Source organism: Rhinolophus sinicus, chromosome 18 (assembly GCF_057876585.1).
Source record: "Rhinolophus sinicus isolate RSI-liver-muscle chromosome 18, RSI-T2T, whole genome shotgun sequence".
In the NCBI taxonomy this organism is placed as follows: Eukaryota; Metazoa; Chordata; class Mammalia; order Chiroptera; family Rhinolophidae; genus Rhinolophus; species Rhinolophus sinicus.
Genome location: NC_142518.1, coordinates 66,184,279 through 66,472,636, shown reverse-complemented (window position 1 = coordinate 66,472,636; position 288,358 = coordinate 66,184,279). Strand labels below are relative to the sequence as shown.

The following is a 288,358-nucleotide window of genomic DNA, read 5'->3' as shown; positions in this document are numbered from 1 at the left end:
TAATAATCACAAACATGTATGTAGTATTTATTATATGCTAGGTACTGTTCTAAGTGATATATATTTACTCCTTTAATCTGTACAGCACCACCATAAGGTAGGTGTTATTATTATCCTTATTGTACAGATGAAGACTCTTAGGCACTGATAGATTATGCAAATTGCTCAATTTCACACTAAGTAGCAGATAGAATTCAAAACTAGGAAGTTTGTCTTCTGCGTCCACTCTCTTAACTACTGTGCTCTTATTGCCTCTCAAGAGAACCAGAATTCAGCCCTGGGGCTCTATTAAATTTAGAGGGTAGGAAGAGGACCCAGCTAAGGAGACTGATGACTAACTAGGCGAGTGTGGTATCATGGAAGCCAAGAAAGTAAAGACTATCAATAAGGAGGAAATATTTAACCATGTTGACTATTTTTGAGCAGTTAAGTAAGAAGAGAATAGAGAAGTTTCCATTGGATTCGTCAGTACGGAGGTCACTGGTATCCTGACAAGAGCATTTTCTTCCTTTTTAGTATTTAACATTTTCTGAAAGAGTCTCATCTTCAGTCACTATATTCTTTTGTCAACCTTGATGCCATACATTAGTATTGTAATTGACCTCTTTGACCATGAATTTCATCTGTCATTTGGTATGTGAAATCAGATCACTTCATTTCCTGTGGGATGTATTCCAAGTAGCATTTTATATGTGGACTTTTATCCCACTATCTTATTTCAGGGTGCCATAGTCTATTTGCCTTTTTTTTTTCTTCTGGAGATATTTTCCTGTGTTATCAAAGGAATTACGTAAGAGGCTCTCTCCTTAGTCCCACTGCTCCCACTTGCTAGGCTGTTCATTCTGAGTGGAAAAGGGGATAAGATTCCTGGCTGTTTCTGAATGGCAAACTCAAGAGCTGTGTCACTAGGAAATTATGATGTACAGCTCGCCTTTCCTAGTGTTTCTACACTTAAGTAATTGAGGGACAGTATCTGAAGGTTAAATCTTCCTTCAGTAAAGAAAATGATTCTTGCTAAGGCAGTTTAGAGTAAGGAGAGGTCACATGATTTGTGCCTCTAATTAGACCCTCAGCAAACTCTAGTCTAGATTCCTCATTTAGGACATAGCGGCACTTAGGTAAGGTGTGATTCATTTCTGTCAGTGTGTCTGAACACATCTGAAAACATCAAAAGGGAACTCATTTACAGTTAGAGTCCTCTTGAACAGTGCTGCCTGGGGAAGGTGAGCAATGGTATACCTCACCCTCAATAGGACAAAGGACTTGGAGAGGGAGCTTCCCCTTGCTCTCTGATGGAAAAGCAATGCCCTGGATAGGATGTCATAAACCCACTATTTCTCCCTCAAGCTCAGGAGAGCAGATGGCAGGAGCACAGTAGGGGGCTGACAAATGTTTATAACTACATTGCACTAACTTTCTCAAAACATGTCAACATTGGCCTTCCCTGGAGATCTCAGTCAAGGCATTGCTTGAAAGGAGAGCATTCACAGAGATGAAATCTTCAGTGAACCACGTTTATCACTCTCATTTGCCATTCCACCTGGATTTAGAGCTCTTAAGGGTCAAGAAGTCAAAGCCCCTGGCTTCTATTCACAAAAAATGTCCTGTTCTCACAGAAATGAGATCCAGGCTAAATAGCTACCCCGAAGCATTTTCTTTGTATTTTGACTATTTAATTTTCTTTGTGCTTCTTTAATCCTTCAGAATCATGGAAACTCTAAACCATAGATAGAAGAAAAGTCATTACTGGTGTTAAAGACACCAAAGAAAAGGAATGAGTTATAGGAGAGCCTGTGATCCTTAAATGGTAGAATTGATCTGCAACCGGTGGGAGGGTAAAGAGGCTGGACAGGGAGAGATCTTGAAGGCAACTAGAACAAAGGGAATTGGAATGGTGAGAGATGTGGGGCAAAAATATCTTCTAGGAACAGAGATGAGGCAGAGGGGAAATAGCCTATGAGATGAGGAAAACCCACATGAGTAAGGACAAGTAAAACACTCACCCTCCATCACTATTCCTCCTACAGATCTTGAGACAGGCAAGGAGAGATCTTTTGCTTTTATTTCACCCAGAACTAAAAGCAAAGGAGTGCATGAAGGGAAGAGAAAGGAAGGTAGAAGGGCCTTGCCATTAGATCAGAAATAGAAACATCTGAAACTTTCCACTGGAAAAAATTGGCAGGATCAGACCCTCATGGGACCTTAAAGGAATCTCAATTTAACTCTTATTGGCCTGCCTAGTACAAGGGCGTGGTGTGCTTGGAAGAGCTTGCAGTCCCGGGAGAGAAACGTGACCACAAAAAGTTTCTTTCCTATGTGGGAGTTGAGAATGGAATATTTTTTTCTTTCTTTTTCCTTTTTCTTTATTTCTTGCTTTTTTTTTTCTTTTGTAAACTACTTCTGACTCACTGGGAACTTGTGATCACAGTGAAACCTGTCTTGAGGTCTGCTCTTTACCTCTACCAAGTCCCATCCTGTCAATGATGACTTCACCTTCTTTTGAGTTTCCAGGGAGAATATCTTTTTAATGCCAAGCAATCAATTTTTATGGGTCTCTGCCTGGAATTTAAGCTTAGAGTTAGATTCTTTACGATAAGGATAGTTTACTGGCCAAAGTTAGACCCAACTCATAACCAATGGTTTAGCCAACAGTTTCAGACTGATGAACACAAGGGGTAATTGACCATGATTTTCCAGAACTCCATAAGTGGGTCTGAGCTTCACCCAAAAGGAAATGGGAGGTGAAATACTGCTATAACAATTTATCTGGGCCGTGGGGGCTTTGTGCCTGCAGAATTAGCTTGAGACTCAAACTTGCTCTAGACAGAAAAGTAGAAGCCCAAGAAATAAGATTTCAGGGGTCACATTCTTAAAAATATACCATTTCTCCCACCTACTGGATATGACTAAAATAGTTTTAGAAGATGACAGAGCATTTATTTCATATTCCTTCTTTGACTTTCCCAATCTTCCCAACAGGAGCCATGGCTGTAATTACGCAGAAATGTTAGATCCCTTTAGAGAGCAAATTTTTTTTTCCAGCAGAAAGGAAGGATAGAACACAAGAGTATTGCCTATTTGAAAGTGGGAGTGGTGGGCCCTGAGAGGGTGAGAAAGGAAATGTGAAAGCCAAATTACAGACTTTATAGTTTTGCTAAGGATGACTAGGAATTTTCAAGTAGGAATTTTAGAAATATTCATCCCAAAGCAATGGTAAAATTCTTCTTCAAGCAGCTAATGCTCTTAACTATTTGACATGCTCTCAGCACTATGTGTTTGGAAAGTACTGGAAGGGCTGCAGTTATTTTGTATGCAAGTTATAGCATTTCTGACTTAGTGGTTCTTTTGACCTTCCCTACAAGCTTGCTGAACCCTATAATATTTTTCTTCTTTCAAAAATGCCAATTTTTAATCAGCCTGCTTTGATCAGATGTTCCTTTTTCTAAATTACTGGATTACTTCAAATAATCCATAGATTATTCCAAGAAAACTATCTACTTGGGGTAAGTTCTCTTGAGTAGAATAGAGACATTGCTAAGGCTGTATATCAAACACTTTCTAATTAAAGAGACATCTTTGCCTTTCCTTTGAGGGGTAAAATGATGACAACAACAGATCTCCAGCTCTTGGGTCCACCACATGCTGGATCTCTTAGGGTACCATCCATCTGAGCTCCTCCTCAGCCTCAGCAGAGAGGATGGGTGGCTGCACCTGGGCAAGTGGCCTTGCTCTCCAGCAGAGCAGCAGTCACACAATGAAATGCCAGCAAGACAGACGTTTGAAGTTTCTTCTTCTTGTTCAAGTAGATATCACAGCCACTTCCCTTATTATCTTTCCATCTTGTTTCACATAAAAAAGGTTTTGTAGATTTTCATTTCAACTGATCTGGGATTGACCAATGCCTGGAGGTAGAGGAGGAGCAGATGGCTGACCAGAGTTCAAACAGGTGCAGGGAAGATCGGGGTGTGTTTGCAGCATTATTACATCATATGGAGTGCTTGTATGGAGGAACATATGCTGAAAAGAGGAAAACTTATATACTCCTTTCCAAGTAAAACCCTCTCAATCTATGGAGCTTTAAGCAGCCAGCATTGCAAGACAATGTGCTGAAGCCAAAAGTCCATCACCAGCTCCCAGAGGACACCTGAAAATCCTGCATCATCTTTTTTATTAACTTGTAAACAGACCTGAACGGTTAGCTGAACGGTAGTAGCAACAAGAAAAGGAGATGGAGGCAAATAGCCAGAATAACATTAGGTTACATATACACTCATCACCAGCAATGTTTCTTCCTGCCCTTCAGGTAGCCTTTCCTTTAATCTGGTGGAATGATTGGTTCAAGGATAAATCAAGTTGAGGAATGAACTCAAAACATTCTAGATTGTAACCCAGGAGGTAGCTGATCCAGAAAAATCTCACACACAACTCTGGCTCAAATCTCAGTGATTAGTTTAGTAAACACTAGGAAGTGTAGATATTTGCGGATAAGGAACTAAGTTAAAATTATGTGTCACATTTTCATTGGAATAAAACAATATTATGATAGATTGAAGAAAACATTTTAAAACAAACAAATAAATCATGCACAAGCCCTCCAATACAGCAGCTATTTTCACTTTTGCATTTCCCTTTCTAGTCTTTATCCAAATATACACACATTTTTAATAATTTATTTTAAAAATTATTTTTAATACAGATTATATATATGTAAGGTGTACAACATGATGATTTGATATACACATACATGGTGAAATGATTGCTATAGTAAAACTTATTAATGTATCTTCTCCTCACATAGTTATCATTTTTTTATGTTACAAGCACCTGAAATCTACTCTCTTAACAAATTTCCAGTATTCAATACAGTATTATTAACTATAGTCATTGTGCGGTACATTACATCTTTAGACTTACCATCCTACATAACTGCAAATTGCATGCACATTTTGTTTTACATAGTTGCAACTCAAATGAACATAGATTTTTATATTCTGTTCTTTTCTCATAGCATCATATCCGAAACATTTTCAATGTCTCCACCTAATTATCAGTCTTTTTCAAGTTTTCATTTCAACTTTTGTGATTATAAGAGTAATGCATGATCATTACAGAAAAGTTAGAATATACAACAAAGAATAAATCAGGAAAAAAGCACTCACGATTTCATTATCAAAAGGCAACTACAAAAAAGCATATTTGCCTATTTCCTTCTAGTCTTTTTATAATCAATGTATTTTTCTTTACATAATTGAGATGATACTGTGTACATATGTGTTCTGCTTTGTTTTATTAACATTATGTAACAAGCATTTCCCTATGAGTTATTATGCCCTTATGAGTTTATTAGAAATATACTTGATGAGGACTGCATCATTTTCCATTGTTTGGAAGTTCCCTAATGTTAGATTATTTTGATATTCCCTAATATCAATGATACTGCAATGAGCATTGTCTTAGTTAAGATAATGCCAATTGCTGTAACAAATGGACTGCCTAACAAGTAATGGCTCAAATTAGAGAGAAATTTGTTTCAAGTAATGGAATGAATTCCAAATCAGGTCATGGTTCTACTTAATGCAATCATTCAGAAATGCAGACTTCGGTCTTTTTCACTCTACCAGCCCTGCTGAAAACTGTGTCACTTGAACATCCACTCTCAGGCACACAGGAAAAGGAAATAGAGCAGGGCAGAGGTATGCCTACTTCTTAAGAGCTCTGGCCCAGAAGTATTAGGTTGGTGCAAAAGTAACTGCGGTTTTTGCAATTATTTTTAGCCTTTTAAGCCACAATTACTTTTGCACCAACCTAATAGCACACACTTTTGCTTGTGTTTCCTAGTCATACAGCCACACACAAGCAAGTGAAGCTTGATAATGTACTATAGCTGTGCAATCATGTGCTTAGTATATCTACTACTACGGGAGAAAGAGAAAAGAGATTTGGGGAGATAGCAGTCTCTGCCACAAACATATTTGCACCCAAGTATTTATTTACATTTCAGTATTTTTCCTTAGGACACACACACACACACACACACACACACACACACACACACACACACGAGGTCTGACAATTAACTCCGCAAACTTGTTGCAACAATGTTGCTAACCTTTTTTTGACATCAGAGGGATTATTCATTATGAATTTGTACCAACTGGACAGACAGTTAACCAAGTTTACTATTTGGAAGTGCTGAAAAGGCGCATTAAAAAGTTAGACGAAAACGACCTGAACTTTTCACCAACAATTCATGGCTCTTGCATCACGACAACACACGAACTCACCTGGCACTGTCTATGGGAGAGTTTTTAGCCAGTAAACAAATAACTGTATTGGAACACCCTCCCTACTCATCTGATCTGGCCCCCAATGACTTCTTTCTTTACCTGAAGATAAAGGAAATATTGAAAGGAAGACATTTTGATGACATTCAGGACATCAAGGATAATACGACGACAGCTCTGATGGCCATTCCAGAAAAAGAGTTCCAAAATTGCTTTGAAGGGTGGACTAGGCACTGACATCGGTGCATAGCTTCCCAAGGGGAGTACCTCAAAGGTGACTGTAGTGATATTCAGCAACGAAGTATCTAGTACATTTTCCTAGAAAAAGTACTTAATTGTCCTACCTCATATATTCTTAGAAAGAGAGACTAAATATTATTCCTTTTAAACCACAACTACTTCACTCTTGCTCTCTTATTTTTAATTCATCTCTTGGCCAAGCGGAATGTCCTAGTTTCTTTCAAGAAGGATCCACTAGAGATGTATTCCCTGAGCCCTTGCATATCTGAGAATTTTTTTTTATGCTTTCACATATGAAAGGAACTTCCTTCAGTAGAGAATTCTTGGGTTACAAACTTTTTCCCTTTAATACTTCATAGCTATCTTTCCACTGTCTTTCAGCATAAATTATTCAAACTTTAAAAAAAAATTTGTCCAGTTTATTTAGATGTAATTGACACGCAACATTGTATATGTGTAAGATGTAGAACACAACAATTCAATGTACTGGGGGGTGCCAAAAAAATGTATACAAGTGGACACTTTGGTCAACATTACTCAAGCAGTAGTTTGCCATAATCAGAAGTGTCTGGACGCTGATGGGAACCACTTTGAGCACCTCTTGTAATTGCAGAAGTCAAATGTGACTTGTATTCATCTTTTGTTATAAGTACATATTGAGTATTACAATTTTAATAGTTTTTTCTTTTCTTAAATATGTATACATTGCTTTGGCATCCTCTGTGTGTGTATGTTGTGAAATGATTACCACAAGTTTAGTTAACATCCATCACCTCACATAATTACATATATTTTTTCCTTGTGATGAGAACTTTTAAGATGTACTCTCTTAATAACTTTCAAATATGCAATACAGTACAGTAGCTCCCCCTCATCCATTAGGGATATGTTCCAAGACCCCAAGTAGATGCCTGAAACTGCAGATAGTACCAAACCCTATATATACTATTTTTTTCTGTACATACATATCTATGGTAAAGTTTAATTTATTAAGTAGGCACAGTAAGAGACTAACAACAATACCTAATGATAAAATAGAATAATTATAACAATACTGTAATAAAAGTTATGTGAATGTGGTCTCTCTTTCTCTGAAATTATCTTATTCTACTGTATTCACACTTCTTGTGATTATGAGATGATAAAATGTCTACGTGAGATGAAATGAGTGAATGACATAGAAGTTGCGACATAGCATTAGGCTACTATTCACCTTCTGACAATGTGTCAGAAAGAGGATTGTCTGCTTTGGATGATCCTGGACCATGGAACCATGATGGTTGCATGTCAGGAGCAAAAGATATCGATGGTTGGGGAAATTTAATATTTTCAAACCAGAGTTGACTACTGATGACTGAAACTATGGAAAGTGAAATTGTGGATAAAAGAGGGACTAATGAATTTTTAAGCAATAGTTAACCATGTTGTACATTACACCCCCAAATCGTATTTATCTTATAATTGGAAGTTTGTACCTTTTGACCATCTTTACCCATTTCCCCCATCCCCCACCCCCTGCCGCTGGCAACCATCAATCTGATCTCTGTTTTTGTTACTTTGTGGTTTTTTTTTAGAGTCCACATGTAAGTGAGAATCTACAGTATTTGTCTTTCTCTATCAGACTTATTTCTCTTAGCATAAGGCCTTCAAATTCCATCCATGTTGTCACAAATGGCAAGATTTTCTTCTTTTTTATGGCTGAATAGCATTCCGTTGTAAATTTCAAAATATATATTGATCACCTACATATGCTAAAGATTGTTGTTGATATTGGGAACATAGCTGTGGACAAAACAGATAGAAGTCCCTTTTCTCACAGATGAACAAGCGGATTATACTGGGCTTGTTATCTGTTGGCTCCTAAACCTGAGCCATCCTCACCCTGCTCTGGGCCTTGAAAAACTGATCCTTTGTGGACTGTGTTTCCCAGGCTTCCTTCTTGGCTAGTTTCCATTTTTTTCTTCAATTGGAGGCACTGGCAGGAGATTGGAAGGCAGTAGGATAGAAAAGCTGAGGTATTTCTTATCTATTCCCTTCTTGCTCCTGCACCTCATCTCTGACATTAGTTGCATCTCTCTAGAAATATAGTTCTTTCTAGGAAGCCTCTCTTCCACAGTTCCACTTTTCTCATTGAAATAATCTGAAGCTACTTCTGCTTTTTTCCATGATCCCTCCATGGTTATAATAGTCAGGGACACAGCAGGAAAGAGATGGAATACTCAAATGGATTAACTAGGGATGATTTAATTATGAGGCTGTTTACAGAATTATGGACAGGCTTAAGGAAGCCACAAAAGATAGTGAGGCACCCAAGTGTAGCAACATTAGGAAGCTGTTACTACTGGTAGGACTGAAAGCACAAGAGAAAGTAATGGTTACTAGAACCAAGTGAGACATATAACCGTGAGAGAAAGGCTGGCAGATAGGTGCTGCCATCATACAAGTAGGTAGGAAAACATAAACATTACCCAACCTATAGCCTAGCTGGGGAGAGGAGTTAGAGGGGAGTTAAGTACCCTGAGCTCAGTCTCCTCTCAGCCTCAGATGTCTTACCATTTCGTCCCATTTTCCAAATCCAACTAAAAATCAAGGAAGCTCAGGTGATGCAGTCTGTATAGGTCATCCTTCCAGGGCACTGCTGGGAAGGCAGACGGATCTAGGGAGACAAATGGAGACTGTCAAGAAAAATGGGTTAATATTTACATTTAATGTTGCAATTAAGTCTGAAATTTGTTCATTTGAAAATAACTCATTTTTCTGCTTTGATGTCTATGGGATTTCTTTTTTCTTTAAATTAAAAACACGTAATATATAGATGATGTATTACAGAATTGTACACTTGAAACCTATGTAACTTTACTAACCATTGTCACCCCAATAAACTTTAATTTTTAAAAAAACTTTGATGAGGCTTACCTAATTTTGAAGTGAGGGTCCCTCAAATGCAGCAAAATTTTTCAATATTTGATTTGTCGTTGTTTTTTGTTGCTGCTGTTGTTATTTTTCAGTTCAGCCTAATGGGCAGTTAGAAAGGCATAACAAGAAATGGAGAATTTTAAAGGATATTTTTTAGAATTAGAGCGTGAACTGAAGGCTGTGGCCAGAGATCAGGAAGCTGGATATCCTGTGGTAGTCGAATGTCTCTCTGATGTCTGGTATAATGATAGCAATTGTGAACATTTTTTAACATTTAAGGGTCAATAACTTTGTTAATGGCTTTGTATGTATTGGCTTTTTTAATGCTCACAAAACCTTCATGAACTAGGTGCTATTATTTTTCTCATTTCACAGATTGAGAAACTGATTTTAAGGGAATTTACTCAAGGTCCCACAGCTGGTAAGTGATCATTGGGTTACTGATCTTCTCAAAGTAATATTTCTACCACTCCAAGTTGGCTTCAATCTATAGCAGTTCCCATTCCCAAGCAAAATAGGGGAATTTGGCTGATCCAGTCAGAAAAAGCTGCAAGGGTGGAAGTAAACTACGTTGTAGATCTTCCTTGGTCAGGATGTTCCTCACTATGTTGTTAGAAGGCAATATAGTGGTTAATAGTGTAGGTTTTTCATCAGACTAATCTGAATTGGAAATCTGGCTTTGTTACCTACTGTTCTGTAATATTGGGAAAGTTACTTAATCTCTTTGTCCCTAAATTTTCTTATCTGTAAAATTGAGTTTTTTACATAAAGTTGCTTTGAGGAATAGAAGGAGTGCCTAATATGTAGTAAGCATTTGAAATTATTGTTATTGATGCTGTATGGCTGGGATGGGTCAGGATAAGCCAATGTGGAAGTGAAATTGAAGTCTTCAACATTTGGAATGTTGCTGCAGCAGCAGGGAACGAGATACATCCTTTTTTCCCCTAAGGAGGTTGAGTATTAGAGTAGCCTGGAAGGAAAAACTGGACATTATTTACTGAGATCCTTCTAGTTCAGAATAACTGTTACCTTGTCTGATGTCATGGATATCCCTTGGATGAGTAAACTATGACTCAGGAATTATAGCCCTGGGTTCAAAAAAACACATTTCTCAAGGTTGGCACAAAAAACTACTTGAGCTAGGGACTTATTTAAAGAAAGAATTCAATATGAAGAAGTTATTCAAGTAAAGAGTGATGACATAGAGGTTGATCTCACTTACGAACATGGATAAAAATCCCAAATGAAATATTAACAAATTAAATGAAGCAACATATTAAAATAAGAAAGCACCACCTAAAATCTACTCAGTAGATTTTACTCTGGGAAAGCAAGAATCGCTGAACATTGCAATCTCTATAAATGTAATTCACAGTAACACATTAAAGTAGAAAAACATACGATAGTTGCAATAAGTGCTAAAAAACTTTAGGTAAAATTCATTATTCATTGTAGATTTAAAAAAGAAAAAAGCTCTTGGACTAGGGAGAGAAGGGAATTTTCTTAACTTTCTAAAAAAGTTTTTCTACTGGAAATATATAGCATATATGATACTTAATGATAAAATATTAGATACATTCTCCTTAAAGTAAAGAAGAAACAAGAGATGCTTGCTTTCACCCTCTACTATTCAACACTATTCTAGAAGACCTAGCTAACACAGTTTGAAAGAGGAGAAGAGAAATGAAAGAAACAAATGAAGAAGTATTAATATTAGAAATAATAGAACAAATGGTCATTAATTGCTGAAAATAAGGTCATATATCTAGAAAATCCATGAGAATCAATTGGCAAACTATTAAAACTAAAATGAGAGTTTAGCACAGTGACTAGACATAATATCAATATATAAACATCAATATCTTTCCAGTGAAAACCAATTAGAAAATGTCATGAATAAAGGGTCTAATTTATACCAGCAACAAGATTATAAAACAACTCAGAATAAACCTAATAAAACATGTAATGATTTTACATGGCAATATCTATTAAAAGTTACTGAATGGCATAATAGCATATAAATAAATGGGGGAGAATGTCATTGGATGGGAAGGCTCAGGATTTTAAAGATGTAAATACTCCCAAATTAATGTATCAGGTTGGCACAATTAAGTTCACAAACTCATCCTAGCAAAAGTGCTACGTACCTCATTGCTGAATGTCACTATGGTCACCTTCGATGTACTCCCCTTGCGAAGCTATGCACTGATGCTAGCGCCTAGTCCACCCTTCAAAGCAATTTTGGAACTCTTTTTCTGGAATGCCCATCAGAGCTGTCATTGTATTACACTCTATATCCCTAATGTTATCAAAATGTCTTCCTTTCAATATTTCCTTTATCTTCAGGTAAAGAAAGAAGTTATTGGGGGCCAGATCAAGTGAGTAAGGAGGGTGTTCCAATACAGGTATTTGTTTACTGGTTAAAAACTCCCTCAGAGACAGTGCCATGTGAGCTGGTGCATTGTCGTGATGCAAGAGCCATGAATTGTTGGCGAAAAGTTCAGTTCGTTTTCATCTAACTTTTTCATGCAGCCTTTTCAGCACTTCCAAACAGTAAACTTGGTTAACTGTTTGTCCAGTTGGTACAAATTCATAACGAATAATCCCTCTGATATTACAAAATGTTAGCAACATCGTTACAAGTTCTTGAACTTAATTGTCAGACCTTGTATAAATTCAATGCAATTCAAACAAAATTCCAAAAGGATACTAGAAGAAATTTGACTGAAATTCATTTGGAAAAGAAAATGGGCAGGAATTGACAAGGACATTTTGAAGAAAAAGAAAATAAGTGATGACTATCCATATTTGATATCAAACTATTGCATAAATTTATAATAAAACTGTGGATACAGTGTAGGAATATAATAGTGGATATAATAGAATAGAATTCTGAAATAGACCATTTTTAAAAATTAGAATTTAGCTAATTGGTGGGATCACTGCACAAAATACAAAAATGTCTGACCACTATGTTGTATACCTGAAACTAATATAAAATAATATTGAATGTCAACTGTAACAGAAAAAAATAATAAATAATTTTTAAAAATTGGAAGTTAGCACATGATAAATGTGACATTTAAAATCAGTGGAAAATGATGGACTCTTCAGTAAAATATATTTTGGGACAAAAATAATAATTTAATACAGTTAGTTCTTTACCATAATCTAAATTCCAGATGGACTGAAGAAATGAACATAAAAATATCTCCTTAAGTCTTAGACTAAAATACAAGAGCATAAAGCTTTCATAAGCAAGATACTTAAGTAAACCTAGAAGCTACAATGGAAAACACTGACAAATTCAACAACACAAAATAAATTAAAAAGTAGAACAAACAAACAAAACCTCCTGAAAGTAACAACAACAACAGCAAACAACTTACTTAAAGCTAGGTCTCAAACTGGTGGCCCATACATGCAAGATACTTTGTCATGCACAGAGCTTTAAATATATTTTTGAATGTTCCTACCCTTAGGTGGGCATTATCGCATTATTTCTTAGTGTCTTCCACCTGGTAAGCATCATACAATTATATTACTTTTCTGGCCCTTGTAATTGTTTGAGTTTGTGACCTGTGAACCAAAATGAAAAGACAAAAACAGAATGGAAAAATATTTTCAATATATGTAAAAGACAAATGGTTAACATTCATAACATAGCAGCTGCTCTACAAATCATTAAGAAAAGTGACACACAACTCAGAAAAATGCACAAAGCTATGAATAAGCAATTCACTGAAGAAATACTAATGGCCAATAAGCATATGAAAAGTAGCTCTTTCTTACTAGTATTCAGGAAAATGAAAAACGAAACAAAAATCGGGGTTTATTTTTTCCATAACATTGGCAAAAAATTAAAAAAGATTAATAACGTATCTTAGATTGATATTAATAAGTAGTGCTGATTAGGGTGCGGGAAACTGATACTCTCACACACTACTGGTAGGAATGTAGATCCATATTGGGCATTCTGTTGGATACTTTGGCACTATTATATAAAATTTTAAAATGCACATTGTACTTCGATGCAGCAAATTCACTTATAAAAATGCTTGCACATCGGCACAAGGAGACTTATACAAGGATGTTTATAGTTTTAAAAGATTGTAAACAACCTAATGGTCCATGTGTAGTGGAAAGATTAAATAAACTATTGTACCTCACTGCTATGAAATACTACTCTGCAGCTGTAAACAAAATTAGATAGACCTATCTGTACTGACATAGACAGATCTCCAAGACATGTTTTTAGATGAAAAGAGAAGGTACCACAAAAATATGTAGAGTAAGACCCAGTTTTTGTAAACAGCAGCAACAATAAAAAAAATTCTATGTATGTGTTTGCATATGCATAGGAAAAAATCTGGGAGGATATACACAAAACTGTTCAAAACTGTTAGTATTGGGGTTATCTCTGGGGAGTGGTATAGAATGGAGAGTGATGGTGAAGAGTGGCTTTCATTTTTACTTTATATACTTCTGTATGGTTGGTATTTTTATTTTTATTGATACCTAATTGGTTGACATTTTATGATGAGAATGTATTCATGTATTACTTGAGTAATCAAAAAAGATTTATAAAAGAATAAAGGAAATTGATTTAAAAGCTTTTCATATTCCTTCCCACTGGGAGATGAGAGTGCACATGGGAGAGACAGGAAGTACAGGAAGAGAGAGTATAGGAAGATAAGATCATTCTAAGTACCCTGGCACCATACGAGGTCTAACAATTAAGTTTGCGGACTTGTTGCAACAATGTTGCTAACCTTTTTTGATATCAGAGTGATTATTCATTATAATTTGTACCAACTGGACAAACAGTTAACCAAAGTTTACTGTTTGGAAGTGCTGAAAAGGTTGTGTGAAAAAGTTAGATGACCTGAACTTTTAGCAACAGTACATGTCTCTTCCATCACAATAATGCATCAGCTCACATGGCACTGTCTATGAAGGAGTTTTTAGCCGGTAAACAAATACGTGTATTGGGACACCCTCCCTAGTCACCTGATCTGGCCCCCAATGACTTCTTTCTTTACCCGCAGATAAAGGAAATACTGAAAGGAAGACATTTGATGACGTTCAGAATATGATGGTCATTCCAGAAAAAGAGTTCCAAATAGCTTTGAAGCATGGACTAGGCACTAGCATCAGTGCATAGCTTCCCAAGGGGAGTACTTTGAAGGTGACCGTAGTGATATTCAGCAATGAGGTGTGTATCACTTTTTCTAGGATGAGTTTGCGAACGCAATTGTCCGTCCTCATATGTGTGTGTGTATATATATATATATATACACACACACATATATAATATATGTATATATGTATACATAATATATTATACATATATATTATATATATACATATATATATATTATTAAAGCCAAAGATACTGCAAGAAGTTTGTTTAGGATTTGGATTAGTCAAAATTCAGTCAAGAGTGCAGTTTTATGGTATAAGAAATTTATGATGAGAATTGGGCCTCTTACAATTGCAGGAGGAACATATTGCAGGAGGGAAATAAAGGCCTGAAACAAAGAGTTCAGAGATAACCAGAAAGGTCACTAATGAGCTCTGGAGCAGGTGAAAGAGTTGCAACTTGCAAGGAAATCTGAAAGCTAGGTATGTCAGGTTGCAAGAGTTGGGGTGTGAAGGGGGATGATATAGAATACTATGGTAGGCTGTTGACTTTGTATAGTTACACTGCCTCTGTGAGGATGCAGTGAAGCATCTGGTGGTGAGCCTGGGGTAGGGAAGAAAAGCTGGAGATGGAACAGGAAAACAGGAGGACCAATTGGAATCTACACACCTCTGTGTCTGTTTCTTGCTGCTTCTAAAACAAAGATGGCATTTTTAATGTAATGGCTGCTGCTTTACTCCTGCCTCCGAAATCTCTCACAATCTCACTTTTGGCCATCTCTAAACAAACACCACACAGGGAAGAGGATTCTGGGAAGTTAGTCCCAAGTATCCCCAAGCTGACAAGAGAACAAACTAGCAATAATCCTAGTCAATAATCACTAAAAGATAATAGAGGCATTACATAGGCTGAAAAATATGAGTGTATTCGCACTAAGGTTGGATCAGAAAAAAATCTCTCTTCGTTTTGTAGCCCTCTTTGAACTCAGCCAGTTGTAAGATCTTTTGGTTTTGCTTTTTGAATGACTATCTGGGCTGCAGAGTTGTTTCTAGAGGTGAGGGATTAGCAGGAAGTGATCCATACCAGTAATTCATTCATGTCATTCAGTCATTCAGTGAATATTTATTAGAGTCCCTACTATGTGATTGCTGCTGTGCTGGTGCTGGTGCTGGGGATAGAGTGAGTAAAACTAAACATGGTCTCTGTGCTTGTATAGTTCCCATGAGTGTGGTTGAATCAGAAACATGTGGGTATACAATTATAAGCCGATGTAAAAATTGTAAATTTGGTAAAAGCTATGAATAAATATGTTATGATAGGTTATGGGGGAGATTTGAGCAGTTAAGGAAGATGTGAGCTATGATTTCTTTTTTTTTTCAGTTACAGTTGACATTCAATATTATTTTACATTAGTTTCAGGTGTACAGCTTAGTGGTTAGACAATTATATAATTTATGCAGTGATCTTCCAATTAGTCTAGTACCCACCTGGCACTATACATAGTTGTTGCAACATTATTGACTATATTCCCTATGCTGTACTTTACATCCCTGTGATGACTGACGGGCAAGTAAGAGGCAACCAGATGATAGAAAGTACTCATGGTAATAGTAGGAAATAAAGCATGGGGTGTGTGTAATTTTCCATGGAAGAGTGAAGGCATGGATCTTCACTGAACAGAGCCTGAAAATGAGGAGAAGCTGGGTGTTTGTGATAGTTGATAACTGCAGTTCAATGGGAGTTTGTATTCAATGGATCTCTAGGCTGCCCATTAACTTGGCAACTAGGTTTGGTTTGATTGGTGATTGTGCTTTCTAGACCAGGAATGAGCTGGGAGTAAGAGCTTCCTAACTACAGTTCCATGGGAACTCTGAGTATCTCCCTCTCCTGTGACTGGGGATTGAGATGTAGGTCAAAATCCAACTATTTCAGTTTCAAGCAGACCAAGCTGTTTTGGTGGATGTATCATGTAGCTGTCCCCGCCACCCCGCCCAGTGGAGCACCTAGAAAGTATGTGCTAGCAAAGCTCCTCTTATACTATTAAGTTGGGGGGGTCTTAGGGGGCAGGTGGAGGACCCTCAGCTGCAACTTTAACTTCACAACCAATCTGCAGGCTCTTGACTCTGGGTGGGTGACAGAGATCATAGAAACTGTGGGTTCTAGGTAAGATGCTATTAAACTCTCAGTATCTGCTAGGGAGTCTGGATGAGTACAGATTGGGATCCATGGAGCCAGGGCAAGAGTGGAGCTCATTACCAAAAATGTCAGCAGAGTTTAAAATTGTGCAGTAAAGCCAAGTTTGCAAAGTTAGGAGAGGAGTATTCTGATGGTCACCAAATGCCCAGAGTCTGGCATGGAGATCTGTGCACAGATACAGGAACCTGGGACCTATGCTATGATACTAAGTATCAGAATAGTAGCAGTGATGGTGGCGATCATGTCTGTGAAACCTGTCTAGAAAGATAGAGGCTTTCTGCTAGCAGGTCTTTCATCTTTGGTGGGGAGGTCAGGTGTTTATGGAACATCCATTTAGAAATGTTTTTGCTACTCCATGTGTCTGCAAACTCTTGTTTGCTGGTTTGTGACAAGGTAAGAAACTTGAGCTAGACTGTAAATCAACTATTTCACTGTACATACTGTTTAGTTCAGCTGATTTTTTTTTGATGGAAAGAACTTCTCAAGGAAGGAAGTGGCATGTTGATATGCATGATTCTGGCCAAGCTCTTTAACTCATAGCTGACCAGCACTTTGAATAGCTCTAGAGATAGCTCTGCACTAGAATGAAATCTCAGAGTCATCAACATATTTGCAGTGCTTGAAACTATGGAGTGCATAAGACTGCCCAGGGAGCATACAAAGAATGAGAAGAGGAGACAGCCAAGAACAGGACCCAGAAAAATATCAATCTTTTTTTATAGTTAATGTACTGATCATTAACTGTGCTAAGCACTTTACAGGCATTGGTTCATTCAATCTTCATGATAACCCTAGGAGGTAGGTATGATTGTTCCCATTTTAAATAAACCAATGCTTCTGTTCACTGATATTCTGCACCGAATTCCAATGTGTGTGGGTTTTCCCACACCACTAAGGAATTCTGCAGTGCTAGCTAAGTGTCCTACAATTCAACTCAATTCTGGAGATAGCATCAGATCCCACAGGTTAAGGGATCACTCCCACAAGACTGCCCTCCCTCCCATTCAGACCAATCAAAAGTCCAGGTTGTCACCTGTGCTTCTGGCCCTCCAGCTATAGATCAGAGGTTCCAACAGCCCCCGCTTTGAGTTCAATTAATTTTCTAGAGAGGCTTACAGAACTCAGAGAAATATTTTACTTACTAGATTATTACTGGTTTATTATAAAAGGATAACTTCAGTGTGCATCTTGAGAAAGAAGATACCTATCAAGAAGAGCTCCTGATGGCTGACTGGGCTCAAATTTAAAAGCAGAACGTAGCAGCTATTTCTAAACAGGGGCCTCTCACGCAAACTGTACTTCAGGGAGAAGCCTGCCCTGAACTGCCTGCCTGCACTGTGTTCCTGTCATCTGAGCAAACCCTTGTAAAGGAGTTCCTGGAATTGTATTTCAACCAATAGCACTGAGGCTTTCCAGTCCAGTTGGAGCTACACAGCTATATCCCATCAGCATCTTCACCCATCAATCAGAGTGGCTCCATTCTGACCAATGAAGGCAGTGCCTTTTGGGCCAATCAAACTGCGATGATTTAGAGTTGTCATTTGCATGAGAACAGACTAAGCGGGACTTCTGTCTATATATGTCAGCTCCCCTCTGGCTCGGAGAGTGTGCTTTCCCTTTCCACTGAACACTGAATATTGCATTTCCCTGGCTGGAGCTGAAACACTGAAGACTAAATACCGAAGACCTCTCACCAGAACAGAGCTGAGAAAAGCGGGCAGAGTAGGGTGGAGCAGACTGGAATGGAGGAAAGCAGGCAGAGCAGAGCAGAGCAGAGATGCTTAGCTGGAGAGGGGCCTTGCCTCAGGGCTGCCTCACAGCTGTGTTGTTCCACAGCCATGCTATCTCTGAATTGAGTTGTAACACTATTGAGCTGTTCTAACAGCTGTGCTGTATCATAATTGAGTTGTTTGCTCCGAATAAAGTTTTCTTCTTCACCGCACCCCAAACTGGGGATTCCTGTTAGCACTGAATTGGCACTAACGACCAAAGACCATCGGTTGACATCAGCAACAGCCAAAAGGAAGAGATGGATAGGGAAAGGGCATGAGTTTCCATGCTCTCCCCCAGTGCACCAGTCTCCGAGCACCTCCAAATGTTCACAACTGAAAAGCTCTCCAAACTCCATCCTTTGTGGGTTTTAATGGAGGCTTCATTAAATAGGTATGATTGATTAATTCATTGACCATTGGGGATTGATTCTCCATCCAGCCCCTGCCCCACCCCTCCATGGTCATGGGTGTGAAACTGAAAGTTTCAACCCTCTAATAACCTGGTTGGTTCTCCTGCCAATCAGCCCCCATCCTCAGGTGGGGGTTCAAAAGTCACCTTATTAACATAACAAGAGACCTTTGTCACCCTTAGCAGTTAGAAAATTCCAAGGCTTTTAGGAATTCTCAGCCAGAAATGGGACAAACACCAAATCTATATTTCCCATTATAAATCACAGTATCACAGTCACAAAGCCAGTAAATGGGACAACTGGGAATCTAACCAAGCTCTCTGACTTCAGAACCTAGGCTCTTACTTGTTAGATCTACCAGGGACCTGGCTGGAAGGAGGGACTTGTTTAAAAAAAAAAGGCCAAAATGGAGTCACTTTTGCTAAGCCATACCACAAAAGCAAAACTTAATAACTAACTGTAATTGCAATTTTAACCTCTGCCAGGAGTAGAATTTACACCAGTCTGGAACTTTCAGGTCAATACTAGTGAGGCAATCTGCATGACAAAACCCTTTGCCATCCTCTTCCTCCCCCAAAGAAGGTGACCAGGCCTAAAAATAACCCCTTCTTTTCTTTGGTGAATAACACTCCTGCCACACTCTTCTGCATATAAAAACTTTCCATTTTGTACAACCTGGTCTGGTGACCTTCTAGTTGCTAGATGGGATGCTATCCCATTCATGAATTGCTTAATAAAGTCGATTAAGTCTTCAAATTTACTCAGTTGAATTTCGTTCTTTAACAGACCTCATGGCCTCTTACCAGCAGCTACCCCTGAGAAAGACAGTGTTAAGGGGCAGAATCAGATGGGGCTCCAAAATGGCTCACTGGATCAGAGAGGTCCAAAAACAAAGAAAGGGGAGTTGGAATGGGCTCATGGGAGGCAGTGTCTGGCATATACCGGAGATAGTTGCTAATATACATAGTGGGCTTTTTGGTTTGTTGTTGTCGGTTTGCTGTGCAAATTCTCTTGATTTGTTTTTGTGGTGTATGGTGCATGGCAGAGTGCCCTGGCTTAAAGGGCCAGATGTGGAACTGATGATTCCTGGATGTTTGAAATATTTTGATCAAGTCAAACTGGCTTGGTTGGAATGTTTTGAGATTATCCACTTGCTGCAGGGCATAGCAAAAATCGTCTGAGATGTGGGAACTGCTGAAAACCTGAGCTGGGAGAGACCTGAGTATTCTCCAGCATTAGGGTACATTGTAATCTTTATTCTTTAAATGGACTGAGGAGGATTTGACTCCTACGAAACTGGAACAAGGTAGGAAGTCTCCTCAGGAGCTTGGGCTTCTGAAAGAGCACTCTGCCACCCTTTGCTATCTCAGCAGGCAAGAGGTCATGAGATGAGGACGAAGCTGTCACGGAAACCAGGTGCCTTTCTGTAAGCCCAAAACAACAGGCAGTGCACCTGACTTTCTCTAAAGAGGAGCAACTGTCTTAATTCACAGCTAATAACTTTGGTTCAGACAAAGTGAGTAAGACTCATCTCTATTTTCTTCAAAAATGTACAACTACATGATGCTGTATTATAGATTAATTCATTGTCTCTCACCACTCCTCACCTGCTGTATCCCCTAAACACTTCATGGCGGCAGGGACTTAATCTTGTTTGTTACTATAGCACTATGCCTAGAACAGTGCCTGGCACATAGTAAAAGCAATATAAATGTTTGCTACAATAATAACTAGTATGATTTTGGAAAGGTTAGTGCAAAAAAATCCAAAGTACATGGAAGGAGATAGGTTAACATTCTCCAAGCAGTTGCTATACTCCAGGCACTCTGCTCTTCTTCATTGAATCAATGCACTTCTTCATTGAATCCTCACTACAACCTTGTGAGGGAGATGGCATTATTATCCCATGTGACAGATGAGGACCCTGCATCCTAAGTCGTGCAGAGTTGAAACTGAAACACTGTACTGCATCCAAGCTCTTCCCACTCTAAAGTACCGACTTTAAGCTCCAAATCATAGGGAAGTGCTATAGCTCTTTTTACTTAGAATTTTATTCTCAGCCCCTAGCAAATAGTGGGCACCCCAAAATAGTTGATGCATTTGACCCAATGGTGAATAAAACCATGCTTTTAAGAGCAACAGAAAGGGAAATTTCAACCAAAGACTAGGGAAGAAACTAGGAATGCTATGGAGGCTGCTAGTCTGAAGTAGGACCAGAGCAGACCTGAGTGGGCAATCCAAGCATGTCTGCACTGGAATGAGGATGGCCCTGTTAGTGCCCATCAAAAGCCAATTTGGGTTGCTGTCTGCGGCTGGATGTTACAATTATGTTTTTAAATTAGAAAGAAAAACATAAGTATATGAAACATATTCTCTTTTTTTGGTGATTTAACTTTTTTTCTAATTAAAGTTTATTGGGGTGACAATTCTTAGTAAAGTTACATAGATTTCAGGTGTACAATTCTGTATTACATCATCTATAAACCCCATTGTGTGTTCCCCACTCAGAGTCAGTTCTCCTTCTATCACCATATATTTGATCCCCTTTACCCTCATGTACCACCCCCACCCCCCCTTACCCTCTGGTAACCACTAAACTATTGTCTGTGTCTATGAGTTTTTCTTTCTCATTTGTTTGTCTTGTTCTTTTGTTGTTTTGGGTTTATATACTACATATCAATGAAATCATATGGTTCTCTGCTTTTTCTGTCTGAGTTATTTCGCTTAGCATTATATTCTCAAGATCCATCAATGTTGTCACAAATGGTCGTATTTCATCTTTTCTTACCCCTGAGTAGTATTCCATTATGTATATATACCACAACTTCTTTATCCATTCATCTATCGAAGTACATTTTGATTGTTTCCATGTCTTGGCCACCGTAAAGAAAGCTGCAATGAACATTGGAGCACACGTGTCTTTATGAATAAATGTTTTCAGATTTTTTGGGTAGATACCTAGGAGTGGGATTGCTGGATCATATGGTAATTCTATTCGTAATTTTTTGAGGAACCTCCACACTGCCTTCCATAACGGCTGCACCAGTCTGCATTCCCACCAACAGTGTATGAGGGTTCCTTTTTCTCCACAGCTGCTCCAACACTTGTTATTATTTGCCTTGTTGATGATAGCCATTCTGAATGGGGTGAGGTGATATCTCATTGTGGTTTTTATTTGCATTTCTCACGATTAGTGATATTCAGCATTTTTTCATATATCTATTTGCCATTTGTATGTCCTCTTTGGAGAAATGTCTCTTCAGGTTCTCTGTCCATTTTTCAATTGGATTGTTTGTTTTTTTGTTATTGAGTTGTATGAGTTCATTGTACATTTTGGATATTAGACCCTTATCTGAGGCACTGTTTGCAAAAATCTTCTCCCATTCAGTTGGCTACATCTTTATTTTGTCGATGGTTTCTTTTGCTGTGCAGAAGCTTTGCAATTTGACATAGTCCCATTCGTTTATTTTAGCTTTTACTTCCCTTGCCTTTGGAGTCAAATTCATAAAATGTTCTTCGAACACAAGGTCTGTAAGTTTAGTACTATGTTTTCTTCTATGCAGTTTATTGTTTCAGGTCTTATGCTTAAGTCTTTGATCCGTTTTGAATTAATTTAGGTACATGGTGACAGATAGCAGTCCAGTTTCATTCTTTTGCACGTGGCTTTCCAATTATCCCAGCACCATTTATTGAAGAGGCTGTCTTTTCCACATTGTACGTTTTTTGCATGTTTGTCAAAAATTATCTGTCCATATTTATGGTGGTTTATTTCTGGGTTCTCAATTCTATTCCGTTGGTCTACATGTCTGTTTTTCTGCCAATACCATACTGTTTTGATTATTGTTGGCCTGTAGTACAAGCTAAAGTCAGGGAGTGTGATACCTCCATTATTGTTCTTTTTTCTTAGGATTGTTTTATCTATTCGGGGTCTTTTGTGGTTCCAAACAAATCTGATGATTTTTTTGTTCTATTTCTTTAAAAAATGCCATTGGGTTTTCAGCATATAGGTCCTTCACTTCCTTGGTTAACTTTATTCCTAGGTATTTTATTCTTTTTGCTGCAATTGCAAAAGGAATTGTTTTTTGTATTTCTTTTTCTGAGATTTCATTGTTAGCATATAGGAATGCAATGGACTTTTGTACGTTGATTTTGTAGCCAGCAACTTTACTGTATTTGTTGATTGTTTCCAATAGCTTTTTGGTGGAGTCTTTAGGGTTTTCTATATATAGCATCATGTCATTTGCAAAGAGCGATAATTTAACTTCTTCATTACCAATTTGGATGCCTTTTATTTCTTTCTCTTGCTTGATTGTTCTGGTGAGGACTTCCAACACTACGTTGAAAAGCAGAGGTGATAGGGGACAGCCCTGTCTTGTTCCTGAATGCAGAGCAAAGGGCTTCAGTTTTTCACCATTAATTATGAGATTAACTGAGGGCTTGTCATATATGGCCTTTATTATGTTAAGGTATTTTCCTTCTATACCTATTTTATTAAGTGTTTTAATCATACTTGATGGTCTATCTTGTCAAATGCTTTTTCTGCATCAATTGATAAAATCATATGGTTTTTGTCCTTTATGTTGTTGATGTGATGAATCACATTGATGGATTTGCGGATGTTGAACCATCCTTGTGCCCCGGGGATGCACTTGGTTGTGATAAGTAATCTTTTTAATGCATTGTTGTATTCAATTTGCTAGAATTTTGTTTAGGATTTTTGCATCTGTATTCATCAGAGATATTGGCCTGTAGTTTTCTTTTTTTGTGTTGTCCTTTCCAGGTTTTGGTATCATAAAATGAGTTAGGGAGTACTGTCTCTTCTTCAATTTTTTGGAAGAGTTTGAGCAGGATTGGTATTAGATACTCTTTGAAGGTTTGGTAGAATTCACTAGTGAAGCCATCTGGTCCTGGACTTTTCCTTTTGGGAAGGTTTTGGATGACTGATTCAATTTCGTTACTGATGATTGGTCTGTTTAGATTTTCCAGTTCTTCGTGGTTCAGCCTTGGAAGGCTATATGTTTCTAAGAACTTGTTCATTTCTTCTAGGTTATTGAATTTGGTGGCATATAGTCCTTCATAGTATTCTTGGATGATCCTTTGTATTTCTGTGGTGTCTGTGATTACTTCCCCTTTTTGTTTCTGATTTTGTTAATTAGTGTCTTCTCTCTTTTTATCTTGGTGAGTCTAGCCAAGGGTTTGTCAATTTTGTTAATCTTTTCAAAGAACCAGCTCTTTGTCACATTAATTTTTTCTATTGTCTTTTTGTTCTCTATTTCATTTAGTTCTGCTCTGATTTTTATTAGTTCCTTTCTTCTGCTGACCTTGGGTTTCATCTGTTCTTCTTTTTCTAGTTCTTTAAGGTGTAACATGATGTTATTTATTTGGGATTTTTCTTGTTTCTTGAGATAGGCCTGTAATGATATAAATCTCCCTCGTAAAACTGCTTTCACTGCATCCCAAAAATTTTGGTAGGATGTATTTTCATTGTCATTTGTTTCTATGTATCTTTTGATCTCTCCTCTAATTTCTTCTTTGACCCGGTCGTTCTTTAAAAGTATGTTGTTTAATCTCCGTGTATTTGTGTTTTTTCCTGCTTTCTTTTTGTAGTTGATATCCAATTTCAAAGCCTTCGTATGATTTCAATCTTCTTAAATTTGCTGAGGCTGATTTTGTGTCCCAATATATGGTCTATCCTTGAGAATGTTCCATGTACACTAGAAAAGAATGTATAGTCTGATGTTTTAGGATGAAGTGCTCTATATATGTCAATTATGTCCATTTCATCTAATGTGTCATTTAGGGCTGCTGTTCGTTATTTATTTTCTGTTTGGATGATCTATCCATAGCTGTCAATGATGTATTTAAGTCCCCTAGTATAATTGTGTTTTGGTCAATTTCTCCCTTTAGTTCTGTTAGTAGTTGCTTGGTATATTTCGGTGCTCCCTGATTGGGGGCAAAAATATTGATGACTCTTATGTCTTCTTGTTGCATAGTCCCCTTTACCATTATGAAATGTCCATCTTTGTCTCTTGTTGCCTTTTTTACCCTGAAGTCTGTTTCATCTCATATCAGTATGGCTACACCTGATTTTCTCTGGGTACCATTTGCTTGGAGTGTCAATTTCCACCCTTTCACTTTGAGTCTATGCTTGTCCTTGTAGCTGAGATGTGTCTCTTGGAGACAGCATATGGTTGGGGTCAGTTTTTTGATCCAATCTGCTACTCTGTGCCTTTTTATTGGTGAGTTCAGTCCATTTACATTTAGGATGATTATTGACATGTGAGGATTTCCTGTCATTCTTTCTTTAGTTTTCTGGTAAGGCTGTGTCTCCATTGTTTCATTGCCTTTTTGTTGTGGTCTGTTATTTCTGTGTGGTGGTATTCTATGGTCTTTACCTCTGTTTTTTTCTTTTATTACAGTATATATTTCAGTTCTGGATTTTTTTTGAGTGGTTACCCTTAAGTTTATGTAAAAGAAAGTTTAATATTTAGAGTATTCCATTTTCTTCAGCATGCTTACTTTCTCCATTCCCATATTCTGGTTCAGGCTTTTACTCTCCCCCATTTTATGTTCTGGTTGCCACAAATTTTCCGTGTTGATGGTGGTCGGATAACCTCCTTTAGTATTTCTTGTAGTGCAGGTCCCTCAGCTTCTCTATGTCTGGAAAGGTCTTTGTTCCTCCTTCATATCTAAAGGATATGTTTCTTGGATATATTATTCTTGGCTCATAATTTCTCTCTTTCAATAGTTTGAATATTTGGTTCCACTCCCTCCTGGCTTGTAGAGTTTCTAGTGAAGAATCTGATGATAATCTAATGGGCTTTCCTTTGTAGGTTACCATCTTCTTTTCCCTGGCTGCCTTGAGGATTCTTTGTCATTGATTTTTGATAGCTTCAATACAATGTGCCTTGGGAAAGGCCTGTTGGGATTGAGGTAATTAGGTATTCTATTTGCTTTTGGATTCGAGGATCTGGTTCTGTCCACAGGTTTGGGAAGTTCTCATTGACAATTGGTTTGAATATATTCTCTGTTCCCTTCTCTCTTTCTTCTCCTTCTGGTATGCCCATTATTCTTATATTGCTCTTTCTGATGGAGTCAGAAAGTTCTTGTAGAGTTCTTTCATTTCTTTTAAGTCTCAAGTCTCTTTCCTCTTCCATCCATGTAATTTCCAGGTTTCTATCTTCGATGTCACTGAGTCTTTCCTCCATCTGGTCAACTCTACTGCCTAAGCTGATTATTTCATTTTTAGTTTCTTCTATGGAGTTCTTAATCTCCAGAAATTCTATTTGGTTCTTTTTTAAAATTTCAGTGTCTTTTGTAAAATGCTCAGGTTGTTCTTTGATTGTGTTTCTGAGTTCATTAAACAGCCTTTCTGTGTTTTCTTGCATCTCGTTGAGTTTCTCAGAACTGCAATCTTGAATTCTCTGTCATTTAATCACATATTTCCATATCTTTAAGTTCCTTTTCTGGAGACTTTTCACTTTCTTTCTGAGCTGTCTTGTTGCCTTGGTTATTCATGTCAATTACTGATTTATTGTTTCTCTTCCTAGACATCTACATGCAACAGGTTGATAGGAAGAGGTCTTTCTCTTGTTTTCCAGTAGGTGTTGGTAGAATGTTTTATTTTCTCTCCGACTGCAACCTTTTTCTCTCTCTCACACAGTGGTGCTATGTTTTTTCTGCACTATTTCAGCTTCTCACACAATGGGGGGATTCCCTGGGAGGCGGGCTTCTCATGTGTTAATAGTTCCCCTGGGTCACAGGGCGCAGTGTCTGTGTGTGTATGCGGAGAGGTTTTGAAGTTCCAAAGCACTTCCTGCACCAGATTCAGAACCCGTGTGTTTCAGCAGTTCTGTTTACTCCTGCAGGGATCCGCCTAGATATGTGGGGACAGGGGCGGGGTGAGTTGTGAGAGGTGGCCCAGAGCAATGGCAGCGACCACTACCACAGCCGGTCCTGCTTCCACAAGCTCCTTCCTCTTTGCTGGAACTAGTTGGGATGCGAATCTGTCTGCAGACCACAGTTCTCAGAACTGCAAATATTGTGTTCTTTTGATCTGACACTGCTACTGTTCTGCTTCTAGCACTGGGTAGATGGGGGTTGGGCAAGGTCTGGGAGGGTAGGGAGGGGTCGGGTAGTCTCAGTGCCTACGGCTTCCGTTCTCTGCAGCAGTGAGGGCTTAAACTACTGTTTTCAGCCTTCTTCCTTCAGTCTTTGCTTCAAGGTCTCTGCCATGATCATTGGGTTCAGCCTTGTTATATGCTGTCCCCTCAGCCCTGTGGGCCATCAAAGGAGCCCTAACAGTCCGAGTTTTTCCCTCTCCCGCATCTTTGGTAGTTCCGGGATGCAGCAAGCTTGGAGCACTGAGCTAGGTCTGCGTCCTGAGCTCATGTGGTTTCGTCTCCGTACTTCTTCCTTCCCTCCTCCCCTGCTCTCGCAATTTGCCCACCTTTAGGTGAATTCAGTACTGAGCCTCTTCGTCTTGCCTGTCTGCTGTGCAGGGAGTCCTTTGTGGAGGTATGGCTGTTTAGTTTGTTGTAAATTCCAGGGGAGATTTCCAGAGGCTCACCTCATACCGCTATTTTGATGACGTCTCTATATTCTCATTTAAAAATGCACACAATTAGCAACCAGATGGCTCAGTTGGTTAGAGTGTGAGCTCTGAACAACAGGGTTGGTGGTTTGATTCCCACATGGGCCAGTGAGCTGCACCCTCCACAGCTAGATTGAAGACAATGAGCTTCCGCTGAGTTTCTGGAGGGGTGGCAGGATGGCTCAGTTGGTTAGAGTGCAAACTCAAGGTTGTCGAATCAATTCTTGCATGGGATGGCGGGCTGCACCCCCTGCAACTAAAGATTGAAAATGGCAACTGGACTTGAAGCTGAGCTGCACCCTCCATAACTAGATTGAAGGACAACAACTTGGAGCTGATGGGCTCTGGAGAAACACACTGTTCCCCAATATTCCCCAATAAAAAAAATTAAAAAAAAATGCGCACGATAAAGACAAAGCAAAAATTATCTTTGACCTACCTTTGACCATCAGTTTGATGTGCATCCTCTCAGAAGTTTTTCTATGAATTTTGATTATATACATACAAATAGAAATATATTGTTTGGTTTTGTGGGGGTTTTTTTTCACATAGGTAATATCCTACCATATGCATTGCTTTACAGCTTATTTTTCACTCAACCATATGTGTTGAAACTCTTTCTGTGTTAGTATAGACAAATTTATCACCTTTTAAATAATTAAATATAGTATTCTATGTTATATGGTTAGATAAACCATAGTTGACATGAAAGCTCTTCCTTCCTTCCTTCCTTCCTTCCTTCCTTCCTTCCTTCCTTCCTTCCTTCCTTCCTTCCTTCCTTTCTTCTTCACAAAGAGTAAAACATCCTCACAAATGCCTGTTTCTGTTCATGTGCAAGAATTTCTCTGGTTAGGGACTTGTAAGTGGAACTGTTTGGCTGAGGAATATGCTCATTTAAAATTTAGTAGATAACTACCAAGTTTTTTTTTTTTTTTTAAATTAGAGTTTATAAAAGTAGAGACATTAGTGCTTTCTGAGCTCATTGGTCTCTCTGCTCTCGAGTTGTTTTTCACTGTTTCTGTATTGTTCTTCCTTAGCTTCTTTGGGAGGTCACTTTTCAAAAATTTTACCCTATCTCAGCAAGACTAGGAAGAAAAATTTCTCTGGTTACATCAATCTCCAGGAAATTGGGGCCACAGAGAGTGCCCCAAGTGGTCACATGGCAACAGTGCACTCTTGACTGCCTGGGCTCAGCTGTGGACAGTGCTCTAGAGACATAAGAATAGGATTTGCTTGGGGGAGAGTCAGGATGGTTGTAGTATTCATCTTTTCCAGCTTAGAATGCACCTATATGCACCTCTTTTCTTTAGGGTTTTGGAGGACCCTTCACCGTGGGTAATCCATTATTCACCCCCAGCCCCAATTCAAGAAAAGAAAAACCATACATTTTACAGAGAAATGAGACATTCTGAAGAACTAGTGCCATCTATAGTCCTAAAACCAGCCCACAAGTTTTCTTCAGAATTTCTCCACGGGTTTCTATTTACTTCTTTTGCTTCAAACACTGCTGTTTCCTAAAACTTTAGCAGTCAAAATAACAGTAGTAATAAATGAGTAATACATGATTTATAATTCAGTGGTGGTGTTTTCCTGTTAGAGTTTTTAACCAATCTTGCAGCAATTTCGATTATTACTATTTTTCTTTGCATATGTTTGGCTACATTCACATACTCATCATTTGTATATCCCTTAGTGTTTGCATAACACTTTCACCTCCAACATTTCATTTCCTACTTGCAGCAACCACTAATGTCACTGATTTTTGAAAATGAGGCTCAGGGAAGGGAAGTTACTTGCTCAAGCTCATACAGCCTGTAAGTGACAGGGCCATGCTTAAAGTTAGAACGCCTTGCATCTATTTTCCTTGGCCATTATATTACAATATAAAGTTCTCCGGGTTTATGAGTTAATTAGGTTTTTTTGGCCTAGGGATATGAACAGATTTTGGTTGTCTCCTTTTGATCCTCTGAAGATGAGGAAACTAAAGCTTGCATCTTGAGCTTCCCAAGTCTGATAAATTTCTGGTGAATAAGAGAACCAAACTGAAGGTGAAGAATGTCTGATAACTTTGTACCTGGATTTTGAAGGAAAGACTCCTCATGTGTGACTGAGAAGATTGAGCTACTGTCTATCAGTACATTCTGCTTCTCCACCATTGCTGTCAGCACATAACCTGTGCTGTTGGGCAATGATTGCAGCTGTCATTTGCTGAGGCTGGCTCTGTAGGTGACTGCTGCCTGGCCGCCTAGCTCAGAAGGAGGCTTCCCTCTTGGACGGTGGTACACTTGGTGGGGCTAGTTCCTGTGTATTTTTCTTGACACTGTGGGGGCGGAGCCCCAGAGAGTAGTTTCCAGGCTCTCGGCCTCACATAGAAGGTGCTGGCTCAGGTAGTAAATGGCCAACTGTGATTGCATGGCCATCAGCTGTGGCTAGTTGGCCGTCAGCTGTAACCAGTGAGCCATTGGCCACAATATAACTGCTGTGGCTAAGGGAGAGAAAGAGAAGAAAGATGGGGCTAGCAAGGAGATGGCGGCTGGGCTGGCAAGCGTGGATGGCGGTTTGCGGACAGTGTGTATCCAGCCTCCAGTGAGAGTATAGTGCCGCCAGAGAGAATAAAGTGGTATGACTCCCCTACCTATGGCTCCGTGGGTGTTCCTTTTTGGCCTCACCATATCCTGCGTTCTTGTATGGGGAGCGGGAGCAGAGACCCTGCAGGCCTCCCAGCACGACAAATGGCGCAGCGAGCAGGGTCTCCTGCATGACACATGGCGTAGTCGGCAGGGTATGGTGCCAGCCAAAGCTCTCCAAAAGACGGTGGAGCAGTTTGTGTGTATGAACACTCAGTCTGAGGAAGACCAGGAGGAGCAGCTGCCGGAGAGCTGGACCCTCGTGGAGGGGTGGGAGGACGTGGACGGTTCTCCCACCAGCACAGGAAAAGCCATGCAGCTGCTGGAGAGATGGAGCCCCGTGGAGAGGTGGAAAGATGTGGACGGTTCTCCCACCAGCACAGGAAAAGCCATGCAGCTGCTGAAGAGATGGAGCCCCGTGGAGAGGTGGAAAGATGTGGACGGTTCCCCAACTAGCACAGGCCGGAGAAAGCGAAGGTCGTTGCAGCCCTGTGGGCCGGGAAGTTCCTGCTCAGGCAGCCCGGATGCAGGACTTATAGTCCCAGGAGGTAACGCTTGCTGAGTCCTCCGTGGGAGATGAGGGTGAGGTCAAGGTCGTCCCTCACCCCCAGGACAGCCCTGGTGAATGACTATGGACTATGGGGAATTGCCTTCCATCCCTAATTTAATGGACAGCTTGACTGTTTGTTTGGGAACTGTTGTTAGTGGAACTGGGGGATATTTGCTTTTGTTTCTTGACTGGCCGCCATTGAGAATATGTAAGCACCTTGATTGTGAGTCGCTGTTGTTCCAGCAGGGTACCCTGAGAGGCACAGAGAGAGTGGCAGTGCGCTGAGAGGTCTGGCTGAGCCCTGAAGATACCCTGGCTGTGCCCAGGAAGTCGGGCTGTTCCCAGAGAGAGTAGTAGAGCCCTGAAGGTACCCTGGCTGTGCCCAGGAAGTCGGGCTGTTCCCAGAGAGAGTGGCGGTGCCCTGAGAGCCCTGGCTGTGTCCAGGAAGTGTGGCTGTGCCCACAGAGAGTGGCGGTGCCCTGAGAAGCCCTGGCTGAGTCCAGGAAGTGTGGCTGTGCCCACAGAGAGTGGTGGTGCCCTGAGAAGCCCTGGCTGTGTCCAGGAAGTGTGGCTGTTCCCAGAGAAAGTGGCAGTGCCCTGAGAAATCCTAGCTGTGCCCGGGGAAACTAGTGGTACCCTAAGAAGTCCAGGAAGTCTGGCTGTGCCCAGGAGTACTGGTGGTGCCCTGAGAAACCCTGGCTGTGTCCGGGAAGACAAGTGGTACCCTAAGAAGTCCAGGAAGTCTGGCTGTGCCCAGGAGTACTGGTGGTGCCCTGAGAAACCCTGGCTGTGTCCGGGAAGACAGGTGGTACCCTAAGAAGTCCAGGAAGTCTGGCAGTGCCCAGGAGTACTGGTGGTGCCCTGAGAAACCCTAGCTGTGCCCGGGGAAACTAGTGGTACCCTAAGAAGTCCAGGAAGTCTGGCTGTGCCCAGGAGTACTGGTGGTGCCCTGAGAAACCCTGGCTGTGTCCGGGAAGACAGGTGGTACCCTAAGAAGTCCAGGAAGTCTGGCTGTGCCCAGGAGTACTGGTGGTGCCCTGAGAAACCCTGGCTGTGTCCGGGAAGACAGGTGGTACCCTAAGAAGTCCAGGAAGTCTGGCAGTGCCCAGGAGTACTGGTGGTGCCCTGAGAAACCCTGGCTGTGTCCGGGAAGACAGGTGGTACCCTAAGAAGTCCAGGAAGTCTGGCTGTGCCCAGAAGCACTGGTGGTGCCCTGAGAAACCCTGGCTGTGCCCAGAGAGCCTGGCTGTGTCCAGGATATTGCATTCACCCCCAGGCTCCTCGCACAGGTCCCCTCGCGGAAGACGCTTGTCGCGTAGATTGTGAGGCGAGAGCCTGTAGGGGTGGAGTGTGGGGGCGGAGCCCCAGAGAGTAGTTTCCAGGCTCTCGGCCTCACATAGAAGGTGCTGGCTCAGGTAGTAAATGGCCAACTGTGATTGCATGGCCATCAGCTGTGGCTAGTTGGCCGTCAGCTGTAACCAGTGAGCCATTGGCCACAATATAACTGCTGTGGCTAAGGGAGAGAAAGAGAAGAAAGATGGGGCTAGCAAGGAGATGGCGGCTGGGCTGGCAAGCGTGGATGGCGGTTTGCGGACAGTGTGTATCCAGCCTCCAGTGAGAGTATAGTGCCGCCAGAGAGAATAAAGTGGTATGACTCCCCTACCTATGGCTCCGTGGGTGTTCCTTTTTGGCCTCACCATATCCTGCGTTCTTGTATGGGGAGCGGGAGCAGAGACCCTGCAGGCCTCCCAGCACGACAAATGGCGCAGCGAGCAGGGTCTCCTGCATGACACCACTCAAAATAATGTCAATCTGTGGCTAAACTTTAGAGTGTCCCTAAAGTCTTCTTCTCCAGCCTTATAATATGTATAAGTAATATTTACTGAGTGCTTGCTAGGTTCTAGGCACTGTAGTAAGTGTTTTACACGTATTGACTCATGTAATCTTTACACCAGCCCTATGAAGTAGGGATTATTATTATCAAATCCATTTCCAGATGAAGAAACTGATGCTCAGAGATGTTAAGTAACTTTCTGAAATTCACAGAGCTAGTGTGGGGCAGAGTTGGGACATGATTCCAAATCTGTCTGATTTTAAATCTTGTGCTCCTAACCATTATAAACTTCTCAAAAAGCTACCCCCCCATTAAGATAACTCCTAAAACAACATTCAAAATGTAATATGAAAAATGAAGTGGAATAGTAACAATGAGTTTTTGGCATGAATACTATATTTTTGGTAACGGACAAATGGCTTCCGAGCATAGATTGGAATATGAACTTTAGGATCTCCAAAATTTGGGTCCAAATCTCAGTTCTGCCTCTTCTCTATCTCTTGGTTTCCGTATCTGTAAAATGAAGATAATAATAGAAGCTACCTTGATAGTGTTATCGTGCTAAGGTCTGGCTCCCTGCCGCTTGAAAGAGTTGAAAATCGAGAGATGAGGTTAGTGGAAAGAAAAGCTGGTTTATTCAGAATGTGAGCATTCTGGGATGATGGCAGACTCCTGTGTAAAGGCCATCTCTCTGTTCCTAGAATGGTCAGAAGGTTTTATAGGTACACAAGAAGAAGCAGAACAAAGGAAGGGGGGGTCGGTCAGGCAGGTCTGTGGTCTGACTTCACTTTCTGGGGTCGGTCTGTTTTAAGATGTTATCTCGGAATTTGGCCACCATGGCCTGAGGCTTTATGCGTCACCAGTAAAAACTGCAAGGGAGTTGTAAAATGGATTCTGGCATCAGTTCTCCTGAGGATTAAGAAATTGCTATTTTCAGGTTAGGATTCTGCTGATTAAATGGATTAACGAGGTATGTATAGCCTTGAGAAAGGAACAAAACAGAGTTCTTAAATCAATGAATGAAGGGAGAAACAAAGAGAAAACAGCTAAATATCAGAGTGGATTAAACTGAAAACTAGCTAAATCTCATTACAGGTTGCTAGATAGCAAGCTATGCGGTGAATCAAACTGCAAGCTAGTGAAGTCTAACTACGTTATTGATTCCCTGAGTTTCACCCTTACAATAGTGTAGTTGTGAAATATAAATGAGTTAATACATTTAAAGCATTTGGAACTGTCCCTTAACCATAGATGGAGCTATGTGACAAAGCTGTTATGAAGACATAAGTTCAATCTAGATACTTTGTCGTTTCCTTAGGTGAAGATGAGTCTTATCTAGATCAAAGGGAGCTCTGGAAATGGCAAAATTGTTGTCTACTAGAAAAGAACTGTTGGTCATTTGCACCTGTTGAAGCAACATGGGGTATATTTGCAGCTATCCCTTTGTCAGTTATGGCCTTGGGAAGACTTATGGACCCATCACGTTTGCCTCCTCAGGCACTCGGTACATCATACTCTCTTCCTCCCCCCATGCCTCGTCTGCACCTGTGCCTGTGGAGGGAGCCAAATACCCTCATTCTCACTGAGGTGTCTCTGACTAGGAAAACTTCTGTACAGTTTCTTGCATTTGACCTGAGTACTAGAAGTTTAATTTAAACTCATTATGGTATTTCAAGTATTAGTCTGTGGGCAGAAAAGGATTATTTGAACCTCAAGGCCTTCAGATGCCCCTCAAACCATAACTAATTGTCAGTAAGCCAAGTCCTTCCCTACCCCAGTCCTGTATATGGTTCAGAGTGGTCATATTCTATGAGGCCCTCGAGGGCCCTTCCTTCTTGGATGTTAAAAGGGAGAGATAGTCGTGTATGTAGTTCAAGAGTCATGTTTTGGAAACACAGCCTAATCTACATTATCAGACTGTAAAGAGACTGGAATCCCATTTGGTTTAGTAATTGTTTTCTTTTATTAAATTTTTAGTGAAATTTTCCCCTTCATTGTAATTAGACCTAGTGATTAGAATCTCTAGAGTTTGTTCTTTAAGTACCAGCAAGTGTTAAAGTGTCCAGACTTTGAAGAGAGCTGCAGTTTGAGTTGTTGGTGGAAAGGGAAGGTTGGGGCAGGCCCTCAGCTTCTAGGGCTATTGATTTAGAACAGGCATTAGGTGCCCAGAGAGACTTGGGAAAGAAGGTGTTTATAGCAGCCATTAATGAATCCATAGGGGAGACTGAATTATTTCTCTAATAACGTGGTCCATTTATTTTTAAGATCATTTGTGGGTTCCTTATATCTTCTAGTTTGTGGTGGAAAGAAACGAAAAGGTGTATTTCTTTCCTTTTTCCTCTATGGATTTTATAAAAGTTTGCCCTGAGGGAGACATAAAGACTCCAGAGAAGTACAATAGTACCGTAGGTATAAAAATGTCCTTTTATACTTTACATAATATAAAGTATATATGATAGACAAATACTTTATATTATAATATGTAAAGAGCTCTTACAGAGTCATAAGAAAAATGAGAACATCACAACAGACAAAAAAAAAACAACAACAAAAAACAAAGGAGATGAACATACAGTATACACACACACATCCATGCAAAGACAGAAAGAAATGAAATAAGGATGGCCAATAGGCACAATTTGAACTTCCACGTTCTTTTAATACCTAACACATTGACGACAATTAAAAATTGAAAAACAAATTGTCATAGCCAGTGTTGGACAGGTTAAGGGAGACACTGTTCTAGTGGAGTTATAAATTTTTTTGACCTTTCTGAAGGGCAATTTGAGAATACACACCTAAAGCTTTAATATGTGCATATCTTTTGACCCAGCATTTTCACTGCTAGGTATTTATCATAAAGAAATAACTAGGAATGTGCAAAAAGATTTAGCTACAAAAAAACAATTGTAGCAGCAAAATTGGAAGCCATTAAACACCCAAAAATTGGAAACTAGTTAAACAAATTATGGTATAGGCATAGAATAGAAAATTATGCAGCCACTAAAAATTATGTTTTTGAAATGAGAAAATGCTTGTGATATCATAGTATTAAAATAAGAAAATAAGATATGCAGCTGTGTATACAGAGTATAATTTCAATTTCATAAACAAAAGTATATTAAAAGACTAGAAAAAATACATTTAAATGTTAACAATGATTATCTTTGGGTGGTGGCATGACAGATAATCTTTACTTTCTTTGTTTTAGGCTTTTATGTCTTTTTCCAAATCTCATACAGAGTGTATGTGCTACTCTTATAATTAGAAAAAACAACAACACGGAAACTGTATTAAAGAAGACATTTAAGCTTGTCTCTGAAAGCTAATCTTTGATTTAATTTTTTTTCTCTTTAAATTTGAACACAGTCATTTCCTTTAGGAAATGAGGAAAATCATTTTAACTGTCTGGTGGGAGAAATTATATAAAGGCAATTTTTTTTTTCCTTTGGTATGTGGAAAATATCCCAAGATAAAAGTATTCCAGTGGAGTGTATTCCAGACTGACCCTTCTTTGAAAGGCTTAATGTTACTTTTTAAAACAGTTTTATCGAGATATGATTCACATACCATAAAATTCACCCATTTAAAGTGTGTAACTCAATTTTTTTTAGCATATTGACAGGATCTTGTAGCCATCACCATCTAATTCCAAAACATTTTCATCACCCAGGAAGAAAATGCATGCCTGTTAGCAGTCACTCCCCATTTCCCCCTCTCCACACCAAATGGCAGCCTCTAATCTATTTTCTGTCTCTATGGATTTGCCTAGTGTGGACATTTTATATAAATGGAATCACACAATATGTGAGCTTTTGTGAGCTCTCAGTATAATGTTTTCAAGGTTCATCCATGTTTTGGCATGAATCAGTACTTCATTCCTTTTATGACTTAATAATATTTAATTTTATGGATCTATTCATTTTATTTATCCATTCATCACTTGATGGACATTTGAATTGTTCCCAGTTTTTGGCTATTATGACTAATGCTGCTATAAACATTTGTGTATAAGATTTTGCATAAAATTATGTTTTTATTTTCCTTGAGTATACAACTAGGAGTGGAATTGCTAAGTTATATGGTAACTCTATGATTAACCGTTTGAGGAACTACCAAATTATTTTCCAAAGCAACTGAACCATTTTATACTCCCACATTACCTTTTATCCAATAATTCTTACATGTGCCCTACGAAATATGTACAAAGATGATCATGTATAATAGCAAAAAGTAGAAAGAACCAAATATCCATAAATAGAGGACCAATTAGGTCAATTATGATACATTTAGATTATGGAATACTATGCAGCTACCAAAAAAGAATGAGGTACTATATATGTTCTTTTTGGGAAAGATATTCAGGTATATTAAGTTGAAAAAGCAAGTTGAAAATCAGTATGTATGGTATTATTTATTTGTATAAAATGCAATTATTACACATATTCTTGTATATATATGTATAGAAAAACTCTGGAAGTAAAGCTAGGAAATTGTTAACTGGTTACTTCTGAAGAGTGGGACTGGGATTTGTTAATGGTAATCTGAAGTGTGACATGGGGAGGGAGGGAAGCTACTTTTCAATTTAAAGCCTTCTATACATTAAAATTTTAAGTAATGTGTATCATTTTACAATAATAAAAATCTTTAAGAAAGCCTGCATTAGTAGAACTTAGCTTTTCCATTGGTGTAGACAGTTTGATTTTCATTATTTGAAGGAGGCATTTATTTATTTATTTTTAGTTTCATAGGTTTGTATTATTTTTTAAATTTTGTTAAATTTATTGGTGTGACATTGGTTAATAAAATTATGTAGGTTTCAAGTTAGAATTCTATAATACATCATCTGTATATAGCATTGTGTGTTCACCACCCAAAGTCAAGTTTCCTTCTCTCACCATATATTTGGCCCCATTTACCTTCTTCTACCTCCCCCACTCTGGTAACTACCATACTCTTGTCTGTGTCTATGAGTTTTTGTTTGTTTGTCTCATTTGTTCATTTGTTGCTTTCAGTTTTATATCCCACATATGTGTGAAATCATATGGTTCTCAACTTTTTCCATCTGACTTATTTCACTTAACATGATATTCTCTAATCCATCCATGTTGTTGCAAATCGCAGTATTTCATCTTTTCTTATGGCTGAATAGTATTCTATTACAGATATGTACCACATCTTCTTTATCCAATCATCTACTGAAGGACACTTCAGTTGTTTCCATGTATTGGCCACTGTGAATAATGCTACAATGAACATAGGAGTACATATATCTTTATGGATAAATGTTTTCAGATTTTTCAGGTAGATACCCAGAAGAAGGATTGCTGGGTCATATGGTATCTCTATTCTTAATATTTTGAGGACGCTCCATAATGTTTCCCACAGTGGCTGTACCAATTTATATTCCTAGCAGCAATGTATGAAGGTTCCTTTTTTTTGAGTTTAAATGTGTTTTATTTCTAGACAACCTACATGACATGTTTTTCCTTAAAAACAATGCTTCTGATCCAAGTAAATCAATGTCAAAACAAATGAAGAGTTCAAGGTAGCATCAGTCTCATCTGTCCTATTCTTGGTGTATGAATGAAAAGCAGCAGTCAGTTATGATGATGACAGGTGATGGATCCCAACAACCAATTTTGTTAACATTTTTCTATTTCTAAACCATCCTTAAAGGAAACATATATGGGGTCACACCATCCTCATGGTAGTCCAACAGAGCAACCATGCCATCTCGATTCGTGTTTCACCAATAAAGAACTGATAGTTTTTCAAATTAGCAAGGGTGTGCTTGATTTATTCTGCAGCCCCTGTCATAAATGGTGTTACTTTTTCTGGTCTCTGTTCTTCAAGTTTCCCTTTGATTGATTTCATGTAATTTTTGATGTACTTCTTGTACGCTTCTTTTGTGAAGTTAGTTTCCTGCAAATGATGGTTCATGACAATAGCAACACCAGTGACTGCTGTGCTTTCTGTACCTTTATCCTCGGAGGCATTTCCACCAATGAGCAAGTCATCAATGTCACCCTCTGTCCTGCTGACCATCCTCCCCTCCACCTCCAGGCGTAGCCAGTCCATGGTCTTCCGGATCTTGTAGATGTCAGAGAACATCTCATCATGGCTGATGAGGTCCCAGTAGAGGATCATGATCGTGGCTGGAAGGAGACAACGCTGGTGCTGGCTTAGCAGGAGCTCAGAGCACGTGATGCAGCCTGAGTGGTGCTTGGGAATAGGGGGAACGAAAAGCGAGGGCTCCTTTTTCTGAAGGACATACATATTTAATAGTCTCCAGCACCTGATTATAGTGCAGAACCTCCCCTACATCAGTAGCCCAGAATTCTTTAACCTTCCAAAGGATACTGGACCAAATTTTAAGAACTAACCCCATTTGTTTTTCTATTGTATCCAGAAGGGTAACTCTATGTTATCATGAAACATGTTTCCAGTCAAAATTTATGTCTTGTAAAAATTTCATTAAAAGCAGAACCCTCAAGACAAAAGTAGGAATGATTGGAGAGACAACATTGGGATATATTTGTTGGTAACCAATTTTTGATAAATTACATTTTCTGAAAAAGCAGTTCAGCAGAACAGTTTGTTGTATGACAAAAATTTCTACAGCCATTTCTGGATTAGAAAAAAAAAATTACTTGAACCATTTTAGACCATGTGATTACACACAGAATTTGATCATTTTAAGTTAGTTGTTGACAGAAAACACGATTTCTGCCCTTTAGAAAATTTTGTATTAAAAGCCCTTTGCATTAAAACCCCTGTAATAGGGAAAAGGTAGACAATAGTGTTTGAAGTAGTTGCCCTTTCTGTTAATGGGAAAAAGTGGGTGGCCTTAGTTCTCAAATTCAGAGAGCCACATGAGATCAACAGCTTGGTGCCCTAGGTATAGTCAGGATGTAACTTGCTTGGTTAAATATCTTACAATGGATTGACTTCATTAAATCTTTCAACTTGGTTTACATACCCTTTTGAATTCAAGAAATTCAATCAGGTACATACAGTGCGCCAGGCATATGTTAATATCTGAGGTGGATACAATTATGAATGAGACTAAGTTCCCATCCCAAAGGAACTCATTTTGGGGCTATTTACAGCTAGTTTATTAAGTTTGCCCTTTTTATTTTAATGCATATCTTATATGCACAATATTGGTTATGTTTTTGTTGAGCTTTTAAAGGCTTAAGATGCAACTGGAACACTAATTAAGTGGTTTAATTCATCTCAGGAAAACTGTAGGAGTCACCTGGGGAATGGTCCAATGTAGAGCTGAAGCCTCTTCTGTTAGGCTGTAAGCAAAATAACTCAGGCTATGTTCCTCTGCCTCTGCCTTTCCTTTCAGAAGACCATGGATCCCCACACCTTAGAAGAGTTGTGTTTCAGCAAAGTTTTCTAAAAGTAGTTTTATGAAAGAAATCCTGTGTTCCAAAAAGAAGTGAAATGCATGCATTTTGACTGAAAAAAATGGCTCTCATAATTAAGAACGAAGTAAACCTATGCCAAGAATTACTTCTCCCACACCATGTTAATGCTTCTACTGGCTGTACCTAATATCAATTTCATTTTATAAACAATAGCAACAACCGCAACAAACCCACCAGAAAAAGTAATTCACAATCAAGAAGGACTTTAGTGGTTCTCCTCTACCTTCCTTTGCTTCACACACTGTTGTTACTGTAGGAGTATCAATCCCTGAAACTTTAATACATATGCTGTTTTTCATCAGTCTTGAACATCCTCGGCATTTCTAAATATATATCCAAGATGATTCTATTATTATTTCTGGCACCTCTCACATAATTTGAATTTACAGTCATCTCTTCAGACATTTTCTGGTAATACCAGTACAGTCCATTACAATATTCTTTTTTAAAATTTATTTTATTTAAATTTATTGGGGTGACAATTGTTAGTAAAATTACATAGATTTCAGGTGTACAATTCCGTATTACATCATTACAATATTCTTGATTGAGAAAAACAACATCCACAGGGAGGGACTGCAATGTCCCTTCCTTCTTTGGCAGTGGTTGCTCAGTTGCCATTTCTGCTGGGAGAGGGTTCCATGTTCTGCAGCTAGTAGTGTTAACCAGCTGTCTTATGAGGAGTGACAAATGCAGAACCTCCAGGCCATGGTTTGTTAAATGGCATAGTTTAAGGGTCTTAAAGATGGATTTAGCCATTGTACTAAGAGCTAGGTTTGCTGGGGAACTTAGCCAGCCTAAATCAAAATGGAAGAATTACCCCAGGTGAGCACATTTGACTTGTAACTGAGAAAGTAACAGTGACAACAACTCTCTGGATCTTGTGTATCTTGCAGAGGTAAATTTAGGTTGAGACTTTTGGCCAATGGCAGCATGAATTTTGGTAATCAAACCAGCATGGAGGTAGGCTGTGGAAGGGAATGGTGAATGGGGGAACAATTTTCCTGTCCAAAATTGCTTTCTCTAGGCGTGGCTCTTCCTAGATGTGTAAACTTGGGTAAGTTATTTATCCTCCCTAAGCCTCAGTTTCCTCTTTTGTGCAGTGAAGATAATAATCTCTACCTTGTAAGATTGTTTTGAGGACAGTATGTAAAACAATCTGTTATATAGTAAAGCAGTTGGAGACAGAGTTTGGGGTACGAGATGTACATTAGGGATCAACACCTGTGAAAGGAAGGGGCAGGGAGCAGAATTAAGCAGGGGAAAAAGTCAAATTACATTACAGAGCAGACAAAGCTTTGGCCAACTCTGGAGGGAAATAAGGAAAGAGCATTGCCTATCTGAGGGTCCCTGTGTGCTCCTTTAGTCTAAAATGGTCACACCTTTATAACCCTGCCTTGCTAAGTCACTAGATATAGGCTGCCCCAGTAAGGGGGTGATAGCAGGCTAGGTGTCTCTTTGTAGCTGCGGTAGACCCTGAGGAAGCTGATGGCTGGAGGCTGACACTCCCTGTAGCTGGTTGGCAAGGCCTTCTATGGAGGGAGGTTTGGTGGGCACATCTACCACACACAAAAAGTAGCAGTCATTATAAACTCTCATCTGTATAAGTATCACAATTTACAGTACCACTTTTATTGATACTCAGCCAGCCTTCTCTGTGTATTTTTCCTTAGAAACATTTTGTGGTAAGACACTAGGTATTCTAACCAAGAAAAGGTTTGGGGCTTTAATATTTGTTGTTCCTTTTGCCTGAAATACTCTTCCATAGAGCTTCTCATGCCTGAGATAATAAACATGAAGAAAATAAAACTGTAGGTGTGTTTCCCTATTAATCCCCATTTCATTTTCTTTTCTAGCATTTTTATTGCTTTTCCTGGGAAAATCTTAAATGCCAAACTTTTTAACCTGCCACTCAAGCATCTCTGTTATTAAATACCTGCATAATAAATTAAATAACAAGCCATGCATTGTTATTTAATTTATTATGCAGGTATTTATTGAGCATCTTCTATGTTCCTGGCCCTGTTCAAGGAACTGAGGATACAGGAATGAACAAAGAAAGGCAAGTTGCTGTTCTCAAGGGGAATTTATTCCAGTGGGTGGAAATAGACAAATAATAAACAAAGGAATAAATGAGATAATTTCAGGTAGTGATAAGTACCATGAAGAAATAAAACAGTAAAAGAGGGGTCTCCATGGTTATTGTTGCAGGCATGGAAGTCTCTAAGAAACAGCATTTCATGCAGAAGAAACAACAAATCTTAAGTCCCCTCCCCAAGTCTCCTTTTTGTTTGCTTGTTGTTGTTTTTTTAATTAAATTTATTGGGGTGACAATTGTTAGTAAAATTATATAGATTTCAGGTGTACAATTCTGTATTACATCATCTATAAATCCCATTGTGTGTTCACCACCCAGAGTCAATTCTCTTTCCATCACCATATATTTGATCCCCCTTACACTCATTTCCCACCCCCACCCCCTTTACCCTCTGGTAACCCCTAAACTACTGTCTGTGTCTATGAGTTTCTGTTTCTCATTTGTTTGTCTTGTTCTTTTGTTGTTTTTGGTTTATATACCACATATCAGTGAAATCACATGGTTCTCTGCTTTTTCTGTCTGACTTATTTTGCTCAGCATTACACTCTCAAGATCCATCCATGTTGTCACAAGTGTTCCTATATCATCTTTTCTTACCACCGAATAGTATTCCATTGTGTATATATACCACAACTTCTTTATCCATTCATCTATCGAAGGACATTTTGGTTGTTTCCATGTCTTGGCCACCGTAAACAAAGCTGCAATGAACATTGGAGCACACGTGTCTTTTTCTCTAAATGTTTTCAGATTTTTTGGGTAGATACCCAGGAGAGGGATTGCTGGGTCATATTGTAATTCTATTCGTAATTTTTTGAGGAACCTCCACACTGCCTTCCTTAACGGCTGCACCAGACTGCATTCCCACCAACAGTGTATGAGGGTTCCTTTTTCTCCACAGCCTCTCCAACACTTGTTACTATTTGTCTTGTTGATGATAGCCATTCTAACTGGGGTGAGGTGATATCTCATTGTGGTTTTGATTTGCATTTCTCTGATGATTAGTGATGTTGTGCATTTTTTCATATGTCTAGTTGCCATTTGTATGTCCTCTTTGGAGAAATGTCTCTTCAAGTCCTCTGCCCATTTTTCAATTGGGTTGTTTGTTTTTTTGTTGTTGAGTTGCATGAGTTCCTTGTATATTCTGGATATTAGCCCCTTATCTAGTCACTGTTTGCAAAAACCTCCCATGCAGTTGTTGGCCTCTTTACTTTCTCGAAGGTTTCTTTTGTTGTGCAGAAGCTTTTAAGTTTTACGTAGTCCCATTCATTTATTTTAGCTTTTACTTCCCTTGCCTTTGAAGTCAAATTCATAAAGTGCTGTTTGAACCCACAGTCCATAAGTTTAGTACCTATGTTTTCTTCTATGCAGTTTATTGTTTCACATCTTATGCTTAGGTCCTTGATCCATCTTGAATTAACTTTGGTACATGGTGACAGATAGCAGTCCAGTTTCATTCTTTTGCACATGGCTTTCCAATTGTCCCAGCACCATTTATTGAAGCGGCTGTCTTTTCTCCATTATATGTTTTTTGCTTCTTTGTCAAAAATTAACTGTCCATATTTATGTGGGTTTGTTTCTATGTTCTCAATTCTATTCCGTTGATCTGCATGTCTGTTTTTCTGCCAATACCATGCTGTGTTGATTATTGTTACCCTGTAGTACAAGCTGAAGTCAGGGAGTGTGACACTTCCATCATTGTTCTTTTTTCTTAGGATTGCTTTGGCTATTTGGGGTCTTTTGTGGTTCCATACAAATCTGATGATTTTTTGTTCTATTTCTTTAAAAAATGCCATTGGGATTTTGATGGGGAATCAGTTAAATCTGTATATTGCTTTGGGTAATATGGCCATTTTAACTATGTTGATTCTTCTAATCCATGAGCACGGAATGTGTTTCCATTTCTTTGTGTCTTCTTCTATTTTTAAAAAAAATATCTTTAAGTTTCAGCATATAACTCTTTCACATCCTTGGTTAAGTTTATTCCTAGGTATTTTATTCTTTTTTCTGCAATTGCAAAAGGAATTGTTTTTTTATTTCTTATTCTGAGATTTCATTGTTAGTATACAGGAATGCAATGGACTTTTGTACCTTGATTTTAAACCGGCAACTTTACTGTATTTGTTGATTGTTTCTAATAGCTTTTTGGTGGAGTCTTTAGGGTTTTCTATATATAGCATCATGCCATCTACAAAGAGTGACAATTTAACTTCTTCATTCCCAATTTGGATGCCTTTCATTTCTTTCTCTTGCCTGATTGCTCTGGTGAGGACTTTCAACACTATGTTGAAAAGCAGAGGTGATAGGGGACAGCCCTGTCATGCTCCTGAACGTACAGCAAAGGGTTTCAGTTTTTCACCATTAATTATGATATTAGCTGAGGGTTAGTCATATATGGCTTTTATTATGTTAAGGTATTTTCCTTCTATACCTATTTTATTAAGTGTTTTAATCATAAATGGATGTTGTGTCTTGTCAAAAACTTTTTCTGCATCAATAGATATAATCATACGATTTTTGTCCTTTATGTTGTTTATGTGATGTACCACATTGATGGATTTGCATATATTGAACCATCCTTCTGCCCATGGGATGAAGCCCACTTGGTCTTGATGAATATTGGTGTGTTTTTTTAAATATAATTTTATTAGTTTCAGGTGCACAAGACAAAGCAAAACTTAGACGTTTATCATTTATATCCCTCACACTGTGTGAACCCCCTCCCCCATCCACTATCCCTCTGACATTGCACAGAGCCATTACATTTCCACTGTCTCTATTCCTAATGCTGTACTCCGCTTCCTGTAACCATATACATATATATATATATATATATATATATATATATATATATATATATATATTTATATATATAGTCATATATATATAGTCATATAAAATTATAGTTGGCATTGATTATTGTTCATCTTCAGGTGTACTGTGCAGAGATCAGGCATCTACATCATCCCTGAGGTGGTCTCCCAAATGGGACACATGTCCATCGGATACCCTACAAAATCTTTACATTATTGATTACGTTCCCCAAATTAATTTTCAAAACCCCGTGGCCATATTGTGCTAACCGACTATTTTCTAAACCCCTCACCTTCCCCTTATCCCCACCCCACCTCCCATCTAGCAACCCTCAGTTTTCCCTCTCTGTCTCCAAAACTGTCTCTGATTAGTTCATTCACTTATTATTTTCTTTATATTCCACATATAAGTGAGATCATATGGTATTTGTCTTTCTCTGTCTGACTTATTTCACTCAACATAATGTTCTCTAGATCCATCCATGTTGTTGCAAATGGTAAGATTTCTTTCTTCTTTATGGCTGCATAATACTCCATTGTATAAGTGTACCACAGTTTCTTAATCCAGTCATCTACTGAGGGGCATTTCGGTTGTTTCCATGTCTTGGCTATTGTGTATAGTGCTGCAATAAACATAGGAGAGCATAAAGATTTTTGAATTGGAGTTTTGGATTTCTCCGGATAGATACTTAGGAGTGGAATTGCTGGATCATAAGGTGGTTCCATTTTCAGATTTTTGAGATACCTCCATACTGTTTTCCATAGTGGCTGCACCAATCTGCATTCCCACCAACAGTGCACAAGTGTTCCCTTTTCTCCACATCCGCGCCAGCACTTGTTGTTTGTTGATTTATTGATGATAGCCATTTTGACTGGGGTGAGGTGGTATCTCATTGTGGTTTTTATTTGCATTTCTCTGATGGTTAGTGAGGTTGAGCATTTCTTCATATGTCTGTTTCCCATCTGTATGTCCTTTTTAGAAAAAATGTCTCTTCATGTCCTCTGCCCATTTTTTAATTGGGTTGTTTGTTTTTTTGGAGTTGAGTTGAGGGAGTTTTTTTTTTTTAATTTGGGATATTAACCCCTTATTGGATATATCATTGACAAATATGTTATCCCATCCAGTAGGCTCTCTTTTTGTTTTATTGATAGTTTCCTATGCTGTGAAAAAACTTTTAAGTTTGATGTAATCCCACATGTTTATTTTTTCTCTTATTTCCCTCGCATGAGGGGATATATCACTAAAAATCTTACTTCGGGTAATGTCTGTGAAGTTTCTTCCTATATTTTCTTTAATTGCTTTCAGCTTGTCAGTAGGTGGGGTTAACTCCTAGGCTGACTAGTTGAGACTTGGCTCTGCCCACTGCCGGGTGTTCTGCTGCGTGAGGGTTGACCGCTTAAATGTGGTTTGGCCTTTATGGGCTCTTGTGCCTGTAAAGTATCCCCTCTGGGTGTGTCACTTGTAGGTCAAACCCGGTAGTACTCTGGTTTGGTCTGGAGTTGGCCTCTGGGTATGTTGAATCTTGTGCCTCTTTAGCTGGGCCCTGGTAGGGCAATTTCAGAACAAAGCAAATCACCAAGCACAACAACAACAACAAAGAAAAAATCAAATACATTCACATGTAAAAAACAACAGACAACCCCCACTCAACACAGGCAAAGATATCAAAGATATAGACAAAACAAAACAAAAAGCAGCGCCATTCTTGGCTTAAGCCCACCAAGTAATCTCCAGGTTGTCCTCTGCTGTACCAAAGAGTCCCCTGCATATTTTGCAGGCAGAGCCAGTCACCTGGTACTCAGAGTGAAGTTGGGACTGCAGATTTAGATGTGTGGGGCTGAGGGATCTGGACAGTAGTTTTTGCAAAGCCAGTGCAGTTTCTGTCCTTGCCTGCACATATGCACACTGAGAGTAGTACCAACAGCCCTGTGTCCAGTTCTCCTGATTCTTAGGGCACTTTTTCCCTGTGTGTGTCGGGCGGGAGATTTCTCAGCTGCTGAAAGCTGGGAGCTGCGTCTGCCACTTACTGCTGATCCCTGGGAGTGCCTCCAATGTAATTGCCCCGCCCTAGGCAGGCCAGAAAGGGTGGGGGCTGGGGACGAAAGGAGGTGTCCTCTCTTTCCCAGCCCAGCTGTGTCACACCCTTCCAGCAGGCCAGAAAAGGTGTTGGCTGGGGACGGAGGAGTCACCTCTCTCCTAGCCCAGCAAAAACCACACTGCTCCCAGCCTCCTCCCTGGGCCAGAGCCGCCCGCCAGTCTTCCCGGAACCCGAGCACCAAGGCTCCTCTGCAATCTGACACTGCTCCTCAGTTCAGGGGCCGGTTCAAGTCTCTGGAAGGGCGGGGATAAGATTGGAAGAGCAGGGGGAGGGGCCCAGGTATGGAGTTTGTGTCCTTTGCCAGGCCTAAGGCTTAACTGGAGGTATCAACTGAGGTTATTACCCCAAATGCTAGACATGCTGCCCCTGCGGCGGGAGAGGTCCGCTGTGGGACGCAGGGTAAAGAGCCCACCTCGTGGCTTTTGTGTTCTCTCTTCTGTCCTGGGATCCCAGCGTCTCTGCAGCTGCGGATGTGGTTGCCCCACCCTAGGCGGGCCAGAAAGGGTGGGGGCTGGGGATGGAAGGAGGGGTCCTCTCTTTCCCAGCCCAGCTGTGTCACACTCTTCCCGCAGGCCAGAAAATGTGGTAGCTGGGGACGGAGGAGTCACATTTCTCCTAGCCCAGCAAAAACCACCTGAATAATCTTTTTAATGCATTGTTCCATTAGATTTGCTAGAATTTTGTTTAGGAGTTTTGCATCAGTATTCATCAGAGATATTGGTCTGTAGTTTTCTTTTTTTGTGCTGTCCTTACCTGGTTTTGGTGTCAGGGTAATGTTGGCCTCATAAAATGAGTTAGGGAATATTGCCTGTTCTTCAATTTTTTGGAAGAGTATGAGTAGGACAGGTATTAGATCCTCTTTGAAGGTTTGGTAGAATTCACTAGTGAAGCCCTCTGGTCCCGGACTTTTGCTTTTGGGAAGATTTTGGATGACTGATTCAATTTCCTTACTGGTGATTGGTCTATTTAGATTTTCCAATCTTCGTGATTCAGCCTAGGAAGGCTATACGTTTCTAAGAACTTGTCTATTTCTTCTAGGTTATTGAATTTGGTGGCATATAATCCTTCATAGTATTCTTGGATGATCCTTTGTATTTCTGTGGCTTCTGTAATAACTTCCTCTCATTCATTTCTGATTGTTTATTTGTGTCTTTTCTCTTTTTACCTTAGTGAGTCTAGCCAACGGTTTGTCAATTTTATTAATCTTTTCAAAGAACCAGCTCTTTGTCACATTAATTTTTTTCTATTGTCTTTTTGTTCTCTGTTTAATTTAGTTCTGTTCCGATTTTCATTATTTCCTTTCTTCTGCTGCCCTTGGGTTTCATTTGTTCTTCTTTTTCTAGTTGTTTAAGGTGTAATGTGAGGTTATTTATTTGGGATTTTTCTTGTTTCTTGAAATAGTCCTCTAATGATATAGATTTCCCTCTTAAAACTGTTTTAGCTGCATTCCATAAATTTTGGTAGGATGTATTTTTATTCTCATTTGTTTCTATGTATCTTTTGATCTCTCCTCTAATTTCTTCTTTGACCTGATCGTTCTTTTAATGTATGTTGTTTAATCTCCACATATTTGTGGGCTTTCCTGCTTTCTTTCTGCAGTTGATATCCAATTTCAAAGCTTTGCGATCAGAGAATATACTTGGTATGATTTCAATCTTCTGAAATTTGCTGAGGCTAGTTTATATCCCAACATATGGCCTATCCTGGAGAATGTTCCATGTACACTGGAAAAAAATGTATAGTCTGATGTTCTAGGATGAAGTGCTCTATATATGACAATTATGTCCATTTCATCTAATGTGTCATTTAGGACTGATATTTCTTTATTTATTGTCTGTTTGGATGATCTATCCATAGCTGTCAATGATGTATTTAGGTCCCCTACTATAATTGTGCTTCTGTAAATTTCTCCCTTTAGTTCTGTTAGTAGTTGCTTGGTATATTTCAGTGCTCCCTGATTGGGGGCATAAATATTGATGACTATTATGTCTTCTTGCTGTATAGTCCCCTTTATAATTGTGAAATGTCCATCTTTGTCTCTTGTTACCTTTTTCACCTTGCAGTCTGTTTCATCTGATATCAGTAAGAATATATCTGATTTTCTCTGGACACCATTTGCTTGGAGTGCCAATTTCCACCCTTTCACTTTGAGGCTATATTTGTCCTTGTAGCTGAGTTGTGTCTCTTGGAGGCAGCATATGGTTGGGTTTAGTTATTTGATCCAATTGCTACTCTGTGTCTTTTTATTGGTGAGTTGAGTCTATTTACAGTTAGGGTGATTATTGATATGTGAGGATTTCCTATCATCCTATTCTATCTTCGGTTTTCTGGTAAACTGTGTCTCCATTGTTTCTTTGCCTTTGTGTTGTTGTCTATTATTTCTGTGTGGTAGTATTCTATGATTTTCCCCCATTTCTTCTTTTATTACATTACATATTTCAGTTCTGGATTATTTTTGAGTGGTTCCAAATAAGTTTATGTAAAAGAATTGTTCACATTTAGAATATTACATTGTCTTCAGCATGCTTGCTTTGTCCGTGCCCAAATTCCGATTCAGGCCTTTACTCTCCCCCCTTTTATGTTTTGGTTGTCACAAATTATCCCTATTTATACTGGTCAAATAGCCTCCTTCAGTATTTCTTGTAGTGCAGGTCGTGTGTTAGAAAATTCCCTCAGCTTCTGTATGTCTGGAAAGGGTTGTATTCCTCCTTCATATCTAAAGGATATATTTACTGTATATATTATTCTTGGCTCATAATTTCTCTCTTTCAATAGTTTGAATACTTGATTCCACTCTCCTCTGGCTTGTAGAGTTTCTGTTGAAAAAATCTGATGATAATCTAATGGGCTTTCCTTTGTAGGTTACCGTCTTCTTTTCCCTGGCTGCCTTGAGGATTCTTTCTTTGTCGTTAATTTTTGAGAGCTTCAATACAATGTGTCTTGGAGAAGGCCTGTTGGATTGAGGTAATTAGGTGTTCTATTTGATTTTGGATTCGAGGATCCAGTTCTTTCCACAAGCTTGGGAAATTCTCATCAATTATTTGCTTGAGTATACTGTCTGTTCCCTTCTCCCTTTCTTCTCTTTCTGGAATGCCCATTATTCTTATATTGCTATTTCTGATAGAGTCAGAAAGTTCTTATAGAATTCTTTCATTTCTTTTAACACTCAAGTCTCTCTCTTCTTCCATCTGTGTCATTTCCAGACTTCTATCTTCAATGTTACTGATTCTTTCCTCCATCTGGTCAACTCTACTACCTAAGCTGGCTATTTCATTCTTCATTTCTTTTACTGAGTTCTTAATCTCCAGAAATTCTATTTGGTTCTTTTTTAAAAATTTCAATCTCTTTGGTTAAATGTTCATTTTGTTCTTTGATTGTGTTTCTGAGTTCATTAAACTGCCTGTCTGTGTTTTCTTACATCTCATTGAGTTTTTTCAGAACTGCAATCTTGAATTCTCTGTCATTTAAGTCACATATTTCCATGTCTTTAAGTTCCTTTTCTGGAGACTTTTCATTTTCTTCCTGAGCTGTCTTGTTACCTTGATTATTCATGGCAATTAATGATTTATTATTTCTCTTCCTAGACATCTACAGGAGTGGGTTTTGCAACAGGTTGATAGAAAGATGTCTTTCTTTTGTTTTCCAGTAGGTGTTGGTAGATTGTTTTATTTTCTGTCTGTCTGCCGCCTTTTGTTCTCTCTCACACTGTAGTGTTATATTTTCTCTGCACTATTCCAACTTCTCACACATAGGGGGATTCCCTGGAAGGCGGGCTTCTGCTCTGTGAACAGTTCACCTGGTTCATAGGGCACCACCTCTGTGGGGTGATGTGGAGAACTTCTGAAGTTCCAAAGCCCTTCCTGCACCAGATTCAGAGGCTGTGTGTTTGAGCAGCTCTGTTTACTCCTGCAGGGATCCACCCAGATAGGTCGGGACAGGGGCAGGGTGGGTTGTGAGAGGTGGCCCGAGCAATGCTTGTGACCACCACCACAGCCAGTCTTGCTTCCATGGCTTCCTCCCTTTTGCCTGAACTAGTTGGGCTGTGAGTCTATGTCTGAGGACCACAGTTCTCAGAACTGCAAATTTTTTTTTTTTTTTTTTTTTTTTTGGTCTGACACTGGTACTGCTCTACTTTTAGCACCAGGCAGGTGGGGGCGGTGCGAGCTCTGGGAGGGTAGGGAGGGGGCAGCTAGTCTCAGTGCCTAAGGCTTCCATTCTCTGCTCAGCAGTGAGGGCTTAAACCATCATTTTCAGCCTTCTTCCCTCAGTCTTTGCTCCGAGGTCTCTGCCATGAGCTTTGGGTTCAGCTGTGTTATATGCTGTCCTTTCAGCTCGCTGGACCATAAGCAGAGCCCTAGCAGCGTGAGTTCTTCCCTCTTCCACAGCTGCAGTTGCTCCAGAATGCAGGGAGCTCAGAGAACCGAGGTAGGTCTGTGTCCTGCGTCTGTGTGCAGCCCTGTCTCCGCACTTCTTCCTTCATTCCTCCACCACTCGCGTAATTTGGCAACTTTAGGTGATTTCAGTAGTGCACCTTTTAGTATTGCCTGTCTGCTGTGCAGGAAGTCCTTTGTGGAGTTATAGTTGTTTAATTTGTTGTAAATTCTAGGGGAGATTTCAAGAGGCTCACCTCACACCACCTTTTTTATGATGTCATCTTCATTTGCTTTCTAAATTGCAAAATGCTATACAAATAAGTTTCCAAAACACTTCACATGATTATCACAATCACCTTTCAAGTTTGATAAGTTGGGTTATCATTATCCCCATTTTTTATGAGGAAAGTTTAGATGACTTGCTCACAATCACATACCGGGGGTGCCAAAAAAATGTGTACACATTTTAAGAAACGTTATCTATGCTCAAGCAGTAGTTCGCCATAATTGGAAGTGTCTGGACACTGATGGCAACCACTTTGAGCACCTCTTGTAATTGCAGAAGTCAAACGTTACTTGTATTCATCTTTTCTTATTGGTGTATATTGAGTATTACAATTAATAGTTTTCTCCTTTCTTAAAATGTGTATATATTTTTTGGCACTCTCTGTATTTAACATGCATATTGGATGTGTCTCATCCCCCTATCCCCCACACACAATGGAGTCAGGGATCTTGAAGTGAGGGTAATGGAAAAAACTCTGGAGGCAGCCAGATGAGAGTTCCAGTCCTCATTGTGCCTCTTACTCACTGTGGAGTCTTGGGCAAGTTATTTCACCCCTTGTGCCTCAGGTCCCTTCTTTTTAAAACAGGGATAATAATGCCTCATGGGGTTGTTGTGCAGAATGAAAAAGATAATGCATGGAAAATCACTGGTACAACATTTCACACATTAATAAATGGTCCCACCTGTTATTATCATTACAATGGATATAATAACACAAACATAATAAGCAATCTTAAAATAATAATGTTTCCTAAGATCATGCTTCTCAGGGAGCTGTTCACTCCATTTATGTTACATTAACTATTGGATGGTATTCTTCCCTGTACCTAAAACAACCAACCATACATTATTCCACACCAAATCATTTCAGTTGCAGTGATTTTGTGAGAGTGTGACAAAAGAACCTGTAAAGCATTTATCACAGAGCCTGATATATAGTATATCTTTAATTAGTGGTTGCTGTTATATAAGTCAGCATTTCTGTATTCCTGGGTTGCCCAGCATTGTGCTGAGTATACAGGTGTTCAAATAATATCAAGTGAGTGAGCGGATAATACATTTAAAACACAAAATGGCCTTCCTCAGTTGTAGCTAAAACACAGCCAAATGAATTGATACTGTACTTTGTCTCTGTTTCATTGTATCCCCACTGCCATTTTAACCAACCTGAGAAGTGAAACCATGCCTTCCCTTTCCTTTGTGTCCGGCCCCATCCCCATTTTCAGTGGTCACTGTGCTTAGTGCAATTCTTTGTACAAAGTGAGCCATCAATAAATACATGTTGAATGAATTATTAGTTCACATTGTCTAGAGGCTCATTTCTAATAGAACAAATTCCATGACACCTCAATGACTCATACATGCATTACTGTTATTGTTCAAAGAGGAAACTGAGTCTGAGGGCTCTGGAAATTTGATGATGAGACTATGATTCTGGTTTAAATTCAATACCTGGCATATAACAGACACTCAATGCAATGTTATTGAAAAAAATTAATAAATATTGAATCAATGCATCCTTCACCCTTGGCACTAGATGCTGCTTGTTGTTACCATATCTCACAGCAAGGAAGTCCATGATTCTCATTTCTCTGTTTTTCAAGTGCTTAGAGTCAAAGGCATTGCTTAAAGGCTCCCTTGGGCAATGGCATTCTAGTCAAATGTCATTAGGCAAGTCTTTCAACGGAAGCCATTCGGTCTTTGGGTCATCTGATGCCTCATTTTCTGATGACTGTTCTGTCCAAGGCAGCAAGAAATAGAATCTGCTAAGCCTTGACTGAGTGGGCTTTTGTACCTGTGGGTGCAGCCTACTAGAGATCCAGCAGGGTGGGGCCACACTTCCACCTCTAGAGACAGTAGGCCGTGAAAGTGTGCAGTGATTGAAATCGGGATCTTTTTTGAACTAGCCGTGGAATCTGGTTAACCCCATTAAGTCTACAGCTTTGGAACTATAAAAAGAATTTGGGTCCCTCCATCGGAAAAAACAAAAGCCATTAGTTGTCAGGATAACTATGTGTTAGTCGCCTGGCTGAGGAGGAGACAATTCTATTTAAGGATGTTAGGCATGATTTAAAATGTTTTCTATTACTTATAATAGGTTTTCTTTTTTTTTTGTTTGTTTGTTTCTTTTTTCTTTTTTTTTTTTTTGCTGATTGAATTTATTTACTTTTGTGGCTAGTGTTCGAGCTCCTGGTTGGGAGAGTGTGTGTGTGTGTGTGTGTGTGTGTGTGTGTGTGTGTGTGTGTGTGTGTGACCTTTTTAACTTTGTAGCACATTAATGCAAACTAAATTTAAGGGGTGGGGGAGCAAGCAAAACCAACCTAACGACAATGAAATCATTTTCTAAATATGTTTACAATCAAATATCTCTTTCAATAATTTGATTTATAGGAAATGGCAGAGTGCAGCATTTTATACAGAAGCTTTTCAATAATTCATCCTCATCTCATTGATGTGCAAGCCTTTGGCTAGCTTGGTGAGTGCAATAGGTTCTCTGGCATGGGGGAGAAATTCATCTGAGCCCTTGAAATCAGTGTACCCCCGTCTGACCCACCTGTCCAGTGCTGCCCTATCCCTGTGACTAGAGGCTTTTCAACCTTACTAGGCTCCAGTAGTTCCCCTCTTCAGGGTACTGGGGGCATTTGGAGACTGTTTTTTCCTCATTTAATTTTTTGGGGGATTTATACTTGCACAATCCTAATTAAGCTGCCCGAATGATGAAACTCCTCTGTAGAAACATCTGAAAAATGAATACTTTCAAGTGTTACCTTTTGGTGGCATGGGGAAGTGGAAAAGAGTGGGAAATGGCAAGCCAGGGAGGGTCTTCTACTAGTTGAAAAGGTAAGTCTCTCACAGGGTCGCAAGGTCAAGTGAACCTGAATACACAGGGAGTAAAGAGACCAAGAGGCATTTGAAACCCTTCAAGCTTGAGCTAACTTTGAAAGTATTTTCTCTGGGAGCTTACACTCTTGTGGTGGCTCCTCACAGCATCTGTAAGATGGACTCTCTCTGGTACTTGTGTGGGGTTGGGGGAAATCCTTAGCAAGCTTGTTCTTGTTTTTTTCTTCTTCTTCTTTTTCATTGAGAATGGAGCAGGAGGAGGCAGGATAGAGGGAGGTGTCTGAGGAGAAATTAGCATAGCATACGCAGTCATCTCAGTTAGAGTCCCAGAGCCTTCAGGTAGTAGTGTGCTGAGGCTTTGCAGTGAGAGAGGCCAGACAGTGATTACCTCTTTTGTAATAATAGACAAGAGACATGAAGTTTGCTATGGCGCTGTTGCTGCTGCTCTGAAACTTTGTGAAGCCATTGATCTGACTACAATGAACCATAATACTATTCATTTGGTGTCAGATCACTGGTAGGCACTTGAGTGACACCCTGAGTGGATGTGATGTTACATTTAAATTGTCCTTTTGTTTGTTTTCTAGTTGTCAAAACCTCTTGATAGAACATGTGCTACCAAGTGCCTGTACAGCCCTTATTAGAGTTCAAGTACCAAGAACATGTGCTGCATCATTAAACAAAATGGGTGGCTCTTGGACAAATTCTATTGGTCAAAAATGTGCCATATTTGGTTAGCCTCATTTTCTCTGACTAGCTCAGAAGGGCACAAAGTTGTGCCCTCTTAAGCTGGCGAGGGCAAAAGAAAATCATCCTTCACCCCTGTCCCACTAAAATCTTACTGGTAGCTGGGATTCATGCTATCTCAGTCACATTCCTGGCTGTGCCTGAACTGAGAAAAGGTTTTACTAAGCATGAAAACCCAGCAAGTTGAAAAGTATCTTGGGCCATCACAAAGGAAATGGGGAAAGAATCATGGCATTAGTCTGATACATTCTTCCCAGGTTATAGTACCAAACCAGACCTCATCTGGCACAATATGTGAAGTAGTACCCTCGCGAGGATGTGACATGAGAAAAATTGAGATATGTGAACTTGTGGAGACCATTCCTTGGTGGGTTTCAATCAGTAATTATTTTTATTCAGTGATTACATATTGAGCACTTGCTAGACACCGGGCATGGCACTTAGTGCTGGGATACATTATTGAACCAGAATGACATGGTACCTACCCTCAAAACAAAGTTTAGGAGGGAGAGAAAGACCAAATGAGTGTAACAAAGAATCCTAGATGTAACACTAGAAAAAAAGGAGACAGTGTATTGTGGTGGAAAGAATATGTGCTTTGGAGTCTGGTAGATCAGCAATTGAATTTAAATGAGCTGTTTGTTCTTAAACACATTATTTCTTTTCTTTGTGCCCTAGTTTCCTTCTCTGTAACATGGTGATGATAATAATAGTGACTATCTCAAAGGGTTGTTGCCAGAATGAAATGAGAATATGCATATAGAGGTCTGGCCCATGGCCTAACAGTAGTAGGTACTTAATTGCAGAGGGAAGGAGGAGTGGAATAGTGGTGGTTGAGGAAAGCACTGTGACAAGTATATGGGGGATCATGAACAAAGGGGAGGGTTCATGGCCAGTTTGGATACTGTTACAGTAATGCAAGTGAGAAATGTTGATGTCCAAGACTAGAGTGGTGGCAATGGGGAAAGAGAGGAAGGGACAAATGCATATGTTACAGAGGTAGAAGGGATGGAGATGGGAGTGAGGGAGATGCTGACTTCCATGTTTCTGACTGTGATAATTGGACTGATAATGATTCTTTTTATGGATTAGGGAGTGAGAGTAGAGGAGATTGGGAGTAAAATAAATAAGAAATGTCGGTGGAATATTTTACTGTGTATGAGATGTCCAGTATACGCAATTGGATACATAAGTACAGAGCTCAGTGGAGAGGTCAGGCCCAGAGATCCAGATTCAGAAATTATCAGCACATAGATTAAAATTTTGGCTCTGAGATATTTCATGGAGAGAAAATAGAGTGAGAAGTGAAGAGAGTCAAGGACAGATTCATGGAGCACAATTTGGCAGCCTCCTATGTTCAATACTCTTCCTACTTTTCCATAAATTCCCAAGGATTTATGGGGTTCTTTATGACTTTTGTAGAATTTTTCTTTTATGTTAACTGACTTATGAGTCTCCCTCCCATGAAATGAACATTTCAATGATTTCTGTTTTTGTTTTTGTTTTCTTTTAGAAAATAAGGTCACAGAAGTATAGGGAACTGTCAAGGTCACCGAGCCAGTACCAAACTCAGGACTCCTTCTTGCTTACCTGCCCATGTAGATTCTTTCACTACGGTCCTTTTTGAAATAGAACTGTCCAGTTTTTTAATTCTGGATATGGCATTGTGAATCACTCATGCCTTGATCTCATCTATAATGACATGGGTTTTTATTTAGGGTTGCTCATTTTGGGAGGGAAGGGCGAAAGGTAAGAAATGGGAGAGTTCTATTTTTGAGCATGAATTGTCACTGTAGACAGAGGAAACAGAAAGAAATCTGTGGGTTATTATGACATTGTGCTGTAGGAAGCAAAGAGAGAGGAGTTGAAGAGAGTAGGGCTAAAAGAAGTGGACGTGTTATGGAGTGAAAACACACTGAGGAAAATTCTGTTCAAAGAAGTCAGCATGAAGTGAGAATCCCAGGAGGCAAGAGATGAACGTGGAGGAGATTATGAGTACATGTGTGCACGGCAAGAGTCTTGTTTATTTCTCTTCAATTTATTCAGAGTTTGTTAGTGAAGACCCAGCAGCAGGAGATGTGCAGTCTATTTAAGAATGACAAGGACCGCTAATCTAGGATTTACCTATGCTTGCTGGAGGTGGAAAGCCCCTGCTACTAAATTATTTCAAGTGAATGCACTGGCTCAAGCAGGGATCTAGTTGTCTGGCTGGGCCAAGTCTCTGAGTTAATGCTTCAGCCCATGACAGTGGAAGTAAAATCCCGAACTGGATTTCCATACTTGTATAATATAGACTCAGGCAAGAGCCCAGGATAAAGATTGAAGCCTCTGTTTGTTTAAGGAGGCATGCAGAATTTCAAGGAGCTTCATTTCCATGATTCAGCAGCTGAATGCGACCCCTAATCACAAATGTGAGGTTGAGTGCACTGTGTACTGGCTGGTTTCAGAGGGGGAACTTTGACCTCTTTGGCATTAACTTACATAGAACTCACGCTTTGCTGTTCCAGTACTTTTTTTCCATCATCCCCAGTGAATCAAGAAATTGCAACTCCTAGCAACAGGAGGTTAAATACTGGTAGATGGGACTGTTTGTTTGCTTGGTTTCTCTCCTAATCTCAGTGCTGGGAGCAGGTGCCTCCTTGGCAGCTCTGGAGCCCTGGACTATCTCAGAACAACTATCGTCGTGAGTCTCCAACCCACAGCCTCTCCACAGGTTCTTTCTGCTTGGCAGACCTGCTATGACCTGGTAAACAGGGCTCACCAGCTAGCATCTGCTCTCTGGAAACTAGTCTGTGAGTCTCCCCTCAGTCTTCCAACTAACCTGCTGCAGACAGACAGGAGGCTTCTGGTAGGATCTATGGGTAAGGACCTTTGTTTGTAGAAAGAATCATTCAACTCCAGACCCCCAGATTCTGGAGCTCATACCCTCTTCCTCAAACGTCCTTTAACAGTGCTCCAGTTGTTCACATGGCAAACAAGTTCCTTGCCATGTGCTTCAGTCCTGGCCAGATTAACACCTAGCAGCTCTAAGTGCTAAAAAGCATACGATTCTCCACATATGGAATTCAAAAGTGAAAATATACTAAACTAAAATAATTACAGAAAGTCCAAAAATCTTCTGATTTTGACATAGTAACTATCATCCTTTCTAAATAGCAAGTAGGAGGTCTGACAATTGAGTCCGTGCACTTGTTGCAACAATGTTGCTAACCTTTTTTGATATCAGAGGGATTATTCATTATGAATTTGTACCAACTGGACAAACAGATCAGCAACTTTACTATTTGGAAGTGCTGAAAAGGCTGCATGAAAAAGTTAGACAAAAATGACCTGAACTTTTCGCAACCAATTCATGGCTCTTGCATCACGACAATGCATCAGGTCACATGGTACTGCCTGTGAGGGAGTTTTTATCCAGTAAACATATAACTGTATTGGAACACCCTCTCTTCTCACCTGATCTGGCCCCCCAATGACTTCTTTCTTTACCTGAAGATAAAGGAAATATTGGAAGGAAGACATTTTTGTGACATTCAGGACATCAAGGGTAATACGATGACAGCTCTGATGACCATTCCAGAAAAAGAGTTCCAAAATTGCTTTGAAGGGTGGACTAGGCACTGGCGTCAGTGCATAGCTTCCCAAGGAGAGTACTTCAAAGGTGACCGTAGTGATATTCAGCAATGAGGTATATAGCACTTTTTGTAGGATGAGTTTATGAACTTAATTGTCTGACCTTGTATAATATTATTTAAAATATATTTTGATAAATTTGATAATCTGGCAATGGCTCCAGGCTGACTCTAACAGAATCAGAGAGAGAGGCTACTTCTGCAGAGGAACCACTTGAACTCTATATGTGGAGATTCCATATTCCAAAGCTCACACCCTCCTCCCCCAATTCATTTTAGACTGTTCCAAACAAATATCTCCTTGCCAGGTGCTCCAGACTGATGCTAGCGAACCTATGTCATCACTCATATTGGCTGGGTTTCTATTCTGGAAAGTACTAAGGAAATCTGAATTGTATAGCCTGGTCCTAATTGCCTGAGCTACCTGGTTCTCTCTTAATGCTTGATTAGGAAAATCAACCTGGTTAATCAAAGTAGAGGATTATTCTGGCACCCCCCTCCCAAATTCAAATTCACATCTTTCCTTGAAGGCATGGCTCGACACCCAGCTGTTGTTTGGGGAAACTTCTACCAGAAGTTTTACTCTGCTGCCAAATTTTCATATGAAATAATTCTCCATTTCCTTGCAGTAAAGCTATTACTGAAGTGTAGGTGGTTTGGGCTGAAAAAGAGGATAGATTTTTTTTTTTTTTCAGTCCTTAGTGTGGCGGAACAATCCATCATTAAAGTATACAGACAGCCCAAGGGAAACTACTCAAGGATTAGCTCAAAGGGGGAATTCCTTGATTTGTTCTCTTTCTTTTTTTGTGTTTCTTTTTTCATTTTAGTGGAGGCAAAAGTATTGTTAATTGGAGGTATACCTTTTCCCACATAAGCACATGAAACACCAACAACCAACTTCACTGAGCCAAGTAGAGATACAAAAAGCTTCCAGCAGAAGGAAGCTATAACCAAGAATATTGTATTCATTCAACTTGACCTTAAAGCTCATTGTTGATTAGCCCTAAATAATGATAAACTTACTGGTGTACTTCCACCTGTGTAGGATTCAGAGAAATTGAACAGGGCTCACTTACACTGTGTATTCAGTTGCTAAATGCAACTTGAATACACAGGGAGCTACTTGAGGTAGCCAGAGACTGATCTACTTACCCTGGCCTTGGGTTTATGTCTGTTATGGGGACCAAAGTCATGTCTACCATAGAAAAATACTTCTAAGCCTTTGTTTCACTGATTGTGGCTCAAAAGGGTTATTTCTATTTAAAGGACAGCACATTTTAGTTTTCAAAAGTGACTACCTGTGAAACATCTATTATTTATATTAAATAATGCAATGTATATGTTGGATTGGTTTATGGAAACCCAGACTGTAGTTTTGTAGCATGCAATGTTTTGCTTCCTTATAACTGTCCCTACTGTAGCAAGCAACCAACCACAAATATCATTAGCGAATTTGACTTGTATTTGGAAGGTGAAAACAAACTACTTCTTCATTTTCCAAACTGGTTCTGGAATCACAAATGTGGATGCATAATTCCACAAGTACACACTGTTTCCCTGAAATGAATATCTTATAGTTGTGTGGTAGACGTGGCCAAAGAAATGATCACTAATTTTCTGATAAGAAAACTGAGGCATGGGCAGATTAAGTGACATTCTCAGGTGTAGTGTGTTGAGCAGTGCTCCCCTCCAAATTAATTTCCACCTGGAACCCCCTTACTATGACCTTATTTGGAACTAGGGTCTTTTCAGATATAATCAAGTTAAGACAAAGTCATACTGGATTAGGGTGGGCCCTAAATCCAATGATTGGAGTCCTTTTAAGGAGACAGAGGTTTGAAGACAAGAGACATAGGGAACATAGGAAAGAAGACCATGTGATGGGCAAGGCAGAGATTGGAGTGATGCAGCTACAAGTCAAAGAACTTGAAAGACTGCCAGCAATGACCAGAAGATAGAAGAGAAGCATGGAACAGATTCTTCCCTAGAGCCTTCAGAGGGAGCATGGCTCTGCTGACACCTTGATTTCAGACTGAAATCAGCCTTCTGAACTGCGAGAGAATAAATTTCTGGGGTTTTGTTTGTTTGTTTTGTTTTTTAGTGAAATACCACATGAAATTTTATATTTTTATTTTTTAATTATTTATTTTTTTTCAGTTACAGTTGACATTCAGTATTATTTTATATTAGATTCAGGTGTACAACCTGGTGGTTAGACATTTATATAATTTATGCAGTGGGGGATCATGGCACAAATTTCTGTTGTTTTAACCCTGCAATCTGTGGTAATTTGTTATGGCAGCCCTAGGAAACTAATACACTAAGGTTGCATAGATAGTGAATAGTAGGCTCATGAAAGGGGTTTGGGCTTTTTGAACTCTAGTGAAACATTTGTGTGTTTTTTTAATTTATTGGGGTGACAATTGTTAGTAAAATTATATAGATTTCAGGTGTACAATTCTGTATTACATCATCTATAAATCCCATTGTGTGTTCACCACCCAGAGTCAGTTCTCCTTCCATCACCATATATTTGATCCCCCTTACCCTCATCTACCACCCCCCCAATCCCCTTACCCTCTGGTAACCCCTAAACTATTGTCTGTGTCTATGAGTTTTTGTTTCTCATTTGTTTGTCTTGTTCTTTTGTTGTTTTTGGTTTATATACCACATATCAGTGAAATCATATGGTTCTCTGCTTTTTCTGTCTGACTTATTTTGCTTAGCATCATACTCTCAAGATCCATCCATGCTGCCACAAATGTTCCTATATCATCTTTTCTTACTGCCAAATAGTATTCCGTTGTGTATATATACCACAACTTCTTTATCCATTCATCTATCGAAGGACATTTTGGTTGTTTCCATGTCTTGGCCACCATAAACAAAGCTGCAATGAACATTGGAGCACACGTGTCTTTATGTATAAATGTTTTCAGATTTTATGGGTAGATACCCAGGAGAGGGATTGCTGGGTCATATGGTAATTCTATTCGTAATTTTTTGAGGAACCTCCACACTGCCTTCCATAATGGCTGCACCAGTCTGCATTCCCACCAACAGTGTATGAGGGTTCCTTTTTCTCCACAGCCTCTCCAACACTTGTTACTATTTGTCTTGTTGATGATAGCCATTCTGACTGGGGTGAGGTGATATCTCATTGTGGTTTTTTACAGTATTTATTTTTTGAGACACCTGAATGCCTCCCTATGAGTCCCCTTTCTCCATCTACTCTCACTCTCCCCAGTAAAAATAAGCTAAGGAAATCATTACCTTTGGGATTTACGGCATTTTGTATTTTAGGGTGCTATAATTATAAAGAGGTGGGTGACAGATTTGAGTTTTAAGAGGACAGTAGTGTAAAATTCCCATAGATGCTGTCCACAGGCAAAACTTGCTATATTGGGCAATACATGCCATGTGGAGTATTCTTCCTCTCTGGTTTCCCCACTGGGACTATCTCAAAACAGAGCTGTAATGAGTACTGTCTGTCTCTGTTGGTAACCTGTGATACAATTATGATAATGATGATGATACACATTTATTAAGCACCCACAGTGGAAGGTGTTACTTATTCAACATGCATAAAAGACCTGGTCCCCATTGTTACAGTGTTTGCCACAGTACTGGCACAGTGGGAGTTGGCACTTTGTGGTCAATTAATGCTTTGAGCTGATCTGCTTGGACAACGGACCACAGCCCTTCACACCTCTGAATTTCTTTTGTGAGTTCTTCTGCTGTCTCAGGCCTGAATAAGTACACAGTACTTGGAGACCATAAAAATTAAGGACTCTGGAAAATCTGTAATTGTCATAATTATCAAAATACTTTGAGCTCACTTTTCTAACCAATTGACTGATCAGGAAACTGAGGTATAGGCAATTAAGTGACATTCCCAGGAATAGTGCGTTAAACATGCCCCTCCCCTCAAAGTCATGTCTACCTAGAGCCTGTGAATGTGACCTTATTTGGAAATAGGGTCTTTGCAGGTGTAATTAAGTTAAGATGAGGTCATACCAGATTTGGTATGTTGCTTTGGTTGTTGTTCTGAATTATTGGCATTTTCACAGGTTTCCCTGCTTCTAGATTTCCTTGCTATGGCTCCTTTAAGTTAGCAGGAGTCCTGTTATGGGGAAAAGCTGGTGATCGTCTGAGAACCATATATCTTAGAGTTGGAAGGGATCTCAAGGTTCATGGTGAGTTACCTGCTTTAGGGTGAATAAACTATTGTTATTTCCATTTTACAGGTGTAACAATTGAAAAGAAGTTCAATGCTCTGATAGAGATAATACATTTGGTTAGTAGCAGAAAATATCCAACATTTTTGAGTACTTCCTATTTGTCAGGTATTGTGCTAAGGATTTTGTGTGCATAATCTCATTTAATTTCTATAACAACCTTATGAGATAGGTACTATTATCATTCCATTTCGAAAGCGAGAAAACTGGGACACAGAAAGATTAAGTAATTTTCCCAAGGCAGTACTGCTAGTAAGTATCAGAATCAGGTATCTGCATCCACATAGTGTAGATACCCCTGTGACCCCAAAAAGTCTGATTCCAGAGCCTAAGTATTTAATCACCACATTATATTGTTTAATAGTCAAGTTTTCTTGTCTTGGTGGTTTAGATAAGTGGTTCCCTACCATTGTGCAGGGTCTATGAACCTATATATACTCCAAGCATTAACTATAGACTAAAAAAATAATGTGATAAACTAATATATTTAAACATATATTGATTTTGTTTGGATAAACCATAAATTCATTTAAAACGTTACTGAATTAAGAGTGGTTTCTTGTCATAATTCATTTTATTAAATCAATGACTACTAAAAGAATAACCCTGTTTTGTGGGAGTCTGAAAATTTTGATGTGCAGAGGAATATTTATATTCATGAAGAAGGTTGTGAACCACAGGTATAATAGAAAGAGCTCAATTTGGAGTCAGACAGACCTGGGTTTGATCCTGGCTTCTGATTACTTCCTAGCTGAATTACCTTGGGCAGTCCCTTAATTATCTTAGCTTGAGTTTCCTCATCTGTAAAATAATATTCTTTAAATTATCTCACAATGTTGTTGGGAGTCTCAGATGCAACCATGTGTGTGAAAGTGTTTTATAAAAAATAGAGTTCTCTAGGATTATAGGAAGGTATATAAGGAGATCATTATTATTCCTCTCTGATACTCAAAGAATCAGATTTGGTCCTGAGTACTTCCTTATGTCAATTTAGCCAGTGGTCTTTCTATATACTTTAAAAAAATTTTTTTCACCTTTGTCACAATTGTGATGCTAAACTGGGGAACAGGTCAATTTCAAGAAAATAATATGCATCCCTGGCATGAGCTGTCTCCACTTTCTAGTCAAGCCTGGAATAGCATTATCCTTTATGAGGATTTTGGGTGGTGGAGAGGAAAAGAAGGCATTCCAGCTCATTTGTGGGTTCAACTTCACCCTACCATTTTGGGTAGATTAAAGTTGTTTTGAGAGACCATACACCGTCTTTTTTCTAGGCTAAGAACTAGAGATGGAAGAATACAATCCAGCCGAAGAGAGGGGGAACTGTTCCTGTCTCTCTTTCCCATGTCTCTCCTTTACCAGCTTTCTAATGTCTTTTAGAGACACTATTGATTGAAGCAGGAGTCCAAGAGAAAGGCCAAAAACTATCTCTGCACTTTCTGAGTGACATGAAAACATTGTTGGGCCTACTTAGTACAGATATATTATTGTGGCCAGCCAAGGTACTCCTGTCAGTGAATCCAAGGGCCTTGGTGGAGTTGTGTTTGGATGAGAGTAGGGACAAGCTTGAAGGAACCTCAACTACAGCCCCGCATCTATTTCAGTCTGACTTGGTCACTACTCTGACTTTTCATTTCAGCATTTGATCCTAGTCATTTGTAACTGCTGAGCTGCTCCAAGGCTTAGCGTGAAAAGGTTAGCCTCAGCTTCTGTAGCTAGAGCTGTGCTGCCACCATCTGGAGGTGGGCAGGGGCGGATTTCAGCAGCAATTGTCCTCACTCCTAGCAGTCGGTCATCCACAGATAGAATATATAATATATTCGCTTGTCTGAAAAAAATCCTTTTCTCTGGAAGCTTCCTGATTCTTTTCGATGTGCTTGATTATGAAATGGGGTTTGATTTCTGGACAAAATTTACAGGGTTGACAGTAATGAATCTTTAAACAGACTTCTTATACTCTTTACCAGCCACAGCTATCCATTAGATGGATTTTAGATCTCATATTAAATGTTACTTTCTTAGAGAGCCCTTTCCTTACCATCTGCTCAAAGGTTGGTTTCTTCAACCTGCTCTTTGGTATAGTAGTTAAGAAAACATGCTCTAGAATCAGACAGATTCATTCTTTGGCTCTGCCCACCATCAGCTATGTTACCTAAGGCAAGTCACTTGACATCTCTCCATCTCAGTTTCCTAGTAAAAGAGGCATAATAATAGTAGATACATCAGAGGGGTTATTGTGAGGATCAGTTATGGTGTGTAAGGTTCTTAGAACAATGCCTGGCTATCACCATCACCATCATCATCATCATCATCATCATCATTATCATTTCAGCCCATGTTTGTTTCTTTTATATCACTTATTATAACTTGAAATTGTCATAGGTGTTAGTTTGTTTTCTTCAATATCTCCTCAACTATTCTGAAAGTTGCATGAGGACAGAAACCATGCTTGTGTTTTGTCCATTCTCCTTTCCCCAGTGCCTAGTACACAGTAGGAGCATAATAAACACTTGCAAAGTAAATTATTAAATAATAATTTAAGGAATTTTTCTGAACAATTCATATTATCTCTTTCCTCCAAGCTCCCATTACCATAAAATCTCTTTATAACAAAAAAGACTCTCAGATCTGAAATCAATGGAACATTTTATTTCAAGGAACATTTGCTACAAGCAAAATGCCAGGGCACTGCATTCTAAAAAGTCTTCAGTGTCAGCTCTTCCTTTTTACTGTTGCCTTTGCCTTCTCCAGCTACTCACAACTAGATCTACTAATGGGGTCCACTGCTAGGTCTGGGCCCAGAGCCCAAGTCTATCATGCAAGCCATAACTAAGGCCAGGTGCTTGAGGATTTAGTCTAGGGTACAACAAATATAAAGTTACAAACACATTAAATAATTTACATGTATTGTGCAAACTGTAAAGTTACCTTAGCATAGCGTGAAATGTGTTAGAGATGTACCCTGGATAGCCTCCAAGTCATAGATCCTACTTACTGTACCCTCTGTCACAAACAGCCACAACTCCTGGAACCAGCACAAGTTCCCATCTGTGCTTGTTACCTGGAATCTTCTGCTGACATATTCTGTACTCTTATTTCCTGGAGTATTTTGGAACTTTATGCATTCCTTGGACACAATGCCTTGTCATCCAGCTGCCATTGCTGATGCCAGACTTCTCTGACCTGAAATATCTCAGGTCTCAGTGTTGCTATCCATTCTCAGCCACTCTGGCTCCCGAGCTCGTTCTAGTTGTACCACCGTGGTACGTGTTGTACTGGAATTTGACTTGCATAAGAATTAGTGAGTTAACCTAAAATGTGGGAAAACAAGAGGAAAGTAGAGGAAACCAATCTGATTTATGATTTCCAAGTAAGCCACAAATCATAAAAATGATATTTAGTTACTACCCCATTCAAAAGCCTTTGATGATGCCATTGCCTCCACTGTAAAGTTCTAATTCTTCACTCTAGCAATCAAGGCTCTGCACAATAGCCTCTACCTACCTTTCCAAACTCAACTTACATTACTCCATTATACAAAGCTTCTGTGAGATCCTTAAGGGCAGAGGCTTTCTCTTCTTTTTGGCATATTGTGGTGCTCAGTAACTATAACAGCTGAAAAGTATTGGGTTCTTTACTCTGTGCTAGGTGTGTATAACATGAAGTGCTTTACAGATATCATCTCACTTTACAGGTATCATCTCATGTAATCCCCCAACTTTATGAAACAGATACCATATTAATGTGCACAAGGTCACTCAACTAGGGAAATGGTAGACCCAGGGCTTGAACCCAGATCTGTTTAGCCCCAGAGTTTGTGCCAATAACTGTACCACATCACTTCAATGTTGTTTTAGAATAAATACTTTAGCCAAACTGTACTCTTCATTGTTTCCAAAACATGACGAACTGACTGCAGCTTATGTGCCTTTACAAACACCGTTTCCCTCACCTGAAAGACTTTCCCATAGCTTCTAGGGTCATCAGTCACTTCTTTGGACTTAAATTATATCAATGCTGAGCACTGCTGCTCTGACACCTGATAAATGTATATGTAATTATTCTTCCTTGTATATGTAATTATTCTTTTATGATACCCACAACTGGGTTCTAAGCCCTTTGAGGGCAGGATCTATATCTCACACTGGAATGTATTCTCAGTCTTAAGCATCAAGTGTAGGCACTTAGATCCACTGAATAATATTTCCTGATAGATGGCTTAAACGGGGACAAAAAATAAATTGAAGTTATGTTCATGATTAATTACAATTGGCAAGATAACTATATTACATAAGGATATGTCAAAACATGAAAGTCGTTTCATGTGCAAATATTAGTTGCTGGGATGAGAAATTGAAGGACCAAGGAAGAAGTATAGTTAGTCATCATCATAACCATCATCCTTACAAGTCAATCTGCTTTAGAGGTTGAATTATCCTGTTATGTCTACCATCTATTTTAGAGTAATCTATGTGAACTTCCAGAAATCAGAAATTAGTTGCTTAGGCTGGACATAATTATTTTGCGTTTATGGAGTAATTTACATTTATAAAACTGCTTTGTAATAATTATAACGTTCACTGGAGATCAAATAAGACTGAACATGAAACCTGGGAGGGTCTTCAAAGGCTTCATGATGACCAGGGACTGCCTATAGTAGGAAATCTTTGGTTAAACACTATGTAGATTTCTTTTTCTCAAGAGAGGATCAGGTTTCATTGATCTCCATGTTCCAAAGCTGTTCATGAACACTGCTGTTCTGGATGTGTGACAGCTATTTATTTCTCAGGGAAAAAGGAACTAAATTAAGCATCTTTATTTTACTCTCCTTGGCTAGAAAAATCTAATGCTGCATTGGAACAGGTTAATGATACATTAAGTAATATTCAGAGCCCTAAGTTATAAAAGAAGGGAGACCCATGTATGAATCTCCTTAATGTACAAGAAAAGATGTGAAATTAAGGGTTGCGCATTGTATTTTGATTACTGTAGGTGATTTCATATGCTGGGGTTTTAATCTGGTGGTTTCACAGACTATGAGATTAAGTATGATGCTCTCTCTCTCTCTCTCTATATATATATATATATGTGTGTGTGTGTGTGTGTGTGTGTATGTATATATGTGTGTGTGTATATATATATATATATATATATATATATATATCACACACACACATAACTATTCTCTTTACATTAGGAAGAGGAGTCTGTGGAAGACGTCTTCATATACACTGACATTGAAGAGGGACTCTCTATCTATCTTTTCCCCCTCAGATAACCCTGATCTCTGCTCTGGAGAATGCAATTTGATTACTTTGCTAGTATTCACTTACATTGCATGACTAACAAAATTGTTAATAGCTATAAAATTATTCAGGTCCTTCAAGATGCAGTTACTATGCTTCTCTCAATGGTCTCTCACAGCAGCAAATTCTAGGCTGATTAGAAGTTACATACTGATTTTAATTTTAAATATATTTTTCACTAATTTAATTAAGCCTACTCTTGCTCTCTTGCAATGACACCAACAATGAGAGGGGCTTTCCTGTCTCTCCCACCACATCCTCCATGGATGTAAGAATCAGACCCGGCTTTTCTCACTTCTCATCTTCAGGCTGAGCCTCTTTTTTTCACTTTACCATTTCTTTCTGAATGACCCCTCTCTTGACCCTGGGCATGCAATCTGAGAGCTGGATGGGGGTGGAGTATGGGGAGGATGTTCTGGAGCTCAGCAGATGGATCCCAAGAGCACAATGGCTTACCAGCCCTCCTGTGATTGTTGCCAAAACGCCTTCCTGTTTTCAAAAGTGTCTCGCCCCTTGCTCCTTTGTTTTGCTTTGCTAGGAGACTGCAGTTCTGATTTTGCTAGGAACCAAATCTGCTGTTTCAAGGAAATGCAGCTGCTTGCTTTGGTGGGTGGTTTGAAAGAGGGAGTTTTTCTATCCTCCCTCTCCAACCTCCTTCCCACCCCACCCCCCTGTGAACTCCACTGGCTGGCTCATTATCTCACGAAGCATTGATTTTAGAAGCTGACTATTTGCTTTTGATTGTTTGGCTGGGGCTGTAACCAAGTCATTGATGGATCTCATTTTGAGCTATCATCATGTCCACTCTTTTCCGTCAGCCTTCCAGAACTGATTGCCTGTGCCCCCAAATGAAAATGCACAGCCAGATAGTGAGGATTTCTCAAGTTCCTCCATTTCTCAGGGCTGAGAACATGCAGAGCTGCAAGGGCCTCAAGCTGGGCCCGCTCCCCTCTAAAATTGTTAGTTCTCTCACCAACCCATCATTAGGCCCGAGACTTAATTTGATCACTGCTGCCTACGCTGCTATCCCTGAGTGGATATTGCCTGGTACTGTTACTGCTGCATTTTGTGATCTTTGCTGAAAGAGACCAACCAAGCTCAGCCCAGCTGGTGTCTCCTGTGATATAGGACACTCTCTTTCCCTACCCCTCCCAACTCTCAGCTTTTGGTTCTCTATGGCCATTCTGGCCCCAGCTGCAGGCAACAGACACAAATTAGTATGATTTTCCTCCCCAAGTCAGTGCACCAATATGCAAACTCTTGGACCCCAAATCGGGATGCTTTCCTACCTGGCAAGCTATTGTTTTCTTCTCAATCAAAAAAGGTGGAAAACTCTGCTGCTAAAATGATTTTTCTGTCACTTCTGCTCTATCTGTCCCCTTTGTGGTGCTCTCTCTGCCTCCTTCTGGGATCTCCCTCTTTCAGTTTACTCTCCACTGCCCCAGGGCTTGTCAACCTGAACAGATATTGTGCATTTGTGCTTTTAGTGACATGCCTTTGGTACTCACATTGCTAGCTGAGGTAATGTAACTGCAGCTGTCAAACCAACAGTTCTTCATGTTTATTAGTCTTTCTTTCTTTCTTTCTTTCTTTCTTTCTTTCTTTCTTTCTTTCTTTCTTTCTTTCTTTCTTTTCTTTCTTCTTTCTTTCATTGACATTAACCAACTAGTAAGTTTCCTAGTTCAGTGAAAAATCAGTCAGTGGAGCAGCTAGAATTCCCAGGGAGCTACAGAAGGCCTCTGGTGAGTTCTGGGAGAAGCTTTGAATGAACCAAGAGGGAACCTAAGCCCAATCTGGTCATCTAGAACTAAAAAGTATATAGCAGGTCTGGTGTCCTCAACTGAGATCATCTTTTGCCCAAGACACCTAGAGAAGCCCAGGATGTTGACTTATCATGTTGACTTTTATGTTCCTCTTCTCGCTAGGTCTTTGGTTATTATTGTCTATTTGAACTTAATGCAAAAGGGTGCTATAGAGTGGCGTGCACGCACTCACCCCAGCTCCATCACCATATATCTTGAAGTCTTGAAAGATACAGATTTTTTTTTCCAGTCCTGTGGACATCTCCAAAAAGAACTCAGCCTCTTATAAGACCAGGTAACCAGATAGATTTTTTTTTTTTTAATTTGGAAAGCTGCTCTTTAAGACCCACCCTGTAGGGCTGATATTTTGGTCATGGGTCTTTCAGCATCCTTACCCATTCCTCCCAGTGATATTTCTGTCTCTTTTCCTTGCTCCACTTAAACCACTCCAGAAATAGCAGAAGAGACTATGAAAGAAGTCTAGGCTGGGAGTCAAAGGCCAAGCCTTTGTCTAGAGCTCTAATCTGAGGAATTTACACATGGTATGGGGTGGGGGGGTTCCCCTAAGATCTGCTTACTAGGTTGCAACACTAAAGTTTGGGAGTAGCAGTGCAAAAAATGACTTGGTCTAAAATAGGGCACCCCTAGTCCCTACATTTTCAATTATGTCCTCTTTTTACCTTTCACTTCACATTTCAATTGATTTTCAAGACCTCTTATTTGGTGTAGGTTTTTTTTTCCCTCCAAGTTGTCAAGAAGGCATTTCCTGTGGGGGGACTGGAGTGACACTCCTACACTTCTCCTTGGGATGAGAAAGGCAGCACTAGGAAGGCTGGGCATGATCTGATCAGAGTGCCTTTGAAAGGAGAGCTTTTTGTTTTCTGAAGTGGTGGTGGTGGGTAACAATAACAGTTGGCATGAGTTTGCACCTAGGAAAATAGCGTTTGGGATCCACTTGGAAAGACAGTCACATGAAAAGGTTGAGGCAATAACTCCGCGAGCCCAAATGGTGCTGTCAAAACATCACAGGTAGTCACTGCAGGGTAGTACAGAAAGTGTTAGAGAGCAGTGTCATTTATTGAAATGTATCTGCTGATTTAGCCTTTGCTAATTAAATGTTCCCCATGATGTGTGTTTATCTAGGGACAGTTATGAGTTTTGCAGCAGCAGGGGTTTGGCCCTGTGGGAAATGCCATTCCTAAAGATAGGGGATAAGCCTGGAGGGGGATTGGGCATAATTTGTTCAGGGATGCTGGCCTTGTCAAGATGGAAAGGCTTGGAGTGATTAATAGCTTTCTGTCTCTTTTTCACCACTGTCCTCTACCTCTCTTGTGTTTCTTGGAAAAGGCAGGCATCAGGGCCATGTTGAACAATTTTAGCACTTAAGGAACACTTTCTCTACTCTTTGTTTTTCTGCTACAGCTCCCTGGCTATCACTGTTATCCTCTGTCACAGGGTGGAAATGGGGGTGGAGCTTAGGAGGAGGAGAGAGGAAAAGGAGCAAGAGACCTCAAAGACTTTTCTTGGCTCCCTTCCCTAGTCTCAGTATTTCAGAAGGTCAGAAACCGCATCCAAGATGGTGGAAATTGCACCCCACCCCTGCCCAGCAGGTCTACATTCTTAGCTGCTGCTCTTAATGCCTTTTCTTATGACGTCTTGGACAGTGTGTGCGTGTGTGTGTGTGTGTGTGTGTGTGTGTGTGTGTGTGTGTGTATGGGGGGGTAGAAATTGAGCAATCACTTTGGGCACAAGGGAACATAATTTCAGGAAGTTATCAACATGATATATACCTCATCCTAGTTCCTCCTCTAGCAAAATCTATAGTATACAAAATTGGATACTGCTATTAAATTAGTCAACTAAATTTAAAACGTCACAAGGGCAAGGGCCATCTTTTAAAAAAGATTCTCAGTCCCTAACACAATGCTGAGCACACAGCCAGCACTTGTTGATTTCACGTTTCACGGGGGAAGTGGTTGAGTTTTATGTAATGGATCATCTTGACAAATCATTGAACTGCTATGCAACTCTACTTCCACATCTACAAAGTCTCTTTACCTCCCAGGGATATTGTAAAGATTAAATAAGATGATGACTTTAATAACGACAATTTCCAGGTTTGTGCTATTTCCTGCATTTTTATTCTTTGATTCTCTCTACTCTAGACATTGTAATGTAAGTAAGGAAATCAGATATGCAGGCTGGAAAAGTTTGACTTTGGTTATTTTTTAACTCAAGCTTTTCTTTCTAAAAGAACCTGATCAAGCAGTTGGTCAAATTGGTTGAGTAGAATGTAATGCCCATGAGATGCAACAAAAGCCAAGCTAGAAGATGATCCACTTTTCTGTAGCAAAGGCATAGGGATGGGGTGGGGGGTGGGGTGGAGGGAAGAGAGAGAGAGAGAATGGAGTTATTGAAAGGCTAATCTCTTTGGAGCTTGAAGCAAATTAAACAACAACAACAACAATATCTGTCAGAAAGCTCCCTTAAACTTGTCAGTGCTACAGTCCTCCTATTTTGGTATTTTAGTTCCTACCATTAATTTTAACCTTTTTGAACAAACCCTTTTTACCCTATCCTTATCCCCATTTTGGCCTTCCTTCATTGCCATTCAACAGTATTTCTGTGGTGTGGTTGAAATCTTAAAGATAAATAAAACATATCCTTACCAATTTTGATTCTGGCCTCAGTGACTCAAAGAGCTGCCTTGGCCCAGAGAGCTGGCCCAGGCTGCATAGCACTGTAGTTAGTACTCAGAGCCTAATGTTTCTTAGTAAAAGTTAGATAAAAAAATACTAAGGATGGTCACTAGATGTCCCTCTTGTGTCTCTAAAGAGGCTGAGGAGGTGGGCTCTCTTCAGGATTGAAGTAAATGGAAGCTAACTAAGACTGAGAACTTTCTTTTTGTTTTTATTATCTACATGCAGAACGGTTTTATTCAGTTAATTAATAAATTCCTGATTATGAGGTGTTTTCGTCCACTCATTTACTCAACAGCATTCTTGGAGTATAATGATCAAGTGTGCCTATTAAAGAAAAATACATTCGGAGAGCAAACAGTGTTATCTATGGAAATAGACTGGAGGGGGATGGAAGAGCTATTTTTTAGAGGGGAGGTGTAACTATCACTTTGAGCTTGGGGGTAACGGGAAAGAAGGGAAGCAGAGGCACATGCCCCTGCCTCCCTGAATACCTGGCTTCCATAAAAGTGGTTTGGTATAGCTGGAAGTACTTGGGGTGCTCTGCCTGGAAAGGAGGATGCCTCCAGTGTGAGCAGCGAGCAGGAAGCAGTGAACCCGGTGCCATCTCTTTAGCGAAGAGCGCGTTTGTCTTTGCAAATGCTGAACGTGTCTTTACAATGTGATTGCAATTACAAAGGTAATGACATTGTACATGAATTGAATTCTCCTATTTATCTGTAAAAGACAGCAGAATATAGACATTCTATTAGCACTCCCCAAGGTAAGAGGTCCGCAGCCTTCTTATCTTGTGTGCATCTTTCCAGATGCTACGGCAATGTTAATCATTTTACCTGGGTAATTCTTCCATTTCTCGTTACCTGGGGGATTGTTAATGGCCGAGACTACTTCTCAGACTCTTTGCTCCCGCTCAATCATGCAGTGGAGGCGCCAGTTTACTTTTATTGATCAGCGGGTTCCTGACAGCCTTCGCCGCAAGGAAGCAGCATCATCCTTTTTTAACTTAAAGGGGAACAGATCGCCTTAAAGTTTACAGCTAAAAGCTTCTAAGCATAGCACGCAAACATTTTAGCATGCTGCTAATTGTTCTGTTTAAATAGTCCAAGCAATATTTTAGAAAGCTGCCAAACGCCGAACTCACATCCCGTGATCAGATAGCAAACCCATTTCGAATGCCTTTTTAGGTCTTTTTAATTAGACCAAGATGCACTTCATTCCCACTTGCTGACATCAAAGGTAAATAACTATGATAAATCAAAAGGAGCCCTTCTCTTCGCGGAGTGCGCGAGGTGCGCCCGCGCTGCCTGCCATGTTGTCACTGTCCTCCACTACGTGCCCATTTTTTTTCCAACAGTGTCGGCAGAAAACCAGGCGGACCACAGGGCTCCCTCGAGCCACAACTCTGCTGTCCATCCGCATCTCTAAATGACCAAAATTAAATGATACTCATTGCAGATGCTTCGATTTTCTCCGTGATGCTCTGGGCTGAATTACATCCTAATGAGAAAGAATGAAACGACCTCCACGCGGAAAGCGGTTCAGGCTCCCCGCACCCTCCCCTAGGTCTTGGATGCACATTTAGGGGGTCGAAACCTCACTCCAGAAATAATTCCTTTCTGTAGGAAGAAGCTGTATTTTCCCTCACCCCGGCCAAGGTAAAGGCTACTAAAACTAGCTGTTCTTGGACAGAGAATTTTTTTTTTTTAAGCAGCTGGGCTGCTCCCTGCAAGAAGATGGCAGTTTTGAGAAAACCTATTATATGTCCAAATGCCTTTTTCCTTTTCTTGTTTAATTTTTTTAAAGGGCAAAAGTGAGTCTCATTTTAAGCCCACAGGCTCGGGATAATGTCGCTGGGCTAATTATGAGTTTGCTCACCCAATACTCCCAAATAAACGAGACGACTCACTCAGAAGGGAGGTTTACCCTTCCAAGGATTGTGAATTCAGAAGCCGGTCCCCTCCACCTCCAGTCTATGATGGGAAAAAACAAAACACCAAATAACTTGTTCAACAGGGTGCTTTTGATTCCTCCCGCCGGTGACCTTAATTAAGAGGCTCTGAACAGGGCTGGGAGGAGTCCCACTCTGTCCCCAGGGCATCTTCAGTCGGGAAGGCAAGCGGAGTTTGACGTCAGCCCAGCTACGCCGGCCTCCCGCTTCCCAGCACTGGCAAACGCCGCCGTCGCTGCCGCCACCACCGCCCAAGTTGAGCTGGCAGCCCCTTGGGACCGAGGCCGCACGGGAAGCCCGGGGCGACCGGCACAAGGCACCGACTCCAGCTCCAGGCGACCTACGCGGACTGCACGTCAGCCCCGCAGCTCCCGCCCAGCTCCGGGCTCTCCTGGCTTGGCCCGGCGGCGTTTGCTCTTCTCGCTTTTCTCAAACGTACAGTTTATTTATAGGGAGGTAAATTCTCCGACAGGGTGAGGTGAGGGGCAACGATATGTGTCAAGCACTCTCCATGGCTCAGTCTCTGCGCCACAGATCCTATTTGATTAATAAGTGACAGACAAGAGCGAGCCGAATCCGGCCAGGGGCCCTGCCGTGGGTTTGGGGTAGGAAAGTGCCGCATATGCCGGGGAAGGAGGGATGGTGGTGATGGTCCGGGAGGATGACTGCCGTGGTTCTCAGCTTAAGTGAAGACTCACCGGCCAAGAGCCCGTTGAATGACCACCTCGAGGTCGCTTTCTCCTTCCCTTTTTTACTTCCAATACCCAAGAAACAGAGGAGAGGAAGACCGAGAAACAGAGAAACACAGGGCGAAGAGACAAAGAGGGAGGGAGGGAAAGAAGGAGGGAAGGAAGGAGAGAGAGAGAGAGAGAGAGAGAGAGAGAGAGAGAGAGAGAGAGAGAGAGAGAGAGAGAATGTGAATATGAATGTTACATTCAAGATATGAAGATATGTGAGGGAAATAAACATGCCGAGAGAATCAAATCCTTCTCATCTTTCCTGCAACCTCTACAAACACGAGAGGCGCGCAGTTCCTGGGAAGGTTCAGCCGCAGCGCTAGCACTTCCCCCTCCCCGCTTTACCCTGCCCTCTTGTCCCCGCCAGGCCAGCCCGCCTGGCCTCTCCAGACTCCCGCCGGGGCTCGGCGGGCTGGGGTACCACTTGGTCCCTCCAGTGTGTAAGTTTCCGGCTGGCCCCGCCCCGCTCCGCCCCGCCCGCCTTGGCCCCGCCCCAATTCCGGAGCCCGCTGGGCAGCGCGCTGATTGGCTAGAGCGTGGCGTAGCCCGGCTCGGCAGCTCGGGCTCTCTCCGGCTCTCACCAGACTCCACAGCCAGTAGTTTGCGGCATCCGGAGGAGCAGCAGCAGCAGTAGCGGCGGCGGGCGCATCCGGGAGACGGACGAGCGGGCACAGACGGCAGCAAAGAATCCGCGCACCATGCCCGGCTCGCCCGGGGGGCATTGGCACCTGCGTCCCTAGCCCGGCGCGGGTTCTTGGCGCGTTGCTCTCCGCGGCATTCCGGCTGAGCGGATTCATCTGAGATCCGAAACCTCCCACCCCTGCTCGCTCACACTCCACACTCACACGCTCCATACCACACACTCACTCTTCCTCTTTCTCATACATTCACACACCACCCGAGGCAGAAAGAGAGCACAGACCTCCCGAGTGCCAGAGCCCCTTGGAGGGAGGGAGCCCAACGCAGCGCAGCCAGCGCCTCTCCGGGAAGATGGAATCAAGACGCTCCCGCAAGTAAACTTTGGCGGCGACACAACCGTCGACCGCAGCAGCTGCTGAGGCGGACCCCAGCGACATGGACTGAGCTAGGAGGGCTTCCTCCCGCGGCGGCAGCGGCGGCGGCAGCAGCGTTCCTCGGGGAGACACCCCAGCCCAGACCCAGGGAGGAGGAGAAGCCCCCGGTACCCGCGGCGGCGGCCCCGCCTCTCCTGGCCGGTACTGTTGTCGCTTTTCCTCTCCTCCTCCCCATCCCCCGCCCCACCCCCTTCGGGCCAGTGGAAAGACCGGGACTTTGATTTTCTTGGACAAATTGCCATCGCCCTGTTTTCACAAACTTGACGTGGAGACTCGGGCTGCGTTGGTAACTTTGATTTCCGAGACGCGAACGCCCGCAGCCCAATTGCTCTGTGGCGGGGACTCAGCGCCCACCTCCGATTCCGGACAGACGCTCCCACAAGCCTTCCGAAGCCAACCTCAGCGCGAGGGAGCACGCTCTTGTCTGGGTTGCCTCTCTCCCCTCCCCCTTCCTCTGCCAACCGCGGGACTGCCATCCGGCTCAGCGAGATACCCCGGCGCCTGCGGCGCTTGACAGCAACTCAAACTCTCGCCTTCGATCCCCCTTTCTTCCCAACAGTCCTCAAAAAACGGCCAGTGTGGCCCCCTCGGACCCCGGAGGGCGCATTCCAGGCGTCTCTTCTCTCCGCATTGAATCAGAAGCGCTGGGGGGAGGTCCTTGCGCATGCCAGGTGCACAGACAACGCGCTCGCCAGCCCCAGTGCCGGTGCGCTGCGGCGGGCCCGGCAGTGCCTGAGAGGCTGCGCCCCTACGGTCCTCCCCACCATCATCCCAAGTGTGGTCCGGACTCAGCTGCGTGTCAACCCCGCGGCTCAAACAGCGTCGGACCCGCAGCCCTGCGGCGCTGCGGCCAGTCGCACCCGGCTAACTTTGAAGGGGGAAAACTGAGTAGCCGGGCTGGAGGGAGGGGGCTCGGGGCCGCGTGGCGCTCCTTCGGCCCCCCGGAGCCCCCGGGCCCCCCGAGAGCCCCCGCCGAGTGCACCCCAACCTCAGCATTGGAGCCGGCGCGGGTGTCACCCCCGCGCCGCCGGGCCGCCCTGGGTGGGACTCCTCCCGCGGCCTCAGGGGCCCCGGGGCGCGCGCAACAGGCGGCCCGAGTCAGCGGGAAGCTGGAGCGCCGGCGGCGTCGGTTTCGGAGGGGTGTGGAGAGGCGAGGCCAGGCAGAGCCCCGCGCAGCCATGGAGTCGCTCCTGCTGCCGGTGCTGCTGCTATTGGCGGTACTGTGGACACAGGCAGCCGCCCTCATTAACCTCAAGTACTCGGTAGAAGAGGAGCAGCGCGCCGGGACGGTGATCGCCAACGTAGCCAAGGATGCGAGAGAGGCGGGGTTCGCACTGGACCCAAGGCAAGCCTCTGCCTTCCGTGTGGTGTCCAACTCGGCTCCGCACCTGGTGGACATCAACCCCAGCTCGGGCCTGCTAGTCACCAAGCAGAAGATCGACCGCGACCTGCTGTGCCGCCAGAGCCCTAAGTGCATCATCTCACTCGAGGTCATGTCCAGCTCAATGGAGATCTGCGTAATTAAGGTGGAAATTAAGGACCTGAACGACAACGCGCCCAGCTTCCCGGCGGCACAGATCGAACTGGAGATCTCTGAGGCAGCCAGCCCCGGCACGCGTATCCCGCTGGACAGCGCCTATGACCCAGACTCCGGAAGCTTTGGCGTGCAGACGTACGAGCTCACACCTAATGAGCTGTTTGGCCTGGAGATCAAGACGCGCGGCGACGGCTCACGCTTTGCCGAACTGGTGGTGGAGAAGAGCCTGGACCGAGAGACACAGTCGCACTACAACTTTCGCATCACTGCTTTCGACGGCGGCGATCCGCCTCACCTGGGCACTGTTGGCCTCAGCATCAAGGTGACCGACTCGAATGACAACAATCCAGTGTTTGGCGAGTCCACCTATGCGGTGAGTGTACCAGAGAACTCACCTCCAAACACGCCTGTCATCCGCCTCAACGCCAGCGACCCAGACGAGGGTACCAACGGCCAGGTGGTCTACTCCTTCTACGGCTATGTCAATGACCGCACGCGTGAGCTCTTCCAGATTGACCCGCACAGTGGCCTGGTCACGGTCACCGGTGTCCTAGACTACGAAGAGGGCCACGTGTACGAACTGGACGTGCAGGCCAAGGACCTGGGGCCCAACTCCATCCCGGCACACTGCAAAGTCACCGTCAGCGTTCTGGACACCAATGACAACCCACCGGTCATCAACCTGCTGTCGGTCAACAGCGAACTGGTGGAGGTGAGCGAGAGCGCCCCCCCGGGCTACGTGATTGCATTGGTTAGGGTGTCTGATCGCGATTCCGGCCTCAACGGGCGCGTGCAGTGCCGTTTGTTAGGCAACGTGCCCTTTCGGCTGCAGGAGTACGAGAGCTTCTCCACTATCCTGGTTGATGGAAGGCTGGACCGCGAGCAGCACGACCAGTACAACCTCACGATCCAGGCACGCGACGGCGGTGTACCCATGCTGCAGAGTGCCAAGTCCTTTACTGTGCGCATCACCGACGAGAATGACAATCACCCGCACTTCTCCAAGCCCTACTACCAGGTCATTGTGCAGGAGAACAACACGCCCGGCGCCTATCTGCTCTCTGTATCTGCCCGAGACCCCGACCTGGGTCTCAATGGCAGTGTCTCTTACCAGATAGTGCCATCGCAGGTGAGGGACATGCCTGTCTTCACGTATGTCTCCATCAACCCTAATTCGGGTGACATCTACGCGCTGCGATCCTTCAACCACGAGCAGACTAAGGCATTTGAATTCAAGGTGCTGGCCAAGGACGGCGGCCTGCCCTCGCTGCAGAGCAACGCCACGGTTAGGGTCATCATCCTCGACGTCAACGACAATACCCCAGTCATCACGGCCCCGCCACTGATCAATGGCACCGCGGAGGTCTACATCCCCCGCAACTCCGGCATAGGCTATCTGGTGACCGTTGTGAAAGCAGACGACTACGATGAGGGTGAGAATGGACGAGTCACCTACGACTTGACCGAGGGCGATCGCGGCTTCTTTGAAATAGACCAGGTCAATGGCGAAGTCAGAACCACTCGCACCTTCAGCGAGAGTTCCAAGCCTTCGTATGAACTTATTGTGGTGGCCCACGACCACGGCAAGACGTCTCTTTCCGCCTCTGCGCTGGTCCTAATCTACCTGTCCCCTGCTCTCGACGCCCAAGAATCAATGGGCTCTGTGAACTTGTCCTTGATTTTCATTATCGCCCTGGGCTCCATTGCCGGCATCCTCTTTGTCACTATGATCTTCGTGGCGATCAAGTGCAAGCGAGACAACAAAGAGATCCGGACCTACAACTGCAGGTAGAGCCAACTTTCTTTTCTTTTTTGTCTTGGATGAATAAGGTGTATCTGTGTCACTGTGTGAAAATCCCAGTGCTTTTGTTTCCTATTTAAATGCATGCACCGTACCTACAGCGCTTCTTTTTGGAGGGGAGGGGGGAGTTTGTGGCAGTCCAAGCTGATCAATTCTTTTGATCTGACAATTTGCTGGAAGACAATCATTTACTGTTCGAATAGGTTTTGTCATGTAATGATGATGAGCAGAAAAGCAATTATCATTTTAAAATTTGCGCAGCTGCGTCCATGTAGTTGTGGCAGAAAATAATGAGAGAGAGAGAGAGAGAGAGAGAGAGAGAGAGAGAGAGAGAGAGAGAGAGAGAGAGAGAGAGAGAGAGAGAGAGAGAGAGAGAGATTTTCAGCAGAACCACCAAGTACCACAACTTGCTTTCTGGGGCACTGTTTTGGGGACAGACACTGAAAGAAGAGGGAATGCTGGCAGCTGCTCTGTCCTGTTGTAGAGATAAAGTGTGAAGAGAGCCTGAGTGGGAGTCTAAGGTAGGAAACAGAGTTGGGGAAGAGAGAACAGGAATGGGTGGGGAAGCAGGTGATTAGTGTTTTTCAGTGTGTTCTTGGCTCATTTTGTATCCAGTTCCCAAACATCTGGCTATATAAAGTGAAATTCTACCAGTTATCTGTATGTTTTCAAAAATCTGGTTGATGGGTGGGGTAGAGACTAAATAGCCCAGAGAGGAACAGGGCTTTGCATCCAGATGTTTCAGTAAAAATAACCATCTTCTAGAGTTGATGGTGCTTTCCTCTAATGTGGGTGTGCTGTGGTATTAAGATCTGCTCCCTACCAGTGGATGTCACTATGGGCTATTGTGTAGCAGTTTCCTTTGAAGTGTGTACAGTGTGTGTGTGTGTGTGTGTGTGTGTGTGTGTGTGTGTGTGTGAGAGAGAGAGAGAGAGAGAGAGAGAGAGAGAGAGAGAGAGAGAGAGAGAGAGAGGAAATGTGCAAGTGGAAACTGGAATAACACATAGTTTTATAAAAATAAAAAGATTCCATGATAAGCATATTAGAGGGTCTTGCTGAAGCCCTTCCTTACAATTGGATAGAACAAATAAGTCTAACTATTTCTAGAATCCAATTTAGGACAATACATGTAATTTTTTCCAGCAGTGTCTCATCGAAACGGTTGAAAAAAAAGTTGTTTCTTTAGTTTGCTGAAAATGAACGATGCTGCTATTTCCTACCAAGGTGTGTGTGCACTTTCAACACACCTACACATCAAGTGTGTCTTTTGTGCCATCTGTGCTTGCATGTTAGTTAGTCAAAATATGTTCCTGTAGGTCCGATTTGTATTTGACACCATCTGAAATGCACACTTCTGTGAATCAGAGCCCCCTGAATATGTAACAGCCATGCAATTATTGTTTCCCTTTTACTATTCTCTGCATTACACAAGTTAGTAGACAAATGCTAACCACACATGAATATCAATCAGGTGCCATAAAAGAGCAGCTGCAATGCCTCATAAATGCTTTAATCCTGTTACTAGTGAAATGGCCGTGACTTTTTCTTTCCTTCAGCTCCAAGTCATTTCAGATGGAAGAAATGGAAATTAATATCACTCTTACCTTTGAAACCTGCAACTGCCAGTGGCTATTTTTATAGGAGAAAAATGTAGGGTCTATAAATTTTTATTTATATGGAGATAATGATAGAGGGGGCTCTTTTTAAGTCATTTCCTCAGTATCAAATATATGCATAAGACCCTTTCCTTGATAAAAAAGAAATCAGCTTGAAATAAAGATATTGAAGGCTTTGCCACCTCTTGGTGATGTATAACTAGAAGTGAGAGATCTTTTCTAGCGCCTGCCAGGAAGATCATTCAATGAGGAGGAGAGCATTTGAATTGGAAAAAACAAACAAACAAAAAAACAACTCAGTGCTCTCCAACTTCACTCACATGTGTATTTTGTAAAGAGCTCTGTTCCCTGTGATGGTTTGGGATTAATGAAATACAGTTTAATTAAATAATTGGTCAATACAGACAAGGCTGCACAATGAATGCCTCAGCTGAATAATTGGACAGGGCATTGCCAAACTTACCCATCAGGGGTAAACAAAATGATTAGAACTTCCCATTGATTCTGTAAACAGATTAGAAAAGAAAATCAACCCCTGTCCGGGGGTCTTTGGGATTTTATCTGCTCCCAAGCTCCAGTAGCATCAGCTTGCCATCACTGCAAGTGGGCCTGAGCACAGAGCCAAAGGGTGAGGGGAATGCTACTGCTCAGCTCCTGGAAGATCCTGGGGACAGAGCAAGAATTTGCCTCTGGAGATATGCAATTTCCCTGTCTCCTCAGACTTTTGAGAAACCTAAAGTTCAAGAGCTTGTCTTTCCATGTACTAGGCAGAGGTTTCTTGTTCTGTCCTCTGCAGAGCCTCTTCCTCAAATGCACTCATTTATGAGACATGCGAGATGATCTGCAATTGCTGCTTGAATTGGGCTCCCTTTTTGTATTCAGACAATTAGCTTTGTCGAAAGAGAATACAGGCATAGTCTTTCCTTGTAAAGATCAACCTGTATTATTTATTAACCCTATTGTTTTGCTGATCATTGCCCAGAAATTGAATTTCCAAACAATAGGCTGAATCACTGTGTGCAAAATAATAAATGACTGAGAATCTGGCTACATTGTAATGTATTTCTTTTGACAAGTCTCTTAATGCTTGATGTCTTTGGTGCACGTTGCTGGGTCTGTGTCAGTGTTAATTAAATTGAGCTCTTTATGTTCCAGTTGCAGCACAGCTGCTTGTAGGTACACCTGAATGAAGAAGGATGCTGAATGCACTAACCTTTAAATTCCTTTGCAGTAATTGTTTAACCATCACTTGTCTCCTCGGCTGTTTTATAAAAGGACAAAACAGCAAGTGTCTGCATTGCATCTCGGTTTCTCCCATTAGCGAGGAGCAAGACAAAAAGGCTGAGGAGAAAGTGAGCCTAAGGGGAAAGAGGTAAAGAGGCATTTCCCCTCATTCAAATGGGTTTGGCTATAGGATTTCTCCAGGAGAGGAGGGGGTGGGGTGGGTAATAGAAGGGAGCAGGGCTAGGGCAGGGGGAAGGAAGGTGTGGAGGGGAGAGGAGCTGAGGATGTGTCAAAGGACAGGTGTCTGGTCTCCTACCCAGTCCAAAACTCATTAGGTCAATCATAGAGGAACTTGATTGAGGGTGTTCACCACATGGCAAATGCCTGGAGGAACTGTAACGAGGGTTATTTTTTATTTCCTTCTATCTCCTCTTCCATTTAATTGGGACTTCTTATTTCACCCAGGAATTCCTTTGGGTTCCAGGGACGCTCCAGATTTGAGCATTTTCATGCTTTCTCTCCCATAGGCTCAACTTTCCCCATCCCCCCACCCTTGCTAAATGGCCACTCACAAGGAGAAATTCCAATTCCAAAGTACAGAAACTTTCTTGGGTGGGGGGCGGGGGCTGAGTGGGCGGTTGGTTACTATGTTTAATATGAAAACTTTATGGCCCTCAGCTTTTTTTCACATGTAGAAAGCACAGGGAGAAATCCGATGATGTAATGCACCCGAATAAGAAGCTGGAGTGGAGATGGGGTGCAACCCTCTGGGGTGCTTAATGTTTATTAATCAGTGCATGGTTTGGGAGGGCATTAGCGATACATGCTGCCTTTTCTGTCACATAGAATCGCTGAGTACTCCTATGGTCATCAAAAGAAATCAAGCAAGAAGAAAAAAATCAGTAAGAATGACATCCGCCTGGTACCCCGGGATGTGGAGGAGACAGACAAGATGAACGTTGTCAGTTGCTCCTCCCTGACCTCATCCCTCAACTATTTCGACTACCACCAGCAGACACTGCCCCTGGGCTGCCGCCGCTCGGAGAGCACTTTCCTGAACGTGGAGAACCAGAATACCCGCAATACCAGCGCCAACCACATCTATCATCACTCTTTCAATAGCCAGGGCCCTCAGCAGCCAGACTTGATCATCAATGGTGTGCCTCTGCCCGAGGTGAGTGCAGCTATGCAGCTCTGTGAGGTCTTCCCAGACCTCTTTTCCATGCTCTCACTGGACCCCATAGGCCTCTACACTGGTATGTCCCCTGGCAGGGGTGGGGAGAGCTTCTCTGCCTAAGCCCATTTCTGTGATCAAGATTTGCTACCAAGTGCTTCTTGGGTCAAAGCATAATCCAAGATACTGAGCCTTTGTAGGGGTGGATGTTGGGAGTGGGAGTTCAAGGGATCTGAGCCTTTGAAATTCTTGTATGGTATTCTGGCATAATACGAATTTTGCTCTACTTGTTGCAAATATGGCATGCTTGCCAGCCAGTGGTACCTGTATTCCAGTTAAAGTGGTAGAGAAAGAGTCAACAAGTAGTTAAAGTTGGATAAACCCTAGAATGCTCAGGGGTTAATTCCAGCCTCCTAAATCCCCCTTTGGCTTTTTCTTTGGTCATATGCATGCTTTGCCAAGGCTATGGATGGTCTGGTTAAACGGAGGCAAACAAAAAAAAAATTAAAAAAGCCACATTGCTATTTCTTGGTAGTTCTTATGGTGATGTTTGACAAATGAGGGGTTTGAAACTGTCACTAATGAAAATTTCAGAAATTAACTATGCATTTGAATTAGCTTTGTTTCCTTTTACTGGGAATGAATATTTTCAAATGGAAGCATTCTTTTTTTAAAAACATAATATGGTCTGATGTTTGCTCGCTGCTGAAATATGTCAGGGTAGTAGGGTGAGAATGTGGATGATGGTGGGTGGGTGGAAGGCTGTACAGAACAGTTCTTAAGTTGATATTATTTTTCCATGAATTGCTTAAGTCCCTCTCCCTCTTTGATTGAAAATTTGCACTGGGAGGCATATGCCCTCTTCCAAGACACTAATTAAAATAATACTGCATGCTTGGAGAGCATTTCCACATTTTTTGAAGCACCTTCACACCTATTGTCTTCTTTGATCCTTGCAATCAGGTATCTTGCCCTTCAGTAGATGATGAAATGGAGGTCCAGAGATGTTAAAGGACTTGTTCAGACCCACAGAGCAGGACATTGAGGGAGAGGGAGAGGGAGAGGGAGAGGGAGAGGGAGAGGGAGAGGGAGAGGGAGAGGGAGAGGGAGAGGGAGAGGGAGAGGGAGAGGGAGAGGGAGAGGGAGAGGGAGAGGGAGAGGGAGAGGGAGAGGGAGAGGGAGAGGGAGAGGGAGAGGGAGAGGGAGAGGGAGAGGGAGAGGGAGAGGGAGAGGGAGAGGGAGAGGGAGAGGGAGAGGGAGAGGGAGAGGGAGAGGGAACAAGAACTAGATCTCAGGGCTCTATAACTCTCTGGTAAGTGCTGTTTCAGTGACACTTTCCTGCCTCAGGAATAATTCAGCCTGACATACCTGGGCTATGATGCATATAAAATGGTCTCATAGTATTTGTATCAATTTCATAGGGCAAAGGATTTTAGGACCAATTGCATCGATCTCTTCTCCTGGTTCCTGAAAAATAATTCTCCGCAGAATTAATGGGACCAAATAGCGGTGCTCTTAATAAGAAACTGATGCTATTCTGCCAGCAAGAAAAACACCAATATTTTCAATCTATAAATCTATAAATAAGGATTTATTGAAAATCCAGTATTATGCTAGGTAGGCTTAGTTATAATTATGAATATCAGTGAATACTATTAGGGAATAGACCATAGACTTTTTGGAGGAGTACTTATGGGCCACCAAGGGTTCAGCAATGGAGAGGGAGACATAGTGCTTTGTAGTGGAATCAGATAGACCATGATCTTGAATCTGGGGGATACCACTTGCTATGGAATTCCTCTGGGTCTCTGTTTCCTCATCTACAAAATGGGCATATCTACAATGCAAGGTTGATCCAAGGAATAATGTGACATTGTGTGATGTAAAAGGTCTGACACATAGGTGCCCTCTGAATTGGACAATAATTGGAGAATCACTGTTGCAATGGCCTGTACACCCGAGTATGACTCCCTAAGCACTTATCACCAAAGAAGAATTTAAGTTGGTTGTATGTGGATAAGACCTACAAAGTGGTGTGATTAGAGTATCCATATTGGATATTTAAACAACGGAGGTAAAATGCCAAGATTGTGGGTTAAAGTGCTGACTGCCGTTGCTTGTGGAACTGGACAAAATGATTGAATCCTGAGAGCTTGGTGATTATTTATGTAATCAGTTAAAGGCACTAAAGAAATGTGAACCTCGGTGTCTATGAGGTGGTTGGAGTGGGCAGGAGACATATGACTATGTTTGTGTGGTTTACCTAAGATCTTGGTGTTCTTTCTGAGATTATCCTATGGGCAGCATGAAGCAAAGTGTTGCTTCAATTATTTAGAAAAGCACGGAAAGTCTGAATTCTGATCCTATCCCTGACTACAAAGCCAGGTGCTCTCTTTATTTAATAAAATCACACAGATCTAGTGTCTAGGGCTAGTTAGGGCCAAGACAGTGTGTACTAGACACAGTGAGGTTAAGTGGGTATTTCTAATAAACGGTCCTGGAGAGTTCAACTGACAAACTCATTCAGAAAGGGGAGAGACCCACACAGCCACACATGAATCAGGCCATTTAACCTATACCTATCACAAAGCCCTGCATGGCGAAAATGACAGTTCTCCTTTCTTCCTATACCAGAGGCCCCTCAACGTGGATTAACTAGAATATTTGAGGCACAGGGTACTCTATAGAAGAGCAGAAATGATTGATTCATACATACAGCTAATATTTGTTGAGTGTCTGCTCTTTGTAAGGTTCTGCTCTAGGCTCTAGTGTTAGAGAAGTAAAAAAGATGGTCTCTGAGCACAAGGAATGTACATTCTAATGGGGTAGACAAGAAAACAAATAGAGTGATAAATGCTACTATCAGGTACAATGAGATATTCACCATTCCTAGGATAGTAATATACTGATATATTTCCTACCTTTTCTTCATATTTTCCTCATTAATTAATTAATCCATCCAAGAAACCAACATTTATTAAGCAATTATAGCACAGAGTGATGTGTTACAATGTGATAAATATTAGATTTTATGAAAATTTCTGTATTAAATCTAATGTCACATTTTTCTTATTGTTTCATTAAACCATTATTTTATTTGTTTATTAATTCAACCCAGTAGCATTTATTGCACACTTAGACTGTGCCAGCCACTGTACTACTTGCTGAGGATACAAAAATAAAACACTTGATCCTTGACCCCAGGAAGCTTACAGGGAGACAGACAAGTAAACAGGTCGTTTCAATTCAGGATAACATCTGTTTCCTGAGCATATGTTACATTCTCAGGACCAAAGGTCATTACCCATTAGATTCCCCTGCTGGGCTACCTTGTGACAAACCCACCCCCTTCATTAGCTGTAGAGTCAGTTGCAGGGCTTACTTCCAATGGCATCATAGAGGAGTCAGAACTGCCTCCCTCGCAGCACTTCATCACACTTTGAAGTTTATCACCATGGCATTAGATCAAACCAGTAAGCATTGTTTGAGTATCCACCGTGTGCTCAGCTGTGTGGCAGGTACCATGGGGATCCCAAATAAATATAAGATGTAGCTTCTGCCCTCAGAGAATTCAGTCTAGTTGGGGAGCTAAGATCACCCACAAGAGTTCCCTGCAAGCAATACAAGAGTTTCTAACCACGTGTTACTTTGTAGGCTCATTAGTACCCACCTTCTCCTCCTTCCATGACAGCCCTGGCATCACTTACATGCAGATCTACTGTTGAATTCCCAAGGTCTGGTGCTGATGTGAGGGTAACTTTTGCATTAGTGTGCAAATCTAGCCACATCTGAACATTGTTGGCTCTAGAAACCAAAAGAAACGTGCCTTTAAATGCGTTAGATAGATAGTTAAGGTAAAGGGAATGGAGCACTAGTCTAGAATTGGAGCTCAGCCTTTAGTATTAGAGAGATCATCTGCCTGGATTGTATATCATTATTTACCAGTCCTCTGATGTTGGTCAGGAAATCAGCTATGTGGACTTTGTGGTTTTGTACACAAATTTGAGGAGAAAAAGTGTAGGATACCTTTACTGTTTACAGTACAGTTTTGTAGAATTAGTGATGTCAGATAGCTCTTAAATATTTTAAATTGAAAAGTGAGGTTTATATTCTTTGGTGTCTTGGTTTATTTAGTCCATAGACTTAGTTAGTGCTTGTGTAAGTGAGAGTGTGTGTATGTCTGTGTGTGGGGGATGTGTGGGGGTGGAGACTGAAGAGAGGGAAAAGGAGGTTTAAAAAGAAACAGAATGAAGAAGAGAGAAAGTTAAAAGTTTGATAAGATTTTCCTAAAAATTATTCCAATTTTTTACAGAGTCCTTAGTATGACAAATAATTTTCCTTCCAATCTTATGGAACAAAGGCATGCCTACTGGGTACCTCTGGATGCCAAAAAGTGTAACTTCTTTGTACATAAACATTTCTGCATTACCCTTTCATTACCCAGGCCATGGCCATTGCTGGAGGAAGAAAATGCAACTAATTTCTTCTACTGGTAATGGAGACTTGGGTGGGGACTTTTCTTGCCTTCAGGAGGGGTGGAGTGGCCCAAATACCCAGGCTCTTTGGGAGGCACTATTTTAGTTGTAGTTTTCTCATGTTAAACACTCCTAAGCTGATGACTCTAAGAGAGTATTTATTGGTAGACAAGAACTTCCAGAATTCTAATCATAGGTGCATAGGGATTTAGATTTTTGTTTCAGACTCAGTCTTGTGTTCTCTCTTTCTATTTTTCTATCTTTCACTAGTAAACTGTAGCATCTTTAATATGAGACTTCCTGAGGGTGTGTGTGCTTTGCTATGGTCACTCACCAAGCAGTTTCATGAGTAGCAATGTGGTAGCAGTGGGAGAGTTTGCAGAACAAGGATGTATGTGGCAGATCAAATGGAACGCTTCCAATTATGCTACAGAAAGTCTCAACACATGTTATCTTAGTGCAAATAATGAAACTAAAATACCAGACTTTGAAGAAAATAAAAAGAAAGAAATAGCTCAGCATGCTTTGGTCCCTAAAACAGTTTTACAGTTAGGGATTTTCAGTGATTTGAGTGAAACTCTAAGCTAAGAAACTAGAAAAGCAGCCACAAACCTGTCAGATGTCAGATTCAGAAATTACTAGAAAATTAATAGGTATGATAAGGCTGGCTTGGGTAGCAAGGAAATGACACAAAACACCACTTCCAATTAAAACTGACCAACAAACTCTTCAGTGAGCATTTTTTATGTTACTTTCCTTGTCATGACAAGGTCTTGGCACCATCTAAGTTTTACCCAAAGGGTCAAAAGTAACCCTCAGGCTGCAGAAGGAAGGAATGGAAAACAGGGTAGCCCACATCTTTTAAACACGCACACTCCAGTTTTCTTTTAGACTTTGGGTGGTGAGCACACAATGGAGTATATCTATATTGTATTATACATTTGTACACCTGAATATTATATAATGTTTTTAATCAATGTTACCCCAATAAATTTAGTTAAAAAATCAATGACCCCACTTCTACTAAGAGACATTCTAGGGTCACCCATTGCCTACACTGTATCTTATTGGCCCCTTTCACATCTAGCCCAGGCAGCTGGTTTCCCAGTGGAGATCCATTTGCAAGATGTGTTCCAGAATAAACTGTTCCTCCGTCGTCTCCATGCAACTGCTGCAGGACTGAGTTAGTTTACATTAGTATTTGCTAATTTATTATTATCATTCCTTATTGGCAATTAACTGGTTACCTTAGAGATCACCTCTCTCCCCATACACCTTCACTAAAGTTGAGCTCAGCCTGAGCTCTTGCTAATGATCCTGAGATTTCTCACACTAGGGAACTGGAGGCAGGACTTTTTCCATAGAGGGCTCTGAGGCTTTGGAATTCCTCTTATTAGAGGACCACTTGTTTTTGGGTCCCAGTGGCCCCACATAGTTTTTCTCTGATTGTCAGTCAGACTTACAAGGTGGGAGGAGCTGCAGACCTCTGCTTCCCTAACCTTGCCCTAGTCTTTGCTGTGGCTTTAGTATACTGTGCTCAGAGGCTGAAGCTAGGGGATTGGGGGTTTGCTTGTTAGGAATTAGAGGACTAAAAAAGGATGAAGTCACCTCCCAGCAAAGCTAGAGTCTTTCAATTATGGCACTGCAGTGGATCTAAGGCGTCTGCTTAGTTTCAGATGTTGACCCCTCTGCATGTGTATCTCAGCTTCCAGGGCTTAGGGAAGGCTAAGCTTGGCTGGATCAGATGTGGGTAAATGAAGCCATTTGTACAAGGGGCCTGTGTGTGAGAGGCGGGAGGCCGGCTCTGGAGCAGCCATTTTCCCCCACTGAGAGAAGGCTGGATTTCTTGATGTGTGACTGGCTGGCCTTTAATGTGAGCCTCATTTACTTCGAACAATTGAGAGGCTTGAAGTGAAAGTCCCAGAGGATCAGTTGTTTGTAGAGGGAAATACTCTTCAAGTTACATTTCCTCATTTCCTCTTTGTGTAGTTATGAGTGGTTTCTGTGTGGGTTGTATGGTGAGGGTCACTCCACTTCCAGTGGGTATACCCAGGCTGCTAGCACCTCTTTGTGTCCCCCGCCCCAGGGAATGGTGAAGAAAGTACTGCTGCTGTGTGAAGAACAGCTCGCCAACTCCATAAACTTGGGCTCCCATATGGAAATCTCATTTGCTATCATTCAGCATTTTGCTTAAAAATACTGGCTAGGACCACACAGCTCCACAGCACTCCTGGAAGAGGTGTCAGAAGGGATTAGTATTTCCACCGTATAATCATGAAAATGGAGTTACAGAGAAAGCCAGTGACTCACCCAGGCACAAAACATTCGGGGCAAAACTGGACGCCATTTTGCTTGACAGCAGTTCCTCTGGTGCAGCTTCAAAGTGCTTTCTGTCACATAACAGAAAATCTGATTGGGTTTTGAATATACCTTTGAATGGTAGTTGTGTTCTTGAAAATCTGTGTAGCACTCTCATGTGTTCGTTTTATAAATTAGACCCCATGTTAACCACAGTGGTAGCATTCCATATTTATAGAAAACCTGGGGTAGATTCTTTCATAAAAGAAAGAGCCCTTGTGTAATGGGAATAATCAACTCTTAACCGATTTCCTTCATAAGTAAGTCTGGATTTTCATATATCTTGTTTGCATAAAGTGAGATTCCTCACTTGACAAGCTTCACAAAACCTTTGGAAGTTGGGCTAAGTCAATATTCCCTTGAATTCTCACTGTTTATCTTTCCTTGTTGAATTTCACTTAATTAAAAATATAGTTATGTAACATTTAAAATACACGGAGTCCAGAGAAAACAGATATGCATCTCCCAAATTTAACACATGTTAACATTTCATATTTGCTCCAGATTAAAAATAAATAAATAAAATACTACAGCTACCCTCCTCCCATCCTATTCCTCTGCTTCCACTCTTTGTATGTCTGTAGCTAGAAGGACAGAATCCCATCAAGAATGTTCTGGTGCTTTTTATCTTAGCCTGTTGAGCTTATACCTGAAAGAAATGGCTCCCACTTTGCTGCCCCAGGTTCTGAAAGCTCCTCAAGTCAATAAGGGTTTCCTAAATTGAGTAGAGCCTGGGAATTACTTTGGAAAATGAAAGAGCTCTCTTAGACTTCCTTTAAATACAGCCTTTGGGGAGGGAGAAAATTCCTTTTCAGAAAGACAAAACAATGAGAGTGAGAGTTAGACAGATTGACAGACATACAGGTGTGAGGGGCAGCTATCTTGAGTTTTGAGCAGACCATGTGAAACTGAAACAGGCAAGAAGCCTGGTGTGAAGCCTGCATTCTCCTTGAGCTGTGTTCATGGACCAGCACCAGGGCTTCTTCATGTTAGATGCGTAAGCACTGTCTTGATGGGCATAGTCTTCAGATGCTCTGTTAGGCCTCTGAGTGCCAGAGTGGCCAGTTTTCAGCTTCTTCCACAGGGCCCCATCTGGCCTCTGTTCTGTGGCAAGCTGTTCTCGCTCATTGCCACCAGCACTGGCCTTGGCGTTCTCTGCTCTCTCGATTATTTTCACTCCTAAATCTGATTTCCAGAGCATGAAGGGCACCTCTTCTCAGATTGTGTAGTTTGCTCTTCTGAACAAAATGGATTCCCTGTATGAACTGTCAGGAAGATAAAGTCAATCCAAAGACCAGACTCTCCCTTTAGGTGATGCTGTGTGTGTGTGTGTGTGTGTGTGTGTGTGAGAGAGAGAGAGAGAGAGAGAGAGAGAGAGAGAGAGAGAGAGAGACAGAGAGAGACAGAGAGAGACAGAGAGAGACAGAGGAGAGACAGAGAGAGACAGAGAGACAGAGACAGAGACAGAGAGAGAGAGAGAATCTGCTCCTCTCACCCATTATTCTGCATATGTGGTGATGGAGCCTTTAGATCAGGGGTGTCCAAACTGCGGCCCGCGGGCCAACTGCGGCCCGCGATCCATTTTTTATTGGCCCGCAGCAAATTCCAAAAATATATTTAGTTTACTTAAATAAACCAGGTGAGGCAATACGTACTTCACCTCGAGTGAGTGGCCTGGCTGTTTGTGTATTTTACCGCATATGGCCCTTGGTGAAAACGTTGAAAAAAGTTTGGACACCCCTGCTTTAGAGGCTGGCCTGATCTTATGCAGTTTATGAGCTTAGGTCATCAGAGCCGCCCCCTTCCCACCTTTGACACTCTGCTGGTTGCCTCTCTGAGGAAATGCTTATACACCTAGTCACAGCGGGGTGTGATCCCCCCAAATGTGAAGCCAGGGCACCCCAATTTTATATAGCCCAGAGACAGATCTTCCAGGTACTAATTTAAATTGAGAGCTCTGTGTAGGAAGCAGCCAAATAATCATGGCTGTGCATACAACTCAGCGTAAGAAAACGTTATAGGGAATTTCAATTCTTTGGAAATTATTTTCTGAGGCTCAGTTTCTCTTTTTGTGTTTTTTTGGCCAAAACGCTGTTTTAAGCCTTACTGTTCCTCTTTAATTCACTTGGCTTGAGGAAATCTGGTTTGGGCTGCCTATGTGTACTTTGCTATAAAACTGTATCTTTTCTAAGTGAGATGTATGAGTAGGGAGACTAAATCAGACTGCATTCAGAAGGATGGGCTTAACCTTTAAACAACATTTTTTTTACAGCTAAAGATGTCTATAATCTAGCATTCATATGTGAAACTTGACATGCTTGAGGGAGGCAGGGCTTTGGAAATACAGGAATGAACAGAGGCACCTGGCTATAGGTAATAGTGAACGGCTTGTTGGAAGACTGATTTCCTCCTCTGTGCTGCCAGGTACAGAGCCCATGGTGAGCACACAGGCACGCTGCACTCAGAAGATTGGCATTGACTGTGATCTTGCTGTACTGGTCATTTCCTTAATTAGTTTATTTCCATTTTCTCAAGTGTGGACTTTTGAGTAACGAAGTGTGCTAATGGCAACGTTTGTTCCTAAGAGTTTAGAGGAGAGAACATGATGGCATTAGTATTAAATAATGGCTTTTTCATAGTGGGGTTTTGCCTGATTTTTTAATTGCAAAACAGTTTATGATAGTTATGGATCTTTAGGAACAAATATCAAATGCTACATATAAAACACCAATTTTCTGTGTGGCTTGTGAGATTGCTGGGATGTGTGTCCTTACACCTCTAGGTCACTCTTTCTAATTTGGTAATTCTTTAGAAATGGCAAAAGGGATGTTCTTTGTTGCAGTAAGAAATACAATAAGGCACTGCCCCCAAATGGGAAGAAAGCTGAATTGCCTTTGCATAACTATACATTGTGTAGTGGCCTCATAGAGCAAAACCTTATAAAACTGGTAAGCCATAAATGCTGTGGCATTGGGCATTGTTAGCATAGCATCAGGGGGCTCAGTCTTTGCACTTCTGATCGTCTGGCACACTCAAGTAGAGATCAGGGAAGGTGGAGGAACACTGGAACTGCAAAGGTTTGTGGCTGTGCATGGTGTCATATTTGGTGGCATGGGATCAAAAAAATGTGTGTGGTGTTTGCCGTATCTTGTTCTTCTCACTCTTTGAGCCTAGCAAACTCCATCAGGACAGTTATCTCTAATGTGTGAGTGACCCTGATTTACCGTATCCTCAAAGACAACAATCTAGAGATCTGTAATTCTGGGATAGGGGAGGGGATCACTAGCAAACAGAATTAAAAACCTCATAAAAGAGGAGCTTTACTTTATTGAAATCTGTTATTACTAAGGAAATCAGACTCCAGACATTGAGGATTCTAAAAAGTCCAAACATGACATACTGCACCAATCCTGGAACAATTATGTGAGGAGATGGGGACAGGGGGTCTCCAAGCTCTCTTGCAACTCTGAGTGTAATTCTGTGAATTTTGCAGCATTGGCTTGAGGGGCTTAATATAGCATTAAGGTTTGAGTCCATGTAAGGACAATGGCTGCTCTACAGGTGGTTTTAAGAGTAAAGGACTTAGCTAAGATAGGTGACACAATAGGTACAACCCTTTAGCTTTTAAGTGAGGGTGACATATTCTGTATCTCATGCGAATTGTGAGTATGTACATCAAAACTCAGTAGCCTTACCATTCAAATAGGTCTCCATGTCCAATGTAAGTTTTGTCATAAAGGCAGCAATGAGTATACTAACCTTGCTTTAGTTGTTTTGTACTTGCTCTAGAGATGAGTAAGAGATACCACTCCTCTTGCCTGGCAAACTAGACCTTTCAAAAGAACACAAATTCACTTAAATATAAATTACGTTGATTATTACTCTACCTAAAAATTCACAGAGCTGGAAGTCACCGAAATCTCCTTTTAAGTTAGGTATTCTTGAGAACTGTTTTGTATATCATGATAAATTATCTAACCTTTCATACTGTTGAAGGCCAACATTATGGAAATAAGCAGCTTTTTATTCCATTCTAAGGTCAGTCTAACCAAATTATGCAACTTCTAATGCAATTGCTTGAAGCTTCCACTTTGAAAGTTCTCTCATTTTAATACCTTGCAACAGAGATAAATATTTTAGCTACCATTTATGCTTAACAGTATATTTCACTGATTGTCATTCTCTTGGTGGCATTTATTGGCACGAGAGGCAGTTCACCATAGCCTTGCTCATTTTGCTGTTTGCTATAGATAATCAGCAAAGAGCCAGAATTGAATAAAAACATGTGTTTTTGCTGTTGTTGTTATTTTTAATTTCAAGTCATAGGAGGCTAACTGAGCCCTACAGAATCAATATGTATAGTGTACTTGGAGTTTTGCTTGTGAGCCAAAAAATGAGGTAGATTTTCTTTTACAGTAGATTTGATTCCATAATTATTAAACTCAATGCATGTTGGAGGCTGGTGGATTGCATTTAGTAAGATTTGGGGCATTGTTTGTAACAAAGCAATCTATTTCTTTCAGGGAGTAAACTGTTATTTCAGGAGAAGGGTCAGTTCGTTGGGGATCCCATGGGAAGCTCTGTTTTACTTTTAAGCCCCGTATTTTTCAGGGGCTCCTTAAAGGCAGGGCTAATTCTATGTAATTCTTTTTTTTATGGTATCAGATATTACTAATTATGCTTTGTTACTGATGAGTTTATACAGTTTCTGCAGTGGTTATTGTGCCCTGTTCTCTTAAAGGGTATTTATTTATTCTAGGTAAAGCCTAGCCCTCTATGATGATTTGCCTCCAGACTTTAGTGAATGGACTTACTGTTTAGTAGTTACGCTCTTTTCAAAACAATATTTGGCTTGAAAATATTCACCCACTCACCTATCCACCAAATATCTGTAGATCATCCTTTATTGACCAGCCCTATACTCAGGCCTGAGGGATATAGAGAAAGTATAAGCAGTACTTACCCTCATAGCTTATATTGTCACTGAGGAGACAAGATGAGAAGGTCAACATATTTTTAAAAAACAAAATCAATGGGTAAACTAAGGATTATTCACTAAGTGGTGCCATGTAATTGATTAACAATCAGGGGAAAGTATGTTTTTTATTTCCTACTATAGGAGAAAATTAATTCAAACATGGATTAAAAGTTAAAACTTTAAGATGAAAACTCAAATTCTAAATTATTAGGAGAAAATGTACATATCCATCTAATCTTGAAATTAAAAAGAACTTCAGAAACATAAAAGAAACAGAAATGAACACAAAGAAAAATACCAGCAGTTTTGACTACGTAAAATTTTTAAATGTCTTTATATCCAAAAATATCATAAGCCAAGTAAAAATATAAATCATAAGCTGGGAAAATATTTTAAATTTATATAGCAGACAAAGAACTTATATTTATTAATTCTGCACATATTTATAGGGTACTTACTAGGCACTAGTCAGTATTCAAGGTGCTGGGGATACAAATGTGAACAAAGCAAAGTCCCTGTCCCCACTGAGCTTATATTTTTTATGGGCACATACAAACAACAAACAAATAAATTTATAATATGTTAGGTGGTGATATGGAGAAAAATAAAGAAGGATAAAGGTTACATGTTCTGCCAGAAATGAGGGTTCTCTAAGAAGGTCAGGGAAGACATTTTGGATAAGGGGACATTTAGGCAATGTCCTTAATATATAAAGAGTTCTTACAATTCAATAAATAAGACAAATACCACAAGATAAAAATATCGCAAAGGACATATAGGTAATTCACAAAGAAGCTGTGGAAATAGCCACTAGATATGAAAATATTCCAATCTTAGCAACCAAATAATATCAATGGAATGCCATTATTAACGTTTAGTTACAAACACTATATATACTTATTTAAAATTCGAGCAATACAGTGGTGTATACGATAGAAGTTAAAGTCTCCACAACTCTCTCCTCACCAATCCGTTACCCTCAGGGGAACCACAGACAACAATTTGATGTGCAAGATGTTTTTGTTTTTTTTTCTTATAAAATTTGGAAAGATTAAAAAATTATACTCAGCATTGGCAAGGGTGTGGTTATCATACACTGCTACATAGAGTACAATTGATAAAATTGAAATTGATATAATCTTTCTTGGGTGTAATTTGTCAATATACATGGAAAGTCCTGAAATAGCCAGCATTTCTTCCTCTGGAAGTTATCCTAAGGAAATAATTTTTGATCTGCTTAGAAATTCATGTTCAAGGGTATTAATCTCAGCATAATTTATAGAAACAAAATATTATAAATATCCTAAATATCATCAATATGTGAATGGCAACGTTTTTATGGTACATGCATTGCTAGAATACTATGAAGCCATTAGAATAATATTTTGAGGACTAGTTAATGACACAGGAAAACTCATGGTATACATTAATTGAAAAAAACCAGTTAACAAAATGGCATATGTAGATTGATTCCAGTTGTGTAAAAATATATGCATAGAAAAAAGTGCGCTGGAAGGAAAGTTTCCTAAGCATTAGTAGTTATCTCAGGTTGCAGGAAATCAGGTGATTTCTACTTTTTAAATATACTTTTCTAATTTCCCAAAATCTCTACATTAAACATGTATTATTTTTGAGATCAGAAAAGCAATTACTTAAAGAAGTTAATGACTGTAGTACACGTTCATATTAAAGGCCCAAGAGGTGGCATAGGCAGGATTATAAATTATTCTGAAGAGGGACAGATAAATAAGTTCTTAATTTCATTTTTCAATCAGATTATACCTTCTAAACTTTTTCTTTTTCATTTTTTGGAGGTCTCAGTCAGAAGATAACAGGTATGAAGGTTTACATTTAAAAATAACCCTTTTCTTTACAGTTTACCTTTTAAATTTGAGAGATAATGTTATGAAAATTATTTTTCCTTCTTCACTTTCCTTGCCCATATGTATACTCTTGTAAAAGTAGATTTATCTCACAGTGTTAGACATCTGGTTCACAAATTTTATTTTTAGAATGAAAGATTAATTCCGTAGCAACATTTAACTGTAATCTGTACAGATTTTTAATGATATAAAAATGATATAGGCTTTCTCTAAAGGCCAATTTGGCAAAATTTGTTTTTTTCAGTGCCCCTTTCAGGACCAAATAGCCAATTTGAGGGAGAACCTCTTATTATTCCTCAATATTTGATTTCATGTTTGGACTTTTTGGCTCTGAGGCATATGATATCCCTGACAATTTTGGGGGGGGGGAGCAGGGAGTTAATGAGTTGGCGGTCATTGAAGTGCTCAAAATTTGAAATTCAGCCTTGACAAACTGCATTTTTTTTTCAATAAAATGGGCTGTGTTCAATCCTTATTAAGAAAGCCAAACTTATTTGATTGTCTCCTGATCTAGTAGCCCAACTTTGAACAGCATAAGTACAAAAACCAGCATCCTTTGGGACACTTCTCTAATTGATGCTGTATAAACTTTTCACATAATATGTATTGCACTTAAATGCAAAATGCTTATTCAGTGTCTCTGTGTAGATATCAGAACTATTTAGATATTGTAAAGAAAATTCTCATTAAACAAACAAACAAACAAACAAACAAACAAACAAATGCTTCACCCCCACTCCATAGCTAATAGAAGAGAATGTCATCTGTACAATGTCACCCTGATAGTAGATGAAGTGTTCGCTTGCTACGGAAAACATCTGCGGCCTAATTAATTCCGTAGCCTGTCCCTTGGATAAATGGAGACTGTGGCCTTCAGTAGGACTGTATTTCTTATGTGTGCAATCATGTAACTACATGAGTTTTGATTTGAATTATATCTTTTTCATGTTATAACATGGAGTGTTTGATAGAAATAAATATCTGTTGCTTCTTCGTGTGTCTGAGTACAAAAAGAAGGGACTGAAAATTAAGGGAAATCAAGGAAAACACTACTATCATCCCTCCAGCCCCCTCTTTTCTACATCAGTTTTTTAATGTAAAAGTCCTCACTTAAAGACATATTGAAAATGCTTGAAACTTGGCTATGAAGCAACTTAAGATTCATATTTTCCCTTTGTATGGTTTAAAGATGAGATTGTTCAGATTAGAAAAGAATTCCCAGAAAATTAAAATATATATTCAGTTTGAAGCCAGGATTTGAAAGAAGATAATGTGGTAAAGCAGAGTGTTCTAGCTGAGAAAAATAAAACGTAATACTATGCAAATTCATATCACCACTAAAGTGAGTGTAAAACTCCAGAAGTTGATAAGAAAATTGAAAGCAAGGAATTTTATTGAATTCTGAACCTACTGCCACTTGCCAGTCACAGGGGGTTTAGTACTGGTTCTGACCAAGGCCCTGCTAAACATGCTCCTCCACAGGATGTGAGTGAAGGTGATTCTGAACTTGCTTAAGGGGCTCTGGATAGGCCTAAAAACTTTGAAGTTCTCCCCACCCTCCACTCTCCTTGGCTGCTGTCACCTAGGATCCAAGAACAGAACTGATTAGGTGTTGTGGCTGAGATATTCTTGTTTACCAGTGCCATTATGAGGGAGATGGAGCCACCTAGGGAGACAGAGATACACAAAAGCCCCCTGCAAGAAAGGGTAATCTCAATGGGTTGGTATCTTTGAAGATACATCTGTTAGGGTCCTGAGTAAACATAGCAAATACACTATCTGATTTTTACTTGACAATTATTAAGAAACCTGTTGGCTGTCTGGTAAAAGTAGGGTGGGTCCTAGTGTCTTTTATTATTATCATTTATTGGTTACTCATTATAAAATCAATTTATTTTCTGTTGTGAAAAAATAGAAAAGTACAGAAATATTTGAAGAAGTTGGAAAACCATCCATAATTCCACCACTCAGGGGCAACTACCATTAACTTTCTGTTCAGTGACTGGCACAAAATAGGTCCTTAATAAAAGTTATTGAATTAATGGAAAGAGCTTCCACATTTTTACTGTTTTAAAATTGAGATCATTTTAATTGAGATCATTTTGTTTCTTTTCTCATCTTTACATTATTTCATAAGAGTTTTTTCTATATATTAGAATATATTTATAAGCAAGATATTTTTTAGTGTTTGAATTGTATTCTTTTCTATAGATAGGATTTATTTTACTCAAACAATCTCTGATGTTGACCTTTTAATTTATTTAAATTTTTGTCTTATTACACATAATACTATGATGGATATCATTATACATAAATCTCATTGTGATCTCCGATCGTTTCTTAGAATAAATTCCCTAGAAGTGAAATTGTTTTATCTGAAGGTTTATATATTTTTAAGACATCTGATATATTTTTCCCCCATAAAACTACCAATGAACAGTCCCATCACCAGTGTATAACAGCCCATTTCACTATACCCACAAAGCATTATTATACGTTTAAATATTATCATCAAGCTAGTGGAACCATAGGGAAACAGGCAATCTCATACGTTGTTGGTGGGTGTATAAATTGGCACCAGTCCCATGGAGGGCAATTTGACAGTGTCCCTCAAAATTGCAAATGCATATACCTTTTGACCCACCAATTCTATTTTTAGGGTATTAATGCTATAGATATGCTTGATCATGTGCTAAATGATGGAAATACAGGGTTAAATATTGATATATTATTTGATATAGCAAAAATGAAAACAATTTACAGAAATATAACATTTTGAAAAAGAATGTTTTATATATTGATATGGAAGATCTCTAAGTATATTGTTAACGAAATAAAAGGAAGGTTCAGAAAAATATGTAGGGACACTATAATTTGTGTGAAAAAGGAGAGAAAAAGAAAAAAACATATGGAATTATGTGGAAGAATAAACAAGAAATTAATTAGAATGGGTACCTGTTGAGAAATTGGCAAATGAAAGGATAGGGCACAGGGGTCGAAGGGACAATTATTAGTTCTATAGATGAAAATGGGTATCTAATTTTTGTTTAAATATGTATTTCTTTGAAAAAATTTATCTTCCTATTTCATTTGTTGCAAGGACTTAATTTTTCATTGTGTTGTATGACCTTTGATTCTCTTTATGCTTAATTTTTACTTACAGTGTTTTGGAACCATTACATAGAAAAAGTTATCAGTCTTTTAATCTGTGATGTTTTTTGTTGCTTTTTAAGCTATGAATCTTTCTCCCAACCTGAGATTTTTGTTCGTGTGTATGTGAGTGTGTGTGTGTATGTGTGTGTGTATATATGTATATATAGAGAGAGCCAAAAAAATGTATACACAGGACTTGTATTCATCTTTTGTTATCAGTATATATTGAGTACTACAATTTAAATACAGTTTTTTCCTTTCTTAAACTGTGTATACATATTTTTGGCACTCTCCATGTGTGTGTGTGTTATTATATGTATATATGTATATATATGTATACATGTGTGTGCATATATATATATATCAATATATATCACATTCCCCTAGTATCCTTATGAATTTATTTTTTCATTACATTTTTAATTCATTAGGAATTTATTTTGGCATATGCTTCGAGGTGACAATGTAAAAAAATATTTTTCCAGATGGTTAATTGGTTGATTTTGTACATTTATTGTTTATTTCTCCTTCTTCCCTACTGCTTTCTGGTGCTTCTTAAAAACATCGCATATTGGTTTTACATAGAGTAGGAACTTTTGTGAGCTATTATTTTTCCCATTGGTCTTGTACCAATACCATACTGATTTAATCACTGATGCTTTATAATAGATTTTAATAGATGGTAGGGTTGGTTTCTCTTTATTCTTTATCTTTTCAAAAAGTTTTAGTTTTTCTGTATTTTTTCAGATAAACTTTGGAATCATGTTAAGTTTAAAAAATGATTATTCTGGGATTTTGGTTGGAAATGAGTCAAACTGATAAATACATTTAGGAAGAATTGACATACATATAATGTTTAGTCTTTTTACCTAGAAACATGATATTTTTCCATTTAGTTAAGTTTCATTCTAATTTCATCAGTAAATTCATATAGTTCTTTTTACATTTCTTGTTACCGTTATTTCCAGATATTTTATAGTTTTGCTGTTATTTTGAGTGGGCTCTTTTTTCTGTTACATTTTCTAATGGAATAAAGTGGATAGAGTATGTAGGAGAGCTGTTGACATTTGCAACTATATTTTGCATCTAGCCCTTGTTTTCCTGGACATGGTTTTCACTTGGGTAGTTGGGAGAAGAAAAGGCATGACATACACATCTGGGCATACAAAAGGCAGGATAGTGATAGGCGCTTGGATTCTGGATGCACACTGTCTTTTAGAATTCTGACTATACTAGACTTTAGCCCAGTGACAGAAGGGAAATTACTGTCTGTGCCTCAGCTTCTTCATTCGAAAATGAGAATAATACTACCTACCTCATGGATTCTTGTGAAGATTCAGTGTGATTCAATGAAGATTCAGGCACCTGGCACTTAGTGAGCCTTCAATAAACATGAAGTAACTATTATTATCATTATCATCTCTTTATGCCTAAAACATCTAATCTGTACCTCTCAATTTGGAAGGAAGCAGTCAGATTCTCATTTTTCCTAGCAATTTACTCTAAAGGGCAACACAGTTCAATTTTGGAATTAAAGAAAACTTCCCTTTGCTTCTATTTAATTATTACAAGTAAATTCCACCCCAGCATACTTTTTGTTTTGTTATGTTTTTGCTTTTAGCTATATGAAACCCTTTTTGCATGACTGTTTATTCTTTTCATTAGTGGCTCCTTCAAGGTTTCTCATTGTTTTTTAAATAGTTTTTTATTCATCTCTAGTTCAACTGTGAAGTTGGAGGAGGTCCTACATGAATCAGAGTTAGCTAGATGTGTTGATGGGAGAGTAAAAAGTCCTTTTCTGATGTTATCCCCTTGTGTTTTCTTTCCAGAATCAGTGGTTATCAATTTAGGCCTTAATCTGGCATTTTTCAACCTTTCTCCTGCATGACTCTGTGCTGGGCATCTCCATTAACTAGGAAGCTCTGGAGATGGAAATTTCATGGACCACTGGCTTGGGGTTGTGACCTGCACTTTAATAAATACTGCCCCAAGCCTTTCTTCTCCTGTGACCTGCTGCTTCCTCAGACCTAGGCTCTGTTTCAGGGCCACTGCGTTTTCTTTTTTCTTTCATGCAACTGACTTACGAATGAATTTTAAATAGCCAGTTCATGGTGGGGAACTTTTGAGCTCACGTTCCCAGGACTGTGCTCTGTCCCAGACATGCCTTCCTTCCACCCAGGAAACCAGCTCCTGGTATCTCTTATTTAGGGATATTTTACACTATTTTCTCAATTTTGGGATGGAATATAGTGGCCCAGGGAAGGGCCTCCAATTTCACTTTGGCCACTTGGGACCAATTTGTACTTTGAGGGTTTAGTGAAATGCCCAGAGACCGGTGGGGAGTAGGGAGGGAGAACAAAAGCTTGATTCTCTATTATGGTATTTAACTTGAATGAAATGTGTGAAACCTGGCAAACAAGGTTTCACTGTAAGTGAATCATTGCCAGCAACAAAATAAGTAGCTGGGTGTCACTATTTCCTAATCAGGTTGTACATAGCCCTGATACACTAGTTTGCTTTTTTAAATGACTAGGTATTGTTCCCCATAGAGTCAGCATTTCAGTACCAGTCACTTTATGTTTGTTTAAGTCAGGCTGATCTTTTTTTCCCCTTTCTAGTTTATAGAGTTGTAATCTATGCATGTACAATTAAAACGATATCCAAATACAGCACAGGGTTTCCTTTGAATTTGTAGTGGCTTTTGTGCGTAGGGAAGGTTGTTGCTTTGCTAGAAACCACAGACCGAGAGTAAACCTCAGCTGTGCTGTAGCTATTTTGGACGACAAGTTTCTAGTTGCTTGTGTGTAATTGCCCATGTTACATCATCCTAACCATTGTGAAATGTGTGAAATACAAAGCTTATCTAATGATTCATTTCAGGTGGACAGTTCCTCTGAAAGTGATTTTAGAAGCAGTTCCCCGCACAAAACAGATTCTCCCCTTTGTTCTTGCTTTCTTGTTCAGGTCGAAGGTAATTTAGTGATTGATAACAATGTACTGGAGAGAAGTGTATCATATACATTGCACCCCGTAACCTTGACAGTCTACTTAAAATGTTCCAGGGAATGTAGTTTCTCTTGGTGTAAGTAACGAACCACTGGGAGCAAAATTCTCTCCATATCAAATCAAGTAAGCATTAACCCCAAATGAAATTTAATTTCCTTATCACTGAGCAGCAGAGAAAATAAATGACCACAAGCAGCTGGGATACAAATAGCTCACTGGTCTTACTGGGGTTTCAGTTTATCATATGCTGTCGTTTGTGATGGTAGATGTTTGACATACAAAGACTTTAAAATGTCTCTGCTGGTGGATTGCACTATCCCATCTGTAAGTCAGGTATGTGAAATTCCACTCAGCTAAGAGCTGGCATTTTCTTACCAATGTTAAACATTGGCAAACTAGCTAGTAGGTCGTGTTTACTCATGTTAGTAGGAAGAGGAGCTTAAACATAATAACATTTATCTTTGGCCATGGACCTTATATATCACACATAGAGTACAGTTTGGTAAAAGGTCTTATAGATAATATTTCAAAGTGGAAGGGGGTAAGATTGCTTAAAACAAGAAAGGTCAGAAATAGATCAAATAATTTGGGGCCTTTTTTATTGCTGAATAATGGACTTTGTAAATACCATACGTGACTATTAGATCAAATGAGACTACACTGAGTTCAGTATTAATTGGTTCAATATCAGCTGATGGACCGTTTGCAGGATACAATGAAATTATGTTATCAATATAATGTTTTATTGATTCCTTGGTTTGCAGAATTAAATAAACATAGCGTAAGCACTTGCAGTAGTAAGTTGTAGCAGGGGGCAGGGTTTTGATTTGGAATTTGAAAACAGAATTAAAGGCAATTGAAGTAGAAAGGCTGTGGCATAAGATTTCTGCCAGCATTTCTTGAAGTAACTAAGTATATCTGGGTGTTTGAGAGGAATAAGAACCAAAGAACAGAGACTTTGGGGGAAGTGGTCCAACATGCTTTCTTAAGGATGACGTCAATATTAGCAAATCCTTTTGTTTAATAGCTTACCTTGCTTTGTTATGGATATGCTCATTTATTTCATTCTATACTTTTTTTTTGAGTGTTTTCTTGGGATTGTTTTAGATACTGGTTAAACAGTGGTGAAGAAAACTGACATAGTCCCTGCCTTCATGGAGTGGGGAGACAAAACCCCAATATAAAATTATGGTGCTATGAAAGAAAAGATCATATTATTATGAAAGAAAAATGGGGGAAGCCTAGGGGATTAGGGAAGTCATATTTGAGTTGACACTTGAAGGGTGAACAGGAGTTAGTGACGCAAAAAGGAGTTAGTGCTGCAAAAAGCTGTGGGGACAGGGTGAGTGTTGAAAGGTGAGAAGGGTAGCATATGTCAAGACTCTGAGGTGGCAAAGAGCTTGGTGGGGCCGGATCAAGAGTGCCAGTGAAATCAGAGCAGGTGGGTGAGTGGGAAAACATTGCATACTGTGGCTAGTGAGGTATGGATTTGGAATTAAACCCATTGTTTAACCTCAGGGAGCTGTTTTTTTCCTCCCAGGTGGTTTCAATCTGAGTGCTGAGGCCTTGAATCCCATACACAGCCATTGGTTAAAAAAGTGGAAAGAGGCTGGAACAGGAAGGTGGTGATGGTAGTGTAGAGGGTCTATGGTGAATTCTTCAGAAAGCAAATTCATTTCAGAAAAGCAGCCGTGGAAAGAACTGATTTCAAAGCAAAGAAAGAAGCCGCCTGCAGCCAGCTTCAGAGGGATGGTTTGTGGTTCAAGTCCATTCTCTCACTCTCTGCTCCATGGCCTTTTGGCCCCATGCTGCTCCCACCCACGTTAGTGGGTGGTGTGCAGATGAGCTCTGTTAGATGGTGTTTGTGGCACACGCAAGGCTTACCTAGTCACATTCACGATGTGGAATCAGTGTCAAGGCATATTTACACTTTTATCTTCTTTCTCAGCTGGACTTGATAGAGAGGAAGATAAGGAATTCCTCATCTTAATCTTCCTTCTGAATAGATAGCAGGCCCCAGGAAGAAAGAACTCTTTCCTTCCCTATTTCCTGCTTCCAGTCTTGGTGTCTTTCTTCCTCTTTCCCTTCTGCTCCAACTTTTTTTTTTTCCTTTGAAATTCTGCTCGATAGTCAGCAGAGGGCGCACAGATGCACCAAAATCCAACCTCTAGTCCTCTGGCCACAGTGATTTCATTGTCTTCATCTCTTCATCTTTACATTCTTCAGAGACAGGGATGCATCTTGGCCTTTTCTCTAACTTTGTAATATTTCCGTCAAGGGCAACAATTCCCCACCTATTTTGTAAAGGTGAGCGAAAGCTACCGTCTAGATAAAAAAAAAAAGAAAAGGATTGTGTTCTTGAGCTATGGGAGGAAATGTGTGTGTGTGTGAGAGAGAGAGAGAGAGAGAGAGAGAGAGAGAGAGAGAGAGAGAGAGAGAGAGAGAGAGAGAGAGAGAGAGAGAGGGAGGGAGGGAGGGAGGGAGGGAGGGAGGGAGGGAAGGAGGGAGGGAGGGAGAGAGAGACCCAATGTTGTTGTTACCCTGCGTTACTCAGACTTATTTGGGAAGGACTCATTTTGCCAATAGCAGGGTAGGCAGTCTGGGTTCCTCTTCTTTGCTTTCCCTGGGCTGTTGTCCTCATAGCAGCTGGCCCACTTCCTGACATGTCCTAATGGAGGATGATGTGCCCAGGGGGAGATTCTTCTTCTTCCCCAATCTGACTTCTTCATTGAATTTGCTCCTTCCTGAAGTCCAAAGAGGATTGTTTCATCTTTAGCTGTGTGCTCCGCTCACTCTGCCCGTGGTCAGAGAATCCAGCTGTGGCCTGTCTGCCTCCAACATCACATCACTAACATCACTGGCCATGAAGAGCAATCCGCATCTGTCTGTGACAGTTCTTTGTGTGATGTGTGAGAGACTGAGAAGAGCTTGTTTAAGCTCCTCCAAAGACGTTTTGGCATGCCAGTGCTGACGCAAGTGGAGACTTGTTTGTGTCAATGACATAATCAGAGAAGACATCCATGGCCCAGCTGCAGGGAGTGAGGAAGTGTGCAGCTTAGTACAGTCTTCTGACAAAAGCCCACGTACTTCACATTTGTCTGCCCCTAGTGCCAATCTCCTTCTAATGTCTTAACCTGACTTTTGTTCTGGTTTGCTCAAACGATTCTAGTGCCACAAAGAATTGCTTGACAGGTGATAGTTATACTGGCTAGCACATTAATACAAGGGCAGGGTGCTTATAACCAACTAGTCTCATAATGATAACTATACAAGAGGAATAAGCAAGGTTTACCTTATGACTTTAGCCTACTCTGCCTATTGTAAAGCATCAGGCACAGTTATAGCTCCTCATAAATAATAGTGATGGCTCCGAAAGGCCATTTTTCATGAAAATTTCCTTACTGTTAGCAAGTTTGGGAAAGAGCTGTATTGAAGAAAAGGTTATTTAAAAAGCAGGATGATTTCCCAATAAAATATTTTTTAGCTTTTCCCTTTGGGGCTCTGGAGGTCTCCCTTTCTCTTGACGATCCACGTGGGCAGATTGCATGTTAGCTTGCAAATCCAGTAGAAGCATTCTTACTCTCCATGCCAGCAAAACACTAATACTCTAAACACAAAGGAAATTTGACACAGTAGCTGTTTCAGATGGAGTGACTGGCGCTGCCAGCTTGCTCTCTCTTGGATGGCTTCTGTACAATGGCAGCAACATTGGGAGTCAGGCCCAGACTACTCCTTGGTTTGTGGGGTATAAATGAACAACTTAAAAAAAACCTGTTTGTATAGTCAGGGTCATTCCTGTCCTTTCTCAATAGACTTGCAATCCTGGGCTGAATACTTATCTGGCTTGGTTTTGGAACAAGGAAATGTCCAGTGACCAGTCTGGTTAATCACCACTGCTTATTCCTTCTTCCCTACTATTCCATTTGGGTGTTCTTCTACTCCAGTACATTGGATTTCCAATCACATCAAACCCTATTAGGCTGCCTTCCATTCATAGCAGATTAGATTCCCTTCACACCTCACTGCCTAGCAGGATTTTCCTCTCCACAACATGTAGAGTATTAGATTCTCTGACATGAGTTGCTGCTTGTTAAGTTGTGTTCTGTGCTGTGTAGTATCGAATTCTCTTCCTCATCAGCAGTCACTGGGTTGTCAATTACACACTTGCAGATTCACTTCTTTTGCACATTCTCTAATGCACAGCTCTCCACAAGCTCTGACTGCACACTTCAGTGTCTTAGGCAGCCATATCTGCTCACATGTTTGTTCAATTCAGCTGCGCCAATTCACCTGTGCATCAGTCTGTGCTAGGTACTGCAGGGTTTACCAAAGTAAGTGGGAGAAAGTCCTTGCCCTCAGGGAGTTCACAGTCTGCTGGGGTAGGGACAGGACAGGGCAGTGCATAAGATGAAGTATGTGCATGAAGGGTAAATGTTGCTTTTATAACTTTCCTAATAACAGTTTATTATTTGGCGTATTTAAAGCACCTTGGAAAGCAACTTGTTACTTAAAATGCCATTATTGCCATCACTGTGTTCCATAATGAAAAAAACATGAAGCACAATTGTGTGAAAAGTGGACATTTTATCAGGTTCCACTGCAGGCACCGGCAGAATTGCAATAAAACTCTGGGGTCTCTCAACACACTCAGTCCTCTTTTCATGTGTACCTAGCATGATATTAGAAATCATACAATTCTAAGAGGTACCCATCAGGCATGATAGAGTAGTAAAAATTCAGATGTAGACTGCTGTATAATATGCCTTGATATTACATACAGACTAGGGTCTATCTCTGTTTTTTTCTTTTGACACCAAAACATTCTGCAATTTATTCATCTCTGGAAGGGAGGGAACTAAAAATACCAGGGGTGCCAAAGAAATGTATACAAGTGGACACTTTGGTTAACGTTGCTCAAGCAGTAGTTCACCATAATCAGAAGTGTCTGGGACGCTGATGGTAACCACTTTGAGCACCTCTTGTAATTGCAGAAGTCAAACATGACTTTTATTCATTTTTTGTTATCGATATATATTGAGTATTACAATTAATACAGTTTTTTCGTTTCTTAAAATGTACATATATTTTCTTTGCACCCTACGTGTACGAAGTGGGGTGAGGGTCAACAGAAAATGGGTAGGTGGCAATACCAGTTGTGACCTTAATGTTCAAGAGTTTCAACTTGGTGGCAGAATTGCAATATTCTGTCTCACATTTGTGTAAATACTGTCTAATTCCTTCTTCGTAGGGCTTCTCATTCCTTGAACACTTACCACATACCAGGCACTGTTCCAGGTACTTTGTTGTAACATCTCAGTAATTGCTCACCATAAACGAACCTTCTCTGCATTTGCTGTCGATAAAAGAAATCCGAGTTTACTGGCAACAAAGGGAAGTGTTTTGCATCTCTTTCTGCCAGCTCAACCAGCACGCTTCATTAATGCCAAATTTCTAATTTGATGTGAACAGCACTTGTAGCATAGTCTGAATCTTGAAATGACTAATAGTGATCTCAAAAGAAGTGTAGTTTAGAAAAAGACTTAGCTAATAAAAGTAAGATTATTTGATATAGGAATTAAATAAAAATCAAAACTTTGGTTTAATTATTTTTCTTTGACAGCAAATTATTGTGCCATTGGAAAAATAAAAATCCCTGGAAGGGAGGGAACCAAAAGTAAGACAAAGTAGAAAGAGGTGACAAGACCAACGTTTTTGCAATTTACTCAATCTTTTTTTTTTATTTTAAATTTATTGGGGTGACAATTGTTAGTGAAATTGCATAGATTTCAGGTGTACAATTCTGTATTACATCATCTATAAATCCCATTGTGTGTTCACCACCCAGAGACAGTTTACTCAATCTTTTCTAACTAGTCAAATGTATACAGTGTGTCTAAAACCCAGAGTATAATATCTATATTGCCTATTCTAATTATGCAAAGAGATTTTACTAGTATGGGGATGTGACAGCAACATTCAGAACTCATTTTTCAAAGGTGCGTTACTATTCAAATGTGTGGACCATAACACTTTTATTAGAATAATAAAACATTGATCTTTCAACTGAAACACCTTACCCATTTATTTGACCAAGGTTATCACCAGTTGTCAAGGGGCTTTTGCTTTTCTTTTCTGAGTTGTGTCCTTATTGCATAAGAGCTTAACATGCACACATGGATGCAGACTTTATTATTCCATAACACTGTCCCCAAACCTTTACTGAGCTCCTACTACATGTAATGCAGCATCCTCCTGCCCTCCCAAGCACTCCTACCAGGGTATGTACTTCCATAACTCAACCATTTCATATTTCTTTTTCTTTTGAATCCAAGACTTGAGACCATAATTTACAGATTACGGCTTCAGAGAAACAGTCACAATGTACCCTACTATTCCTTGGACATGCCTTATATCATAGTGCAGTTTCCACTTTCCCCGGTACTCATTTTTAGCTATAAGGACCATAGAGAGTCAGTCACTGCTTCAAATCTCGCCACCCTTTTACATTATTAGCATAATGGTGAACATTCTGTACATTGCCTGTGACTCACATAATCACCATGCAAAATGCATCATTCATAAATTGTTTAGTGTGACCTTTTGCATAGTAGCACTAATTATTATTATCACAGAAGCCCAGCAAACTAGACTGGTAATTATCAGGGATTTATTTGAATGGACAACTAAGCTATTCTTGGCAAGTTAGTCAAAGCAGTTGTCATGACAGCCATACAAATATATCTTATGAATTGGGTTAATTAGGGTAATTAATAACTGCTATTTGGCCCCCTTTTCCCAAGGTATTGCCTAAGCATTATCCAAAGGGGAGAGGTAACTTCTTTTATTTTAAAAAGTTTACATCCCTCTTTTAAGACAGCTGCTTTTTAAAATTAGTGAAAGCTACCCAGCCTCCAAAGGTGACTCCCCTAGAGAAACCCTGATTTTATGGGATCTTCTCCTACTTTTGGAGTTTTCAAAGTCAGCAAGCATAAGCCACTCTGGGAAAAAAATGTAGTTAGAAAGAGATGCTAAATAGTCAGTTCCCTGAGGCTGCTGCTTTCCTTTTAGTTACCTGTGAGAGCTCTCAAGGGACTGTCCCTCTGCCTTCCACTTTTGGCAGAGCCCTGCTTTGTGTTTTGCTCATCTAGAACTTTCTTGTTTTGTTCTCTAGCCTGTTCGGTGTATCAGTTTTCTTTTCTTATGTTTCCCTCACAAGGAAGTTGTGAATTTTTCTCACCCCGGTTTCTGCCCCTCTGAGATTTTCTACGTTTTAATTCTGTTGGAGACATTTTTTCCTTATTTAATGCCTTGGGGACCATCTAACGTTGCCTGGTGGTGGTTTTGCTCTTTTTTTCAAAGAAAGGAAAGGGGGCTAGCTCTGAAAAGCTTTCTTTTCTCTTCCCTAAAAAAGTAAAGGGTAAAAGTCCAAGTTTCTTCTCTGTGTATCTCAGCATATTAAGTTGTTTTCCTTATTATAGTGCAAAGAGAAAAGAAAGGGAGAGGTTAAAATGTAACCAGTTTCCCCCAATTAAGGCCATTCTTTCAGAGGATACTGTTGTTCACAAAAAGAATTTGAGATTTTCATAATGGTTTTGAATAGCAAATCGATTTCCCCATATTTCTTCCACAAAACAAAGAGAAGGATGGATACCAGGAGGGAAGGGAACTGATGACATTGATTGGATTCCAAATATGTCAGTTCCTGGGCTCAATGTTTTTCACATATTAATTAACTTTGTCCTCACAACAGCCCTATGAGGCTGGATACAATATTATCCTAGTTTTATGGATGAAGAAACGAAAGTATATAAAGGTTAAGTCATTTTCACGAGGTCACACATAATCAGGACTTGAACCCAAGTCTCTCTGATTCAGAGTCCTTTCTTCTACAGTAACTAGAACAGAGTTTCTCACAAAAACAAGAAGCTTCTAGTACTTTACAAATTCCAGATGCCTTGTTCACACCCCAAACTCCCATTGACTAGAAATGCCCATTCTTTCTTTCTTTCTTCTTTCTCTCTTTGGCAATTGAGACTTTTAGGTCAGGGGCTTACATTCTAGTTGACCCATAAATTCAAGTTTGGGAACAATTCTAGTGAAAAGGTTTTACTAGAAGGCATTAGGGTAATACCTTAGAAATGGCCACAACACTTTCTTCCCACGTCACACTGACGTATCATGATCAGGAAAAGGCAGCTTCCTTTTCTATTTTACATGCAATTGCCCTGTTAGGGTAGAGAGGCACTGTGTTGTCTGAAGTGGCTTGCTGATGCTTGGAGGCTGCACAGGACACATAGGAAATGGAACTGGTTGGGGTCTTCTGGGTATCCCCATCCTGGTTAAACAGGACCATGTTCAGACATATTAGGAATTTGATAATGATATTCTAGGCCCATTTCTCTGGTGTGCCCTTATGAAATTTAGAATGGGTATTGCACATTTAGTATTAATTCTTTTGAGGGTGTAACAATTTGCCAGTCCATAAAGAACACTTCATTCATCATTCAGCAAGTAGTTATTGAATATCTACCAGCACTGTTTTCTGGGTTCCGGTAAGGGCAGTGAACAAAACAGATAAAAATTCCTAACATCACGTAGTTAACATTCTAGTACAGGGAGAGATATAATAAACAAAATAAATAAGTAAAATATGTGACATTTCAGAAGCTGTGGAGAAAAATAAGGCAGAAAAGAGGGATTATGAGTATTGGAGAAATTTTGCAAATTTAAATAGCGTGGTTAGGTAAGGCTTCAGTGAAACCTAATTTTCTTTCTTATCAGTTCACACACAGACTCTTCTCCAGCCAGGCTGAGAGTTCATTCATTCATTAGTGCCTACCCTACCTACCCTGTCTCCTATCAGGCATGAGATACACATTTCAGAACAAAACAGACATTGCTCCTACCCTTATGGAGCCCAGAATATAGTGCAGGAGACAGACAGTAAAAAAAATGATTACACAGATAATGACTTGCAATCATAATAAGGGTGATAGAAAGCAGTCCAAGGTACTTACATATATCACACATGGAGGCCAGTACGCAGCTACTAATTCTATTAGGCTAAAGGCCACAGACAAACCACCGGACATTTGGCCTCACTGGATTATAGTAGGAAAGACCATGATGACATGATGACAAAACAGCAAGTCTCATTTGGTTTAGGTTGTGTCTAGGGATCCATGAATTTGTGATTTCCAATATCTGATTGCCATAATTGCATGCAGATACTGTCAGCCTCCAACCCAGCGAATTGCTGGCATTTTATTTTAAGCGTGCGTGCACACACGGCTGTTTCTCTGGAAAGCAAATAAATGACTGATGTGGTGAATTGTGGTGCTGCTAGAAAACTGACGTAAAAGAAGGGAAAGCATTAATGAAGGTAATGGCTGATTTTCAGAGCAGAGTGCCTATTTGTTGTTTTTTCATCTCCTTTCGTTGTGCCTCCAAAGCTTCAAACCTCACTAAAATGAAAGATTAAAGGATAAAATGAATCCGTTTTATTTTTAAACCATGAAGAGCAGAGTATTTTAATGAGGAAATATATTATATTATTCTTCTACAAACCAAGGGCTAATAGCCTGGAACTGGTACTTTGGCTCCCTAAAAAGTCCAACAAGACAAGCCAATTACAGACTCTGAAACATTTTTATTTTTAGTTCCTTGTAATAGCGATTCATTCTCTGCTATGGTACATTAACTGGGAAACAAGTTGAAATGAGAGTTTTGGCACCTTTAAAATAATTGACTATATTTACCAAATTCTTAATAATGCAGAAAGGCTAGTGGGTAGGGGATAAAAGAACAAAAGAATAGGTAAGGGAAAAGTGTATGCAGGAGAGCATGACTTTCAATGAAGTCATTACTTTCAAATTGACCTCTGTGGAATACAGGTTAGCAAACTTTTTTTTTTTCTTTCAGTTTATTCTTCAAGTAGACAACAGTGTGGTTATTTATGCTGATTTCTGCCTTTATGTGTTATATGGTATTACTTTGGTGAGCAGGAGTCATTAGCTGTTTACAAATGAAGAGTGAAATTGGCACAGCTGTGATATTCTTCTCCACACCACCATCTCTGGCAGTCTCCAGTTATCCTCTGTATCTCGACGCATTGCTAACTCATTACCTGGCCTCTTCGCTTTCCTTCTCAGTGGAATTTCTTTTGTTTGGGAGGTCTGTTTTCCTTTTGGTCTACTCTTCCTTCAGTGGCTCTGTTTGTCTATCTGGTGGTTTTTTTGGAAATTCCAACGCAATGCCAATCTGGTAATGCCAAAATTGAAGGAGTCTTTGGGAAGGATAGAAATGTTTTAAAGGAAGCAAGCTGAGGTGAAATGGACCACTAAAACAAATATAATCTTAGGCTTTATTAACAATGTATAATTTCCTAATTGTGGGAGATATTAGCCCCTCTGAACTCTTTGCTGCTTAGATTATATCTGGAGTGTTATGGTCAATTTTGGATGCCTTATTTTAAGTAGAGCACTGATGGACTGGAGTAAGCTTCAAGGAAGGTTAAGAAATGTAAGTGGCATGATGACCACATCATTTGTGGAACAACATTGATATTGCTGAATTATGACTGAAGCCAAAAGTTAGTTGCATGAAGCCAACATTATCATTGGTCTGCACTGGGCAAATGTGTTGAAATGAAAAGAATCAACCTAAAATGTCATAAAAGCATAAAATACTCTTCTTTTAATTGATTATGAATTGGCTACTTTGAGTAAATATATATGATATACAGTAGTCCCCCCTTACCCATAGGGGATAGGTTCCAAGATCCCCAGTGGATGCCTCAAACTGTGCATAGTACCAAACCCTATATATACTGTCTTTTCCTATACATAATACCTATGATAAAACTTAATTTATAAATTAGGCATAGTAAGAGATTAACAACAACAATAAAATAGAACAATTATAACAATATACTGTAATAAAAATTATGTAAATGTAATCTCTCTCTCTCTCTCTCTCTCTCTCTCATAACCTAGATGGCTACTAAGTGACAATGGGTGGGAGTGTATGCAGTGTGGATTCACTGGACAAAGGGATAATTCATGTCCCAGCATGGCAGAGTGGGACAGCATAAGATTTCATCATGCTGCTCAGAAGAGCATACAATTTAAACTTAATAATTGTTTATTTCTGAAATTTTCCATTTAAAATTTTCAGGCTGTGACAACAGCTTTCACATAATCAGCATGGAAAATCAGTTCTCAGGTGTAAAACCAAAACATGGTGGATCATTGCATGATCAGGGGGATTTCCTTTCCCCTTGTAGAGTTCCCTCTATTTAATCTCATCATTAAAGTACAGGTGATCACCACAGCCAGCAATAGGGTCCTAGAACAGATGGACTAATGTCTAGTATGCTGTCTTCCATCTTGACACCCTTTGCAGACTTGTAGTGGTGTGCTTTTATTGGGGTTAGGAAGGAGGTAACATTGTGAAAAAACTTACAAGTGTTTTGTTTTCACCTGAAACCTATGTAACTTTACTAACCATTGTCACCTCAACAATCTTTAATTAAAAATGAATGAATGAATGCATAAATAAACAAATAAATAAATATAAAAAAATTTCCCCTTAGGAACATTGAGAAGATGAATATGTAGTGGGACATTTTGAGATTTTTCCGGTGTTTTAGGCTCTTTTCTAAAAGACAACGTTCTAGTAATACTAATACTAATACTGATAATCCCAATGACAGAAGAAATATTAACTTATGAAAATAAATGTTCAAAAGGCAATTTTTATGAAATGGTTGACTGCCATAGGATTATTTTTAGAACACATTGGTTGAGGTCATTCACACATTTACTTATTCACTGTTTATCTTCTCATGCCTTATTTATTTATTAAAGGACAGGGGAGAAAACTTTGTAAGGGAAGAGATAAAAATAATCTTTGTTTGCACAGAAACACAATGTGTACATTATTGGCTTAAGGCCTCTGGTAGACAGAGTCTGGCTTCAGAGTCATCCATGCCGTTATTTAGGAGAAGACACATAGAAACATCTTTCTCAGAACAGAGAAGGTGTTTCTGAACAAGCCAAGATTTCCTTTGTTTCTTCTTGTGACCTACCCTCACTGGATGGGATCAGGCCTCCAAGCGTGGCACACAATGATAGGGATGGACTAAGGCTCTGGCAGCATCTGGAACGGAGGAGTGATCCAAGAACTTTCAGTTTTTTTTTTCTGGAGAAAAGGCAGTGTCAGGTGGATCAGAAGAAGAAGGGAACAAAAATAAAATGCACATCCTTAGACTCCATAAATGGAGAAAGGAAAGCGCTTATTACTCTGCTCCCTAGCAAGTGTGCAAGTTTTATGGTAATCTCTTTTTTTGTGTGATGTTCTTCATTTATATTTTTATTAGTTTCAGGTGTACAAAACAATGCAATAGTTAGACATTTACACCCCTCACAAAGTGATAACCCCTCTCCCCCAATCTACTACCCCTCTGACATCGTATATAGCTGTTACAATTCCATTGACTCTGTTTCCTATGCTGTACTCCACATCCCATGGCATATTAAATTATAGTAGACATTCACTATTACTCAGCTTCAGCGTCAGGTGTACACTGCAGTGGTCAGGTACCTACACCGTCCATGAAATGGTCTCCCTAATAAGATGAGTGTCCATCGGATACCCTACAAAATCTTTACTACGTTATTGGTTATATTCCCCAAACTGTCTTTCGTATCCCCATGGCAATCTTGTGGTTACCAATTTGTGCTTTCTAATCTCCTCACCTTCTCCCTCATCCCCACGCCCCTCCCATCTAGCAACCCTCAGTTTTTCTCTATATCACTAAGACTGCTTCTGATTAGTTTGTTCATTTATTCTATTCTTTAGATTCCACATATAAGTGAACTCATACGGTATTTGTCTTTCTCTGTCTGACTTATTTCATTTAGCATAATGTTCTCATATCATTGTAAACGGTAAGATTTCATTTCTCTTTATGGCCGAGTAATACTCCATTGTACAAATGTACCACAGTTTCTTAATCCAGTCATCTACTAGTGGGCATTTCGGTTGTTTAGTTTGTGTAGGGCTGAGAGCAAGTGGGTCTGATACACTGAGGAAAGTGAAGGTCTCCACCTATAGGCGGTTGTAGGAAAGCGTTTGATCTTCCTTTCCTACCTCTGACAAGTGGACTAGGGGAAATTGTAAGAGGCTATCCAAGCTAGGGTCGACTTGTCTCAGGACTTATCTTTATGCAAAGGCTGCAAAAAAAAATTTGAAAGTCATGAACATCTGACCACTGGAGAAAACCTTTACTCATTCAAAAATAAGTCTCTGTGGCTTAATTAGCTACCCCTTCAGACACCGATTTTTCTAGCACTTATAATGAATGTAACTTGTCTTCTAAACTTTACAGAAGAGCCAACCCAAATCCAGCTGGATTTGTGGCTGTAGGGAAGTTGCTTGATTTTATTAAGCATGGCTTATGTTCTCGCTCTCCCCTGACACTCATACATAACTTGCAAAATTAAGAATTAGAACAAGAGAGAAGCAAACTCTTATCCCCTCTTAGATCTTATGTGTCTGAAAGCTGTTCTGATGGCAAGTGTTACTACCTAGGGGTGCCTTCTCGGTCACTCTCTCCTGTGTTCTCCCTATATATACCATTGTCGTAGCACAATGCCACATTACAATTGTCTCTTCACTTACCTGTCCCCAACACTAGAAATGTGAGCTCCTTGAGGGCAGGAGTAGAATCTGATTCATCTTTATATCCCTAGCATGTACCATGGGGTCTGGAACATAGTCTTAATGGTATTTGTTGAATTGAATTAAACTATTTTGGCCCTGAGCTGTACTAACTGCCATTTGTTCCGAAACAAGTGGTCAAGGACAGCCAGGGAGCATGAGGCAAATCTTTTCAGTTGTGGGGAGGGCTCAGAATGATCTTTTTTTTTGTCTTCTACCCCCTTTCATTGCTCCCATTTACCATTTTTCATTACTGTTTTTTTCCTGTTTGTGAAAGAAAGGTCTTACACGTAGTGCAGGATTTTCTGTGACTTTTATTTCTTTCGACCCAGGGCTGATGGCTTTGTCATTTTATTCAGCTTTTATATAGTACAGTCAAATCTGATTAATTGAGACTAACTTGGGGGAAGGCCAGTTGAGATTATAGATATAAAAGAAATGCAATTTTATTACTTTCAAATTCATAGAGTAATAAGAAGTAGACTAACAAAGCTCTTGCCAGGAAGTTTTGCCAAGTAGATGTCCTTGGACCTGCTTTAATGAATAAATAAGAATGATGTGCAATTAACATATTTATTGTTTGTAAATTGCTTCTAAAGGGCTTAAAAACAATTTATTCTCTTGAGTAGTTTAAATACTTCCCTTGTAATCTAGTTTACACCATAATTTGCCCAGCAAACCTATTAAAAAATAGATACAGCAGCTTAGCTCTACCTGAATGATCACCAAATATGAATTAGTGACGTCTGAACTACGAAGGTTCGCATATGACTCCAACAGTGTTGAAGCCAATAAGCCTGAGAATGATGCTTTGAGAAAGTGGGCAGAGCAGATTCCTCCCTTCCCATTTAGTTGTTAGTCACAGAAGCACGATCTTAGAGTTAGTTGTGCAGTGCTATTTAAAGGAGAGAAAAACTCCCTCACCAGGAAACAATACTTGCCATCATTCCAGCCTCCCTCAGAGGTCTAATGCCAGTTTCCACTGAGGCAGTAAAAACGAGCAAATTTACCTTTTAGATAATTTCGCTAGGATCAAACAATCCCCAGTGGGCAAAACTAATAGAAGATACTGTATTTTGATTGCAGTTTATCTCTAGCAATTATAGATAAGCAATTTAAGTAGCAACAAAGCAAGTCATTTGCTAGAATGAGGCTGTATTTCACACAGCTTTATCATTCAACTTTCTCCGATCACTCAGCTAAAGACAGTCTGTTTCTTTGGGTGGATCATACATTCTCTTTATACAGTATCCCAAGGAACAATTGCTTTTCTTTCTTTTTTTTAAATTAAAGTTTATTGGGGTGACAATTGTTAGTAAAGTTACATTGGTTTTAGGTGTACAGTTCTGTATTACATCATCTATAAAACTGAGAACAACAAAGGAACAAGACAAACAAACAAAAACTCATAGACACAAACAATAGTTTAGTGGTTACTAGAGGGTAAGGGAGGAGGGGTGGTAGATGAGGGTAAAAGCAATCAAATATATGGTGATGGACGGAGAACTGACTGGGTGGTGAACACACAATGGGATTTATAGAACTGCTTTTCTCAATGATAGGATATTGACAAGAAATGGTTTACAAACATCATTTGCACTAAATTTCACTTTTTCCTCCGATGGGAAATTTAGTTGATGAACCTAATAGCATTCTGTTTTACTTTTCCTGGACTTCTTAGGAGAAACAGGATGAGTCCTGGCCTGGGTGTCAGAAGAGCTGAGCTCTAAACCCATGGTTGGGTTTCTAATAACCAGCTGTGTTGCTTTGGGGGTAGTTGTGAGGTTCCCTGGGCCTGTTTCCTTGTCTTCAAAATATTGTGTGTGTGTGTGTGTGTATGTGTGTGTGTGTGTGTGTGTGAGAGAGAGAGAGAGAGAGAGAGAGAGAGAGAGAGAGAGAGAGAGAGAGAGAGAGAAGATTCACTATAAGTTCTTTTTGAGTTTTAATGCTCTATAGGTAAATAAATAATTCTGTGATGGTCATGAGACCAAAAGGGAATTTTTCAAAGCCTGCAGTGGACAGCACAGCACTGTCAGATTGTGCTAATGATTTCAAAAACCTTTGCAAATGACTACATTTGGCAGTAAAGCAACTGAAGGCTATATCATGATCTGAAGAAATAATTAATATTGCATAAAAGGATTTTTTTAACTTATGAAGGATAGAGCTCAGAAGGGAGTATAGACTGAAAGCAAAAGCAGTAAGTCAGCCAGTGGGCTTCCATTTCCTACTGTCTGTAACATTAGACTGAATGGAAGTTCCCCTGGCCCAGGAAGCAGGAATATTACGTTCTTACTTTGATCCTGCCAATACTTAGCTATTTCATTTTGGATTCAAAAACTCTCTGAGCATCAGTTTTCCATCTGTTAAAAATGGAAAATAATACCTTGCCTATGTACTTCTTAAGTCTGTTGTGGTCATTGGAAGAGAGTATAGGTCAACGCTTTGTGAAAATCAATCATTGTACTAATACAAGGTGCTATTCGAGAAAATAACGTTTTACATTGGGTCATTAAGATACACAGCTTTACAGGTATTTCTCATTTTGTTAGATTGTAAACACCCGTTTAAACGTGTGGATTATATCATGTTCAATATGTGTATTACGCACTGGCGTTTTAATATTAATAAACTTGGGGTTCTAAATTGTTTAGGCTTATAAGTGATACTTTGAATGAATGAAAAAGATGGGAATAGAGGGATGGGGAGACAGAATTTTAGTTCGTTTTTGACTTAAGCCAATCCTCCCTACTACCTAAATTCTTGAGAAAGTTGAAACAAATACAAGTCTAGGAAGTATAGTAACCTTTTCAAAAACAGTTTTGCAAATTTTACATTTCTGATTCAATATATGAAATAGACAGGTAAGCTCTTCCTATCTCATAGACAGATCTAATATCAGCTGTTATTCAGTTAACAAACTGTGGGCGAGCACCTGATCTGTGCCAGGAACAGTGACAGATACAGACACTAAAGACATGGTTCTTGCCCTTAAGGAGTTTCCAGCCGAGTGAGGGTGACAGATAGGCAATACAATGTGTTACACGACGCGATAAAGTATGCTCCTTATATTTCCTTAGGTCACCAAGTGGGACACATTTTAGAACTGGAGAGTCCTGAGTCACAGGCCAACAGTCTTGCTCTATGACAACACTGCCCAATAGGACTTTGTGTGTTGATGAAAATGTTCTGTCTGTGTTGTCTAATACGGTAGCCACTGGCCACATTTGCCTACTGAGCATTTGAAATGTGGCTGCTGTGATTGAGGAACTAAATTTTTACCTTTATTTTTGTGAATTTAAATTTAAATTTAAATAGCTACAGGTGTGCTGTCTATGCTATTGAACAGCACAGCTCTAAATGAATGGTAGAGTGGGCACATAGTCAGGCTCCAAGGCAGTCCTTAGTTGATTGAAATCTCTTTCGTTGCTTTAGCTATTAGAGAAGGCTCTGGTCAAGCTTCCCAGTCCTCTAACCCTGTTTTTCTATCTACACACTGTCAGCTTTCGAACGGCTCATTTCTAGCTGGTGGCTCTGAATTATGCATGCTAATGTGCTTTACTTAACCCTAGGATGAGGTTAGGTTTTCTTTTCTTTTTTTCTTTTTTGAGAAAACAGATTCCGTGACAGTTCAATCATAACAAAGGAAGCAAATGGGGCAAAGGAAAACTTGTTTATAACGGCTTTTAAAATGTCTTAAATCTTGTCTTTCACATAATTTCAGATGGTGTGAGGTCATTTCAATTCTATATAAGCTGAATTTTCTCTCTCTCTTACACACACACACACACACTCCGGCTAAGGTCTACTATAGGAGAGTAGGCTCCTTCTATTCCTGTTGAATCAGCAATTAGAGAAATTGGGTGTATATATATATATATACATATATATATGTATATATATATATATACCCAATTTCTCTAAAATTATATAATATATATATATATATATATATATATATATATATATATATATATATATTCCCTCTGCCCAAAACAAGACTGTTCACATATTATTTTTTTCTGGAAGGACAGATGGGGGAGAATGAGATAAAATATCCTAGTAGGGAATCTCAGAAAGAAAACCATAATATTCAATGGGAATTTAGTTAGAAATAGAAATAAGTATTCAAGATAAATCAAATTTATGACCTAATAATCAGAAGACCTGTCATTTGTCTAGTAATACACAGTTTTAGAAAGTACCTGCACATGTATTATTTTACTGGATCCTAATAACAATTCTGTAACCTACTTGGGACAGATATTATTTCCATTTTATAATTAGGACATTGAGGGTCAGAAAGGTTCAGTGTTTTCCACCAGGTTATATAGCTAGTAAGATTTTTTTCTATTTTCACCTTGAAGATTCTGTATTGGGAGGCTTTCTGGGACTTTTCTTTGACTATTCTGTAATCTTTTATAAGATCATAACCATCTGCAAAAACAATCACCAGGGTGACTTATAACCCTAACCAAGGCTGTGTCTACCAGGGACAAGCATATTTAAATATGAAGACACAAAGATACAAAAATTATATATATAATGTGTGTGTATCTGTGTACACATGTGTGAATTAAGACATGAGTGCCCATACCTGTTTGTAAAGGTTTAACTCCAAACAAATATTTCTTTGTTATCAGGTAGACGTAGTACTGAACAGATTAGGATGAGGAACGAGTGTACCAGTTTTCTTTGATAGAAGGGTGTGGGTATATGTAAGAATGAATGGAGAAAGGGATGTCTTAAGAGTATGTGAAAGACTGACGAGTAGAAAGCTGGGGAGAGAGGAAACTAAGAACAATGTGGGGAAAGGAAGGTAGAAATCAACTACACAGTCTGAGGGGTATGACTGCTTGACACAGTACGGTGTTATGTTTCTGACAGCATTAATTTTTTTCTGACAGTTAAATTTTGAATTGTTCCTGATTTTTGCTGCTGGGAGTCTGATGGTAGAGAGAGAGAGAGTGAGGTGTTTCCCTCATTATTTCTTTATCTTCCTGCAGGAGGAAATTATTCTAGTTGTGTTCACCACCCTTGAGCCTGTCATGTTTAAGCAGGCTAGGATATTTTTTTTCTCCCAAATAGTACACCCAGTCAGCCAGTCCTAATTACTTCAATTTCATTGCGTTTTCCAGAATCTTAATGAGGTGTGACCAAGTGGTGTGAGTTGAGGACCCAGAGTGAGAAATCCTGAATTCTAGTTGCAGATGGGACACTGCTTCTCTAGTAGAGGCCAAGTCTCTTAACCTGTTCTGTCCTGCTGTTAATGGGGTTAATAATATCTGTTTAGCACATAATGGTAGCAGGAGGGTTAGCTAGGTAATGTTGGTTAAAAGGCAAAAAAAAAGTAAAAGAAAGAAAAAAGAAAATAAATGACGTGCTTTTGTATATTGTGCCCATTTCCAAATGCTAATTCATCTTTCAGGATGATATTAACAGGAGGCACCTGCCCCACCCATTGCAGTCACTAAGCACCGCAAGGAACTTGCTGGGTGGATGAGAAGCAAAACTCTTCCGTTCTGTGCCTCGAGCTCTGGAGAACATATAGTTACCTTCAGCCCCAGTTTCCAACTTGGGTGTTTGTTTTCTGCCCATCTAAAAATATTCCTTTCTCTATAGTTTCTCTAAGGTTTAGTAATTTTCCTCTCTTCTGAAACGTTTTCTATTTGCTGTTACCAATGCAAAATGACTATTATGTTTCAGTTGTAGGGGGAAGTGAACCCTTTTTATAACAGTCTGTTAAACATTCTGGAATTTTTTATGATAAAACTTTCCATATAAGTACAAGGTGCTCTTGTAATTGTTGTTTTATTGGTACATTGCATAACTGCATTACAGATTTCTAATACTTTGACAATTTCTAGCTGCTGACAATATTAGCCACTTTGCAAGATGTAATTAATTATGGCTTTACTGTGCATGGTTGCCAGCACTCTTATGTCAGATAGTAGCCTTTTGATAATCTCTGTTTTCTTTTTTTTTAATTAAAGTTTATTGAGGTGACAATTGTTAGTAAAGTTACATAGATTTCAGGTGTACAATTCTGTAATACATCATCTATCTATCTATCACATTGTCTGTTCACTACTCAGAGTCAGTTCTCCTTCCATCACTCATCTACCTAATCTCTGTTTTCAAATGAGGTCAAATTCTAACCTGCCCCCACCCCACCCCCATCGCATAAAATCAGGTCTATTAGGATTTGGGAGTACAAATAGGGGTTTTAGAGAATGAGTAAACGTTTTCATAACTTCCTTGAATCCTCTTCCTATTGCTTCTTATTTATGGTTCATGAAGTGATGCTAAAGTGTAAACTCTATCTTGCCTCCAATACTGATTTGCTGCAATGCTTGTTTAAGTCGCTAGAAACTGAAGGTTAGTGTGTATTCCCTTCAGTGCCTAATAATTTCAACAGAACCAAATGCCCTTTATTTAAACGACAGTCATAATTAGAGGGTTACCAATGTTAAGCAACCGTGGAGTCCAATTTTGGGAAATGGTTATTGTGCTTCATTAATTTGGAAACTAGTACTTAAAAGATCAGAAATAAATAATGTTTATATTTTTGTGACAGTAAATATAAGTGGATGCTGTGTGCAAACATCCTTGACTCTGCGTTCCCGTGAACTAAGACACCCCCACCCTCTGTGTGCCATGGCAGTAATCACAATACTTGCAGCAGAAGAGAACCATGGAGGATTTCATTGACCACAAACAAGAAAATGATGTATTATATTGTATCTAATTAGTAACATCAATATTGGAAGCTAAATACATTGAGATTTCTAAGATGGTGTATTACTTGATTGGTGTGTATGTGTGTGTGTGTGTGTGTGTGTGTGTGTGTGTGTGTGTGGTGTTTTTTGTTTTTGTCTTGTCACTATGATCACATATTTTAGGCTTGAGCAACAAGCTGGTATAAGGGAAATGAATTTAGAATGGTATGCCAAAGACTGTTAATCCACTCTTAAATAAGTTTTTGGAGGCAACTGGGTTTTAAGTGATATATAATATAAATAATTAGATTGGGACTGGAACTGGATTTGAGGGTGTTGTTTTTGCCCACAGGGACAGAGCCACCTGACACTTTCCCTCCAAATATTTCGAAAGTCTTTTCAGCTGACAAGGCTTACTCAATAGAAATTGCACTCTGCAGGCAGTCAGAGCTACACAACTGCTGAGTACCTGAGAATTGAGGCATCAGTAAAATAGAATTTAGTAGAAAGAATGGGCCAGCTGAAGTTCTGAGAGTTCTGGGCCTTCTCAGAGCCAGAAGGGCTCGTAGATTGGCTGGATTCAGGAGAGCTCATACTGTGGATCCCTGTGCCATTGGTCATGGGAGGTCTTATATTGGTTTCTTATTGTTGGTTGGACCAGTTTTACCAAATCATAGCTTCTAATATTGGAGCTACCTCATAAGTCATCACTAGTCATCTTAGGTCACCTTATAAAAATGGTTGTCAGTGCTTCTAAAGGAGAATTGAAATGACCACCAAGGTTCCAGGGCAAAAGGGAGCAAAGTGACTCATTCCTGGATCCCTTGGACTATGTGACGGGCCCTCTAGCTAGATCTGGAGAACCAGTTCCAGTTAGTGTGTGCCAAACTTATCTGTGTCTAACTGCCAGATTATACTCTCCTGATCCATTCACTGAAAGTATCCAAGAAAGTTGTTCTGAGAAAAATAGGTATAAAGCAGGCTAATCACTTCCCTGTCGTTAAACCATCTTGTGTTTGCTTTCCATCTCAGTAGTAGGTAATGCCAAGAACAGTGCTCCTGGGGATTTTTCTTGTTGTCCTTGTTTTTGTGGCATGTTCTAGCTGAGTCAGTATTTAATATGGCTGTAGCACTTAACCTGTGTGTTTGTTTTCTTGGCTGTTTAAAGGGGGAAATAACAGTTGGCACCTGCTTGTAAAGTGCTTTGATATTTGGGGATAAAAGGCACTCTGTTCCTGCAAAATAGCTTTAATGTGTTGTAGTTACATATTTGGGATTGGTGATTGGACTCCAGGGTTTATTTCACTGGCAAATGTGGTTGATAGCTATTTACTTCTCAGGTTGAATTTTGTTTATGTGGGTTGAAAGAGTGTGACTCACATGATTAGATTCATCATTTTATTTACTCTTAAGCTACTTTTACTCACACTGTTGTTTGTTGATTTTGCATTTCAACATAGAATAGGCATTAACTGGTGCATGAGAGCTTTTTATAAATAGAAATTTCATCTTCAATGAAATTGGGAGACATGTAACTCAACCACATATTATCTGAAAACACAGTAGAATGTCAAGAACTTTGCTGAGTGGAGTAAGCCATGACTGCAAAGGGAAACACCAAAAATAAGCAAACTCTGTGGTCCTTAAGGTCCTTGGAAAGGCCTAAGAATTAGGTGAAGAAAATAATGTGGACTAAAAACAGGGCGGTTGGTTAGAAATATGTCAAAAGTTAGAGAACTACTTCCCACTTCATTGTTGGGTGTCGATCTTTCCTCCAACCCAAAGAAAGATGAAAGATTTATTCCTTGGTAAAATTAAACCAAAATGGATCTGACTCATCAGGCACACAGAAAGAGAAAGATTACAAAGTGAAAAGATGTCTCATACTGAATGGTGAAACCCCCATCCTTCCTTCCTCCGATTAGCTCTTAGAATGCCTGAAATCAGCCTTATACTATTAGGCAAGAGGATGTTGGGTTTTTCTCTGGAGAAACTAGAAGACCCCAGTATTAAGACCTATGGATTTGACATTTAGGGCAATCATCAATTAAAAAGATGACTTAATACCCAATCACTCACTCTACAGCAAAGCCTATTGGTCAAGAAGCCATGCCAATGCACAAGGAACTTCATGTCCACTTTTTAAGTGCTTCACAATTAAATATGAGAGACAAGGATGCCAAGACAATTCATTGGGGAAAAAGAAGCTCTTTTTAAAAACAAATATTCCTACAACAACTGTATATCTATATGGAATGGAAAGAAGCTCAACCACTAGGTCATTCCATTCACAAAAACAATTTGAGATGGATTGTAGACCTAAATTTTAAAGAAAAACTATGAAGTTTTTAGGAGAGTATTTTTACTGCCATTGGTAGTGACAGATTTCTTAAAGAGGATACAAAAAGCTCAATTTTGTAACGGGGGCGGGGGGTGGGGGGTGGGAGATGAGGGTAAGGGGGATCGAATATATGGTGATAGAAAGAGAACTGACTCTGGGTGTTGAACACACAATGGGATTTATAGATGATGTAATACAGAATTGTACACCTGAAATCTATGTAATTTTACTAACAATTGTCACCCCAATAAATTTAATTAAAAAAAAAAAAAAAAAAAACTTTTAAAATTCTTAGATGAACATCTTTCTAACACATATTACAATTTCTTTTTCAAACAAAATCTAGATAATATTTTACTCTTTTCTTTTTTAAAATTATTTTTCACGTGCAGTTGTCATGCAATATATTAGTTTCAGGAGTATATCATATTGATTAGACATTTATATAATTTAAGAAGTGATTCCCCTCATTAGTCTAGTACCCACCTGGCACTATACATAGTTATACATTATTATTGACTGTATTCCCTATGCTTTACTTTACATCCCCATGACTGTTTTGTAACTACCAATTTGTACCTCTTAATCCCTTCACTTTTCTAACAAATCCCCCCAGCCCCCCTCCCATCAGGTAACCATCAATTTGTTCTTTGTATCTATGAGTCTGTTCATGTTCTGAGGGCTTTTTGTAAGCAGAATGTTTTAGAGTCCACTATGCCCACAAAGGGAATAGAAAAGGTTCCCGGATACTTATTCAGAAGCCTGTGCTTATCTATTTCATGGTATGGTGCTTAGCCTGGTCTTTCAGCAGGCTCTTTGCCTCTGAATTGCATGGATTCTTGAATGCTGCTAGGTTTGTCAGGGAGGTCTTTGTAGTAAAATTTATAACTGGGTTGCGTTACTAAAGACATGACTTTGACCCAATCAAAATGAGGGCAGAGAAAAGCACTTTTCCTAGGCCATCTTTGTCAACTTGAGGTAGTCTGACCACATCAATGGTGTCAGTGAAATTGAAGAGTGATGATAAAAGGCCACTAAGAGGGAAACCCTTTCAACTTGACTTGTTGGATGTTAACCACATGGCCTGTGTTTTCCGTTGATAGCCCTACCCTGAGTGTCACTGGAATCCTTGAGTTCTCTTCCATACGTAGAAAAGTAGCTGCCATACTATCAATCTGTGGCTCAGTGGTCTCCAATTTGGCAAAGCCTTATTGTCTCACAGAATTTTTATCTACTTTGGTTTGGAAACATTATCTTGTGTCACTCTACTGCCATCCCCAGAGATATGGCAGGACTGATGGATTTAGGTGGGCAGAAAGCACCTAACTGTGTCACTTTATCTCTGGCAGTTATGTCCAGACTACTGTGCATTTATAAGGTAATAATTGGGCGTGATGACAGACAACAAATTATAACTACAGAAGACAGTGTGCAGGGTGGATGCTTTCTGAAGAAACAGGATCACCTTGGCCTAATAGAATTGGTCATCTGCTTTAACTGTGATACGTAGCCTCATTAACTTCTGTCTCTTCTCTGGTCATTCACTGATGCATTACATGAATACTTGCTAAGTGTCTAGCATTATGGCAAGAGAACTTCCAGTCCAGTTGGAGAATGAACTGACATACTACACGTGAAATAATTATAGAACTGAGGAAATACATAACTACATTATACAGTCTGTACACAAAGTACTGAGAAAAGGTAAGCGATGTGGGATGGTCAGTGATGTAGCTCTTTTAGAAATGAGGGAAATTAGATATAGGGAAAGTAAAGTTCTTGCTTTGGATGACTACTCAACTAAAGATTTAATGCTAAATGCAACAGAAAGCCATAGGAAGACTTCTTTGAGTCCTTGAAAAATGCTGTGATGAAAATAGTGGGTGAGGAAGATTGTCCGCATAGGATTTTGCAGAAAAAGATAGAGCAAAGGCCAATGCAGATGAGGAAACAGTGGCACCAGGTGATGAAGGCTGTGGGAATGGAGCTGAAGGAACATACACATGAGCTACTTTTAAGAACTTTAAGAATTGCATAACCCATTTGATAGGAGTGGGAGGTTCCCTGTATTTATTTATTTATTTATTTATTTATTTATTTTTTTTAATTAAATTTATTGGGGTGACAATTGTTAGTAAAATTACATAGATTTCAGGTGTACAATTCTGTATTACATCATCTATAAATCCCATTGTATGTTCATCACCCAGAGTCAGTTCTTCCATCACCATATATTCGATCCCCCTTACCCTCACCTCCCCCCCACCCCACCCCCTTATATATAAACCAAAAACAACAAAAGAACAAGACAAACAAATGAGAAACAGAAACTCATAGACACGGACAATAGTTTAGTGGTTGCCAGAGGGTTCCCTGTATTTATGATGTAGGTTTGTATGTGTAACAAATATGAAGGTCAAATTCTCCTATGTGAGTCACCTACCCTCATCAAGCCATTAGAATGCTATTTAGCTCTATAAAGTAGCAGTGTAATTCTCTAAGTTGTACTGTAGTAGCCTGTGTACAAGTATATGCATGTGTCTGGAGGTAAGTATGTGCCAATCTCTGTGTGTATGTGTGAGTGTGTGTGTGTATGTGTGTATTCATGTTTTTCTGAATGGCTGACATTTTAACCATCTTTGATAAGAGCTCCATTTGTGACCTCCTTGCAGATGCAGCCTATGTCTTTTTTCCCCCCCACCCTGAGTGTTTGATGCATGTTTGTTAAATAAATGAATGAATGAAATAGTGAGAGCCGTTCTGTTTCAGACTGTTAGAAATTTTGGAGCCTGGAGGGAACATTGACATTATTTGGGTTATTCTCTTCATTTTATAGATGGACAAATTAAAACCTTCAAGAGGGATAAAGTGATTTATTACAGGCTGTCAATAATTCAGTGACAAACTTGGGGAGGGAATCCAGGTCACCCCACTATACCGCATTGCTCACTGTAGTCAAACTGTGTGTGTGTGTGTGTGTGTGTGTGTGTGTAAGAGAATTAGGGCTGGGGTATGTAAAAGCATGGTTAGTGGGAGCTCACTTGGCTTGTTTTCCAGTTCAGGGTAAATATGAGCTTTCTAGTGATGGCAGCTCTGGGGCTGGTGCCTTTTATTCCATCTTCACTAATTTCTGCTTCAGCTGCTGCTGTTTGGATGGATGAGTCTTTGAATATACATCTTAGCTGGAGGCATGTTGGCTTTATTTTTATATAGAATTTACATTTTCATTTTTTTGTGTTGAGGATAGGAAGTGGGAAAAAGCCATTTGTCGATTCATTTCCTAAAAACGCCATTGTGAGGAGATGCCATTTGAACATCGAAAACAGCAATCACTTTTAGAAAAGGTTATGTTTCCTTTCATCATTGATCAATAGGCACAATTATCATTATTAGATGTCAGCAGTTAAAGGGCTGGCATTTAAAAATCACTTTGCTGTGCATCTGATTTGGGATTCCAGTTTTCTTGTTTATATTGCTAAAATGACTAAGAATTAAATATTAAAAAAATAATTAGCAGATTGCAGTTATAATGCTTTTCAGTTTGATGGGACTTTGAAAGTATAATTTAAAATTGCTGTTTATTTTCAGATGAAAATGTAAAGGTTTGAGGAATTGCTATTTTAATCTCAGTGTCTGCAACTTTTTTTTAGCTCTGTGTGGTGACCTGGGGATTTGTGCCACTGGGTAAAGATTCTAGTCCTGGATATCTGCATTTATTGGGCTTCTTTCTCCTTAGGGTTGCAGTCTCTCCTGGTGATAAATGTGATGCTGAGAGAACCACAGTGACTCTTCCAAGAGACTAGGGCAAAATTCAGTGAACTGTAAAAGTAATGCAAAACGACAGTTAAAGTAGGGCATTCTGGTACCTTGGGGGCCTGACAAAGTGAACACATTTGACTTCTGATGTGCCAGACTTATTAACATAGAGACATAATAACATACCACCCACCCAAATGTCTCACTAGAAACCTCACTAGAAACATATAATAGACATAGAAAATGTCTCACTAGAAATATATTCAGAAGGGAGCTGGGGCTGGAAAGTAGGAAAGAAAACAAAAACAAAAACAAACAAACAAACAAAAACACTTCTGAGCAGGAAAAAACAAATAAACAAGAAAAACCCAAGCATTACACAAAAGTCCCTACATTAAAGATCATGCAATTTCCCTCTTAGATTAACAACATCTCAGCTTTCTACCCAGAACTTAACTCTTATTTTCTAGACTATTCTAACGAATATAATTATATAGCTTCCAAGAACACAGTAGAGTAGAAGTATCAAATTTGAAATGGAAGAGGATCTGTTTTTGATATACCAATAGCTCTGAGAAGTAACAGTATTGAGTATTTGATAGCAAGTTGGTGGGGTACATATGTTAAAAATTAAAGGCAAATATTCAAAACCACAGCACTTTGGGGTCAGAGAGAGTGTATAGGCAGAACCTGCGTCGTATAGTGATTTATGTTTCGAAAGGTGCTCCTAAGTAACCAATAAGCAACTGTGAGATACACCTTAGAAACAAGGTAGAATGTTTAGTATTTTAAATCAAAGTTTTAGTCCTTACAGGGAAAAGCCCTAAGCGATCTAAAAACTTAGCTATTCAGAAGTATTTATTCTTTAGGTTTTCAGAAAATCAAGATTTTATTAAACCTAAGCCAAGTGAGAAGTCTGCTCTCAGTGAATTCCTAGGATAAAGACTTCTAATTAGAGAAAGGATTTGGGAGAAATATATTAAATGATAAGAAAGTGACTCATTTACCATTGAGACTGGAAATAAAAGTTTACTCTAGACCCATTTTTTTAATGTCAAAATTATTTTTTTTCCCAAACAAATATTGTTCTTCTCTCTTTGCTGTGTTCCTGGGTTAAGTCGGCTGTATCATTAGAGATGAGGACATTTCCTAGTGAAATTAATGTGACATTTAGAGAAAATTTCCCCTTTCAAATGTTTCATGTTGTTTGCCATTTAGAATACTTAGAGAAGGGATTGGAATAATGTCAAGCAAATTTTGATTCAATAAGGCTAACCAGGAGCTAATACATTCATGCAAAAAGAAAAGCTGTTTTATTATTTCTTAAAAAGTGTATTTCTGCTGTGGTTCTGTATCCTATATTGAGATGACCTTGGCAGATAATATGACAGAAGAGGTGTCATCTGCTAAACAGCTGGACCTGCCTTAGAAAACACAGTACATCAGCTCAAAGCCCACAGCCAGTCCCTTGCTCAGGACAGTTTTCCACTCTAGATGTACATTAGAATGACCTGGGAAGCTTTTTTAAAAATACCAATTCATGGGCCTCAGTCTAGGCCAATTACCTCAGAATGTCTTGGAGTAGGATCTTGGCAACAAACAAAAACCCCAAAGCTCCCTAGTTGATTCTATTGTGCAGTTAGGTTCACCTGAAGTGTAAAAAACTTTACTCCTTCAAGTCACAGGAGTTGGGTTTGAATGCACACCTTAAATCAATATGAGCAAGAACACTTGATGTAAGCATACACAGACCTATAACAGGCCATCTATGGCCAGTTAGCTCAGTTGTTCGGACTGTAGTACTAAGGAGGTCAGAATAGTATATCCTATCCAATTAGGATAATTCTGTTGTATAGGTTGTATCCATAACTCCAACCAAGCTTCCTCACAAAGGGACCTGAGACTGATTATAAAGGCAAAGGATGATGGATGACTCAGCACAGCTCCATCCACTCTGGGAAATCAGTTTGGAACCTGCCTCATGACTAGTGCCTCCAATTGCATGAGGATGCAGCATAAGGCATCTGCCCATTATGGTTCATGCTGGTTTGGGGAATGGAATATTTACATTTGAAGGCCAGGACCCACAAGAATGGGTGGTTTACTCTTAGAGTTAAAAAAAGGGAGAAAGATAAGGCGCTGTTAAGATTCAATGACACTCTCCTACCTACAGTGGCACGTTCTGCCTGGCATATCTGCCCAGGTTAACCAATCTATATCCCAGAGCAAGGGAAAGATAATTGTTAAGGTATCCACAAGCAAGTCTTCTAGACCTGATTCTTCTTTTAACTTGGTGTCTGCAAGTGGGAATCCTCATGGTGGGATGTATTAGTTCATTAGGACCAAGAAGTAGTATAGTTACCGGGGGAAAATTGGTAGGGTTTTACTAATTTGCCCAAATATGTAGTTCTGGCACCATGCCTGGAGGTCAGGTCTCTACAGAGTTCCATATCCGATGCACAGTGTGTGCAGGTTGAAAACCCTCGTATGCAAAGCTATGCAAAATATTCTACTTGAAAACTCGCTTCTTTAACATGACATTATCTTGGGATGTTGCTCATGCTTTCCCTGTAAAGCCAGTATCCTCTTGATATTCTTTTTTGCATCTGTGTGTCTATTAATTTTCTTGATAAAATGGTACAGTAAATTTGGAGGCTGAGATGGAATGTGTGCATCTGCATGCTATTCTTTTATTGCCTGAGTGAGGTCAAATTCCTGATCCTACTTGGGGTTTTGGGTTCTGTAGGAAGCAAGGGGTATCATGACTCATGATACCCACAGTGACTCATGATAAATGCAGTTGAAATCCCCTTTTGGATTCATGTTCTATTATCCCTGTTTTATAGAGGAGTAAAGTGAGGCACACAGAAATTAATTTGTCCAAGGCTGCACAGTGAAACTAACTGTTGAACTCCTGAGTGCTTAATCAATTCCTTGTTTTAATTGGATGGCATGCTTTTTGGGGGTGGGGGACTTCCACTTGTTAAATTATATATTGTACTGAATATCATGAAGGGTGCATTTACCCAACACCATTTTTGTCTATTATGTTTGTACAATAAATTAATTCAAGAAATGCATGTTGGTTGACTGACTGATGGATAATTTCCTTCAGCAATACTTCCAGCATTGTATTCCCAGTGCAGCTTCAAATTTGCCTACTCCTCCTGTAATTATGTTTGCAACAATTTCAGCATCCATTTCCTTATGAACAAATTAGAAATGAACTGACCCTTTTGATTTTTACTCTCCCAATCTATTCCTTCCAACAGCACCAAAAATTACTTTTGGTTTACATTAAAGGTTTTTTTTTATCCTCTAGATAAAAGTAGTCAATGTGAGTGGATGTTACACACCCCATCTTCAAATGAGGGGTAAATGGCAGGCATGGACATGCCTGAGTAAGTACAGGACAATGGTGCAATTTGGTATCTTTCTCAATATTCTCTCCTCCTTTCTCCCATTCTAGTCACCACCTCCATCCCCACCTACTCCCCCATAATTAGGGTCCCCACCCTGACTGTTGGTTGTTTGGTGCTCACCTGGTAGTTGGATCTGTTTTCTCCTCCACCAAACTGTGAGCTACTTGAAATCAAAAGCTGCATAAGAGCCTAGCACTGTTAAAGTCTGGCAGATAGTCATCTGAAAGGAATCCACTATTTTGTTAGCTATGCAGCTATTATGCTTCCTTTTCCAGGCATTTTCAGTTGAACTGATTTCAGAAGGCCCTAAGGAATGGCGAGAATAGTGAGGATTTCTGGTAGAATGGCAGTGGGGTAGAGCATATGTGTTTGCACGTTTTTTAGTTTACACAGTCATTCAATGAGAGTAGTACTTTAGTGTTGGGGGTAAGATGCAATTAATTAGGACTTGTAGTTACATCATTGTTGATATTTCCATGCATTCCCATCTTCCAAAGCTGCCCCCTCTAGTCTCTCAACCTCTGGGTGTTAGTAGCTGTTTTCCCATCTCTTTCATCTGGCAGGTATTCTGCATTTGCTTTTGTAAAGCCAGTGCTCAGACAGTCTACTGTAACCAGATTAGACAGTAGCATTTTAACATAGGAGCTGAGACAGGGGTTTGCTTGCAAACTTCATGTTTCACATGAAAGACTTTGGCACTCTCTGTGGACTGCCCTTCACCCCATTTTAGGTATAATACTTGTTTGCCTTTATGTCTGTGATAAAACAAAGGCCTTCCTGCATAACCAGCGCTGAGTTAAATATCTTAAAACAAAGGGAAGTGCGAAGTTTAAATCCACAGTGGGAGATTACCTTGCCTGCATTTCCATATCTATGGAATAAATATTTTAACATGTTATCTGCTACTAATAAAAATACCTTTGAATTTCCAGTCAGTTTGATGGGCACAGAACTGTGTCCACTGGGGAATGGGAAGCAGTTCATTTCTGTAAAGATAGTGGGTCATGCTGTATCTTCCCCTAAGTGGGTGCATGGTCAGTAGCCAGCCATATTCTAGGGGATGTTTGTGTCAAGTCCTCTTGGTCTACAATTGCAAGCTGCCTCCACAGAATCCCCAGGGTCCCAAGGAGGTGGCAGGCATCCCTCTGGCTGTTGTCCCAATATGCCCTCAGTTTCTGATTCATTCATTGTTTCTTGCCCAGTAGAAAAATTCCCCCTAAGTAGGACAGTTTGACTCTTTTCATGAATCATCTATGTAACCTTTTTCATCTTTTTTTCCTCATTGCAGACTGAAAACTATTCTTTTGACTCCAACTATGTGAACAGCCGAGCCCATTTAATCAAAAGGTATGTTGGATTGCTTGCCTGTTTTTACAACTAAGTTTGATTTAATATAGAAAGCAAAATAGATTAAGTTTTTTTCAAGATTGAAAAATGTATTCAAATATGTAGAAAACACCATATTTTCTAGTGTTTTTTAATGAAATTTATTGGGGTGACATTGGGTGGTAAAATTACATAGGTTTCAAGTGTCCATTTCTATAATACATCATCTACATATTGAAGATTAAGATTTTTTAAACAATGCCTTTTTCAGATTTTAAAGTGAATGCCTATCTGTTTATTATAGAATATTTGGAAAATTCAGAAAAGCATAAAAAGCTAAATAAAAGTCACTGGTAATTCTACTCCAAAATAAGTACTTTACATTTTATCATTTTTCTTTACATCAAAATGTATGCAGAAACACAAATTTAAAAACTAAATTGGAATCATATTAAAATACAGTTTTATGTGATGATTTAGAAATCTAATATTAGAAAACATATACTTTCGAAATCATGTTGATATCAAAATTCTTGTTACTCTTCACTTTAAAGAGAGCAGCCTTAAACATTTTCTCAGGTGGAACTTTAAGATTTTCTGTTATTTTGACAATTTTGAAATTATTTTAAAGATACTTTAATGACAGATAAACCAATGCTTTACCTTTAAAAAAACTTTGTCGATGAGAGAGGGGAAGAAAAGAACTTTGATTCAGTACTTCTTGAAATATTTGGAAGTGTTTCAAATGAAGCAATCAAAGTTGAGATTTTTGTGATGGTTGGTCATAACTCAGTTATCCATGGAGGTACAACGTATCTGAATACAGAGCTGGTTCCATCTAGTGTAGTAGGCACCAAGGTGCCCAGTGGGGACAAGACAAGGGGTTCTGGGAGCTCTCTAAGGAGGGAGAACTAAGCAAAGCAAGAACCTCTTGTGTAGAAAAACCTGTATGGACCATTCAGATAATGCTTTTATTACTGTTTCATGCAAACATCCTTTTGGATGGTCCAGTGATTTATTCTGCAGCTGAAATTGAACTCTGACTGTGTTTGTTAAAATAATAGAAATGAAATAGACACACAGCAGGCTATGTTAGAACTGTAGTAGAGAAAACCTGAAAATTCTATTATTTTGCTGGCTTTAATCCCATAAATTTACATCACCAGAAGAGTATGATTCTAGGAATAAACTAGCTTGTTGTACAAGCAACTTTGATTCGTATCTATTTTATTTCACGATGCTGCAGTAACTTCTGAAAACATGATAGGTTCATCTGTATTTTTTGGAATCGCTTGTGCCCTTAAGTGGTAATCGTTAAGTATCTGAAAATTGATAGCTCAGTATTATGGTCATAGCATAGTTTTGACTTTTTCTGAGGGGTTGGGAGGATTCCATTTTGAATATATTCTTGGCCCACAGAATAAAAACAAAAGATGAGGAATTCAAAATTATCTGTCTAATTTGTTTTAGAGGGGAAAAAAGCCAACACTCTGTTTTTGTGCACTGATTAGAGTAATTTTGCAGCAGGAATCTGCTTTGTTTTCTGCTTCACGACTGTTATTTCAAAGCTCCTTTAAAAACAAACAAACAAACAAACAAACAAAAAAAACTCCTGTTAAAAACAGGGACTTGCCTTATCCTCACAGGTCCCTTGTGAGGTACCTGGGAATTCTACAACCAGGTTAAACTGATAGCTTGAGCCTGATTTTTTAAAAATTTATTGGGGTGACAATTGTTAGTAAAATTACATAGATTTCAGGTGTACAATTCTGTATTACATCATCTATAACTCCCATTGTGTGTTCACCACCCAAAGTCTGTTCTCCTTCCATCACCATATATTTGATCCCCCTTACCCTCATCTCCCATCCCCCTCCCCCCTTACCCTCTGGTAACCACTAAACTATTGTCTGTGTCTATGAATGAGCCTGATTTTTATAGCTTGGCAGAGAGCTAACACTCCTGGGACCCTCACCATCTCAGGTCAGCCCTGAGTGTCCAATATACAAGGCAGACTGATGAGATAAAAACTTACGTTTAAACACTTTGCTTTTGGGACACATGTGTTGCCACAGCAGCTTTAGGACTCACTGGAAACCTCTGGTTTTGATTAATTACTTTATGTGTTTTTTATTTATACACACATACACACAAAAGGCACAACCTGAACCTGAACTTAATAGGCTCTTGGTGGAAAAGTCTCCTGATGGTGTCTGTAATCAAAGATAGTGGCTTTTCACTAGGGACCACCTTGATTAAGAGGAAACATCTGAAAGCTCAGGGAGACACATATTTTTGCCAGGTTCTGTTTTTAGAATCTTGAGGGCTTTGGAAAACCACAAAGGCCTTGGAATTTATGGGACCAATTGAGTTTAGACAAAGCACAATACCTGGAAAGATACAGCGAATCTTGTGTGCTATGCTTTTCTGGAGGCTAACCATTTTAAATGTGAAATGTGTGGAAAATGTTAAAAGAGAGTGGTGACTAACACCAGGTGCTAAAACCCTGCAAACCAGGTTCAAATAGCTCACAGCGATGTTTGAAAGGAGTTTTTGCCTTATGTGGTTTCTTGAGGATCCATGTACAAGCATGGAAAAAGCTCCTAGCCAGGAAATTCTGAATCTGATTATCAGTTTTTTGTTTTGTTTTGTTTTTTTAAGGAGGACGCAGCTCACAGTGGCCCATGCAGGGATCAAATTGGCAACCTTGTTGTTAAGAGCACCACGCTCTAACCAACTGAGCTAACTGGTCGCCCCTCTGATTGTCAGTTTTAATTTTACTATCTAGTCCCTGTTTCTTTGAATGCCAATCCAATTTCAAGCCAACTTTGAGAACTTCTTTTCCTATCCATTTTCTCTTCCCTGTTGACTTTCTACTTGTCCAAGGATGTTTCTTGGGCTCTTCTTTTGCCATTCTCCAGCACTTGTTAACTGTCTTGGCCAGACCGCTTACATACAGGCTTCCTTTTCTCTCTCACATCTAATCCCCAATGGAAAGCCAGAGGGCCAGGGGATTCTCCTAGCACAAATCAAGGTTGAGAAGGCTGCAGAGTGGATCCCAGAAGGGACAAGGAAACTATATGGCACATTCCCCGTAATGTTATGCACTGAAGAACCTAGCATTATATTTCTGTAATTTTTTTTTTCCAGAATGTTACCTGCAACCTGCAGGTGTACCCAAGGCTTATATCAGAGTCCTAGATTAACAAGCAAAGACAGTTTGGGACTTTTTTCTGGATGGACTTCCCTTCTGCTATATTTGTTTCCTTGCTATCTTCTCAGGGCAAGGAAAGCCAACAGTGGTACTTTGCCCCGGCTGCAACACTCTTTCTTCCTGCCGGGTTTCTGTGCTGCTGTCTGATATCCACTCCCGCAGTGCTTTTGGAGCAATATCAAGCAGGGCATGAGGCTGTGGTTCAAAGAAAATAAAACAGAAAATGAACAAGGTACTGAAGCAGCGTGGAGAGGAAAATGAGCATTGGCTTTTAAACCATGCATAGTGCTTTCCTTTCTACCCAAAATGTCCTGGGGTTTTGCAGTACCTGGTATGGTGCCTTGTCTATAACAAGTGCTGGTATATGTATATTAAATGAATGGATGAAAGAAGTTGATGAAAACCTCAGCATTTTCCATTGAAAACTAGCACTAAACTTTCCTTCAAGCCCGCAATTTCTGACCTTCAATGTGCTTTAAAATCGCTCGGGAGGCTTGTTAAATGCAGTCTCTAGCTCCATCCCTAGAGAATCTCCAGCTTTCACAGGTTCCCAAAGTTATTAGGATACAGGTAGCCCAGAAACCATTCTGGGATCTTCCCAATGTTTCTTAAGTATAATTACAATACTCTTTTGACTTTCACTCCCTTCTAATTCTTACTCTCAGATGGCATTCCCTGGGTATGTGATGTTCCTACTAGGAAGATGTGACCTATTTCCTTTCAAATTATTCTATGTTTTGAAAGACTTCTAGTATTTTCAAGGGTAAATATGGGTCAGAATTTGAGTAATGTTTATTCATCAAACATTTGCTGAGTAACTGTTATGTGCAGAGTCTTATTTTAGGTGTTTTCAAACTAATCTGTCCCTCTATTGGCCACCAGACTAGTAATAGAAACATTTATATTTATAATACCATTGCAAACAGGTACCCCTAATTTATTGTCCCACAAAAGTTGATTTACAAGTCTTTTGTTTCCCAAGAGGTACACTGGTAATAAACCAAGTGAAATCAGCATTTTTTTTATGCCTGGCATAAATTGTTATTTGTTTTGGGTAAGTGGCCATTTACCAGGATGTTTTACAATTTGCAGCATCGTGCTCACTTGGTCTTAAACTGCCTCACACAAATCCATTCATTAAGCCACTAAATGTCCTTATAGGATCAGAGTAAGCAGTCCTTAGTTTGTCAGATGGGCAAACTGATCTTGAAAAGAGTAAACTCTGTATTACATCATCTATCACCATATAATACAGAATTGTACACCTGAAATCTATGTAATTTTACTAACAATTGTCACCCCAATAAATTTAATTTAAAAAAAAAAAAGAAAAAAAAAAGAGTAAACTATTGCAAGGTTTGGGAGAGAGGGATTATACCCCTTTCTTTTTCTTTCAAGAACACATGACTCTCATACTCACACTACCAGTCCCTTACATTCCTAGTAACCAATCCTTCACTATTTTATTATTTCTCTCCTTTCTACTTAAAAGTCAAAAGCCCTGAGGTGGTTTATAGTATTCAGATGCATATAAAATAGGATAATCAAATTTAAAAAAGGCAGATCCAAAACCAATTAGGAGAAGCTACATAGAGATCCCTGGCATCCAACTCACTGCAATTAAACATTATATTTACCTTGAAAGCTTTTGAGAAGGCATGACAAAATGGTAAGTGTACCAGGGCATATAGTCTCATTTTTCAGTAAAGAAAGGATACATACTTGAGAGGATAATTTTTTTCCTGTTCCTGAATTTTAGGAGAAATGAGCATAGTAGATATCTGAATATAGTTTATGGAAGATATAGAAGTAGTCTTTAAATATACAATTTCCTATATTGATCCTATAAAAAGACTATGGACATAATATTTAATTGTAACTCAGTGGAAACATTACCATATGGAGTAATGATTATACTAAACAATAATTATTTATTGAGCATTTGTGTATACCTACTACTTCATGAATAGTATCCCATCAAGTCCTCAAAATGGCCTTGTGAAGGAGGATTTAGCAAATGCATTTTACAAACAAGGAAATCGAGGCTCAAAGACATTAGATAATCAGGCCCAGGGCCCCTTGATGAAGTGGTAGACTATGGATTATCACTTATTCTAATGACTTCTCAAGTTCAGTGCTCTTTTCACTACAGTCTGGAAATCTAACATGTCACAGGAATAGATTTTAAAGGACCTAGAGCAGTGGTTCTCAACTGGGGGTCATTTGGCGCTGTCTGGAGACATTTTTGGTTGTAATTTCTGGGAGGGGGCGCTACTGGCATCTAGTGGGTAGAGGCCAGTGATGCTGCAAAACATGCTACAATGCACAGGACAGCCCTCCACAACAAATAATTATGCATCCTAAGATGTCACTAGTGCCAAGGTTGAGAAACTTTGCTCAAAGGGATGGTGAATTACCTTGTCCATAGACTATCTCCCTCACCGTCATATACCTTAAGTAAGTTTTGGCAACTACTGAAATGCAGTCAATTCAGGGTTGAATTCTCTGGCTTAGAGTAACTGTTTTGTGTTGAAATGTTCATATGCTTCAGATACCACTGAGGAAGGTTGAAAAGTTAATATTTGTTGTAAAAATGCAGAAGCCAGTAATATCATCCTCACAGGTCATTTCCTTTCTCCCGAGGTACAGAAGTACATGTGGGCAGGACCAAAATTTTTTCTTATAAAACAAACTTTGAATCTGTTCAAGCTGTGTGGTTAGTTTTTTATAGGAGGCCCCAAAATCTGTGCTGTAAAGCTAGAAATGGTGACCAACTTTAAAGCGTGCATTTCCACTTGGTCTTCTTGACCATAGAAAGAGTTATAGGATAATTGGAAATAGAACTGCATCCAGGTGGGTCCACAGGCCTGAGTAGCTGCATGACATAATTTGGAGGAGCTGAGCGAATTGCCCTGTTGAGTGATTTTAGTTTTAATACAGTTGATGCTCAGTTATCCTTTCTGAAAATAATTAACAAACGGGTCAATGCGTCAACTGTCTGCTGCTCTTCATTTTCTTATAATTATGGCTTTCCAGTTACTACCCTTTTGATCCTTTAGTTTTCATATTCAGGGCAGCAAGCATTCTACATCTAGGTTGGTCATATGTTAAAAATCTGCTGTGATTCCTTTTGACCAAGTCTAGAGAATGACATTGTATCCATTGTGTCCGCGGCATAACTCTTCATCATATGTTCTGAATGTTCTTATCAAAGCCTCAGAGAGCTAGGCTTGTGGATGTTCAAGGTTGAGCAGATCAAGCAAGTTTGCAGTGTCATCTCCACAGGGCTCCCTTTTCAGGGGTACGATAGCGCTGTTGGGACTTGTCCTAATTCACAAGCGTGCCACTCTCCCTTGTTGAGACAACAACACGTTTTCTTGAATATGCCCTTGCTGCTTCCCCACTGACTAGGGAATGGACTCACCATTCACTAGGTGTTTCAAATGCATAATTCATCATCCATGGTGTAGCACAGCTACAAATTCTGTCAGGAAGTATTAGAAATAGCAGGTGGGGCCTCTATGGATAAAAACTTATGTATTATTGTCTAGTTCATGAGAATGGTGTGGGGTTTTTGGGTATTATGTTTATTTCATTGTGTGGTGGATTGATTTAACAAGCGCATTGATTACCTACAAATGCTTGAACTCTTGAAGGTTTCCATATTCTTGGAATAATTACAGCCACAGTTTTTTTTTAGAGCCCACTTTCTGCTTTTCACTGTTGTCTTAACTCCCAATCACCAATCCTCTTCTCAGCTCCTGCCTCTCCTCTTCTTCAAATCTGTCTTGCTGCCTTTCTCAGTTAAAACTGACCCGAGTTCTCTGATCCTGATAATTGTTTCCATTTTAATTGCATTACATCAATTGCTGCCACTTTCCTTTTTCACAGTTGACTAGTAGGTATCTTTGGAGAGGCAGTATACGTAGTGGTTAAGTGTAAAGGCTCTGGAGATAGACCGCCTGGGTTTGATCATAGATAGGCTACATTTTTACAGGCTGTGTGTGAGACCTTGAGCAAGTTATTTAACTTTCATGTGCCTCTGTTTTGTTTTTTTATCTGTAAATGGGAATATCTATGAATATGTTTTCTCTTATACATCTATTAATATACCTTTCTCTTATCGAGCTGTGATGATTTAAAAAGTTAATTAATGTCAAGCACTTAGAACAGTGTCTCATGCACAGTAATCCCTCAGTTAACATCAGCTATTATTATTTTACTTTGATTATATAAGTGAAAAAAATACCTTCTGAAATGATTATATGCTTTGCAGGTGGTTGTTTCAGATTCGCGGCTTCTTCCGTCTTGCCTGTAGTAATGCATTGAAGATAAGTGAATGAAAGTATTAGCCACATCAGCATCCAAGACTGGGAACCTCCCTGCAATGTTAAGTTCCATTATCTTTAAACAGAAATTTCTCTTCCTCCTACCTTGTTGAGCAATCCAGTCACTGTTGGCCTCACCACAGAGCTGACATCATCCTAGCCCTGAAGGATTTTTAAAATCATGTCTCGCACGGTTGTAAATTATCATTCTTTCTTTAACCCAGCAGCTCCACCTTCAAGGACTTAGAGGGCAACAGCCTGAAGGATAGTGGGCATGAGGAGAGTGACCAGACTGACAGTGAGCACGATGTCCAGCGGAGCCTGTATTGTGATACTGCTGTCAACGATGTGCTGAACACCAGTGTGACCTCCATGGGATCTCAGATGCCTGACCATGGTAAGGGCTTGTTGGATGTAAGTTGCAACCATAGATTCCAAAGAAACCAGAATGTTTGGAGGCACACTGTACTACTTTATTATACTGAGTGTGCTGTCAGGGTGTGCACTGTACTCATGCCTCAGAAGCTTACATGGTTTTGAGCTATCCTGATACCTGACCGGATTCTTCTTTACCTTTCTTGGGTGGATCCCCTAGGATTGTGTAATGTCCAGCCATTTTAAGAGCTGACTATATATACCTATTGCGTACATTCTCTTCAATAATAACTGTGCTGAGCACATAGGAAATGAGCAGATGCTTTCTCACCAGGAATAAATACCTCTTTTTGTACATGAATTCAACTGAACAATCGAGTTGCATAGAACACCACACTAATGAGGCCAAAGGGATGGATTTTATTTCCATGTCAGGCTGGTTAACTTTACCCAGAGAGAGACTCTGTTCTCTGACCACAGACTGCATACTCTTTACTGAAGAGAGAAAGTACCAGACTTCCCATTCTTCTATGGGACTGCTGTGCCAAATCTCTCTAGTTACCACACAGATGCACACCATTGATCATCGGAGAGACCAGGGTAAGAAAACATGGCTGACTCAGTATAACATTCTGTGCATGTGAAAACCACTTCAAGGTACATACATGTTCAGGAGTAGTGGCATCCTCATGTAGGAAGAAGAGTCTATTTTTGTGAACTCAACCACACATGCTTTAGCTATCGTGGCTAAAGAGAAGCTATTTAAAACTGTGTTAGGCATAAACCAGGGTATAGAAAACATTAGCAGAGTTCAATCAAGGCAAAATGTTCAGATGGACTTGGCCACAAATGTAATTTTCAATGTTTTACTGATGCAAACATGCTAGGTGAACAGCTCGTCTTTTTCAATTAAGAACTATGAATTCAGCTTGGTGTTTAGGCTCAGTGAAGCTTCAGAATGCTTGTCTATGTCTTGAGAAAAACTAGATGCAAGCTCAGCTGGAAGCCCCACTGCTAAGACTTAAAGATGAGAAAACAAAATATGGTGATTATGTGCTGGTCTTCAGCTGTTTCATTTCACTGTAAACATCATTAAATGCTTTTGTTTTGGTCTTGTAAATGAATCCAAAGGGGGGAAAAATGCATGATCCACAAAACAAAATGTTTTCCATGGAAAAAAAATTAGTCACTGTAGATTCTATTAAATTGTCTAATCTATCCCCTCCCCAGTAGACTGAAGTGTCAAAGTCTATTTTATGGGGAGGCTACTACTGATTGTGCACTGCTGCCTTCCCTAATTGGTGAGTGGTGACATCTGCAGAGATAAAACACTTTCTGGGCAAACTTACTAAGACTAAAGATGAAAAAATTAAACATTTATATAACTGAAAAAGAGACTATTTAATTCTCAGTGGATTAGTAGTGTGTCACAGGACACAGACTGATATGTATCATTTACTAATCTTGTGTCTCAAAGAAATGCTATTTCATTTATAACAGAAAGGGCTTTAGTTAGATGCTCTCTAAAATGAAATTACTTTAGGAAAGGAAATAGTCATAATTGATTCTCACTTTATGCCTGGCTAGAACAACATCTGTTTCAATTTCTTGTCACATTTTTCTAGGAAGACAAAATCAGTGGACTGTAGCTAGTTTTTCTGAGGGAGTGTTCCTTACAAATGGGATATATCGTGTGTGTGTATCTGTACTATGTAGATTGTATAATAATGAGAGTATTCTAAAGCAAATGTGTGGCATTATCCCAAGATACTCCTACATATAAGGTGATGATTACACACACTCACATGCACACACACACCCCACACCCACCCACACCTTTTGCCATTCCACTTTGGCAACACTTTCACATTTTGTTTAATATCAGTTTTCATGTATATCTCTTCATTGTTTCCATTATTCCAGCAGTGGCTAAATCTTGAACTAATCGTTGGGTTTGTTTTTTCAATTTGGGTGAGTCATTAGAGTTCAGGTATGAAGGGAATTCAGGTCCTGTTTACATCTCAGGCTCTTCCTTATGAGATCCCAGTAATTCTGAGCTTTCCATAATCATACTTAATTGTTGTATACCAAATAAACTGTAGGCTAGCTACCCAGACTGTATCACCAATTCTCTAGGGTTGATTATTGCTACCTCAAACAATAGCAACGATTTCAACAATTGATATTTTATATCTCTTTACTATATAAAACTTAATAATAAATGTTTTTCCTTTTATCCTAAGGCACAGTTGTTGAAAGCACTCAGTTAATTTACCATGCATGCCTGATCTTGTAACTATTCTAACTAGAACGGTTCCAGTTAGATTCATTCCAGGGCAATATGGTATTGTTACTTCTGAGGACTACCAATGTAGAAAAATAAGGAGGGAAAATGAAATCTCCTTGAAGAAACGACAACAAAAACGAAATCTCCTCTGAGCTCAGACCAGTACTGAAAGTCTCAAAGATTCTTAGAGAGAAAAAAGTCATCCCAGGTCTCCGGTTCATTGATACTGTGATGGGCGTCTCAAACCCAAGTGCCCTGAAATCCTGAGGGTTCCAGAGCTGAACTACTCTTGAGGTTTGAGTGGATGTCTCTGGGGAAGAGCAAGGATTACAATGACTTTGTCAGATTAACTCTCATCCGGATAATATTCCTTCTGGTTCTGTTAGAATCACTCCAAAGATGGGCCAAAGATACCCAGTAGAGTATACCTTACATCTTTGTTTGGGGGAGCTTGGCTCACCTTGTATTTCATTTCTGTAAGCTCTCTCTGTGATGTTTCTAATTTGGATATTAGCACAGCATTTTCCTTTGCATATGTGTGGTCACGTGATTGATGGGGAATCTTAGGATTTTCAAAATAAAGATAATTTTATGCATCTGTTAATTTTTCCTTGAGCAGGAATAACTTGTTCAATGAGCTAATATTGTGTTGCCAGTGTTTGAGGGAAAAGTAAAAACTATATCTGCTCTCACTTTTTGAGACACCTGGGCCCTTTGCTTCTTCCCACTGCCAAAAGTTTCTTTAGGCTTTATTCTTATAACTTGACTATAGCAGAAGAATATTCAGCATGAATGTCAAGGTTGCTTTGTGACTCTCAGAGTAAAGGCTTAAATCCTTTAATTTTCAGTAACTCTTCTCTGAGAACATTGCTAGGGATGGGAACACAGAATCGCCAAGGAAGGAGGATGTCTTAGAAGGCTTTTGCACTCAAATGGTAAAAATTAGAGGTTTAGCCACTTGACTTTGGATTGTGTTTTGATTGCCCCAACCAAACACATTCGTGAACTGGGTCAGGATGGAAATAAGAGGGAATGACAGAAATCTCTGCCTTCTGGATTATTATCAATCCTGGTGTTACTCTCTACATGCCTAAAACCAGGTCAGTGGGTTGATGAACTGGCTGAGCTGAATTTCCTAGTTGTCAAGTGACTGAATTACAGATTCATTTATCATCTGCAATACCCTTGTATTAATATGTCTCAGCCTGTCCCGAGTACTGTATGTAGCTCTTGTTCCCAGAAGAGAATGCGGTGGAAAATTCTTTATCCTGTACTTTCTACTGGCAAATAGCACTTTTTGGAATGCTATTTCTCTGTAGCTGTTAGAGTGCCTTGAGAACAAGTAAGTGTTGTCACTCAGCAGATTTTACCACCTGGTTTGGTTTCTGAGGTTATTTGGTGCTGAGTTTGGGAGTCACACTCAAATCTTTTAACCAGTGCATTGCTTCCCTGAATTCAGGTTATTTGGTGAAATTATCCCTTTCTGCCAGGGACAAGAATTTCGTCTCATGCAATTTCTGCAGACAGTCTCTAAGAAGAGTAACAAGTAGGGGGGTCAAAATTGCCAGAGGCTCATGGGTTTGTTGCACAATTGAGGGTATGAAGGGGCTTGAATTTCAATCGGGGTTATTTCTGGGTTGAGTAGTGCTGTGGTTAGTAGGCTTCTGTCTCCTCCTTACTTCTTTGCGTGGCCACTTGTGATGACGTGGATATTCCCATTGTGTTTACTTAATTACGTAGTCCTGGTATGAAATTGGGGTTTATGGAGATCATGTCCTAGAACTGTACATACTAGTCCCAAGCCCAACTAATTTGTTTCAAATCACACTCAGTCTCTCCTCCCTTATAATTTGAATTATCGATTATAAATTCATCAGCTAAAAAGATGACTAATTGCTCTAATATGCACCTAATTTGAAATTCACTACAACACTGAATCGTTTTCCCTCCCATGCTAATTGATACCAAATGGAAGCAACATACAGAAATTTGCAATAACGTCTATTTGTTTTTCACATCCAAATGCACCCAAATGCAATATTGCTTTATTTCCGGAAGTGTAGGTTCTGTGTTTTACTAACCTTTTTTGTTTGCTAGTTTTATCATCTGAATATCATTTCACATGTTTTTTTTTGGTGTGTGTGTGTGTGTGTGTGTGTGTGTGTGTGTGTGTAAAACATGGATTTGAAGAACTTGATCTGTGCGCAATGCAACTGCTAATACAAATTAGCCATGAAAATGTTCTGTAGGCTGCATACTATGCAAATCCTAGTTTCAATCACAGGTATGTTAAGATGTTTACACTTTCACCACTGTACCAACAATGTGTAATTTAATTTCCTCTAGCCTTTTAATGGAATTATAATTCAGTGATTGAACGTTACTTCCTTATCCTTTTACCTATTCCCCTGCCTCACCCCTCACCTCACTAAATTTCCAAACACTCATTTCAATTAGTCTCTTGGCAAAATAGGGAGTTCTCAATGGAGAAGATTTTGTGACATTGCAAAGCAGTGTGCTGCTGGGCTCCAGAAATGGTAGCACGGACCAGATGTTCATAAGGTAATTGAAAATTCCATTTTATCAGAATAGCATTTGCTGTCAAAAAGTTTTATCTTTACTTCGACAAAGAGGTTGATTAGATCCCCCTGGACTCGAATTAGCATCTTTGAAGCTAGATATACTGTTTTGCAATTCATGTGGTTATTTCTCCCCTGGTTTTGCTCATACAGAATCTTTTTAAATGTTTCATCCTCTTGAAAATATACCAGGTGAAATGTTTAAACAATTGAACACAGGAATGTATATGTATACAGTATATCTATATGTGTGACTTTCACATTTTTTTCATCTTGCCTCAGGTATACGGTATTCTAATACCAGGCAGGAACTATATATATATATATAATTCATTTATTCAAAGATATTTCTGAGTGCCCACTATGTGTCTGGCGTTGGGAATTGAATGTGTCAACTACTACTCCTGTTAACTAAATGTTATTATCGTTTTAGCTTTGCTTATCTGGTATTTACTAAGATGACGAAGGTCAGCTCGATGAAATGAATAATTCTTTCTGATTTTAGACATCATTATAAGACTAGAGCTCGGGACTAGTAAAAACCTAATTAGTATTGTGTCGACAAAGCAAAAGAAACAATAAGACCATAAAAATCAAGATCTTATTTTTTTTCCTTTTTATTTATATATTGGGGTGACAATTGTTAGTAAAATTACATAGATTTCAGGTGTACAATTCTGTATTACATCATCTATAAATCCCATTGTCTGTTCACCACCAGAGTCAGTTCTCCTTCCATCACCATATATTTGATCACCCTTACCCTCATCTCCCACCCCCCATCCCCCTTACCCTCTGGTAACCATTAAACTATTATCTGTGTCTATGAGTTTTTGTTTCTCATTTGTTTGTCTTGTTCTTTTGTTGTTTTTGGTTTATATACCACATATCAGTGAAATCATATGGTTCTCTGCTTTTCCTGTCTGACTTATTTCGCTTAGCATTATACTCTCAAGATCCATCCATGTTGTCATAAATGGTCATATTGCATCTTTTCTTACCGCCGAATAGTATTCCATTGTGTATATATACCACAACTTCTTTATCCATTCATCTATCAAAGGACATTTTGGTTGTTTCCATGTCTTGGCCACCGTAAACAAAGCTGCAATGAACATTGGAGCACACGTGTCTTTATGAATAAATGTTTTCAGATTTTTTGGGTAGATACCCAGGAGAGGGATTGCTGGGTCATATGGCAATTCTATTCGTAATTTTTTGAGGAGCTCCACACTGCCTTCCATAACAGCTGCACCAGTCTGCATTCCCACCAACAGTGTATGAGGGTTCCTTTTTCTCCACAGCCTCTCCAACACTTGTTATTATTTGTCTTGTTGATGATAGCCTTTCTAACTGGGGTGAGGTGATATCTCATTGTGGTTTTGATTTGCATTTCTCTGATGATTAGTGATGTTGAGCATTTTTTCATATGTCTATTTGCCATTTGTATGTCCTCTTTGGAGAAATGTCTCTTCAGGTCCTCTGCCCATTTTTCAATTGGGTTGTTTGTTTTTTTTGTTGTTGTTGAGTTTCATGAGTTCCTTGTATATTTTGGATATTAGCCCCTTATCGGAGGCACTGTTTGCAAAAATCTTCTCCCATTCAGTTGGTTGCCTCTTTATTTTGTAGATGGTTTCTTTTGCTGTGCAGAAGCTTTTAAGTTTCATATAGTCCCATTCGTTTATTTTAGCTTTTACTTCCATTGTCTTTGGAGTCAAATTCATAAAATGCTCTTTGAACCCAAGGTCCATAAGTTTAGTACCTATGTTTTCTTCTATGCAGTTTATTGTGTCAGGTCTTGTGCTTAAGTCTTTGATCCATTTTGAATTAATTTTTGTACATGGTGACAAATAGCAGTCCAGTTTCATTCTTTTGCACGTGGCAATCCAATTCTCCCAGCACCATTTATTGAAGAGGCTGTCTTTCCTTCATTGTATGTTTTTAGCTTCGTTGTCAAAAATTATCTGTCCATATTTATGTGGTTTTATTTCTGGGTTCTGAATTCTATTCCATTGGTCTATGTGTCTGTTTTTCTGCCAATACCATGCTGTTTTGATGATTGTAGCCCTGTAGTACAACCTAAAGTCAGGGAGTGTGATACCTCCATTATTGTTCTTTTTTCTTAAGATTGCTTTGTCTATTTGGGGTCTTTTGTGGTTCCAAACAAATCTGATGATTTTTTGTTCTATTTCTTTAAAAACTGCCATTGGGATTTTGATGGGGATTGCATTAAATCTGTATTATTCCTTTGGGTAATATGGCCATTTTAACTATGTTGATTCTTCCAATCCATGAGCACAGAATGTCTTTCCATTTCTTTGTGTCTTCTTCAATTTCTTTCAAAAATGTATTATAGTTTTCAGCATATAGGTCCTTCACATCCTTGGTTAAGTTTATTCCTAGGTATTTTATTCTTTTTGCTGCAATTGCAAGAGGAATTGTTTTTTGTATTAGTTTTTCTGAGATTTCGTTGTTAGTATAAAGAAATGCAATGGACTTTTGTACGTTGATTTTGTAGCCAGCAACTTTACTGTATTCGCTGATTGTTTCTAATAGCTTTTTGGTGGAGTCTTTAGGGTTTTCTATATATAGCATCATGTCATCTGCAAACAGTGACAATTTAACTTCTTCATTCCCAATTTGGATGCCTTTTATTTCTTTCTCTTGCCTGATTACTCTGGTGAGGACTTTCAACACTATGTTGAAAAGCAGAGGTGATAGGGGACAGCCCTGTCGTGTTCCTGAATGTAGAGCAAAGGGCTTCCATTTTTCACTGTTAATTATGATATTACCTGAAACTTTGTCATATATGGCCTTTATTGTGTTAAGGTATTTTCCTTCTGTCCCTATTTTATTAAGTGTTTTAATCATAAATGGATGTTGTATCTTGTCAAAGGCTTTTTCTGCATCAATTAGTATAATCATATGATTTTTGTCCTTTATTTTGTTTATGTGATGTATCACATTGATGGATTTGCGGATGTTGAACCATCCTTGTGCCCCGGGGATGAACCCCACTTGTTCGTGATGAATAATCTTTTTAATGCATTGTTGTATTCAATTTGCTAAAATTTTGTTTAGGACTTTTGCACCTGTATTCATCAGAGATATTGGTCTGTAGTTTTCTATTTTTGTGTTGTCCTTACCAGGTTTTGGTATCAGGGTAATGTTGGCCTCATAAATTGAGTTAGGGAATACTGCCTCTTCTTCAATTTTTTGTAAGAGTTTGAGCAGGATTGGTATTAGATCCTCTTTGAAGGTTTGGTAGAATTCACTAGTGAAGCCATCTGGTCCCGGACTTTTGCTTTTGGGAAGGTTTTGGATGACTGATTCAATTTCGTTACTGGTGATCGGTCTGTTTAGATTTTCCAGTTCTTCATGGTTCAGCCTTGGAAGGCTATATGTTTCTAAGAACTTGTCCATTTCTTCTAGATTATTGAATTTGGTGGCATATAGTCCTTCATAGTATTCTTGGATGATCCTTTGTGTTTCCGTGGTGTCCGTGATAACTTTCCCTTTTTCATTTCTGATTTTGTTAATTAGTGTCTTCTGTCTTTATCTTAGTGAGTCCAAGGGTTTGTCAATTTTGTTAATCTTTTCAAAGAACCAGCTCTTTGTCACATTGATTTTTTCTATTGTCTTTTTGTTCCCTATTTCATTTAGTTCTGCTCTGATTTTTGTTATTTTCTTAGTTCTGCTGACCTTGGGTTTCACTTGTTCTTCTTTTTCTAGTTCTTTAAGGAGTAACATGTGGTTATTTACTTGGGATTTTTCTTGTTTCCTGAGATAGGCCTGCAGTGATATAAATTTCCCTCTTAAAACTGCTTTTGCTGCATCCCAAAAATTTTGGTAGGATGTATTTTCATTGTCATTTGTTTTTATGTATCTTTTGATCTTTCCTCTAATTTCTTCTTTGACCCAGTCGTTCTTTAAAAGTATGTTGTTTAATCTCCATGTATTTGTGTTTTTTCCTACAGTCTTTTTGCAGTTGGTATCCAATTTCAAACCCTTGTGATCAGAGAATATGCTTGGTATGATTTCAATCTTCTTAAACTTGCTGAGGCTGATTTTATGTCCCAATATATGGTCTATCCTTGAGAATGTTCCATGTACTCTAGAAAAGAATGCATAGTCTGATGTTTTAGGATGAAGTGCTCTATATATGTCAATTATGTCGATTTCATCTAATGTGTCATTTAAGCTGCTATTTCGTTATCTATTTTCTCTTTGGGTGATCTATCCATAGCTGTCAATGATGTATTTAAGTCCCCTAGTATAATTGTGTTTTGGTCAATTTCTCCCTTTAGTTCTGTTAGTAGTTGCTTGGTATATTTCGGTGCTCCCTGATTGGGGGCATAAATATTGATGACTGTTATGTCTTCTTGTTATATAGTCCCCTTTACCATTATGAAATGTCCATCTTTGTCTCTTGTTATCTTTTTCTCCCTGAAGTCTGTTTCATCAGATATCATTATGGCTAAACCTGATTTTCTCTGGGTACCGTTTGCTTGGAATGTCAATTTCCACCCTCTTGCTTTGTGTCTATGCTTGTCCTTGTAGCTGAGATGTGTCTCTTGGAGACAGCATATGGTTGGGTTTAGTTTTTTGATCCAATCTGCTACTCTGTGCCTTTTTATTGATGAGTTCAGTCAATTTACATTCAGGGTGATTATTGATATGTGAGGATTTCCTGTCATTCTATCTTTAGTTTTCTGGTAAGGCTGTGTCTCCATTGTTTCTTTGCCCTTTTTTTTTTTTTTGTCTATTATTTCTGTGTGGTGGTATTCTATGATGTTTCCCTCTGTTTCTTCTTTTATTACAGTATATATTTCAGTTCTGGATTTTTTTTGAGTGGTTAACCTTAAGTTTATGTAAAAGAAAGTTTGATATTTAGAGTATTCCATTTTCTTCAGCACGCTTACTTTCTCCATTCCCATATTCCAGTTCAGGCCTTTACTGTCCCCCTTTTTATGTTTTGGTTGCCACAGATTTGCCCTGTTGTTGTGGTCGAATAGCCTCCTTTAGTATTTCTTGTAGTGCAGGTCTTGTATTAGAAAATTCCCTCAGCTTCTGTATATCTGGAAAGGTCTTTATTCCTCCTTCATATCTAAAGGATATCTTTGCTGGATATATTATTCTTGGCTCATGATTTCTCTCTTTCAATAGTTTGAATATTTGGTTCCACTCCCTCCTGGCTTGTAGAGTTTCTGCTAAAAAATCTGATGATAATCTAATGGGCTTTCCTTTGTAGGTTACCATCTTCTTTTCCCTGGCTGCCTTGAGGATTCTTTCTTTGTCGTTGATTTTAGACAGCTTCAATACAATGTGCCTTGGAGAAGGCCTGTTGGGATTGAGGTAATTAGGTGTTCTATTTGCTTCTTGAATTTGAGGATCCAGTTCTGTCCACAAGTTTGGGAAGTTCTCATCGACTATTTGTTTGAGTATATTCTCTGTTCCCTTCTCTCTTTCTTCTCCTTCTGGTATGCCCATTATTCTTATATTGCTCTTTCTGATGGAGTCAGAAAGTTCTTGTAGAGTTCTTTCATTTCTTTTAAGTCTCAAGTCTCTTTCTTCTTCTATCTGTGTCATTTCCAGGTTTCTCTCTTCGATGTCACTGATTCTTTCCTCCATCTGGTCAACTCTACTACCTAAGCTGATTATTTCATTTTTAATTTCTTCTATTGAGTTCTTAATCTCCAGAAATTCGATTTGGTTCTTTTTTAAAATTTCAATCGTTATCATAAAATGCTCAGGTTGTTCTTTGATTGTGTTTCTGAGTTCATTAAATTGCCTTTGTGTGTTTTTTCTTGCATCTCGTTGAGTTTTTTCAGAACTGCAATCTTGAATTCTCTGTCACTTAAGTCACACATTTCCATATCTTTAAGTTCCTTTTCTGGAGACTTTTCACTTACTTTCTGAGCTGTCTTGTTGCCTTGGTTATTCATGGCAATTACCGATTTATTATTTCTCTTCCTAGACATCTACAGGAGTGGCTTCTGCAACAGGTTGATAGGAAGAGGTCTTTCTCTTGTTTTCCAGTACTTGTTGGTAGAATGTTTTATTTTCTGTCCAACTGCAGCCTTTTTTTTCTCTCTCACACAGCAGTGCTATGTTTTTTCTGCACTATTTCAGCTTCTCACACAATGGGCGGATTCCCTGGGAGACAGGCTTCTCCTCTCATAATAGTTCGCCTGGGTCACAGGGTGCAGTGTCCGTGTGGGTATGTGGAGAGATTTTGAAGTTCCAAAGCTCTTCCTGCACCAGATTCAGAGCCCGTATGTTTCAGCAGTTCTGTTTACTCCTGCAGGGATCTGCCCACATAGGTGGGGCCAGGGATGGGGTGAGTTGTGAAAGGTGGCCCAGAGCAATGTCAGCGACCACCACCACAGTCAGTCCTGCTTCCACAGCTCCCTCCCCTTTGCTGGAACTAGTTGGGCTGCAAATCTGTGTCTGCGGACCACAGTTCTCAGAACAGCAAATATTCTGTTATTTTGTTCTGACACTGCTACTGTTCCACTTCTAGCACTGGTCAGGTGGGGGCGGGGCGAGCTCTGTGTGGGTAGGGAGGGAGCGGCTAGTCTCAGTGCCTAAGGCTTCTGTTCTCTGCTTGGCAGTGAGGGCTTAAACCACCGTTTTCAGCCTTCTTCCCTCAGTCATTTCTCCGAGATCTCTGCTGTGAGCGTTGGGTTCAGCCATGTTATATGCTGCCCCCTCAGCCCTGTGGGCCATAAGCGGAGCCCTAGCAGTCTGAGTTCTTCCGTCTCCCGCAGCTGCAGTAGTTCCGGAATGCAGCGAGCTCGGAGCACTGAGCTAGGTCTGCCTCCTGCGCCTGCGCCACTCCGTCTCCACACTTCTCCCTTCCCTCCGCCCCCCCGCTCGCTTGATTCGCCCACCTTTAGGTAAATTCAGTAGTGGGCCTCTTCGTCTTGCCTGTCTGCTGTGCAGGGAGTCCTTTGTGGAGTTATTGTTATTCGATTAGTTTTAAATTCCAGGGGAGCTTTACAGAGGCTCACCTCACGCTGCCATTTTGATGAAGATCTTATTTTTAATAGGTATCATGAAATGTTCTTCCTTGATGTTGTAATTTGAACATTGTCACAATGCTAAACTTTTTTATTTTTAATTTATCTGCTCTGAAGTTGAACTTCCTACTCACTTTTAGTTTATGTCACCGTAAGATAGTAAGTTTAATCTCTGACATGCCCAGTTATCTTGCTGTTTTAGAGGCACTCGGTGGTACTCAATGCCCAGTCTCCCTTTTCCTCTGACGTCCAGGACCTTTATCCATTCTCATTCTCAGTAATGACTGTGCAGGTGGGAAGAGAGGTGACAGGTGGATCCTTTTGTTTATTTCAACTACATTGTTGAACCAGATAATTGGGCTCCTTCCAAAACATGATTTACATTTTATTGGCAAGACAGTTACTGGAATAAAAAGTCGTCCTTAACTAATGGAAACATCCATGTTGTTAGCAGTTGTTTGCTAGCATTATTTTGCCATGGACCCTTCGATGAGAGAAATTTTTTTTGGATAGTTCTGTTCATCTGCTTTGAAGTAGAAACGCTATTCCTCTCTTTTAAATAAAAATGTTTTCTTAATCCACTTGCAACTTTTAGTTGTCTCATAGTCAATGTCTATTTTAAAATTTATTATTATTAATAATTATCTGTGGTAAGAGATTCATTATTCATCAAGAGAATAAATGCCAGTGGCTTTCTTAACTGGTTGATACTAAGAATTTCTATATTTATAAGCACTTGGAAAGCATTGGAGGATGGAGGCTATATAAAGGGAGCACACTGAACAATTAAGAATTTCATTCTGTAGGAGTTTATGGCCCAATAACATAAATGGTCCAGTATGGAATAGACTGCATAGGATCAGTGAAGAAATTAAGATTATTTGAGCTGGAAAGCAAAATGAATTTCAAAGGACACTTTGGTGTAATGGGATCCCTTTGGAGGAATAGTTGAAGCCAGGCCCCAATGTAGTATTCTAGATAAAATTATGCTCTAGTTGGGTGATTTGCTAGGTGAATGTTTTCCAATTGCTTCATCATAAAGCATGTTCTCTAGGCCATGATAAGCAGGGGTACTGCCAATAGGATAATAGAAGAGAAGCAAATCAAGTTGTTTTATAGGGCTAGATCATATGGGTTGTTTTGTATACTCAAAAAGTCCATTGAACTACGGAGATCATTATAGTCTTTGGGTCTTTCAATCTATTTCACATTATTTCTATCCTATCATAAGATGATTAAGAACTATAAATAAACTCTAGCAGGAGGGGAAAACATGAATCTAAATTTACACTTAAATATTTATGAAGTATTTTTTTCAGTTCATTTTCCTTTTAACCCCTTTATTATGAAGTAAAGATGGGGAATTAAGTCCAGTCATAATTTAAAAAGCAATTTCAAGAACACCAAAATCTTGTGTTATTTCTTATTGTTTGGGCAAAAATCTTGTGAGATGGCTTTCCTCTCTTACCACGGGTGCTTTTTGTCATCCAGGGTCAGGTCTTTGCCTTGGTATTTTTGGTGTCTGTCTTCACCAGATGACTCATTGTCTGTTCACTCTGGGCCAAGAAAAGCTAATTTAACACATACACTTTGGAAATAAGGCTTTTTGACGTGAAAAAAGCCATTTCTCTTCCTACAAGGCTTACCCCCAATAAAACTCCAGCCATGGAAAAATCACCAAGCACCAGATTGGAAAAGGTTTGAGCTGGCCTTTAAGGCTATCAGAAAAGTTGCTTGTTAGAGGCTTATACACAGCTCAAGGTAGCCAGATAAAACAGTAGCCAGATAAAACAGATTCTTTTGCAACTGGGCAGAATGAAGCCACCTAGACCAATTGTTCTGCCCTGTATAGAGAATGTAAAGCAGTTCCCCATGGCTTAGATTAAAAATATTATCAATGAGATACCAGTCTCTAGAATTGTTTTGGAGCACATCCTTTGTGGTTGGACATTTGTGTGCAGGTGACAAAGTCAGAAGGTTGTCGTGGGATTTTTAGGTTTAATGGTGAACACTGGACTTCACTGCAAAATGTGCAGGTCAAAGATCTACTGCATAGTTAGAGAAATATGTGAGATTGTGGGGACAGAGCCCCAGAAAGCATTTTCCAGGCTCTCGGCCTCACACAGAAAGGTGCTGGCTCAGGTAGTAAATGGCCATCAACTGTGATTGGATGGCCATCAGCTGTGGCTAGTTGGCAGTCAGCTGTAACCAATGAGCCATTGGCCACTAATATAACTGCCGTGGCTACACTAGCAAATGGGGGCTAGCAAGAAGATGGTGGCTGAGCCTGCAAGCGGTGCAGTGAGGGTTGAAAACAGTGTGGCTCCTGCTTCCTGTGTCTCCAACACAGCTGCCAGTGAGACTATAGTGGTATGACTCCCCTACCTATGGCTCCGTGGGTGTTCCTTTTTGGCCTCACCATGTCCTGTGTTCTTGTGCGGGGAGCGGGAGCAGAGACCCTCATGACGCCCCACACGACAGAGATGGTGTGTAGCAGAGGTGATTTGAAAGGTACTGAATCCAAAAGGGACCAAAGGAGTTTATCAGAAAATGAACTCTTTGTGGCTGAATTCATTCAGTTTTGTCTCATTGAGGTGGCTGCATGAGAGACCTTTTGCCTTTTGAGGGCTCCTGGTAATCAGAAATAGTGCTTCTACTCCTTTATTCTTCACAATAGTATAGACAACAAACTTGCGAGCTGTTAAATCTGAAATAATAGATGACACCATCTTATTGTTAGTTCTTTTTAACCTTAGTAATACCTAATTTAATGGCAAATGAGACTCTTTAGGTTCCTGTCTTAGTTTAAGAGGCAGATTTTCAATTTGGCAGAAGTTAGAACCTTAAAAACATGTTTATTTTCCCTTTCCCCAGTTAGCTAAGCCTATGTTCTTTCTAATGCATGGTCTAGTACCTAGACTCTAAGTCAGGCAGGAGTGCAACTGTAATCTGCTTTAAAATAAGCATAACTTACTATGTTTCTTCCATTTTAAATAGATATCTGTAAACAAACACTGCTGTAATCACCTGCAGAAACTTGGTACTTTTAGTTAATTGCAGCAAGGCAGCTTCTCAGCCATGAGTTTGCAAATCCAAATCCAGCCCATTTTCTAATTTCGGTATGGTCACTTTCTCCACCTCTAAGTTCATATAGTCTCTTCTTTCTATCCTTAGTTTGGATAAAAATAGATGTTTGACAACTTGCTTTCTTCACTCCTCTGTCACCCTGTATGGAATTTCCAACTTGTATGAACAATAGAATCTTTTCCTTTTAATACATGGGAAAGAAGAACATTATAGGTTGCAAGATATTTAGGCTGGTCAAACTGTTCCAAGGCTTCACCACCTACCGTTTTTAATCATTAATGAGGCTGTCAGTTGCTCTAATCTGGGAGATGAACCAAAACAATGGTTTTGATTTTAATTTAATTAAAAAACCAGCTTATTAACAAAAATGCCTCCAGCTTGTAAGAGATTGTCCAGTGTTGATAAACCAAAGCAAGTCAGTTGCAGAAGCTGAACCATCATTCACATACAAACAGGAACTATTTTAAACTTAGGAATTATTATTTCTTTTTATTTTGGAAACAAGGTTTTTAAATTATTTTTAACTGACTTTTTGTTGTAACATTTTTTTTAATTTTTTTTTATTGGGGTGACAATTGTTAGTAAAATTACATAGATTTCAGGTGTACAATTCTGTATTACATCATCTATAAATCCCATTGTGTGTTCACCTCCCAGAGTCAGTTCTCCTTCCATCACCATATATTTGATCCCCCTTACCCTGATCTACCACCCCCCTCCTCCCTTACCCTCTGGTAACCACTAAACTATAACATTTTTTTAAATTAAACATCTTTTTAAATTAAATTTATTGGGATGACAATGGTTAGTAAAATTACATAGGTTTCAAGTGTGCAATTATATAATACATCATCTATATATCACATTGTGTGTCCAGTTATCCTTCCATCACCATATATTTGATCCCGTTTACCCTCTTCTTCACCCCCCTCTCCCCTTACCCTCTGGTAACCACTGAACTATTGTCTATGTCTATGAGTTTTTGTTTCTCATTTGTTTGTCTTGGAACTATTATTATTATCATCACTAGCTAGAAAATTTAGTCCTTTTAATTCAAGGAACCATTTTATTCCAGAGACATGCTTCATATAAATATCTGTTCCATTTTTTTTTTCTGCAAGAAAAACTGATGCACCAAGGGTTTAAAGACTATTAATGTTAGAACACAAATGATGGCAAAATCCAGAGTGAAGCCCAAAGTGCAAATTATTTTGCTTGACCCATTGCCCATGAAACTGTTTGTACATTTTAGAAGTTAAGTGATTATCCGTAAGTACCCCATTAAGTTTGTTTTTTCTTACACTGGATGATTTTGCTTAGTGGCAAAATGAGAATTCAGAAACACAGTGTTTATGCACAAAGTGGATTTTGAAGACCTGGAGTCAGACCTTGTTTGCACCAACTGTCAACTTAGAAGGTTTCATTATGCCTCCCGGAGCTTCACCAAACACTTTCAGATTTATAATTGATGTCAACTGAAGTTGAAAGCAAAGAAAACCTTCCTTCTTTGACTGAAGAAACCATCACCTTACTGTTAGACCCTAGTTAGCTATAGGGCAGGTGTATGGAATCACACTAGCCTGCCAACACAGCAACTGAGCTCTCCTGAATTCAGCTTCTAATCAATCTATGCAGCTAATGAGTCTGCAAGCAGACGGAGCTGCTGGAGCTGGCACCAGGAAACCACCATTCCAAACTAACCACCTCTTGTTAACCTTTTGGTGTTTCCTTTGTGACGCTAATTAAAGACCCATAAAAACTACTTGCTTTGGATCTTTGGTTTAAAATACAATTTTCAAAGAAACACAATCCACTTTTAAGGCTTCCGTTAGTGTGGTATTTCCCTTCATGCAGGAAAATGACTGACTTGGCATTTAAGTAAAGTTTGTGTGATTAATTTGTAATGTTCCGGTAGTTAAAATGCCAGAAAAAGTTGTTTCTGTAGTTTGTGTAATTTACAATGCTCCCCAGATTCCGGTGGTACTGAAGTGGGCAGCAGATGTTTCTCCAATATTATATGTTGATGGTCTGAAGGTACCCATTCTCAGGCTGAAGCCTTGTCTGCCAGACTGCCTGTCTGCCTTCTGCTTTGGACTAAATTCCTCTTGATTGCCTGAGGGGATTAGAGATGTGTTTTGCTTCCTTTCAGCAGGATGATGACCCAAGGAATGAGAGTTCTACTGTTGGGATAGGGGAAGTCCTCTATAGTTTGAGTTGTTTAGTTCAAAATGATAGGTTATCAAATGGGCCCATCCAACATTCAAACTTATGAAGGTGATGGAACAGTATTCCTTGGTGCTCTAGTCCTCCATCCTACTCCCTCTTTGATAATTTCCATAGCTAGAAGTGTGTTGTTAAGTAAAGAGCATTGTGATATAAGTGTTGAAAGCATGTTGGACCCATGTCTTCATCCTGTGCTTTTGTTTGTCCATCTACAGCACCTTTAAGTGCCTCTTTTCTCTCTCATTTGTCCTAAATAAAAAATTACCTAAAATAAATGACTTACATGATCCTAGAGGACAGAATGTTTAGATGAGGAATTGGCTGTCTAGTAAATAAGTGAGATTTGCAAAGTTAGACATTGTTTTATTTGATTTAGAAAAGTGGTACTTCTTCCAGAAGCTTAATATTAATCATCTAGGATCCTTTAGAGATTAAAATATCTATACTGGAAATGTAGACACAGAACGTAGTGTTCTAAGTGTAGCATTACTGGGAGCCCCTTTGGTATCTTAAGTTTCCACTGTCATCAATATAGAATGTTTAAAATCCTGAAAAATCCCTGAAGTCACTGTGATAGGGAGTTCATACTATATGTCATATATCCCTTGCAGCAACCCTGAGAGGGAGACAAGCATAGAATTCCAAAAAGTTAACAGAGGAGTGAGAGCCATTTAAACTGAGACTCAAGGTCAGAATCTTAGCTGATTGAGAAAGGTAGAGAAAGTTAGAATGAAGAGTTAAGAGATAAATGAAGTAAGACACAAATATCTGTGGTTGAAACTAACTTTGACAGTGACATTAGGAGCATAACACAGACTTCCTTTAATATGTACTATCTATCTAATCCTCATAGGTCAATCTGAGAATTTTAATTGTCATTCGTCTTCCAGACAAACAGTGTCTCATCAGTTCAGGTTCCACCTAATAAGAGCAAGTCCTATTGAATCAGTACAACTGCTTTGACCCTACTCCATTCTCCTCAAGATTGACATCGCTAGTCAGTCTGTAAATCCAAAAGCAAGCATAGCATCATAGTGACTAAATACAGGTTTTGGAATAAGACAAATCTAAGTATCATGCTAATCTTTGCCACTTAATAGCTGTTAACCTTAGTCAAATTGCTTATTTTTTTGAACCCTCAATATTATTATTTGCCAAATGGTGTAGAAATAGAAATTACTTATCAGGGTGCTTGTGAGGTGATCCAGGTAAAGTACTTCATATACTTCCTCGCACATAGTAAGTGTTCAAAAAAATAGAAAGTGCTGTTATTATTACAGAGATTCAATCAGTGAAATACTCACTTTGCATGATTTCTGGGTCCACCCCATCATCCAAAGCCTCTCATCTGCTTGCTGCTGTGAACGATCCTTTTAAGAGAGTGTCAGGCATTTAATTTTACCGTTGTAGTTCAAACTTCAAGCATCCCTTGAGAAGAAGAAGTGCATTTATTCAAATTCACACTAAGTTGTAAATGGCTGCTATTAGATAGTTTCTCAGTTTGGAATTTGGTGGGGGTGGTGGGGGTGGTTGTTTCCAGAATATTGAACACTAAAGGTTTCAGAGAGGGGAAAATCACAATAGAGGGGTGACAACCTCACAAGTTTGCCCAGAGCTATCAGTGTCCAAAGGCATATTGGATAATTATTTGATCTACTCAGTGTGAAATATCTGGATGCTGAAAAGCTGCCTTCACTATCCAATTGTTTCTGAATTAGCCCACACTCTGGTTTGTGTAATTATAGGATATCCACTAAAGGCTTTTATGGAACTTGGAAGAGAGGTCGATGTAATCTACATTATAACTTGCACATATTCTTGAGCACCTGTGATGAGACAAGCAAAGCTCAAGTTCTTTTCTGGTGGCACTGAATCTGCTTTGCTTTCACTATGTAAAAATGTGCATACCCCAATCCCCAGGGTTCCTATTCTTCTTCCCTGCTCTCCCTCTCACTGGTCATAAATGGCTAATGGGTGGCAGATAATGCTTTGATTTTTTTTTTGTTCCTACTTCATGCCCAAACTTTCATTAAAAAATAAATGAAGAGATATATTTTTCATTTCTAATTTTCCTCTAAAAAACGTCACCCTGCAAAGGATCCTTCCTATTCTTTTTTTTTTTCTGCCAATGGACTGAAAAATGCCCAACTCCTACCTAAAAGGTCATATCTCCTTGTCATATGAATGAGCTAACAGCAGGTCCATGGGGACAGTGGTATCTGAGTAATGAGGTGAATTTGTGTGCCTTTGGATTTATGCCTCTTTTTGTAGTGGAAAAAATGAATTTGTTAATGATAGAAAAAAGAATTCCACTGAAGCCCCTTATAAAATCCTCTCTATATAAATGTCAGGAGAGATCCACTCAAATACACAGTTGATAAATGAAATTTCTTTTTTCACTCCTGCTTTGTTTAGAGCTGTTTGTCTTATATTAATGTAAGTCAGGTGGCTCACCTTCACTGGTTACTATGTGTTGAATTTAGTGGTCAGGCTATGGTTTTTTGGTGTTAAATGCTTTCGCTTTTAAGGGACTTTATGATATGTTTGTGTTTGCCAACAAATGGAGACGGAGAAGAAGGGAGAGAGTGAGAGAGAAACACACACAGAGAACTGTGTGGAATTAGGGATATGCAAAAAGAGCTTATAATGCAGGGATAAGCATTGTGTTTTTGAAAAAGGCAGATTCTGAAACAAAACGCTTTAATCTCTTGAACATAATATTCCATGATCGGTGTAACTGGAAGTGACTCCATTTTTGCCTTCCTAAAAATCAAAATCCATGTGCTATGCAAAATACTAAAAAGATAATTATAGTCTGAAAATAACTTAATGCCATGTTGCCCTGGCAAACTGCAAATTATAGTTTTCACTCTATTATTTATTCATCATAAAGCCTTAGATAAGACACTAACCTCTCAAAATCTCAATTCTTATCCTTGTAGATGGGCTGATGAGCAATGTTGCAATAATGTTGCTTGGATCACTAACCAAAGTGATATTTATATGTGTATAATACCTTTTCTTAGTACAATATAATTGTGAATCAGATAGCTAGTTTTTGTTTGTTGGTTTGTTTTTTCCTGTGTCCTTCTCCTCCTTGGCCTGTTGATCTGAGCACTTTACTCTTACTCTTAGCACAATCTGATTCAGCAGACAGAGAAGTGACCTGAGAGAGTCAGGGACTTTCAGTTCTCATTGTATTCCACAAACCAATAGCTATGTGACTGCATGCTTGTCCTGTCCATTCTTTGGGTTTTTCATCTGTAGAATGTAGGATACTGGTAGTACCTACTTTATAGGGTGATTGTAAGGATTAAATGAAGTAATGCATAGAAAACACTTAGAAAAGTGCCTACTCGACAGCAGACACTCAAAACATGATAGTGGTAAGAAGATGCTGAAAAAATTCATTATCACTCTTGGTTTACTTTCCCTTTTTTTTACTTACCCATATCTCTTTCTCACTTTAAAATCTCTGGCAAAAGTTAAGTTCTATAAGAAGCCTTTTTTGATTAACACTTAGTTTGACCTGATCTCTCCTTTACTTGATACCTCGTCAACACTTACACAGTTTGTATCACATTAGTTAGCTTTTGGCCCATTTAAAAAATGTACTTGAAACCTATGTAACTTTACTAACAATCATCACGCCAGTAAACTTTAATAAAAAAAAAGAAAAGGTATAAGGGATGTAAATTTTGGAAGTCCTTAAAAAATATAAAATGAGGGGGTTGATGATTGTTAGGACCTTTCAACTTCTAAACTCCTTTATCCTGCATTTTGGGTTCTGGACACAATCTTTCCAGATTCCTGAGCACACAGCCATTTGCCAGTGGATCTGTAATGAATGCCATGCCCAAGTTAACAGATGGTATGGTGTGCTTGCTTTGAGGGGTAATTGCTCTTTCATCTTAATTTCCTCCCTTTGGCATTCCTTTCTTGGAAGCTGCTCAATGGCAATGTCATGAAACATGGGGTGAAAAATCAAACTGAAGTAGCAGGTTTCATGTCTACTTCAGAAAAAAAAAAAAAAAACAGTTAAAAACTAAGGGCCAGTGAAGTTCTACCAAAGAAGTGCCTTTTTGCCCTAGTATAAGAGGCCAAATAAGTCTAAAGGTACAATGGACTTAGATCGTTCATTGCTCTTAAGCAAGGTGGCTATTCCTAGTTGATAATCATCTCCAGTTTCCCTTGAACAAAGTTGAACACACCTCCTCCTCTTTGGCTAACGTGTGGTACCTCTCACAGTCAGTCTGTTCTTAAAATCTAACACTCGAAGCCTAATCTCATGTCCTTTCTTCTACGGAGTCAGTTGTAAACTGCTAACTTTACTACAGATTTTCCCTCCCCCTTCTCCTCCCTCTCCCCCTTTCTGCACATACTTCTCCCCCTTGATGTTTCTTATTTAGTTCTTCTCCCAAGGCTCCCCCTTTTAAGCTCAGCTTGACTCTATCCTCTTTCCTTCTAGGAATGATTTCTATTTCATCATTATATTTTTACAACAAATATTTTTAATAACATTGAGTACAAATTTTTTGGTTGTAGTGGTTCAGTGTTCCCTTATGGAAGATTTTTATGGTTTCTTTTTCATTTGGTACAGTTGCCTTCTTTACTATTGTTTCCTTCCTCCCACACAGCTCATAGAACACTACTATGAATGGACAAGACCCTCAGTGAACAAATGTTGATCATTCCGTTACTCTGAACACTACCCAGAACAGATGCTATCCACCAATGTTTGATGCCCAGGGCAGTTCTCATCTACCCCATTTTATAGATGCCGGAGGTGAAGTGATTTACTCTAAGACAGGGCAAGGATCAGAAGAGAGTTTGTTTCCTGGATTTGTTATGTGACTCCAGGGCATTGTTCTGTTTTTCCATTTGAAATCTCAAAGGCTACTGGACTGGCAGGAAGTTTTCATTCCTGTTATGAAAGGGCTACCTCCTCTAGTTTAGAAAAGATGTTGCTTAGGGAAACTGCAGCAGAATATAGCTGTAATGCCAGAAAGATCAGGGAGTCAGAAGCATTACTGTGAGATGGAAGGAAATAACTGGTGTGCCTAACTAGCCCAGGGGGCGTGTTTGATAGTACCCAGGTGTGTCTACAGTGTTGGCATCTGTATAGAAATTGGCCTTTCACTTTGTTGCTTACATTTTACTTTTAGAGTTGGCCTGCTGTGTTATCTGTGTCACCAGCAATTCCGTTGACCACGACACTTCAATTGAATCACAGCTTGAGTCTTCTTAAGTTTCCTTCCCTCTAACCTTGCTGGTTTCTTGCTCATGTTCGGTTTAAAAGTTTTTCTTTCGAAAAACGCCTGGTGTAACTCAAGTCTTTAGCTTCTGTTTTCCTCATCATTTCTTCTGATCTGGGCTATTTTGGATTAGATGTTTCCATTAAGATAAATGTCAGAAATTTTGTCAGATGGCTCCATGCTTTTTGGCTTTTTGGACTGCAAGTTTGTTGAGGCCCAGTCAGTTAAGATTGGCTTTTTCTTTGTGGCACTGTATGGGTATTTTGTTGATGGTCATTTCTCAAAGATGATCTAAAAACATATTTTCCACATTGTTAAAACAACTTGTGATCACTCTTCACTTCCCAATAATTATTGAAATATTTACTATTTATTTTCCTTTTTGTTGGAGTTTTTGTTGTATAGGGGGAAAGACCTGATACAGGCATTTGGACTCAAGTCCTGGACCTGTTACTAACTCCATTTTTTATCCCAAACAACTTACTACCTCTCTTTGGGTCTTGGTTTCTCATTTGTAAATGAAGAGTTTGGACTGGAATAATTTATAGGGGTTCATTATCGCTCATACTTTATGACTCTTTGTTGTTCATTTACTATGAAGATTACTGGGGAAGTGGAAGGCATTTTGCCTGGATTTTCCTCTGTATTTCTAAAGAACAAGGCAGGATGGGAAATCTGACTCTTAGCCATGGGGCCTTGGGTTGTAAAAATCCTTCCATTGTGTCAAGGGAAATTAAGGTGAAACATTGGTAGAACTAGCTTGTGTTAAACTGTGGGGGCAGAGCCCCAGAAAGTAGTTTCCAGGCTCTCGGCCTCACATAGACAGGTGCTGGCTCAGGTAGTAAATGGCCATCAACTGTGATTGCATGGCCATCAGCTGTGGCTAGTTGGCCGTCAGCTGTAACCAGTGAGCCATTGGCCACTAATATAACTGCTGTGGCTACGCTAGAGGGAAGAGGAGAGAGAATGGGGCTAGCAAGAAGATGGCGGCTGGGCTGGCAAGCGTGGATTGCAGTTAGGATGGCTGGTTGCGGACAGTGTGGATCCAGCCTCCAGTGAGAGTATAGTGCCGCCAGAGAGAATATAGTGGTATGACTCCCCTACCTATGGCTCCGTGGGTGTTCCTTTTTGGCCTCACCATATCCTGCGTTCTTATGTGGGGAGTGGGAGCAGAGACCCCGCAGGCCTCCCTGCATGACAAATGGCGCAGCGAGCAGGGTCTCCCGCACGACAAATGGCGCAGCGAGCAGGGTCTCCCGCATGACATAAACATTCTGAGTTTCTTCCTCCTCTTTGACTTCTGTTTGCATGTATTTAGCTTAACTCTGCTTTCAAGTGTGTGTATTTTCGAGGAAATGGTCCTCCTTTCCTTTTACACCCAATTCATGTCCTTATCATCCTTCTCCCTTACTGAATCATCCATTTCTGAATACTTTGCAATTTTCAACTTAATTAGGTCTTTCCCCTAAATGAAGAACACAGCTGTTCCTTCTCTGATGCTTTGGCAGCTGCCTCTGCCTTTCCCAGAATGGAATGTTTAGCTCTTTCCTTGGATTTCTTAGCTGGTCATTCTTTCAGGACTAGTAGCCCATCTCCTGGTATTGGAACTCCCAAATCCCATGGCCAGAGTTGCTCCTATTACCTTTGGTGCCTTTCAATCTTTTGGGGGCTTAATTCATATGAAATGGGGGATTTAGCAATCGTTTAGAGCTCTACTTGCCTCATCATCTCCAGTGATCCCACTGTTCAGCCTTTTGAGACACTGATTCATCTATGAGGAGAACCTAGCCCAATATTCCTAATGTAGTTTTGATGGAGAAATAGAGGATTAGAAGATACTAAATGTACTTTGTCCCTGAATTAAATGATCCTCATTTGTCCACTTCACAGATTCTCCAATTCCTGAGAAGCCCTCTTGCTTGTTGGTCTTTTAGTTTTTAGTCTTTTACTTTTACCTATATTTTAGAAAGTGATTGCTGTGTTTTCCTAGGTGCTTTGACTTTATTTGCCCCTCTGGACTTTATGATTACTCACCTCCATTGTTAATTTTGGGATTTGCATGTATCATACCTTGCTCTTATAGCTAAGATAGCAATTGAGCTTCTCCACTCCACTCCAACTCCCTTCTCACAAAACGTGATCAGCCAGAAATCTTCTGTATTGTCGGTTTAGTACTGTCGTTCCAAATGTGTGTCGAGCAGCCTGTGTTTTGTTTCCCCACCCCAAGTGGCCTCATTCAATTTAATTCCTCATACTTAGCATATTAGGCATCTTGTCAATATTTCTTTTCTGAGGAATATTTTTAAAATTTGAATGCAGTGTGTGTGTGTGTGTGTGTGTGTGTGTGTGTGTTTGTGTTTCCTTAAGTGATGAGATCTACTACAGCAGACACTCAGAATTAGCTCTGTGCCTAGGAGGAAAGAAAGCACAGAGAGAAAGAGCATGGCTCTCACATTCTCAGAAGCAGTGTGCCAGGGTAAGCGAGCCCTTGGCAAAATTGTGTCTACAGTGCCACTTATATCTATGTGCCTACACCATCCCATCCATTTGGGAGCACATGCTTCTAATAGTCCCCTTGAGTTTTCTTAGTTTCCTTCACCATTAACCCTTATACTTATGGCCCTGCATTCCCAGGCTTTCTTTGCTTGCAGCAGCCCACAGTTGTGAACTTTCCTACTTCCAGATATAAACTTATCTGTTCCATGTTCCATTTCCTCAAGGTCTTAGTTATTCCAAGGTCCTATGAAACGCACTGGTCTCCCTTTCCAAATAGCATTTGATATCTTAATGTGATGATAATACAAAGGAATAATTAATGGTGGCAATTGGGTCAACAAGGATGCCTGATGAGGGTGATGTCTTTAACATGGGGTCTTTCCCAGCAGCCCTTCTTTCATACCACACCAGTAGCTGGCTACATGGTATAAGGATAAGGCCAGCTAGGACTCCATGTATTCCAAAGACTTAGAGCTTCCTGAGGATAACAATACCTAGCATGTATTGAGTTTTTCCTTTGTGCCAGGCACTGTTCAGCTTGGTTTATGTGTATTTCTACTTTTAATTATCCCAACAACTTCATGAAGTCAGTGCTATTATTCCCATTTTACAGGTAGAAAAAAAGGGGCACGGAGAATAACTTTAAGTAAATTTAATAGTGCTATTAAGCAGTGGAGCTGGGACTTGAACCAGGACATCTTACTCCATAGCCCACTATCCAGAGCCTTTGGGAGAAGGATGGTGCCTTTTTCAAAGGCACACTTCACTGACAGGAGCTGGCTTCAGATGTGCTGCAGGGTAGTAAGCTTCTTTTTGGCAAGGAGGAGATTAAGTGTTGAGTTGCTCCAGTAGATCTGACTTATGTATACCTCATTCCTTCTGGAGAGAATGAAGTTCTGGAGAGAACTTGCCTGTTTTTGATTCCTGACAAGCAAACATAGTATGGCAGCAGAAAGTTTAGCCCTTGCTTTTTGCACCCACCCCCAAATTAGCAATGTTAAAAATTTTCTTCATAAGTCCCTGTGGGGAAAGAGCCAGGAGTGCAGTTTCCAGGCTCTCAGCCTCACGTGGAAAGGTGCTGGCTCAGGTAGTAAATGGCCATCAACTGTGATTGGGTGGCCATCAGCCGTGGCTAGTTAGCCGTCAGCTGTAAGCAGTGAGCCATTGGCCACTAATATAACTGCCGTGGCTACGCTAGCAGCAAATGGGGGCTAGCAAGAAGATGGTTGCTGAGCTAGCAAGAGTGGATTGCAGTTAGCATGGCGGATTGCAGCTAGCAAGTGAGGTTGGTTGGCAGAGAGAAGTGGACGGCAGGTTGCAGATAGTGTGGCTCCTGCTTCCTGTGTCTCCAACCCAGCTGCCAGTGAGACTATAGTGGTATGCATCCCCTATCTATGGCTCCGTGGGTGTCCCCTTTTGGCCTCACTATGTCCTGCATTCTTATGTGGGGAGCCTGACCAGAGACCCCACATGACAGTCCCTATGGCCTTAGGTTCTTACCTGGGATGGTTGCCAAATGGCTAGGGCCAAACTTACACTCTGTTTTTTCTCTACCTTTGGAGCTGATGGTGTTGCAGGACGGCTCTCATTGGTATTGGGGAGCAGAAATATACAAACTCAGGGCAGGGGTTCTATGGAGGACAGCAGACTCACCCACACTCTTAAAGGCCAAAATAGTTAGAAACCCTACTTCACTATAGCTAGTTTTTCAATTTAGTCATACAAATAATTGTTTTCTAAAATGGATGGTTGTGTTTCCTGTTATTACTGCTTTTCCTTCTGGACTGAGCTTTTATTGGCTGCTGCTTACTTCGTAGCAGACAAAAGCTTCACACCTGTGCGCTGCTGCAATCGTGGTAATGAACACTCTGCCCAGGAAGGGGAGCTTTTTCTCTTTCCCAGTAGTCATTACCCCAACACAGGGAATTTAATACATTCATTTATTCTTCTTTAGATATACAGGGTTAAATCCAGACTGAAGCAGGGAACAGTCTTACCCCATTGGTGCTTTGCATGATTTTCAGGGTCTGCACAGTTCCAGCTGTGTAAACATGATTGAAGAACTTAGGTATTGTCTAATGGAGGAGGATTTCGATTTGGGAGAGGCCCTCCATGGCTGGGCTGGAGCCAGACATTCTTCCACCCACTCAAGTCCACACCCTGGGAGTTCAGCTAACTCAGTTCCTAGAGTCAGAAGTGAAGATGGGACAGCTGGTGTTAATTATACTGTTTTACAGCTTCTTATCAGTAGGGGTTGAGAACGGAGGCAAGGGATAGGAAAATCTAAAGCCATATCCTCAAAAATGCTCCAGTAATGGTGCTAGGAAACAAAGAAATGGAAGACATTGGACAAAATAAGGAAGCCACAGATATTAAATGTGATAATAAAAATAAAGAATCTCTTAAAACTGTAGCTGCATGTATAGTTAGTTTGAGTCTCTCTGTTGTCACTGGAAGGAAGGGCAGATAAATATTGTTTGGAAAGGACCAATTTGTTCTGATATTTCTGGATTCACCTTTGTTCTTGAAATTTGTTTAAGCAATGACTAGTTCAATAATACTAAATACTTTTAACATATGTGCACAGTTATTATGGAAGAAAGCATTGTTTCTCCATAACAAATACAAATATTAAGTTGGTGCAAAAGTAATTGCGGTTTAAAAGGTTAAAAATAATTGCAAAAACAGCAATAACTTTTGCACCAACCTAATATTACGGATCATTCAATTACTCCTTCCCCACCCTCTACCCACGATTATGGTCAACGTTGACTCTCTTCAGTAGAGCCTGAGATCTAATAATTGTTCTGTCCCTCTAAAGAGGAACATGAGCATGCATATTCTTGAGCTCCAAGGTGTGTGGGCTTTCTGATAAGATAGCAGGCTTCCATGCCTTGGGTTCTCCAGGTTGTATATGGGGGAGCATCAGTGACAGTTAACACAAAGGCAGTTGGCTTTCCATTGGATGTGAATGTCAGGACATGGTCCTGATCCAGGAAGAAAACAAAGCATCATCTTTTAAATGCACTGGGATGCTATTGTGTTTAGGAATAACCCAGTCAGTTATATTGATTCCTGATACAACTAGCTATTGAAAAACTGTTTTCTTGAGCGGCTCACTTCAAAGCAGTGTCTCTGAGACAGAATATTCTTTTATAGGATGGGAAGCCTCTGGTTTGAGAAGACAAATGAGTTTGGTAGAGCACTGAGTTTGAATCATATGGGACGTGTTCAAGGATAGAAAAGAATGAAAAATTCAATAAATTAATGTTTGATGCAATATTAGGATGTCAGGGAAATAGAGAGTTCTAGGCTATGCTGTATACACATGTATTCCTTTGTTTACTAGCTGTGATAGTCTGAAGAGGCAGAAGCAGGCCTCCAGACTAGCATCAGGGCACATGGGAATGCCTACATCTTTCATCATATTTAACCAGGACAGGGGTCAATCCTGTCCATGTGGTGCCCCTGGAACTGGACGCTGGGATGCCTATTAGTGTTCTGCTGAATGTTGTAATCGTAGCATGTGAAGAATATCCCATAACACTCAGCTCCTGGGTTGTTCATCTGAATCATTAGGTACGAGCATTATGGGTGCCATAATAACATTGGAATTCCTGCAACGATAAAGGAAACACATTTGGCTTGTACTTCATCTACAATCACTTACACTTAAGCTATTGATAGTTGATTGGTATCTGTAGACAGCTGGCCTTGTGCCACGGGACTTCTAAGTATATTTGATGGGTGGAACAGACAGGGAGGCTGTAGATTTTGGCAAGCTCTAGTTCCCATTAGTCAGGCTGACTATATCTGACACGAGAGATTCCAATTCACCGAAATGAAGCTCACTTCTTTAGTCTTTGGCTAATGGCCCAATGATATTAATGTGAAGGACAGGAGAGGATCAGTGTTACATTAGACTGTGACTTTCCAATGAGCACATAGTTGAGTAGTTTACTGAATGCCCTGTTGATTTTTTATTTTCTCTTTCTTTCTTTCTTTCTTTCTTTCTTTCTTTCTTTCTTTCTTTCTTTCTTTCTTTCTTTCTTTTCTTTCTTTTCTTTCTTTCTTTTCTTTCTTTCTCTCTCTCTCTCTCTCTCTCTCTCTCTCTCTCTCTATCTCTCTTTCTATCTCTCTTTCTATCTCTCTTTCTATCTCTCTCTCTCTTTCTGTCTCTCTTTCTCTCTCTCTCCCCCCCTCTCCCCCCTCCCATCCCCCTCCCCTCCCCTCCCTACACCCTCTTCCCCCTCCCCCTCCCTCCCTTCCTCTCTTCCTTCCTTTCTTTCTCAGACATAAAATTCATGGCAACTTTTTTGGAATTTGAGGGAATTGTAAGTTTTTAAATTTTGTTTTACAGTAAATGTTAACCATTCACTCTCCTAATAGGGAAATGTGGGCTCCTTTATAGGGTGTGCAGACTATGTTTGTACTTGTACAGTTAATATTCCTTGCCTCAAATATGTCTTGTAAGGGGTGCTGGTAACACACCCTGCTAAGGAAATTCCAGACACAGCTGTTTTTAATATTTGGAGGGGCCCCCACAGAACCATCAGGCTTACACTGAAGGTTCCTGAGTGGGAAGGAGGAAATGTCCCAGAGAGCATGCCTTTTCTTTATTGGTGGATTTTCTGTCAGAGACTTGGCCACTGCTCTTGTTTCTGACTGCTTCCCTGCAGCTTCCCTGGAGGTATGAGTTTCTAGGCAGAAATATTTGATGTGATAAGGAAAGGCTACAAAGCTGAAGGAAGAGAGTCAAAGTCTGAACAGAATGGAAAAGCAAAAGGATATTTTGGGCATGGCGGAGAAGAGTTGAATTCTATGGAATGGAGACAGGGAGATGAAATGAGAAAAGAGGAACGAGAAGTAATTCATGAGGGCACTTACTATTTACAGGTGGGAATAAAAGGACCATTGAACTCCAGGGGAAACTTCCTTTATGCAATGCCTGTGAATATGTTGAAATTTTGTAAAGGCAATTCCATCTTAAATGCACTGGTGGAGCTAACAAGCTGCTGTTGATGGATTATTCTATCCAGTGCATAATCAATCTACTGTTCCCCTGTCCTGGACAATCTTTGGGGTGTGGTCAGGAGAAAGTAAATAGAACAGATAGATTTTTCTCCCAGGAGCGTTCAAGAGCTTCCTTAAAGGTGAGGTGTGAGCTGGCTTCCTCACAGTTCCCAAGTAATTTCTGAAACATTAGGTACTCTGATTATTTTTACTTTTTACTACAAAAGTTGGATTGTGCAAAAAAAAAATCATCTGGACAGTCTGTGTCTAGTTGGGTGGTACAAAAGAAAGGCGAGCTCTTGTATCAATCTTTATTCCCTCTGTAAACACAGATGACCAGGAGGGAAGGCTGTTATTAATGGTAATGCAGACCAGAAAAAGGCTATTATTTTCAGTCTGTTGAACAGTGCAAAAATGCTTCTCAAGCACTGTGTTCAGATGTTTCTTTTTATTAGCCGCCGCACAAGGAATTAGACTCATTTCAAACAGTTTGTTTTCCCACTCTTGTCTCTGTAAAATAATTGCTCATGAGTGGTTTCTTTGTTAAAATACCACTGACCTCCCATATTGCAATGGATAACAGGGTGCTAAACGTATAAATTTTTCAGTTTGCATAAACTCTGATAGAAGGGGGACAGAGATTCCCCAGGAGAATAAAACCATTCATCAATGTCCTCATTTGTTATTGTCCTATAAGCATCTTATCCAGGAAGTTATGTCAGCATTACAGTTCTGTGTTGTGTGTGTGTGTGTGTGTGTGTGTGTGTGTGATTAATAACAACAGAGAGCTCTTTGAACGCCAGCAGGAGGTTTTAAAATATTCTGCATCTTCTCCACTCTTTTTTCCTTTCCAACTCTTTTTTTACCCCCTGTCCCCAATCCAGGACCATTAGGATTGGATAAAGGAGTTGTGCGATGTCTTTGTATATGATCAGATGATGATCCTTAGCTCTTCATATAGGTGCTGTTTGCATTTTGCCAAAGCTAATTATTTTATCTGCAGTTTTAATAACAAGCTGGACTATTTGCTGTTCACTAACTGATAGAAGCAAATAAAAAATGATTGCAAAGTGGAATTAAGGGGATAAGAAAGCTCAAGGGCCTAAGAATGCCTTTTCTTTAATTAATAATTTCAATTTACTCTTAGAATATTTTATGCTAGAGTTCAACATTGTATATTAAACAAGTCTGCACCCTCCCTCTCTGTAACTGCCAAACTGGAATCTCAGAGAATAGAAATCATGCAGGCTTGAATGAAGCTTCAAATTCTCCACTCCCAGTGCTGTCTTGTTTTGTGAACATAGAACTCAACTCCTCAGGGCTTCTCCAAGCACAGCATGGCATTCCTTCATTAGCCCCATGTTTCACAGATCCAGTCATAAAAGATTGACATTTTAACCAACAAGGGGCAAATGCAATAAAATTGGAATTTAAGAGATGCAATGTTTTGGAAAAACTGATTATTCCAAGTGTGTAAAGATACACGATCTGTACTAAATGGACAGAGCATATAAATTTACCAGACTGCCTTTTAGTAATCTTTTGATTTGTTCCATTGACTTTTTCCAGCTTTATTCAGATTTAATAGACATACAGTGCTCCACTATTTTAACTTGTGAATGGAAATGAGGATTCATGATAATAAGGACTGGTGGTGGTGGTGGTGGCGGTGAGTGTGTGTGTGGTGTGTATGCGTGTGCATGTGCTCATGCATATGTGGGTGTGTCTGTGATTTTTTTTGTAGCCATAATCTAGGCTTACTATGCATCCTCTTATATATGTAGACTGTCCTAGAGCTGTGTCAGAGTGTCTTAACTCAGGTCATTTCAACCTAAAAGCCTCCTGCTACTCTTATGTTCAGAGTTTGAGCCAATTCAGAGAAAGCCCTCATAGCTGTGGCCCAGAGAGATTCCAAGACTTCCTTGATGCTTCAGATGGAACAGCCATTCTTTCTTTCAAAGAAGAGTTGGACAAGGCCAGAGGGTCATAATGGAATCACTATGTGCTAAAGATATAAAGGACTTTTTTCAAATCTAATAAGAGCAGTGGGACAAGCGCAGGGTGCCTGCAAATTATCAAGCTCCCTCAAAGAAGAGATTAATTGGCCTCACTTCTGAATTTGTCTAATTGCTTTTGAGGCAATGCCCTGAAAAATACAGCTTTCTTTCTCCTACTAGTATGATTAAGTGCACAACTGGAAAAATAATAATTCTAAATAATTCTAAGAAAAAAGAACAAAAGAATAAAAGTGAGCATTGTCCATGAAAGATGGATAATGACAAGTAAACACAGAATGTGGTGTTTGATACGTTCAGTTTTGGTATTCATTATTCATAGTTATTATTCATAAATTCCAGCACAAATGTTAGGCCTGCACCTCAGTGACACATTTGCATTTCATTTTAAGTTGATTTCTACCTGGTTTTGCAAACAAGTATTTAATGAATGATTTTGGCTGTCTCTCACTCTCCATGTTGCTATAGCTTGTCTTTTTCATGTACTAGCCTACTGGCTTCTATCCCTTTCACACTCTTTATCTCCATCATCCATCTTACTCCATCCAAGATTCATTTTCTCTCTCTCTGTCTCTCTCTGTCTCTCTCTGTCTCTCTCTGTCTCTCTCTGTCTCTCTCTGTCTCTCTCTGTCTCTCTCTGTCTCTCTCTCTCTCTCTCTCTCTCTATCTCACTCACTCTCATTTTAGGAAAAAAAGTTTTCTAACATAGGAAAGTGATATTTGAATAGATTTCCCTAAGGCAATCAATTTAATTTGTCTGGAACTAAGCTTGTCTTTGTTGCAAAAAGGAAGGATTGAAAATGCTGTAAAATTTATTAGCTTCCAGGAAGATATTTGAAATGAATTTTTTTTAATGATTGTGCTGTTTGTTATACCCAGAAGCAGTGTCATCACAATTACAGTATTCCAGATGGTTGCTAAAGTTACACTGAAACATCAAGATAATGCTAGAATTTTTTATGAGGCTTTTATTGATAACAAATGATCCAAACTAGGTAGTTAATAGATAGTAATCTTTCTGACACTCCTATTTGCTTCCAGTGACTATTTCTAGTGATTCCTACCTAGCTGATGACATGGCACACACACTGTCTTTTTGAATAATTGCAAGAGACAGTGATTGGTTTACTGAGCACTTGTTTTCCAAATGTGAAAAAAGTGATTGGAGAATTACTAATGTTGTTTCTTAGCTTCCCACCCAGTAACAGGAACATTTTGCCAGTCAAGAATCTAAAGAATTTAGAAGTTACAGTTGCATCATTTTTCATTGACTCATGTATATTGATGCCTATTCTGCAAAACTGAATATCCTGGGACTTCACTGAAGGAAGTGTCAGTTCCTATTAAGAGGAACACCAGCTGCTTGGTGCCTTTTTTTCCTCCAACATTAAATTTTCGTTGAAAAAGGGAAGGTTTTTTTTTCCTGGCTAGCATGCCCTGTCCCTCTTGTTGTCTGTACTAGCCATATTTGTGCCATCCTTATTATATATTCTGTCCAATACCCAGAAGCTCATGACCAGCATAAAAGTGGCTTTTTTTCTTAAGTTAATGATGTGTTAGCAATTTCCTTATTTCCCAGGGAGGAGTGAAGCCAAGCTGGTGATAATTTTAGGTTCAGCGCTACTTGTAAGCATCACCTGAAGGCTCTGTCTTCCCACAGTATAACTACCTGTAGAATGTGTGAAAGGGTTTGTTTTTAATTTACACAGAGTCAAACAACTGGTCTGAACTCTTCACAGAAGTGAGTAGGTGTTGTAGGTGTCCAATGGATATAGGCTAAAGGACTTAATTCTGTGGACATCTTAGAATGAAACTTTCAAAAATGGTCCCACTTTGCTCAGAGCTGCAGTATCTCCATGTTCCCCCTTTTGGAGAATAGTTCAATGACCTTTTGTGACACCTCATATTTTGCTTGTAAAGATGATTTTTCTAAGCACCTAGATGAAGTCTAGCACTTTGTCAGATAATTTTCTCCACCATAGAAGTCAAAATACAAAGATTCCAGTCTAGTCAATCTCAGCTTATCTCAGTCACTGTCAGCACCTCTTATTTCTTAGTCTCAATTTTCCAAGCAGCTTTCTGCTTCATTTCCTTGCTCCCCATGCATCAACACAAATGATTTATACTTATACACATCTTGAAATCTCTTCTTTATGGATTGAATTGAATTGAGCCCAAGTACAAAAATGAAAACTCCAGGAACTATTGTGATTGCACAAATTGCAACTTAGATTGTATGGCTGTACATGCCACACTATCATCTATCATAAATATTAAATTCTCAAGCAGTTATGCTTCAATGTTTTAACTTTGTCTCTTTGACCATCTCAGCACTGAAGATTTCACTGAAGATAATACGATTACTTTGAATTCTGAAAAAGGCATCTTTTTAATCTATTTTTATGTTGCACTGGGAGTCAGTGTATTTTAGGTGCATAGACTGTGAATGAAGGGAGGGGCCGATGTGCCATTTGGCATCACAGAGGCCAAATATTGGGTGGCAGTTGCTAACCAATGCTTATCAAACAGTCTAGGACAAGGTTGAGGTTCATTGGTCTTTTCAGCTATCCTCTCAAGCTAAAGCTAAACTTGACAGAATTCTTGCTGTTTACCCTGAAAATGCCAAGCTATGCTAATCAGAGCTGGCTTTTCTCTCTGCCTATCTCCTTTTTCTTTCTTTTTTATTTCTTTTTTTACAACATCCCTTTGCCAGTCTCAGGAACTTTGTTCACACATTCTTTCTCCCACCTTGCCTTTCCTGAGGTAGCTTCACCTCCAGACATTTCTAGTTTTTCTTACGCCATCAAAACTCTCCTATCCTGGGTCCCCTTCACCCAGGGTTTTGCTATATGACCAAAGAAAATCTGAGGCTCTTGGTTCGGTAGTGAATCCTCTTATTTTAACAGGGACCTTTAATGGCTATACCCAGATGAATGAAAACTGGGGGAATTTCTCTCCATGCTATAAGGGATGATTTTTGGATAGCTCATCTTTGACATTTGTCAAATACTACCGCATAGATGTTTTTAAATGCCAGTCATAGTTATGGCATCCTACCACTTCTGCCTGTTGTCTGTCAGGCCATAGTGCTGTAGGAAGGACTGCTAACAAATGGGGGCAAGGGAAGAGAAGAACAAAAAGAAAGCTTCAAGGAGGAACCAAAATGGTGGAAAATGCTGAAAGAAAGAGAAAAGGAGTGAGAAAGAGACAAGTAGCTAAGTAGCTGTTTGTAGTGCAATTCTTTTCACATTAGAGTGGCTAAAGAATAGCTTGATGTCTGTCACTGGTTCATGAGTTTCTAGAAATGTCTCGGCTTTCACTGGGCAACCTTGAATATTTTTCAGATGGAGTGCCATCTTTTCTTGCCAAAACTTTGGGTCCTTTAGGAAATGAATATAAACTCCTCCCAGACCTACAGCCTGGTAGGGCTCTGGGAAGTCATTTTGCAAAGTTCTAAGCCCTTATTGAATTTTTGCTAGATGCTCAAATGGTATCTAAACACCCAAAGAAGCCCAGTCCTTAAGATGTCAATCACATCAAAACCAACATGGAATGTCTAATGCTTAGATAGTGTTTCCTGCTCCCTGTACTCTCTCTTCCCTACCCTTTCCACTGAGCCCATTGCTCCTCTGCTTGCTTTGTGAAATTCCTGACTCTTTGAAGGCCTTCAAATGCTTTTAAGAATTCTTTCCAGGATAATTCTCTTCTTTGGTAATCCCCTGACATATTTGACTGAAGCATTAGTTTGCCATGTGTATTTTAATTAGTTTTGCCAGAAAGAGTCAGCATCTGCAGTGGAGCTAAAAGGGTCACCATTGGTCTCATTTTGGGCTTACATTTTATAGGAATTAACAACAATTTTATTTGATGCTGAGAAACAATGCTTGATATTTGAACAATATATCCACTTCATAAAATTGACATTTCTACTTATTAATTCATCACAGTATAGGCCCCATTAACCATTGTTAGAATGGAAAACTTCAAGGTATATGGCAAATATATTTTCAACTGGACATCAAAGCATCATCTTTTTTAGATCTGCATAAAGTGTGCGGGAAATCTCTCAGAGGCTAAGATGACACTTGGCTTTAATGTTTCTCAAGTGCTACATTTCCTTTACTGCCTCTGACAAAGTTAGTTTTCTTTGTAGGTTTTCATAGTGTTTCTACTAAATCAAATAGCTATTTCCACTTTTAGAAGTTGTATTAGTGGCACAGTATCTGGTGTGTTGACCAAGATTGTTTGTTCTGTTGCTGTCACTCTTTCTTGTACCTTTTTCATTCAATTAAATTAAACTGTTATTTAGTACTTGCTCTGTGTTGGACCCTTTGCTAGGTTCTGTGGGTATGGGAGGAAACAAAACAGATATAATCTTTGCTCAGTTAGAGTTTACAAGCTATCATTGAGTATAAATATTAAACAAGTAAATTCAAGTATTATGAGTGCTGTAAAAGGAGGTGGTATGGAACCTACTTTAGTCTAAGGGATGGATGAAGTATTCCCTGAGGAAGTTAAATTTAAGTTAAGACTTCAGGGGTAAAATGTCAGTTATGAATACTGTTCAACTGTTGATAATAAAGCTCCCCCTCCCCCACTAAAGAAAATAAATCAGTGACTTAAATAGGAGAGAGGCTTATATTTCATCTTACATAGAAGAAGTTCAGGTCTAATGAGGTGAGTCTACAATATCTTTAATATCCCAAACTCCTTATATATTTCTATTCTATCCATAGGCACATTGCTTCCATGCTCAGAGTTGCCTCATGGTAGAAGGATGGATGCTGTAGCTCCAGCCATTATGTCTCCATTCCAAACAGGATAAAGCAGGGAGGAATAAGGACAAAAGTGTCTCTAGCTAAGTCAGCTTCCCCCCTTTAAGGAGTTTTCTTGACATCCTGCCTCCATAACATTGGCCCAATCTTAGTTGCATGACCCCCCCCCCCATCTATAAAGGAAGCTATGGAATGTAGTTTTTTTAGTTGCTGCATTGCCAATCCTAACAGACGTGGGATCTATTTCTAAATATTAAAAATAGGTATGGATATTTGGTAGGCAGTTTGTTATGTCTGCTTCAGATGAGTAGGAATTAGGTAGGTCAAGAGGGAATACTTCTCAACAGTTATGTTTTTTTATTTATTATGTGCACATGACCAACTTTAACAGCACTCAATCTCTTCATAATCATTGGCACAATCCCTTCCAGTATATCTCACAAAAATTGGCCCTGCTTTGGTCATAGATTATTTTGTTCATGGGGTGAAGCTAAGTGGATGTATATGAGTACAATCCAGGAAGCTTTTCTGATTTACACATCACTTGCTTGTAGATTATGTAACTGGTGCTACTTAGAAGTAGCCAACTACTTAAGCTCTCGGGAGGAACTGGAATTTTCCCTTTCTGCTTCATTGGTTGCAGATCACTTCTGAGGTAGCACATTGCTCTTATAACTGTTATCTTGAACTATTTCAGTGTTGGAGTTTTGTCTCTGATCATTGGGGTGTTTGAGTTAATATACCCAAACTCTGAATCATGATAAAGAACTGCCAGAATTATTGAACACATCCATTGTGACTAGACAGCTATACAAACCCAACAGAGCCTCTCAACTCTGCTATTCCACCAAGACTTTGAAAGTTTTAGCAAAGCCTAAGATGGTTCTTTCTTTCTTTCTTTCTTTCTTTTTTTCTTTCTTTCTTTCTTTCTTTCTTTCTTTCTTTCTTTCTTTCTTTCTTTCTTTCTTTCTTTCTTTCTTTCTTTCTTTCTTTCTTTCTTTCTTTCTTTCTTTCTTTCTCTCTCTCTCTCTCTTTCTTTTTTTTTTTTTTTTAAACTTTGGTTGAGACCATGGGTAGGCTCTTTCTAGTGTGGAAGCACATTGTTTGCCCACATCTGAAAAGATAGCAGTTTCACATCCTGAGGAGGGTAGTAATTGCTGCAACATGTTTTGCTAGTATCTGCATGAAATAACATATTCTGTTTTTTTTTCTATTTGGATTATTTCCTTAATCCATCATGACTCACTCATTGATTCCTCTTATGCCTCCCATGTTCTTACAAGACTGCTGCTTTTACACTTAAGATTTAAATTTTTTTTCCAGAGGTTTTAGAATTTTCTCATCAAGGTCCTTAATGACAAACGGTGACCCAAAAATACTTATTACAACCTAGATTGAAGAAGCTTTTTTTTTCTCTGTGTTTTTATTTTATTTTTTGTTTAAAGTAATATGATCTGTTTTGAACTAAGGAGTTCTATGGCCTCAAAATTTGTGTCCCTCTTCCAAACTTATTCACTCCATTTATTATTTTATTTTGAAAATCCTGGGGACAAGTTCAGAAGCAGGGAAGACCAATTTGCAAATTCATTACTCATGCCTAGTCATGTGTATGTTTGAATTCCTCTGTACATGGTAATGTGTTCGAATTTCCACAACTCTGTGTGGATTTTAGAGTCTTACATTTTGCTTTGCCTAGGCTCAGATTAATACTTTCAGAGAAAGATGTAGCAAGTTATAGAGTCACACAAAGGCTCATAAGAGCAATCTTGCAGGAAATTAGTGAATGGTTAGCTTACTTCTATTTCAGCTGCAGCCAGGATCTTGACAGTTAATTTGTCGTTATACAAAATGATTCCTCTCTAGTCTCATACCTTCATCCCCAGCCATGATACATGATGGCAGGCACATAATCTCTATCAGTACTATGCAATTCCAGAAGTAGTCGTTTTGCTTTTTTACATCTGGTCTGTCTTCATTGCTCTTCTTAAGGGGCTTTATATTGTGTGACTTTCTCACTTTTAATACACACTTAATTTTCTTACTAAAGTTTTGATTTTTAAAAGGCAATTCATCTCCTGTATGTTTATGAATGTAGGTTACCTTGGGCTGGGAAGACATTCTTCCTGCCTATCTATATTCACCATGTGTTTTTGTTTTTCATAGTTCATGTGGCTATAAGCACTATAGCTAGGTTAGATTTTGTTTTAATTGTATTGACACAAATGTCACCGAGTGTTGTTTCATACCAAAAATGATAAGCAGCAAGTCACTACTCTTGGTAAGGATTTAAGGAACTAAAGATATCAGATCTAAGCTATTGTGAGTAAAAGAGTCTCTTAGGTTCAAGCCTTTAGTTGCATGCGGTAAGAACAATGCATGTAAATTCACATAATTAATATAAGAAAACTGCTTGTTATTTTACCTCATACATGTATAGGGCTGAGGTAGGCTTAATGAGATTGGTGAGTAGGCTTAGACTGGTTGCATTCTTGGGGGCACTGAGCGAGTTTACTTTTTCCTCTTCTCAGAGAGTGATTTATTCATTTAGGCAGTGGGTAAACTGAAAGCAAGTACTGTCTGCAGAGAAGCTTCTGAGAAGACTGAGTTCCCTGCTCTGGTCTTCCTAGATTCATAAGATATTCGAGATGTCTGTCACTGGGGTCTCTGCTCTCGCTCTGTGTGTGCTGGGGCTCCAGGTCTCCTGCTGTTGATTTGAAGCAGCCTACTGTAATAGTGCAGGAGCACTGTACTTGGATTCAGGGTGACACGTGGATGGCATTTTCCTACTCAATTGTGTTGAAAAGAAAAAAGCACCCTGCATCTCCAAATTTGAAGACAGCCACTTGATACTAAAAATGTAAAAGAAATTAGAGTTTTGTGTTGAGCCCATTAAGAATAATCTATTAAGTTGTAGTTAACCACCGTTCTGCTTTAGGGGTGTGAGCAAGGGACCTGTAATATCAATCTGAAGGTCAGCTGGGATTTCCTTTTCATAGCTGGTCATGTCTGTGTTTCCAGGGCTCAAAGGCTAAGGCCTCTATACCTTTGTGTCCTAAATTAGGACAGGGATCCCACAGCCTTCTGGACGTTTTTTGCTGACTTCTAGGGGACACTTGCTCAGATTTTCAGAAACAGAAGTTAATTATTGAAGTGTTCCCTCACTTGGCCCTCCTTACTCTCTACCCCCATACAAGCACTCACTCTAATTTCTTTAGAGCTATTACTTGGTAAGTTATGAGATGGGCCTCAAAGAAGAAAGAGAGGAAGAAATATCTTTTTGGGAAACTCTAAAGGTGTGAATTCTATCCTACTGGAGTCATCCTGGGACCTCCTGAGGAAAGCACTGAATTTGGATGAAACTGATTGTGGGTGGATCAGCCGTAGACTCATCTCACTCATAACATTTAGGGTCTACACAAAGTGAAGTGTTTCTCAAGTATGTCCCAACATGTTTCCCTTGCTTTCCTACTTTTTGCCTCCCAGGAATATAGGCACTTTGAATGATAATAAGCTATCAAATAGATGACAGCACTGAGAATTTGCAGGGAAGAGGCAGAGAAAATAATTTGACAAAAGCTTTATTTTGTAGAATGCAACCCTGAGGTTGATTTGAAGCAGCCTACTGTAATAGTGCAGGAGCACTGTACTTGGATTCAGGGTGACACGTGGATGGCATTTTCCTACTGAATTGTGTTGAAAAGAAAAAAGCACCCTGCATCTCCAAATTTGAAGACTGTGCTGGAATTTGCAGAAGCGTTGTCTTATCTACCCTGTTTCCCCAAAAATAAGACCTAGCCAGACAATCAGTTCTAATGAGTCTTTTGGAGCAAAAATTAATATAAGACCCAGTATTATATTATACTATACTATATTATAAGACTTGGTCTTATAATATAGTAAAGTAAGACTGGGTCTTATATTAACTTTTGCTCCAAAAGATGCATTAGATCAGATTGTCCAGGAAGGTCTAATTTTGGGGGAAACACGGTATGCAGGAGGCACTTACCTTGCTGATGGTAATGCTCATTTGTTATTTGTTTCCACCTGCAAAATTCTGAGTGTTTCATTCTCTAGCACTGAAATGAGGCTTAAAATGTCCATCTTAAATATAAATTGGCAAATTGTGTCCAGGTACACGGAATAAATCTTACCTTTGGTTGACTTTTCTGTAGTTTAAACTAGATCGAAGGCCATTTCCAGAGTTGTGTTGAAATCTGTACTCAGCCTGGCTTAGGCCTTGATGTTCATGCCTTTTCTGCTTCCCATGCCTTTTCTCCAAATGATGAAGTATACACCAAATTCAACCATTGTTTCTTGATCCTCCACCCATATATCCCTTTACCAAAATAACCTTTGATGGATGAGGCAGAGCCGTGTCACTTTGCTATGCCATTTACTCTTCAAAAACAATCAAGAAACAAACAAAACAAAAGAAATACAAGTGTATAAAGAACATGCGTTATATAGAGACTAATATCAGGCAAGACCCCAAGTTGCAAACTTCTTCCCCCTGCAAAAGAGCAATCACAGCATTTCCAACTTTTATTTTGGGGGGGGGGGGGAATGCATTTTTTGTCTTTGCAATCTCTCCTTGTCTCCTCACCTCCTCTGATCCTGCCCCAAAGTGTTTTATAAATGTTAAGCTGCTTGTATTTTGATGCATTGTGCAATGTGATGAAAATTTTCATTAGGTCAACCTTATGCAGGAATGTAACACATAATAAATATAAACGGATCTACTAATAAATATAAAGGGAAAACTAGGGCTATAAAACCAGACACTGAGATTAATAGTTCTTCCAATTGACAGTTAACCCTGGGTCCATGCTTTGGTGAAGCCCATGTAGAAAGCCTGTCTGAGAGCCAAATTAAAGTCTTAGGGTTAAAGTGACTTGTCATGAAAAGAGAAACACATGTCTTGCCAATACTTATGAACTCTAACTGCTGAGATTTTCTATGATAGGACTAAAATAATCCATAGAAGATTTCTTTAAGAAATATGACCTTATCAAAGACAGCAGATAAAGAAGGTAAGGAGGGATGGCTAGTTGGGTATGACTAAATGATGCTCAACCTATGAGTGATGTGTGCGTAGGACCAATTGAAGCTTATCGGTCAGATGGAAGGAAGGGATCTCAGTATATTCCTTCTGATGGGAAATCAAGTCATGTAAATGGCTTAGTGAGGAGATTGTCTCCTGGGAATGGTGGTCAAAAAGAAGTGATACGATTGGATTTTCAAAGACAGCCTGATAGCAACCTAAAATTAAGCACTATATCATTAACAGGTAGAGTGGAAACATAGTTGGCAGTGCTGTTGCTCAAAAATGAGGCCAAGAGTTCTCATATATAATGACTGTTGGATTTCCTGCCCTGCTTCTACTTCGCCTTCTGGAACCACTTTCAAACACAGTTCATTTTTAGCAGGAGTTGTTGATAACAATGCGAACTTTCAGTATGTTGACACTCAGGATAAACTTTTTTTTAAAATGTATTTTTTATCATAACATGTTTCCTTTCAGGTTTTTCATTTCATCAAAAGTGGGAACAGCAACAATAATAATAATAATAATAATAATAATAATAATAATAAAGGAGGGGAGGTCTACAGCCTTTTAAAAATCCTATTCTTCACACTTGTCCCAAAAGGCAATAAAGGACTATCTAAAAGTGCCATTTCCCAGAAGGGCCTATGGGTACCTAAGAAACCAGAACACTGGGGAGTTAACAGTGATTCCTGGGAAAAGATGATGAAATTGACATATTATTTTCTCCAAACAGATCAGAGTGAAGGATTTCACTGCAGGGAAGAATGCCGGATTCTTGGTCACTCCGACAGGTGCTGGATGCCCCGGAACCCCATGCCCATCCGCTCCAAGTCCCCTGAGCATGTGAGGAACATCATCACCCTGTCCATTGAAGCCACTGCTGCTGATGTTGAGGCTTATGACGACTGTGGGCCCACCAAGCGGACTTTTGCAACCTTTGGAAAAGATGTCAGCGACCACCAGGCTGAGGAGAGGCCCATCCTGAAAGGCAGGAGAACTGTTGATGTGACCATCAGCAGCCCCAAGGTCAATGGTGCTATTCGGGAGGCAGGCAATGGCTGTGAGGCTATCAGCCCTGTCACCTCACCCCTGCACCTCAAGAGCCCTCTGCCCACCAAGCCTTCTGTGTCTTACACCATTGCCCTGGCACCAGCGGCCCGTGATCTGGAGCAGTACGTCAACAGTGGCCCTTCTCGTCCCTCTGAGGCTGAGCCCCGTGGAGCTGACGGCGAGAAAGTCATGGATGAGGTCAACCCCATTCTGAAGGAAGGTCGCGACAAAGAGTCTCCTGGCGTGAAGCGTCTGAAGGATATCGTTCTGTAAACCAGTCCTGGGGAAGAAGAGAGAGAAGCCAAGCTGGCTAGCGAAAAACCAGGAGCTGATCATTTTAATTGCTCACCAATGGTTGGTTCTTGAGTGGCTGTATTTCAGAGCTTTCTTAAATGTATTGTTTATAAATGACTATCATCTTGTGACAATCCCTCTCGTTTCAACAGGCAGCAGGGGTGTTCAGTTGGAGCAAATTAGCTTTGGCTTGAGTTGTTCATGGGGCCTTGATGTTGGGGAAACAGAGACAAATTCAGTTGTGAAAAGTATTATGTATTAAGTGTTTGAATTTATATATTTTTCTATGTCAAAATTATAATATAAATTACCATTGTTTGTGGAGGATTACATTTAAAAAGCAAAAAAAAAAAAAAAAAAAAAAAAAAAGCTCTGGACACCTTTAACTAGCTTGCCACTGTTTTGTAGTGTAGGCAAGTTAATGGTTATTTATTGTGTACTATTCATTGATTCAGTGATGTGAAATCGAGCCCCCAAAAGGTTGTTTCTGAAGCTTGAGTATTTTCCAATGCCGCTACTTTGCTGTGGACACCCCTGCTTTAAGAATCCTTTTGCTAGCTGTGCTACTGTTGTATTTGATATTGCAAATTGCTATGTGTGTGGTGATGGCAAAAGGCTTTTAGAGGTTGGTGTGTTTTTTTCTTAAAAAAATAAATAAAATTACAGATAAAAACAAAGTGCAAACAACTGAGATGGCAAGTTGAATGAGCAACACCACACATACAGATGAGTACTTGGAGGATATTCACTCTTGGAAGATAATCATGGAGTTGCTCACCACTTTGCAGAGTATTTTGCCTGCCTTTCAGCCTTCTGCCCAGGTCTGTGATAGATCATTGAAGAAAGTAATTTTTGGATATTCTGCTATCTAATTTGCAGTTATCAGAAATATTGTGCTGAAAGTTTTATGAGATCAATTTTTCTAATTTTCAGGCCCTGAACAGGAAAGTTGCTCCTGAAGTTACTAGTTTCCAGACTTAGAAATTCCCTGACTCCAATCATCTAAAACTCAAAAAGACTGAGTCTGTTTTGATATCTAAATTAGCATCTTTTTAGACACACATTTCCTGATTCGGTGTTTCCCAACCACGATTAGAATTACACTACAAAGCACACTATGGGCTGGAATTGAGAACTCCATGTTGCTCTGTATCACAGGATTATAATTCAGGATAGAGTAAGCAGTACATAGTGTACATTTAAGAAGACAGGTAACAGCATCACTAATCCAATTACTGTGCCTTCTATATGGAGACACTTGGATACTTGAATGCATTTTTTATGACTAATACTTTTTTAAAATTAAAAATGTGAACAGGAAACTATTAAAATAAAAATTCTTTAGATTTAGCTAACTCTTTGCTGTAGGCTAGGAATACACCTTTTTTATTAACAAGTCTGTTACGCACATTTTTTTGTTTAACATTGCTCCAACTCCCCCATTTATTAACTATCTATTAATATTCACTAGCCAATGTAATATTCTTGCAGCCTAAGAGTTTGTTATTTAAAAATAAACGAGTATGTCATTGTTCTGCCTTGGTCTTTAAAGAATTGTTTCTAGAGAAACAACCATGTTTCCCAGAAAATAAGACCTAGCCGGACAATCAGCTCTAATGTGCCTTTTGGAGCAAAAATTAATATAAGACCCAGTCTTATTTTACTATAATATAAAACCGGGTCTTACATAATATAATATACGGCCGCGTCTTTCCTCCAAAAGACGAATTAGAGCTGACTGTCTGGCTAGGACTTACTTTCGGGGAAACACGGAAGTTTTGTTGTTTTGTTCTCATTTGTTTCATTTTTTGAAATTCAAGAGTACCCAGAAAAAAGGCACAGAGGTTAGAATACTATAATGCAAAAGAGAATTTATTTTCTTAAGTTTAGGTAGATAAGTCAGCTCTTTTAAATGTTATTTTTAATAGTTATTTTTGCCTGAGTTCCTGGCTTTATACATTATTAGGAATATTTTCTTTTATGGGGGGAGTTCTTGAAGGGAGGAGGGTGGGTAAGACAGTGGGGATGGGGTTAGATAGTAAAGAGTATTTCTGAAAAAAACCTACAATGGAGCTACAAATTCATCCTCATTTCTTATTTAGTGCTGAATACTACCTCATACAAAATATTGGTGTGGCTGCAAATTTCCTTCTGAAACTGAAACAATTAGAGATCAATGACCATAACATCTTCATTTTGACTCATTTCATTCTCTCTCATACACTCTTCCCCACCCCCCTTTGATTCATTTCATTGTAATAGTAGATTTTGAATTAGGTATGTATTTCTGTTTGCAAGTGACTATTTGATTAACACATTAATTTTTTAAAACTTTACATTATGATGACTGCCTGTAGAATTTAGACTGTTCCTCACCAGATCCATCCTGATATTATGTTGTTAGCTACCACCTCAAGGTCACAAGTCAAATTTGACTGTTTTTGTACAGGTGTATTTCTTACTATGCTCAGTGGGAGTGAAGGAATTGAAAAGACTGTGGCAGGTGGGAACGTTAAATGTTATGTGGCCGTTGAGCCAGAGAGTCAACTGGCTACCAGCCAATTTTAAATGGTTAGAGTAGCAGTGGCATTGCTTTTGCTTTTTCTCTTTTTTTTCCTCCATTTTTTTTTTCTTCAAAATTCAGTTTTCAGTTACAGACCAATCCTTTTTCCCTATCAAAATACTTTGTTTTCATTTGGGCAGTCAAAGTTTTTTTTTTTTTTGGTTTCCAAGCCCTTTATTGATCATGTTCAGAGAATTCCCCTCATTAAGAAACATCTTTTTTTTCTCTCTACAATTGTCTGATGTATACATCCTCCCAGAAGCACAAGTGCATACTAGGAGGACTCTGTAAGCTGGTTTTATAGGCAGGCTCTGCCTGAAAATAGGAATCGTGTGCAAGGATCCTAAATTTCCCTTTGGCTCATGTTTTTCACCCCTTCTTTTCACCATGTCTGATGAAAAGTCACAAAGATCAGAGGCCAAATATTCTTCCTTTTCCTTCTCTAAACATGTTACCCATTTAAATACGAGGGAACAATTTCAGTTTCTAAATACTAGGGAGTTCTATTCCATTTATTCTGATGTCCCTTTTGGGGAGGAGTTGGTGTTGAGGTATGCCGTACTTTACTAACAACTGCTTTGGGCATGTCTCTGGGCAAGTAAACTTCATGAGATATTAAAGGTTTAGTGTGCATTGATTGATTGCTTTTCCTCAAATATGGCAATATACTATAAACAAGAATAAGAAGGGGGAGCCATGCTACGTGGAATCTCTTTTTTCTCTTTTCTATACCGACTAATGGAATCTGTTCAGAATGAGACTTACCATCCCTTTGATCCTCCTAAAGCCAGTAAAGTGTGGCCCACCTTATTGTCCAAATAGGCAATGGGCCAAGGGATCCTACAATACCTGAGGGCGGTGGTTCTTAAAGTGTAGTCCCTGGACCAGCCACAACAACATCACTTGGGAACTTGTTAGAAATAATACTTCTCAGTCCTCACCCAGACCAACTGAAGCAAGTGGGGCCTAATGATCCATATGGATCAGATGCCCACTAAAGGTTGAGGGCTTGTTAAAGCACAGGTTGGTGGCCCCACACTTGAGTTTCTGATTCAGTAGATCTGAGGTGGGGCCTGAGTCTTTGCCTATTTAAAAATTCCCAGGTGATGCTGATGCAACTAGTCCAGGGACCACGCTGAGTATCACTGCTCCAGAGTAAATCTGCCTAATAGAGCTAATTGCACCTAAGGTGCTTATTTAAACTAATTCATTGACTTGGTGACCCACTGATCACTAATCAAAAATGTTAAGGGGAATATAACTTAGAACACTGAAAACTGAAACCACCCAGGGTATCATCCTGGTAATGTTACTTCAGCCTACAACTGATTGTATGAAGGGGATTCAGTTGAATTTTTCATATAGCTCTATCATATCATTAGTAAGCAAAACAAAAGTGGTCCTCTTTAAGCAGCAAGGATAAAGGGCAGTTTGGGAAGAGGCAGGGGTATAGGGAATAGCTCGACTGGGCATCCAGGGTGGGAAAACAATTATTATTGTACATAATAGAAGTTCTGACGAATTCCAATTCCTTTATGGGGATCATTTTGATGTTGAATATTCCCCAAAGCTGTTGAATATTGCTGACAAGTCTGGTCCACTTGGCTCTTTACCCAGGATAATAAGACCCTGACTTTGAAAAACTGGCATAAATGAGCTTAAGAAATCCATTGTATACAGTCCTAGTGTTTGCCTTCTTGGTAAAATTACATTTAAGGATGTCATTTCATGAGTCAAATTGTATCTGCTGACACTGAAGTGTATTGAGATGTTGTTCTTTAGTTTAAGTATGTAACAAAGTAATATTCAAAGGGGATGTGTGGGGGTGGGACCGGGTGGCTTTATATTGATAATGAAATATTCCAGAGCAAAACACATTGTCCTAATGAAGTTGTTGCAGCTCTCTTTGTTTTCTTGTGAGGCTGGATTGGCCTGTGGGTCACTTGTTGTGCAAAAATGAATTAATTTCAAATAGAACTCATTGCTTTTGTAAAACAAAGAAAATCAACCACCTTGTCTGAAAGATATATTGTGAGGCGCTCTTGGTAAAGAAAAACCCACAAAAACCTGATCTTGATTGGAAAGCACTGTAGGTCATTAGGGAAAACTGATGATGCTGATTGTTGCTCCAGCTGTGTTGGCAATTAAAGATGACCTTGCTACTAACTGAAAGTTGCTGTCAACTTTAGCAAACAAACCAGCTAACACCATTACAGCACTGGTTAAGTAGATTTTACTGGCACTGGCTAGCATTCAGCTGAGGAAGGCTAGGATACAGACTTTAATGACCAAGAGCCAGACTAGCTCAAGCTAGAAATTCAGCAACGAATACCTCCGTGTGCTATTTGAATGCTAAGGTATTAGTTGCAAAAGGCTTTCGCCTTCGCTCCTCTAGTGAGGGGAATGAGCCTGATGACACTATTACTGTTTACCTGTCAAACCAGGGTGGAAATTTAGAGGGATGCAAGTACAGTATGTCTCATTAAGCAGTCTCTGTTGCTGATTATATGAAGATGAAATTGTTGTATATGCTGATCTGTATGTTATGTACATTTTCACAGTGATTGAATCATTGTAAAAAGAAAAAAAAAGGAAAAAAAGAATCACCACTCTGTCTATTTTATGAACATGATAAAGCAGCTTTATTAAATTATTAGTTATGTTTTAAATGGTGTTATCTGCCACATTGTTTCCTTTTATCTAGTGGTTCTCTGTTTCCCCTTTAAACGTGTTTTCTCTGCTTCAAAAATTTAATGCATTTTAGTATTAAAGGCTATTACGGAAAAATTATGAAGTGTTCGGTGAAATGTGTCTTGGAGAGTGTTGGTTGGCTTGGGGGTCGGGGTGTCTATTAGGCCTAGGAGATGACCAGCCCTTGGTGGGGTCACTGATGTGCAGACCCAAAGGTTTCCTCTTCCATTTTACACAATCACCAACTCTCCAGCTAGGCTCCAGTCATTTCCTGAGTACCTCACCTCCTTCTCACCTCAGTGATACCTTTATCTGTGGAGGAAGACCCATTCATATCCAGACTAGTAAAGACTTTCTTGGGTGGTACTTTAAACAAGAACACTAAAACCATTCTTTAAACCATTTGGGGTCAACTTCACAGTGGAACTTCTCTGAAGAATTAATTTTTTAAAAAAATGTGAGAAATAGTTGAGATTGACAAGGTGTGGGGACAGAGCCAGGAGTGCAGTTTCCAGGCTCTCGGCTTCACGTGGAAAGGTGCTCACTCAGGTAGTAAATGGCCATCAACTGTGATTGGATGGCCATCAGGTGTGGCTAGTTGGCCGTCAGCTGTAACCAGTGAGTCATTGGCCACTAATATAACTGCCGTGACTACACTAGCAGCAGATGGTGGCTGGCAAGTGCGGATTGCATTTAGCAAGGTGTTGGTTCGTTGGTTGGTTGGCAGAGAGCGGACGACGGATTGTTCCTCATGTGTCTCCTGCTTCCTGTGTCTCCAACCAGCCACCAGTGAGACTATAGCGGTATGACTCCCCTATCTATGGCTCTGTGGGTGTTCCTTTTTGGCCTCACCATGTCCTGCGTTCTTGTGTGGGGAGCTGGAGCTGAGACCCCGCATGACACAAGGGAAAACAGATTTTAGAACAAAAATGACTTGGCTGCCCCTTTGATGCCTTCAGGTTGGAAAGCGAAGAACAGGAGAAGCTCTCACTTTGCATGTAACAAGGCTGCTGTGAAAGCCCTCACAAACTTTCTTTATCCAAACCGTTATTCTCGGGGACTTAGCACTTGGCGTGGGGACAGAGCCCCAGAGAGCAGTTTCCAGGCTCTCAGCCTCACGTGGAAAGGTGCTGGCTCGGGTAGTAGATGGCTGTCAGCTGTGGCTAGTTGGCCGTCAGCTGTGGCCCTTGAGCCATTGGACACTAATATAACTGCCGCAGCTGCATTAGGGAGTGAAGTCGAGGAGAGTCGGTTGGTTGGCAGAAAGCGGACAGCAGGTCACACGTCATGTGAATCCAGCCTCCAGTGAGACTATAGCGGTATGACTCCCCTACCTATGGTTCCGTGGGTGTTCCTTTTTGGCCTCACCATATCCTGTGTTCTTGTGTGGGGAGCAGGACCAGAGGCCCCGCAGGCCGTCCCGTATAACACTTGGGCTGCAAGTATTCACTCTGGCTACAACTGGCAGAAAAAAAATCAGAGTAGTGGAAAAAAGGGGGCATGACAGAACATTTCCAAATAGTGCTTTTAGTGGTTAAAGGCTAAATTGCTTCAGCATGACCTATTCTCTCTGGACAACCGAAAATGATCTAAAGGAAGTCCACCGTTTCCCTGGATCTCCATCGTCCTGTTACCTCTACCCACCTGTACTAAATAGAAATTGCATCGTATGCCCCAGAATTAGCCCTAAAGCCACAGCAATAACCAGCTATTCAGCACTGCATTTTAGCAGGTATTACATCAGAAAGCAAACACAGACATGCTGGGACACACACACTGATGTAGGTACAGATGTTCGGTCAGAGTCACAAGTGTTCATAAAGATGTATGGGAATGAGGATGGTCTGTCACTGGCTTGAAGGCCATTACATCATTGGCCATTATAAGTGCCTCTGGTTAGGCCACACCTAAAGCGTGAAGAAGTTTCTTTGGTCCTCTTCCATCTGCCTTTTTTTCCCCCCAAAAGGGAATGGCAGCTCCTCCTTAAAATAAGATCCTTCAAAGGGTGAGAAAGTCAATTCTCACACGATGAGGGGCATTCACATATACAACAGAGGTCTATGCAAGGTCATGGACCGGTACTGTAACTCTGCCTCAAGTGGGAGAGTGAATTAGATTAGAGGCATAGCCACAAATATATTAAAATTTATAAAACAAAACAAATTATTGAAATGATCTACTTCCTCATTTTGGTGACTGAATACTTGTGATTTACCTCATGTGTGTCACTGATTTGCTGTATGTGGGGTCAAGAAACTACAATTCGAATTGATGCCTAAGAGGGCAGTTTCTGACAGGAGGTGACAGCTGTTCCAGAGACAAAGGTAGGATTAACCATTTTAAGTATTTTGATTTTTGGGTACATACATACCTTAGAGAGGCACATAAGGGGGCCACTTGTAAGTGGATGGGACGCCTAGTCCCCCAAACAAAATTCTTCAGGATCAGAACAGAAAGGTAGTGTGCGGACAGAGTCAGGAGTGCAGTTTCCAGGCTCTTGGCCTCACGTGGAAAGGTGCTGGCTGGGGTAGTAAATGGCCATCAACTGTGATTGGATGGCCATCGGTTGTGTCTATTTGGCCGTCAGCTGTAACCAGTGAGCCACTGGCCACTAATATAACTGCCGTGGCTACATTAGCAGCGGATGGTGGCTGAACTAGCAAGCACGGATTGCAGCTAGCAAGTGGGGTTCGTTGGTTGGCAGAGAAGCGGACGGCAGGTTGCAGATTGTATGGATCCTGTTTCCTGTGTTTCCAACCCAGCCACCAGTGAGACTATAGTGGTATGACTCCCCTGTCTATGGCTCCGTTGGTGTTCCTTTTTGGCCTCACCATGTCCTGCATTCTTATGTGGGGAGCCTGACTAGAGACCCCGCATGATACCCTGCATGACAGGTGTTCTCTTAGAGTTTTAGGTCTTAACTTTCGTCCATGTTGACAAGTGGCCTACTTGTACAAGTCTGCCTCTTTGATCCATGGACTGCTTTTGATGTGAAGAAACACGACAGGTGGAAAGTGACACAAGATTCTTTCAGTTACGTGAAATTCCTGGCTCACTGGCTATACCCCCATCCCACCCTCTCAATGATCAGTGTACTGAAGGGAGTCCTCAGAGCCCTGTTGGAAGCCCCTGCTATTTCTTCCTGGAGGTGAGGAGGGATCTGTCCTAGTCATTTTGGGGACAGAGCCAGGAGAGCAGTTTCCAGGCTCTCGGCCTCACGTGGAAATGTGCTGGCTCGGGTAGTAGATGGCCATCAGCTGTGACTAGTTGGCCATCAGCTGTTACCAGTTAGCCATTAGCCACTGATATAACTACCATGGCTGTGCTGAGTGGGGAGGGTTTGTCAGCTGTCAGAGAAGCGGATGGCAGATTGCAGATCATGTGGCTCCTGCTTCCTGTGTCTCCAACCCAGCCGCCAGAGAGAATATAGTGGTATGACTCCCCTACCTATGGCTCCATGGGTGTTCCTTTTTGGCCTCACCATATCCTGTGTTCTTGTGCGGGCAGCGGGACCAGAGACCTGCATGACAATGTTCCCAACACTTCCTTACTTTCCTTCTCTTTGTGTTTCAGTGTCTTGACTTCCCCCAGATGCCCAAAGCCTTGATTTCCCTTATCTGCCCAGGTTCTCCAGTATGCTCCCATCTCCCCAATCAGGGCTCCCCCATCTCTTATAAGTGTCTCCCCTACTCCCCTCCCCACTCTAAATTATCTATAAAATGTAACTGTATCCCATCTCTGATAGCATTTTTATCTGCTGTGGCTTAAGGGAGCTAAACTTTTATTGAGCATCAAGTATGTGCCAGACACTTTACAAACATCATCCCATTTCATTCTCACTGTAACTTTTTGGGGTGGATGATGATGTCTCCATTTTATACACAAATAGAGGCTTAGAGAGCTTAGTGGACTCACTCAAAGTTAAATAGCTACTAAGTAGCAGAGCTAGGACTCAAAACTATGTCTGTCTACTTAGCAATTATTACTTTTTTCAGCTACTCTTAAGGGACAGGTAATCAACCTGATAAATTCTTTCTAACTGGAATATTAAAAATGAATGCTAATGTCTTAAGGCCTTTATCCATCTGGAAAACATATTAACATTTTAACTGAGATCTTTGAGAACCCAATGTCATGGTCCAAAAAAGTGATTTTAGCGGTGGGATTTTCAGGCCAGGGGGGCTTTTGATTAGCCTCATAGGCATCTCCCTATTCCTTATATGCCCAATGCCTGCCTTGCAAGTTGCATTAGTCATGCATGACAGGTCTATGACTCCTTTTAGAGTCTGTGCACTCTAGCTAGTCAACAGCCCTTGAAATGAAGGTCTGGTAACCCTATATTCATCTGTCCCTCTGGGTTTCAAGCAATCTGTCAAGGATGTATTCATGTGTGTTACAGGTCAGCCCATCTGGAGTCAATCTCAATATATGTTCACAACAGGCCTTGGTGACTTCTTCAGATCCAGAAAGTTGGTTGAGGGTGAGGCAGATTGAGGGCTCAAACAGGGTGGTAGTGGTGGTGGGGAGGGGCGGGGGCATACTTCAAAAAGAAATTGAAACCACAGGCTATTGCAAGGAAAAATCTCAAGAAGTAAAATTTAGCTGGGAAACGTAGCTCAATCGGTTGTGAGCATTTGACCACCAGAAGCCTGGGAATTGGTTTTCATGCCTGCCTAATAGTTCAGGTGGAGTTGAAGAGGTGTTGATAGGCCCCCTGAAGGCCCTTTATCTGGTCCTTCTCAGTAGGCAACGGCCCTGACATGGAGATAAACCAGGAAGTGAGGTCAGCAAAGAAAAGTAGAAAGGGAAGAGATGAGTGATCCCAATTACATGCATAAAGTCTTTGGTAATGAGTATATCTGTTTCCCCAAAGAAGTTCTCAATATAAAGAATTTAAAGATTTTTAAATTCCTGTTGATGTCAGAATTGAGTTGCATGCAATGTTAACCACTGAGATGCTTTGACAAAACTATTCTAACATTTGTCTTTTTTGTTTGTTTATTTGTTTTTCCTTTTAGCAGAAAAATACCGTGTTTCCCCGAAAAGAAGACCTAGCCGGATCATCAGCTCTAATGTGTCTTTTGGAGCAAAAATTAATATAAGACCCAGTCTTATTTTAATATAAGACCGGGTCTAATATAACATAACATAATATAATATAATATAATATAATATAATATAATATAATATAATATAATATAATATAATATAATATAATATAATATAATAATATAATAATATAAAAGACTGGGTCTTATATAATATAAGACCTGGTCTTATATTAATTTTGCTCCAAAAGACGTATTAGAGCTGATGGTCCGGCTAGGTCTTATTTTCGGGGAAACATGGTATGGAATGTCAGAAACTAAGACAATATTTTATGTTCCCAAATTAACACACAGGAGCTTTCTTCATTCCCACTGCCACCACTGTGGTCTAGCCCACAGCATCCCTCATCTGGATGACTGAACTAGTCTCTCAATTTGCTTCCTCTCATCCATCCTGTCTCTCTTAATCACTTTTTTTTTTCACCCTATAGCCAGAAGGATCTTGCTAAAATCCAATGCTGGTTAAATCACAACTCTCCTTAAAACCTGTCAATGGTTTCTCCTCAGATGAATTCCAAACTCCTTAACATGGACTACAAGAGTGCTTTTCAATTTTTTTGGATTGCTCCCCATAGTCAGAAATGCATTTTGTATCATGACTCAATATATCACACACATAACTGAAACAAACATTGCACAAACAGTACTTGTCCTTGTAACTTGCAATGTGCTCTGAGATTTTCTGTTCAGCTCTGTATGCCAATGGTCAACAAATGTTTTCTGTAAAGGGCCAGATGGTAAATATTTTAGGTGTTATGTGCCATATTGTCTCTGTTGCAACTACTAAACTTTACCACTGTAGTGGTGTACACAAATACTTTTGTTTACACTTCCCAGGACTTTATGCATCCCCCAGGTTTCAGTTGCAGAGCACCCCACCCCGACCCTAATTAGTAAGTGCTCTAACTAGAGACATTTCACAAAATGCCTTACTCACAGGCCCAGATCTTGAGAGCTCCACACCACTTCCCCTTTATATGTCATACTTCTTATTTTACATTTCTTCCCCTGGAAGTACAAATGAAGTATTTATCTAATCTTGATTAGCAGGCAATGAGCTAGAAAATAATTTTCACGATCACTAAAGAGGGAAAAAACACCAATGAGTCACAAAACAAGCTCTCTCTCTCTCTCTCTCTCTCTCTCCATATATATATATATCATATGTATGAATGTAATTATGTATGTACATAAATATACATAAGTAAAGCACAATTTAACATAAATTCAATCTCCATCCAAACTTCACAACATGAATCTTTTCAAAGACTGCAACTCAGAGAGCAAAAGAGATATCATTGATTCGTAGTACATTAGCTTGAATTTTCACATTATGTCACCTACATACTTTACAAATTTTGAAGGAGAATGCTAAAGCTGGAATCTTGTAGTTTTCTTTCCCAACTCTTCTCTTTCCAGAGTTACCATGATGTCTGAAAAATCGGGATACCTATTTTCTTCTTCAGCCTGACTCTTTTATCTTCAAGCACAAATCCATCTCTGAACTTCACAAGTAATTTAGCTGTGGCCACCCTCCTTCTACTTGGAGCCTCATGTACCATAGCTACCTCTGGGCCCATTGCACATGGCGTGAGCTTTGAGGGGCCAGGGAAAGCATCGCGTCTGAGTGCTTGCTGACCAGATCTTTTGAAGAGTGGATTGACAGTGGGTTGGACTGGGGAAAATAGGTGGAGAATTCTTGCTGCAATTTAGGCACGAGGTGTGAGGACCTGAATTAGGACAGTGGCAGTCGTACTAGAAAGAAAACTTGATAGCTTATCAAGATTTTAATTAATATCATATATTAATATCTTAAAATATGATTAGAAGTGAAAGGGCAAGAATGAGAGAAAACAGTTGGTAAATGGGAGAATTTATGATGGTCTGATTAGAGCAGGGGTGTCCAAACTGTGGCCTGTGGGCCAACTGCGGCCAATGATCCATTGTTAATTGGCCCGCAGCAAATTCCAAAAATATATTTAGTTTACTTAAATAAACCAGGTGAAGCAATAGGTACTTCACCTCGAGTGAGTGGCCCGGCTGTTTGTGTATTTTACTGCCTATGGCCCTTGGTGAAACGTTGAAAAAAGTTTGGACACCCCTGGATTAGAGGAAAATGATCCTACTCTATCCCTCAACCTACAGTGCCACCAAGCCACCAACACACACCAACACCTATTGTAGTTTCTGATTGGTTCATTCAACAAATATTAATTGAGTACTTACTATATGATAGGCAGTTTGCTAGGTGCTGGATATGGTAGTGAACGACATAGACAAAAATCTCTGCTCTTATGGAGTTTACATTCGTTGGGGAAGACAGACAATAAATAAGATAAATGAGTACATTACATATTACGTCAGATTGTGATAAATGCTAAGGAGAGGAAAACAATCATGAAGGAAAAGGAGATAGTAAGTGTCTATGGGGGGTTATTGAAACTTTATTATTTTTTAATACTTTAATGTATTTATATAACATAGTACACATACGTAGTTTATATTTTGCACACATTGAAATATACTGTGAGTATTCTCTGTAACAAGCTTTTCCACATGCCTTAGAATTTTTTTTCTTTTCAGCACATATAGATCTACCACATTCTTTTTATTTATTTATTTGTTTTTTTAAAGATTTTTATTAAAAATATAGCTAACATACAATATTATATTAGTTTCAGTGGTACATCATAGTTATTGAACACTTACATACCTAAAGAAGTGATCATCATGATAAGTCCAGCAGCCGTCTACACTGTGCCAAGCTACCACAATATTATTGACTATATTCCCTATGCTGTACATTACATCCGATGACTTATTTGTTTTGCGCCTGGAAATTTGGACCTTTTATTCCCCTTCACTCTTTGCCCCCGTTGAAAATTTTTCAATAACAGTTGACATTCAATATTTTATATTAATTTCAGATGTACAGCATAGTTGTTAGACATTTATATAATTTAAGAAGCGATCCCCCCCCCAAAAGAAGAGATCCCCATGACTAGCCTAGGACCCACCTAGCACTACACAAATTTATTACCATATCATTGACTGTATTCCCTATGCTTTACTTTACATCCTCATGACTATTTTGTAACTACCCATTTGTACTTCTTAATCCCTTCACTTTTTTCTCCCTGCCCCCAAACTCCCTCCCATCTATCACCCTAACAAATCTAGTACCCATCTGACACCATACCTAGTTATTACAATATTATTGACTATATTCCTTATGCTACACCCTACACCCCTATGACTACTTTGTAACAACCAATTTGTACTTCTTAATCCCTTCCGCTTTTTTCACAGACACCCCCAAGCCCCTTCCCATCCGGCAACCATCAAAATGTTCTCTGTATCTGTTTGTTTCTGTTTTGTTTGTTAATTTTGTTATTAGATTCCACATATAAGTTAAATCCCATTGCACTAGTCTTTCTCTGTCTGACATACTCCACTCAGTACAATATCCTCCAGCTCTATCCATTCTACTGCAGATAACAAGAACCCATTCCCTTCCATGGCCAAGCAATATTCCATTGTGTATATGTACACCTATTCTTTATCCATTCATCCATCGATGGACACCCAGGCTGCCTCCACATCTTGGCCATTGTAAACAATGCTGCAATAAACATATGGATGTACACATCTCCTTGAAGTAGCATTTTGGGTTTCTTCAGATAAATATCCTGAAGTGGGATTATTGGGTCCTTCATTGTCTCATCTAATAGCCTTTGTTTTAAAGTTTATTTTGTCTCATATAATGTTGTACCCCATTTTTTTGTTTGTTTGTTTCCATTTTCATGAAATATCTTACTTTCTGTCTCTGTGTGTCTTTCAATCTAAAGTGAGTCTCTTATAGGCAGCATATGTAAGGGTTTTGTTTTCTTATCCATTCAGCCCTCCTATGTCTTTTAATTGGAGCATTTAATCCATTTCCATTGAAAGTAATTGTTGATAGATATCAAGCTATTGCCATTTTATTATTCATAATTTTGATTTTTTTTTCTGTGTTAAAGAAGTCCCTCTAACGTTCCTTGTAATACTGGTTTGGTGGTGATGAACTCCTTTAGCTTTTTCTTCTCTGGGAAGCTCTTTATCTGTCCTTCAATTTTAAGTGATAACCCAGCTGGGTAGAGCAGTCTTGGTGGTCAGTCCTTGCTTTTCATCCCTTTGAGTATTTCGTGCCAATCCCTTCTGGCCTGCAAAGTTTCTGTTGAGAAATCAGCTGACAGTCTCATGGGAGCTCCCTTATAAGTTACTAGTTGCCTTTCTTTTGATACTTTTAGGACTCTTTCTTCTTCTTTAACCTTTGCTATTTTAATTATAATGAGTCTAGGTGTGGGTCTATTTGGGTTCATCCTGTTTGGGACTCTCAGTGCTTCCTGGACTTGTAGATTTATTTCCTTCACCAGGTTAGGAAAGTTTTCAGTCATTATTTATTCAAATAATTTCTCAATCTCTTGCTTTCTCTCTCTCCTTTTGGTACCCCTATGATGTGAATGTTGTTACACTTGATGTTGTCTTGGAGGTTTCTTAAACTTTCATTTTTTTGGATTCTTTTTTTCTTTTTGCTGTTCCAATTGGGTGTTTTGTGCTACTTTGTCTTCCAAATCACTGATTTGATCATGTGCTTAATCTAGTCTGCTGGCGATTCCTTCTAGTACATTCTTCATTTCAGTTTCTGTATTCTTCACTTCTGACTGGTTCTTTTTTATGGTTTCTATGTCTATTTTTTAATGTTTGCTATCTGTTGAAGTTCTCACTAAATTCCTTGAGCATCCTTATAATCATTGTTTTGAACTTTGTCTCTGGTAGTTTGCTTACTTCCATTTTGTTTAGTTCTTTTTTTGGATTTCTCCAGTTCTTTCATTTGGGACACATTTCTTTGTTTCCTTATTTTGGCTGCCTCTCTGTGTTTGTTTCTATATATTAAGTAGGTCTGCTACGTCTCCCAGTCTTAGCCAGGTGGCCTTATGTAGTAGGTGCCCTGTGGGGCCCAGTGGTGCAGTATACCTGGTCACCTGCTCCGGATGCTCCAGGAGTGTCCCTTGTGTGGGTTGTGCATGCCCTCCTGTTACAGTTGAGGCTTGATTGCTATTGGCACATCAGTGGTTGGGATTGACCCCAAGGTCGGCTGGCTGTGGGGTTTGGCCACGTACACAACTTCTGGGTTGCTGTATGTGGGGCTTACCCACTGAATGGGATTAATCTCAGTGGCCTGTGGTGCCTATTGAGACCATCCTTTGTGTGTGCTGCTTGTGGGGCTAATTGGGTGGTGTTCTGTTGTGGTCTGAAGCCAACCTCCAAATATTTTGGTTCTGGGGCCTCTTGGGAGGGGCTGCTGTGCAGGCCCAGGTCACCCACTGCATGTGACTGTTCAGGGGCTACATGGTAGGATCTATAAAGTAATCTGTGGTTGTTCACTGCCTGTACTAAACCTGGAGGTGTGTGGGAGAGGCCACGCTATGAAGCGAGGATGGCTGCTGCCAGTACCGGGTCTGGGGTAGCTCAGCAAAAAGCCAGGACACCCCAAGGCCTGCTGCCACCTGCTGTGTATTTGGGAGGGGGGAGGGTGCTTCGGAGGTTCTGGGAAGGGGTGAGTGAGAAAGGGGAATACTGACAAATGTTTCCACTATTTTGGTCAGTAATTGTTGCCAAAAAGGGATCCAACTGATAAATACTGGTACAATTTTGCTTAAAAAATAGCTAGTGTGACACAAAAAATTCTGTAGTGAGGTTACATCTGAGAGCATCATCCTCATTTGCCATAGACTGGCCCTGGGGTTAGTGGTGTGGAAGACTGGGCTGGGCTCTAGAACTTGTAACTCAGTGAAGCTTGAGTTGAGCATATGGTAATTTTTCATATTTTCAGAAAGCAGGTCACATGTCTGGGCCAATCCCTCCTGAGGTCTCCTAAGGCAGCTAAAGATGTTTTAAATCCCTCCTGATGCTTTTTCAAGGGGCTGTACTGAGCTTTGATAAACCAAGGAATAATGTGAGCAAAACAGCAGCCTCAGTCAGAAGGCAGTGAGCACAAGGCCATTCTCCCAGGACAGCGTAAGAAAGAAAATTGCACATTTGGAAAGCTCATGGAAATGAACACACATTCTTGGGTTGCCACTTAGTGGTGAGGCCTTCCCAGGCTATCCTAACTGAAATTTCAGTAACTCCTTGGATATTTACTATTCCCTTTCCCTGCCCAATTGTTCTTGACTCCTTAGCATTTATCACAATCTGACACAATATACTGATGCTGCCTAGCGGTGAGACACAGGTAAGAAAGCTTTTCAGGGACTGAGGGATTTCATTTTTTCATCTGACGATTCAGGCACATTCAAAAGGAAGTGAAATTCAAGGACATTTCAGAAAAATAGGTATGATATGCAGATTTCACCTGTATAAATACAGCTGGCCTTACGGGGAACAATTTCCCTGTAAGGAGCCTTACAGATTGCACGTCATAAATCACAGCTTGAATAATATTAACCACCATTTGTTGACAATTAGTATGTGCCAGGCACCATCAAACTGAAATTTTATATCTATATCTATATATTCTCATTTAGTCCACGTAATGTGATAGCAAGACAGTTACTATTATCATCGTTCCCATTTTTCAGATGAGAAAACTGTGTCTTGGAAGTACACAGTGTTCCCCAATAAAGTCCTGTTCCCCTTCCCCAATAAAATCTTAAAAAAATATCCTTGCCATTCATTCAACCTTTCTTTATGACTTTCCCTTTAGAAAGTGCTACATAATAGAATCCCACATAAAACTGTATTTCTTATGTATCCTAATAATAAGAGTCCACTCTTGACCACCATTTCATAGAGCTTTGCTTAAAATGTTTGGTGGTTTACAATCTGTTGGCACGAAAAGTGTAACAAAGCAAAAGACAGAACAGATTATAATGGAGTCTGATGGTTCATCTTTAAAAGGGAAACCTATTTCCAGAATGAACATCTGCTCTTAATGTGGAGTGCAGGGCCATAGCTGAGGCTGCTGTACTTTTAGCAGATGGAAGTGGTGTGGACTGGAAATTCACAGAGCAATGGAGACTGAAGTTTGTCACCTCATCAGATAGTTTCCTGGATAGTTCCTGTCTAGCAGCTTTGAACCTGCAAATGCTAAATGAGTACACATTGTCTTCTGAGTAATAAGAACTTCCCATGTGTCAAGTTCAACATTACTCTTGTTGAGAGAACCATGGCTCAGGTAGTTACATGTTTCCTTGTACTGTATACATGGAAAGATCACAGTCCATTTGTCTGTGGATGCATTCGTAAGAATTGAGTAAGTCACGGCTATCACATATGGAAAGAACCTAACAGGTCAAGTAACTCACTTCCTCCTAACCATGGCAGCATTGTTCTCTCAACAATCAGTCTGGCCTTTGTCCAGTTTCACTTTAAAGGAAAAGCATTTGCAAAATTCTGTTTCACATAAGGCCATTAGCCTCCTGATAGTAATGTGCTTTCTTTCTTTCCTCTTCCTACCTTTTGGTCAATAGTTCTCTTAAGATAATGAAATCCATGCTGGGTTAAATTGCTCAAAGGTCTATAAGTATAAGCTTATTATAAGACAGGGCTGTGCTAAGACAATATTGTATGTGTTAGTAACTCTCCTAATGTTAACCTCCTATTGTGTCTAGAAGTGGAAAAAGCAGAGCCATTTTTAACAATAAAACTGGTTTATTTAACGGCCTCATTTAAAGACAGGTAGTTATATTCTGAGGGTTAAATTTAACACAATATTCTCATATTTTTAAAATGACAGTCACGGGATCAACTATATGGTGATGGAAGGAGATCTGACTCTGGGTGGTGAAACACACAATGTGATTTATTGATGATGTAATACAGAATTGTATACTTGAAACCTATGAAACTTTATTAACCATTGTCACTCCAATAAACCTTAATTTAAAAAATTGGGGGGCTCTTAAATGTTATACCAAAGTGTGATTCCTATCTCTAACAGGAAAAGACAAAATATTTAATGTTTGGCTTAGTAACTATGGCTGATAAGCTAATGGACACTAGGAGTATGTAGAGGGACAGATTTTGATAACAGACGCTAGTGATTCATGCTTACTTATCAAATTATGTTTCATTCAGGGTTATGAACAAGCCATAATAAACACAGTACTATGATTTGTAGTTGAGCATCAATAAAAGAAGATGAATAAGAGTGGTAAAAAAAAAAGCAATAACAAGAAGTGATCCAAAAATTACTGTAAGTAAAATACTTTTCATCACTCTACCTTTTGTGTCTCTAGAAAAAAAGAGATGCTTAAATCTTTTATTTTTAAGCAATAAAAATTACCTAAAGCAGTATACAAAATTAATGCAATCACCATCAAAATCCCAATGGCATTTTTTCAAGAAATAGAACAAAAAATCATCAGATTTGTATGGAACCACAAAAGACCCAGAATAGCCAAACCAATCCTAAGAAAAAAGAACAAGGCTGAAGGTATCACACTTCCTGACTTCAATTTGTACTACAAGGTTACAATAATCAAAACAGCATGTATTGGCAGAAACAAAACAAAACAGGCCATTGGAATAGAATTGAAAACCCAGAAATAAACCCACATATAGGAGATCTGACAATTAAGTTTGTGATCTCATCCTAGGAAAAGTGCTACATACCGCATTGCTGAATATCACTATGGTCACCCTCAAAGTACTCCCCTTGGGAAGCTATGCACCAACACCAGTACCCAGTCCACCCTTCAAAGCAATTTTGGAACTCTTTTTCTGGAATGGCCATCAGAGCTGTCTTCGTATTACCCTTGATGTCCTGAATGTCATCAAAATGTCTTCCTTTCAATATGTCCTATATCTTTGGGCAAAGAAAGAAGTCATTGGGGGCCAGATCAGGTGAGTAGGGGGTGTATTCCAATACAGTTATTTGTTTACTGGCTAAAAACTCCTTCATAGGCAGTGCCGTGTGAGCTGGTGCATTGTCGTGATGCAAGAGCCATGAATTGTTGGTAAAAATTTCAGGTTGTCTAACTTTTTCATGCAGCCTTTTCAGCACTTTGAAATAGTAAACTTGGTTAACTGTCCAGTTGGTACAAATTCATAATGAATAATCTCTCTGATATAAAAAAATGTTGGTAACATCATTGCAACAAGTTCGCGAACTTAATTGTTAAATTATTTTCAACAAAGGAGTCAAAAACATACAAAGGAGAAAAGAAAGCCTTTTCAATGAATGGTGCTGGGAAAGTTGGAAAGCCACATGCAAAAGAATGAAATTAGACTGCTATCAGTCACCATATACCAAAATTAACTCAAAACGGATCACAGACCTAAACAAAGGACCTGAAACAATAAATTCATAGAAGAAAACATAGGTATGAAAATTATGGACCTTGGATTCAGTGAAGATTTTATGAATTTGACCACAAACACAAGGAGAGTAAAAGCAAAAATAAATGAATGGGACTATATCAAACTGTATCTATCTATCTATCTATCTGTCTGTCTGTCTGTCTGTCTGTCTGTCTGTCTGTCTGTCTGTCTATCTATCTATCTCTATCTCTATCTATCTATCTTGGTAGATATATCTTGCAGCATTATTCATGGAGGCCAAGTCAAGAAAACAACCAAAGTGTCCTTCGATAGATGATTGGTTAAAGAAGATGTGGTACGTATACACAATGGAATATTACTTGGCCATAACTAAAAATGAAATACTGCCAGTTGCGACAACATGGATGTCTTGAGATTATCATGATAAGTGAAATAAGTCAGAAAAAGTCAAGAACCATATGACTTCACTCATATGTGGGATATAAAACTGAAAGCAACAAAGGAACAAGATAAACAAAGAAAAAAACCCTCATATACACAGTAATAGTTTAGTGGTTACCAGAGGGTAAGGGGGGGATGGTACAAGAGGGTAAAGAGGGTCAAATATATGGTGATGGAAGGAGAACTGACTCCGGGTGGTCAGCGCACAATGCAACACATAGATGATGTTTTATATAAATGTACACTTGAAACCTATATAATTTTATTAACCAATATCACCACAGTAAAGTTAATAAAAATTAAAACAAAGGCATGACAATAGTACTACACATCACATCTTATACATGTGTAAACCCTCTTGGAGTCTTTATATTATTCAATAGCCACAAAATCTTGATTGACCATCTACTCTGTGGAAATCATTGCACTAGGTGCTATGGGAAGAACAAAAGGATACATCATCAACTCTAACGTGTAAAACGACTGTACTCAGAACCCTATCCAATATGCTGTCTTCTCCATATCCCCTTTATATTTTATATTTTTGACAATTCATTAAAATGTGACAGTCTGAAATACTAAGGCAGACTAAAGAGGCTGGTTAACAGCAACATGATTTCAATCTAGACAGTCAAGTAACGGTGCATATATTTGTGAAGCCCAAAGGACATGTTTCAAGGCAATAGCACTCATGTAAACCTAACTCTTCCTCCAGGGCTAAGGACTAAAAGACATCAGAAATGCAATGTGTGTGAGTTTACAGATGCATATTAACCAGAGTTGTCAGATCTGAGTTTGAGTATGAAAAGAAATATCATGGTGTTTGCTGTGTCTGTCAGATGCCTATAGCCACATATTGTAATGCTCTAATTATTTGAATGATGGACTCTTTTTTTCTCCCACTTGGTACATGATCATTTAGTAATGTGTAGATGATCAAAAATATTTAGACATGAAGTTTGGAATATCGAAGCATTATGGCATTGTGTGTGTGTGCATTAAAATGTTTTGGAAAGAAAGTATGACATTTCTGATTTTAAGAAAAACAAAAGCTTCAACCCGCCTTGCTCCTAGGCTTACTTTGAAACTGGCCCTGGGCTTTTCCCTCTCGTGTGTGTGTGTGTGTGTGTGTGTGTGTGTGTGTGTGTGTGAGAGAGAGAGAGAGAGAGAGAGAGAGAGAGAGAGAGAGAGAGAGAGAGAGAGAGAGAGAACCATCTGGGAGTCAATCAACAATGGCTAAGGAAGAACTCAGTGGGTAAGAGCAACATGTAGGAGGAAAAGTCCCTGCTTTCTTAGAGGTTAAGAATGGTGGTGCTCATCAATAAAGGTCGTAGCTCACAGTAATAGGTACTTCCTGTGAGTCAGGCTTTGCTTTATTACTTTACATGAATTCTCTCACTATAATTCTGGGATTTAGGTAATATTATTACCTCCATTTTGCATTTGAGGCAATGGAGACCCAGAGAGATTACATACCAAATCACAACCTTTAAGTGGCAAAGCTAGGTGTCATACTCAAGCAATCTGTCTTTATAACCCAAGAGAGTAACGGCTTCATAAAACTGTACCACCCCTGATAGTGGTGTGGCTTGGTCATTGGTATTAAAAAAATAATCTCCCCTGGGACTTCTGATGAGCTTCCAGGGTTTAGAAGCTCTGTCTGAAAGTAAGCTGACTTCTCTTCTTTGAAAAAATGCCAGTGTCCAGGTCTGAGGGGAAAGGGAGGAAGACAGCAGAGATGCTTATGAGCCATTGGATGATAAATACCCACCATATGGTCAAAATGATTCCCACTCCTGCCCAGTGAGAGAAGCAGACACGTTGCGTATGATATGCACTGCTTATTTTCTTGTGCAGTGGTTTCAGCTCAAATTAAATGTTTCACATTAGACAAGGAACTGATAACAAATGATCTCCTCCCACAGTGGTGCAGTAACAAATATGTAGTAATTTGAAAGCTGGAAAGAAAATTATTACTCCCAAAGATGCAATAAATATATGATATATTTAGAGAGTCCTTTGATGAAATGAACTGTGAAGGTGCTGCTAACAGTACTTCTCCTTAAGGGAAAAAAAATAGTCAAAAAAAAAAAGAAGCATTTAAAAACGCTGTCTGATCTGTCAACATTTTGTTAACATGTAATACCTTAAGGACACAACTTAGAAGTAGAATCTTCAGTGAAGCAAAAACTCATTCCTTCTTCACATCACAGGAGAGGAAACTAGCAAGAACATCCAGGCGTAACACTTAAAAAGTAACTTAGTAAGATAGGCTGCTTCTGCCCCCCGCTTTTTTTATTTTGGTTGGTCTTTGAAAAGGGCAATGGCCAAGCATATGATTTTCTTCAACAAGGCACTCTGATGCCTGCTCGCAAAACCCATTTCCATTCTACCCTCTTAGCACTTATAGTATTCTGGGAGATCTTTTATTTCTCGTCTCTATGCCAGGTTCCCTGTTTCAAGGACTCCAAGGAAATCAGTCTCAGCCCCTGTATTCAATTGCCTCTGGCCATGATCTAAAGCATTAGCAGAGGCAAGAAAGAAGTTCAAGGTCAGGACTAGTAGCTGCTGCTAGTGTTCAGTCCCTAGGGATAGACTAATGTCAGGTCTCTGCAAAGGGACTTGTCTGGTTAATGCTTGCCATAGCTAGCCTTCTTCTGCCTGGAGCCTAGTAGGCAGGATACTACAGTGAAAGGCAGTAGCACCCATGTTGGGATTAGACTTTCACCTTATATATATATTTGAAATATTTATAGACAACACAAGAAGTTGCCAAAAATATACAGGGAGATCCCATGCACTATTCACCCCTCCTTCACAGATATTATCATCTTGTATAAGTATAGTACAATATCAAACCCATGAAATTGGCATTGGTGCAATCCACAGAGTTTATTCAGATTTCACCAGTTATAGATGCAATCCTTTGTGTGTGCTAGTGTGTGTGTGTGTGTGTGTGTGTGTGTGTGTGTGTGTGTGTAGTTTTATGCAATTTCATCATGTGTAGCTGCCTTAATTGCTGTAGCTATGTAGTAGGTCTTAATAGCAGGAAGAATAATCACTCCCTCACTTTTTTTTTTAAAGAAAAAAATCCTTACTTTATTTTTTTCTACGCCTTTATTCATTATCTTCTCATTTCAATCAGGACGGCACTCATCAGCAAATTTTACTACGCCCCATATTGGCTATTGCTAAAAGTTCATACTATGTAGTCTGAATGGAGCTAGTACCTTCTGGGAGTGGACAAAGGAACCAACTTACTCTGGGGGATTGCCAGGTGCACAGCTTAGATTTTCATTGGGGAAGAGAATGAGGCAATTGGAGGATATATTTGGTTTCCTTTACTGCTAACTCTTCAGAAATACACTGCTGAACATCTCAGCCCAGGGACATCACCAAGAAGAGTTGTCTGATTATTGGCTCTGTTTTCTTTTTCTTTCTTTTTTCTTTTATTCTGTTATGGGAAAGCTGAACACCACAGGGGTTAAACCATGGGCTTAATTAAAAAACAAATCAGAGCAAAACAAAACAAAACAAAAAACACCTCTAACTTTTTAATAAGGTCAAGAGAAAGTTTGAGGAACAATTACTTCCTGGTGATGTCGTATGATTTGGGGAATGCACCAAGGTGTCCTCTATCCCCAAAGTTTCTTCCCCACCGCTGACTACTGATACACTATACTACTTCATCCTTTTAGCATAAGCTTTTTTTTTTACTAGATTTTTTTTTCCATTAGTTTCAGGTGCACAAGACAAAGCAAAACTTAGACGTTTATCATTTATATCCCTCACACTGTGTGAACCCCCCTCCCCCCATCCACTATCCCTCTGTACGTTCCCCAAATTAATTTTCAAACCCCCATGACCATCTTGTGGTTACCGACTATTTTTCAAAACCTCTCACCTATAAGCTTTTAAGTTCCTATAACATGCAGGCATTTCCAGGAGGGTTGATGCTCTCAACACTTTTTGATAATTTACATCTTAGTACGGGTCTGTGCATTACATCCTTTCTTGAGACTGGATTTTTGTGGGGGAAAGCTTATGAAGGTGCTGGGTACTGGAAGATTGAGGGGGTAAGAGAAGAGCACAGAGTGGAGAGGTCGGTGGCTTTGAGGACAAACTTTGTTCTGATCATAGTGCTTTCTAAAACAAAATTTGTCTTACACTCACCTTTCTGAGCAAACTTCTCTTTTAGTTAGACGGTTATCATTATAAAAACAAAACATAAACCCAGCTCTATCTTTGTTCATCCTATGCTCTATGTTTGATTGATTATTTGCTCATTCTCAGATTGTTTGAGGAAGTTTGAAATAGGACACTTGGAAGGCTGCTATACATGTAAAAGGAAAGATCTCATTTAATATATATATATCTCCACTGAATTCTGCTTAATTCATTTCAATTATATGTGGTTCAATTCAATTCAATTCAATTCAATTCAATTCAATTCAATTCAATTCAATTCAATTCAATTCAATTCAATTCAATTCAATTCAATACAATATTTATTGCATGTTAAGCAAATGCCAGGCACTGAGCTGATGCTGAATGTATGTGTTAAGTCAATAATAATTTCTATTTTTTTAAATTTATTGGGGTGACAATTGTTAGTAAAATTACATAGATTTCAGGTGTATGATTCTGTATTACATCATCTATAAATCCCATTGTGTGTTCACCACCCAGAGTCAGTTCTCCTTCCATCACCATACATTTGATCCCTCTTACCCTCATCTCCCACCCCCCACCCCCCTTAACTTCTGGTAACCACTAAACTATTGTCTGTGTCTATGAGTTTTTGTTTCTCATTTGTTTGTCTTGTTCTTTTGTTGTTTTTGGTTTATATACCACATATCAGTGAAATCACATGATTCTCTGCTTTTTCTGTCTGACTTATTTGACTTAGCATTATACTCTCAAGATCCATCCATGTTGTCACAAATGGTCATAGTGCATCTTTTCTTACCGCCGAATAGTATTCCATTGTGTATATATACCACAACTTCTTTATCCATTCTTCTATCGAAGGATATTATAGTTGATTCCATATCTTGGCCACCATAAACAAAGCTGTAGTGAACATTGGAGCACACATGTCTTTATGGATAAATGTTTTCAGATTTTTTGGGTAGATACCCAGGAGAGGGATTGCTGGGTCATACGGTAATTCTATTCGTAATTCTTTGAGGAACCTCCACACTGCCTTCCATAACGGCTGCACCAGTCTGCATTCCCACCAACAGTGTATGAGGGTTCCTTTTTCTCCACAGCCAATAGAGAATCATTTCTGTGACATGGTACTGACACCCAGATCAGTCACTCCACTCTCACCAGGACAGAAAATGATGGTTCTTTGTTTTTGTTTGTTTGTTTGTTTTTAAATAAAGACAAAAGGCAGCTAGGTTGTCAACTGAGGATGAGAAAGGGATTTCTGAATGAAACTCACATCTCTTTGAGTCAAACTGAGACATGCTCTCTGGAGGTTGAGTCGATAATTTCTTGGCTTTGCCTCCTCTGACATGTCAGCAGAGGGCTGCTGAGAGAAGGAGTGGGCTGAGACATAATAGTCAGACCAAGATAGTATGATAATGGTACATTCAGCCTCGGAGCAAGCATCTATTATTGGGATTTATTCCTGAAAATGGTTGCAAGTTGATGCCTCCATTACAAGCCTCACACTCTTGATTTCAGTGAGCTGCATAACAGAATGCTCATTATGTTTTAAAAGAGATGCAAGCTTGTGCCCACTTTATGTCAAGCTGGGTAAGTGCAAATGGGTTTGAATCTTAAAACACCTTCAGTAGCTCCTCCTGTCATGTTGATCTATTGTGGTGCCTGGCTAACACAACAGTGGCCTTGCTTCAGAAAATTATGCTACCTAGTTCTTGGATCCAGTTAAACTTTGGAAGCTGAGAAAGGAATCTGGATCCAGCAGAAGTGAATGTCTACATCATATACCAAACAACTTTAACTTTTTCCTCAGGCTAATTCTCAGAAGTCAAACATCCTCAAATGCAGAGACTTCTGAGGCAAAGTCATCGCCTTCATGCAGGAAAGTCGTGTAGCAGGGCCCAGATGGATACCACTGTGACAATCCTGGGTAGTAGGCATAGAACATTTCTTAGGGAACTGCAAGTTGGAACTGGTGGAGGAAGTGTGCAGGTCCTTTTCCTGGCTCTGGAAGCACAGGCAGTCACATGAGAGAAGCACTCATGGAGAAGATGCACATCTTTCCCTCCTCGCAAACTCTCCTGACATAGCCAGTGAAGTCAGCCTAAATCACACTTTGTGATATGCCACTGACAACTGTGTGGGTATGAAGGAGGCGGAGTGAGAGGCAGGTGTGAGAAATATGTCAGATCTTGATGTACAAAGACAGCATGTCCTGCACTCCCTGTAAATCGAGAGGCCTCTTAGTGGTAAGGAAAGTTGAAAGCAGGCATGATGACTTATTTAACTGCCTAGTAAGTAAGATCTTCCAAGGTGAGGTTTACAAAGCAGACAACTTCTGGCTTGTTCTTTAACAAGCCACTTACAGGTTGTTTATAAAACCCAGAGACAGTGTGAAAGTACTTCACTTCTTGCCCACCTCAGAGGTAGCTCAGTCAGTAACTGAAATGTTTCTGGGGGACAGGCCTGGAGGCAGGAAATACCATGGAAAGGAGAACATTTAGACATCTATTTGTACAATCAAATCAAATTATTTAGAAGCTCTCTCGGGCTTTTGAGGCTTTTCCACGTCATTGTTTTTACCTCCTCCTCTCTTCTGGGTATTGCTTCCAGGGTAAGAGTAAGGGAAGTGTGAATAATTCCGATCTGTAACATGTCAGCATCTCTGATCAAAAGGTTCAGTGGGAACATATGGGAAAAAAGTTTAGCTTCCTTGGTAATCAAAGAAATGCAAATTAGAACATTAAGACTTCCTCCATTAACATAGTAAAGGAGGAAAAAAGAAAATACTACAAGCAAAGAAGGTATGTTGAAATAGGCACACTCAAATAGTATTGTGGGAGTAGAAATTCCTACTACTCTTTTGGAAAATAAATTGGCAGAGTTTATACCTTTTGATGCAATAATTTAACTTCTGGGAATCTATAAATCCTAAGTGAGTAATATTAAGTAGGTAAGTTTTAAGCCCAGATATGCTAATAGTGACTGACTTATTTTAGCCAAATGTAGGACAAAACCACAATGTATGAGGTTGTGGGAATACGTTTAAGTACATTATGGCGTATCCACACGATGCGTTATTAGGCAGTAATTTTAAAATGTGCTTACAAGGAGCTTTTAATTACATGGAAAATACTTATGTTGTAATATTAACTAGAGAAAAAAGAGCACAAGGCTTTACATATAGAGTGAACATAAACATATTTAATACATATATATATATATATATATGCACAGTAAAAAAAGATGGAAGGAAATACAACTGAATGGTAATAATGGTTGAGTTTGGGTGGTGGCGCTGTGACTTTTTTCATGATTTTTATTTGCATTATTTTTCAAATTTTCTACACTGAACTTGTGCTAATGTTATAATTGGATAAATTTTTTATTCAAAAATATTCAGTGGGGATTAGGATGGCAATTGAACATATTAACAAAAATGAATTTGGGAGATTACCCAGGGGTTCTATTTAGTTGTATTTCTGTTTAATTCAGAGAGTTGAGAAGTAATTATATTTAAGTCTCAGGCTATGTGACCCTTCACAGCTCATTTTACACATTCTTCTGACTCTGTAAATGGCTTTGCCCCAGACCTATATGAGAGAAAAGAAAAAAAATACTGATAACTATCCTTTATTGAATGCTTACTATGTGCTGGGCATTAAGCTAATTTGGGGGAATTATTATTTCATTTAATTCTCACAAAAAACTCTTGAGGTAAGTTACGTTATTATACCCATTTGACAGACATGAAAACTAAGGCATAGAGAGGTTAGGTAACAATCTAAAATATACAGCTGGTCAACTACTGAAGTTGACCAGTATTCAAAGTATTCAAATCCATGTCTGTTTTAGTTATTTGCCACACTTCTTGCTTTCAGTAAGTGGGTGAGTAATAAGATCTATGAAAAATGTTTCAGGTTGGACACTTTTGCCTGAAGTTACCAGAAAACTCAACTAACAGTGGTTTAGGTCATAAGGCCACTATATTGTTGCTTACCATCAAGCCTGGAAGTGATTTCAGGGGTGTTTCAGCAGCTCTGTGATTCCTGGGCATTGGATAGCCATCCCTGGAATTCTTTTGGCCTCTCTTTAGAGTTTCAAGATGGTTGCAGAACTATTAAGCATCATGTCCTCACATGTAAGTGTTCTAGGCAGGGAGAAATGGAAGGGGCTCTATTTTTTCAGCCTTTTTCTTTTCATTTTATTGTGGGGAAAAATCTTTCACAAAAGACTCTACATCAAATTTCTACTTATGTCTCTCTTGGGAGACAGTTCTCCAATGGTCACTTGCATTTCAGCATGTCTTGTGAGCAGAGACAATGACTGATTTTGTTCTGGACTATTTTTTTTTCCAAGGATGTTTATATAGTAAATAGCCTTGGAAGAGAGAGATAATGTCTTTTTCAGGGCAAAGGGCAGGCCTGCTACTGCCCATTGTAAAAGATTTGTGCTTCCTAAACTCAGGGTTCCTCTCCTGTAACCTAACACACTGAATCTGCTGTTGTCATGTGGTTCTCTGTATCATCCTTTGGGAATTGGGGATCAGGGAACAGGTTCAAGAAAATGCTGATACTCTGGTCACTAATGATGCTGTGAGTAATAAAGTCCTCTGTCTTTGGCTCAGGAGTCATGTGTCCTCTGTCATCATCCATAACACAGTGGCAGACTAATTTGTTAGCTTGAAAGTAGGGTAAAATGTCAACCCTTCACAGTTCTTGACAGTCTCATTGGCCAGATTTTTTTCCATGTGGTCACCTCTAGCTGTGAGGCAAGCAAACATAGAGATTGTGTAGCAAAAGGAAGTGGAATAATCACATTTGACTTAGATAAATTAGAGTTCATTCCTTGGGGCTGGGCACATTTTTTCTCCAACCAAGGTTTCTTTTGGCAAGAAAGTAGTGGAAATGGTTGTTGAGTAGGCAACCAACAGTTTTAGCCCTGAAATAATGACCACTATAAAGGGAGAACGTAACATGTACTGCAGGGCAGTATGAACTGAGGACTCTGTAGCTTCAAAGAAAAAAATATATATATAATATGAATGGTGGCTATGAAGTTACATGGAGGTAAAATGGCCAAAAAAATATCATTACTATAGTTTATGCAATTAAAGGGGCAAATCAGTTGCGAATGGTCATTAAATAGCTTACCCTCTAGAAATCCTCATCCTGTGGCAAATAGAGAGATACGTAGTAGGAACAGAGGCCTGGGTTTAAGACTTAATTTACTCTCTCTCTTGATTCATTTTCTTCATCTATAGAATAAGGGCTTTGAATTAGGGGTTTTCAGGTCTGATATCTTATATATTTCTAGGTCAGGATAATTACCCCTAATCATATACAAAGAGTCTGTTCTTGCTCACCCCCACTTCTACTTAGCACACACACATATCACATGCTGGTAGTCTGATACATAGACATGCTGAGACATGAACTTTGATCCCACTAAATAGTTTCATGTCAAACTTGTGTTGAAGCTCTTTCTCTCTTGTGGAGTGTATTTTTATTTCACCCCTTCTACATGTCAAATCGTTCTGCAGTGGGTGAGGTCCAGATGGGACTAGGAACTGAAAGATCTTTAGTTTTAGAACTGGCATTTCGGTGAATATCTGCTGGGTTGTTCCTTATCCTATGAATTCCGTTAGAGTGAAAGCTTATTTCTAGAATTTTTCCTATCTGCTATTTTTAATGCCCTATCAAATTGTGTAACCTGTGATGGCTCCATAACTCAGCTCACAGAAGAATTAGGGTGAAACCAACCTCATGCAGAGAAATTTCTAAGTCATCAGCTTTCATTTTCGGGCTTCTTTTTTGTCATCTCTTTCAAAAACCTGTCACTGGAGTGTTCCTTCAGTGCAAAAGGGCGGGAACAAGCTCAGTCTGTTTGGAACCTGTCATTCTTTATGCACTTCTTTCTGATAGACAGAAAAAGGCGGTAGGCAACGAGTCTTGTTCTGAGAGCACAGGACAGAAGGGTAGTGAGAAATGCATCCAGTACAGAAGTCAGAACTACAGCAGGGATTCTCGTGTCTGGGTGGTTACTGAACACTGGTTCTTATGGAAGATTGATAACCCCCAACAATTAGCAATGCCATGTCTAAGCTCCCACTGTATGCACACCACCAGTTTTAGGTACCATTGAGGGGGAAGGACAAAGCACATGATTACAAGGAGCTTGCTGTCTAGCTGGGCAAATAAATATTTTTTTTGGAGTAGAAAATGACATACAGTAACTTTTGCAAAACAGCATACAAACAAATGTAAATTAATATGGTGATGCAATTAGAATAGGGACGGGCTGTGGCAGCCCCACATGAAGAAGTGATCTCAATGAAGTAAAAAGAAAAGACTTCTCTGAGGAGGATAATTTTAAACTGAGTTTTGAATGAAGGAGGCCCATAATACATACACAAAGTGCTCCAGGAACCATTCCTTTATGCATATTGATTTGGTATCTATGCAGGGTGCTTTGGGGTAAACACGGAGGTATAAAATTCCAGCTCTGCCTTCCTCCAGAAGCTGCACATCTGTTAAGGAGGTTCACTTCTTCTCCACTCCTGATGTTTCCTTCCATATGGAGTGACATTCCATTAACGTAACACACTGGCCTCTCTCTGTCCCCTCATCCCCACCTCTTCTGAGAGAAGGTGTGACTACTCTGATGGGTGAGTTTGAGAGAAAGTGCCAAGCAGATGTCACTCAGCCATGCCCTCCTGCTTTGTTTGAGAGCCTTGTAGGTTGTGGCTTTGTTTGAGACACATTCTGTCCTGCTCCTTCATGCCTTAAGTCATAAAAGTGCAAGTTCCTACACGGGGAGGCCTGGTGACTTCCAATGCCACTTGTGACAGGGGGTTAAGTCTATCAAGGTTTGGGGTTCAAGATTAGGAAGCCCACCTAAGATGTCTTGACTCTAAACCTTAGCAGTCAAAAGGTGATATTTTGATTTCCATTGGTCTGAATTCTTTGTCTAGCAGGTAATTGACTCAGGTTTTAAAGGAGTGCTATTCATTTGGCTTCCTCAAATCACCTACACTGAAGTCTAAGAGGAGGTATGAAGTAACTCCATATATATGGACTTATGAGAAAAGGTGAATATTGAAAGTACCATAAGTGTGGCTTGACTCCTTTAAGGTTCTTCCTTTGACCCTGCAAATCCTGCCAGCAATACAGAAAATGAGTACTTCGTGAGACTCAACATTTACAGAATTGGTTGCAGGCTGGCCATTCTTCACTTGCTTTCAATTGTGTCTTGAGTTTCAACTCTTCCTCTCATGTCTAGTCCTCTCTTCTGATTCCCTGACTTGTATATTCAGTTGCCTACTTGAAGTCTTCACTTGGATGTTGTACAAGTTAATTCAACTTTAAGTGACCAAAATTGAACTCTTGAGTCCCCAGCACAACTCTTCCCCCCAATCTGTACCTCTCCCAGTTTTACTCATCTCAGTAAATGGCACCACCATCTATCCAGTTGTTCAATCAAAAGACCTTTGTGTGGTCTGTATCTTTGTGGTGGTTTGATCAATGTCTGCCTCTGGTGGAGATCATCTCTCTCTTTTTATCTGTACTGTAGCTACTGTATATTTCAGGGTGTCAGGCACATAGTGGGTGTTCAGCAGATTTTTGTTGAATAAGTACACTTTATTAATTAACTCCAATTCTAGCATTTTCAATTTGCTGCAGCAGTTTGTTTGGCTTTGGACCTTTGTTTTCCACCCCCTTGAATTCTAGCTTCATCTTGAGCCTTATGCCACCAAGACTGAAATATTCTTTGGTCCTAAGCCTGTAAGGATAGATTACTTTGGGAATTCAGAGAATGGGGCTAGGATGGGAGAATTATGAAAAATTCCTGGAGGAAGAAGAATTTGAATTAGGCCTTGAAATAAGCAGGATTTGGGTGTGTGGAGGGATGGAGGCAAGGGTATAAGACATTTCTGGCAGAGGAAGTCACTAAGGGAAAAATTGTAGATGTAGAGAAGCACTGATTATTTTGGGAACATGGTCAATAGACTGATCTGTGAAGGGGTAGAATGGAAGCTACAATTGGAAAGGTAGGCTGCAGCCAGTTTGTGGAGAGAAAGGATACCTAAAATTCATTTAGGAGACATGAATCTGTATGGTAAATGCATGCAATATGAACTCTTCACTAAAACTGTTATACTATAAATGAAAGCTGTATAGACTGCGTATGAAATTCAAATCTGTTCCATTAGATTACGACCAATTTCCTTGTGAGATGAGTGTGGCTGAATTTTAGAGAATTTCACAGAAATATGCTACTTTTGACAATGTTAATATTTCTCGTAAAATTCTTCACATCCTCAACATTCTCTCAGATTTGCTGTAAAATTCTGCAAGTGCAATTATTCCCCTTGTCATCTCATGAAAACACATGTTTCAGGCTTATCTGTTCTGTGGACACTCCAATTCTCCCCTAGATTCCAAGGATGAATAAACCCTGGCTTAAAACAGTAGAAATGAGGTGGTAGGAAGGAGAGTCTTATTCTTTCTTTGTGACTTTTCAGTTAAGGAGCTTCCACTGGCCTCACCATGAGGAAATAGTGTGTAATGTAGAACAGTGTGAGACATTGTTTAATTTCAGTAAGAACAATTGTTGAAGAGAAAATTCATCCATTTTCCCCGTTCCTCCTTTGAGCAGATTTGTGCTGTCTGCATGCTTTTGCAAATTGGAGGCCACCCAGCAAGTTTCTGTTTTTAGCAGGAATTATTCCACCAGACTCATTTACATCTCATTTTATTTTTGCAGAAATGCTTTCCCTTTTGGGTGGGCTCCACTGAGACTGGGGATGTTCCTGAGACTAGTGGGACTGGGCATGCAGTATACGAGTGCAAGCAAGGAATGTCTTGTTCACTTCTGACTCAGGAGGACTGAAGAGCTGCCTTCTAAAATGGGAAGAGTCATCATATGGGAAAGTGAGTAGAAATTCTTTGGAGCTCCAGAGGACAGATCTAGGACTAATGGGTAGACATTATGAAGCAGCGGACTTTGCTTTAGCATAGGAGCTTTATCATAATCCGACCTCTCAAAAGTGATGGGCTGCCTAATGACCTTTGTGTTCCTGAAAGTATAGAAATAAAGGTTGAATGGCAAACTGTTAGGGATGTGGTAGAGAGAATTATTGCATTGGGTGGTGGGAGGTTGGATAACCTCAAAGATCCCTTTCCATGCTTTGTTTATCTGTGAATCCTATTGCCTGTACATCAAATTCTACCCATGTTTTAAGACCAAGCCCTAATCTATTTTCTGCATAAGGCCTTCTACAGCACTTGTCCATTCTCTAAAGGACATCAGATATTTATGGCCTTATGTTGTTACTCCAAAGTGTCAAAACAGCTGTCTTCAGGTGTATAGAGCATGTGCATATGCACACACACTCACCAACTTCTTACAGATGGTATCTACAACAGCCTTATGTTGTAGCCCATTCCTTGCCTTATCTTCACTCCCCAGGCCCATTTGTTTGGCAATCTAGGATGTGATGAGATCTAGGGAAGGGATAAGGATATCTATTTCACACAATGTTTATTTTCTCCTTCCCTTGTTCAAGACCCCATCCTAGGCATCAATGAACAAAATACATCAGTGAACAAAAAAGAAGATCCCTGCCCTTGTGGAGCTTACATATATGTAAAGTATAAAATCAAGCACATAGGGAGCACTCAATGTATATTAACTTCATTTCTTTTCAAATTCCTCAGCTAGTATGGCATTAAAGAAGTAATGTTTACTAAAAACCTACTATGTGCTTTGTGCATACACATGTAATCTTCTTCAATCATTGAAACCACCCCAAGAAGTAAATCTCATCTATAATGTTATATCAGAAAAGTGAGGGTCACAATATTAAGCATTTTATCCAAGACCAAAGTATAAGTAAAGCACAATTTGAACATAAGTCTGTTTCATTTCAGACTCAGGTTCTTTCATTTGCTGCTTCCAAGAAACATGGTTTTTGGTTATTCTATGGCTGTTAAGTTTTTACATAGCTGAAGATCATCTTTTATAAAATGAAATTATGGTATCTAAGGGAATGATCCTCATACTTTAGCCTGCATAAGAAGAATCACATAGGAAGCTTGATAAAAATGAAGACATCACAATTCAGATGAGCCCAGGAATCTGCAAGTACCTACTTGCAAATAATTTTGATGTCCACAGGCCGTAGACCATAATTTTTTCCCACCTACGTAATTTACTTTTATTTCTATGACCATGATGCCACCTCCACCACTCTTTGAAAATGTTGTATTAGTGGACCCACTGTTGACAAAAGAATCTTTGTGCTTTGGGGCTTAACTGATGAAACTTTGGTTTTGAAAGTAACGCTGATTGGGTACTGACAATGAGCAATATAGGGTTTCAATAATTGCATCTTGGAATTTACATTCTTTTCCACTCAAAAACATTACAAGAGGTTAGAGTATCCCTCACATCATCTTAGCATGGTTCTGAGTCCTCAATATACACTTGATTGATTACTCACAATAATAATAGCTAACATTTATGGATTAGTTACCATATGCCAGCCACTATACTAAGTGTTTTACATGCTAATCACCTGCCCTAACAAACCCTGTCTGTACTTTTATGGTCTTCATTTTACAAATGTGGAAACTGGATGGAACTCAGAGAGCTTAAGCAAATTTCTCAAGTACATACAACTAGGAAGTGGTAGAGCCAGGATTTAAACCCAGTTTAATGACAGAACTTTCCCCTCTGTTCTCAACCAGTGCATTATAAGCTTCATGAACATGAAAAGGCAATATCTTAGGGGAGCTTAAATATTTGGATCTGAGATTAAGGGTTTATAGGTTAAACTGGAAGAGTAAGGGATTCAATTATGTTTGAGTATATCAAAACATAATTCTTGCTAACATATGCCTGTTTTCTTTCTTTTCTATGTTAATAAATCTTTTCTATATGTCTGTGCACTTGGTAACAAGTTAATGATAATGGCTGCCACCTGTATTCCTCAAAAAAGGATTGAAAGTTAGAATTACAATCACAATTAATTACAATTACATTTAATGTGTGTAAAAATGAAAATTGTCAAATTAACAGAGTATTACAGTGTAGAATATAATGTGGCAACACTTTCAGCATAGAAATAAGCATGAAATTTGCTCTGTAAAAACTTTTCAGTTTGATGTAGTCCCATTTGTTTATTTTTTCTTTCGTTTCTCTTGCCCAAGGAGATACATCAGTAAAAACATTACTAAAGGTAATGTCTGCGAGTGTACTTCCTATATTTTCTTCTAGGAGTTTTATGGTTTTGGGTGTTATACTTAAGTATTTAATCCACTTTGAATTAGTTCTTCTATATGGTATAAGAAGGTGGTCCAGTTTTATTATTTTTTTTCTGCATGTGTCTGTCCAGTTTTCCTGACACCATTTATTGAATAGCCTGTCTTTACCCAACAGTATGGTCTTGCCTCTGTTGTCATAGATTAAATGAACATATGGACATGGATTTATTTCTGAGTTCTCTATTCTGCTCCATTGATCTATGTGTCTCTTTTTATGCAAATACCATGGTGCTTTGATTACTATGGCATGTAGTATAATTTGATATCAGGTAGGGTGATACTTTCAGCCATGTTCTTCTCTCTTAAGAATGCTGTGGCTATTCAGGGACTTTTGTGGTTCCATATAAATTTTAGGATTATTTGTTCTAGTTCTGTGAAAATGTCACTGGTGTTCTGAAGCAATTGCACTGAATCGGTAGATTGCTTTCTGTAGTATGGACATTTTAACAATGTTAAATCTTCCTATCCATGAGCATGATATACACTTCCATTTATTTGTATCTTCTTCAATTTCTTTCTTCAGTGTCTTACAGTTTTCTGAGTACAGATCTTTTACCACCTTGGTTAAATTTATTCTTAGGTATTTTTTGATGCAATTATAAATTGGATTGCTTTAATTTCTCTTTCTGACAGTTCATTATTAGTGTTTAAAAATGCAGCCAATTTCTAAATATTAACTTTGTATCCTGCTACTATACTGGATTTATTTACCAGTTATAATAGTTCTTTGGTGGAATCTTTACGGTTCTCTGTATACAGTATCATGTCATCTGCAAATAATGACAGTTTTTCTTCTTCCTTTCCAACTTGCATGCCTTTTATTTCTTTTTCTTGTCTCATTGCTTGTGGCTAGGACTTCCAGTACTATGTTGAATAAAAGTGGTGAAAGTGGAGATCCTTACCTTTTTCTTGATCTTACGGAAAATGCTTTTTGCTTTTCTCAATTAAGTATGATGTTAGCTGTGGGTTTGTCAAATATGGCCTTTAATATGTTGAGATATGTTTCCCCTATGCCCACTTTGCTGAGAGTTTCTATTATAAATGGATGGTAGATTTTGTCAAACACTTTCTCTGCATCTACAGATATGACTGTATGATATTTAGGTTTCTTTTTTTTAATTAAAGTTTATTGGGGTGACAATTGTTAGTAAAGTTGCATAGATTTCAGTGTACAATTCTGTATTACATCATCTAAAAATCACATTGTGTGTTCAGCACCCAGAGTCAGTTCTCCTTCCGTCACCATATATTTGATCCCCTTTACCCTGATCTACCACCTCGCTCCCCCCTTACCCTCTGGTAGCCATTAAACTATTGTGTGTGTCTAAGAGTTTTTGTTTCTCATTTTTTTATATTTTTTAAATTTATTGGGGTGACAATTGTTAGTAAAATTACATAGATTTCAGGTGTACAATTCTGTATTACATCATCTATAAATCCCATTGTGTGTTCACCACCCAGAGTCAGTTCTTCTTCCATCACCATATATTGGATCCCCTTTACCCTCATCTCCCACCCCCCACCCCCCTTACCCTCTGGTAACCACTAAACTATTGTCTGTGTCTATGAGTTTCTGTTTCTCATTTGTTTGCCTTGTTCTTTTGTTGTTTTTGGTTTATATACCACATATTAGTGAAATCACATGGTTCTCTGCTTTTTCTGTCTGACTTATTTCACTCAGCATTACACTCTCAAGATCCATCCATGTTGTCACGAATGTTCCTATATCAACTTTTCTTACCGCCGAATAGTATTCCATTGTGTATATATACCACAACTTCTTTATCCATTCATCTATCGAAGGACATTTTGGTTGTTTCCATGTCTTGGCCATCGTAAACAAAGCTGCAATGAACATTTGAGCACACGTGTCTTTATGGATAAATGTTTTCAGATTTTTTGGGTAGATACCCAGGAGAGGGATTGCTGGGTCATATGGTAATTCTATTCGTAATTCTTTGAGGAACCTCCACACTGCCTTCCATAACGGCTGCTCCAGTCTGCATTCCCACCAACAGTGAATGAGGGTTCCTTTTTCTCCACAGCCTCTCCAACACTTGTTATTATTTGTCTTGTTGATGATAGCCATTCTGACTGGGGTGAGGTGATATCTCATTGTGGTTTTGATTTGCATTTCTCTGATGATTAGTGATGTTGAGCATTTTTTCATATGTCTATTTGCCATTTGTATGTCCTCTTTGGAGAAATGTCTCTTCAGGTCCTCTGCCCATTTTTCAATTGGGTTGTTTGTTTTTTTTGTTGTTGAGTTGCATGAGTTCCTTGTATATTCTGGACACTAGTCCCTTATCGGAGGCACTGTTTGCAAAAATCTTCTCCCATTCAGTTGATGGCCTCTTTATTTTGTCGATGGTTTCTTTTGCTGTGCAGAAGCTTTTAAGTTTCATATAGTCCCATTTGTTTATTTTAGCTTTTACTTCCATTGCCTTTGGAGTCAAGTTCATAAAATGCTCTTTGAACCCAAGGTCCATAAGTTTAGTACCTATGTTTTCTTCTATGCAGTTTATTGTGTCAGGTCTTATGCCTAAGTCTTTGATCCATTTTGAATTAACTTTGGTACATGGTGACAAATAGCAGTCCAGTTTCATTCTTTGCACGTGGCTATCCAATTCTCCCAGCACCATTTATTGAAGAGGCTGTCTTTGCTCCATTGTATGTTTTTAGCTTCTTTGTCAAAAATTATCTGTCCATATTTATGTGTTTTTTTATTTCTGGGTTCTCAATTCTATTCCATTGGTCTATGTGTCTGTTTTTCTGCCAATACCATGCTGTTTTGATTATTGTAGCCCTGTAGTACAAGCCAAAGTCAGGAAGTGTGATACCAACATTATTGTTCTTTTTTTCTTAAGATTGCTTTGGCTATTCGGGGTCTTTTGTGGTTCCAAACAAATCTGATGATTTTTTTGTTCTATTTCTTTAAAAACTGCCATTGGGATTTTGATGGGGATTGCATTGAATCTGTATATTGCTTTGGGTAATATGGACATTTTAACTATGTTGATTCTTCCAATCCATGAGCATGGAATGTCTTTCCATTTCTTTGTGTCTTCTTCAATTTCTTTCAAAAATGTCTTATAGTTTTCAGCATATAGGTCTTTCACATCCTTGGTTAAGTTTATTCCTAGGTATTTTATTCTTTTTGCTGCAATTGCAAAAGGAATTGTTTTTTGTATTTTTCTTCTGAGATTTCATTGTTAGTACACAGGAAGGCAATGGACTTTTGTGCGTTGATTTTGTAGTCAGCAACTTTACTGTATTCGTTGATTGTTTCTAATAGCTTTTTGGTGGAGTCTTTAGGGTTTTCTATATATAGCATCATGTCATCTGCAAAGAGTGATAATTTAACTTCTTCATTCCCAATTTGGATGCCTTTTATTTCTTTCTCTTGCCTGATTGCTCTGGCAAGGACTTCCAACACTATGTTGAAAAGCAGAGGTGATAGGGGACATCCCTGTCGTGTTCCTGAACGTAGAGCAAAGGGCTTCAGTTTTTCACCATTAATTATGAGATTAGCTGAGGGCTTGTCATATATGGCCTGTATTATGTTAAGGTATTTTCCTTCTGTCCCTATTTTATAAAGTGTTTTAATCATAAAAGGATGTTGTGTCTTGTCAAATGATTTTTCTGCATCAATTGATATAAACATATGATTTCTGTCCTTTATTTTGTTTATGTAATGTAGCACATTGATGGACTTGTGGATGTTGAAACATACTTGTGCACCGGGGATAAATCCCATGTGGTTGTGATGAATAATCTTTTTAATGCATTGTTGTATTCAATTTGCTAGAATTTTGTTTAGGACTTTTGCACCTGTATTCATTAGAAATATTGGTCTGTAGTTTTCTTTTTTTGTGTTGTCCTTATCAGGATTTGGTATCAGGGTAATGTTGGCCTCATAAAATGAGTTGAGGAGTACTATCCCTTCTTCAATTTTTTGGAAGAGTTTGAGCGGGATTGGTATTAGATCCTCTTTGAAGGTTTGGTAGAATTCACTACTGAAGCCATCTGGTCCCGGACTTTTGCTTTTGGAAGGTTTTGGATGACTGATTCAATTTCGTTGCTGGTGATCGGTCTGTTTAGATTTTCCAGTTCTTCATGGTTCAGCCTAGGAAAGCTATATGTTTCTAAGAACTTGTCCATTTCTTTAGGTTATTGGATTTGGTGGCATATAGTCCTTCACAGTATTCTTGGATGATCCCTTGTATTTCTGTGGCGTCCGTGATAACTTCTCCTTTTTCATTTCTGATTTTGATGATTAGTCTCTTCTCCCTTTTTATCTTAGTGAGTCTAGCCAATGGTTTGTCAATTTTGTTAATTTCTTGAAAGAACGAGCTCTTTGTCACATTAATTTTTTCTATTGTCTTTTTGTTCTTATTTCATTTAGTTCTGCTCTGATTTTTGTTATTTCCCACCTTCTGCTGACATTGGGTTTCATTTGTTCTTCTTTTTCTACGTCTTTAAGGTGTAACACGAGTTTATTTATTTGGGATTTTTCTTGTTTCTAGAGATAGACCTATAATGATGTAAATTTCCCTCTTAAAACTGCTTTTGCTGCATCCCAAAAATTTTGGTAGGGTGTATATTCATTGTCATTTGTTTCTATGTATCTTTTCATCTCTCCTCTAATTTCTTCTTTGACCAGGTCGTTCTTTCAAAGTATGTTGTTTAATCTCCATGTATTTGTGATTTTTCCTGCTTTCTTTTTGCAGTTGATATCCAATTCCAAAGCCTTGTGATCAGAGAATATGCTTGGCATGATTTCAATCTTCTTAAATTTGTTGAGGCCGATGTTATGTCCCAATATGTGGTCTATCGTTGAGAATGTTCCATGTACACTAGAAAAAAATGTGTACTCTGATGTTTTAGGTTGAAGTGCTCTATATATGTCAATTATGTCCATTTCATCTAATGTGTCATTTAAGCTGCTATTTCATTATTTATTTTCTGTTTAGATGATCTATCCATAGTTGTCAATGATGTATTTAGGTCCCCTAGTATAATTGTGTTTTGGTCAATTTCTCCCTTTAGTTCTGTTAGTAGTTGCTTGGTATATTTCGGTGCTCCCTGATTGGGGGCATAATTATTGAAAGCTGTTATGTCTTCTTGTTGTATAGTCCCCTTTACCATTATGAAATGACCATCTTTTTCTCTTCTTACCTTTTTCACACTGAAATCTCTTTCATCTGATATCAGCATGGCTACACCTGATTTTCTCTGGGTACCATTTGCTTGGATTGTCAATTTCCACCCTCTCACTTTGAGTCTATGCTTGTCCTTGTAGCTGACATGTGTCTCTTGGAGACAGCATATGGTTGGCTTTAGTTTTCTGATCCAATCTGCTGCTCTGTGCCTTTTTATTGGTGAGTTCAGTCCATTTACATTTAGGGTGATTATTGATATGTGAGGATTTCCTGTCATTCTATCTTTAGTTTTCTGGTAAGTCTGTGTCTCCATTCTTTCTTTCCTTTTTGTTGTTGTCTGTTATTTCTGTGTGGTAGTATTCTATGATGTTTCCCTCTGTTTCTTATTTTATTACTGTATATATTTCAATTCTGGAATTTTTTTTTGGGTTGTTACCATTAAGTTTATGTAAAAGAAAGTTTGATATTTAGAGTATTCCATTTTCTTCATCACGCTTACTTTCTCCATTCTCTTATTTCTGTTCACAGCGTTACTCTCCCCCCTTTTATGTTTTGGTTGCCATAAATTGTCCCTGTTGATGCTGGTCAAATAGCCTCCTATAGTACTTCTTGTAATGCAGGTCATGTATTAGAAAATTCCTTCAGCTTCTGTATGTCTGGGAAGGTCTTTATTCCTTCTTCATATCTAAAGTATATCTTTGCTGGATATATTATTCTTGGATCATAATTTCTCTAGTTCAGTAGTTTGAATATTTGGTTGCACTCCCTCTTGGCTAGTAGAGTATCTGCTGAAAAATCTGATGATAATCTAATGGGCTTTCCTTGTAGGTTACCGTCTTCTTTTCCCTGGCTGCCTTGAGGATTCTTTCTTTGTGGTTGATTTTAGACAGCTTCAATACAATGTGCCTGGGAGAAGGCCTTGGGATTGAGGTAACTAGGTGTTCTATTTACTTCTTGGATTGAAGGATCCAGTTCTTTCCACAAGATTGGGAAGTTCTCATCAACAATTTGTTTGAATATATTCTCTGTTCTCTTCTCTCTTTCTTCTCCTTCTGGTATGCCCATTATTCTTATATTCCTCTTTCTGATGGAGTCAGAAAGTTCTTGTAAAGTTTTTTCATTTCTTTTAAGTCTCAAGTCTCTTTCTTCTTCCACCCGTGTCATTTCCAGGTTTCTATCTTTGATGTCACTGATTCTTTCCTCCATCTGGTCAACTCTACTACCTAAGCTGGGTATTTCATTCTTAATTTCTTCTATTGAGTTCTTAATCTCCATAAATTCTATTTGGTTCTTTTTCAAAATTTCAATCTCTTTTTAAAATGTTCATGTTTTTCTTTGATTGTGTTTCTGAGTCTATTAAACTGCCTTTCTGTGTTTTCTTGAATCTCGTTGAGTTTTTTCAGAACTGCAATCTTGAATTCTCTGTCATTTAAGTCACATATTTCCATATCTTTAAGTTCCTTTTCTGGAGCCTTTTTACTTCTTTCTGAGCTTTCTTGTTGCCTTGGTTATTCATGGCAATTACTGATTTATTATTTCTCTTCCCAGACATCTACAGAAGTGTCTTCTGCAATAGTTTGAAAGGAAGAGGTCTTTCTTTTGTTTTCCAGTAAGTGTTGGTAGAATGTTTTATTTTCTCTCTGACTGCAGCCTTTTTTTCTCTGTCACACTGTAGTGCTGTGTTTTCTCTGCACTATTCCAGCTTCTCACACAATGGGGGATTCCCTGGGAGACAGACTTCTCCTCTGTTGATAGTTCGCCCTGGTCACAGGGCGCATTGTCAGTGTGGGTATGCGGAGAGCTTTTGAAGTTCCAAAGCTCTTCCTGCACCAGATTCAGAGCCTGTGTGTTTCAGCAGTTCTGTTACTCCTTCAGGGATCTGTCCAGATAGGTGGGGACAGGGCCGGGGTTAGTTGTGAGAGTTGGCCCTGAGCAATGGCAGCAACCACCACCACAGCCCGTCCTGCTTCCACAGCTCCCTCCCCTTTGCCGGAACTAGTTGGGCTGCGAATCTCTGCGGACCACAGTTCTCAGAACAGCAAATATTTTGTTTTTTTGATCTGACACTGTTACTATTCCGCTTCTAGCACTAGGCAGGTGGGGCCGGGGCGAGCTCTGGGAGGGTAAGGAGGGGGCAGTTAGTCTCAGTGCCTAAGCCTTCCGTTCTCTGTTTAGCAGTGAGGGCTTAAACCACCGTTTCCAGCCTTCTTCCCTCAGTGTTTTCTCCGAGGTCTCTACTGTGAGCGTTGAGTTCTGCCATGTTATATGCTCTCCCCTCAGCCCTGTGGGCCATAAATGGAGCCCTACCAGTCTGAGTTCTTCCCTCTCCCACAGCTGCGGTAGTTCCGGGATGCAGGGAGCCCGGAGCACTGAGCTAGGTCTTCTTCCTGAGCCCGCGCAGCTCTGTCTCAGCACTTCTTCCTTCCTTCGTCCCCAGCTCACGCGATTCCCCCACCTTTAGGTGAATTCAGTAGTGGGCCTCTTCATGTTGCCTATCTGCTGTGCAGCGAGTTCTTTGTGGAGTTATAGTTGTTTGATTTGTTGTACATTCCTGAGGAGATTTACAGAGTCTCACCTCACGCTGCCATTTTCATGACGTCTTTTTTAGTAGTATAATAACAATATTACCCAAAGTGGTCTATGGATTCAATACTATCCTTGTTAGAATCCTAATATCATTATTTTACAAAAGTAGAAAAAAGAAAACAATCGTAAAGTTCACATAGAACTACAAAAGACCTTTAACAGCCAAAGAGATTTTGATAACGAATGCCCTGGAGGCATCATACTTTCAGATTTCAAAATACGAAGTCTAATAATTAAGTTTGAGAACTTGTTGCAATGATGTTCCTAACTTTTTTTTTTTTTTAATATCAGAGGGATTATTCATTAAAAATTTGTACCAACTTGACAAACAGTTAACCAAGTTTCGTATTTGGAAGTGCTGAAAAGGCTGAGTGAAAAAGTTAGACGACCTGAAATTTTTGCCAACAATGCATGGCTCTTGCATCATGGCAATGTCCCAGCTCACATGGCACTGTCCGTGAGAGAGTTTTTAGCCAGTAAACAAACAACTGTATTGGAACACACTCCCTACTTACTTGATCTGGCCCCCAATGACTTCATTCTTTACCTGAAGATGAAGGAAATATTGAAAGGAAGACATTTTGATGATATTTAGGACATCAAAGGTAATACAATGACAGCTCTGATGGCCATTCCAGAAAAAGTTCCAAAACTGCTTTGAAGAATGGACTAGGCACTGGTGTTGGTGCATAGCTTCCCAAGGGGAGTACTTCGAAGGTGACCATAGTGATATTCAACAATGAGGTATGTAGCACTTTTACTAGAATGAGTTCGTGAACTTAATTGTCTGACTTCATATATTATAAATCTACAATAGTTAAAACAGTATGGTACTGGCATAAGGACAAACATACAGACCAATTAAATGGAATAGAGAGTCCAGAAATAAATCCATGCATGTACTGTCAACAAACCTTTGACAAGGGTGCCAAGAGTACACAGTGGGGAAAGGATAGTCTCTTCAAATGGTGCTGGATAAAATGGGTTTATACATGTAAAAAATAATGAAATAGAACCCCTACCTTATATCACACATAGAAATCAACTCAAAATAGATTAAATATTACAAGTAGGTTTGGAACTCTAAAGCTCCTAGAAGAAAACATAAGAGAAAAAGCTTCTTGACATTAGTCTTATCAATGTTTTATTTGATAATGACACCAAAATCACAGGCAACAATAACAAAAGTAGTCAAGTGGAACCATATAAAACAAAAGCTTTAGTACAACAAAGAAAGGAATCTACATAGTAAAAAGTCAACCTAAGGAAGGGGAGAAAGTGTTTTCAAACCATATATCTGATAAGGGGTTAATTTTCAAAATATAAAAGGAGCACATACAACTCAATAGCAATATATCTAATAACCTGATTAGAAAATGGGCAAAGGACTTGAACAGACATTTCTCCAAGGAGACATACACATGACCAACAAGTGCATTAAAAGATGTCCACAACATCATTTATTATGAGGCAAATGCAAATACAAACTACAAAGAGACATTACCTCACACCTGTTAAGATGGCTATTATTTGCTGAGCGAAATAAGTCAGACAGAAAAAGCAGAGAGCCATGTGATTTCACTGATATGTGGTATATAAACCAAAAACAACAAAAGAACAAGATAAACAAATGAGAAACAGAAACTCATAAACACAGACAATAGTTTAGTGGTTACCAGAGGGTAAGGGGGTGGGGGGTGGGAGTTGAAGGTAAGGGGGATCAAATATATGGTGATGGAAGGAGAACTGACTCTGGGTGATGAACACACAATGGGATTTATAGATGATGTAATACAGAATTGTACACCTGAAATCTATGTAATTTTACTAACAATTGTCACCCCAATAAATTTAATAAAATAAAAAGATATCAAGTGTTGACAAGAATGTGGAGAAATTGGAATACTTGTACACTATTCGTGGCAATAAAATATGGTACAGCAGCTATGAAAAAACAAGATGGGGGTTTCTCAAAAAATTGAAAATAGAACTACCATGTGATCTAGTATTCCCATTTCTGGGTATATATCCAAAAGAATTGAAATCAGCATCTCAAGGAGATACTTCCACTCCCCTGTCCATTGCAGCATTGTTCACAACAGCTAAAATATGGAAACAACTCAAGTATTCATAGACAAATTACTGAATAAAGAAAATATAGTATATACAATACAGGAGAACGTAATTCAACTTTAAGAAATAAATCTGGCATTTGTGACTGCATGGATGAACTTGCAGGACTTTACACTAAGTGAAATAAGTCACAGGACAAATGCTGCATCATTGCACTTAAATGAGGGATCTAGATCCATTGAATACAATGGTAGTTTTCAAGGGCTTAGGTAACATGGTGAGGTTTTGTTCAATGAGCATAAAGTTTCAGTTATGTTAAATGAGTAAGTTCTGGAGATCTGCCATACAACATAGTGACTATAGTTACCAATATGGAATTGTGCACTTAAAGAAATCTTAAGAGAGTAGATCTCACATTAGTTGCTATTAACACACACATACACACACCCAACAAAAACAAAGGAATACAAGGAAACTTTGAAAGGTGTTGGGTATGTCTATTACCTTGATTGTGTTGATGGCGTCATGGGTGTTTGAGTATGTTCAAGTTTATCAAATCATACACAATAAATATGTGCAGTTTTTTATCACTTATACCTGAATAAAGCTATTAAAACCAGGATTAAATACTTAAATATAAAACCCAATACTGTAAAATTCCTAGAAGAAAGCAGGGGAAAAGCTTCATGGCATTGTTCTTGGCAGTGATTTCTTGAATATAACACCAAAAGCACAGACAACAAAAGCAAAAATAGACAAGAGGGACTACATCAAAACAAAAGGCTTCTGCGTAGCATCAGAAACAATTAACAGAGGGAAAAATGAAACCTATGGAATGGGAAAAAGTCTTTGCCAATCATATATTTCATATAGGGTTAATGTCTACAATATATATATATACAAGAAAGTCATACAACTCAATAGCAAAACCCCAAATAATTCAAAATAAAAATGGGCAGACTTGAATAGATGTTTCTTTAAAGAAGATGCGCAAATGGTCAACAGGTATATTTAAAGATCTTTAATACCACTCATCATCAGGTAAATGCAAATCAAAACCACAATGAGATATCTCCTCACACCTGTTAGGGTGACTATTGTAAAAAATATCAAAGATAAAAAATGTTGGTGAGAAAGTAGAAAAATTAAGTCTTGTACAGTATTGGGGGGGATTTAAAATGGTGTAGTTTCCTGTGGGAAACATATGGAGGTTCCTCAAAATAGTAAAAATAGAACTACCGTATGATCCAGAAATCGCACTTCTGAGTGTATATCCAAAAGGATTGAAATAGGGATCTGGAAGAGATAATTGCACTCCTGTCCATTGCAGCATTATTCATATTAACCAAGAGATGAAAACAATTTAACTGTTCAAAAGATGAATGAATTTAAAAATTGTAGTATCTATGTACAATGGAATATTATTCAGCCTTAAAAAGGAAGGAAATCCTGCCATATATGACAACATGGATGAATCTTGAAGACATTATGCTAAGTAAAATAAGCCAGTCACAAAAAGACAAATACTGCATGATTTCACTTACAAGACATTTAAAATAGTCAAACTCATAGAATCAAAGAGTAGAACGGTGGTTGCCAGGGGCTTTGGGGAATGGTAAATGTGGAGTTGCTAATCTAGGGGTGTAAAGTTTCATTTATGCAAGATGAATACATTCTAGAGATATGCTGTACAACACTGCACCTACTCGTATACATAACAATACTGTATTGTGCACTTAAACATTTATTAAGAGGGTAAATCTCAGGTTAGATGTTCTGACTATAGGAAAAAAAATCTTTCTATTTCTGTGCTAATACCATTCTGCTTTAATTATTTGTTAACTTATTTGTAAATATTTTCATTACTGGAACTGATTATAATTTATATTATTTTTTGTTTTAATTTCTAAATTTATTAGTAATATATATATATATATATATATTGAAAGTAAATTGATTCTTTTGTATTGATCTTATTCCTGCAATAATGTTGAATCAGTTGTATGTGCATTTAAATATTTCTTTAGGATTCTCCACATTAATGACTTTCAGAAATAAATATAAACTGTTGTTTTTCCAACCCCCCCCCCCCCAATCAGCGTACGTCATCAAAATAGCAGCGTGAAGTGAGCCTCTGGAAATCTCCCCTGTAATTTACAAGAAATTGAAACCTATAACTTCATAAAGGACTCCCTGCACAGCAGACAGGCAAGATCAAGAGTCTCACTCTGAATTCACCTAAAGGTGGGCAAATTCCCCGAGCAGGTGAGGAGGGAAGGGAAAAGTGCGGAGACGGAGCTGTGCGGGCACAGGACGCAAACCTAGCTCAGTGCTCCAAGCTCACTGCATCCCAGAACTACCACACCTGCGGGAGAGGGAAGAATTCGGACTGCTAGGGCTCCACTTATGGCCCACAAGGCTGAGGGGACAGCATACAACACGGCTGAACCCAATGCTCACGGCAGAGACCTCAGAGTAAAGACTGAGGAAAGAAGGCTGAAAATGGTGGTGTAAGCCCTCGTTACCAACAATTTGTGGTAAGCAACACATAAAAAGGGGGAGAGTAAAGGCCTGAACTGGAATATGGGAATGGAGAAAGTAGGCATGCTGAAGAAAATGGAATACTCTAATATCAAACTATCCTTTACATAAACTTAAGGGTAACCACTCAAAAAAAAAAAAAAAAAACAGAACTGAAATATATACTGTAATAAAAGAAGAAACAAAGGGAAACATCACAGAATACCACCACACAGAAATAATAGACAACAACAAAAAGGCAAAGAAACAATGGAGACACACTCTTACCAGAAAACTAAAGATAGAATGACAGGAAATCCTCACATATCAATAATCACCATAAATGTAAATGGACTGAACTCACCAATAAAAAGGCGCAGAGTAGCGATTGGATCAGAAACTAAACCCAACCATATGCTGTCTCCAAGACACATCGCAGCTATTAGGACAAGCATAGACTCAAAGTGAGAGGGTGGAAATTGACACTCCAAGCAAATGGTACCCAGAAAAAATCAGGTGTAGTCATAATGATATCAGATGAAACAGACTTCAGTGTGAAGAAGTTAACAAGAGAAAGATGGACACTTCATGATGGTAAAGGAGAAAATACAACAAGAAGACATAAAAGTCATCAATATTTATGCCCCAGTCAGGGAGCACCGAAATATACCAAGCAACTACTAACAGAACTAAAGGGAGAAATTGACCAAAACACAATTATACTAAGGGACCTAAATACATCATTGACAGCTATGGATAGATCATCCAAACAGAAAATAAACAATGAAATAGCAGCCCTAAATGACACATTAGATGAAATGGACATAATTGACATTTGTAGAGCACTTGATCCTAAAACACCTGACAAACATTTTCTTCTAGTGTACATGGAACATTCTCAAGGATAGACCATATATTGGGACATAAAACTAACCTGAGCAAATTTCGGAAGACTGAAATCATACCAAGCATATTCTCTGATCACAAGGCTTTGAAATTAGATATCAACTGCAAAAAGAAAGCAGGAAAAAACACAAATACATGGAGATTAAACAACATACTTTTAAAAAACGACTGGGTCAAAGAAGAAATTAGAGGTGAGCACAAAAGATACATAGAAACAAATGAGAATGACAATGCATCCTACCAAAATTGGATGACTTCTTAGAAACATATAGCCTTCCTAGGCTGAACCATGAAGAACTGGAAAATCTAAACAGACCAATCACCAGCAACGAAATTGAATCAGTCATCCAAAACCTTCCAAAAGCAAAAGTCCAGGACCAGATGGCTTCACTAGTGAATTCTACAAAACCTTCAAAGAGGATCTAATACCAATCCTGCTCAAACTCTTCCAAAAAATTGAAGAAGAGACAGTACTCCCTATATGATTTTATGAGGCCAACATTATCCTGATACCAAAACCTGGTAAGGACAGCACAAAAAAAGAAAACTGCAGACCAATATCTCTGATGAATATAGACGCAAAAATCCTAAACAAAATTCTAGCAAATTGAATGCAACAATACATTAAAAACATTATTCATCACGACCAAGTGGGGTTCATCCCAGGAGCACAAGGATAGTTCAAAATATGCAAATCCATCAATGTCATACATCACATAAACAAAATAAAGGACAAAAATAATAAGATTACATCAATTGATGCAGAAAAAGCATTTGACAAGATACAACATCCATTTATGATTAAAACACTTAATAACATAGGAACAGAGGAAAATACCTTAATACAATAAAGGCCATATATGACAAACCCTCACCTAATCTCATAATTAACGGTGAAAAACTGAAGCCCTTTGCTCTATGTTCAGGAACACGACAGGGCTGTCCCCTATCACCTCTGCTTTTCAACATAGTGTTGGAAGTCCTGGCCAGACCAATCAGGCAAGAGAAGGAAATAAAAGGCATCCAAATTGGGAATGAAGAAGTTAAATTGTCACTCTTTGCAGGTGACATGATGCTATATAAATGAATGGGAGAAGATTTTTGCAAACAGTGCCTCCGATAAGGGGCTAATATCCAAAATATACAAGGAACTCATGCAACTCAACAACAAAAAAAACGAACAACCCAACTGAAAAATGGGCAGAGGACCTGAAGAGACATTTCTCCAAAGAGGACATACAAATGGCAAATAGACATATGAAAAAATGCTCAACATCACTAATCATCAGAGAAATGCAAATCAAAACCACAATGAGATATCACCTCACCGCAGTCAGAATGGCTATCATCAACAAGACAAATAGTAACAAGTGTTGGAGAGGCTGTGGAGAAAAAGGAACCCTCATACACTGTTGGTGGGAATGCAGACTGGTGCAGCCACTGTGGAAGGCAGTGTGGAGGTTCCTCAAAAAATTACGAATAGAATTGCTGTATGACCCAGCAATCCCTCTCCTGGGTGTCTACCCAAAAAATCTGAAAACATTTATCCATAAAGACACATGTGCTCCAATGTTCATTGCAGCTTTGTTTACGGTGGTCAAGACATGGAAACAACCAAAATTCCTTTGATAGATGAATGGATAAAGAAGTTGTAGTATACATACACAATGGAATACTATTCGGCAGTAAAAAAAGATGAAATAGGAGCATTTGTGACAACATGGATGGATCTTGAGATTATAATGCTAAGCGAAATAAGTCAGACAGAAAAAGCAGAGAACCATATGATTTCACTGATATGTGGTATATAAACCAAAAACAACAAAAGGACAAGACAAACAAACGAGAAACAAAAACTCATAGATGCAGACAACAGTTTAGTGGTTACCAGAGGGAAAGGGGGGAGTGAGGTGGTAGATGAGTGTAAAGGGGATCAAATATATTGTGATAGAAGGAGAACTGACTCTGGGTGGTGAACACACAATGGGATGTATAGATGGTGTAATACAGAATTGCACACTTGAAATCTATGTAAGTTTACTAACAATTGTCACCCCAATAAACTTTAATAAAAATAATCAACAAAATGACTGTATGTCAGTTATATTAAGAACATGAAAGATAGTAAATACTGTTTATAGATTGTACTACATGTCTGTAGTAAACTTTTAAAAATATGTATGGAGATAAACACCAGGTTCAGAATAATAGATACCTTAGATTTGGGGTGTAAGGAGCAGGGTAATGGGTTAGGAAAATGCATACAGACTGCATTAGGTAAAATTGGAGATCTATCTATCATCTATCTATCAGCTATCCACACAATATTTATATATCTATTTTTCTATTTATTCTGTATGCTTGAAATATATTTAGTTGGAAAAAGAAAAATAATATCACAAGTAAATATAACTACACCAATTAAAGGTAACTTTAAAAAAGATTTTTATTAAAATATAGCTACCATGCAATGTTATATTAGTTTCAGGTATACATTATAGTTATCCAACATTACCCACCTGGCACTATACAGAGTTATTACCACATCATTTAGTATATTCCCTATGCCAAAGAAGTGATCACCGTGATAATTCCAGCAACCATCTAACACTGTACCATGATATTACAATGTTTTCTAAATTTTTCAATTAGAGTTGACATTCAATATAATTTTACATTAGTTTCAACTGTATGGCATAGTGGTTATACATTTATATAATTTAGGAAGTGATCCCTCTGACTAGTACCACCTGGGACTATATATAGTTATTACCATATTATTGATTATATTTCCTATACTTTACATCCCCATGACTATTTTGTAACTATCAATTTGTGTTTCTTAATCTCTTGACAGTTTTTACCCTGCCCCCAACTTCCTCCAATCTGTCACTCTGATAGATCTAGTACTGACACCATATCTAGTTATTACAATATTATGACTATATTGCTTATGCTAAATCCTACATCCCCATGACTACTTTGTAATAACAAACTTGTACTTCTTAATCCCTTCCCCTCCCTTTTCACCCACTCCCAATCTCCCTCTTATCTGGCAACCATCAAAATATTCTCTGTATCTATGAGTTTGTTTCTGTTTCATTTGATTATTTTGTTCTTTAGATTCCACTTATAAGTGAAATCATATGACATTTGTCTTTTTCTGTCTCAGCACAATACCCTCTAGTTCCATCCATGTTGTTGCAGATGGCAAGATTTCATTCTTTTTATGGCTAAGTAATATTCCATTGTATATATATTCCATTGTATCTATTCATCCATTCAGGGACACCCAGGTTGACTTCATATCTTAGCTTATGTAAACAATGCTGCAATGAATATATGAATGAGCATGTCCCCTAGAAGTAGCATTTTGTGTTTTTTTGCATAAATACCCAGAAGTGGAACTAAGAGGTCCTTCTTTGTCTCTTGTTATAGTCTTTGTTTAAAGTCTATTTTGTCTGGTATAAGTATTGCTATCCCAGCTTTTTGTTTGTTTCCATTTTCACGAAATATCTTTTTCCATGTCTTTACTTTCAGTCTGTGTGTGTCTTTTGATCTGAAATGTGTTTCTTGTAGGCCGCATATATAGGGGTCTTGTTTTCTTGTCCATTCAGACCCCCATATTTTTATTGGAGCATTTAATCCATTTACATTGAAAGTAAGTGTTGATAGGTATGTAGTTTTTGCCATTTTATTATTCATGGTTTTTGGTTTTTTTTTTCATCTTAAAGAAGTCCCTCTAAGATTCCTTGTAATACTGGTTTGGTGGTGATGAGCTCTAGCTTTTTATTGTCTGGGTAGCTCTTTATCTGTCCTTCAATTCTAAATGATAGCTTTGCTGGATAGAGTAATCTTAGTTGTAGGTCCTTGCTTTTCATCACTTTGGATATTTCGTGCAATCCCTTCTGGCCTACAAAGTTTCTGTTGAGAAATCAGCTGAGAGTCTTATGGGGGCTCCCTTGTAGATAACTAACTGCTTTTCTCCTGCTGCTTTTAAGATTCTCTCTTTGTCTTTAACCTTTGGTATTTTAATTGTTATGTATCTTGGTGTTGTCCTCTTTGGGTTCATCTTGTTTGGGACTCTGCGTCCTGGGCTTGTATATCTATTTCCTTTGCCAGGTTAGGGAAGTTTTCTTCAAATAGGTTTTCAATTCCTTGCTGTCTCTCTTCTCTTTCTGGTACCCCCAAAATGTGAATGTTGGTACACTTGATCTTTTCCTGGCGGCCCCTTAAACTCTCCTCAATTTTTTGCATTGTTTTTGCTGTTCTGATTGGGTGTTTTCTGCTACTTTATTTCCTACATTGCTGGTTAGATCCTCTGCATCAACTAATCTACTGTTGATTCCCTCTAATATATTCTTCATTTCAGTTATTATATTCTTTATTTCTGACTGGTTCTTTTTCATGATTTTTATCTCCATTTTTATGTTTCCTATCTCTTTATTTAAGTTCTCCTAGAGATCATTGAGCATCCTTTTAACCAGTGTTTGGAACTTTGCATCTGGTAGATTGCTTGTCTCCATTTTGTTTAGTTATTTTTCTAGAGCTTTGCTCTGTTCTTTTATTTGGGACATGTTTCTTTGTCTCCCAATTTTGGCTGCCTCCCTGTGTTTGTTTCCATGTATTATGTAGGGCTGCTATGTCTTCTGGTCTTAGTAGAGTGGTCTTATGTAGTAGGTATGCTGTGGGGTTTAGTGGCACAGTCTTTCTGGTCAACTGAGTCGCACACTCCAGGTATATCACTTGTGTGGGTTGTGTGTGCCCTCCTCTTGTAGTTGAGCATTGGTTGATAATTGTGCGTCAATTGCAGGGACTGACCCTTGGACTCATTGGTTGTGAGGGCCTTAACTACAGTGGAAGAGTTGTTGTGCAGGCGCTGTTGTGCAGGATCTACCTCAGCGGGGCTCTGGTGCCTGACCAATCTGCCCCTTAGGTGTGTAGTCCGTGGGGCAGCTGGACGATTCCCCAACTTGTTATGAAGGTGGCCATGGGGGGGTGCCAGCTTCAGCACCACCTTGAAGGGGATGAGCTGCAAATCAATTTCAGCAGCAGCCTGTGCCCCATCTGGGGCACCTGGCAGGAGTCACAAAAAAATCTGCAAATGGCTGCCATCTGTGCCATGTTTGGAAGTAACTTGAGAGGCCAAGCTGTGAACCAAAGCTGGCTGCCGCTAGTGCCGGGCTTAAGGCTGCTTAGCCAGAGGTACAGGACATGCTCAAGCCAGATGCTGCTTGTCTGGGTTCTGCAAACCTTTGAGAGACCCTAGAAAAGTCTGAAGTATGAGCTAAGGCAGGTGGTTTATACAAAAAAACCACAGGAAGCAGCTTGGGTATGCCTGAAAATTGGGCAGGATGGGGTCTTGAATCAGCAGGGCGTGGCAAACATGTGGCCATCTGCATCTGCACTCCGGGAAGGGGGAGGGCTCAACAAAGGAACAATAACCTCCATCAGCTCCTCCGTCCAGGAGAAAGCTGTCTTTTCAGCCCCTATTCCAAGCCAGACAACTCAGTTCACCACCATATGTCGCTGCCATCTCTCCACCTACTGCCCCAGTGCTAGAGCTCAGAGCCAGTGATTCTGTCAATGAGTAAGTCCATGTGTGATGGTCTCTTTAAGAGGAGTGCCTGTGAGTGCAGCCACCCTCCATCTCACTCAGCCACAATCTCTGCTGGTTTTCACATTCAGAAATTATGGAGGCTTCTCTCCTCAGCACTGGAATCCTGGGCTGGGACCTCTGGGGCGGTGGGGGAGAACTTCCAAAACTGAAATATCCCTCCCAATTTTTAATGGTCACACGTGGGTATGGGACCAGCCAGATCTGCATTCCTGCCCCTCCTACCAGTCTCCAAGTGGCTTTTTCTGCATGTCCTTAGTTGTAGAGCTTTGGTTCACCAAGATTTTAGGTGATTCTCAATGATCGTTATTTTGTAGTTTAGTTGTAATTTTGATGTGGTCATGAGAGAAGGTAAGCACAGTGTTTACCTACTCTGCTGCCTCGACTGGACTTCCTATAACTCTTCTTACAGTGAAGCACTGGTCCTGAGTGGAAAGTGCCATCTGGGCACGTGCAGAGCAGGTGGCCCAAAGATAACTGTTATTACATTTTAGTGAATATTCTTTCAGCATGTGTGAGTGTGTTTGTGTGTCTCTCTGTGTGTGTAGCTGCAGTAACAAATTACCATAAATTCAGTGGTTTAATACAAATTTATTATGTTAAAGCTCTGTAGGTTAGAAGTCTAAAATGGGTTTCACTGGGTTAAAGTTAAGGTGTTAGCAGGACTGTGTTCCTATCTAGAGGCTCTAGGGAAGATTCCAGCTTTCGCCAGCTTTTACAGGCTGCCTAAAATCCTTGGCTTATGATACCATCCTTTATCTTCTAAGATAGCAAGTTTGTATCTCTGACAATTCTTCTGTAGTCACATCTACATGAACATATGTGATTTGATTGGACTCACCCAGATAATATGGGGTAATCACTCCATATTAAAGTGCTTAATAACATGTGCTTTAATTGCATCTGTAAAGTTTCTTTTGTCATGTAAGGTAACATATTCACAGGTTCTAGGGTTTAGGTGGTGTGCATCTTTGGGAGGCCATTATTCTGCCTACCACTACATATCTACAGCAGGTTCTTAAATAACATCATTTTATTCAATGTCTTTAGCTATAACATTGATTATATAAAAAAATCGATGCCCAGCTGTGGCCACTGTCTGGGTGGAGTTTGCATGTTCTCCCTATGTTTGTGTGGGTTTTCTCTGGGCACTCCGGTTTCTTCCCACATCCCAAAGCTGTGCATGTTAGGTTAATTGGTGTGTTTAACTTGTCTCAGTATGAGTGAGTGTGGGCGAAGGTGTGATCATGCCTGCAATGGAAGGACATCCTGTCCAGTGTTGGTTCCCACCTTTCACCTTGAGCTACCAGTATGGGCTCTGATCATCCCATACCCTGAACTGGAATAAATGGGTTGAAACATAATGATCTTATTTGTTTTATTAATCTTTCTTAAATGCATGTATAGCTCATATTTATTTCCATGTTTAATATTATAAGTTTTTGGGTCTTTATTTAAAAGTTGTGTGATGATTTTGTGACTAGAAATATGCCATAGGGACTTCTTAACTGTTATTTATATCAATTAGCCTGTGGTAAAAATGGTCGTTTCACTTGAAGTTGCAGTTTCTAAGAACCTATCAATGATGTTAAGTGAGGACTTACTGTATATATCTATCTATCTCTCTATCTATACACATATATTATATATATATATATATATATATATATATATATATATATATATATGCTTTGCATTTAACAATAGATCATGAACATTTAAAACTTTAAGTTTTATTTGGAAACATATTTTTTAATGACTACGTTGTGCTCAATTATATAAATTATAATATTTTATTCAATTAATTCCCTTTTTAACATTAATATTTTTTAATAAATTATTCTTCAAAAATATCCTTTTACGTATATCTTTGAGTCTCTCATTTCTTCAGGAATTACTTGATCACATATGTCAAATGTCTGAATCATTTTGAATGCTAGTACTTTCCTCATTCCTTTACCAACACTTTACACTATTTAAGAGCAAACAGTCAAACAAACAAACATCTGTCAGTTTTGTATGTGATACCTCTAATCTTTCTATTATCAATGGCTACTTTTAGAAGTTTTCTCAGGGGTTACATAAATATAGGTTGCTATTGACCTGATCCATAGATTCATGAAAACACAACTGGAAATCCCAATGATGAAGAGGGACCTATTGTTTGGCCCTGGAGGGGCCACCCAATTGCAAGACATTTGCAAACATGAAGGTAGGACTTTATGACGTTTGTTGCATTTGATGATTCTTCAGTGTAGGATTGTTCAGGTTTGGGAAGAGAAAGAGCTTTCTGCTTAGAAAATTGATCTGAATCTTTATTACATCCTGGGTTGGTTATTCCTGGATTAAATAAAAAAAGAAAGAAAAACAGCATACTGAGAAATGTGTATTTAGAAGAATAGGATACTACATATTTACTTAGCATCTATGTGTTAGTCAGGGATCTAGGAGGAAACAGCACACTCAAGGTCAACTAAAGAGATACTGATGAAGGGTGTATTTATAAAGGTGTGGACAGGGTTAAAGGAACTAACAAGGGGTGGCAAAATACCCTGAAACTAACGACAGTAGGAAGTGATTACTACCCTAGACTTGAAGGGACAAGGGGAGAAAATGGTGCTACTGAAAACTGGAAAGGGAATCCATAATGAGAGAGCCGTCTGATGGCAACTGCCAAATTGGAGCCTGGCAGAGAGGAATTGGGTAGAATAAATAATTTGACCTTTCTCTCCTCCCATCTTCTCATTTCTTGCCAATGTCTCTCATTGGTTGGACCAAACCAACAGCCCAAGGGCAAAGAAGCCCAATTGGTACAGCATATAGAAGTCTTCCCATTGAGGCCTAGAGTAGATCACAGAGGGTGGAGATGGATATGATAGTGCAAATAAACACTATCCACTAAAGTTTATATGCCAGGCATTTTATGTTATCAGATTTAAGCTTCACAATAGCCTTGTGAGTCACAGTTTATCTACTCCGCCCTCATCTTACAGGTGAATAATCTGAGGCTCAGAAAGACTGATTGACTTGTCCAAGGTCACACAATTAAATGATAAAACTAGGTTTCAAACCCAGGTCTGTCTAACCCCAAATCCTGCACCTTTAATCTACTATGAGACATGACCTCTCGCATTTTAATTTAGGACCTTTAGGTGTCAGGTACAATGCTAGGTACTACAGGGAATACAAAGATAAAAAGTCTCTCTGCTCAAAAAAGTTAAATTGCTATTTTTTACATGCATTATGTAATTTAATTCTTATAACAATTCTATGAAGTAGAACCATTACCATTGCCATTAAACAATCATTTTACAAATGAAATTATTATATGCTATGATTTTGCACCTATTATTCTATTTAATAATCTTCCTTGGAGATGATTTCTTAGTATCCCATATAGATCTACCTCATTCTTTTAATAATTGCATAAGAAATGATCAGGTAGACGTATCATTATTTATTTATTTAATTTAAGGTCAAGGGACCTTTGAATTCTTTCCAGTTTTGTGCTAGTATAAATAACACTTCATTGAACAATTTTGTATATTTCTCTGGGCATACTTTTGGGAATATACTCTTAGGCTAAATTCTTAGCAGCGGAACTGCTGAGTCAAAGAGTAGGTGCCGTTACAATTTTGATAGATTTTGCTAAAATGCTCTGCAAATAATTTGTATCACATTTCTTTCAATAGAGTGTAAAAGGCCTTTATTTCTAGATGACAGATGGGAAAGTTAAGGCTCAGAGAGGTTAAGTACATTGCTCTAGAACACAAAGGTAATAAATGGCAGACCTGTCTTTGAACTCCTATCTTGTTTATCTCCAGTGCTCTTCTTTTTCCAGAATACATTGTAACAAACACGAGAGAGAGATCAGTTTAGCAGTATTTTCTTTTAAGTTTATTTACTGATCCTGGCCTTTAGCAACATGGTTGTTTTGATCTGACTTTTTTGTTAGTACCATGTGGTTTCTAAAAGGAGTCAGCAAACTATAGTCTATGGGCCACATTTGGCCCAACACCTGTTTTTATTTGACCTGCAATCTAAAAATGGTTTTTACATTTTAAAATGGTTGGAAAAGACCAAAGCAAGAATATTATTTTGTGACACATGAAAATTTCATAAAATTCAAATTTCAAGGTCCACAAATAAAATTTTGTTGGAGCACAGCCATGCATGACCATTTGTTTATGTATTGTCCAATGAGGTTGCTTTCACACTACAATGGCAGAGTTGAATAGTAGTGACAGAGACAATGGCACACAAAGCCTAAAATATTTACTATCTGGCCATTCCCAGAAAACAGTTTCCTGACATATGATTTAGAACCACGAAACCAATCATTTAACAAATAATAAGTGCTTACTCTATAAAATAGAACTCAGGGAGCAACTTAGTCCTATAGTTTTCAAGTTTCCTTTCATTTGTTGAATTCCCTTTTTAAGTGAAATATTACCTAACTCAAAAAGTAATATATATAAAAACAGAGCCGCTCTGATTAGTGTCATGATAATGATAGGTGTTCAAGAGTCTCCCACGACTGGCTTTCTCCTTAGTCTTCCCTCTTGCCTTATGGCAGTTCCTGAGGTACTCATAGCTCTACAGGAATGTGAAATCCAAGGCCTTCATGGAACATGATTTGAAAATTTCTGGGACATTTCATCCGCCCCTTTTTTAACAGAGAAAAAAAGACCCAGAGAAATTAAGTGATTTATCCAAGATGATCTAGTGGCATGACTGAGACTATCACCCAAGTATCTGAATTTAAGTGTATATGGGGCAGGGTGGACATTATGTCCCTACAAATAACATTTGTGAACAAGATCAGCCTTCTCTGTAGATGAAGTTTATTCTGACCAAAGTTAACTTAGACTATTAATACTGGAAGTTCAGTTACAGGTCATCTAGTCCAAAGCTTCCATTGCACAGAAGACAAAATATGGGGGTAAAGTAACTTTCTCCAGGTAAACCAGTAAGTTGATGAAAAGGCTATTTTAGCTTCCATTTCAGTGACATTTACCTTAAACCACGCTATTCCTACCCCATTGTAGGTATGCTTGTCTCTGAAGGTAAGTCATCTGCTAAAATCCTCCTTCAAAATTAATAAGCAGAGAAGTAATATATTAGAAATTAATTTATCATAAATGATCAAGTCTTTATCATCTTTGGTATAGCATCAGGTGACTTGGTGAGCGGCAGGCTCTAAGGGGAGAATAAGAAAGCTGCTTAGAATTAGTCAGGAGTTGGCCTTACATGTGAGGTTATGAATTACAAATACTTAAGCCGGCTCTTACTTACTCAGGAATAACCATCCAGATTTCTGACTAGCCAGACCACACCTCCCTTCTGCTGCTTAACTTCTGGGTATTTTTTCTCGTACTTTGATAGCTGCTTGGTGTATGTTAAAAGCAATGGTGGAAGAGATTATAATAATTGGCTCAATACATGTCTTGTTGCCATCTGTGGATGTATCTTTTCTTCATTAGTTTGGCCATTGGAGAATGGGCCATTTCGTGTTTTGCCAAAGAGACACATGTTATAATGGTAATTTAAGGTTTCCCTTTGCCAATAATCCTCTTTACAGCACAGAACTGAGGATGTTTCACTGGGCTTACAGATCTAGGTGTATTTTTCTATATTCTCAGAGTTGTGGAGTTGTGTTGACTTTAAGCAACAAGATTCCTTGATATTAACAAATAGGGTTAATTCTTCTCCCTAAGGGATCTGGGATAACCAACTCCAATTTTATTGGAACAGTTGGAATTCTCTGATTTTATAATCCATGAATTGCATTGCTTCCAGTTATTCTGGAACCAGCCTTGAAATGTTGCCAAGTGGCTGCTGGTTGGTCAAATGGCCTTTGCTGGCATAGTACTCATAGATACTTATAGATACTTTGATGAATCTAACTGGCAATTTTCTTTTCTGAGGATGCTGACAAGATTAGTAGGGGAATGGTTACTGCATGACTGGATGGTAGGCTGTCTCTTGATTCAGAAAGATTTCTATTAGATATATGCTGAGAGAGGGTCAGATGTTATGGAGGCTGCACTGTGAATCTATTGCACTTTTCCATTTCTTATAAGAAGGCTTGGAGGGCCCATGTTCCAACTCTAGCAATCAGGTTGAGCCTGAAAACTTGGTTCCCGAAAATTCAGCAGGAGGCATTTACACCTTGGTGTAAGTTAGCTATTGGCAGTGGAGTGTGAGGTGTTTGGGAGGGTTCCTGGGGAAGAAACAATTCTCTTGTTCTCTTGAGATCACTGGACTCTACTTGGAATGTTGTTTTCCTCTTACACACTCTTGGTAACATGATAGTACAGTAGAATTATTTACATACTTTTCATTCTATGCTGTGACAGTTGTCCTTTTTATCAGTAGTTTTACATAATTAAAAAAACCATAAACCTAAATTTAGGGACAAACTCAGACAGACTTGAGTGCCCTTTGGAGAACATCTGACTATCTTTGAACAGTCACCTGACTTCTCCTGAGTCAAGCAGCAGCCCTCAACTTGATTGCAGTCAGACTGTCACTGCTGCTATTTAGTCAGTAGTGTCTGAAACTAAGTTCAACATCTGAATTCTATTCTTCTTGACTAGAGTGATAAGACTTGCTGATTTGTCTGGGGACAGTTATAGTTTATACCTGCCATCCTAGTGCAATTATTAATAGCTTCCACTTGTATCCTAAAAAAATTGTCTCAGTTTGAACGATAAAGTAATAGTATTCTCTGACCATAAGTAAGCAACCAAATTTTGAATGTCCCCTGTCTGTCAAGTACTGTGCTGGCTGCTGTTCTATGAGGCCACATTATAACAAAATACCTCATTGATTCTGGTAATCCTTTCCTTCATTGTATGGCAGGCAGATGGAAGAAAAGAATGACAAGTTTATATGTGACAGAGTGGCTGGTAAGAATTTTTAATACTCAACACCTTTTTAGATCATCTTCACTGCCTTGGAACAGGGTAATTCATGGAAGCTCTTTCTTTTCCAGTATCGCTTCCATCCTGAAGTGCAACTTTGGTTTTCCAAAAATCAACATTGAGAAGGAGACTCCTAATCATTTTAAATATTGTTGAAACATGACATCAAAGAGTCATTTTCCTGCCTATTTTCACTTCTAGTACTTCCTCATCAGGTTTCTGATGTTCTCTTGTTTTGTTTTGAAAACTCCTTGGCCCAGCCATGAGGCTGCTGTCCTACAAATTTTCTAGAAACTCCTTTTAGAAGTGTTCTCAAAAACAGCAAAACCAGGCTTGATTTGTCACCAATACAGCCAGGAAAATCTTGACATGGAGCTGTGTTTTAAAAATATGCTATGTCATTCACACACACACTCACACACACACACACACCAAACAAACAGATAAAAGGACAATAAAAGCTTATGTCTCTTTTGGGTCTCCAAGAGTAAACTGGGATATTTTTACAAAAGCTACTTTATATCAGGATAATATATGAGTAGACTCTTCTTGTGTTAGTGGCAACTATTTTTTTTATTTTATGCAATATGTTTCATGCCAATGACCTGTCTTCCTCAGGTGGTAAGCCCAGCTTATACAGGATAGCTCCACCAAGATAAAGTATAGAAAAGGTTTCTGAAAAGCATAAACTTATGTGGGTTAGTGGTATCATTGTGGATTAAAAGAGATCTGTCACTACTGCAGTGAGGGCAAGCTGGGTGACCTCTTTAGTGTGGTACTGTGAAAGACAAGGTTTCACTTTGGGGGCAATGATGTTTAAGGCTGACACTCCTGGGATCCCCAAATCTTTTGGGTAGAGGGAATGTGGAGTTCTCATTTCTTTTTTCTTCGTCTCCCTTTCCCCTCTCTGTAATATTAGTCATAGTTGAATCCTCCAGTATTGGAGGTGGCCAACATTTGGATATTGTATATTAGATCTCAGTGAGATTTGGATTGAGGGGATAAAGGGGACCTACCAAGTTTTAACAGACTCCTCCAACATCTCTTGGAGATGCTTTTAAAATGGGTGCTCAACACATTGGCTCTTAAGACAAAACTTTTGAATGTGGCTCTAAAGAGATGGTAAAGCCTGGGCAAGAAATGGTTATAGAATGCATAATCCTCAGAATTTTAGAGCTAGAAGGCATTTTAGATACCATCTAACTGACTTTTGATTGTAATATACCAATAATATTTTGAAAATCAAGACATAAGAACTGATATAAGCTTGCTAAATTTGAATATTGCCAAGTAGACACATGATTAAAGAAAAATATTACTATTTGTATTATCACCATATCATAAACTAATGACCTTTAGCGGGGGGTCCAATACCAGTATGTCAATAAGTTCAGAATTTTAAAAATGGAATTAATTTAGCTTACTGAAAAACTTGCTCCATTGTCTTTATCTAATTTTTGCTCAGGAAAGACTGATAAGTATTTTTTCACTGACTGATACCTGTTACAGACTGCTATTTGGGAACAATTGACTTAGTTCAACTACACTCTTTCTACAGTTGAATAAAGTGGGGCCCAGAGAGGGAAGATGATTTGCTTAGGGACTCACAACTGGTTCATGACAGGTGAGGCAAGAATATGAATCTTATGAGTATGATCTATGATTCTCTGCAGTCCTGGCATAGAACATTAAGTGAGGAGGATTTTTTTTTTACTTTTTTATGTTGGAGTCCATATATTAGGACATTTAAAAAAGAAAAACATGTTGTTGTTTTTCTTGCAGCAGATGCTACTGCAAAATCTATCTTGATAAATTTGTCTGGAGCAACTTATGTAAGTTTAGGCCTGTGCCTGTCTGTATAAAGAGATGAATGTGATTTGAGATACACAGCTGGTTGCATTGATTTAATTTATTCTTCCATTATCCAGTTGACTTTACAAGAATAAGCAGAGGGAGACGTTAAATACAAAGAATGATTTAAGTCAAAAGGTTGTGAAAATTGTTTAAATTGTATTAGTGTCCAAATATGAAACCTTGCCAGGGGCTTTAGCACAAGTTTTTTTAATCTATAGTTGTTGGTGAGGCTGCCTCTTCACATCGTTTTCAATATTTGTGTTGCTTTAGAGTCAGTCAGTGAATCCAATTGTTATGTGGAGCCTCAAATGCACAAATTGTGTAGCAAGTGACTTTATGTATGCTACCTTTATCTTGGAAAATCATGAAATTGGGAATTGAAGGAGAACACGCCCTCACTTTATTATTGGTATTCACACCACAATCTACAGATTGCTGGGATCTCTTTGTTATCAGCTATATAGCTTTTGAAAGCCAAGACTAGATTATGTGGCCAACTGTGCACACCTAGATGCAGATTAAAAGGTGACTGGACTCAGAGAGTAGAGATGGGTTGGGAATGGCATTTATTTTTAGAGGAGTCTGTTGCCTATGTTATAGTATGTAAAGCATTTGAGAAAGCATCTGTGTCCCCAAATAATGGTAATCCTATAACCTAGTGGTTCATTCCTTTGGGATAAGAAGGTATTTGTTCCTTATCAATGGATATCTCCAAGACATGGGAGGGGAAAAGACAAAGTAAGGCCTGGAAGATTGTTTTCACAGCCTTTCCAAGGAGTATTTGTTCAGGAGAGAGCCAAAGAAAGTAAGTGACCAAAGTAAAGAAGAAAGGGAGGGAGGCCCAAGGGGGCTTCTGAGGAGGGGCTGGCTGACTATGGGATGCTGTAATGGCTCTCCTTATCAACATAAGGATAGGAAGAAGAAATTGGGAGCCTGTGGTTTTGAGGCTAGAGGAGAGAGTTCTTAAAAGACAGGCTACAAAGGCTGTATGGGGACCACTCATCTTCCATTACCAAATGGTTTCCATTATCTCAACACACTGTTAGAAAGTTCCTTGTATTCACTCATATATACAAACGGGGAGGAATCGAGCTTTATAGGAAGCGCCAAATGGCTTGAGCCACAGAAAGGGTTATGTGCTCTTGGAGTGAAAGTGGAAGTGGGTGGTATGGGGAGTGATATTGATAGTAATAGAAATCTTCCAAAGTAGTACCGTGTTTCCCCGAAAATAAGAACTAGTCGGACAATCAGCTCTAATGCATCTTTTGCAGCAAAAATGAATATAAGAGTAAAATAAGACTGGGCCTTATATTCATTTTTGCTCCAAAAGACACATTAGAGCTGATTGTCCGGTTAGGTCTTATTTTTGGGGAAACACGGTAGTCAACCATTTATTCATAGACCAGTTGGTTGAACGATACTTGGTGCTTTATAGTTTATGAAATACTTCTATACCTTAGAGTTTGTGATACACTATCTCATTGAATTATTAGTCCATATGGTAACCATTATTATTATTATGAGTATCTTACAGATACAAAAACAGAGGTTAATTAGTTTCAAATGACTTGCCCAAGGTTAAAAGGCTAATATGTGGCTGAACTGGGTCTAGAACCCAGTTATTCTGAATCCAACCAAACCTAGTGTTTTTCCAGTAAATACTGCTGACACTCGGCTTTCTGAAATCTCTTAATATATTTTTTTCACAGTTCAAGGATTCATTTATTCACTAAGCATTTGACAGCCTACTCTGCATAAATTTCTGTGCATAGAATCTACCCTCACAAAAATCTTATATAAATACTGCCTGAAGAAATGAGTAGTAATTGTCAGAGAAACAGGATAAGCTAAATGGTGTGGTAATTTAGAGAAGTGGAAGGACGTAGAATCATAGCATCTTTACAACATGAAGGTATTATTCAGGCCATCTCCTCCAACAACTAACTTCCAAAATAATTTGCTGTTTAACATCCCTGACAGTGGGTGTCCAGTTTCTGTTTAAATATTTTCTGTAATGAAGGGTGTGGGGGGCTTACTGCCTCATAAGGTAATCTGTTGCATTGTTAGATAGCCTTGATTATAACAACATTATAATAGTATTTTCTAAAATTACCCTCCTATAATATTTAGCTGGCTGGTTTAATTTATTTCTTCAAGAACAGTGATTCTCCACCATGTATGTAGGGTGAGCATGGTGGACTGTGTGTGTATTAGACTCACTGGTAGGACTTTTTCAAATTACACATGCCACTCACCACCTCTTACCTCTTGTTTCCTTCCCCCGCCCAGAGATGCTACATTCCCTGACTTCAATTTTTTAATTCTCAGTGCAAATGTCCCCAGGTCTTTCAGCTACCTCTCATACTATGTTTTCTGTTCACTTTCACCATTCTAGTTTATCTATTCTGGACTTTATCTAGTTTGTAAATGTGTCTCTTAAAATGTTGAAAACAATACCATAGATGAGGTTGGACTGAAACAAGGTACTGTGGGACCATTGCTTTTTGTGAACTAGACAAAGTAATTCTCCTGGTGTAGCTTTAGATTGCACATCTTTAGCAGTCACATCTCACTGCTGGCTCACATTGATCTTGAGGCCAACTGAAATCCCCAGGTCTATTTCACACAAACTGCTGTCAAGACTGGTCTCCCCCTATCCTGTACTTGTGAAATTGATATTTTGAACTTGAGTGCTGGATTTATTTCAGTTAAATTGAATCTTTTTGGTTTAGGCATTTTATTCTGGTTTATTGAGATCATTTTGAATCCTGATTTGATTATCCATCCTATTGACTATTCCTTCTAAGGAATGTGTGTAATGCTTACATTTTATAGGTTTGCCTTCTGTATTCATTCAAGTTGGTATACAGCTTTCTGTTTAGGGGGCAGTGGGGATTAGAGAGGGCTTCATGGAGGAGGTATATATTTTGTTAGAGTCCTTGTGAAGATTCCCTTACACTCCAAGGACATGAACTTTTCCGGACTGGGAAATGTCTAAAATAAGAGCTATTCATTTGTCTGTTTATTCATTCATGTATTCATTGATTGATTATTTCTTGAGTTTCCATCATATCCTCAACACTGTTCAAAGTGCTGGGGATACAGTAGTGAGCAAGACAGTTATGGTAGTGCCCTTAGGAAACTTGCAGTTTGATTGGCTGACTGTAAAATCTAGCGCATAACTGCTATACATTGCTGTCAGAGAAAGTTAAACTTCCAAATCATAAGTTTACTTTTTTGGTAGCTTTCATATCTATGGAAGTTCAAATATAGTTATAGTCAATTTGATTCAACTTAACAAACATTTAGTAAGCACTGTGGTGGGTATTGAGATATAATGGTGAAAAAGAAATACATTGTTTCTATTTCATTGAGCTTGCAGTTTAATACAGATTAGGCAAGCAAATAAGCAATTATAATATGAAGTCTGACAATTAAGTTCGTGAACTTGTTGCAATGATGTTGCTAATCTTTTGTGATATCAGAGGGATTAGTCATTATGAATTTGTACCAACTGGGCAAACAGTTAACCAGTTTACTGTTTGGAAGTGCTGAAAAGTCTGCATGAAAAAGTTAGATGACCTGAACTTTTCACTAACAATTCATGGCTCTTGCATCACGACAATGCACCAGCTCACATGGCACTGTCTGTGAGGGAGCTTTTAGCCAGTAAACAAATAACACCCTCCCTACTCACCTGATCTAGCCTCCAATCACTTCTTTCTTTACCTGAAGACAAAGGAAATATTGAAAGGAAGACATTTTGATGACAGTCAGGACATCAAGGGTAATACGACGACAGCTCTGATGGCCATTCCAGAAAAAGAGTTCCAAAATTGCTTTGAAGGATGGACTAGGTGTTGGCATCAGTGCATAGCTTCCCAAGGGGAGTACTTCTAAGGTGACCATAGTGAGATATAGCAATGAGGTATGTAGCACTTTTTCTAGGATGAGTTCTCGAACTTAATTATCCAATCTTGTACAGTGTGATGTGGTATGTTCCCTGACAGGGATAGTGTATGATGTTCTGATCACATATAGCAGTATCAACTAACCCAGAATTGTGGAGAGTGGGCAGTCAAAGAAAGCTTTTTGAAAATGACATTTTTGATGAGATCAGAAAGATGAGTAAGAGTAAAACAAGAGAAGTAGGAGGGTAAGAATATTCTAGACAGAGGACATAGCTAATGTGAAGCCTTTGAGGAATGAAAGAACACGGTACATTGGAACTACCGGAAGACGTTCTTCAGGCTAGAGCAGAGAGTGAGGGGCTGGGGATTGCCTGTTAAGTCAATTGGATCTGCCTACTGAGTTTGGGGTGCAAGTTGTCATTTGACACCACCTGTTTATTTCTAGGGAGTTGCTATAGGAGACAGATTGCTACTTATACATTGTGCTACAGCTTTAAAAGGTGGCATTATAAAATGACTTCCATTTTCCTAAAGGCTAAATGTCTATGGTTGCAGCTGTAATAAAATTAAAGTTCCTCACTTTTACAAGTACTTTACTTTTCTTCTAATGGTTTCTTTAATGCGCTGGATATTTTTTAAACATAGTTTTATAAATTGGCCATTTGACTCAATATTGCTAAGCTGTTTGACCCTGGAGTTGAAGCTCATTCTTTATAAGCACTACTTCTGCTTACCTTGTTGAAATAAAGTGCAATTGCTTTATGGCAAAAATAAGCCTATTGCAATTAAAAATAAATGGTAGGTACAACTATGCAGTAGATGCACACTAAATATTTCAGTAGGGGAGCTAGGAACTCAAGTTTTCATATGGTATGAGGTAAGTTAACCTAACAATTTGATTCTTTACAAAGTGTTTGAAAGGGAACAGATGTTTGTGTGTGTGTGTATATGTGTGTGTGTACCAGGCATGCCAAAACATGTATACACATGACATGTATTCATCTTTTGTTATCTGTATATATTGGGTATTACAATTTTAATGCAGTTGTTTTTTTCTTAAAACATGTACACATTTTTTTGGCACCCTCTGTGTGTGTGTGTGTGTGTGTATACGCATGTTAAAGAAGACTTAAAAATTCCTCTTGAGAACCAAAGTGTCCTTCGATAGATGATTAGATAAAGAAGATGTGGTATATATACACAATGGACTATTACTCAGTCATAAGAAAATATGAAATACTGCCATTTGTGACAATATGGATGGATCGTGAGATTATCATGTTATGTGAAATAAGTCTGATAGAAAAAGTCAAGAACCATATGACTTCACTCATACATGGGATACAAAACTGAAAGTGACAAAGTAACAAGACAGACAAACAAACAAAGACACAAAAACTCATAGACACAGACAGCAGTTTAGTGGTTACCAGAGAGGAAGGAGAGAGGGGAGTGGTAGAAGTGGGTTAAGGGGGTCAAATATATGGTGATGGAAGGAGAACTGACTCTGGGTGGTGAACACACAATGCAATATGTAGATGATGTATTATAGAAATGTACACTTTAAACCTATATAATTTTACTAACCAATGTCACCCCAATAAATTTCATAAATAAATAAAAAAGAAAAGATGTTCTGTTTGAGATGACCCAGTGAAGAGGTTCTCATGGAGTGTGTCTACAAGAAAAGATCTTGAAATTTGGGTAGATGCCTAAGGCAGATGAATTAGAAGGTTGGTTAGGTGAATTTGGTTATTTTGGGAGAAAAAGCTTGTGTTTGCTTTAAACATCTGAGACTCTTGTTTCTCTAAGCATTCTTTTCCCCTGGCATGACACTTCTTTTTAATTAGAGAACATGGACATGATTTAACCTACTGCTTTGTTTTATTTTATTTTTTGTTATTGTCTAACCACTACACTGCACACCTAAAATTAATATAAAATAATATTGAATGTCAACTGTAATTGAAAAATAAAAAAAAATAGTCACATAAGAAATAAATGGTTTAATAAGGTAAAAATACATAAGAGTATAGTTGGTATAAAATATTATATTACTTGCAGGTCTTTGAAGGTCTCAGAGAATCTGAGGCCGTATTATAGCTGGTAAGTCTTACAGCTGGAACATAGCTTGTGGGGTCCTAGGGGATAGAAGCCACAGTTGCATTTGTGCTGGAGTGCTAAATCAGGCATATCTCCAAATGGAGGAGGGAGAACTTCTGATAAAGTAAAGGTACTTTATACATAAAAATACAGAGGGTACCAAAAAATATATACACATTTTAAGAAAAGAAAACTATATTAAAATTGTAATACTCAATATATACTGATAACAAAAGATGAATACAAGTCACGTTTGACTTTTGCAATTACAAGAGGTGCTCAAAGTGGTTACCATCAGCGTCCAGACACTTCTGATTATGGTGAACTACTGCTTGACTTGTTGCAGTGCAAAGCCTCCCGGATCTTCCCTTGTGCACATCACACACAGCACCATGCAACTCAAACTTATCATGATGTGTGTAATTGTTAGGCATGTTGGAAGTTCTATTGCAGACTCACACCTCCATTATCATTGTACTTCCACAATGTTCTCAAATTTCAAATAACACTTCAAAGTGGTCTTGTGCTCCTCGAATGACAACTGTGCTTCTGCCATTTTCTTTGACTGTCCTGCCTGTCACATGGTGACGCTGGCATTCATTTGATTAACGCCATCTTTTGAGCGAACATCATACTACACATTGCTACTGTAATTCAATTCAACTTCGAAAAGTAATACATAGGTAACATCTCTTAAAATGTGTATACATGTTTTGGGACCCCCGATATTAAATAATATACTAGCAACAATAACAAAGATTTATTGAGAACTTAATATATGCCAGACACTATACCAGATACATTGCAGGCATATTTTACTAAAATTTTATGAGGTATTTAACATAACATTATTACCCTCAATTTAGAGATGAGAAAACAAGGACCAAGAGATAAGTACAGAAGTTCCTGGACTTACAGTGGGGGTCAAGTCATGATAAACCTATCTTAAGTTGAAAATATCTTAACTTGAAAGGCATTTTAATACACCTAACCTATTCAATATCAAAGCTTAGCCTAGTCTACCTTAAATGTGCTCAGAACATTTATATTAGCCTACAGGTGGGCAAACTCACCTAACACAATGAAAATACTAGAGTATCAGTTGTTTATCCTTGTGATCGAGTGGCTGACTGGGAGTAGCAGCTCACTGCCACTTCCCAGCATCATGAGAATATTGTACCACATATCACTAACCAGGAAAAAGGTTAAAATTCAAGGTATGGTTTCTACTGAATGTGTATCGCTTTCTCACCATTGTGAAGTTGAAATATCTTTAGTTGAACAATGGTATGTCAGGGACCATTTGTACATTATCCAAGATCCCACAACTATCAAGTGGTAGAACTGGGGCTTTCCCAGGTCTTTCTGATGCTAACCTCATATTGCTAACCATTTATGTTGTCTTTTCACCACCAAATCCCAGAGGAAGCGACTCTGAAAATGATGTAGAGCCTTCTCTTAATCAATAGGTCAATAGTACTACTGAAAGTGATCACTTCCTTTCTCTGCTGAGAGGCAGCACTTCACATTGGAAAGGACATGGGCTTTGGATTCAAACAGACCTGGTCCAATCCTTGCTGTCCAACTTAAAGCTGTATGAGAGTGGGTAAGTAACTTAACTTCCTTAACTGTCAGTGGCCAAATCTATAAAACGAAGGTCATGTGTCTACTTTACAGGGTTGTTTTAAGAATTAAATGCAACAAAATAAGCAAAATGTCTCATATAGACCCTGGTGAATCACAGGTACCCAATAATGGTGGCTTCAGTAATTAGAAGTGTTGTGATTAGATTATTGAGTTGTCAGATGTTCTGGTGATAGGCACTTAACATCTGTATTCAGAGCCAAGGGGATAAAAACAGCAACTGCAGGTAACTCTTTAAGCAGGTCTAGCTCAACGTGTGGCTTCTAATCTCTACTACCTCTAATTTCTACATCCAATAGATTAGCTTTAGTGTAGGTCATAGAAATTGATATTCTTAAATTGTGATATTAACCTAACCTCAGTTAAAGCATCACTGTATTACTGCACTCCTCTGCCCATTTGTGATTTCACACACCACTTGACTAGATGCCAGTTTTCATGACTTTATTTCAAAGCAACACATTCCATACATGGATCTCAGGCTGTGGTACAGAGAGAGACATGAGGAGAAGTTACTTGTACGTTCAGAAAAAAACATAGTAACCTTAAGTTATATCCCATTCACAATATACAAACATTTGTTCAGCAAAATCCCCTGCAACATTTGTACTGTAAATTATTTGCTGGAAACTTGAACTGCAGAAAGACACTAAGTTCCATTTCTTTTAATTCAATAGCAGCAAACACACTTATTCTCAGTCTTTTGTCTGGAAAGTAAATCCTTTAGTCCAGTGGTGCATTTCTCATAGAGTCAGGGCTTGTTGGTTATTTATGTTTCAATGTTGAATTTTCATCCTCCTGCTTTTCATCAGAAGCAATTATGAAGCCACAATCATGAAAATAATGAGCACAGATACATGGTTCAACATGTCTGCATTACTACTCTTTGGCCCTTTCAAGTAAAGCTCCAGGGTTAATCTCTCTACATGCAATTTGAGATTTTTCCCTCTTTGGACCCACACATGCTAAGAATCAGTATTGTCATACAGCCCTGCCTTCTGCATCCTCCGAGGTTTGAATATGATGAATAAGACAAAAGGGTGAGAAAAAAAGCTGAGGGTAAAGTTCCCAGGAAGAAGAATCTGAAGGTGATTCATACAGCTGAGCCTGAGAGGAAAAACCTGGCTCCAACCGCCCATACACTGGTAATTGTTTGGAAAATGTCACCAAGTCAAGGGTATCTAGAAAGAAGGATGAGAGAAGGTACATTTGTAGGAACCAGAAAAGGGTTTGGAGAATTCTGAAATTATCCTCTCCCATTAAAATTAGTCCCAAAGAAAATGACATGTCCCATTTCTCAGTGGAGATTTTATGCCAGGAAGTATAAAATCCATCAACAAATAGAAAATAGTTATGAGACTTGAAGGGGATAATGCATTTGAACACCCAGGATAGTGCCTGGCTGAGCACATGCTCAAAGAAGGTTAAGATTCCAATTAATGAGCACTTTGTATGGGCACAGCATGATGCTGAGGCATTATCAAAAGGCTTAAGGCATTGTGTTAGTCCTTAAAGCTTACCATAAGCTGGGGGAGACAAGACCCACAAACAAAGAGAGAAGCAGCAATATGAGGCAGTGAAGGTAACTGTCAAATGATGGATGCATGAGTTTTTTATTTTATAAATTTTAGATGTTAACCCCTTATCAGATGTATCATTGGCAAATATCTTCTCCCATTTAATAGGATGGCTCTTTGTTTTGTTGATGGTTTCCTTCGCTGAGAAAAAACTTTTTAGTTTGATGTAGTCCCATGTTAATTTTTACTTTTACTTCTCTTGCCCGAGGGGATATATCAGTAAAAGTATTACTAAAGGGATCACTTCACAGACTGTGTAGATGCCTGAAAGCTACACTGTGCACCCGAAACTAAAGTAGAACATTATTGAATGTGAACTATAATTTATATCTATATCTATGTCTATATCTATATGTGCGTATGTATGTATGTATGTATGTCACATGATGTATAGTACAGCATAGGGAATATAGTCAGTGGTATTGTAATAGTTCTGTATGATGTCAGATGGATAGTGGACTTGGGGTTATCATAATCACTTTGTGAGGGTGTAAATGTCTAATATTATGTTGTTTTGTACACCTGAAACTAATATAATATAATAAAAATAATAAAAAATAAATAAAAGGCAGGCAAAAAATGAAGGATGCAAACAATGAGGAAGTAAACTAGCATTTGCTGAGCATCTGCTATATGCCATTGATTCTTCACAACAATCATAGCAGGGTGATGCTGTGATTATTTCCGTTTTACATATGAGTAAGCTGAAGTTTAGAGTGGTAGAGTGATGTTGTCCTAGTCATGCAGGGAGTAAGTGACATATCTGGGATTTCACCCCTTGCTCCAAATTCTATATTTTTTCTACACTACTTACCATGCTCTTTGTTTTTGTGTGTGTGTGGACAAATGGAGAGAGCTCCCTTCATCCTTTTTGATCATCTATTTTTGCTAGACTCCTTATTAAGTTCTTTCCATATAGCAGCATATCATCATAGTGGGGAGGTTAAGGTCATGGACTACCTTGGTTCAACTCCTCTCTCTACCCACCAGCTGTGTGACCTTGGGCAAGTTACTTAACCTCTCTGTGCCTCAGAAATAAATGGATTAATATATGCAACACACTTACAAAAGAGTTTGGCACATTGTAAGTCAAATGTAAGTGATGGTTGTTATTATTTTTATCATTTAGTTCTCATATATCCTTATGAAGTAGGGACTATGCTTATGTTCACTCTACAGATGAGGGAGCTGAGCCTTAGAGAGATGAAATGACTTTTTCAACGTTACCTTGGTAGTAAATTCTGCAGTTGGCATTCACGTCCGAACTTGTCTGTCTCCAAACATTTCTTTTTTCTCATCATGCCACATTGTTTCCCTAAGTTCCATAGCAACTCAAGAGAGGGAGAAATCCATGTGAGCTGAAGGCTTCACTGAGGACGTGGGACTTGAGGTTAGAAAAGAATGAGAAAAATAATCTGTATAGGAAGCTGGGATAAAAAACGAAGGATAGTGTGTGTTGAGAGGAGGAGGGAAGACCAAACCCCTCTCCTTCCAGAAGATTCTTAGAGCATGAGGAAATCCACTCCTGCCATTAGTGACATGAAAGTACATGCAGGCCTGCTCAAAGGAGCCTTTCCTCCAGCTTAGTCACAAGGAAGGCCCTGAGGGCAGGAGGCAGCCCTCATCTTCCCCAGAAGAATAAATATGAAGAAAGCTGTAAACAAATGTGAAAGTAACCTCCTAGAAGGGTGTGACTGGTATCCTAAACCTGAGTTTATACCATGTTTCCCCGAAAATAAGACTGGGTCTTATATTAACCTTTCTCCAAAAGGCGCATTAGGGCATATTTTCAGGGGATGTCTTATTTTTTCATGTACAACAATCTACATTTATTTAAATACAGTCATGCCATTTTCTTCTGGAACATCATCATAACGTACTAAATGCATCCGGCTGACGATCTTAACTGGAGCTTATTTTCGGGGAAACATGGTAGCTGTCCTGTCTGCATCCAGGTGGCTCCTAGGATCATGACCCCAGCAGGCAGTTCCCAGGGCAGAGGAATTTCCAGAGAAGAAACTAGCATTTGGAGCACCAAATAAGGAAAAAGAGAATCCAATTGCTTAATCGAAAATTTATAAAATTATGTACAATTATAAGTCCATTAGATTGTGAAGCACAGAACCCCACTGGAGAATTATTTAACTACTGTTTGCTTCCCGCTCTGCATAGCTGAGTCTCCTGGGAACCACTGCTGTAGCAGTTTGGCTATCTCAGCTGCTACTGTGCCTCCCCATTTTCCTCCATTGCCAAGTCTCGAGTGGTGTGACTAGGACAGCCAACTATGTCTTTTGTAGAGCTTGCCAGTTCTCCTATGTAGCAGGTAAGTGCTAGTGATTAATGTCTGGGAGTCTGTTTAACTGGGGTTTCTGCCTGCCTGGAGCTTCCAGTGGTATTAGCCCTCCTAATTAACTCTGTTATTCTTTACTTTTGCCCTCTGAGCTTCCCTTGAAACTCTCCCAAATTTGGATGATTCACAATTTTAAAGCAGCATTTTACTGTGGAGGAATTTCACTTAGGCTCTGTCTAGTCCTTCAAGTCTCACATCAGCACCTGCGCCTACATGCGCTTTGTACTGAACCCCAGTGTTCCAGCAGAGAATTATCTCCATGTATCACAATTACAAAGAATGAGCTAAATGACTCTGTAGCAACCTACTGGGCAAATTCACTGGCTTAAGAGCTTATAAATGGACTTAATTTACCCTACCTAAAGAAAGTGTACCTGTGCCCATTAATTCTTACATAGATGGTATGCTGAGCTAAAGCAGAGATTCTGAATGGAAAATTCCCAAGAGCAAAAGGGGAAAGTCCCGAGCTGGCTTTGCAAACAAAATGCCTTCCTATACATTTGAGATGCACTTACGTAGAAGCTGGTTTGACATAGATTTAAAGAAGAGACTTATGCCATAGCACTCCCAGGCATGATTTCCTGACTATGGGGGTTTTATCATTTACATGTGGAGTAGGTTCTGCTGAGTGTGCTCTAGGCTGACGTGGCCGAAGGCAAGTGAACTTTCATGCAAGCTATTCCAGGATACTTTCCCATGATTCTTGATCAATGAATGGGTGAAGTGATAGAATTCTATTGTAACGAAATGACCAAGGGAAACCTCAAGGTTGTATTGCCTTGGTGACATGGATAAATGAAGCAAAATGTATTTCCAAGTAAATAAGACCCATATTTCTCCAATTCATTAGGAATCAGTACCCATGCCATGCGTGAATTCTTTTAATATAGCTCTGGTCACACCCACCAGTTGTTTGGGACACAAACTAAGAAGTGTAAGGCCCGTTTCAATGTTTGTTCTCCTTACTTTACTGTCTTTACATCAATCTGTTGTCCTGATTCATTGACGTGTGCTGAAGCTCATGGAAGGTTCACACACTTTGGTAACATCACTTTTCTTCTCTTGGTTTCCATTTGCTACTCAGCAAAACGCCAGTGATGCCCACTGATATTACTAAGCCATTCTCTGAAGGACAAAGAAACTTTGGTTCTTGCTTTATGATGAGCGAAACAGACAAAAGCTACTTTTTCTAGGGACAAAAGTCAGATTGTGGCAGGATAAAGGGTTAAACAGGAGATGAAAAAGTAGAGACAATAACTGTTATCTGTTTTTTTTAGTAAGTGGAATTGTGGACCAGAGACATCTGGGAGGATTGTTGGGTGCCTGTTGGGTATCTATTAGAGCCTAACTCAACTTGGAGACAGTGATATTTCAGAACACAAAACACAGTTGTTTGATTTTTTTTTAATTCAGTTATGGTCAGTGGTCTGAATGTAGGAATAGAGACTGTATGTGGTTGGATTGATTAAAGACTACATATTTTAAAGACAATTGTGATAGAATTTCCTAAGAAGACATTGGATTTGAATATAGTGGCAAAATAGTGTTTAAAGATTGGATCACACATTTGAGGCTGGGGACAGAAGAAAGTGAAGACAGAAATGGACCAATAAGCTGGTAAAAATGGAAGACTCACAGGACTGGGGAACTCAGTGGAAATGAAGAACAGGGGAGGTGGGAGTAATGGAGTGAGTTTAACAAATAAGAGGTGATGCTCAAAGAAAGAACTATTTCTAGTTACATTTTCTGAAGAGGAGCAGTTCCAGTGGGAGATGAAGTCCACTGTGCTGCCCTGGGAGTATGTGCCTGAAATGGAATGGAGGAGAAAGTCCTTATGCTTGCAGCATGATTAAGACACACAGGTTAATGACTGGAGTTGAGGTGGAGAGACTAACTGAGAGTGTGGTGCCAAAGACCTTAGAAAATGTGGATGAGTAGTCTAGGGGCCAAGAGAAGACAGTGATGAAGAAAGATAGAAAAACATGCATTCTGATCCCTGAGAAAAGAGGATCTTCTGTAGAGAGTGGAAGGCAGCACTGTGAGGTTAGGGTAATTAATTGTCAAAATATTTTAGCCACTCTAATGACTAGAAGAGAAACTTCTAAATTAAGTGGGTGTGAGGTAGGGAAATGATCTAGTGGTTTGTGAGAGCCTCCTTGGAAACACACTAGGTTCAATGTTCATGCTATAAACCAGTTCAATCATTATCCTTGCAACTATCAATGTAAAATGTAAGAGTAGAGTGATTTGCGATGGTTCCTCATGTTGGTCCTCTGGGATAAGAGAGTTCAATCATTCCCATTTGCAAAGGAAAGAATAGACAGTGGTTCTGTGGTCAAATTTAAAGCAAAGTTATTGATTGAACTCCTTTTAATTGGCTATCACATTCTAATTGGCTGATGATGTACAGGCCCCTCAAAACTCCCAAGAGAATTTCCAGGAATCCAGGCTGCACAGTATTGATCAATGATAGCTTGAATAACCTTGTTTCTTTGCTAAGGGCAGCCACTGGTCAACTCTGCAGGACTTTTACATGGGCCTTTTCCCTTTACTCCCAGTTAAGGATTTGAGATATTTGTACCATCAGTGACTTTGATCATTAGAACACAATTGACATACTATTTATATTCAGTTTTTATTTTCTTTTACTTATTTATAGCCAAGGATACTGTCAATTTAAATGCTTGGATTATAAATATTTATACTTGGTGTATATAAAATAGTATCATCCCTACTGTATTTATGTACTTATCACCTACAAAAGTATCACCTTCATCCCTTTGTTGAATTTATCAACATTGCCTTGTGTGGTCAAGAAAATTTTTCCATTTCCAGAGTGCACTATGGATTTTACAGCCAGTCATGGATTTGGACACTGGCAGGATCAAGCTATTTTGGAAGAATAGTGCCCTGGATAATTAACAAGGCAGTAGAGTTGTAATACTGAGATGTGTGTAGAGAATGCTGGAATGGCATGTCTACTCTAGATGTTTCTCTGTAGCCAGCTATAGCTAAAGGTATTTTTCTTCTTCTCTAAAAGGGAGCATTGCTTTGGTCTCTTTCCCAGAATTCTTTTCTTTCTCTTTTTTCTTCCTCTTGTTGTTCTGTAGAACAGAAAAATAAACTATCTAAAATATATGATCGTCTCATTAGTAGGCAAATTACTTTCACTCAAAGTTGTTGTGAGTAAACATGTATTTTAAAAAGGACCCTAAGCTTGCTCTGAGATAAGGGGTTTTGTTTTTGGTACAGAACATCCATAGAGCAAGTACTCTCTTGTTTCAAGTGACTTCAGCCTTAAGGGAATAATCAGCCTCTAAAAGGAAGCACTGACCAATCTCCTACATTTTATATGATTAATTTTGGTACAGATAATGTTTTGTGTATCCAAATGTAAGGTTTCACTCAAAAGACATCATCTGCTTTCAACAGTAAAAAATAAACTTACCAGAGGGTAAGGGGGGTGGGGGGTGGGAGATGAGGGTAAGGGGGATCAAATATATGGTGATGGAAGGAGAACTGACTCTGGGTGATGAACACACAATGCGATTTATAGATGATGTGATACAGAATTGTACACCTGAAATCTATGTAATTTTACTAACAATTGTCACCCCAATAAATTAAAAAAAAATTAAAAAAAATAAGAAAAATAAACTTAATGAGCAGAGAAGAAAACTCTCCAGTTTTAATCTAAATGGTAGTCTAATGATTTTTAAACCTGTATTGGTTTCTGATGGGCTGATTTTTCAAATATGCCTGACTCTACAATAAGGGATAGAGTATCTGATAAGATAGGAGAATCTTGGGGATAAGAGTATGGGTTGTGGAGTTTCCATAGGTCTATGTTCAAATCCCAACTCAGCAACTTTTTAGTGTCTGACCTTGTGCAAGTGGGTTAACTATCTTCGCTCAGTCACAGTTTCCTCATCTGTAAAATGGAAATTTGTTATAGTACCTCATCTCATAGGGTTGAGAATATGGGTGAAAATATAGAAACACAGATATACTTGATACATGTTAGATGTCAAGATTATGATAATTTTATAGATTCCTCATAGAGGTAACAGTGCATTATAATGTAATTTAAATGTGCTGAAATTTGCAATTGAAGTGACAATTCAGATTTCAGTAGGGTGTGTCTTTTTTGTGAATATGATAATACAATTTTCAGATGGATGGCTGGTTGCCTGTGTAGCAGATTTTGTCCATCTGAAGCTTCTTACTTTGTGATTTTGGCCTTGTTAACTCAGTGTGCTTTCTAGATGTGAATTTCCAGTTCTCAATCTCTCTTTAACATTTTATGGGTGAGAAGGGCCTTCTACCCCGCCACCCCAACTTCCTGTATGTATGTGGGAGACCTAGCATAAACAATTATTTCTGGATGGTCTGCAGCACGGTGCTTTGCGGGATTGTTTTAGGGGGCCTGAAGAGTCTAACAGTGTCCATCACTGCTTTTGATTTTGAAGCACAGGCAACATTTTCTCATTATGATGCATTTCCTAAGATCTTTACTGAGAAAATGGATAAGAATAACCATCACAGTGGAAACAGCAGTACAGTGAGAATCACCTACTATGATGGTCTTGACTGGTTTAGTGCTTAGAGATTCTCAAGGTGCTAACGCTTTAGGCAGGCTTTTGGCAATGGCCTTATGCCCTTCAGGTACTAAAGCCACAGAAATCGTAACAAATGTTGGAGAGGCTGTGGAGAAAAAGGAACCCTCATACACTGTTGGTGGGAATGCAGACTGGTGCAGCCGTTATGGAAGGCAGTGTGGAGGTTCCTCAAAGAATTGCGAATAGAATTGCCATATGACCCAGCAATCCCTCTCCTGGGTATCTACCCAAAAAATCTGAAAACATTTAGAGATAAAGACACATGTGCTCCAATGTTCATTGCAGCTTTGTTTACGGTGGCCAAGACATGGAAACAACCAAAATGTCCTTCGATAGATGAATGGATAAAGAAGTTGTGGTATATATACACAATGGAATACTATTCGGCGGTAAGAAAAGATGATATAGGAACATTTGTGACAACATGGATGGATCTTGAGAGAGTAATGCTGAGCGAAATAAATCAGACAGAAAAAGCAGAGAACCATGTGATTTCACTGATATGTGGTATATAAACCAAAAACAACAAAAGAACAAGACAAACAAATGAGAAACAGAAACTCATAGACACAGACAATAGTTTAGTGGTTGCCAGAGGGTAAGGGGGGCGGGGGGTGGGGGGTGGGAGATGAGGGTAAGGGGGATCGAATATATGGTGATGGAAGGAGAACTGACTCTGGGTGATGAACACACAATGGGATTTATAGATGAGGTAATACAGAATTGTACACCTGAAATCTATGTAATTTTACTAACAATTGTCACCCCAATAAATTTAATAAAATTAAAAAAAAAATAAAGCCACAGAAATCTTATAAGTATATGGGCTGGGAGGGACACTTGCTTGTCCTGTTGATGTTTATTTGTGAAACTTTAGATTTGTTGGCTCTGAAAAAGCATGTTAGTGGATAACCGAGATGGGATTCCTTTGTGAGAATTCCAGATAACTGTTTTGTTTCTTTTGGCTAAAAATAACACGAAGATGTCCTTGATTCTACTTTGAGAGGTTTGCCTCTGTCTCTCTCCCTCTCCTTCCCCCTTCTCTCCCTCATAAATTGTACCATAGTTCTTCTCAAATTTTGATATGCATAGTTCTGAGGTGGGGCCTGAGATTCTGCATTTCTAACAAGATGTTAGAATATTTTGATGGTGCTGCTGAATGGACCATTCTGTTTAGTAAGGGTGTAACAAATGGTGGTGATGCTCCATCCATTTTTCTTGACACTCACTTCTACACACTAGAAGTTGCTTACTGCTAACAACTTTGACTCTCTGTCTGAGGATGTTTTGTTTTGTTTTGTTTTTGCCTGTGGAAGTGCTCGTTCTGTATGCAGGGTAAACCTGAAGTGCCAGAGAATTCATGGTCCTGGAAGCAGTCGTTAACTAATGGCTGATGGGACTTCTGTGCATAAATATTCCAGCTTCCTTGTTTCTAAGTTGGAATAAATTTCTCCGGAGTTCCACACCAAGATAGAGTGCCTATTGCCATCCTCTATTGGCTTCTTTCCCTTTCCTGCCTCACTTCCCCATTCTTTTATATGTGTTTCCTGGGGTCAGCTACCAAAAAACTTATTGAATTTGAATTTTATCTCAGGATATATTCCTGGGGGAACTCAAACCAATAACTTTGAGATCATATATATATATATATATATATATATATATATATATATATATATATATATATATATATATATGTCTTTCTAGAGAGACACATCCTTTACCTTAAACACTACTGTATTTGGCTTGATGAGTTAAATTATGCTAACTGATAGTTTGTAGGTTTGCCCTTCAAATGTCCAAAGATAAGGCTCCATATTAAGCAACATAAGGAATCTCTGAATTGGAGTTCACTAATAAGCGAAATTCCATAGAAACACACTAATACTGGCTTTCAGTACTTGGGTATAATTCCAATCAGCTTCATGACATTAGTTCAGGGAGAATTGTTTGGAAAAAATGCTAAAGTGCAAGGGAATGAATAAATTTATGTATCTAAATGTTGTGTGTTTCATGTTGACAAGGATACTCATGAATTGAGAACATTGTACACACTGGAAAAATAAACTCTTAAATAAGGACTTAAGGGTAACCCTTGGCTGGCTGGACTATAACTCCCAAAGGTGAATTTTCCACAAAAAAATTCAATTTAATATTCAGTCATCACCAAAGTCACTAACAGTGCAACTGCATAGCATTTCCCAGAACAGCTTCTTCAGTCTAATGGGAGTTTGCTAATTAAACATTACCGTTCTGCAGAGGCAGTCTCCCACTTTGGACTTACTGATATTTTATACTGTGGTAGGGTTTGAGGGTGGTAGACTACCAAGTTTTGGATGCGCAACCTGCCTTATTTTACCAAAGGTTGCCTAAAGAATTACATGCTCAAATGCTTGTTTTGACCATTAGTGCTGACATGCAGTGAACCATGGCAAAGCTATAGCTAAAGTAAATACAACCTTTAGCTTTGTGTAACATTTTCCCACTTTCAAAGCATATTCTCTCATATCGTATTTCCCTGAAAATAATGCCTAGGTGCGCAATCAGCTCTAATGCGTCTTTTGGAGCAAAAATTAATGTAAGACCCAGTCTTATTTTACTATAAGACCAGCTCTTTATAATATAATATAATTAATACAATATAATATGGTATAATATAGTATAATATAATATAATATAATATAATATAATATAATATAATATAATATAATATAATATAATATAATATAATATAAAATACCGGGTCTTATATTAATTTTTGCTCCAAAAGACGCATTAGAGCTGATTGTCCGGTTAGGTCTTAGTTTCAGGGAAACAGGGGTATTATCTGATGTAAAATACCTTGATGTTTTAGATATACAATTAAAATCCATTGAATGTTGAAGTTAACTAAGGATGAATGGCCAATTTGAAACAGTACCTTTCCCCCTCATTCTACCACAGTAAGTCAAAGCCTCAGGATAGCAAGATTAATGAAGCATTGGGGACAAAGTCAAGGGCCATGCTTAAACTTTGATTTAGGCTTTTCTCTTGGCTGTCATTCATCTAATTTTATGCAAACTGGGTTCACCAAACCCTAGAAACTTTAATGAGACTTTATCCCTAACCCCACCCTCACCTTCTAGCTCTCAACCCCTGTGGTGGCTCCAAAATTTCTATACAGGAAAAGCTAACAGGCAATTATCTATTGGTCGTAGGTCTGGGAGACTTGTCTTAAAACTGTGTTTAGCAGTATATTCTTTTTGTTTAGATTGTATATTACATATCAATAAAAAAATTTCCAAGTCTCCCAAGACATTTTTATTCAAACAATATGAAATTTTCTTATTGTTTTCTAATTTTATTTGGAGTGCCTTGGGGAAAGGCTTGCCCAAGCCACCTTTTTGGTGACTTCTTGAAAACCTCAAGCCATAATTAGTCTACCAGAAGCTGTTTTGCTTTATAGATCCATGTGTGGATGTACAAGGTTGTTAATCCCTCAATTTCTACTTACTGTGAAGCCTGCTGCTGCTGTTTGTTGAGTGATTGTGTTAACAACCTACCAGGCATGTCTCCCTGCATTCCTCCTTCTCATCAATTTTGGCTTTTTGGTTGAAAGGAACCACTTCCAAAAGACCATTTGGAACCTCCCTGTTTCTTGTGTTCTTAGGCTAGCCTCTTGTCACACTTTTATAAAAGCGCACACATTTTTGGAAAGCCCATAAATGAGCCTATTCCATGTCCATGTGCAGGTCTTCGTTACATCACCAACTCCAGAATTTGATGAATAGTATGTGAACTGAAATGAGAAACATGTTTTTCTTCCACTGATTCTTAGGATACACTCAACGGGATCTGATTATGTAAAGAGAGCTGCTGTCCACTTGGCTTGCTTGCTAGGGCGGATTCTTATAATTATCTGGAATACCAATATAGAGACAAATAGACCCATTTACCAGTATATTGCAAAGAGTTCTCTCTCTATAACCAATGATGCTGTTAAAGAAGAGTTGCAGGAGCCCCACCCACCCAGTAAGCCCCGCCTTCGGGGCTCCCAGAACTCGTTGCGCTGGTCTTTTGGGAGGCGCGACTACTTGAGCTTGCAGCCGGGCAGCCCTGGGTGCTGTCTCTCTGTACTTCCAGCCTCGACAGCTTTGGCGGCGGAGTCTCTGCTGGTGTCCGGACTCAGACCCTGGCGCAGCATATCCAATACATGATGTGATTTCAAAGACCTCATCCTCATTTTTTCACCTGAATACTCTAATATTTTACAATTACAAACAATGCTGTATATGAATTTATGTACTATTGGTTGTGTATTTTCAAGGTGAATTCTATGAAGTAGGATTGCTGACTCAAAAGCTAAACATTTATCATTTGGGAATTTAAAGTATGTCATCATGGCAAAGTTTCGAGAAGGACTTGCATCATTTTGTCACTTTTTATTCTATTTATTTTCTCTCTGATGATGGGTTTAAAAATGCTGAGACCAAATAAAGCTGCTTTTGAAATTAAAAAAAAAAGGAAGAGTTGCAGAATCTTTGGCTTTTGTATTTTCACAATATACATAAATCCCAGAAGATAGTTTATGTGGGAATTAAGATTTTAACTTGCCTTCAGTACCAATCAACTATATAGGAATTTGGTACACTGCTGGGCAATGGTGCTGGGAACTTCCCCCACTCTCTTATGTAGGTGAGGGAACAAAGATTAAGGAAGGTTCTTAAGAACACATTATTAAAAGACCAACTTACTGAGCATGCAGTTGGAGCTAAATAGGTCCTTGCTAAAATACCAGAACTTGCTCTGCAGTTTAGAAATCCCGTTGAATTAACCCTTTTCTTTTGTACCTGTCCCATTATTCAGAGATTCAGATCTATTGCCAGACACATTTTGAAGAGTATATCTTTATTTTAAATTACTTTTTAAAAATTACAGTTTATTGGGTTGACAATTGTTAGTAAAGTTACATAGATTTCAGGTGTACAATTCTGTAATGCATTTCTATATCTCACATTGTGTATTCACCAGAGTCAGTTCTCCTTCCATCACCATATATTAGACCCCGTTTACCCTCTTCTAGAGCTCCCCTCCCCCCTTACCTCTGGTAATCCCTAAACTGTTGTCTATGTCTATGAGTTTTTGTTCCTTCATTTGTTTGTCTTGTTCTTTTGTTGTTTTCAGTTTTATATACCACATATCAGTGAAATCATATGGTTCTCTGCTTTTTCTGTCTGACTTATTTCACTTAGCATTATAATCTCAAGATCCATCCATATTGTCACAAATGCTACTATTAAATTAATTTTTAAGTACCCGTAACAACCAAAAAAAATATTTCCACAAAAACAACACAGGAGTTAGCAGTTTAGAATTTCATCTATGTGGAAACTAGACATTATTCTGGCTGTCTTTTTCAAACCATTGTGAAAAGAGACAAGGAAGAATGTGTTCCAACAACCACATTTCTCCCCCTGATTGTATGCTCTTTACTGTACCATAAGAGTTGACTTGCTGTTTCTTATACCACAGTTTCCCTGGCTCTCCCTATAGGTCATGGCAGCTTCCTCCAATAAGAAGCTATTGATTTGACATGGTATGAAGGATGAAAGCAACAAACGAGTTTGGGATAGGATTGGGAGGGGGAGACTGAAGGAAAGCTGTACTTTCATGGTGTAATGGTAATAAATAATATGGTCTCTGTTTTTTGACAGAGTTCAGAGGAACTCAGAGCAGGGCTTGATCAGGGGCAGTGACTTCGTGTGAGTGCCAGGAAATATGCCCCAAGTTGATGAATCGCCATGGTTTTATATAACATCATGAATGTGTCAGAGTTTGATCATTTTGACGCTCCAAGAATCAAATAAACCACGTCCACAACAGTGCTTTTGAAAGCAAGAGTGTTCCCTGACAGTATAAACAGGTGCAACAAGGGCAAGTTTTTTTTTTAGCGGCTCCACTTCTTATAGCAGCCAAACAGATGCATTACCTACCCAAGACTTCCTCTGTTCCTTTGTGCTGTTCTGGCCAGATCTGGGACTGGTTAATAACCTGAATGATTACACTCTCATGTTTTTGGGAGATCTTGTCAGCAGTGCAATAAAGACTTCTCTGCTCCAGAAAGTGATGTAATAGCTCAGAATGCTTTAGTTCATGTTCAGTATCTTTTTAAAAAAGAATATATTACAAACAAAGCCCAGCAGTAGAAATGATTAGCAAAATGAGAAATATCTGGAAGAGGAAAGATTTAAACACTCTAGACTATTTCTATTTTGAAAATGGCGGAGAGAATGAGGGAGATATGAGTAAATATGATTAACAATAGAGGGATGGCAGAGTGGTACCTTTATTTACATTTTCCTATGATGTGGGAATAAGAGAATGTTTTGTGAAATTAAACAACCAACCATCCTGAAAAAAAACAACAAAGCCAATCCTTTTCCATGTGTCACATGAAATAAATGAGAGCATTTATGTTACCTGGTATGTTAACACTTTTTTTTCATTTTAGTGGATTTTTCTTAGGTAAATTAAATTTCATGAGCATGTACAGTAGCAGGGTTAAACTCACCAGGCCCATTAATCTTCATGCCTCAGGGTGGTCAATTCATCCCTGAAATGGTCGAACCGGAAATTCCCCCAGTGGACTCAGTCCTTCCTAAGGAACATTTCATCTCCCTTAGGAACTTGTAGTAAGGGGCCCCTGCTATATTTTCTTCATAGCATTATTCACAATTTGGGATTATTATATTTATTTCTGTACTTCTTTACTGTCTGTATTTACTAGACCGCAAGCTCTATGAAGTCATGGATCACATCGCTGAGGTTCACTGCCGATTCCCCAGAAAATAGTCGGCCCTCAATAAGTCTGCACCAAAAGACTGCATGAGTGATTCAGTGAGCACTATATATGGTGGCACAAGACTGCCATTGCATTATATTACAGTAAAAACACAGCTATGTTTCTTTATCACCTCTTAGGTGCACCTGCTCAAAATACCCTGAAATCTTTTTGTAAGAGGCACAAAAAAGTACTTAACACCTGCACAAATGTACTTTGGAATTAATAAAGTATGGTGAGGAAACTGTCATCACACCTCTTACAATCATATTTTCACCTGTCTTGTATGTCAGCAACTGGAGGCTGGTAAGGAGTATTTACCAATGAAGAAAACTCATCAGCACCAAACTTGCTTTGGACAATCTGTTTTGCACCTTTAGAAAATATTTTAAAAAGGGACACACATATGCATTGGTTCATTCAGCTGAATTCTCTTTCACTGGCCAGGTTCAACAAAAGGGTAACAGAGAGATGTTGTTTGTTCTTTGAATTTCGGTGATTAAACAACCTTTTCTAGTATCTGCTTTTGTGTCTTAACAAACATTGTTGGTACAACCATAATTACTAGATTTCGTTTTTGTTCTGCTGAACCATTTTTGTTGAAGAATGCCAAGCACCGGCAAGATTACATACAAACATCGAATTTAAATAAAATAACTCCAGAATTCAGTAGACAAAAGAAAAATATTAATAATGAAAAAATAAGGAAAATGATTATTCCCCTTGGCGTTTGCATTTTGCCACTCACATTCTCATTCTAAAATCATGCTAAAATTATCATTGTTTTGCATATGTTAGTATGAGAGCTACTCAATATGCCAATGAAAGATTTTTAATGATCCACTTTCATTCTATTTCATTCCAAGGAAAATTAAGAGCATTTATTGTGTGTGCTCACTCTCTTGTAATTTCTTCCTTCTGCTTTTTATTCCAAATGCAAAAAATGTGTGCCTCTCTATTCTGACATCAACCAGAATGGAACTGGACTTCATAGCAAACATAAAGTTTCTCCCTTTATCTTAAGAGAGTCATAAGATTGTCTTTGGAGCTACCGATGACATAAAACTTGCTGTCTGCCCTAGCTAGGCCCCTTTTCCTAAATCTGCAAGTTAGTATACTTCTGTAGAATTGGCAGGCTGTATGGGGGCTGATAACTGCCGTTTATTGGCTATTTACTATTGCACAAATACTTTTCATATAACATTTCCTTTAAAGTTCACAGTGAACTTATGGGGTAGCACTATCACTATCTCCACATATAGATGAGAAAACTGAGGCCTAGGGAGGTAAAGTTACTTATTCAAGGTCACAATCTTGGTGGAGGTGGGATTAAAATTCAAATTTATTGCCAAAGCTTGTGCCCTTAACCATGATGATACACTGCAAGCATGGCTTTTATATGTCCTAGGAAGTCAATGACTAAAAGTATACTTAAAAACAGCTTCATAAATGGATCTTACAAATATAGATTTGAAATAGCAAGATCTTTCATCATCACCTCTAGCTGCCTGCCCAGATGAGGGTTATTCTGCTGTACAAACATTTTGATTTGATTCAACTTCTGACTTGAATCTCCTTAAGTAATTCAGCCAAGAAACTCCCTCCATAGCTTTATAATAGCATATTCACCAACCGCTGGGGAAAGAATCAGGCAAAATATGATTCTTATTGATTAAGTACCCTATAAAAACTGAGACGTGGTGCAGAATACGGAGTGCTATTGTTTACATTCAGATACCCCAAACAAGAGCTTGGGTGCACAAATGACTATTTTAGAGTTCTGTGAGAGACTGTCATTGGACCTGCGTGGCTGAAATTCGAAAGATTATGGATATGTTCATGGGTTCATTTGTAAGAAAAATTATATGGAGCCAGGTAGCAAAAAGAAATACAAAAGACAATGATTGGAACTAATTTTAGAAAACACATAAAATCACACAAGAAGTATTGATCAATTTTTATAAAACTAATTGATACCATCAGGGCATTAAGACTTCAAGAAGGGTCAATACAAAGATTCAAGTTCAGGGACAGAAAGCAGAAAGAAGTTCTTGTCCAAAGACAGGGAGTTGAGATGACAGGAGGAAACTGAAGAGGGAAAAGTATACTCTGGGAGGAGAAAAGAGGTACATGGTAGGAATGAAACATTAAATTAATTTTTCTCAATGTAAGTGGGAAAGGTGCTAAAAATTTACTTATTACTATAAGTGATATACTGCCTTGATGCCTCTATAGGTGGGCAGCAAGGCCCACTATATCATTGGGAGTAAGAATGGCGGGGGGTTGGGGGGTGGAGGAGGGAAGAGTGTGGGATCTAGAAGGAGAGTCAGTCCTTCAGATCAAATCCTAGTTCTGCCATTTACTAGTTGTGTGACTTTGAGCAAATTACTTTACCTTTCTGTACCTCGTTTTCCAAATTTGCCTCATAGGGTTGTTATAAGAATTAAAAGAAATAATGTATATTAATCACTTAACAAACTGTCTAGCATACAGTAAGAGCTTAATAATTGACAACTGTTTCTATGTTATGTTCTTAGCATGATGCTGTCTGTGTGTCTGTATCATTGTTAACCATAGTAGTGTATTTTGATGGTGAATTCCTTGAGGGCTGGGCCCGAATGAGTTGCCTATTTTTGCAAAATGCCCTTTTCATCAACTTTTCTTTGGGCTTTGGTGAATGGGTTTTATTTGCCAAGAGGGTGAGGACAGAGCTGACTGTATTTGGAAAAGACTATTAACATGGGGACTTTCAGGTCAGAAAGCCCTGGGGTTCTTTTGTGGTTATTTACTTTTTTCAGGACCTCAAAATAATTCCCTGTGTTCCTTCCTCCCCTAACCCTGACTGAGTCCAGGGTGTATTTCCCTTATACATCTGCAGACATTGAGAAGGGATTTGGGAAGCAGGCAACAAGGAGAAAAGAGAGGTGGGTCAAGCTGTGCCTACAATGCTGGCAGAGAGCCATGATGGCATTGGTTTGATGACTTCAGCACTAGAGGAAAGCTCCAGTTTCTCTCACTGTTTGATGGCTTTTTGCATGGTTGAAAACTAAAATCCAATCTGTCATGTAACTACCAGAATTTCTTCTAACTGCTTAATTCCACCCTCTGTGCAAACAAAATTCCTTATGTTAAGTTTAATGTTCATTCCAGATGTTAGTCATGAAAACAAATAATTTTCTCTGGAGTGGAGGTCCAATCCAGAAAATGGAAGTAAAATATCAACTTGATTTAGTACTAATGAATCAGCTGAGATTCCTTGATGTACCTGGTATTTAGCAATTTTAATAATCAAAGTAAGTAGTGTCTAGGGTTATTTGAACCAGTTGAATGAGAGTCTGAAAGCTCAAGATTAATTGTCCCATTTTATAGATAGAGATGTTGATGTTCAAGGCCCATAGGTCCAAAGCTGACTTAGCCTGATAAGTGTGCATTCCTTTATTTGAATCCAAAGAAAAATGTTAGGTTAGTTATGAGGTTCCTATGGCCCGAGGTTGCAGGGGATTTGCAGATATGGTCAAGACTTTCTGTTGAGACCTATTCCCAAGATTCAAACACTTGTGTTGCATCCCAGCTCACTGAAAATATGAATTAAACAGTGGCTTCCCATTATTATTGACTGGCTACTGAATAGCTGTCAGCAATAAACTGAAAGGATTAGGTAACAAAGGGAAAAACAACTTTTAAGTAACAATATTGTGCTTTATAAAAAAAGCCTCCTTTGCTGCTATATGGCATCTGGGAATCATACTTACCTTAATTCCTTTGCATTGTTTAACATGGGGTCTCAATAAAGTGTTTAAAAATGCTTTTATGCTTTGTTTTTTCAATAAGAAGTTGATATTAAATTGTCTTTCCAACTCAACATGCTTTATTTTTCTAAAATATTTAGAAGGCTTGTGAAACAATTTGTGTGGGTGGTTAAAGAAGCACTGGCAATAACAACAAAAACCCACATTCATATTGATAAAAGCCCCACTCCTATACCAGTTTTTGGAAGATAAGATTGCTACTGTGTTTCCCCGAAAATAAAACCTAGCTGGACCATCAGCTCTAATGCGTCTTTTGGAGCAAAAATTAATATAAGACCCGGTATTATGTTATATTATACCCGGTCTTATATTAAAATAAGACCAGGTCTTATATTAATTTTTGCTCCAAAAGACACATTAGAGCTGATGGTCTGGCTAGGTCTTATTTTCGGGGAAACACGGTATGTGCCCATGAGTCAAAAGTTGGGAACAAGATTCCACCCATGTGGATGTCGCTAGAGGCCAGAGGCACTAAGTGTATTGCTGAGACTGTCTGGTCCTTTTCAAATGCTGGTTGATCCAAGAATCAGCTAGTGTCACAATTGCATTAGTCCCAGAAACCAAATACTTTTTATAACTAGCCTGAATATGTACTCTATCCTGGAGAAATGATTATTCTCTAAGTACCCTGTACACCTACGGCACTGGTGCAACAAAGTATTTTGGAATGTATGTGGATGATATATTGTCATAGACAAAATGATTGTCATTCAGTGTAGTTTAGATCTCCTTTGTTACTGTTTAGCAGAGATATCTGTTTTCTTATAGAACTTAAAATGATCTTCTACTATATTATGTATTTATTTGTCAGTTCATCATCTTTGTCACCCACTAGTCTTTAAATCACATGACAGCAAGGGATCCTGGAGATTTCCCTGATGCCCCAATCCCAAGTAAGTCAAGCATTGTTTATCACTGTGCTACCACTTGCAATAATATATTTATTATTATCTGTCTTTATGTCTATATACACTGCTAGAAGGTTAACTACTTAGGAGTATGAACTGTACGTTACTTGCCTCTGCAATCTCAGAGTTTAACATAACATCTAGTATTGTCTGTTAAAGCAAAGAACACTGAGTAGTTTTCAAAGACATTTATTAATATATAGCTAACATACAATATTATATTTGTTTCAGATATACACAATAGTTATTCAATATTTACATACCTAAAGAAGTGATCACCATGAGAAGTCCAGCAACTATCTGACACGTTACACGCTATCACAATATTATTGACTATGTTCCTTATGCTGTACATTACATCTCCATGACTTATCAGTTTTATACCTAGAAATTTGAACCTCTTATTCCTTCACCTTTTCCCCCCTTTAAAAATTTTTCAACTACAGTTGACATTTGATATTATTTTATATTAATTTCAGGTGTACAGCATAGTGGTTAGACATGTATATAATTTAAGAAGCGATCTCCCTGACTAGTCTAGTACCCACCTGGCACTATACACAGTTATTACCATATTATTGACTATGTTCCCTATGCTTTACATTTCTATGACTATTTTGTAACTACCAATTTGTACTACTTAATGCCTTCACCTTTTCTACCCTGTCCCCAACCTCCCTCCCATCTATCACACCAATAAATCTGGTACCATCTGACACCATACGTAGTTATTACAGTATTATTGACTATATTCCTTATGTTATACCCTACACCCCCAGGACTACTTTGTAACAACCAACTTGTACTTCTTAATCCCTTCCCGTTTTCACCAATTCCCAAGCCCCCGCCCATCTGGCAACCATCAAAGTGTTCTCAGTATCTATGAGTTTGTTTCTGTTCTGTTTGTTTATTTTGTTCTTTAGATTCTACATATAAATGAAACCACATTGCATCTGTCTTTCGCGGTCTGACATACTCCACTCAGCACAATACCCTCCAAGTCCATTCATTTGTTGCAGATGGCAAGAAACCATTCCCTTCCAGAGATGAGCAATATTCCATTGTATATATGTTCCACCTACTCTTTATCCATTCATCCATCGATGGACACCCAGGCTGCCATTGTGAAAAATGCTGTGATGAACATATGAATGCACACATCCCCTCGAAGTAGTGTTTTGAGTTTCTTTTGGATAATTACCCTGAAGTAGGATTACTAGGTCCGTTTTTGTCACTTGTGATAGCTTTTGTTTTAAAGTCTATTTTGTCTGGTACAAATATTGCTACCACTAGTTTTTTTTTTTCATTTCCATTTTCATGAAATATCTTTTTCCCATTCCTTTACTTTCAGTCTGTGTCTTTTGATGTGACGTGAGTCTCTTGTAGGCAGCATATGTAAGGGTCTTGTTTTCTTTTCCATTCAGTCACCCTGTCTTTTGATTGGACATTTAGTCCATTTACATTTAAAGCAATTATTGATAGATATGTAATTATTACCATTTTATCATATATATGATATATATTTATCATATATATATATATATATATATATATATATATATATATATATATTGGCCTTAAAGAAGTTCCGCTAAGATTTCTTGTAATACTGGTTTGGTGATGAGGAACTCCTCTAATTTTTTCTTCTCTGGGAAGCTCTTTATCAGTCCTTCAATTCTAAATGATAACTTTACTGGATAGAGTAATCTTGGTTGTAGGTTCTTGCTTTTCATCACTTTGAATATTTCATGCCAATCCCTTCTGGCCTGCAAAGTTTCTGTTGAGAAATCATCTGATAGCCTTATGGGAGCACCCTTGTAGGTAACTTAATTGATTTTCTCTTGATGCTTTTACAATTCTCTCTTTGTCTTTAACCTTTGGCATATTAATTATGATGTGTCTTGGTGTGGGCTTGTTTGGGTTGATCTTGTTTGGGACACTCTGCACTTGCTGGGTTTGTATATCTATTTCCTTCACCAGGTTAGGAAAGTTTTCAATAACTATTTCTTTAAACAGATTTTCAATTCCTTGCTGTCCCTCTTCTCTTTCTGGTACCCCAATTATGTGAATGTTGGTGCACTTGATATTGTCCCTAAAACTCCTCAAACTCTCCTCATTTTTTTTCTTTTTTCTTTTCTGATTGTTTCCTGTTACATTATCTTCTAAATCACTGATTTGATCCTCTGCTTCCTCTAATCTACTGTTGATTCCCTCTAATGTAGTCTTTATTTCAGTTATTGTGCACTTCATTTGTGACTGGTTCTTTTTTATGTTTCTTATCTCTTTGTTGAAATTCTCCCTGATATCTTTGAGTATCCTTATAACCAGTGTTTAGAACTCTGCATCTGGTAGATTGCTTACCTCCATTTTGTTTATTTCTTTTTCTCATTTTTGCTTTTTTTTTTTTTTTTTCATTTGGGACATGTTTCTTTGTGTTCCCATTTTGGCTGCCTCCCTGTGTTTGTTTCTGTGTATTAGGTAGAGTTGCTATGCCTCCCAGTCTTAGTAGAGAGGCCTTATGTAGTAGGTATCCTTTGAGACCCAGTGATGCAGTCTCCTTTGTCACCAGAGCTGGGTGCTCCAGGTGTGCCCCTCGTGTGGGTTATGCATTCCCTCCTGTTGTAGTTGAGACTTGATTGCTGTCTGCACAGCAGTGGGACAGATGGACCTTTTGGCTGATTGGTTGTTAGGACTGGCTGTAAATAAGTGGAGGAGCTGTCATTCAAGGATTGAACCTATGGAGCAGGGTTTGCTCTAGTGGGGTTCTGGCACCTCCCCAGTCTGCCCTTTTGGTGTGTCATCCTTGGAGGAGGCCAGGTGATGCTCCAGCCCAGTCCAGAACTGGCCAATGGGCCTGTGAGCCACTGGACCTACTGGGAGAGAACCCACTGCAGACCAAGTTAAACCACAGTCTGTGCCATACCCGGGGCCACCTGGCATGAGCCAGAAAGTTATCAAAAAATGGCTGCTACCCACACTGTGTTTGGAGGTGCCTTGAGAAGCCAAGCCATGAAGCAAGGCTGGCTGTTGCTAATGCCTGGCTTTGGGCTGCTCAGTCAGAAGTATGTGACATGCCAAAGGCAGATGCTGCTTGTTTAGGTTTTTTTTTTTTTTTTTTTTTTTTAAATTAAATTTATTGGGGTGACAATTGTTAGTAAAATTACATAGATTTCAGGTGTACAATTCTGTATTACATCATCTATAAATCCCATTGTGTGTTATGTACCAAAGTTAATTCAAAATGGATCAAAGACTTAAGCATAAGACCTGACACAATAAACTGCATAGAAGAAAACATAGGTACTAAACTTATGGAGCTTGTTTAGGTTTTGTGAGCCTTTGAGAGATTTTTAGAAATTCTACAACATGAGCCAAGGCAGGCCGTCTATAAGGAAAATACACTGGAAGTGGCTTGGGTGTACCCAAAAGTTGGGTGGGGCAGGTCTCAGAGAATCACTAGGGTGGGACAGACAAAAGATATTAGTCAGTTTGATGGACACCCAGATATGGCATCTGACAGGGAGGGGGAGGTTTCAACAAAGAATCAAAGTATTCCATTAGCTACACCATCCAGGAGAAAGCTGCTCTTCCAGCCCACACCCTAAAGCCAGACAACTCATTTCTACTCCATATGTCCCTGGAGCCTTTTGAACTGCTGCTCCAGTGCTGGAGCTTGGAGTGAGTGAGTCTGTCAGCAAGTATGTCCATGTGTGGTCCCTTTAAGAGGAACATCTGGGAGTGCAGCCACCCTCCATCTCACTCAGCCACAATCTCTGCTGGTTTTTGCAGCCAGAAGCCATGGGGACTTCTCTCCCCAGCACTGAAACCTTGGGCTGGAGAAGGGCTAGGACTCCTCACTCCTCGGGGTGGGGGGACCTCCACAGCTGAGATAGCCCTCCTGATTTTTAATGGTCACACATAGGTGTGGGACTAGCCTATTCCATATCTCTGCCCCTCCTACCAGTGTTGAGGTGACTTCTGTATGTCCATAGTTGCAGGGTTTCAGTTCAGCTAGACTTCAAGCAACTCTCAGTAATTGTTGTTCTGTGGTTTAGTTTTAATTGATGTGGTACTGAGAGGAGGTGAGCCCAGTGTTTACCTACCCCACCAACTTGACACACACAAAAAATAAAAAATGAAAAAGAACATTGAGTATTGAATGTGTACTATACCCTACCTTGGTTCCCCCTGACAACCCAAAACAATAAAACAGGTAATAATTCAGAAATAAGATGTGGGAAATTAAAGCATTTGGTGAAAAGTGCCTTTACATATTACATTGATTTTTATATACAGAGGGTGCGAAAAAAATGTATACACTTCTTTTCTTTTTTTTTTTTTTATTAGTTTCAGGTACATAAAACAATGTAATAGTTAGGTATTTATCATTTATATCCCTCACACAGTGACAACCCTCCTCCCCCCATCCACCACCCCACTGACGTCACACACAGCCATTACATTTCCACTGTCTCTATTCCTAAAGCTGTACTCTGCTTCTTGTAACCATATATATATATATGTATTTATGGGTAACATTCATTATTGTTCAACTTCAGCTTCAGGTGTACAGTGCAGTGATCAGGCATCTATATCATCCCTGAGATGGTCTCCCTGATGAGACTATTGTCCATTGAACACACTACAAAATCTTTACATTATTGGTTACATTCCCCAAATTGACTTTCGATTCCCCATGGCAATCTTGTGGTTAACGACTGTGCTTTCTAATCTCCTCACCTTCCCCCTTATTCCCACAACCCATCCCATCTAGCAACCCTCAGTTTTTCCTCTATGTCTCTGAGACTGTTTCTGATTAGTTCATTCATTTATGCTTTTCTTTAGATTCCACATATAAGTGAGATCATATGGTATTTGTCTTTCTCTGTCTGACTTATTTCACTTAACATAATGTTCTCTAGGTCCATCCATATTGTTGCAAATGGTAATATTTCCTTCTTCTTTATGGCTGCATAATACTCCATTGTATAAATGTACCACAGTTTCTTAATCCAGTCGTCTACTGATGGGCATTTCGGTTGTTTCCATGTCTTGGCTATTTTGTATAGTGCTGCAATAAACATAGGGGTGCATATATTATTTTGAATTAGAGCTTTGGATTCCTCCAGATAGATACCTAGGAGTGGAATTGCTGGGTCAGAAGGTAGTTCCATTTTCAGATTTTTGAGTTACCTCCATACTGTTTTCCATAGTGGCTGCACCAATCTGCAGTCCCACCAACAGTGCACAAGGGTTCCCTTTTCTCCACATCCTCGCCAGCACTTGTTGTGTGTTGACTTATTGATGATAGCCATTTTGACTGGGGTGAGGTGGTATTTCATTGTGATTTTTATTTGCATTTCTCTAATGATTATTCAGGTAGAGCATTTTTTCATATGTCTGTTTGCCATTTGTGTGTCCTTTTTAGAAAATGTCTCTTCATGTCCTCTGCCCATTTTTTAATTGGGTTGTATGTTTTTTGGAATTGAGTTGAGAGAGTATTTTATAAATTTGAGATATTAACCCCTTATCAGATCTATCATTGGCAAATATCTTCTCCCATTCAGTAGGATCCCTTTTTATTTTATTGATGGTTTCCTTTGCTGTGAAAAATTTTTCAGTTTGATGTAATCCCACATGTTTATTTTTTCTCTTACTTCTCTTGCATGAGGGAATATCAGTAAAAATCTTACTCCGGGTAATGTCTGTAATGTTTCTTCCTATATTTTCTTCTAGGAATTTTATGGTTTCAGATCTTACATTTAAGTCTTTAATCCATTTTCAATTTATTCTTGTATATGGTGTAAGGTGGTGGTCCAGCTTCATGTTTTTGCATGTGTCTGTCCAGGTTTCCTAGCACCATTTATTGAATAGACTGTCTTTACCCCACCATAAATTCTTGCTTCCATTGTCGTAGATTAAATGACCATGTAGGCATGGATTTCTTTCTGGGCTCTCTATTCTGTTCCATTGATCTCTGTGTCTGTTTTTATGCCAGTACAATGCTCTTTTGATTACTGTAGGCTTGTAGTATAATTTGATGTCAGGTATCGTGATACCCCCCACTTTGTTCTTATTTCTCAACATTGCTGAGGCTATCCGGGGTCTTTTATGGTTCCATATACATTTCAGGATTATATGTTCTATTTCTGCGAAAATGTCCTTGGTAGATTGATAGGACTTGCCTTAGGCAGTATGGACATTTTAAGGATATTAATTCTTTATATCCATGAGCATGGTATGTGTTTCCATCTATTTGTATCTTCTTTACTTTCTCTCTTCAGTGTCTTATAATTTTCTGAGTACAGATCTTTTACTTCATTGGTTAAATTTATTCCAAGGTGTTTTGTTGTCTTTGAAGCAACTGTAAATGGGATTGATTTTTAGTTTCCTTTCTGATGTTTTATTATCAGTATATACAAATGCAACTGATTTCTGAATATTAATTTTGTATCCTGCTACTTTATTAAATTCATTTATCAGTTCTAATAGTTTTTTTGGTGGAGTCTTTAGGGTTCTCTATATAGTATCATGTCATCTGCATATAATGACAATTTTACTTCCTCCTTACCAATCTGGATGCCTTTTATGTCTTTTTCTTATCTGGTTGCTGTGGCTACAACTTCCAGCACTATATTGAATAGAAGTGGAGAAAGTGGGCAACCTTGCCTTATTCCTGATCTTAAGGGGAATGGTTTCAGCTTTTTCCCATTGAATATGATGTTAGCTGTGGGTTTATCATATATGGCCTTTATTATGTTGAGATATGATCCCTCTATTCCACTTTCTTAAGAGTTTTTATCATAATTAGCTGCTGGATTTTGTCAAACGCTTTTTCTGCATCTATTGATATGATCATATGATTTTTATTTTTCATTTTGTTAATGTGGTGTATCACATTAATTGATTTGTGGATGTTGAACCACCCTTGCATACCAGAAATGAATCCCACTTGATCATGGTGTATGAACTTTTTAATGTATTGCTGAATTCTGTTCGCTAATATTTTGTTGAGGATTTTTGCATCTATGTTCATTCGAGATATTGGCCTGTAGTTTTCTTTTTTTGTAGTGTCTTTGTCTGATTTGGGGATCAGGGTGATAGTGGCCTCGTAAAAAGTGTTTGGGAGCCTTCCCTCCTTCTGGATATTTTGGAAGAGATTGAGGAGAATAGGAGATAATTCTTTTTTGAATGTTTTTTAAAATTCACCTGTAAAGCCATCTGGTCCAGGGCTTTTGTTTGTTGGGAGCTTGTTGATTACTGATTCAATGTCCCTGGTGGTAATCAGTCTATTCAGGTTTTCTGTTTCTTTTTGAGTTAGCCTTGGAAGGTTGTATGCCTCTAGAAAATTGTCCATTTCTTCCAGGTTTTCTAATTTGTTGGTATATAGTTGCTCATTGTAATTTCTTAAAAATTTTGTATCTCTGTGGTGTCTGTTGAGACTTCTCCTCTTTCATTTCTGATTTTGTTAGTTAGGGTCCTCTCTGTTTTTTTTTATGAATCTGGCTAAAAGTTTGTCGATTTTGCTTATCATCTCTAAAATCAAACTCTTGGATTCATCGATCTTTTGTATTTTTTCTGGTTTCTATTGTATACACATTTTAAGAAAGGAAAATACTATATTAAGAACTGACTCTGGGTGGTGAACACACAATGTGATATATGGATGATGTAATACAGAATTGTAAACTTGAAACCTATGTAATTTTACTAACCATTGTCACCCCAATAAATTTAAGAATTTGTAATACTCAATATATACCAATAACAATAGATGAATACAAGTCACGTTTGACTTCTGCAATTACAAGAGGTATTCAAAGTGGTTACCATCAGCATTGTTGTAAGACAGTTTTTTCCCTTTTTAAAATGTGTATACATTTTTTTTGGCACCCTCTGTATATGCACTGACATTTTTTTTGAACAGAGAGGGCCTATACTCTCTTTACTCTGTGTATCCCATTTTGACCATTGAGACCCTAATTTTGGAGTTTTGCTGTTTTGACCTTCAAAAAAAATCAACAATTTGTTTGTCTTGTTCTTTTGTTGTTTTTGGTTTATATACCACATATCAGTGAAATCACATGGTTCTCCGCTTTTTCTGTCTGACTTGTTCCGCTCAGCATTACTCTCTCAAGATCCATCCATTTTACAAACAAATGAGAAACAGAAACTCATAGACACAGACAATAGTTTAGTGGTTGCCAGAGGGTAAGGGGGGTGGGGGGTGGGGGGTGGGAGATGAGGGTAAGGGGGATCGAATATATGGTGATGGAAGGAGAACTGACTCTGGGTGATGAACACACAATGGGATTTATAGATGATGTAATACAGAATTGTACAACTGAAATCTATGTAATTTTACTAACAGTTGTCACCCCAATAAATTTAATAAAATAAAAGTTAAAAAAAATCCAAATTTTACTTCCTCATAAAATAGTTCCTATTGCATTATTTGTGGATTACAAGTGGAAATCATGGCAATTGTTCAGGTATCTATTTAACTCAGGAACTGGAAAAATAAACTCAAGATAGCATTAAGATTGCACTAAATGGACTATGATGCAGGTCATGGTCAGTACTCCATTTGTTGCTGGAATTCTACAAGATCCTACTCTAACAGATGGTTCCCCAGAGATTACTGTTAAATAAAAGTCAGTGTCCAGTAATCCCTAAAATACTTGAGTGTTTAACATTTCCAGTGCACAGTTATCCATTAAATGGCCAAATGTCCTTAAAAAGCCTGAAAGAATAATTTAATTAAGCATTTGTGTTATTGTTTCTGTGGTAGAATTGTGTATTTAGCAAGACTGTCATTCACAAACAAAGATAGACAGGATCTACAGTCTTTATTCTGTCTGTCCCATTGTGACTGTTATAACCTTAGCACTGGAGTTTTATTGTTTTGACAGCAAATCCTCTTTCAATGAACTTCTTTATAGCTTAAAGGAAGGGAATGTCTATTCCTTCCTAAGACATAATCACAGATTATATTTCATTTAAATTCATTCAAAGTGGATATATGTTTTCTTGCTATATTTTGTCTTAGAATGGGGTGAGGAGGGAAGCTGGGGCCAAGGGGAGGCCTTAATTCAATGGTTTCTTAGTTTGACGTTCACCCAAAATAACTGTTCAGTGCACACTCTCAGATCTTACTTCCTCTTTTCCTCCAACTGTGATTCTGAACAGTAATGCTGGGATCAGGGTTGATAACCTGCATAATTTAACATGCACTTTGGATAATTTTGATAAAAGGGATGCTAGGGCCATATCATCAGAAACACTGGTTTAGGTAAAAATCAGTTAAGGATAGGTAGGAAAGTCCAGAGCACCCTTTTGGCAAGTGAGGATCTGCTGGTTTCATCTGGTCCCAGACATATCTAGTGCTGTAGTGGAATCTTTTGTCATTCTATGACTTCACACCTTTCATGCCACAATGGGTTTGTTCCTGTCATCCTTCACTAGTCCTTTGTCCCATCCTCTCAAGGCCTAGCTTGCTGTGGTTCCCCAAATAATGCTTAGTCAATCTGACAAAGTAATACTTGTTGCTGGAAGAATCCTGGAGGGAAGAGATTACTAAAGTTATCCAAATTTTTCCAGGATTCACCAGCTTATAGATAAAAATGAGGGGGGGGGGTTACACATCATAAACCTCAAATTCTATTGACTTTTGCTTCTACTGAATTAATGCTAGATGTCTAACCACCTCTTCTTCATCCTTCCCTAATATAACACTTTCTATCCGCCCCCCCCAAGCAGTCATTTAGTTTTAAAGCAAAGCAATAAGGAATGTCCTGCCATCTGCATTGAGCTGAAGCCATTCTGTTTCTTAGAAAAATAGAGAGGTCTGTCTTTTTCCTCATTGTGAACTGTGTGTTGTCACTGTAACACCAAAGTAGCACTGCCTGGGTCTACATTTCTGAAAGAGACCTTTATGAAAACAATTTCTCGATTTCTTCCTATGTCCCCCTGCCCCTTCTCACACAGATATCTTAAACATGAGTCCATACTGCCAAGCATGGAAACAAATATGTGATACATCTCACCCTCCCTCTTCTTTCCCCTGATCCCAGGTGCCTCTTTCTCTCACTCAATGAACCCAATGCAAACAGATAAGTGTGGTGATACACCACACACATTCACTAGTTCATCAACTATACATTGATTGTAATGTTTGAAGATCAGCTCCATTGAGATCACCTTCCTGCGTCATTACCACCCCAACCCTCCTGCCAAGTCATCTTCATGAATTTTAAGAGTAATGGCTGCAGAAAGAACCTATGTTTAGCCTCTACATACAAGCACTTTACTGTAATTTGAGGGGTATTAAGGCAAGTTTGGCAGGATGGGATGTGGCAAGTGGCTAGAGAGATTGTTTTGGGCAGGTGAAGTGCTATGGCTTTGCTTCAACTGCACCAGCAACCACACCATATAGGCAGGCAATTTTAGGAATTAAAAGAATAAAAATCAATTTAAAAGTATGACAGCACAGTAGAAATCACTTTTATTGAATTTTTAAAAGAAAGCATATCTTCAAAACCTAAGTTTGTGGAGTCTGGGACCAAGATGGCAATATAGGAGGCTCCGAAATTTCCCTCCCCCTATGGACACACCAGATGTAAATCTATACATGAAGGAATTTCCTCTGAGAGAAATCCGGAAACTAGCTGAGTGACTCTTACACATGAGGAAAATAAAAATACCCACATTGAAACATGGAGGAAAGTTTGAGACACACTCTTGCCATAAACCCCATAGCACCATACAACTGGGAGAGAACTCCCAACTCCCAGATTCTCCCTGAGAAGTGAAAGGTTTGGGCCATACATATAATGCCCCAAATTTTAAGACTCCTACATGAGGGATGGGCCCCCCAGACACCTAGCTCTGAAAGTCAGTAGGGTGTGTTCCTGCATCCCACAGGGCATAGCAAGTGAACAAGAAGTTTTTAACAGGCATGCAAGCATTCACCTTGGCTATCACTCCAGAGCTCAGCACAGAGTGTGCTGGCAAAAATGTCCATCTTTCATTCTTTTCCTGGAAGGAGTTTGCATTCTTTACAAGCTGCTATCCGAAAGTCTGGCCTCTAATTAGCA

General features: G+C 39.2%; 1 protein-coding gene and 1 pseudogene across 3 annotated transcripts; one reads left to right on the top strand and one right to left on the bottom strand.

Annotated features, from left to right (window-relative positions):
- Positions 1-38,210: 38,210 nt before the first annotated feature.
- On the bottom strand, positions 38,211-38,715 carry LOC109437424 (translationally-controlled tumor protein-like; annotated as a pseudogene).
- A 37,471-nt stretch (positions 38,716-76,186) lies between these two features.
- On the top strand, positions 76,187-191,600 carry PCDH19 (protocadherin 19). 3 transcript variants are annotated; one of them, XM_019716613.3, is made up of 6 exons: positions 76,187-80,021; positions 82,882-83,022; positions 83,721-84,048; positions 135,150-135,208; positions 142,954-143,126; positions 185,637-191,600. In XM_019716613.3, the coding sequence occupies exons 1-6, from the start codon at positions 77,875-77,877 to the stop codon at positions 186,224-186,226; spliced, it is 3,438 nt and encodes a 1,145-aa protein (XP_019572172.2). In that variant the 5' UTR covers positions 76,187-77,874; the 3' UTR covers positions 186,227-191,600. The 3 variants fall into 3 exon arrangements, with proteins under 3 accessions (XP_019572172.2, XP_019572171.2, XP_019572169.2); XM_019716612.3 differs by lacking the exon at positions 82,882-83,022 and having other exon boundaries at positions 76,188-80,021; positions 142,957-143,126; XM_019716610.3 differs by lacking the exon at positions 82,882-83,022 and having other exon boundaries at positions 76,188-80,021.
- Positions 191,601-288,358: the final 96,758 nt, after the last annotated feature.

Bases quoted from the DNA above. Each gene is read 5' to 3' on its own strand.
- PCDH19 (XM_019716613.3), top strand. From the start codon at position 77,875: ATGGAGTCGCTCCTGCTGCCGGTGCTGCTGCTATTGGCGGTACTGTGG. The intron at 80,022-82,881 runs GTAGAGCCAACT...ATTCCTTTGCAG, and splicing joins ATCCGGACCTACAACTGCAG to TAATTGTTTAACCATCACTT. The intron at 135,209-142,953 runs GTATGTTGGATT...TCTTTAACCCAG, and splicing joins CGAGCCCATTTAATCAAAAG to CAGCTCCACCTTCAAGGACT.